Genomic DNA, 287744 nt, shown 5'->3' on the forward strand with positions numbered 1-287744 from the left:
GGATCAAAGATGGGAAAAAAGGAGAAAGGACTAAAAACCTACAAGATTAATGTTTCAGAGAATAACACACACTGCACCAAGGGATCCTGTCTGCAATGGTCATGCTCAGCCAGGGAGGATTCCCATATAATCCTTTTCCTTAGTCTTCTCCAACAAACACCTTGGTAAAATAAAAAGCTGGACCTTTTAAAATCCTGTGCTCAGCAGAATTAGTCAAGTGCTTCCTATCTGGATTTATGGAGTAAGATGGGACACAAATTCCAGATTTCAGCCCAAAAGACCATAGCAGATGCTAATCACGTGGCTGATTCCTGAGCCAAATTCCTGAGTTTTACAGAAGTGCACATTCCTGGTTATGACTAAACTATTTTTAGATCACTATTAAAAAAGATGCTAAAAATAATGAGTTTTTCCCATACTTATGTAATTTTCTTTAGTCACTTGATATTGGTGAGGTCAAAAAAGGCTTGAGAATGTTGATTTTAAGGAATTTCTACCAAAAACTGATACCCTCATGTGCTTTCAGATGCCAAAGACTCAAAAAATTAGTAGGAATTATAGAACAAAGTACCTTATACCCAAATTGTCAGTCTTGCATTTCCACTGGCACACCAGAAAATTTTCCATGGATCCTGGATATTCTTTCCAAAGCTCAGTCTCCTGACTATCTCAGAGTTGTAAACCAGAGCATCATTAAAAGGCACTTTAGTCTTGGCTGTGATTTTTATAGTGCAAAAAGCATTTGGATGATCAATTTGCATTGAAATAAGTCATTGAAAATATGGCAATTTCAGCCTCAGAGCTGTATTGGAAATTCACAGCTGATGATGAACACTGGTAAAAACATGTCTGGAGAGGTGAGCTCTATATCCAGCTACCTTAGGGCCCACAGGGTTTTCTTTTTCCTGCTTGTGATTTTATTTTCTAATGTCCTGTGACAGAACCATGATAATGTCTTGGCTCCAGCCAGCCAGAACACATCTCCAAATCTTTCCCCTTCTGTTTACCTAAAGAAGCCTCCCCCACCCTCCAAAGCATAAATCATTGTTCTGGAGAAAAGACACCCAAAAAATGTCACCACACATTGAAATACGTGACATATTGCTTACTTTGTAATGTCAGTGAAAATAAAGGGAAATAGTTTACCATTAACTTTCTATGCACTTACAGCTTATCTAAAATATTTTTCAGTAGCAAGGAAGGCTCAAAGGCATTTTCTCTCTCTGGAAAGTAGTAATATGAATAATTTCATGGAGATTATATCTGACAGCATTGAAATTGATTTTCTAGCTCAGACATGTAAATGTTTTCATGTTCCCTGAGTGATCCCACATATGTGATATGTGTGGTGGTCTCTTTTGGAATGTTGAATATTTACTGCTGATACCTGGAAGAATATGCAGCAAGTGATGAGAAGAACCCCTTTGATGGGGAAAAATGGGAGGCAGAATGAAAACGGCCCTGTTTGGCTGAAGTGGCTCTAGATTTTTATTGTGTCACATCCACTGCAGCAGAGATGAGTCTCACATACTCCATGAGAATTGGGGAGGTTCCTGTGAAGTCCACCATTGTGTGCCACGTTCCACTGATGTCATTCATCACCTGCCCTTCAACGAGGTTACCTAATGACAGTGCTTCCCTTGATATCCCCAACAGTCACAGGAGAGGACTTCTGGTCTTAATTCTTCAAGAATTGGTTAAAAATAGCAACAGTGTTACAAGGACAGGCAGGAAGACTGTGGGAGATCTTACAGAGAATTGCTAATCAACATCTGCAGTTTCATATCTCAGTTTTTGAGATTGAATTCACAGTGAAAGATTTGATGGTCAGGTTAAGGAAGTTATGAGATGAGTATTTTCTACTTTCTGCAAATTTTAAGAACTTGCGGAATTAACTTTCTGTATAATTTTTTCTCTCTCAGAAGTTGTGATTCAAAGCTAGCTGACATTTCCATTTCTATTTAGCATTTGTCCACTTCATCATTCTTCATTTTGCATTTTAATAAAGCTACCAGAGGAGGCTACTCAAAATGAAAACTAACTCATGTTCTTTCTTTACTAAGACAAAAACATTAAAAGGAATGTAAGCACAGAAAGTGAATGCTTTATTAGGGGATGACATTTCTGAGCAGTGAATAATGATCCTTGCAGCTGTGACTCTCATGAGAGGAAAGCTCTAGCTGCCAGTTCACTACTGCTGTAATCCAGAATTTTGTGACCCCATGGACCACTCAGCAAATACATATTGTTTTTGTTGTCTTGTCCATAGAGGTAAAGGGTTTCTTCATTTGCTCCTTGGCTTCCTCCAGCCCTGCAAAGGCACCTGGGGTGGGTACAAAGCAGAGCACAGGGGGAAGGTGGACAGAAGAAAGATGTAAATGCAGATATACCTGTTTGAATGCACAGTTGTAATATTACAGCTATCAGTTGATTACTTTGTTTTATATGAATTTAAATAGGTGAAAAACAGTTTCCTACAGTGCTTTTGTACAGTGATGTGCTGAGGTACTCTGGGCTGAGAGAAAAGGTCTGGATCACAGGGAATTGCCACTGTGGAGTGAATGTAAATGCTCATGTAGTCTGAAAAGAGCAGAATGTTTTTCCAGGGCACGAGTGTGTCAGAGTGCCAGTGCTCCTGAGGCTGCCAGGGGCAAGGCAAAGGCAGCAGCAGTTCTTTCCCTCCTCTTGCTGGTCTGAGCATGGAAAATCTCAGACAGAAGATTCAGCATTTGCTTTCTGCTTCCTCCACAATGCTGTGGGCACCAGGCTGGCCCTGCCAGCTGGCCAGCAGCACCATGTGGTTCCTTCTTTAGGGCTGGGAGGCTCAGGCCAAGGACTCACCCACACCATCCCCTGCTTGGCTGCCTCAGCCTTGCCAAAAAAACCATTTAAGCTGAGAAAAGCAGCAGTGGGTGACATTTCCTCTACCCACTGCAGGATGAAAAACACCCTTCCATCCTCCCTATCCCCTGCATCATTTGTTTTAAATTCCTAAGTGATCTCTTTTTCTTCCTCTGTTTTACTTCCTTGGCTCCCTTGTGCAGGGATTGTAATGTTACACAAGCAGCAGCAGCCGTCTGCCTGGGGGCAGCTCACCGTAACCCAGATGTGTCACATGAAAGGAGAAGTTGGGCTTATGACACTGAAGAAATGCTTCTGCCTATGTCTAAAAAAAAAAAAAAGCAAGAAACCTTCCCAGCTTCATCCTAATAGCAGAGCTCACAGTAATCCCTGCACAGGTCTCTGAGCTGCTGAATGAAAAGGATTCCTGTTGCTGTTTTAGGGAGGATTTTCTAACAAGTTTTAGGTAATTAGGAAGAAATTTGAAAACTACAGCACCTGGAAGATTGATGCATCACTGCATCCCACTCCAAACCCCAGCACCAGACACCAAGACTTGATCACAAATAAATTGCTCAGTCATCAATCTAAACTGATTTCTGTCAAAGCCCAAATCAAAACATTTGTAGGGCTTGATCCATGTTTTCTTATAAAAGAGAGTTCTAATTATGCCACTGTGTATGGAAACCCATTCCCATGTCCCAACCAAACCAGAAATACAGAGGAAATACCAGTCATTCTGACATGTGTATCCCAAGGCACTTGGAAATTCAGGCATTATATATATGGTACAATATATAATCCAGGACGAAAAAACCCCAGAAGTGTAATACAAAAGCAAAAGAAACATCAAAATACCTTGTAACATAAGCCAATAAAATGAAAATCAGGCCAAAACTTCCTTGAAATAAGGGAGTCTTCTAATCACTATAGTGAATAGGCTTTTAACCAGACTATAAGTGAACCTCTGTGGCTGATGGATGTCAGAAATAGGTTCCTAATGAGAGCATTTGGGCAAAAATAAATCCAGCTTAAAAATGCTTTCCCATTATTAACTCTTCCATGCCACTGTGCAATGTAAACAAGTATTTGTGCTCTTTAATAAGTATTTGACATGAAGTTACACATAACTTTTAAGAAAAATATGTCATCACAAGCTCAGTTCTGCACGTCACTGTAAGTTATTTCTCACCTTAAATAATGATTTCTGATCCTATGAGCCTGTGAGTATAACAGGCAGATCATACTCTGAGGGCATATCTCCTTAAAAATAAATAAATTCCAAAAAAGGTCCATCTTTATTATGTGGTAGGGGATTCTCTGTATGCACAACAAAAATTCCAGGTTTAAATGACCACACATGGCACTGTAATTCTGGTCATATTCAGATCCCTTTGCTGCATTCACAGTGCAGATAAGGATGACTGACAATTATTATATTTCATGCAACTATAATATCAGCAAATATATTCTTTCAGCTTCTTGTTTCCTGATATCATAATCGGTGGTGTCACCATGAATTTGCATGCACAAAACCACTTTCAATTCCATTCAGTTTCTCAAACATAAAAAATTCCTTGAGCCTCTCAAGCTGCCAGTGTGCAGGAGATCTTTAGTCATGCCCTCCAATTTATTCCCCTGCACAATTTAATTCCCAATCTTATTGCTCCATACATTTCCTGAGGATCAAGGCAAGGAGACTACAGCTGACAGGCAAAGAGAAAAGCTCTGAAGTCACCAGGCACAAAGGTGACACACAGATGATGCCTGTGCTCTGACAGCCTGCAGTCATCCATCTCTCAGTCCATTACAAAATGGTTCTGCTTCACTTTGCTCTCAGGACCCGGGGACACAGAGCACATGACAAAAATGGATGAGAACTTGATTTCCACAAGGCTGGGGGATACCAGGGCAACCTTAAAGGCTTGTGATTTAAAAAGATACTTCAGACAGGAGATAACCCTCCTTTGAGTGTTTCAGCCTCTAAATCGGTGCTTGGTTGGTCCAGTAAGAGAAATGAAAAATAAGTGTATGAAATGTGCCTCTAAGTGACATATATGTTCCTAGAAGAATCTGTGAGAAAATTGGCTAGAATTGTCTTCAAATTCTGCAGTCCTGTCACACATCATGGCACGGCATGACTGACCTGACCCACTGGCAGAAAAGCCTCTTCAGAGCTTTGCCATTAATTTCAGGCTGAGGATGATAAAAAGCAGAGAAGGATGAGTTCCACTGTCTCTTGACAGACCTGAGTCATTCACTTGGCTCCCTCAGCCAGGAAGGAGAGGTGTTACACAAAGAGTTTGGTTTTTACGTGGAGCTTGGGGCTTTATTTAGCTGAGAAAGACACACTCTGACCTTGCTTGGTCTGTCAGCAGGATGTGGTGGTGGGTGGACAGGCTGAGGCTCTGACCAGGATCGGGTCAGCCAGGATCCCTACAATACAGCACACCAGCCCTCCCTACACACAGGCTTTATCTGAGGCAGTTTGCTTCCCATTTTCAGAGGGCTGAGGGGGTCTGTGTGCGCCAAGGGCAGCACCAGTCTGGCACTGGCTGTCTCAGCAGGGCCACAACTGGGGGAGATAAGGCATTGGTGTGGCAGGAGGCTTGTCAGCAAGGGACTCTCCAGAGACTGCATGACTTCTAGGACCCAGTCCAAGAACTCCAGGAATCAGAAAATCAGCTAAAACATTACCTGAAACTCCCTGGCAACAATTCAGTGGTGTCCCCTTCACTCTGTGCCATCAGTTTTAAAGGGCAATCTTTCCAGCCCTCAAAAAGCTAGAAAAATGCATTTGATCATCTATGTCACTGGGGAGTTCAGGGAAAGCTGATGTTTTAATGAGACTTCCCAGATGTTTAATCAATGACTTCTACAGCCTTGGGATGGAAACACAGCTATAATATTCCCTCCCATGCCTTTTGTTTGGGTTTAGGGTTTTTTCGCCTTTTTATCAAAAGAGAGGTACTTGAACATCGCTTGTTAGCAAGAGAAGAATCTTGCATTCAGTTACCGCTTCACCATTATTTCACAAAGTACAGGTTTACGATGTATCCCCCAGTGATTGCACCATCCCTATAACAAAAGCTGTGTGGTTAGGTAAGATAAGAAAGGGCTGGGATTAAATATCTCTTTAATTCTGATCTTAAAATAAAAGCTATATAAGTGAAGAAAGAGAACAGTGTCATTTGACTTTAAACCTGAGACATTCATGACTCAGTGAAGTCTCTTTGACTTTACGTATTGGCATTTAAATAATAGCAGTGTTAAACCAAAATATTTACCCAGCAGAAACTGAGCAAAGAGCCCAAGCCATTCAGCAAGACATTGGCTAATGCATCCATTTATTCCCTATTTGTTCAGTCCAGCCCTGTGGGAAGCCCTTTGTGTCTGTATGGGGGTTTTAAGTCCTTCATTCCCGTTTTATCTCGGGAGCTGTGGTGAGGCAATCTTGCCCACATTGCCCTGAAGGACTGCTGGCACTGAAGGGCTCTGGGAAGAACTCCATGGTTATGCCCAGGTTTTACATTACGGTCTCCTTTATCTATGGAGAGCAGAGGGGCTTGGCTGGCCTGCTCTGCTGTGCTCTGGGGCCATGAAGGATCTGCAGCCACATCCAAAGTTCAGTAGCTGGTTTATTTGTCCTGCCGTGCTAATGGTTGGCCTTGACACCCGCACAATTTACTTACAATCATTTCTATGGAAAAAGTGGAATCGTTGATAAATCAAAAGAGGAATTGTTTTAGCTTAGGCACCTTCGTTCTGTGCAATTTCCAGCTGTTCAGCAGTGTATTATTTTGCATTTTAACCTTTACATCCCTCTTCAGATACCATTGCATCCAAAAGGAAATGCTTTGAAGAACTTGCAGACTAAGCTGGGTGAAAGGCTTTAAGTAATGTAAAGCTGTTAAAGAACAAAGAGTTCATTATGTAGGTTTAAAACTGTTCATTTATTTGCAAGCAGATTGTTATAGAAAAATCTGCCAAAGTACATTCAAATATATCAGTGCCTGAGTAGCCCTTACGGGGGAGGGTTTTTGTTTTTGTTTCAACATTGCATCAGTAAAGCAATCCCAAGCAACCCATAAATGCAACAAGATTCCTAAGTGCTCTCACCAGACTGAAATTTGGAAATGCAGACTGATGCTGATAGAATGGGAAATGAAAGAATTGTAGTGCATAACACATATTTGATTTTACTTATGAAGCATTGTTTTTTTCCCTGGGGTAAACAGCCTATTTCAGCTATTTATTTACAATGTAAATATTTACAAACTGGTAGCTATGAATCAGGCTGTTGTTATTTCACTGTCTTTAGCATCTGATCAGTTCAAGGGGTGCTCTGTTCTAGATATGAAGAAAAGCTGAGGCTTATACTACCCTGAACACGTATTCAGTTGAATAAAATTTTGTGTTACATACAGCAAAAATTGGGTCAGAAGCTGCCTATTGCCATGGGTTTCTGAAAGTATCTTCTATGGCAAAATGTCAGAACTTGGCTACAGGTAACAGATGCTGATGCTGGCACAGCAGGCAGGGTTTGGGACAGACCCATGGCTGAGGTAGATCAGGCTGTTGCCCTGGTTTTTCAAATGCTGCCACACTTTGCTGTGTCTTTGAGGGTCTTTGAGGGCTGAGAAACTCTTGCCCTAAGGTCAGTTTGTGGCAGTCAAGACAGACACCAGAAGGGATGATGGATTCTCTGCCCAAGAGACAAAAGCATCCCACTTTGCACAGATGCTGACCACTAGGAACAAATGACCAGCACATGCAATTATGAGACCAAGAGCCCCAGCCCTGGCTGCACACCCTGAGAGTGACACGGACCCTGCAGAGGATCACTGCTGGGTGACACAGCTGTTTGCAACAGGAATTTCTTTGAGCATTTTTCTGGCAGCAAAATAAGGACAGGGCTGATGAGCACATGGCTGGGCTTTGGTAACATCATTGTCCCTTCTAAAGAGTGTCACACTCCTGGTCCTGGGCTGCCACTTTCAGCCTATTACAGGCTCAGCCAGACTGGGTATCCATGGCTTATGATCAGACAAGTGTGCCATTTGTACATTATTTGTATTTTCTCCATCATCAATACATGGAAGAATAAATAGATCTGTCAGTTAGTTTAAGACTGGAAAACATTTTGTTCCAGCACCTTTCCTTCCTTAAGGAGATTAGAATAGGTATATTATTTTTATTCAGTGTGTGAGGTTACAAGACAAATTAAAATAATAGCATGTTCCAAATGAGATTGCAATCCATGGTTTGGGTTTATTTAATTTGATTTCTATGACTGGAATATTAAATTTATTTGACTAGTCACATACGTAACAAGGCAGTGAATTATTCACAGAAAAGTTTGAATTGCAGTTAATTTAGCCTCCTGCAAATCCCAGTGAAATTTGCTTTCATGAATGTGACTCAGGGTCTGGAGAGCTGCCCAGAGACCCAGGTTTAGGTTTTCTGGGCTGTCTGTCTGCAATCTAAAGAATTTGGTGGTTCAGGGCCCTGCAGGTACGAGTACCTGATGTGAAATTTAGTTAATCCCAAAGGGAATTATTCTGCTTCACAGAATTATGCAGATACTGGATGTGGTTAGCTTTTGGCTGAATAAACTCTCCAAAATAGCATCTTGTGTATCAACATGCTCTCAGTGCTTTTAGAAGTTTAAAAGCAGCAGATGCTCAGCTCTGCTGAAAATTGAAGTGGTTTTATCCTCCACCCAGACAGTCCAGTAAAAACAGCTCCTTGTGGTAACAGAGCCGGATTTTAGCGCTCTGGGAGCAGCCAAGCCCCTCCTGTTCCTGCCTGATCCATCCCACTCCAGCTTTCCCCTGCACCGCCGGCGTTGCCAGACCCTCCGGTTTTGTTGTGTTACACAGGAAAGCGAAAAATGAAGCAGTCAAGTTTTGCAGCTCTAATTTTATCAGTACTTTCACAGTTGCTATTGTGTTAGAACTCCACATGACACAAAGAAATCTAGTAGGTCAGCAGCTCGAAAATAGAGTCTAATTTTATATTTCGGCAAGTTATATAAGCATTTGCTAATCACTTTTCTTAATAGAACCTGCTTTTTCTCTAAAGCAAGATAAATCTTTCTCCCAGAAGAGAAAAACACACACAGTGCTTGAAAGGTCTCTTAAAACCAGAATTACTCAGTACTGCCCTTTCCAAAGAAGACTTCCAAGAAATTTTCACAGGCCACATCAGTATTTAAAAATAGAATCAAGTGTTATGTTTGAAAACATAGTGAGAAATGTGTTGGGTTTTAAGTAGAACAAGATGATAACATTAGCACCAGTGCTAACAAAATCTCTGAAGCACTTGTAAGGACCCAACCAAATTAACAGGGAGTTTTTGTTTTCTGCATTTCGTGCTGTAAAAGTAATTTGACTGTCCTTTGCTGGTGATTTCAATGGAGCTGAGCTAGTAACCAATTTGCCAGCTACAAAGGGGAAGTAAACATTTTAGAAAGCCTTTGTTTTTTTCGCTCTATGTGAATAATTAGTGGAATTGTTTTTGGACAATATATTGAATTCTGTGATGCATCTTCAGCCAATGGGGAAAATACCCCTCAGGACAGTGGGATGTCTGCTCCTGGCTGCAGGGTGGAGTGACAGACTTTACATTACTCAGTGTGGCAGGATGGGAAAGGTGCAAATCTCTTTTTTACTTTGTGAGAGATCAAGCCAGGCAGAGCAGGAGGGTGATCATGGGATGGCTGGGCAGAGCAAGCTGCACTTCTGTACACAGTGGTGGTATGGATGCCATGACAAACACAAGTTGTCATTTCATTTAATAGTAAAGGTGAATTTATAGATTATAAAGAACCAACTGTTTAAGAATGATTAATCAATTCATTTTACATTAGAGTTTAACAACTCAAAAGCTTGTTTTAACATCACAGTTAATAGTTACCTATATTGCAGCCTATTGATGGCTTAAATAACCATCAATAGCAGACACTTGCTGCCTGGCTGTGCTTTCAGCTACAGGATTTAGCTTCGAGCTACAGGATGAGCAACATGCTCAGCAGGACAGCTTTCATCCAACATTAGTATCTTTCTTACAGGAGATCTTCATTAACTGTCTGCTCATTGCAAAATACAGGCAGAGGTTGCTGAATGCTGCCTTCTGCAGTGGCCCTGTGAAGCAGGACAGGTTGTCTTTCTAGCTCAATAATTCTGTTGCTTGCAGGTTTGGCTGAGTAAAAATGTTGTTCTCTTCCCTTTGTGCTTCTACTACCATTAGGGACTTTCAAACCCTTTTACCACTGCTGAGTAATCTGGCTGCCTTCACTTGTTTTATAGATTTCTCTCTTTCTTCGAGGTTTCTGGGTTTATTTAATTAAACATCTTTGTTCGTTTGTTCTGCTTGATAATTAAGTCCTTTTATTTTAACCAACTTTCTTCAAACAGAGAATTCATATGCATGAAGGACAGCTCCCAGAAGTGAGGAAAGGAAGTGAGTGCTGAGTGCTTTGGCCAGATTGCCATGAAAAATGAAAAATACAATGAAAAATACAGTTTTTGATTGACTTGCAGATACCCTTTAGGAGTCATCAACTAAGGAAAAACTGTTAAAAAAGTGAAAAAAGAATTCTACCCAGGCCTTCATTTCAGCTAATGCATTATTTATAGAGATAAATGACATTATTTCTATACCTTCACCTTTTTCAGAGAGAAAAACTGCCTTTTCCAGAACATCTCAGTTTTTCTCATCCTTATATTTTGGTCGGCCTTTCCTTCTCCAAGAGCTCTTTAGTCTGTGCTCCCTTATGCCTGTGGAGCTGATATTCCCTAGCAGAGCTCTGTGGTCATGGACTTATCTGCCTTCATCTAAAAATGAAATTTTCACAACAAACTACACACAATAAACAGACCTCAGTATCTGAATAGATATTACTGGTTACCACTATCAGAGTCCATCCTTCATTAATGCAAAACTTTTCAATATCTTGCTGGCTGAAGAAGGGTTTAAAATGAGTCTGAGCAATAGTTAATCTTCTCCTAAGGTCTCCAGACCTACTGTGGGAGCTCTCATTGGAATTCACCCTGCATCCATCATTTAATTTCCTAAGCAGATGAAGCATGGTGGTTTCTGGCCTGCCTGGCTCTGGAGCCCTCATTGCAACAGCAGCCTGGGCATTAAAAAAAAGAATAATGCCTGTGAGATCTTTTTCAGCCTAATACATTTTTACTAGAACTAATAAAACATGAGCAGTTTAATAGATGAAGACCTACTAATTATCTGAAAAATATCTAGGTGGTACTGGTGGTAAAACTGTTCACATTTCCCCTTTTTGTCCTTAGCACTATTGGTGTAGCTGTGCATCACTCCCAAACAGGAGTCAGGAAAACCAGTATGGCTCCTGCAGCAAAGATTTCAGCTGAATATGTAAAGGTTCTCTGTGGTTTATGGTTTTCTGGGAAATATTTGTATCAGTGTTATTTTTACCACACCAAGTACACAGAAAATGTGAGCAATAACAGGCATCACATTGAGGCTGCAAAAATGAACTTCAATTCATGCTTACTACACATGACAAAGAGAATTTATGAAGAAGACCTCTGATTTATGGTGAACAATTCTGTCCTTGGGAAAGTGGAGAATTAATAATATTCAGAGAAACTCTACAGATTTAAACCCATGGTGATATAAATCAATGTACAGGGCTGCAGATCCAGAGGGGAAGACCTGCAGGGAAGAAGCAGGTCAGACAGCTTCAAATTCGCAGCCACAGCTAAATCTAGCAGGGTCTGCAAATCAGAAGAGATTCATGACCTAAACCCTACAGGAATGCCACCAACAGCTGGGATGTAGCAAGTGAGTCTGCATTCCTTTTCCCTTGCCATGGGTAGCCTGGCAAATTAGCCTGCATTTGGGACTACAGCTGTGACACAATCCATGATGGGGAAATGAAACATGCTAGGAAGTAGTTCAAATATTCTCTTCTGCAAATCATCATTTTTTAAAGAGTTTTTTATTTAATTCTTTACATTTTACCTCCTTTCTCTCTCCACTTCTTACTTTTCCCATTCTTAAATTTGTTCCTTATTAAACATGTATAAAATCTTGCCTTCATAAAAACCTTAACACCTCTTCATACCATTTGTAACATTTTTTTCAACCCTGAAAATGGAAGGTTAGTATTGCATGTGGTGTTTTATAATGCTAAGCTGGCCTGATGAATCTCTGTGTCACGAAGTAACACTGAAATCAAACCAGACTACACTCAGGAAATTACACCCAGTGGGAAGATTGTTGTTTGACAGGAGTGAAATAAATTCCTGCCGTGGTTTGTGCTTGTCCTATAACACAGACACCAGGATCCCTGTGCACACACCATGTCAGTTCAGTGACACAGCAGGGACCTGTTTGTCTTGGGTGTTGACTGGAGAGCTGGGGCCAGCCCTGCCCTGCTGAGCTCCAGCACACTCTGGGAACTCAGGACACCCCTGAGTGTGCCAACAGAGGGGACACGGGGTGAGGAACACGTGCTCTGCCCAAACTCAGCTGGGAACTCAGGACACCCCTCCCATGGTGCCACCCCTGCCAACAGGGGTGACACGGGGTGAGGAACATGTGCTCTGCCCAAACCCAGCTGTGCAGGGAGGTTTGGCTTCATGAGGAGCTGGGGGAAGGGGCTCTGAATTCCCAGCTGGGTCAGCATTCCCTGTACCTCATGGATGGTTCATCACCCTCTCAGGCCTGACCCCTCAGACTGGGGGAGCATGGTTTTCCGGTCACTACTTCAGCAAGATGCAGAGCATGTTCAGACACCATGAGAATGGGGGTTCTGTGCTGGGCACCAGGCACCTGCTCAGTGGCAGCGTGGGAGGATGCAAAGGACAGGGAAGATGATGAAGATGATGTCTGCAGCCTTTTTACTGCTCCTGGTGAATTCTGTGATGCATCACTGCTATCTCACTCCACCCTAGCAAGGCTGGGAAAACATGGAAAAACCACATTCACTGGATATTGGAAAACATTTTCCAAGATTTTTTTAAGAAGAATGTTCATTGCCATATTCCAGCTTGTGACAGAAGACGATGACAGTATTTCTGGATGGTCAACATGACTTTTTGCACATTCCTGATGAGCAGAAAGCCCAAGTCTATCGTGCAAGAACTGTCTTAAATTCACAGTCAAATTGTTTCATGTTTGTGTTTGGAGAAGCAGTGCACTAAGTGCTTTATTTCAATAGGGAGGCTAAGTTTACATTCAGGTACTTCAATGATAAAAATATTTTATTATACAATATGATTAAATTTTTACTTATGAACCTCTTCCTTCACCATCTCATCATCTCTTTTACCTCTTTTGTAATTCAAGATCTCAGCTCAGAGTCCTCTGGGAAATGTTATATGGTTGGGGTTTTTTTTAAACAGGGAAAACTCTTTAAAAACCATTCTGCCTCCCCTTCTTCGAGTCTTACCTGTAACTGATATAAATAGAGGTATAATTAGACATTAAAAAATCAACACATTAAGCTTCTTAATTAATTATGATTTGCCTATTGATTTAATGTCCTCGTAAATTATTCTGCAGAGATGAGATTGCCTTTTCCAGACATAATTGCATTGTCTATCCTATAGAGGCTTTCCAAAGAGTTCTGTAAAGCTGAAGGCACTTATCAATTGTAATAACAAGCAATGCACTAAACAGGCATTTGTGTTGTCCTTTCTTGCTCATAACTTCCCAATCTGCCAGCAATTTACAAAATCCCTTAAACTGCCTATTTGCACCTCAGGCTTTTTTTTTTAAAAAAACCCCTAACTATAAATGCCTTGAAAATCAGGTATGTAGACTTCTAAATCATATTCCAAACACCTTTTGTATCTCACAATGTTAAGTGCAGGATTTTGGCTCCAATGTTTTCATAACTCGGGGCATAGGTTCAATAAGTTAGATCACCCATAGCTACCCATAGCTATCTAAAAACATCACTACTGAATTTTAGGCTATTTCCCAATGCCTCAGGAAATAAACAGTCCTGAATATCCCCATTCAGAGGGCAGCAATATTCCTGGGAGCATGCACACAGCATCCACCAATGAAGACTGCTAATTTACAGAGCATGTATTTCTGCTACCTGATACTGCACAGGCTTTTTCGATGAGCGATTAATTTTAAATAGCTTGATAATCAAGAGCAGATTAGGATGGAGTGGGATCAGTTGACTTCTCTTCTCTTTTCACCTTTCCCCCTCCTCAATTTCAAGATTTTGTAGGTTTGCTGAACCCTTTGCTTCTTTCAGCTGATCCCTTCTGCATCCACAGGGTTATCTTAGCAGGAAAATCCTCCTCCTCACATCCTCCTCCTTTTTCTTTGTAATGTTCAGAAACCACAGTCGTGGGCAGGACTCATTGCTCTGAGGTTGGTGGGCATTTTCTGTGGTCTGAGTTATTTCTGAAATGAATTATCTTATCAGTTCTTTTTGACAGGATTTGTTGTGTGCGTGCTGAAAGAAAACAAAGAGCAAAGGCTTTGAACCTTTAGAGAGAAGTAAAAATGGTTCAAGTGCAGGTAACACCTCTATGGCAGATAGAACCTCCCCACTATTCTCCCACACTTTGGAACAGCTCTTCCTCTGGCACCTGCCTTCTCTCAAATTGCTCTGCAAGACGTGCAAATGTTATTTTCCTTTCTGCTGTCAGCTCTTTTCTCCACATCATCTACTACTTCAAATAACGCTTTGAAATAGGAACTCTGATGTCTGCTTTCAGATGAAAAATGACAATCCCTGGGTAACGTGTTCAAGCACATTGATGGGGAAGCTATAATTTCAGGATAGCATCTTTCCCTCTACAGTCATGAGATTTATTGCAGTTGAATGGAACAACTGAGAAGTAATTTCTTACTCAGAAGTTTCAATAGATACGCAAGGAAATGCCCTGATAGTCCATTGAGAATCTACATTAGATGTTAATTTGTATGAGTGCTTTCATAGCAGTGGAACTGCCTTCATCCTGGCATGAAAAGATACCTTCATGGCACATTTTTCAAAGAAATCTCAGAGTGTTACTTTATTTCATTTTTGTTTTGTAAGATCTGATAGTTTCCCTTCTCTAAGGTAAACTAATGTGTTCAAAACTATTTTTTTTTCCAGCTCTGTGTATGTATATGTCTTTAGAGGTGACTATAGACACCTCTGTGCAGAGGAAGGAATGCCATTCCTGATATTTTCCTGAAGCAGGACATTTGGGGCAGACCAGAGAACTGGAAGTAAAGCCTGGAGGTGTAATGGTGCCAGAAGATTCTTGTGAGCATGTGGGCACCCACAAGGGCTGCTGCACATCACATCCAACCTGCAGCCCTTGTGGTGGAAGCTTTCAACTCAGCCTTGTGGATTTCCCTAACTTTTCACCTAGGTCTAAATCCTTTCAAATATGTTGAAAGAAGCTTTTGACAAAGAAATTATGCCCAAAGAGTATACAGGTTTTTTGCTGTTTAGAAATACAAATTTTCTCTTGAGAGGCCATGATCAGCCAGTTGATTTTGCTGAAGAGATGGTTGTCACAGAGATAAAGCTCCATGGCACACAGGACACAATGAAAGTGCTGACAGCCCTTGAACATGGTGCCATTTATGCCAGAGTTACGATAAATGCTCTGAAAAACACTTCCAGTTATTTTAATTTATTTTTTCTCTGCATCCCTGAACTCTGATCACTTGCAAATTGAAGTGCTCTTAAAAACTTTAAGTACTCCATTAATTTTAAATTGCTGTAACTCTGCAAGCCCAGAAACCCAAAGCACTCTTGAAAATTTGTAGTGCTGCAATTAATTCGAATCACTCCAAAAATGTGGGTTCAAAATCCATTTTGTGTGCTTATTTTTTTTTTTTTTTTGTGTGTGTGTTCTTATTTTCTCTCACAGTGCAACAAACACAGCGGAGACACAAATTCTTCAGCCCACTAGGAAAAAACCACATCATTCTAACAACAAGCCTTCATCCAAATTGTTAAAATAAAAAAGGAGCAACTTTGAGAAAACTTAATAATGCACAAGGATTGCCAGAAAATGTGTATGTTCACACTCTGCTATCCACACTAAATCTTAGATGGAGGTGTCTAAAGCAGAAGTTAGTTTGAGATGAGCTCCTCAAGAGATTGGCCAGTGCACTGAGCTGGCTGGGAGCTGTGAATATTTCTTAGTACATATGTACCAGACACCTCCTGTGTGGGAACTCCATGCCCCAGTGCACATCAGGCTCCTGGGCTGCTCTGACCATGAAGATCCCACTTTTCCCTCCTGTCCCTGAGGATCTGTGCTCCCCCACAAACTCCTGCTTCCTCAGCACAGCCAGGGTGGTGCTCAGGAGGAGCCTGCACACAAGCTGCTTTCAGCTAATATCTCGTCAAAAGGAAATAGCCTTTTGGCAAGACGTGGGAGGAGCAGCACAGCACTGCCTCCACCGAGGGCAAATCGCTGTGATCTTCAGCTGCTGGAGCAGAGTTGGGGATGACTAATATGTAATAAAGCAGCACAACAGGTTTGGCCCCCTGGTAAAGCCTTTGATATCAGTGGTGGAAACTGACAGAGGGAACTAAGAAATGCTTCACATGCTCAGATGAAGCTGTCTGAATAAATAGAAACTTTAAACAGACTTTTCCTCAGAAATATGATGTGAAATAATAGCTGTGCTGGAAAGCTTTTGGGGATCTCTGTTAAATAATTTGTTTTCCCAGAAATTTTTAAATGAAAAAGATAATTCAGACACAAAAATAAATGATTCAACAGCTTTAAAAACTATAAATAAAGTATCTGATCATTACTTACAAGAAACAGTATCAAGTATTTAGGTTTTCCTTCTTTCTAAAGTAACTTTTTCCATCACAACTTTGTAGCCTCCCATGCGGCTGAGCAATTGTCCTGGTTTGGAATGGGAGGAAATTCAGGCAATGAAACACTTCCATCTTCAGTCAAAGTAACCATCCTACCTTTGAAACTCTTCCTGTCATAGAAGGTCTCTACTTTCAGGCTCCGATGTCTCTGTTATGGTCAGCTGGGGGAGGGGAATTAAAATTATAAAGACAATTTTTTATCTCTGGGGGGGTTTTCACTTTGGGACTTCACCATCCTTGGTGCCATCCTTGGCACAGCCTAAATTACATGAACACATGACTTTGAGCCTGTGTGTCCTGCAGTGTCCCCATGGCTGTGACCAGGAAAGGATGTGCCATCAGAGGTCTCTCTGGGAAACCCTGCATGGGATGGCATGGACCTACCAAAATGCCATTTAGCCAGGGTTTTGTTTTTGGAGGGATAAGCAGCAGTGAGGTAAGAGCATTGAGAGCCAGGTCCATGCAGTTTTTTGTTGCTACTTCCTTATTAATGCCATATAATCATTCAGCCCACAAGTGATTAATAATGGCTCTTATTACCCTTTTCCTCCCCCATCCTCTCCCTGGCAGGTGCACCAGCTTAGACTACTTTTGCTGATCACCATTGTACACTCCAAGACAGTGAGGGTGTCACCTCTGCACGGGTCTTGTCCCCTCAGTGCCTGGCTCTGTGCTGGCAGCCAGCATGAGAACTGCTCAGAGGGAAATGTATCCTAAAACACTTTAGCCATCATCACTGGCTAATAACCTAAAATCCATCATTACTCTATGGAAGCTAAATGAAGAATCATTACATGTGCCAGCTATTAAGTGATGCATGACGAGGTGCTTCAGCAGTTGATCATGGAAGAGACAAAACTACTCTATGAAACACAGTGGAAAGGGAAAGACAGAAGAATTTGTCTACATTAAACTGAGCCCTTTCCAAGAGATGAGACACTGAAGTAACTTTCAAAAAAGAAAACCATTGGATTGTGTTGGAATAAAATAGAGGTCTTGGTTCAATAGATAGAATCCTCTCTGATAGTAGTGGTTGCAGTCTCAAGCTGTGCCATCACTCTAATAAAAGATGCTGTTTTCCAGTGCAAAGCCTGATAAAAACATTTTCACTGTCAGTGGATCCACTTCAGCACTTAGGAGCATGCTGCAGCAGCCAGCAGCCTCCCACTGTACAGTGCTTCAGAAACAATTGTCTCAGGCTCCCTGGTATTAGTCCTTTAGCCACTTTATACCTAAATGCCCTTCTCAGACCCAGCCCTAACTCTCAGAAGCTGATCTTATGGGCACAGCTCCACCACATTCTCATTCTTGCTGAGCACAAGTGCCCCGATCCCTTTTAGCACTGACTTCACCTATAACTAAAAGAAAAATGTGTGTGGTTTTGTCATGTTTGCCTAAGCAGAACACCTGCCCCTGCACCAGGGATCTCTCCTTTCCACTGCTCATTCCTGCCCCACCATGGGTCAGTGGCCAGCCAGATCTGGCAGGGTTTTGTGTCGTTTTCTCCAGGTACCAGTAAAATTCCCTGCCTTGAGACCAAGCAGTGATTTCTGTGGAGATTCCACTTGATACATACCCACATTAACTGGTCTTCGAGAGGTAATTGTTTAGCTCATATTTAATTCACTTTGTGTGCTGTGTTGATTTTGTACTGAACTAGCTTCTTGAACATCACGTGGTGGAATACCAAGTCAAACATTTTACAGAGGTTTAAATCAACCCTATTCCTTTTATTAAGCAAAATTGTAATGTCATTATATTAAAAAAAAAATCTAGTCAGTTTTAGAAGACCTATTCCTGTTGATGGGCATTAATGATATTATCCCTTCCTATTTCTTAATTTCTGCAGTTGTTTCTCATTGTCTGGCATCCATTATCTCCACAGGATCAGAACCCAGCAGGCATACAAACCATCCAACTTTCTCTTAAATAGCATCTTTTCTTCTCCTATTGTAATTTTGCCAGTACTCCATGATCACTGCAAAACCAGCATTAGCAGGCCAGAAAAAAACGTGTAAGTTCTCCTCAAAACACTTCTTTGCAAATTATTTACACTTCTGATTTGGAGAGGCTGAGTAATTGTAACTGTTGCTTGCTATCCCCTGGACTTCAGTTGTTATGCAAATTGTTGTTCCATCATCTGGTGGGAATGCATCATTTGTGGTTATTTTTCTCCTAGTTTCAGAACAGGAATATTTGTTCATTAAAAACATTTGCCTTTCTGCATAATTGTTGTCATTTCTATAATTTCAATATGGTAATAGTCCAAAGACATCATTTACTTTATCTTCATCCCTAATACATTTTAAAGACTTCCTTACTGCTCTTTTCTCTCTAACTGTAGCCTGTTTCTTGTAATATTTGCATTTGCTTATCTAATTTTTCCAGTTTCTAATATCCAAATCACAGTAATTGCAACATTCCCTTTTTCTGTTTGTTTTCCATTTGGATGCAAACATTTCTCTTTTCATTGTTTCTCTGAGATGTTCCCTTTCTGCAACCATCTCAGGTATTCTTTGCCAGCAGAGGGACCAGGGCTCTCCAAGGCTTTGGCTGCAACAGCCTCCAAATGTATTTATGTGTATTTTGTTGTGTTTCAAAGTTTGCCCTGGTGCATCGTTTTGCACTGGGAATCTGACTTTTTCAAAGCACCAAATGGATGTGTGACTGAGAATTTTTCCCCACTTGCCATGAATAATGATCAACTGTTGATCTTGGGCCCCTGGAGGAACATCTCTGTTCTTCAGTTAATTCTTCCCTTCTGAGAGCAAATAGTATCTAGTTGGATCCCACTTGTTTTTGCATTAGCTGAAATAAACTCTAGAGATTTGGGATGCTGACAGGTGCACAGAAATACCTGAGTTCAGGCAATGCTCCCTAGGCATTTTCTCACTTCCACTTCCATCAGAGGCCTACCCTGAGCTGCACACATTTGCTGGGCTGGGAGAATAAGTGAGAATAAACACTCCTGTGAGCAGCAGCTTATTCCTCAAAAGAGGGCGTCCCAAAACTGCAAAAAGTTTCTCATTGCTGGGATAATCAGTTCAGGGATTTCTGATTTTTGCTTTTCTACATGGCGTTATTTTATCAGTTGATGAGCATTTTCTGCTGGATAGGCAGCACATTTTCTTGATTATTTCTGTTTCTGCCTTTAGGTAACAGACTCAGATAATAAAAGGCCATCCTGTGGGTATCTTTAAGGGTATGAGTCTGACCCAGCTTCTGCAGTCAGAGCCATGTGATATTCACAGTGGCCGAATTTTGAAAGAGGGAAAAAGGCTGACAGGAAACTCTTGATGCAAGTGATGATAGCATGTTGTTTTCCCTCAAGAAGTGTTTACCTCCATGGTGACTCAACCAAGAAATGGGTGAGATGAGTGAGGAAAGCTGGCAGGACACACAGAGTGTTGGATGGCTATCCTGGGGGTGCTGCCTTCCCCAGATCACCTGGGCTGCAGGTCTGGGACTGAGTGTGTGTGGAAGGGCTGGCATCTGTGGTCCTGAACATCTCTCTGGGATGGCACCTCTCGCACTGCTCAGCCAGACTCTGGAGACTTGTACTAATCACACAGTGCCAGACTTGAGAAAACTCTCTTTTTAATCACCTTCTTAAATACAGGCACTCTAGTTTTTCTGTGCATTTCTCAAACAAAGAGCTATCAGGTTGCTATCAGATACAATACAAATAAATCACAAGTGTTAACTCTGACTGCTCACATCAAAATTATTATAGAAAGTCACTAATTTAAGGGAAAAAACTCAAAAGCAGAATTTGGGTGAAGTTTAATTGGATTTTTAAAAAAAAAATCTCCTAGAGCAAAGCCTTGCTAGCATGTTCCTTATCATTTACACCAGTCCATGCATTTCCCAACCACTGACCTTCTCAGGAATTCTGATTTTTCTCTTTTTACTCCAAAAACTTTCATATGACAGCCCATAGTTTGCACTCAGCAGTTCTGGGCATGTTCTATTACCAGGTGACAGAGTAATAGCTTTTCAGAGTATGCAGGAAGGAGGAAAACCCCAAATTTCCAAAGCACATGGCACTCAGCATCTGCAGCATCAAGGCTCTTCCCAACAGGCTTTTATAGGAAGCCATTTGTTGGACATTTGCATTCTTTAGATGACATCAGGATCCAAAATCTCCTTTTCTACATAGAGCAAGTAACTGAACAGCATCTCCAGGATACCACTCACAATGATGACCTCTACATGCACAGCAAAATTGATTAAATGCACACTTACTTCCCTGCAGTTTCAGCAAGGCCAGCAGGTCAATCACATTAATATCAGATACTCTGCTTTATTGGAGAAGTCTTGTGGAAATAAATGTCAGCATGGCTGCAGTCCAAAAATTTAAAGATTCACTGGTGGAGTCAAACATAAATGGATCTTACCTTGCAGTTTGACAAAGTTTCTTCCTTTGATATTTCTCCCTAGGTACCTGAAGCTATGGATGCAATACAGGGTATGCCCTATACCTGGGAGAAATGTTAGGATAAATTATCTTAGAACAACACAGAAGCAAATGAAATTCAGTTCTTTGGTTGCATTACTCCCCTGACATTGGAGACATTATTATAGACATCTCCATTTGTCGTGTGGGCTCCCTTCAGGGCTGAGGAGACAAATCCAGACTGCTAAGACAGGAACTATCAGACACCTTGAAGGTACCTGCCATAAAAGGGGATTGACCATAGCCTGAAAAAGCCCATTGTGCTGCCATCTCTGCAAGAGATGGTTCTTGTTTGTAAGGAACCTGCAGTTTCAGTGATAGATGGCTTGAAGGGTGCTCGGGCAGATCTCACAGGAATGCCATGGCCCATCAGCCCTTTCACTCCTCTTTTTGCAAACTCCTGTCTCCTGCTTCCTCCACCACTTCCCCGTGTTCCATGATGGCTGTCACTGCAGTTTTACCATGTGCCCACATAGGCTGGAGACCTGGAAGCAGCAGAGCTTGAGGATCTTCTGCTCTGCTTTATTCAGCCTACAGCCTCACCTCCCATACTGCCTGCAAATCCCCAAAACTCCAGATTTTAAAGTTTGCAGCGCAGTATGTTAACAACACACCACACATTCAATTGTGCAACTTCAAATATCAGAGTGCTATAGAACAAGGTGGAAATTAAAGGGAAAGAAAAGGTCAATGTTTCAGCAGTCCTGTCCTCTTCTGCCCCACCATCACACAGGCAGTGGGACACTGAGTCTGTGCAACCCATCAAAAAATTCAAGTATCTGCTGAAGTCAGTGAAATGACCAAGACACAATGCTACAAGCAGAGGAGTGTTTGTATGACTGGCAACCATTCAGTAAATTTCATGTATTATTTACTTGCATTCATCCTTGTCAAATTAAATTAGATTTCAAAATGCTTGGAAACATTGGACAAATGCCCTTTATCATTAAAGGAAGATTCATTATCTGTGTGGCATTATTAAACTTGTATCTTATGCCCTTTTTAGTACCATTTTTTCCTAATTACCCAAAGCTTTTTGGCACCAAGAGCACTAATGAAATATCTAAAGGGCTGCAATCTAGCAATATTTTGTTAAAATAGGAAAGGCTTGAATCTGTTCTTAAAGGCAAAAAATGAAGAATAATGGCAGATCTTTGAAGAATATACATTGTATTTGCATTTTCAGAGATTGGCTCATACCTTGATTACTGACTGGATCTGTTGCTTACTCTTAGAGATGGGCTGAATGTGTCTGTTCAAAGAGACTTGCCAAAGTCCCTGTGGGACCTGTAAATCACAGGCAGCAGCAACTGTGCTCTTTTTTTTGTGCCTTTGGGTCTCAGCAATGTTTCTGGCCTCAGCTGTTTTCATGACCAGCCAAGTGCCACACATCCATTTTAAACATTGCCCTGTGTCCAGTCCTGTGCATCTGAGCCTGCTGCATGTGGGGGTTTTACAGTCAAGCAGACAACATTTAAAAAACACCTCTCCTCAATAAACACCCTCCATGTGGCAGTGGTTTTGAGACGGTTTCCTGGGAAGCCCTGCCCCCCAAGTGCAGACACAATGCTCTGCTGATGAGACCAGGAGCAGCAGCTCCTCAGCCATGAATTATCATGGGAAATTAGGTAGTAAGAGACAAACCAATTATGGATGCTGTGACATATGCCCTCAGAGGGCTTCATCAGCTGCAGCAGCATTTACCTAGTCCTCCACTTTGTGTTTCAGAGGGCAAAAGGGCAGCAAACATTAAGGAAAGTGGCCCTCTGAGAGATTTCTCTCTTTCTCATCTACAACTGTGACACTTTTAACAGATGAAGGACAATAAGAAGGCAAGAAATAAACATGACACCTTTATTGGTTTGGATAATTTTAGACAGAGAAACATGTTATTTAATAGGTACAAAATATTATAGAAAAGAAAGGTGTCTTTGCACTGCTGTAGAGCTTCCCACAAAACGGTGCAAGGGAGTCGGGCAAGAATTTGATGAACAACTCTGAGCTTGGCATTTTTGGTAATTCAGTATAATTTATTGCCTCTTAAGAGGCTTGACCAGACTCTGCACAAGTTAATTCAGGGAAGTATATGATAGTGTCGCCTAGCAGAAAATGGCACAATGAAATGGGAGCCAAAGGCCAAAAAGACAGCACAAAATGTTTAATAAAGACAATATTCAGCAAGCTGTGTAGGTACACCAGCTTCCTCCACTCTGCAGGGTTTTTCAAAAAGGCTCCTGAATTAAGGCATTACTGAGTGCAGACATTTTCAATCAGGAATTACTGTGTGAGATTCAGTTTTGGAGGCTGCAGTCAGCCTCAAAAATTCATTCTCATCACTTGTGGGTGAAAAACCACTTGATTGTGTCCTTTGATTCCAGCTTGGGTAGTGTCAGTGCAGGGCACAGCAGGTTGGACATCTTCCTCCCTCTCTGCAGGGAGGTGTCCCTGCCCCTGGATTTCTGGCCACATAGGATCATGTTCAAACTTCTGCACAATGGTGGAGCAGGCTCTGGGGTTTTCCTTACTGTCTGTGGCCTCTGACACCTTTGTGCACTGACACTGCCACATGGAATGGCAGTGGGATCCTCCAAGGAAAAGGCACAGCACGAAGCCTGCTCAGGAACAGCTTGTCTGGGTGATAAAACTGCTGGTTCCTGTGATGGCTGGGGAGCCAGCAGGCAGGTTTTGTAGTTATAGTTATCCCCAGTGAGAAGTTCTTTACCTCCCACTGTGCTCCAAGCTACAGGGTTTAACTGATATTAGCCTTTTTCCAGCTGTTTGAAATCTAGTGAGTAGTGTTGCTTTTCTTCTCCCCCCTGCCACTGCTTGCCTCCCTGATGGGAATATTTTGGCTGTCTTCCCATCTGAAGATGTGTTTGGAAATTTGGATGAGTCCAGGGAGTGAATTGTCTCTTTCATTGTCTCTTTCTAGTGCAAACACTACTAGAGTTATTTGCCTTCATAGTTATTTCCATCTCCATGTAATCATTGTAGAACACCAACCTGCCCTCAGCAGTGGTTCTAACTGTCCTATGGCTGGTCCTCCTCAGCATGAGCTTTTGCCCGTGGTTTTCACATGGTGTTTTTGCTAGCAATGATTCCACAAGTATTCACAGAGGTTTGCTGTCTCTCCAGATGCTGCCTGGGCACCAAGCAGAGGCTGCCAGATGTGCAGCAGACAAGGCAGGGGCAGAACAGTGCATGGCCAGCACAGCTCATGTACAACACAGGGGGTGTATGACACTGAGAACATGCAGCACCAGGCAGGTACACCTCAGTGTACTTACAACAGTGTGCAGGTACACACAGTGCAGCCAGCACGCTGCACATGCCACCATGGTACACACAAATTGTGGTGCATGTTTCAGAGTTCTGCTCAAGACCAAGGCAGTAAGATGTTCCTGTGAATCACAGAAACCATGATACAGGAGAAATATTTTTAATAAGTGATCTGACCATTTTTATAATTTATTTAAAAGTAATAGTGTCCTAGGATCATTACAAAGAATGTAATACTTTTTGGTAATAGGCACTAAGGCAGTTCTGTAGCAGTTTTACTGTCATTATGATCCACTTAACCACCACTTACATTTAGAGATATTAATTTGTTTGTGTGTATGTACATATACAGTGCTTGATATCACTCCAGGATCAAGTTTCTTAGAGAAGGAGAAAATTTTGCGTCTAAGATACTGCTAGCCACAAAAATACTTGGGGAGTAATGGGAAATGCAAATGCTGCACAGATGCTTGGAAGGGATCCAAACAAATGCTTTTAAAACCTACATCAAACCTTCCTCTTCTGTTGCTGCTGCTGTGTGGTATCATGTACAGAGATGTCAAATTACTTAGAAGGATGAAATCTGTGCAACTCAGCACCTTTCCCATCAGTAAATTAGAGAATCAAAGTGGAATTAAACTATTAGAGGAGGTGTTCATGGTGTGAAGAGGCATTAATATGCTTTTAAGGGACAAATTCAACCAGCAGTTGCTTTACCAGCTTGTAAAATGTGCAGTGTGAGCTCAGCCGCAGACCTCTCGCTGCTGAGGAAAATCACTTTCTCTGTGCAAACTTTGGGAGCTTTATCATCTGTAAGCTTACCAGGGCTGTGTTTGGGCTGCATTTCTCCATGAGACTGGGTGAAAATATCCCCAGTTAGGGCAGGTGGTTGCAAAGAGGGATTTTATAAGACAGAGCTTTGTGGGTTGCCTCGCCTGAGAAGGCAGAACCCGTAGTGGGAAGGGTGAGGTTGGCAGCAGAGCTGTGCCTGGGGCATCAGTCAGCCCCCTGAGTCAGCCCCTCATCCAAGCTGTTTGCTTACAGCAGGAGAAGAAGAAAAAAATCAGGCATTGCTCTCCTTTCCAAAGTCACCTCAGGTCTCTTGAGGGCAGCAGCCCCCACAATGAATCCAAAAGTACAAGTACAAAAGTACAAATAACATTTGTAGCAGAGACATTGCAATAGCAGGGGATTCCAAGCAGGAGGCAAGAAATTGAGTTTCTTTATTTTTATTTACTACATCCAGATAAAGTAATTTTTTTTCTTCCCCAGAATTGGTGATGAATTGGTTAAAAGCAGCTTTCAACCTCTCTAAATTTGTGAGAGCTTAAAACTTTCCCAGGGGAAGCCATCAAGAATTTCCCATGGAACCTGACAGTGGCATTGTCCTGGTGAATAATTTAAAAAGTATCCTTTGGAATGGACAGAGAAATATCTCGGAGAAAAGTCAACCAAATCCAGCAATTCCTGAACAGCTCAGGAGGGGACACAAGGCTTCTCTTCCCAATGGGTTTTGAGTGTCAAGATGATCACCATCATTTCCAAAAGAATCATGGGAGAAACAGCCCCTTTCTAGGTCTGGGAGTTTTCAGTTTGAGTAAATCCCCCAGTACCTACCTCTGCAAACTCATTTGCTCCTGCCAGTCCTGGCCAAGCTTCCAGATGGGACACGCAATGGGCTGGATGTTATTTCCTCCTATCCCGAAGGCAGCAGCAAAGTCCTTTTGAACAGCTTCAAGTCAGTTTACCAAGTCTGAGCCAGTCCCTTGCTGAATCAATAGCAGAGGAATTTCTAAGCATTGTGAGCCACAGCTGTGCCACTGGTGAGGACACTTGGCCACACCCGAGCAGTGTCCCCAGGAAGCAAGGAACAGCCAGCTGGTATTTGTGTCAAATTGTTGATATGTAAGCAGGGAGCATGCTGTGCATTTAAATCACTTTCACACTAAATTTGGAACAGAAATCATTAAATATTTATTCTGTGCCCAAAATACTGCTCAAGCGCCCTACTTACTGATATTACATATTAATTCACGTAGATTTTGCAGTACTGATAATACATTTATTTTAAAATGGTGACTCTGAGGTATTTGTCATGATTGAGATATTTAATAAAAAGAGAGATTCATGGCCCCAGAGGAAGCCCATCCAGTTGCTTCTGTAAATCAAAGTGGCTCATGTGAAAGGAAATTCAAAGGTTCATAATTACCAAGAAAAAAACACTAGCTGTAAGTTATTAGTGATGTGTTGAAGACCAGTAAAATCAGATCTTCCAGAACAAAGATACTTAAAAGCCTAATAGAAATTCAGAATTATTTACTTAGCAGGAGGAGTACTGTATATTCAGTGATGTAATCACACAGCTAGAGTATAATTGCTACAAATCAATTGCTCCTTTCCCTCAGTATGAAAGGTTCAGGTTCTCCTGAAATATGAGGACTGGTTGAAAAACTTAAAAATAACTAAACAGATGCCCCTTGAGTTGCAGTGACCCCAGGGATGGCAATCAGGCATTGACTGGCAGCAGCAATCCAGCCCAGGTTTTGTACAAGCCCTGTGCATGCTGGAATAGATCAGCTGCAATTATTTCCAGGCTCTGGGCGAGCAGAATAGGGTGCATTTGATAAATTGCCCATGGTCCTCCTATCTGCAATAAGACTCAGTCATTTTTAATTACAGACGCCTTGAAAGCTGGGAGCCAGTGCTGACTGGGCAGCAAAATATTGCTACAATCCTCTCAATAGGGTTTGGAAAAGGATTTCAGTGCTGAACCTGACACGGATGTGATGCTGCCAGTCTGGCCAGAAAGTGGAGATAAACAGCTCACTTGTGGATTTTGCTGAGTAGCTGCAGACATGGAGAGAGTCTGGTCTCTTTCAGGGCCTGCTGGGTCAGGCTAATTTGTTGTTATTTATTTTCACACCTGGTATAATAAACCCTAGGAGGAGGCTAAAAAAGACCAAAACCAGTGTCAGGACCAAGTGCATCCTCCATGGCAAGCAGGATTTGCCCAGGCCCGTGGAGGAGAGCAGGGGGCACAGAGCAGGTAGTATGCTTCCTATGGCTATTAAATTTCCCCATCTCCTGCTTCATGTTATCAAAGAAGGCAATCAACCCTTCCCCCTCTGTCCCTGCCCTGGCATGCTTCTTACAGTACACCCCCCTTCTCTCCCTGCAGCATTTGCTCTCGCAGTGCCCTGAGCAGTGAGAGGTGCCTGGAAGAAACCCATCACGTGGATCATTATGAGCATCAGCCTCCAGGCACAGGAGGCACCAAAGCCACTGTGCTGCTGTCTCCTTCCCAAAGAAGGACTGCAGGAGGCAGAGGCTTGAGAGGCAGCAACATTGCCTGTGGAGGCCAGGGCTGATTCAAAGGCAGCCAACAGCACCCCCCACACAGCTGCAACTGCGGCGTATCTAAATCCAGTTACAGGGTGGCATAAGCACTCCTACCTCAGCACACAGGGCTATTTCTGACTCCAGAACCTGGATGCCGTGGGAAGTCTCATTTTCCTGCAGATGCTTATTAGGTCTAGAGAGCAGAACATGGCACCTGCAAAGGAGGGAGAATAGAGAGAATGATGGCTCAACAGACTTTTTCAAGAGACTGAAAAGCCCTTCCAAAGCGCCTTCAAATACACTATCCAGAAATAGATTAAGAGGTTATCTTATTGCAAACTGCATTTTACCAGCAGTGCAGGTAGAAAGGGTAACTCCAGCTTTTCAATGCCCTGCCAGTCCCCAGTGGGCAGCTACCACTGCACAGGGCACAGACAACTGTTCCCACTGTGAAAGACTGACCCTCAGCTGGCTGGAATTCTCCCTTTCAGGAGGCAGTTTGCTGAAGAAAGGAAACTTGCTGTAAATGCCCTGGGTGCAGGGCAAGGAGCAGACTGAGCATTGATAAGAGGAATGCTGAACTGAAGCACCCCAGCTCTTGCACCATCTGCATCTGCAGCAGCTGAGTGTCCCACGGTGCCTCCCTCCCCATCCCACACTTCCCTGATGTCAAGGATTAAGTAGAGCCAACAGCTCTGGCTGGCCTGTGCTTTGCTCCTGCCACAGCCCTGGTGCAGCCAGGATCCCAAAGTAAATATTAGCTGAGTGTGCATGAACAGGTGAAAAGAGCAACAGTTTAAGCCACTCTGTTTGGGAGACTGAGAAATCTATATAACACTGTTACCAAGAAACAAGGATTGCTTTCTCTGCTATTTTAGGAAACAGTGAAACAAATGGAGCCTGGGACGCACCAGGATTTCTATTTCCACTCTGTAAATGAGTGTTATTACCAAGAGGCAGTGTTTTCCAGTGGCACTCTGTAGCCAGACTCTATTCATGCCTGAATCAAAGGATGTGCTGGTCGAACCTGCCCACTCACACACTCCCATTATCCAGTTCTTTAAAGTGCCCTGTTGCAAGGTGCAAACTGTCTAGTCCCTCACAGCATGTGCCCAAGGATGTGACAGCAAGTCCTCAGGAGAAGGTACCATTTACTTGGCACTACTTGTTGCACAGACTAAGACAGGCTAGCCCTCAGCAACTCCTCTGCTTCTTTTTTCAGTTGCTGCTGAAAGTTCTCATCTTTATGAGCTGTAAGATATTTTTAAGGAATCTTTGCCACCTATTTTTCCTCTTTTTTCCCTTTCATTTTCACCTGATACTGTACAGAACTCAGAATTGTATTGCAAAATTGCTTTTCTAAAGCAAGAGGTACAGCCAAGCAAAAACTTTTTTCGTGTTTTGATGGCATGTTGCCAAAGGGCCAAATTTGCAGTAGATGACATCCAGAAGAACAAATGATCTCTGATGCTGGACTCCTGTAAGAGTAACAGCCAGTGGGCACCCTGTGATTGCTGGGGGGCTGGCACTGGCCAGCTCTGTCAAAAATCAGGAGCTGCTCTGCAGTCAGTCTCAAAGAGAGGGTGAATCCTAGCTGGGGTCTCTGTACACCCCTCCAGAGGTGTTTTCTGATCCAAACCCAGCATACTGCATCTATAAGACAAATCACCTCAGGCTCATTAAAACAGCACCATCTGAGCTTGAACAGGGATAGGAGCTAGTGGGTGCAGTCAGTGACTGGCAAGAGAAGCAGAGAGTGTCCCAGCACCAGAGTCTGCACTCTCACTTTGCTTCCAAATCTCATGTTCAGTGCAGGTGATTTGCAAATGACTTCTTTTTTGCAGAGGACATTTAGACTGGCTATTAAGGAAAAAATTCTTCACTGAAAGTGTCATCAGGCATTTGAATAGGCTGCCCAAAGAAGAGATGGAATCACTAGCCCTGGAAGTGCTCAAAAGGTGTGTGGATGTGGCCCTTGGGGACATGATTTAGTGAACATGGCAGTGTTGGATTAATGGTTGGTCCTTTCAGCCCTAAGGATTCTATCATATTCCATGGCCACAGGGGATCTCAGCGGAGGCTAAACAGCACAAGAGATGGGTCTTTCCTCTTCTAGACAGCCTCTGCAACTCCCTGCCATCAGTGCACAGAGATTTTACAAAGGCACTAATTGCTTCCAGCTTTCATAAATATTCTGGTTTAGGTCTTTAACCAGGATTAATAAAAAGAGTGTGGGTTTGTTTGGTTTTCATGCAAACGCAAGCCTCCCTGAGGGAGATATTCTGTTAAACTCTCCCAAATGGCTGCTTTAAGCAGAGTTCACTCCTTCTGAGGGTTTCTCCCAAGCCTTGGGTCCTGTCTGCTTGCTTGCACAGGCAGTGCCACTGTACCCAGTGCCACCACATAGCAAATCTCTTCCCAAAGCCAAGGCCTCTGCTTTAGCTCTGCTTTTCTTTGCAGTAATTTCCACAAATCATCATCTATACTGATTTCCTCTGTCTAATGGAAAAAACTGGAGAGAGATGCAATTGCTACAGTAGCGATTTTTCTAATATCAGCTGGTTCTTCCCTCTGACACTGTATAAAATGAAAAGAAACTTGAAACATTTCACAAAATACTTTTACTATTCTTCTTCCAACTCTGCTTTTGATATCTGAGGTCACCTGGAATCTCCTTTACTCAGCTGCAGTGGCTCCAACCATGAGAGGTGGGAAGCATTTCACCCTCAGCAGGGATTGGTGAGTGTGTATTTGCTGCTTCTTGTTTGTAGTGCAAACAGGCACAGGCACAGAGGTGGAGTATTCCCACACGGTGAGTATTGCCCCTTACCGGAACTTGCAAGAGAGCTGGTAATGCAGGTACCTTGGATCTCATTTAGTAATTATTCTGGAAAGTGTTTTAGCAGACGCAATTAACTCAGGATGCTGGGAACAAATATGTAGGGGCAGATTTTTAAAACCTCCTGGAGCCTGTTCCAAAGTGATAAGCTAGAAAGGACCATGGGTTTTGCAGCTGTGTTTCATCTTGAAAATGAACTTAGCCATCCAACATTAGCCATCCTTTTAACCCAAAGAGCCTTTGTTTTAAGCATCCTGAGAAAATAGCAATAAAAACCAATATAACATCAAAAATTACTTAGCTAATGCTCCTATTTATCTACATTTACCCACTCATGATGGGTAATTACACAAGTACCCACCGTGAAATAATACCTCTGGAAGTTAGCCACACATAATTTTCATGATCACTCTACTGCTTCCCTTCCTGCACAATTCCTTCCAGACACTGCCTTGCAATAAGATGCAAACAACTGCAAGTGAGAGATGTTTTAGAGGAAGCTGCATACATTTCTCTGGACAAATATGGCAATTGGAAAGAGAAAGCAAGAGGCCTGAGAATTTCTGACCTGACTCTTTCCTTTACTCAGTAAAAAGCATGAATGTTGTAACTGTACATTCAAATACAATCACTGTGAAAATATGGATGTGTGAATCAAGGAAATAAAATGTTGATCACATTGACTGTGATATGTCCCTGCTTCTCTGGACCAGCAAACTTCCAGATGAACCATATCTTGATATTCAGTCAGGCCTTTCAAAACATAACCAAGTTCAAAGTTCTCTAGTGAGCCAAATCTCACCCACTAAAGGACAAATATATTTCTGAAAGTTCTTAAAAAAGAACATGCATGTTTTTTGGTGGTTGCATGTATCTATCTTACATCAATTAATTTAAGGAATCTTTTCTGACAATCTGTCAGAAAAGTCAATTTGTCTTTATAGTCAGATACTCAATGTCTGTGATGTTCCTACCAGCAAAAGTTATTTCTGTCATCCCCAGCTGCTTTCCTCTAGTGAATCCACCTCTGCAGAGTTACTGCAACAATCAGAGCAATCACCACAGAAAACCTTTCATAAAGAATGGTCCAATTTTCCTCTGATCATCTGACAGAGCTTTGTTGCTGTTTTGTCCAGGAGAGGGAAGACAGAGAGCTGTAGCTCTGGAACATCTGCCTCCTCAGCTATGAGGGAGAGCACCTGCAGCTTCATGTCACAGATTTTTTTTTCCATTCTCCTATACAATAAATGACATTTCTTTATTGAAAATCCCAGAGACTTCTGCTTTCTCCTCTGTTGTGTGATCACCTATAGATAATATCATCATATGCACTGATGTAATTTATTATTTTTTTCTGCATAGGCACAACTGGACTCAGGACAAAGGTTTTTTTTTTTCTGATGGATACTATAAATATGGCATCAATCAAAAGAAAGAAATGCCGAACTAAAAGACAACTAAAAAAATAAGTGAACACTGCTGAGGAAGAGACTTTTGAGACATCCCATAACCCTTGTGGTAGTTATCCTTGCATTAGCAACGTTAGGGGCCAAATGGCACTACCAGTTGCTCTATGACCTGTCCCCTAGCAGTACAACCACATACTTTGGGTGAGCAGGGCTATTTGCATTACAGCAATGATATCATGCTACTTCTAGTTGTTTGTCTGGGAAAAAATAAATAGGGAGACATGAAATGAAATGATACTGAGAAAGGCTGAGAGGGGCTGAAAAGTCTTTTCCTAACTTCAGCTTGGACAGCTCCTTTCAATGGGAAGCACACAGAAAACCTTGTTTGCAGGAACTTTAGAGTTTTGCTCTTCCCCACAGAGAGTTTGTCATCCCCAGGTCTTCCCACATTGCTGGCAGGACACACACCATGTGTGATGTGCAGAATGCCACAGCTCTAGCAGATAAGGCTGATGGAAATGGGGAAAGCCATTTTTCATTCTCTACACCAATTTTGCAGCCACTTCTCATGGCTTTTGGAAATGTAGGACCCAGAAGTTTTTCCAGACTCATCTGCTACTCTGTGCTTTTAATTAGAAGTAGGTAAGAAGCTCAGAAAGCCCAGCTGTTGTGAAAACGCTGGAACACATTGTGAGAAGCAGTGCCTATCTCCTCACCCGCAAGCTATTCTCACAGCCCCATCACCATGAGCCAATGTTTATCTATTCTCCCTAAATATTTATTAGCATGAATTAACAGGTGACAGGTATTTTGACATTTAGAAAAGAAGCACTGCTAATTGAGCAGAAAAACAAAACCTTGAAAACACCCACCGACCACAAATACACAAATACATGTAAATGAAGTCTCAATCAGATCTGAAAATCACCAAAAACTAAACCATTGCATACACGATGTCTTCACTGACTCATCCCTCAGAGAGCCTCCTGAAGTTCTCAGCTTGCCCCAGGTAATCTTCAAAGCAGAACACCACGATATCATTACACATGTAATAATTAGTGACTTGGATGAAACCTTTACCAGCAATATCACTTTTCAATTAAGACTTTTAGCGGCACCGAGGTGCAAGAAGAGTTGCTCGGTGGAAAACAAATGCCGTGAGCCTCAGGTCTGCGGGGATTCTTGTGGCTCAAGATGCTGCGAGGACACAGTGTGGGGCTGTGGGGGCACCAGGGGCACAGCAGGGACATTGGAGTCCGTGGGGACATTGGTGTCCGTGGGGACATTGAGGACACAGCAGTGTCTGTGTGTGGTTGTGGAAGTTCGGAGAGACAGTGGGTTCTGTGGGGACACCGTGGTGCCCGTGTGGGGCTGTGGGGACCCTGAGGACACCACGGTGCCTGTGTGGGGCTGTAGGGACATTGGGTACACCACGGTGCCTGTGTGGTGCTGTGGTGACACTGAGGACACTGCGATGCTTGTGTGGGGCTGTGGATACACTGAGGACACCGCGGTGCCTGTGTGGGGCTGTAGGGACATTGGGGACATCGCGGTGCCTCTGTGGGGCTGTAGGGACATTGGGGACACCGCGGTGTCTGTGTGGAGCTGTAGGGACATTGGGGACACCGCGGTGCCTGTGTGGGGCTGTGGGGACACCAAGGCACACGCTCAGCACCCCGCACCTGCGGGACCCCCGCGGCCATGGCGGCGGCGAGACGCGCACCGGGCATGCGCGGGGCCCGCTCTCCGCTCGCTCCCCTCGCCCCGCGCGTGCAGCACCGCGGCCAGCGCCCGCGCGCACGGGGAGGGGCGGGGTTGGGCGGGGGCGCGCGCGGGCGCGGCGGCGCGCGGAGCCGGAGCCGGGTACGGGCACGGCGGCGCCGAGCGGAGCGCAGCCCAGCGCGGTCCGGAGCTCGCCCGGCCGAGCCCAGCCGGAGCCGCCGCGATGTTGGACCCGTCGTCCAGCGAGGAGGAGTCGGAGGAGCTGGTGGAAGAGGAGAGCGGCAAGGAGCCGCTGGCGCCCGCCGCGGCGCGGCTCTCGCCCAGCCGCCCCGGCGAGGGCCCGGGCGGCGGCGGCGGCGGCGGTGCCGGCGGCGGTGGGAGCGCCGGGGGGCTGCAGCCCGGCGGGCGCGGCAGCAGCGCGGCGCGGCCCGCTAGCCCCAGCCCCTCGGTGGCCAGCGAGAAGGAGAAGGATGAGCTGGAGCGGCTGCAGCGGGAGGAGGAGGAGAGGAAGAAGAAGCTGCAGCTCTACGTCTTCGTCATGCGCTGCATCGCCTACCCCTTCAACGCCAAGCAGCCCACCGACATGGCCCGCCGGCAGCAGAAGGTACCGGCCGTGCGCTGCCCTGCCCTGCCCTGCCCGGCTCTGCCCTGCCCGGCTCTACCTCTCCTCTCCATCACCCACCCACCTTTGGCTGCTCCCTGCCATCCATCCTGCCCCCTTCTTACCCACCCGCTGTTGCCTTACCCCTGTGCCCGCTCTCCAGATCCCCCTCTGTCCGCATCCCTGCCCACTCCTCGCCTCTCCCGCCGCTGCCGGGCCTGCAGCTCCCCGGGCACCCCAAGGGCACTCCCGGCTCAGGGCACCTTGGGCCCACGCGGTGCGCGGTGCTGGCAGCAGCCCTGGCTCGGGGCCCGGGGCAGCCCCTGACCCCCTGTCACCCCCCGTGCTGCTCCCCGACATGCTCTCCCACACAGAGCCGGTGACATACTTCGTTGCTTCTAGTTACGCAACGTCGGGATTCGGGAAGTTTGGGATGTTGGCCTCTAAAGGTTGTCGAAAGGAGAGAAGTGGGTGATATTGCTGGAAAAAGCCAGGCACGTGCTGTTGGCTCCTGCAATGGGACTCCACAACTCCATGCTTACTTGCAAAGTTTGGTTAAATGGGAGTGCTGGCACTGACTTGGGGAGTTGCCAGCTTCATTTCAACTTCTTGCAAGTGTTTATGCTTGGTGAGCTCCCCGAGACCGCCTTCCCGGCGGAACGCATCAGCAGAGATTTGCGGTGAAGTCTCTGCCACAGTCCTGACTGTCCTCCCCCAGTGTGTCACCACAGCAGGGCCGGGCGCTGCTCCAGGCAGAGGCTGGGCAGAGTGCTTCACCTGGGCTCCCATCTGCAGGAGCTGTCCTGGAGCTTGTTTCTCCTCTGAGGCACAAGCTCATGGGCCAGGGCAGATTAAGTTTCTTCTGGATCTGGACACAGGCATCTTTCAGTCAAATGTAGCCAACTTCTTCCTTGTGGCAGCCAGAGTTGAGTCTGTGATGTAATGTAGCTCTCTGAAACAGCTGGCTGATTTTTTGTCACCATTTTTGGTTCGGTTTCTTAGACTGCAGTTTTAGCCTTGATCCTGTTCTGTGTTCACAAATGACCTTTACAATTCAGGCAGACTCCTGGATGTATTGATGCAAACGACATTCAGTTCTGCTACACCACAGGACTATTATTAGTCATTGCAACATACGGAGGTAGGAAAGTGTATCCGTACTGTATCATGTAGTTTAAAGGCAATATAGGACAATCTGTTGCTGGAAGCTTGAGTGATCTGCTTTTGTTTGCTGAGCAAAGTACATAGCTGAAATTATAGCCAGGTTTGGAGTTTCTTCTATCTGTTCTTTTTGCCTACAATGCTTTTCAACAGATTGTGAATTTCCAAAGTAGTTTTGGCTTTTGTTTCCCTGTGCAACTTCTTTGTGTTAGAGAAAGATGATGAAATTTACATTATTGTTAGTTAGTTTCACTGAAATACAAACAAGTAAGTCTTGTAACTGTTTCTCACATAGAAGTGAACTGAAGATGAAACTTACATTATTGTTTGTTTCACTGAAATAAAACCAAGTCAGTCCTGCAACTGTTTCTCACATAAAAGTGAACTGAAATTGACAAGTAGTTCATCCAAAGGAGCGTGCAGCATCTTAGCAGTTCAGAGAAGAGTGGCTGGGAAGGACAGTTTATAGTCCCTGAAATCAAAATAGTGCACTGTGAAAGGACAGGAGAAGGGAGAGGAAAAGGTGGGGAATAAAGTGCAGGTGAAACAAAGAAATGAGGAGTAATGAGAAAAATTACAAAATGGCAGCAATATTCAAGGTTATGTGGAAGTTACACAGGATCTTGGGAATAAATAATCCGTTCTCCGTGAAATGAAGAACATAGGGAAACAGTTCTGGCTTATTAACATAGCTAAAATAGGTGTGTCTTGGGGGCTGACCCTCTCCCCTCAAATTTAGCAGTGAAATGGAATTGGGAAAGCTAAATTTACCATGATAACACATGTCAAATTGAATTTTCCTTTGAAAAGGTGAATTAGTTCTAGTTTTTTGTTTTCTCTATATCCCTATATTCAGTTGGCATGCTGGGAGTAGATCCTTGCCCTTTTTTCTTTGCCACGACTCCTGTTGAAGTCAATTAAAGGACTACCAGAGCCTGGAGTTTGTTGATGAACTTCATGTGCTCCTCTGCTTTGCTTTCCTAACACATCCCTCTGGGAATGTCTCTTCCTCTCTGACTGGAGGGAGACCAGAGGGTGAAGGTGAGCTCTAGAGCACCTTGCTTCAGCTGCAGTGTATTGGTTGGGTTTTCAGTAATGATGAAAGTGTCAGGTGCTCAGGACTCACCAAAGTGGAACAAATGCATTTTGCTTCTTAGGGGAAAGGTGAGAGAAATCTGGATTTTGGTCCTGCTCTGATGGGGGCTCTTGGGTCAGTTTGCTCATTGGCAGAGGAGGGATAAACTGCTTCCTTTCCCATTTGCCTCTCTACCCTCACAGTCTGCAGTTTGCAAGGGAATTGTTTCATCCTTGAAGAAACAGGGAGCAGAAGATCCCCAGGTATTGTTATTTGCAGTCTCCAGGCTGGTGTGCAGGACCACACTCCCTCCTTCCCCAGTGGTGCTGGACACAGAGGCTGCAGGAGCTGCTGCTTGATCCTCTGCATGTGCAGGGCCCTGGAGATGCCAGGCCTGACCCTGCCCATCTGCCCATGGACAGCGTGTCTGGGAGCCCCACTGGGGCCCTGCCCAGCTCAGGGGACCTGACTTCACACCAGGCATGCCAGGGAGGTGCCACCACCGAGGTGTCTGGGCAGACCTGTGCAGCAGTGAGTGCTGGGGACCTGTCCCCAGCCCTGCTCAGCAGGTTCTGCCCAGTGCTGGAAGGAGAGGGGTGAGGTTTGGCTTCACCGGGCTCACAGCTTTAGAATGGGAGATGCTGTGACCCCGAGCACAGCCCAGGCAGGTGGCAATGGCTTTGCAGGTGAGGCAGTGAAGCTGCTGCCCTGCAGAGTGGGTTCCTGTCTGGGGTATCTGATAACAGAGAGCCCATCCCCACCACAGCTGGAGGACCACGGCTGAGATGGACTGTGTTGCAGCCAGGCTCCCAGAGCCCAGGCAGCTTCTAATAGCTTCACCTTCTTTGCAATTTCCTCAGATAAGAAAGAGTTGATTTTGTTGTGTTGTGGCCGCAGCATTGAAGCTCTTCCTGGACTGTGGATCCCTGTTCCTCCCCTGGGGAGTGTAATCCTCCCTGCTTGTTCCTGCAGTGCTGTGTCAGAGCTGGCTGGTGCCCTGGGGGCTGGGAACACACTGGGAACACACTGGCACAGCAGGCACCAGTTGTGCAGCCACACAGGCATGTGTAGTGCTCAGGAGCTGGAAAATGCAGCCTGGTATTCTGCAGCACCCATGAACCCCCCTGGAATAAAGGGAACTGTGTAGTTAAGGTGCTGCTGTTGCACCACAAAGGTAATTACCTGCTGTTTGATAAATTAGAGTGTATGAGAGCAAAGAGAGCAGCGGAAATGTGTGAATGGATGGTGTAGCTGGGTACTTACTGCATGTGGGCATGACAGCTCTGCTTGTTTACACCAGCAGTAAGCTCTGTGTTTCAGATTTTCAGATTAATTTAAGCAGATGCCACTCAGAACTGGTATTTTTCTGACCCTGACACCCCAGAAATTTCTGCAACAGAGGAAAAGCTGTTTTTTAGATGAGTGTGTTCAGGTCTACACCTCTGCTTTGGGTTTATTTTGATGTTTATGGGGTAAGGCTCCACTACAGTAACTACACATCTGTGATGTCTACCTGTAAGTTCTTCTATTTACATCTCACTAGCACTATTTCCTAAGGGAAAAGAAAAAAGGCTTATTAGATACCTGCCTGTGCTGTCTTTGCTTCCCACTTAGTTTTCTTTTTAAAGCCACCACTGAATTCCAGGCACATTAGAGATGCAGACAATGGTCTGCAAGATACTCATCCCTGTAAGGCTTGGTGAAAATAGGGAGATTTCATTTTTATTTCTACCCCAGATGGGAGGAAGGTGCAGTGTGTGGGCAGCCATTACTAGACACTGGGGAATCTGAGCAAGAGACCAACTGAATGAGGAGGAAAACCTCCCATCAGAGCTTACAATATTGCTGGATATGGAAGGCTCCGGCCTCATGATGCAGCTCAGGAGGAAAGGGCTTTGCCAGCTCCATGGCTCCCAGAACAATGTGTTTTATTACTGCAGATGGCACTGAGCTTGGTAATTGCCTGCCCAGGATGTGTGTGGTCTTTTCTCTAGATCATGCTGCTTTGTTGGAAGTAGAGTGGAGACGACCAGCCGTGCTTGGTGCCTCTTCCCACTTGTTCCCAGCTGTCTGAAGCCTTTGGGAAGACAGCTCAGCCAGCAGCCTAGGGATGTTGGACAAGGTGTGTGTCTGTAGTGATGCAAACCAAGCATCCTTGGATGTGGGTTGCACCTTTTGCTAAATATCTCTGCAGCTCAGCAGTCAAAAGGCACAGCACAGCCCTGGAATTGGTATTTGCTCCTTCAAAATAGCATAAACTGAAAACACTCGTTGGGAAAGGGGCAGCAGGAAGAACTTTTAAGGAGAGAAAATGAGGAGAGCACATTAGGTCAGACATTGTTGCAGCCGTGGTTGCCACTGCCTGTTTTCCTTCCTGCAGAACAAGGGAGCAGGCAGGCAGGAGAGTAAATCAGCTCCCAGTGGGATAAATGCAGGATGAAAAAAGTTCCAGATTTGCTGCAGATTACCAGGGCTACTCCTGGGAGAAGAGGCTCATGATTTGGGTCCCTGTGTAAGCCTGTGGGATGACGTCAGGTGCATTAGCAAAATTCTCAGTCAAATTCAGCAAAGCGCTTAAGCTTGTGCTTTGCTGAATGGTGATTGATTTAAGCACAGTGCTTAATGCAGAACAGGTGTGAGGGGTCAGAAACTGTTCAATTGGTTACAATGCATCTTAAAATAATGAATGCTGCCATTTCAGCAGGCTCACAGATGCTACAACAGTTAGGACATAGGAAAGCTAGTGCAGCCTTCCAAATAACCACATCTTCCTTATCGTGGGTTGGGTTGTTACTCTCATGCCATACTTACACAAGTTCTCTCATAAAAGCACCAGCACACTGTTCTTCTGGGACAGACTGAACTCAGGTGGTGTTGGGACTTGTTTTAGCAGTTTTCTGCTGGAGGAATTTGTTTTTGTGATCAGATTCTGCTCTGCTGGTCCCAAGAAACCCTTGGAGACTTTAGGTTTTCTCAGCTCTGAGGGCAGGAGAGGTAAAGATGATGCTCTGCTTGTTTTCTGTCTGTCCCTCAGTTGCTGTCTAGTCCTGTTAAGAAGCAGCTGCAAGGTCCAGGCAGCTCTGAAGCACGAGCTGTACCTCATGTACAGCTCTGTAGTTGCAGCAAAGCTTGCAGGAATATTATGAGTGCTATGCCTGTGCAAACCTGGAGGAGTAGTTAGGGGCTGACTTCACCCCTTAGATGGCTCCATGTGGGCACAGGCCACTGCCACCATCAAATGAGGGCTGTGTGTGTGGCTGTGCCCAGCTCTGTGCCAGCCCTGAAGTGAAGGTGAGCCTGCCTGCAGAGCATCACCATGGCAAGGAAGGTCTGGCACATCTGAGATGCTGTGCTGCTTAGCAGTGTGGAGTGCAGAATGTGATTACTGTGCTCAAGTTGTCTGGAATCTGCAGAAAACAGTTGTTTTCAGTTAAAACACTTATAATTTATTTTGCCAGTGTCTTATCTTAATTTAATTTTAGGAGATATTAAATATTTGTCATACTTTGGCTATTTATATACTTGCAGTTTATTGGATTGTGAAGTGGGTAATTAAATAGGCTGTGAGCTTGGTCTTTGGCTGTTGTAAAACTTTGCAGTTCCTGATCCATAGCCTGACATTTCAATTATTGTGGGTGGCACCTCTTGGGCCAGAGATGCTACTAACTAAGAGTGGAGAAGACTTATCTGATCATGCAGCTCCAACCCCTGCTACAGCCCATTGTTTCAAAAGGTGTAATTTATGGCCTTGCTTTGCATAGTCTAGACACTCTCCCTGAAGCACTTTGCCTCTTGCACAACTTGTAATTTTTTCTGCTGAATGGTGAGTCACTTGTTCTCCATTTACCTATGTGGCTAGTGGTCAGCAAGTCATTTCCCTATGCAATTTTTTGTTAGCTGGAGAAATATTTAATTTGTTTTTAGTTTATTTAGCAGTAGCAGCCCAGCCATCCCAGCTCTGCTACTGGCAGTGTATATATACAAACCCCAGAGCTGCTGGCAGTGCTGTAGTCCAGAGTGGTACAAGGTAAACATCCTCTTTCTGTTTCATCATGTAAACTTGATCAGTATGTTAAGACCAATCAGTACAGTATGATCAATAAAGCTGTTGCTTGGAGAGTATTGATGTGAATCCAGCTAGTGGCTTCAGCAGTGCCAGGGTTTCACCCCCAAAATGATCTCTAGAAATCAGATATTTTAGTGTGCCTTTGAGCATTAAGACTATTTAAAACAGTAGAGTTCCCTTAAAACAGCAGACAAAGGGACTTGCCCTGGTGATGAGCAGCTCTTCTCCTTATGTCACCCAGGAGGGTGGGTGGGGTTTGATGGGTGGACCCTCAGAGTGTTCCCTTCCTGGAAATAGAACAGGCTGAGGTCCAAGGGAAGGTGCCACCTCCCTGCCCAGCTCTTTTAGAGTGTGGTGCAGGACAATCAGAATTGTCTCTTCACCTTGGATGCTCCTTATGCAAGTGGCACCACCAGCTCCCAGTGGGTCAGAACTGGGCCACCCTTCTTGGAGAGGATGCTCCAAGGTCCAGCTGCCTCTTCATGAGGATGGGTGAGGGGAGATGTGAGAGATGGAAGGTTCCTGGGCAGCTCCCCTGTGTCATTACCAGGGAGATACTGACAAAAATACACAGAGCATCCTAGCCTGGCACATGCTTAGGAAGAAGTAATTTGTGGTACAGGATATTTGGGTTACTTCAGACAGGTTTTCCTCTGAATTGTGTGGGCTTCATTTTTAAGACAGGACATAAAGTGCAGTTGCTGAGTGTTTGATGTTTACCTTTTGAAATTGTTGTTTGAAAAGGTGCTTTTAGTGATAATATTTGGTATTGTTTGTCTGTGATTCAGGCTGATAAAGTCAGACATTTTCTAGAATTTAAACACCTGAGTCAAAGTGTCATGCAAATATTTATTCATCTTGGGGTAAGTCATGCTGTGTTTGTAGTTGTCATAGTTCAAAACCTGTCTGTCTACTTCACAGTGAGGTTGGGAGCTTGGACTTTTAATAGTGTCAGGTTTATAGTGACCCTCATGGGTGTCTCCCCATACCTAAATGTTAATATTTGATGAAGAAACTTAATGAAATCTAGATTTTGTCATGTTTTTTAGTGACGGTGTTGTGGTGTTTATCTTTGGGGACTGGCAATGCAATGTGCACATCTTGTAGGAACCTCACTGGCTTTGGTAGGACTTTGGGCTGATGCCACTGTGCATTTGTGTAATACCCTGACAAACAGGGCTGATGGTCCAGCACTGCCTTTTGTGACCTCGTGTGCTGAATTAGGGTGACATTCAAACAAAGGCAGGGCTTTCAGACTTTCTCAAGTGAAGAATCTTCAAATCTACCTTTGTCTGTAGACTCTCTGCCGACCACCTTCTACTCCCTTTTTGGGGTGGGATTTAGATCCACACTTGATGATTTAGGTTTAGCATTTATGAACTGGATCTGATCCTGTACAAGCACGGAGCAGAGTGACCCTGTCCCTGCAAGTCCATCACTCACTGTATGTCTTCAGCCGGGTGATGAATTTTGGGGGGAAAAATTCAATAAACTTTTTGGCAGTGGAAAAGAAGTATTTGTTTAGGATGTTGTCGTTGCCTGAGGCACTTCTGCAGGAGAAAGAGGCCTGGTATCCAGAGCAGCTGCAGCATTGCAGTGTGCACAGGCTCAGTTCAGTCTCTTGGAGCAGGGATAAAAGGGGGTGGTTTGGCTCCCTATTGCCTGTCTGGCACAGGGGTGGACAGTAATAGGGAGGAAAGGCTGTTTTCCAGGCACACACCTTGAGGAGCTACTGATAGAAGAAGCTATTTGTTAATAATTGTCCTCTTGAAACAGTCTCACAGGTTGCCTTGTAAAGAGCAGTGTCTGCTCCAGAATTTGAATTTGATTTCTAGCATTTGCATTTGATCCTGAGAACCTATTGAGCTGGAGAGGATGGCAGTGAGAGTTTGCAGATTCTCTAAGTTTGTAGCAGCCACTGATGTCTGTTACTTGCACTGTGCTTTCAGTTGATGAGGTTTGTGGGGCTTGCTGACTCCTCTGGGATGCCATTCTCCCTTTCCTGGGGAATTTAAGTTACCAAGGCACATGATGCTAAGTTGGCGTTGCCCTGAGGTGCAGAAGGCTTCAATCCTGTTGAAGGGTTTTGCTGCTTTGAGCACCCCAATATATGACCACAACCCACAAGTTTTTCCCCACCTCCACATGGCAGGGGAGCAGCCCCATGCTTTCCTCAGAGCCCCTCAGAGAGAGACAGCGATTTACCTTTGTTGGTAGGGATGTGGGTGTGTGCATGAGGGTCATTTCAGAGCCTGGAGTGTCACAGCCAACAAACAGACTCTGGCTGGCACTGGAGAGGACAGGGTGCCTGGCTGGTGGGATAAAGGGACTTGGCTGTTAGAGGGAAAATAGACCAGTAATACTAAATACAGCTCCCTGATGTTGGGTCTGCAAGAAGGCACTTACCCATCTGATTTCCAGTTGGTGCTTTGCTTGGAAATGAACTCTTATCCCAAGGAGTGATTTGGGGGAGCCCTGTCTAGCCAGTTGAACAAGTGAACCTGAATACTGCAAAGACACTTTGGGAAGAAATTTCTGGGCTTGCTCTGGCCAGCCTTGAGGTGTGTCTGGTACAAGTGGCTGTGGAAGGGAGAAGCTGCTCCATGAACAGCAGATGCAACCTGTGTTCCACTCAGTGCTCCCCTCAGGTGTCCCTATCCCTGTCTGATGGGTGTGGGCTGGGAGGGAAGGAGCATTTAAGTGTTATATTTTAGGCACAGAAAATATGGGATGATTTGGGAACAATTATTTGCAGCAATCCAAAAGTTCTGTTGGACTGCTGCTGATGCTGTAGTTTTTGCAAGGAGGTGGTTTCACTTTGCCTGATGTGCTCTTGCATGGGGTCAGTTCCTCACACACCTCAGCAGCAGAGAATTTAGGCAGCTGGAAAGTGATGTGCATATCACATAAGCATAACATCAAGCAAAAGGCAATTTTCTTCTAAGATGCCAAACACCTTTTCCTAATTCAGCAAGAGGGTACAAATGCTTTGCACGTTGCATGTGACGAGTTTGCTTTTATTGTCACCACCTTCCTTCCTTCCCAGCAGACTGCTCCCATTCTCCTTGCAGCCAGAGATGATAACAGACTCGTCTCTGCCTCAGGAGGAAGCTAATGGGGTGACGCAGCAGGAGCCAGCTGCCTTGCTACCTGCATGGTGACACTGCAAGGGGGAAGGAAGGCCACAGCCAGCACTTCTTCAGCCATGGGCCAGGCTGCACGACCTGTGCATGCTGCAAAAACCAGCTCTCCCACCCTGGCTCTGCAGGCCACCCTCTGCCAGTGAGAGCTCCAGGCAGAAGCCATCTGCTGCTCTTATGTGGGGATGCTCTGAGCTGCATGGGGTTGGTTTTTGGTGCGTAGCAAAGAGCTAGCTGGAGTTAGGACTGCAGAGACTTTGTGTGTGCTCAGTCATTTGTGAGGGCAGAGCAGCTCCCAAACATGAATCTATGCCGATGCTCTGCATTGGGAAAGAACAGGGAGCTGGGAAGGGCACGATACCTGCTGAGGGACTTTGGAGTTGGGAAGTTTCAGCTTTGCCCCCTCCCTTTATCAGGTGTTTGCTGCTTTAGTCTGCAAACATTCCTCCTCCGGAAGGGTACCTGTGAAGGAGCTGGGGCGGTGAGGAGGGATTGCTGGCAGTTCTCAGGTGTGACTGTTTTCCTTTTCCATCTCCCATTTGCTCTGCATCAGATATGCCCAGGGCTATGCAGACATGATGAGAAATAATACTCTTCTAGCCTCTAACTGTCTCAAGAGAGAGCTGGTGTCCTCAAAAGCCTTGAGTTGATCATGTAGTGGTGGATTATGTTAGCCAAGGCTCTGCCTGGTATGATTTCTACTTGTTTATGGGCTCCTGGGCTTAAGTGGTACCTTCTACTCTAAAAGATGTTGGTCGTAATTCTGAAAAGACTCTCATGGGTTTTATCTGCTCCAAGAGCTACTTCTTTCCCAGAATCTCTCATGACACATTCCTGCAGAGCCTGAGCCACATGCCCAGCAGGGAGAGCAGCAGTTGGTGCATTTGTTCCAGCCTCACTGGTGTAGGGAGGGAAGGCTGGGCAGGAATGGCATCAGAGAGCCTGTTTTTTAAACTGTGAGCTGGCTGCTTGTGTCAGCTACGTGAGCCATGGGCATCCCCTGGAGGGCTGCACCAGCCTGGGAGGGAGTTGTGGGCAGAGCAGAGTGGTGGAGTGTGCCTGAGGCACAGGTAGGGAACAGAAGCAACATGCCAGTAGCAAGGTTGGAGGATGGAGGAAGTGAATTTGACACTGGAATTACACTTTCAAACTTCTGATTTTGCTTGTTTTTAAGTGCTGTTACAAGTGCAAGTGCTTGTGCAAAGGTTGTGAACTGAGCAGGATGGGGTCTCCATGGGCATTGTTAGATTTCTCCATCAATAGTGAAAGCCACTGAAGTGCCTGGACTCCTGTGCTGGCTGATATAAAATGGATGTTTCCTTCTAAGGCTGCATTGCATCCCTGCTGCTGAACTTTTATTTGGAGTTCCTCAAACTATGACCTCTGAAGCCCCTGTGGCAAAGCTCCTGCTTGGTACATATTTCATGCAGCAGGATGTCAGCAATAGAAATTCTTCCTGTAATTTCATCTCTCTGTAAACTCCCTTTTCTCAGCTTCTGTTGCATGCCAAAATATTCCTTTCTGCACAGAAGTCACCCCAAAAGTGAATCAGATCCTGCTGAGCAGGACAGTCTTCCCACTACCTATTTATAGTGCATGCAATTACCCTCCATGCATCTCGGAATTCTAATTGCCTTTTTATTGCTGTTTGTAGTGTGTTAAAGGTTTTTGAATGCTCATGCCTTGTGTTCTCATTAGCTCTATTTATTCCTCCTTTGGCTCCCTTCCTCAACCTCATCAAATTTAGCATCTTCATGCCTTCAGGGCTTTGGACAGCTCTGCCACTTCTGACTTCTCCCATGTCCTTGCTTGTGTTGCTGCTGCAGATTCTTTGTGTTCCCCAGTCTCAGTGTGACGTGCTCTTGGGACCTGTCTCGTGGAAGGGGCTCTGTGCCTGCTGTGGTACCCTGCCATGGTCCCTTTGCTGGGCAGGGTGCCTCAGGGAAGGTGCCTCAGTGTGTCTGAGGCAGCTGTCCTACATCAAACAGGGCTTTTCAGCGTGGTGAGGCTGCCCAGGCAGTTAGGGGCAAGTACATGATTTCCAAATGGGGAGCAGTGGTCAGGAGTATGGGGAGCAGGTGGTAATAGGGACTGGAAGTTGCTATGCCAGGTAAGAGGCAGGTGCTCTGGCCTGGGGTCCCCTGCACGGATTTGTTTTGTCAGGGTGGCACCAGAGCTGTTGTGCCACCAGCGGTCCCCTTGTGACAAGACCCTTCTCTAAAGCCACAGTCTCTTGGGCTGGGGGCATGTACAACTGGTATCACTGAGATTGCTTTTTTAGAGCTTTGTGTGTATCCTGCACCACTTTTCACCTGATGGGCTTGTGCCGCACCTTGGCACCCTGGTGGGTCACTGGGAACAAGCAGTAGCCTCTGTTTGTCTCTTATGGCTTCTTGAGTGCAAAGTCCTTTATTATGTTGTTTGCTTTATGTTTTAGCCTTGTTGTGTGGCATTTCCATGGCTCAGATTAATTTAATTATCCCCCGAGGTGCTTGCTTGCTCACAGTTGTCCAGGACTTTATTGCCCTCCTCTTGTGTATTGAGGAGCCCACACAAATCTGAATCATCAGTAAATGTAATCACGGTGTTTGATGTTTGTTCTTCCAAGTCCGTGATATATACAATGAATGAAACTGGTCTTAATACCCATCTGTGCCTCCCCTTTCAGCACTTCTTATGTTCCAACATGCTTATTTGCTGTGTACAGCCCTGCCACTCTGTCCTACCAGCATTTGTATTGACCAGAGGAAATAATGTTTTATGTGAAATTGTATCAAAATTCTCACCCTATAGGTAATTTATGGCCAGAGCTTGCTATCAGCAAGTCCAGCATGTCTGCTAAGCACAGTGTGTGCTCAGGGAGGGCTGAGCTCAGTAGCCTGCAGTGCTCTGTGTGTTGGGGCTGAGGATGGGTGAGTGCTCCGTGCTGCCAGCCAGCATTCAGTGTCCCTGCCTCTGACATGGTGGCACTTGTGACATGGCTGTGCAGTGTCACTCCAGGCTGGCATCCTCAGCTGTGGGCTCTGGCTGAGTGTGAGGATTCATTAGCCAACAAGAGAGTTACTGAGCTGGAACAGCCTGGAGCTCCTTGGTCTCAGCGGGAGTTTGCTGTTTCAGGTTCCTTGTGAAAGGTGAAAGCAAAGGCAGAGCTTGGCAGTTTGGGCACTGACTGGGGGCTTGAGTTTGAGCCAGGTTACAGGCTCAGCTCTCTGCTCACTTCTGCACAGACTCACACAATTATCCAGATCTTTCTCAAGCTGTTATCAATAAGGTGGTGAAAATATTACTCCTGGAAGACAGAGCTTGTGAGATGCTGGGTGAATTGCTTAGTGCAGGATGCAGGTCTGGGGAGCACTGGGGCTGGACCCAGTGACAGTGGCTGTGCTGTAGTTCAGACACACTCAGACACTGAATACCAGGGGCTGCCCCTTCCGTGACTTGCTGTGTCCTCCAAGCAGCTTTTACAGCTGCTCCCTCTTAAAATAAGACAGTTAATAGTCTTGCATAATTCATGCTTACAAGTTGTACACATTTGATGATAGAAGGAGCCGATGTTTCATTTACACACATGGGGCTTCATATAGATCGTAACAGCTCTGTGCACAACAGCCATGTACCCTTTCCTGCTGTTTGTGTTTGGGCAGGTGGACAACAGCCTGCCTGCTGTTTCCATAGGCAGGGCAGTGCCTGACTTGCTGCAGCCTGCTCCTCTGACATTTCCTGAGCTTGTCACAGGAGCTGCCCTCCTTCAGGAGGGAGAATTGTGGTGTAATGCAGAAGCAGGACAGGAAAATCTTCATCCTTATTGCTCTCAAACCCCAGCTGCTGTATGAAAAGGAAGCAGTCTGGAGTCCTGAGCCTAGTTTTGCATTGCTGGGAGTCCGTGGAGTGAGGCTCTGCTCCAGATGGGCTCTCTGGGGATGCATATGGATGTGCTCTGGCTGCCCTTGCTTGGGGCGCTCTCGGTGCACAGCGCGGCCTTCAGATGTTCGTGCTCTGGTGAGGGCTCAGGCTTCAGGGACAGCCAACTGTGACTAGCAGGACACGGGCATTTTAACTCGTGTAGCAGCTCAGCTGCCCTCTGTTAAAGCCCACACATTCAGGGGAAGAGTAAGACCTCTGATTCCTTCGAAGCTCTCAGCCAAGGGCATGAGAGGCAGTGGCCAGCTAGAAGCAGCTGCCTTGCTGTTGGGTTGCTGCAGCTTTGGGAGGGAGTTACAGCTGCTCCAGTAGTGTGGAAAATCATCTCCATTTATCTCTGGTGTTATGCCTTGGTGATGTCAGAGGGTCTCTTTACATTGCATATATATTCAGACTAAGCAAATCACAGTAGTGATTTTTTCCTATTAAAATTTAATGATGGAATATGACACTTGTAAGTGATTTCTTTTATTTTTTTCTTTAGCCAGTTGTTTCATATGCTGTATAACCTTCATGCTAATGGTAATAATCTTTCCTTGCTGTGACTCAGGGGAATGGATGTGCCTTTTGAATTTGTTTTTTTTCACCTGGACAGAATCTTTGTGGTAATTTGTTGGGTTTTTGGTTTTTTTAAAGAGCTCTGATTACTTGCTTTGCAATGCTATGACCTATATTCAAGGTGAAACTTGTGATAAATATTTGCTTTGGGGAGAGAGGAGCAACCATGCTTTTGAGAAGATTAAGGCCTGTCAGGCAGCAATCCTTATTTCAATTAGACATCAAAATGCAAATCATCCAGACTTCAAAGTATGTCAAGGTGAGAGCAGAAAGGACTTTAATGCATTCTGAGATTAAGTTGAAATCCTTGAGCACTTTAATTGTTCTTGGTTAGTTACGCTGTCTAGGAATGGTGGGGGGGTAAGTTACAGCTGTACAAGGAAGCCCTTCAAAGATACATTTAGTCCCAGGATTTCAGGGAGGGATTTGCTCACCGGGATGCTTGGGAGACTTTGCTGTGTTTGAAAGGGGGAATGACAGAGCTTGGGCAGTGGGAAGACTGAAGTGTTTTTAAATTTCTGCTTGAAGAGATTAGCTATGGTTTTATGAAATGTAAATGAAATTCCTACTCTTCATTCTCTTTTTCTTGTATCTGCTTCTGACTTTTCAAGCAAACAATAATGAAAAATTTGGGTTAAGAATCAGCAAAAAAACCAGCTTGTCCCTGTTGAAACCATGGGTACAAGGTCGTAGCTGTTTATGTAACAAATCTCAGGATTCAAAAAATGTCCTTGGTGTCATCTTGTGCAATTCTTCAGAGGTGTTTATGGAGTCACAGTACCATTTTGCACCAGAAAATTTTAGCCATACACTCTAATTGTACATTGTGTGCCTCTTCGCATGCAGTTTGAGTGATCACATTTTGTAGATATGACACAGAAGCTTAATGAAAAAAATAGCAAAAATGCAAATTATGCATCTATCTTATTTTAAAAAATGCTGGCAGGTAGACTCTGCACTAGACAAACTTCTGTAGACAGAAAAACTCTCTTGAGAGTGTTCTTGAGAGCTGGACCTTGAGTGAAGAGCATTTTCAGGCACCTCACATCACCCCCTTCCCAAGGGAGCCAAGCAGCCAGTGAGTCCCCATGGCTCCCTGGGCCCCGTGGGGCTTGGGGCTCTTTGTGCAAGGCAGCTCTGGGCATTGCTCTTGGGAGCTGCTGGGCCTTGGTAACTCAGCAAAGGTGGGAAGGGCTACAAACAGGGAGGCAGAGGCAAAGAAACAACCTCCTGCATCATGCAGGCTACTGCTGAATCACTGTTTATGCTGTTTCTGTACCTGCTGACTTGATGCATGGAAATAGGGTACCTCTATTTTTAGTTCTTACCTTGTGCATTCATGCACATGCACACTGAAATTATACTTTTTGTGATGGGAGCAGTATCTTGCCTACACAGGGAAAGTATTTCAGAGCTGTGGCACAGTAATGATTCCCAATTTCTTCCTTTCCTAAATTCATCTGCACAAGGAGAGAGTGAGGGAGAGCTGCTTGCTCTCTGTAGTAGTGCAGGATGCCCTGAGTGCCTTGAAGCTGCTGCTGCAATCGATGCCATCCAGACATGGTCCTGCCCCACTGCCTTTCTGGCAGCAGAATTACAGCTGCCAAATTTTATTCCATACCCTGCTGGCTTCCTTTACCCTCTCCTTTTGAGCTTATTTGATACCTAAATAGGATTTATCAACTATTGCAGCAGGACCACAGTGTTTTGGTTTGTTGCTGTCAGTTTTTAATCTGTGATTTATTTTGCCCCTGTTGATGCTAGTGGAGCAATATTCAGCTCTATCAGCAGAGGAAAAGGTCCCAAGATGAAACCAGCACATTTGTTTTGGCAGGAGTTGTGTGTTGGCTGTTACCTGCTGCTGCATTAATTGTGCTGTGAAAACAGGCACCGCTTTTGAAATAATTTAGATATAAATTACCAATGTGAGCTGGGATGTTGAGGTGAGGGAAAGCAGTGACTCGTCAGTACCAAAAAATGACTGTTTGCACTGGGGGCAAGATCTGGTTTATTTTGTTTATGCTGTAGGAAGCCAGTGGTTGCTGGTGGAACATTCCAGTGAAAACAAACATTTCTCATTCTTGTGCATTGGGATTGACAGTGGCATTTTGGGAAGAGAAGAAATAAAAAGTGCTCTGCTTTTAAATGGCTCTGTCATTCATGTATCGTCAGCTTTGTGACACTGTCCTCAGCTGCTGTGACTTCAGAAGCTGAGATTCCCCAGAGCTGATGAGATTAGTTGACTCAGTGATATTCTTTAGAAAATGCATTATTCCTTCCCTGGTATCCTGCTGGTGCACAGGGTGCTGGTCCCTGCCACCACAAAGCCCAGGAGGGAGTGCTGCTGATGCTAAAATGAGTAAAGTCATGCATAGAGTGACAGCAAACTGGTCCAAGTACTGTGTCCCATGTAAGAAGTGTGACAAAAGGCTTGTCAGGATTCTGCCTTAAATTCCTGTGTCCAAAATCTTAAGGTCTGTACTTGGCAACCATGAGGTTTTTCCAACTGCCTTCTTTGATTTGCTCTCAGGAGAAGGTAGCAGGGGAATAGCTGCTGCTTTTGGATACTGGGTGAAGTTTGGCATCACCTGGGTGGGAATTGTGCCTTTGACCTGAAGGTCTCTGTAGCTTTGATTTCTGGAAAGTCTGGTTGCTAAACTGTCATCTCTTAGCAGGTCTCATGTCTTAAAGCACTTGCAGCAGACCCTGTGGCAGCCTTGCTTTCCTTAGCAAGCTTATTCAGAGTCTCAGTATCCAGAAATTAGCGTTGCCTCCAAATTCAGATCCATTTCTTAAATAACCTTTTACTGCACTGTGAGAGTTTGGTCTGGCCAGCAAGGATGACTTAGTGATTCTGGTACTCACTCTGGCCCAGTGATGCCTGATGTCTTCTGGGTCCTTTGTGCCCTTCATCCTTACAGAGCCTTGGCACCCACACCCAGCAGAGAATGGTGTCCTTGTGAAACCCTTGCTGGTCCAGTTTCTGTCCTTGTTTCAGGGATATCAGGAATGAAGCAGTTGCTTGCATCACTGCAGAGTAATTTTCTGCCTCTGGAGCCACGCACAGAGCTGCAGCACGTTCACTCCTCGTTGCATACACAGCCCCGGCTCTTCCTGGTGTGAAAAGCCTGCTGAATTGTTTTAAAATGTCACAGCAGGAAAGAGCTTTATTTCTTGTACTCCATCATTTATGTCAGCCCAACTTGTGAGCTGTTTGCCAGAAGCACGTGCATGGGTGTAAATGCATTGGCTTTACATGGACCTGTTCTCTGTGTGTTTGTGGCTGCCCTGCTGAGAAGCATCGCCAGCCAGTGCTGGGAAACTCCTGTGGCAAAACAGGGAAGAAAGGGAAGAGGAGAGCTGAGGAGAGGTGGGAGGAACGTGCTCCTCTTGAAGCAGAAACACCATTTTTTTCTGCTTCACCTTCCTACAGAGACGAGGAGGGCCTTTGGACTGTGCAGGGACACTTCCCCCAGTAGATGGGAATAAGGAAGAGCAAGGAGAGCAAGGGCTACCCAAGAGTAGCTGTTTAGAAACAGATCCATGGTACCTCTTGGGTTTAGGGGGAGAAATGCTGAAGGTTTGGGCACATTTTTCTGGACCTCAAACTGGACTGCAAATATTTTTCTCCCCAAAGATGTTTGAAGCTAAGCCTCATGAGGCTGACATCAGGTATGCAAGCAGCCCCAGCTCTCCCTGAGGCTTCAATTTTCAGGATTATTCAGAGATTTGCAAATTAGAAAGGTGCTGAAACCAGTTGCCTTGAGCTTCAGTGCAAAAGCATTTGATGGTATGTGGCATCTTGCAGATCAGTTCCCAGGCACAATCCCCTGTTGGTGGTACTTTTCCATGCCTGATGCTGTCTGTGGCCAGAGCTCTCTGCTTGGCCGATAGCCACACTCTGGAAGGCACAGAGGAACCCAGGCAAGGGGAAGAGGCTGAGCACAACCTGTGCAGGGAAGGTGCTCCCAAATCCGTGCTGGCTGCCAGCTCTTCCTTCCCTGTGCCCAGGGAGATGCCAGTGACTGTGCCAGGGATGCTGGGTGTGGGGTATGGGATGTCTCTAAGGTCACCTGAGCAGACAGCTTGGAGGTCAGTACCTCGTTAGAGCAAAGCCATGTGCCTGCCTTGCCTCTCTGCTCTCTAATTGCTGCCTCAGTGCTCCCTCTCTGCATCCAGTAAGCAAGCTGCTGGATAGTTAATTACTGCTCTGCTCTGAGTGCTGTATTATACTCCATTCTGTCAATACTAATTGTTTTATAGAAATATGAAGTACCTCTTCCCCTTTCCTCCAAGGACTTTGAGATGCAATGTGGGCTTTAATGATATCATTCTCCCTTCTGTCCACTGTGAGCAGGAAAGTATCTCCCATTTTCAGTGGCCACTTAGGGCTCTGCTTCTGGGGTCTGTTCCTGTGCCGTTCCAAAAAAGCTCTTTCCTTGTCCTGGTACCTTTGGTGCTGTGTATTTATAACTAATCAATTGCAACCCAAGATCAGAGCTATGATTATCAATTGTCCTGATGAATTCAAGCAGTGCTTCATTACATTGTTCCCTTCCTGAGTGGGGTTTCTTCTTTTTTCTTTTCAACCTTTGGTTTAATAAATAGGTGCAAAAGAATAAGTGACTTAAGCAGGGGTTTTAGGTGGTCATCTACTGAGAGTGCACACTGTAGTGTGTAAGGATAGAACATAAGGAAAATTCCCCCTTTCAGGCATGAAAATTGTCAGCATTTGACATTCAGTTGCATCTCCGTGTGCTTGTATTGAACCAGGTGGTCAAGGTGGGCACTGGTGTAGGTTCTTTGCAGGGGCATTTATAATTTTGAGTGTGTTTTTATTATTGCCCTGAAGTAAACACCAAATAAACCCACATTCATTCATAATTAAAGAAAAGTAAATTTAAATGTGCCCCACGTGTTGAGCTTCAGGCGTGTTTGTAATGACTGATGTTTTGGGGCTGTGCTCTGGTTCTCTTTGCCTCACTGGAGGTTTTGTTGTTAGCTTTTAATCATTAGCAGCATTGCACAGAGCAGGATGAATTCCCTGGTGAGCACCTGTGATCTGTGCTCTCTGTCATGCAGAGATGAAAGAGGAGAGCAGGGAAGAGCTCTCTGCCTGGCTGTGGGAAAGGCCCTGCCACAGGATGCTCCAGACCTGATCCTGATTGCTTTCATACCTACAGCTTCTTGCAGAAACCTCAAAAATGAGATATGGGTGTGCCTGAGGGTGCTGCTGTGATTTTAACAGAGATAGGGAGGATTTGTTGGCAGAAGGGTGGATGGCAGAGTCCTGTTCCCAGTGGGGTGTAGAGGATGAGAGGTGTTTTAGCCCTTCACTACCTGGCACCTTCTGCCCAGCATGTGCCTCTGTGTTGCACGTCCTGGAGCTCAGATCAGGGCTTCATCTGCTGTCAGCTGGTTATACCAAGCAAAAGGAGAATGGCTGGATGCAAGGGTTGATGGTATTCCTCTGTCTTCCCAGGGGATTCACAGAGCAGACCATACTTAATTAGACTTGCTTTTATACTTAATTAGAGTCGCTTTCAGAAAACAGTGCAACTTGTGGTGCTATCAGCACTTTTCAATGGCAAACATGGGAGGGCAGGCAGCACGGAGGAATTGCAGACCCACAGGGCCAGAAATACTCAGGCTGAGAGGCAGGACTGCTGATCCATGAGCTGAATGGTGCAGAATGACTGCTGGCTACTCCCACAGGCATGGCACAGTGCTGGACTGCTGGACGTGCTCAGTGCAGCCTTGTCAGGCTGAGGAATCCTTGTTGAAGGTCTGAAACTGCTGTACCCAGGCTGAGATTACATGGCTGTCAGTGCAAGCTGTGAACTGGGAGGTGACACAGCTTCTTCTTTAGAGGAGAGGTTTTTTGCATATTGTGTGGGATTTATAAACAAAACTTACTCCAATACAGGCTGAATCTTTCCTGTATTCTATTAAAATAGAGGGGGGCAGGAGGCAAAAATTAGCCTTTTAGACTTAATCCTGGTCTTCTTCCTCATCTGTATTGAGCTCTGAGGGTGTTTGTGACCAGAGATTTGTTGTTTGGTTTGGAATTCCTGTACAAGGACTTTCCATCTCAGCTGAGCACTCTCAGTGCTTTCTCTGCTGTTCCTCTCCACAAACATTCAGTGAAGTTTGTGCTGCTGATGTCATCTGCAGGACATTCTGTTCTGTGGTTTTAAAATGCATCCCAATTTCAAACCTGCTCCACTGGGCTTAAGAAAGCCTGTGCTACTGCCCTTGCTGTCACATCAGCCAGGCTTTGGAAGCCTGCGTGTTAACTGGTCTCTGAAAACAGTTTCCTGCTTCTCAGCAACAAATGTGATTATGGTTACACTGGGGAATGGAAGCATGAGAAGCCACATTGTTGCATTAAAGGTCAAGTTGAGTTGATTTTTAATCCTTTGACAGCAGCAGCCTCCTCTCTTTTACACACGTGAGTTCATGTGTGTCTGCCAAGGCACAGGCAGCAGCTCAGAGATGGAGTACCAGGTAGGCCAGGCTTTGCTTCTGGAACTTGTCTGAGGAAAAGAGGCAGTAACATCTTGGCTCTTTGTTGTGTTTTTTAAGAGAAGAGCCTGGTGCTGCTGTGTCTCAGTGGTGCCCAGTGGTGCTGCTTTGTGTCTGCCCTCAGTGGGACTGGGGAGCCCCAGCTGCACTCTGGGGAGCAGTGGTGGCTCCTTACTGTGTGACACCCGCACCTGGAAACCAGCACAGGTTGCACTGGGAATGGGACCAGCTCCCAGGCTGTGCCTGGAGAAAATTTCTAACTAGGAATTTTCTAAATTTTCTAAAAGGGAATTTTCTAAAAGGAGAAAATTTCTGTACATCCCCCTGTAGCATGGGGATGTATACTGTGGGAGGGTGTGGGATCCCATGTTGGGGTGAGTGAGCTCCCACACATGTACCCAGGGATATGCAGCAGCCTGGGATGTCACTGATGATGTTTGTCACCTTAATATTCATCTCCTGTGTTTGCAAATCTTGGCGTGAGCAGCAGATTCTTCTGTTAGTATTTTGGGGCAATTTCCTTCAGTTCCTGATTAAAATGCATGTGTTTTTCCTCATTTAAAAATATCATCTGTATCAAAAAGTTAATGATCACAATACCTGGCTTCCTTTTCCCCAACAAAGATGACAGCAGTGATATAAATAATTCTGTTGCTGATTATAAAATTGCTACCTTCAGGCACGTCTTTATTTTAGGGTTGGATTTTTTGGCTGCCACAATTTACAAGAGAAAGACAGTTAGAAATTTTCTCCTTTTAATATGTAGTTTTCACAACTCTCAAGTCTCTTTATCATGTCAAACTGCTTTGGCTGCCAGGCTGGAAAAAGCAGAAGATTAACGTGCTTTTCTTTTTTTTTTTTTTTTTTAACATGCAGCTGTGCATATGGGTATATGGTGTCTTTCCTGACATAAGATAAAGTCACAAAGATTCAAAGATTTCCTGGGGGGCTTTTGCATTGCTCTGCTATTGTGGTCCTTGCTGCAGTAGACAGTGAATGTTCTTTCCTTGGGACTTTTTTCTTGTCTGATTTGACAGTTACCTTCCTCTGGTTCCTGTATGGTTGTTGTGGGACCACAAACCTTCCTAGCACTGAGGTGCATCAGCTCCAACATGTGCAGAGTCCTGCTGAGAATTTGGATTTTAGTTGGTAGTTTTTGAAGTGAAATCTTAAAGGGATTTTAATGCAGCATTGTATGGAAGCACCGAGATTTGTTTTATTGCTGGGTTAGTTTGTGTTTTTTTTATTTTAGGTGTGGTTTTTTTCCCTCCCACCTCTGTAGGGAGATGTAATGCCTGTCTGGAGAAGTCAGGAGCTGCAGAGACTTATCTGAAATGCCAGCACCATCTGACCACCTCCCAAACAGCCCAGCTCTGTGCTTGCTGGATGACGACAGCAAACCCCATGAAGGGTTGTGCTTGTATTTAATTCTGCATTACAATCCCTTTAATCTAGGATTATATCCAGTTGTTTTCTTCATGCAGGGTGTATGCTGTCAGATAAAAGCAGTAGCATCTGGGAGGAGAAAAACTGCTTCAAACAGGGGCTGGAAACCTTGAGTATCGGCAGGTGCTTTTATCAGAAACATAAACCTGTCTCACAAAAACTGCCCAGACAGGTGCAGGGGCTGACAGGACCCTCCAGCTCTGATAGATTAAGACCCTGGGAAGGCAACTGGTTGCAAATGAAACAGTAATTGCTTTCCCCTCACTGAATGAAATCTTCTCTGAGGCGATTACACAGATTAAAGCTTCCCACTGCAATGTACCAGAATAAATATAGCCTGTGCCTCTTGCGGGGGCTGCTGCAGAGCAGCACTGGCTGCAGGATGCCTCTTGTGAGGTATGGCAGGGCAGCTGGAGGGAAGGGGAGAAATCCTGTAAAAAATAGGGCTGGAAGGACCTGGGCTATCTGAACATCTTCCTCTCTTAAAGCTGGATTGAGCATGCCCAGGTTGTTCCTGGTGGCCCTTGTGCAGCTGGTCCCACTGGGGATGAGGGACATGAGTTCCTGGGTCAGCTCCTCCTGTGCATCTGCATCCTTACTGGGACAGGGCTTTTTCTCCAGTATCAGACTGACTCCCTTGCTGTAACACATAATTTTAATTTCTTGTCATGAATGTGAGTGGGAATGAGTTATTTTAATTTTTTTTCAGCAGATCTTTCCATACTTTGAGGAGTCTTGTCCTCAAAGCCTTCCTGAGGGAGCTCCTTGTTTCTTACAGCCCTGCCCTGGGCTCACATTTGTTGCCTTGCTCCTGCTCCCCTTCTCAGGGGTTCCCTGGGTGATCAGTGCCACCAAGGTGCCCTTTCCCTGCACTGTGTGAGCACTTAGTGCACCCCCAGCCATGCACTTTGCATGTAAAGTTAAGCCATTACCCTAAATAACAGATGCATTTTACCAATCTGATAATTGGTGGTACCTTTGACCAGGGTGCAAGGGAGAATTTGCCATGCTTACACAAAATCATTTTCCTTGTTTATCACAGCATGATTTAAGTACCTGGTGCTGTTAGTGGTGTTTGATTAGGTTGCATGCTATATAATTTTAAGTACAGTGTGTGTGGTAGTTGCATAACACAAATTAAAGTCTGAAATACAGGAGTTGTATATGTGAAAGTCGTAGAGATCTTTTCCACTCTAATTAGCTTCTTTCCAGAAGAAAAGAAAAAAAAAAAAAAAAAAGCATCAAAAAATGCAGTTCAGTGTGTAGTAGAAGATGAAGCCTTGTGTGGGCTGGAGCAGTGCCGCATGATGGAGCATCATTTTGGGTTGTACAGAGCTGTGTCTCTTCCCTGCAGCACTGAGCTCCTGTGAAGAATCTGGATTTTCCTGAGGCATTTGGCAATCCTGAGGGCAGCAAGTGCACAGGGTATGGTGGGAGGAGTTGCTGTCTCTCTCCTCTGTGCCCAGCTTGTCCAAACCCTCTTGGCACAAGCTTGGGCTCCCCTTCCAGAGCTCAGCATCAGTCCCTGCCCAAGGGACACAGACTTGTGTCCTTGGCACAGCCCTGTGAAGGGGACTGCTCCTGGCTTACCATCTGAAATTATTCGAGTTATGAGTACCTTGGGGCTAGGCCTGGTAGGATTTTCTGTTATTTTCCTTTTGCACCAAATGGTACAGGGAGGCTATGAGTCTCAGGTTGTCAGCACAGAAACAGGCCCTGGAGCTGACCTGGGTGTGAATAGGACAATGCAGGTGCCTGGGCAGCCCAGGCTTCTGCAGAGGCATTTGCAGCCAAAGGGATTTGAGTGGGCTGTGGGCAAATACTCAGAAGTGCTTTGAGTTGTGACAGTGATTGTGGCACCATCACCTCCTATCAAATGAATCAGCAGGAGAGAAGTCTTTCTTTGGCCCAGGGCTAGTTAGTTTAATTAAAGGTCTGTTGCTCTTGCAGAATTTTGATGTTGTCAGCTAAGTTGGTTGCTTAAATGATGTAATGTTGTTATGCCTATTTTTCCTCGAATCTAAATTTCTGTGGCATAAGTAACAGGATGAAATGATCTGTTGCTGTCTGTGGAGAGCTGATGAGAAACAAGTGGTGGAGATGGTGGGTAGGCACTTAGAACTGGCAGGGGATCCTCTGGGAGACCTGATGGTTTTGCTGCAAATTGTAGGTGCCAAGGCTGTACCAGCAACTGGCCTCGTGTGGCACAGTGGGGAGATGGCCACCACCAGCTCAGCACCTGTTTATTAAAATAACCTTGGCATCTAGTTTATCCATTCTCAGGGGATTGTGATTTGTATCTGGCTTTTTCTCAAATTAATAAAAATCTGTTTACACATCTTGGGGATGAATTTTCTCTAGGCCTTTGCTTATCCAAAAATCTTCAATAACTTTAAGTGATGGTTTGAATGATGGCCTTTTCTCTCAGTCTGAACTGCTGGACCCTAGTAGGGACCAAAACAACATCCTTAAATTTTAAGCCTCTGTTCTTCCATGCATGCAGATTTCTCATGGCCCACCTTTTGATTTTTTTTTTAATGTCGTGTTCTGATCCCAAGCCCTGGTTTTTTGAAACCTATACTTTCTTGTGAACTATCTTATGTTTCCACTGGAGGTAGAAATGCTTTTCAGTGCCCCATCCCAAGGAGCCTGGTGGTTGTTGGCAGTGGCTGTTCATGAGTAGCTGCAAGAAATGCTGCAGTGGCCACCTGGTTCCCTCAAACTTGCTCCTGAGGACTGTGACCCACAGCCACGTGGACACTGGAGTGGGGTTTGGCTTGTGCCATTGCTGGCACTTCACTTGCATTTGTGCTGCTCCAGTGCCCCATCCCAGCTGAGATCCAGCCCTTCTTTGCAGCCTGAGCTCTTTTCTCATGCTCACAGCCATGAACATTTGCCTCGTGCAGCTGCTGGGACTGACTTAATGCAGTTCTGTACTCATCAAAGGCACTCATCAGGACTGGAGGCTTTTTGGCTTCCTGGCTGCTTCTGTCAGTAGTTCCTATTAACACTAATGGAAATCACACTCTTGGCATCAGCAGCACAGCACCCCCTGTGCTGTGCTCTGCTGTCTGACAGGAGTGAAATTGTGGGGGTAATTCCTTCTGCATCACACAGAGATTTTACTGCAAGGGGTCTTGCTGTCACTTCATAAGTACTGTGCCAGCTTAATGTTCTGTTATTTTCTTTCTTGGGAAGAGCCTGTAAAGCTGAGGAGTGTGGTGGTGGTTAATGCTGGTTCTCAGGCACCAAGAATAAGGGAAGAAAAGTCTTTTTTTGAATTCCAGCCTTTGACACAGTGCTTCAGAGGCTTTCCCTGTGGCCCTCCGTAGCCACAGGGTATGTTGTTTTCTCTTCAGCAGCAGCCCCTGAGCAGGAAATGCAGTCTCTGTCACCCACCCAAATGTCAGCCTGTAGGCAAAGAGGATTTGTGCACAGCTTAGCAGAGGGCTCAGCTACCAGCCCCATTCAGAAATCTCCTTGGTCTCCAAAACGGGCTGAGGGGTGCCTTGCTCTTACTGACTCATGTTGTGCAGGCTCTGGGTTGCTCAGATAAGCATCTTTATTCTATCATGTTCTTGCTGTTAGCCTGCAATGTGGCAAAGGCTTCTGTCTTTCTTTGTTGGCTTTTTTTTTCCTGATGTTATCTTCAGTTTCTTTGCTTCTCCATTGTACCAGGAAGAATTGGGATTTGCTTTGCATGTTTAAAGCACATTTCTTTAAAAAATGTCCAAGGAATTAATCAGAAAGCTCAAAAATAGTGCATGGTTTGTAAAGAAGTAGTCACAGTTCAAAAGATTAAAGGAAATAAAAATTTCTATTTGCCACCTAAATTTAAGGGGAGCTTTAGTGCATCCTGGGAGATAACATCAGAGAGAAAATGAAATTGCAAAGACAGACATCAACCAGAAGGAGTGACTTGTGCCCAGCAGTTCTGCATTCAGGTTTGGGGAACTTTGCTCCTGGTAAACACTTGGGCTTTTAGGCAGTGAAGGCAAAAGTATTTTCTCCAGGCCTGGAGCTGATGGGCAGGAGTGCTGAAGTTCTCAAGTGACTTCTGTTGCCAGCTTCCCTGGCATTTTTTTCCCAATATTTCCTAGTGAGGAAGATTTTATTGCTACAACATGCACAATATCTGACTTCCCAAGCCCACAGCCAGGGTTTCAGCTGGAGTCTGGCAGCTTTCTCTGCTGCGTGGGTCAAGCCAAGGGCAGAAACCTGGCTGGAAATGAGTTGGAGGTGGAACAAAGTTTCCCACCAGTTTTTCCTTCTCTTGTCAGTGTAGGCAGGATACTTGCCCACTCAAGAAACCATTGTGTGTAAAACTCTGAAGTTTGGAAACTGCAGACAAGGAGGGGCTGGATGGCAAAGTATCATTGGCATTGCTGGAGGAAGCCCTGCCAGCGTGGAATGAAAAGGAACAGGCTTGTTTGTGCTGCTTTTGGCATTTCCCCTTTGTGCACGCCCCAGCCTGGCCCAGCTTTCTTGGTCACAGTTCAGCCTGGTCTCTTCTTCATGATGTTTGAGGCCAGAGGAGCTGCATGAGCCAGTGCAGCTGGTACCTGGCATCCTCGACCTGCACACCCCGTGGGCTCCCTGCCCATCTCCCAGCATGCCTACTCCCTCATCCAGCTGCCTGGGAAGCTGATCCAGGCTGCTGGTGTTCCAGAGGGCTGGGAAAGCATTTGTCTCTGAAGCAGCTGTCAATCAGGGCTGCCTGTTGTGGAGCAGGCTGTGTGGGCCCCCTCTGCAGCGTGTGTCATGCCAGAGGAGAAGCCATCGCTGCCTGTGCTGGTGCTGGCTCAGCAATCAGCACCAGGAGTGAAACTCCAAGCTCCTTTCATTCAAATATTTTGGGGCATTTTCAGGTAAGTGACTGCGTTCCCACATCCTGAGTTCTACAGCTTTTCTTTAAGCAATATTTATGATTGGTGTTTTTCCTTCCAATTTCTGCGGGTACCAGTTATCTCTAATTCTTCAGCGTAGGCTGAGCTTCTAATAGGAATGTTTGAGTTAAAAAAAAAAATAAAAAAGGCAATCCATGCTGTGGGCTGAGGTGAGGTGGGATTGTCTGTGCATGTACAGCATACTGTTTTATGGGATCAGAGTAACATGGAGTAATGTGGCTCAGCTGCCACCAAGCTCTGGGATCTGCCACCTGCACAGACCTGTGTTTCCAGGACATAGCTCACTCCTCACACTTATTGGGAGGAGGAAAATGAGAGTATTGATTCAATGCATTGTCCTCAATTGTGGAGCTTATTTTCCTTTTTTTTTTATGATTTTGGCTGTTATGGTTTCAGTGATCTCTTGCAGGGCTTCTAGAAGCAGAAGGGAAGCTCCAGGATAGAGAATGCTGTAGGCAAATGCTAGCACAATTGTCTTTTATAAAGAATAATTTTATTTTGTCTTTTTCTGTATGCCCACATGTTTTTCTGCTCCTACAAGCACTCCTCTGAAATTATATGCTTCAGTTCTGCAGTAGCTTTGCTGCCTTTTGGGGGGGGTGGTTTCAGCTTGAACTCTTAATGTATAGCCAAACTCATTACTTGATGCTGCAACAGGCAATTCTTCCCTCCTGCTCTTTGGGACAATGTTCTGCTCTCTTTGTGCGCAGCCTGCTCTCCTCCCTCCTCCTGGATCTTTTAGCCACTGTAAGGTAGTGTAAGACACATAGGAAATCTGGATTTTGAGCTTGGACAACATATTCTGGGGGTGTGTTGAAGAGGATATTTACTCCATCTGTGACATCCCCTTCTGCTGCAGGTCAGTGTTCTTGGGGCATCAGCTTGCAATCCTTCTGCACAACCCACAGCAAATGAGGAGCAGAGACAGTTCATCTGATGGGGAGAGGATAGCAGGGGGCCCTGACCCTCCCAGCAGAAATGCACAGAGCTCATCTTTCACTCAAAGCCCTTAAAATTATTCTGCCTCAAGCCCAAAGCAGAAAAATGAATATTTCTTCTTTTGGAGACATCCTGCAATACACTACACTTCACAGGAATCCTTAAAACAGCTTTCCTGGCTTAAATGAGAGTTTTTAATGTGTAGGCATGTGTTTTTGGAGAGGATTTTTATGTAGGGCCATGTGCAACTGCTTTGTTGAAAATTGCCAGACTTTAGAGAGTTAATATACTGAGGCATTACAGCGGTGGTACCAAACTTTTGGGTTTGTTAGGAAAGTTGGATGTTTCAAACTAATATCTCTAACCTTTGGCCAAAAAAAAAAAAAAGCCCCACAGGCCATCAGGGGTACAGAAAAAGGCACTTTTTAGGTGTTTTGGGGTGTTGGTTGGTTGGTTGGTTGGTTGGTTTTTTACATCCAGTTTACCAGTGCTGTGTCTCCAGGCTGATGGGAAGGTGTTTGGATCAGACCAGGTCTGGCTGCATTGCTCCCTGTGCCCCAGAGCCAACAGGAAGGATTTGTGCACTTGGGTGCTGCTGCTGCTGGGGCTGGGCTTTGGGGTTCTTTAGCTCTAATTAAACTTGGCAGGAGGTAAAAGGCAAAAGACAGCCAGCATGATGGCCAGAGGCACCAAGGGCAGAGGGCTGCTTGCTCAGGGGGCCAGGATGTCCCTCTTGCCTCAGCCAGGTCCCCAGGGATGATTCAGTCATGGCTGTGGTGTTGATTCTCTCATTTCACCTGTGGGGTTTGCATGGGGAAGGTCCCAGTGCCAAGCTGTGCCCAGCTCAGGTGCTCACCCCTGTCCTTGCACTGCTTCCCCAGGGCATCTCCCTGGGTTGCAAGGCTCAGACTGATCACTGCACACTCCAGAGCCTGTCAGCCAGCAAATGGCCTTTCCCTTGTCTTGAAAGCCTTCATGCCTAATTTCATGCAAGCAGCTAATTGTCCCTTTGCAGATGCCAGTGTGGGCCCTACCCACACTGCACACGGGCTGTGTGTGTGCCATGAAACCTAGCTGGGTTTCATTTATGCTTACAGCCTAAAGCTGAGAAAAGGTCACTGCTTCCTCCAGCTTTCCCTGTCAAGTGAATGTGCTCCAAGCCTGGAAATCTGAGCACTTGCTTGCACGAAACCACCCTTGGGGCTGTGTCCCCATGGGGCTTCCGTCCCATCTCTGTGATGCCTCAGATAATTTGCAAGATTTGTTTTGCCCCTTTGTTTTCAGCCTCCTGACAGAAACTGGCTCCAAAGACTAGAACTGTGGGAAACTAACTGGATAATTTTAACAGTTCTTTTATTTAAATAATAGTAAATCACCCCAGTGGAATGATGCTATTGCAGATGAATTTCCCAGATGTCTTTGAAGGAGCAGACAGACATTCTTAGCTATTCCAGGTACATCCCAGCCATCCTGTGAAGGTATATTCCCATGTCTCTGCCTGGTGGTGGGCATGGAAAGTTGAAATGCTGTTTTCTTGCAGTAGTTTGTTGCCTCAGAACAAACTACCTTTAAATAAACTTTCTCCTCCAGCTCCAAACAACATGCCCTTGTAAAATCTGATATTACTCACTTTAGCAGGAAATGTGAGGTGGAGGAGGACATACACTACAGTTTCACACCTTTTCTCTTGTTTTTCCATCTAGAAACAAATTCTGTTCTGGCTTGACTGATTGATTGAACCTTTTTCAAGCGCTGTCTGAAGGAGACAGCTTCTACTGGATCAGAGATGTATTTGGCTCTTACACAGATTTTCTTAAAATCTGGAGTGTTTTCTTTCTTTTTGTTTGTTTCTTGGAACTCGTGGCAGATGCACAGAATAAGGGAAGATTTCAAACATGACAAGCTGTACTTAGCCAGAGCCATGGTGTGTAGTAGGTCACGTCTCTTAGTGGGCTGCTTTGAAAATGTGCTTTCTTTGGAAAAGAAATATTGCTCAGACCTGCATCTGCTTCCTCTTCTGCTCCAGCAGCCCAATTTCATGTTGATTCAGACAGAAGCCCTCTGGTTTGGGGGCTGGTGGTTTCCTCAGCTCTTGGCAGGGGCAGCATGGGCATATGGGGTGCCCACAGCAGGGCTCACCATTTCAGCCCAGTCTGCCTGGGAGCTCCTCTTCATTTCTTGCCATCTTGTTCATTCCCATCAAAGACATTCCCTCCCCTGCTAACTCTGCCAGGCTGAAACCAGCATTTTCACAGAGGCTGGGACGCACCAGGAGTCCTTGATTCTCCATTCATTTGTCTGCCACTTCAGCTCAGTAAGAACTGTTTTTAAAATAGCTTGTGACACGGAGGAGAGGCAGAGTTTAATGATGAAAATGATGCAAAAATAACACCAGTGATGGTAGATGTGCTTTTTTTTTACTTTAAAAAAGAATAGAGAGAAGCCTGGGTTTCTTGTTTGGACATCTGAAGTGTCGGTAGGAGATCTTTTAGCTCTGATTGTTTAATATTTTTAAGTCAGCATGAACAGCTGTATACATTAACCAGGAAAGATGATTGGCTTCTGCAGTCTGTAAGGTCTGCCTGGAATAGGAACACAGAGATGGAAATAGTACAAATAGTGATTTAAAAGTGTCTCTAAATGTAGCTTGCTTTTCTTCTTGGATATGCACCATCCTAGTCTGTGAGAGGCTCTCAATCTTTTCGTGCATGTAGCCACTTATGGAGAGAAACAAATGGGAAATGCAGCACAGAGGGATCAGACAAAGGGGCGTGTTGGACAGCAAGGATGTGCCTGAATCCCAGAACCCCCAGCAGAGACCATCTTTTGTTCCCACCTCATCCCTCACCCCTCTTTGTGGATCAGTTAGTTTATGGATATGTCACTGTCCTTAGATTGTGCCTGGGATCTCCAAACCCACAATATGCTGGGCCATTAAGGGTTAATAATTAAGTTAATTATTATGGATGATTATTAAGTAACTCCAGTAAGGGGGACTGATTTTCAGAGTGCTGAACTTTCCAAATAACACTGGCCCAGGTCGTGCACAGAGGTTCTGTGCTCTTAGTTACTCCTCAGGAGGGGCTGGCAGTGTTCCTGGTCAAAGGGGTACTGGCCACCATTGATCAGTGCTGTAAAACCACCACTTATATACAATTCTTTCTTTTGGGCACCTGGGAATTGAATTTTTGAATGCTCCCTTGTAGCACTTGCAAGAGATTTTTCACATTTTTTTTATTATCAAATAAATTCAGTATCAGCTATCTATTGCAGGTGATTGAATGAGAGGTTTTGCATACCTGTGGTGGTGACAGAGCAGGAGGCTTAGGGCTTTGCAGCCATTGGGAAATAGATGTGTAATATCCATACCCCAAACTGTCTTTTTTACTTCCTTTCCATCAGGCTCTGAACATTGAAGTTCTGAAACTTGTCCTCAGAATATTCTGAAATAAATATAAATTCTAGTAGGATCATAGCCCAGCCTGTTCCTGACTTTTCCAAGGGTCTGGACATGACTGTCTCATGGAGAAGGACCTGTGATAATTCTCCAGCTTCCCACCTGCCTCCTCCACTGCAGCACACCAAGGTCTTGAGGCATGAAAGGATGGGAGGTAACGTCTCAGAAGCTGTGTCACATTAACACTCACAGGCTTCCATAGACCATGTGTTGTTTTCCATCCAACAGAAAAAAAGGAGTGAAAATTTTACTTTCCAAGACTGCCTGTGATGCTCCAGAGGAGAAGGAAGATCTTCCCTCAATCCTTTTTCCTGGGTTGAGCATTTTTTGAGGTCTCAGAGCAGCAGTGCACTGTATGTACCACATGTACTGCACTAGTGGAGCGAAAGGGCAAGGCCAAGCCATGTCTGTAGCATTTACAGAGAGTTCCTACAGCAGTCAGAGCAAACATGTCTCAGAGTGCCCCTCTGGCCAGGCCCTTGCGAGCAGGGTTTGCTGGAGCAGGCTGTGTAATGGTTCTGTTAGTGGCCCTCAGGACTTGAAGTTAATCAGACAGGGACTGGAGCTGGGAGGGAATAAGAAAGATATTTGAGCTAGGGAGAGGAGGAGATAATCCAGCTGCAGAATCCAGCCTGGGAGTAAAGGGATTTTTGGGCACCCAAAGGGGCCTCCAGTGTTGGGGAACTTTTCTTGTCCCTCTGCCCATTCTACACAGCCTCCATTCTGCCTCCTGGATTTATTTCCTAGCTGTATTTCTGCTAGTATTTTTATGGGTTTGTTTTTTCTGTTTTATTAACAGAGCAGCTGCACTTTTACTACAGGCAGCATGACGCTGGGCTTTCTGCTGAAAGCTGCCACATCACCATGATGTGTTTTACCCAGCAGAGCTCACCAGGCAAGGTTCCCGGCACAGCAGAAGTCACCAGGGAGGTTCCTCAGAGCAGAAATCACCCCTCAGCCCATCCTCAGTCACTGGCCTAGTATTTCATCATTGCTATTTCTTGCTTCTGTTTTGTGCTGGCTTCTCTATTCTTCTAAGATCAAAGTCATATTTTTATTAGCAGTAAAAAAGTAGGGGCCTATATCTGTTTGATCATATGCAGAAAGATACCCAGCAGGGCTAGCTTACTCTGTTGGATCTGTCACAGACTCACTCTGCTAATGGCCTGCTTAGGTAAAATAAGATCAAAAGGTGGAAAAAGTTCCAAGTTTTCTGTGCTCTTGTCAGGTGGCTCCATCTTGGGGTTACTTGCCAGCACATCAGCTGCAGAGGAGGGACCAGCCAGGAGGAGACACACAGGAAAAAGAAACTTGCAGGCAGGAGCAGAATTTCCTGATTGGAATCACAGCTGAGCCACCTGGTCTAGTGGGAGGGGTGCCTGCCCATGACAGAGGGGGTGGAGCTGAATGATCTTTGAGGTCCCTTCCAACCCAAACAATTCTCTGATTCTGTGATGTTAATGGAAAAGGGGGACCCTTTGCAGGGGAGAGATGCAAGGGTGGTGTGTGAATGTTGGATGGATACCCCTGGTACAAACAAAGACAGCAAGTGAAGCAGGCTGTGGCAAGGTATCTTTTGATGTACCTGCCTCTGGGCTTGCTCTGTGGTGGCAGGTTGAAAAAGGAAGGTGTAGCTTGGAAAGCACAAGGGAAAAGTCATCATGGCAAGGCCCAGTCCCAAATCCTGGGTTTGCTTTCCTTTTTTAGCATTGTGCACCACAGCGTTTCAGAAAGTAGGAGCAGCCATAATAGCATTTTAGGTCTTTCATGTATGTCAAAGTGTGCCTAGCTGGCAGAGTGAATCATAGAAAAGAAATATACTCGGGGTTTGAGAGGATAAAAAAACACATCCATGTATTTCAGAGAGCAACTCGGAGCCTGTGCTTTGTCTCTCCAATAAATCTGCTACTGGATGTAGTCTGGGACAGTGGAAAGAGGAGATCTGCACTGCTTGATCTAGAGCCTCTGTGTCTGCAGCTGGCTTAACCAAAGGGATTGATGTTTTGCTTTCCCATACTTAATGCAGCAATTCTTGAGCCTCTTTACAGGAGAAATGTTCCAGCAAGTGCCAAAATCATTTACCACTCACTGCTTGTGCTGCAAGGCTGCTGGACTTTGCTCATAATAACAGAGGTAGTGAGAGGTCCTGGCAGGGGTTGGAGCTGGTGCTGTGGGGAGGCAGGCTGGGTGCTAGCTCTGTGGCTGGGCAGAGGAAGGGGCTTTCTTCCTCTGCAGGCTGCTCTAGTGGGTTTTCTGTCCCCTTTGGTCACATTGCTGAAGCAGATATTTACCCTTAGGTCAGGAAATACTGTTCTTGTGTTCTTGGGCTGCTCAAGTGAGAGGCTGGTTCAGTCTCTGACCTCCAAATCGGTGCTGGTGTGTAAGGACCCAGGAGCTGTTTGCATTGTTTGTGCTCAAACCCAGCTGATCTCTGAGCACAGGGCAGGTGGGCATGTAGGAGAGTTTCTCCCAGAGGATCCCCATGGCTCTGACCCATCCCCAACATCACAGGTGGGCTGAGCAGACAGGGCATGAGCTGCTCCAGGCAGGAGTTGTTTGTCCTGTTCACTGCCCACGTGTGCAAACCCAGCCGTGGTCATGGTGCAGTCATTTTCTCTGCCACAAATCAGCTGGACACCTCTCCTGAGAGAGGAGTAGGTGACACTGGGGTGGCTTGCCAGGACCATGCCTTTTTCTTGTTTGCCACTCACAAAGGATGGTGTGGCTGGAGAGTGGGTGGCCAGTGTGGATTCATCAGGGCCTGTAAAGCACTGGACCAAGGGAGAGGCAGCAAATCAAGCACCCACAAAGAGGGAATTGCACAGGCAGCAGGAAAACAGTGGGTGTGTGCACAGGGATCTGCATATGGTCAGACTGCAAGGGTATCCCTGGAAGGATGCATGGTGGCTATCAGGAACCAAAGCACAAGAAGCTCTTTCTGGTAAAAAGTATTAAATTTCTCTGAAACAGCCAGAAAAGGAGCTGTTAGGTGGCTGGGAACAGTTTCCTGAGACTGCCAATTAACACTGGTTGTGTGTGTGAGCAGTGAAAAGCAGCAGTGTTCAGCTGTTTGCAGAGCAGCCACATCTGCTCAGGAGAGTGTGCAATTAAAACCCCAAATGCTGGGGCTGTGAGTCACCCCACCTGTGGCCCTCTCGTGTAGCAGGGAAATCAGCATCAGCAGCGGGACAACCTGATACATTCTCCTAGTGCAAAATAACCTGATTTTTTCTTTCTAGTCTCGTGCCCATTGCTGGTGCCTCTGGCCTCTCTCCTGAGACCAGTGCTTGGCTGCTCTGGCCTCCTCCCTCCTCCTTCCCTCCCACATTGCTGGTGCTGTAACTGGTTTCCTGGCTGTAAAAGCAGCAATGATGAGAGATGCTCATTTGGTTGGTTTAGATTTTTCCTAAATCACCTGGTGCTGAGGAGTAATGAAATATTTATTACATGTTACAAAACCAAACCCAGAGCAACAGCACAGTGAGCAGTTAAATATTCCTCCTTCCTTCCCTGCAGTGATCCCTGAGCAGCAGGTGCCCTAAGCAGGAAGAGCTCAGTGCTGCTCATGGCTGTCTGCTGCTGGGCTTTCTGGACAAAAGGCAGAGGTGCTTGCCCTGGGAATTACCTGCAGTCTGTGCCCTGGGAGTTACCTGCAGTCCTCAGCTGAAATGATTCCTGTGGGACATGGATGATGCTGATGGGCTGAGCCATTAGGGATGTGTTGCAGTGCTGTGATGCACCCTCATGTCCTGCCTGCAGGAAAGAGCCCTCAGTGGGATGTGCAGTGTGCAAGGGCTCTGTGAGGCGTCAGTGCACTGAAACATTCAGTCCCTGATCAGAGGTGTTCACGTGTGGCAGAGAAGGGGGTCACTTCTCAACCACAGGGTGCCTTTCACTTGGGAACATCCTTCCACAGAGCCCAAATCTGATTGATTTCAGCAGCCTCACATTGATGGCCAGGGCTTTATTAGCAGTTTGAGTGTCTGTACAGGTGTGAATGTGCTATGCTGCAGCTTGCTACATACTGACAGATTCAGGAATCTGCAGTCTAGGATGGCCCTTCCTTCCAAATCATCTGTTGGTTATGGTAGCTGTAGCATAATGGAGGTTGCAGGAAAGTTCTAGAAGTCCCTGGCCCAATTTCCCTGTTCAAAGCAGGGCTCCCTCTCAAACCAGATAATTTTCATGCAGTCAGGCTGTGGAAATTTGCAAGGCTGGAGATGCTACAATCTCCCTGGGCCCGTTTTGGTGCTGTACTTATTCCTATTCCTATATGCTGAGACTCAGCAAAGCATTCTGGAGAGAGGATGGCTCAGTGAGGCACATTGCTGTGTATAACTTTGTTCAGGGAAGTTTTCTGTGGCAAACAGCTCCTCTTTGCAGTGCTTGTGCTTCCCTGGTGTAGGTGAAGGAGGCTGGAGATGATGTGCAGAGATGGTGCCAGCTGTTCACTGGCTGGAACACTTTGGAGAAGGTGCCATGGCTCCCTGCATTCACGTTTGCACTTGGCTCTGAGTCAGACTGAGTATGTGCAAAAATAACACAGAGCAAGAAAGCTGCTGGTGAATGTTTGTCCTGAAGATGCTGATGTTCTGTTTGCTGGGATCTGCATCAAGTAAATTCATTGTGATTTGCTTGTGGCAGGTGGGTCTTTGGTCAGGTCTCTAAATTCTGCTGGGCATGTGGTTTTTCTTAACAAATTAGACCAAGAAGGTAGGAATCATGTAGGTCCCATGTCTAGTCACTGGTGAGCTCTTCCCATAATGTCATCTGTTATGGAAAAGACATCTGCCAAGCTTCTTATCAAAAGCCATGCAATCCACAAGGGATGCCAAGCCAAAAGCTCCATGGGTGCTATGCCTGGTCCCTGTGCCAGGAGTTCACTCATCAGTTGATTACCGTTTTTAATATGCCTGCAACTTAATATATCTGGCAACTTAAATTCTCCCAGACAGGTAAAGGTCTAGAAAACACTTTGCTGCATAAGCACATCACAGTATTAACTTGGGAGAGTTCTCTTAGGTCCAGAGTGCTGTGTTCTGTGATCCCTCTGGAATGCAGAAACGACTATTTGTTTTTTAATGGCTCACACATGAGAAGCAGTTGTAAGGGGACATCAGAGAGATTTGGAGAAGTGAGGGAAGGTAAAGAGAATTAACCTCTTGAATCCACCAGTTCTCTTGTTTACTCCCAGCTCTCCTGTGTGATGGCACTTGGACTGGTTTGCATGGGAGGCAGTGAGGCTGTGCCCCCAACATCCACACCCCTGCTGGGCTTGCAGCCTAACAGGGTTTCACCTCCTGCCACAGCTGGTGTGAAGGGTGTGGTGTTGCACTGATGTCCCTCTAAGTGGAAATAATTCTGCTGTTCTCTGCTATTTGTGAGCACCCTGTGGAAGGTAACTGAGTGGCCTTACTGGATCTGCAGAAGCTGTTGGCTTGCTTTATGTGGATTTCTAGCTTATCACTGGTGCTTCTAATTACAGGAGATAAAATAACACCCCTGCCTTTAAAGCACTTAAGCTTCCAGTTGAGTGTTCAGGGCACGTGCTCTTTTAAGCCTGTGGCTGCGTTAGTGGCATCACTTGGCACTGCCAAGGCTCTGGAGAGTGATTCTGGTGCTGACTGCCCCCCTGCCTTGTTCCAGCCTGTGCTGGGAGGTGCAGCCTCCCCGCTGCCCCAGAAGTGTTTCTGGGATTTGGCAGCAATGCCTCATGGGGAAGGCAAGAGGCATAAAATAGGAGGTGAATCGTGTTGGGCACATTTGGTTGACCTGCAGGTCTGGTCTCCTCTGCTCCCTTGTGGTATGGCTTTCTGCACCAGGTGTTTGCTGCTGTGCTGCAGAAGCTGAGTTTAATATGCCAACAGTTCAATTGTGTCTCAGATGAGCTGCCTCCTTGATGCCATCCCTCACAGTGGCACTGCCATGGATCAATGCCCACTGCTGCCTCCTGGTCTGGCGGGGGTGTCAGACTGAGGGTCCTGTGAGCTGAGGAATGGACTGTGTTGCAGCCAGGTGTGATCGGACAGGATCTCCTTTTCCCTGGATGGGGAACAAGCTGGCATACAGCTTGGCTGAGGAGGAGGCAGCTGACACTCTCCTAGAGACAGATCTGATGATTCATTTCCACAGCCCCCAGGAGCTTGCGTGTGAGCTGCGTATTGGGAATTTCTAGGAATTTCAAGGAGCATCATTCCTTCTGAAGGTAGCCCATTCAGTAGTGAGGAAGGAGGATAGAATACTGCTGCTAGATGGCATTATAGGAATTGAACAAACAAGGACTTTTGGAGGTTGTCCTAAGAAATAACCTGAACACAAAAATGTAATAAATATGCCATGCATGTTGTTAAAATCCCAAATGAAAATCCTCTTGGCTGAGAGTAGCTGTGCTCTTAGTATGTCTTTCTGTGTGCCTCAGCAGCAGATTTCAAGATTACCTGTAGTTTTTCCTGTTTCTTTTCTTGTTTTTTTAAAGCATGTGTTGCCCTGTAATTTCTTCCTGACATTCAAAATGCTTGCTAATACAAAACTGTCAATACATTTAATTAACATCTTGCCTTTTGCTTCTTCAAGATAATTAAATGATTAATAAAAACAGACCTAGCACCTTCCCACAGGTGTCCTTGTTCACTGCATTGTCTCTGGTTCCTCTTATCATTGACCCAGTTTTCAATTCCATCAGCTCAGATGGGTTTGGAGCCTGTTGTGCGTGCTGCCCAAGGGTCTAGGGTGCTGTTGGCAAACACCCAAAAGGGGTTTTGGTTGCCTGACATGGCAGATAGGATCTAATTTTTGATCCTAAGAATCTGCCATCCTAAAAGCCGTAAGTTTTTGGCAGTGCTTTTTCTCTGGGCTCATGGCTCAAGGCTGAGGTGGGTCAGGCTAAGGGATGGTCCTTTACTGCAGCCCTGTAATGCTGAGCTTTGTTGCACATGTCAGACCCTGTGAAGTCTGGGCTGATGTTTTGGGGGTGGGTTTGACCCACCTTTGCAGCACCCACAAGGTGGTGAAGGCTGTTCCATGTTTTCTAAAGCAGAGCATAGCAAGTCTCACTTTGTCACTTTGATGAACACTTCTCCATTAGCAGCTGGATAATCCCAGATTATCACATCAAATTGCTATTGCTCACTAACCCCCCTCAGCGTGGTGCTGAGGCATTAAATACCAGTGTTCATGATGTTCACTACTGCAGTCCCCAAACACCTCACACAGCACATCATGATTGTAGCTGCAGTGATATTTATCCCTGCATTTTCCAAGTGGTCCCTCTCCTGCTTTTTATCACTAGTGGTGTTTACCAGGTGTCATTATGCTCTAGTTGTTAGAATCTATGCAGTTTTTTTATACTTTATTCAAAGCCATTTAGACACTTAGAACCATTAATTTTATCATTCTCTTCCATTCTAATGGGATAGTTTCTTCCACTGGCATACAAATGAGGAAAAAAGACACTTGTCTAGACTTTTTGGTCACAAATAAATACCTACCCTAATTCTTACTGCTCTCCTTTCCCTTTAAGTTTGAAGTTGCAATATACACATATTGTTTGCTTCCTTCTGTCAAAATTAATTTTTATCCTTGAATGTGAGGTAACCCCACAGTAAACCAGCCCCAGCTACATTTCAGCCCCTGCAGTTTTTCAGCATGAGTGTTGTCTACATCTTAAGATGTTAGACTGGCATTGCTGATGCATTACTTATGTGCCTGCTGTGACTTTGTCTGCATTGTAAACTGAAGAGGTGGGATTTTAGCTATGTCTGGTTTTAAACTGACAGATAAATTGCAAAAATAATGGCATGTTATCTTACAGGGCTATACAAGTTATACAGGTTATACAGGTTATACAAGTTATTCCTGGACAGGAAGTGTTTTGAGCAGCAAAGAGACAGCAGAGAAAGTCCTTGCTAGGGAAAGGAGAACAGGTTTGCTCTCATAGGATCTCAACATTAAATTCTTTCACCACCGGTTTTGACTGATGTTTTGTATGTGAAAAGCCAAAAGAAATGAACAAAATGAGCAAGGAGAAAAACAAAAACCAAACAAAACCCAACAGCTAGCTTGCAAGGCTTTCCATTTGGTTTGAAATCTCAGCTTCTAAAGGGGAGGAGAGGCTGAGTGGGAAAGGGTTGCACCAAAACAGATTCTTGCAAGCACTCACACAGCAGCTTGCTTTTGAATTGAGTATACCTGAAGTAGTAAAATTCTTGTGTGCATTTTCTGATGGCAGAGTTGTTTAGAAATGATGCTTGGGGTGAATTCAGGTGCTTGTGATGCCTAAATGCATGTTATAAACACCCCAATAAGGTACTGCAGATCACTTACTGGGTTTTGTCCCTCGTACATAAACCTTTTTTGACCAATTTTCTTCTTTTGGCATGTTTTACAGATAAGTAAGCAGCAGCTCCAGACAATCAAAGATCGTTTCCAGGCCTTTCTCAATGGAGAAACCCAGATTGTGGCAGATGAAGCATTTATAAATGCTGTCCAGAGCTACTATGAGGTAAGGAGAGGCAATGCTCTTATGAATCCCTGTCCTTGTTCCTATTCACAGGTGGGGTTGAATTCTGAATTAATGGTTTGTCCATTATCACACAGTATGGAGCAAAGGCAAATGCAAATTGGCTTCTGGTAGATCAAAATGTTTGGGAGGTTCAGGGTTTGAATGTAAACTATGGAACAACCATAGCAACCCCCATGCCATGGTGTTTCCTTATAGGGAGACTGCCCTTCCTTTGAGCTGGAAAATAATTTCCTGATACTTTTGAACTGTGTATTTTAAAACAGGGAAGATGGCAAAACCAGTAAAATCAATGTCATGTGCTCCATGTGAAAAATACCAAGAGAAATCTGGGCAGCACATTCAGTTCTTGCAGAAGCTTTTGCATTGTGTCCAACTGACTTTGGGATTTTCAGCATGAGTCTTGTCTTTTCTCTTTGGCCTGACAAGTGCTACAAAGCAAAGGGGGAGTGAGGAGGATGTGCATCTACAAAACTAGATGATACCAGAGAATGTGAAATATTGTTCATAATTGTGCAAAAGAATAATTATGCATATCTGCCTTTGTATGCAGCCCATAATGCTGCCTTTTCTATCTCTGCTTAGAAGGAAAGAGTTTCTGGTTTTGAAGGAAATCAGTGCTTGTCATTTCTATGAGGAGTGTTGTTTATTTTTTTGCTACCCTTTCTGCAAACCACTTCTCTTTCTCCCTAGAGCTATTCTGTCATTGAAGGTGAAGATTTTTAATTGCCTACGTAAAATATTTCTCTAGAAGTGCAATCTAAGAGGGGACAAAAATCAGATACTAAAACTGAAGAGAATTGTAACTGTATAGGATAGGACAGCAGCTGCTTCTGTGTAAGGAAAGCACAAATTATCTCTGGATTAACTCTGTTGAACCAGTCTAGTAGTTCCTGCTACATCATTCTCTATACAGGAAGGAAGCCAAGAGTCATTTACATCTTTTATCAGAAAAGAAATTGCCAAGGGATCATCACATCTTCACTGAACATGTGCTCTCAAAGAAAGTTTTCAAGATGGAGTGAGCCGTGTTTTAGGATGCAAGAGCAGCATAATCTGTTCAGATAAGATTATTGGGCAGGGAAAAGGAAACTGGTTGAAACCAGGCAAAATATACACCCCTGTTTCACTGCTGGTCTGGCTGAGTGTTGTCAGCTTCAGAAGTCCAGTTCTGTGTAAATGCTCCAAGTTACCAAACTGAAAAAGAGCAGTAGATTAGCACTAGATGTACACAAGCCCATGTGCTCAAGTGGACCCTCCGCTGGCTCTGTCCTGCTTAAAACAGGCCACATGAAGTGTAATGCATCACTCTGTGTCCTTTAGCTCAACTTTCTTTTTCTTCTTTTTATCTGTTGTTCTCCTTTAATTGATGGCTGTGTGCTGTCAGCTTCTGTGCAGCTGAACCTTGCCTCTGTGGCTCCTCCTGGGCACCAGCTGCAGAGGCACAAGGCAAAGCCTTGCCACAGAAAGCCTCTGTCCCTCAGAGCCTGAGCAGTGTTCCCTGCTGAGAGTGTTCCCCCTTCTTCTCTGCAGAGATGTGCCCCCTTGGTTGATCCATTGTGCAAATCACTCTGCTTATCTCAGCTCCTGCAAATCTCAGTTTTATTCAATTAACTGTCCTTCTGCTGGGTTCTATCTAGAAATCAGCATTGACTGATTTATAAATCTGCAAGATGGCTTGGAAAACACACGGCTGAAACTGATAATCTCTGTGCAGGACATGGCTGATGTTTCTAGAAGGTCCACGTATTAATGGTGCAGGATAAGTTCATTACTTGGAAATGATTGGCTTTTTGCAGAGAAAAAAAAGATAAGGGTGACATTGTAGGTCAGAAATGCGTTTGCTGTTGCCCTGAATGTGTTTGCATGGCCACGTTTTGCTGTTAATTCTGGCTGTCAGGGTAAGCATGTGGTTGTCAGTCTCAGGCTAGTTCACAGGCTGCTATCAAATTAAAGAATTGAGTGATCTGCTACTGCTCTGCAAAGCAGCGCTGTGCCTGCAGGAATGCTGCAGACCCGTGTGCACAGACAGGCCCAGCATACTCCAACACACTGCAGGGGAGCTTTTCTCAGCTCCTTTGACTTCTAATGAGTAAAGCTTTGTCTGTCACCAGCACATTTTGCAGCAGTCACTTCAGTGCATGTGATAGAAGTGCTTCATTAGCCCCATTTCCACTCTGCTGTGGGCAGACAGAGACACGGTGGCATGGTGGGCTCATCTGTGGGTGTGGCAGGAGGTGCCTGACCCACCTCCTGGAGGTCAGGTCCATTCTGCAAGATTTGCTGTGTGCACCCCTGCTAGGATTTTGTTCTAGGCAAAACTTGGCTCCTGGCAACCCTACTAAGCTGTCCTACAGCCAGGCAATTCACCTGGTGTTTTCTACAGCAAACAGGACAGAACACTTTTTTTTTTCCTTTTTTTAAATCTTCCTATTTCATGATTTCTGCTGCTTTGTGTCTGACTGGTGCTCCCCTGTGCCTGCCTCCCTGCCGGTGCAGCCTTTTTTTCCTCTGCTGGCTGCTGCTCCACACCCAGGGAGGAAGAATCAGGGCTGAGGGAATATGGGGAGCCAGATCCCACTGCTCAGGATGCTGGAGGTGAGGACCATGGATAACAACAGCCCTGGTAGGTATGGGAAGTGATTAGCACTGTCACACAGGTTCAGGCCTGGGCACCTGGTATGGATGAGGGGACATGGGAGCCCAGGAGGGGCAGGTCACTGTGACCTCCCATCATTTCCTGCAGTCAGTGTGCTAATAAAAATTGACTTGGTTGCATCAGGAGCTTGGCTCTCACCCATTACTTGAAAGCACCTGCACACACCTGGGGCATTATCACTCATATTTAATCTCCACAAGGAAATGAAGCCCATGCTGCTGTTGTTTCAGCACGGACTGAAGAGGTTGCTGGTGGCATTCTGCCTGTCTTGTCTGCAGGGAGTGAGAGCTCCCATGGTGATACTGGAAGGAAATGGCTCAGCTCTTCCTCAGCATCATTTTTGGTCTGGTCCTTGGACAAAACCCACTGCTACTGCCAAGAGATGCCTGTGCCATCAAGCATCTGGGAACATGGAGTACAATATTGCTGAATGGTATATAAAAAATAAATCTGTCACATCCTTAGGTCATCCTCAAGCTCTTTAATTATTGAGAGCTGACAGATACACTCCTGTGAGGGCACAGCTTCCTTCTTCCCAAGCTGCTGTATGCATCAGTTCTCAGCATTATTAATAAAACAGCAGTTTTCTTACTGGTTATTGTTTGCTCTTCTGTGTTCAGGGCTTGGGAGAGGAGAGCCAACACAAAATCCGTTTGACTCTCTAACCCTTCAGCTCTGTGTTGCTCTCAGGACATCTGTGGTCTGTGGGAGTCTGTCATGTTTTGACCCTTTTGCTGCTCTTGCAGTGGGAAGAACATCTTTATGAAATGTCCTCTCCCTCCCTTTCTCCTGCTGTCTGTGCCCTGCATCTCTGCAAAGGTTCAAGCCATGCTGAACCATCTTGCACTTCCCATTCCTGTGTCAGCAGGGCAGACAGCAAGGATCTTCTCTGGTGTAGTAGAGTTAGGGTGCAAACCTGGTCCTTGAAGAGGTTTTTTAGGGGTCTGGCTACCAGAATAAATCCAGTGCAGTAATGTTGGGTTCAGTAAGATGACACTGCTCCCTCTAAGAGGGCAGAACTTGGTTAGGTGAATGTAGTTGTGCAAAAACTTCCTTATTAAAACATCAGATGGAACAAAATAAAATCCTGTTTTCCCAAAGTGGACTTATGTATCTGGTGAGGTGTGACCATAACATCACATCAAGTCCTAATTGCATCAAAATATTTCATTGTAATGGAGGTAAAGCAGAAGCTTCACCTGATTTCATTACACTTCCCAAAGTTCAGCTGAAACCTCTGACAACATGTGGCAGTAGAGTGAGGAGCTGGAGAATGTCCTGGCAGTCAATAAGCAGCTCCCCAGCAGCAAAACCACCTTTGGTGGTACTTAAGGTGGATTTTTTTCCAACTTCAACCATTTGAAACCCCCCTTTTCTTTGCAGGTGTTCCTGAAGAGCGACCGCGTTGCCAGGATGGTGCAGAGCGGGGGCTGCTCGGCGAATGATTCCCGGGAGGTCTTCAAGAAGCACATCGAGAAGAGAGTGCGCAGCCTGCCCGAGATCGATGGCCTCAGCAAGGAGACAGTGCTGAGCTCCTGGATGGCAAAGTTTGATGCCATTTACCGTGGGGAGGAGGATCCCCGCAAGCAGCAGGCCAGGATGACAGCGAGTGCTGCCTCGGAGCTCATCCTCAGCAAGGAGCAGCTCTATGAGATGTTCCAGAACATTTTGGGGATCAAGAAGTTTGAGCACCAGCTTCTGTACAATGCGTGTCAGGTAAGGTGGGAATGGAAGAGGGTTTTTGGGGAAGGCTTGCCATGCTATTATGAACTGGAAGCTTTGTCTGAGCAGATTCTTTTGGAGAGAACTTCTACCAAGAAAGAGGGGGTTGGTTTATGGTGGGACTTCTGCACTGCCAGTGTTGTTCTGGCTATCCAAGTTGGCCTCCTTCTCTTGCTCATTTTCTTGCTCAGTTCCATAGGATTGCTGAGATGGGAAAATTTTATTCCTCAGCTCTGTATCTGGTGAGCAGGTCTCTGAGGTGTTAAGTGGGCTGTTTGCCTGTGGCTTGTTTGTCTTCCTGTGTCACATCACCAGTCTGAATGACAGAGGTTCTTACAACCTGAGATATCAGTCTCAGAGTCCCTGGGGTGGGTGGCTTATGCAGACTTGCCCAGTGAGGTTATACAGGTTCTCCCTAAGTAAAGGGAGCTCTGTGATCCCTGCATGCCTGTGGTGGAAGGAAGGAACATCCCAAAGTCCCATGGCCTCAGGATAGCTCTGCTTGCACTTGGAAACCTTTCCCATTCCTCTCTTTCTACCCCAGAAGGGCCAGCTCTCCAGAGTTGCACAGCCAGGACTCTGCAGTGCTGCTTGTGTTTCCAGAGCTCTTGCTGAGGGCTGTCAGTGGCTATCCAGACTGCTGGTGACCCAGATTACAGTCCCCTGCTATTGGATATAAATATCACAGTGGGATAAAGGATGCCAGAGTCACAGAGAGTAAGGTGTGGAAAGTTTTTGGAGGAGGAGCAGACCACAGTCTTTTCCCTGTAATACAAGGCTTCAGCTTCTTATTGAAATGAATGCATTTGAGACCAATTCTGTCTGTCTTCTGTCTAGACATTTCCAATTTTTTTTAAGACACAGAGAATTATGTTTGATCTGTTTTTACTCCTGTAAAGAGCCTTAGTTATCTTGCATTTGTTGTTCTTCATCTCAAACCTTAATGACAGAGTGGGGAGAGGATAATAAATGTCCCTGAGTAATATATCTTCATAGCAAAAACTGCAGTGGCTGTCATGAATTTTGTTTACACAGATTTTGTGCCTCCATCCTCTGTTGGAAGAATTCTTTAAAATCAAAACCATAATGTTTTCAGTGATGTGTCAAGAACTGAGTCAGTTCTGCTGTGTTTTGGTTTATTTTTTGACTCAAACCAACTCCAGCCCTGTGTCTGTCTGACCTGTGCTTTGCTAAGGACCAGGGTGAGCGTGTGTGTGATCCTTCCCTCCTGGTTTGTGCTTCCCACTGAGGCAGAAAACAGTGTTTGATCACAGCTGCCCTGCTCTGTGGTCTCTGCTCGTTAGAATCTTTCTGGCTGACACTGTGAACCCAGAGGCTGCTCCCTGCAAATCGCCCTGTTGCATCAAGCAGTCTTTTTCCTGCATGAGTTCCTGGTTTTAGTCCTGGAGGATTTAATTCTGGGTCTTTTGTAATACTTGAAGGGAGTAAACCTGTAATTTAAGCTTTTACAGGAAGACATAATTTCTGGTGACAGCTGGAATTAGCATGGAAGTTACTCTGTTTTTAATACCTGGATAGTGAGGATTAGCTATGCAGAAGGGAAAGCCCTTTGTGCAATGCATTCATCAGAAAGCTGCAGGGTCAGCAGTCATGGAGCAGCTGGGTGTTTTCCTGGGATGCAGTGGCAGTGGTTAAAGTGCTGTGGGGAGAGACCCTGCCCCTTGGGGAACAGGTCACTGCTGCTCCCTCTCCCTCTGCAGAGCAGCCAGGGAAACCACAGGTTTTGCTCTGAGAACCCTTCTTTGGATGCCACTCTGGTCATGTCATCCAGGCTGTACCAGCAGGGTCTTTGGAGCTCTGTGGCCAGCAGCAGATGCTTTGTATTTCTCTCTGGCCATGAAGCACAGAAATTGCTGTTCACCATTACTCTTTCTGCAGGGACTCATCCATTGCTTGCAGCCAATCTGTTGGGGGTAGTTATGAGCTTCTCAGTGGTAATTTGGTATGGTATAAGCGACACTTTTTTTGACCTGTTCTTGTCTGCCATGCTTGGGAGGAATTGGAAAAAGCAGCCTTTTCCTTGGCAGGCTGTGTGAATGCCATCACTCTCTCCAGAGTGGCAGCACTGTGCTGTTCATGCAGTTTATCAGTCACCTGTGATTCGAAAAGCAAAGCCCATTGTCTTCTGTGGAGGGGCTGGCTGGCCTGTGCTCTCCCTTGCCTTGGTGTGCAGGCTGAAATTGCCCAGAGGCTGTGCAAGGAGACAAGGGGTGGCAAGGCTGTGCCTAGTTGTCCTCCTAGTTGTCTTCTGTTTGGCACTGAGAGCCCCAAACACTGCTGGTAGTTCTGTGGTCTGAAAGTAGATGCTTTTCTCTACAGCCTCCTGTTACATCACACTCATTGCATAATGATTGCATCACTGGGACTGCATTTCCATTCACTTCTGAGATAATATTTTGTTTGTGCAGAAGGAGGATGATTTCTAAAGAGATTTTTTAAATACAGTAGCCCCAGGGAGCATGAGATAAGTGTATTCTTAATGTGATAGCAGTGATTTAGCAGGATCTGAAATAGCAGTTATTGATAGCAAGATATTAATGCAGTTGGAAAGGCTTTTAGGAAACAAAGATGGGAAGAAGTGTTGTAGCAGCATAGTTGTGAAGATTCCAGTGTTGTTAAGCACAAACTCTGACTAGAACATTTTAAATAATACACGAGTCTTTCACTCTTTGCATAACACATGCCACGTGGCTTGGTGTTTCTGCTCCGCTGGAGTCAGCATGGGAATTGAGCATCTCTGGCCCCAGCAGCAAGCTCCTCTGCTCTGTGAGAGGTGGTAGAGGGAGAAATGTGTTTCAGTCTGGTTTTTCTGGTCCAGAACCTGTTGGCAAGACTTAAATTTAGCTCTTCTGCTTTGTAATTAACCTGTGGCTGTGGAAGAGTACAAGAGGAGCTGTTTTCTGTATGTGTTGGGCAATTCCAAACTTGGGTTCTTGCTGCAGTTGACATTTCCTAGGGTACTCTATTTCCTGCTGACCTTCATGAGCATCTCTGAAATCAGGCTGTGGTGTTCTCCCTGTCTTGTTCTTTCCCAGCCGTAGGGCAGTGATTTACTTTTCTGTCTCAAGCTGTGTTTGGAAGTCATTTTTAGCTACAGTGAGGAGAGCCAGAGCTGGTACAGTGCTGTTCAGTTAATCCTGCAGCAGGAGCAGATGTTCAGATCTGTCTGTGATGAGCTGTGCAAGTCCATCCTCCTGCTTCAGAGGAAGAGTGGGCTCTCCCTGCAGAACTGCCTGAACTCTCAGGATTCACAGTCAGACTTTCTCTGCATTCCCAGGCCTGAAGTGTCCCATATACTGTGACGGAATAACCTGTCCAAGCATAATTCCCTTAGATGTAAGGTTTGAAAGCAAATAACTAAATATAGGCATATCTGACCTGCTGAGTGATACTAATACATGGTCGTGGTTTTTCAGCATCTATTTCTGTCCATCCATGTAGAAGGCAAAACATCAGAGAAGTGTGCATGTGTGGGTGGGCTGCAGCACACACCAGGTGTCATTGCTGTCTGGCTATTTCATGTAAAGGCATAAAGACATCTCACCAGTGCAATTGGAGTTGTTTCATAAGTTTTGGGGCCCTGTGATTTTAACTAGGAAACATTTCAACCCAAATTTTCTCAAATGGAGCTGGCTTAAAACTAGAATTCACTGTTTTGACATTTATTTTCGCAGCTGAATTAGGACACTATGTCCAAAGGCTGACATTTCTCACATAGCAGAAAGTTCCCCTGCCAAAATAAACTAACTCAAGTGTTTGATTTTAGCTCAAGTCAGTATTAGAAATGATTTGCTGAGGTGGTGTCCTGCCTTCTGCCCCTCTCTCATCTCTGCAGTTCGTGTGGTTCTACCCAACATGGTTTCTTCACTTGCTCTGGTGTGTTGAGCCCCTCACGTGCCCATCCCATGCCCAGCATGTGTCAATCATGTGCCTGGCACACAGTCACAGGGCCATCCTGTACCCAGTGTGTGCCAAACACGTGGCATGAGCTGACTTTGCTGACTTAGCTCAAAGTTGGAGACATCTCCTTAAAAATACTTCCTAAATCCATTCTGTTTGCAGAGAAGCTGTAGTGGTACTTGGAAACTGCAGCCCAAGTAGGGGCAGAAACTCATGTGAGGCACTGTGACAGCCCAGACAGTGAGATGAAGGCTAAGGTCACCTCAGAATAAATGGTTGATTTATTGTGTGTATCCTCTCCAGATCAAGTATTTCATTTGGCTTGTTGTGATGAGGAATTCCCTGCCATGCCCTGCAATGAGCAATGAGTCCAGGTTTGTTGTGCACAGTGTGGAGTTACCTGTCTGTGCACATCCCTGTCCCTTCAGTTCAGGGCCTCAGGGGATTAGGATCAGATCCCTCCCTTCTGCTCCCTGTTTAAGAAACACAAAACAATTCCTTTTTATTCTAGCATCATCTTGAAGCTCAATGTCTGTTAAATATGTATCTGCAGTTCTGAGCATGTAAGCACTAACTCTGGCTGTAATGACCCCTTTGAAAGGGTGGGAGGGCTTGGACCCCAGAGCCCCCTACAAACAGCCTGTCCTGGGGATGGTGAGAACCAGTGAGCCTCCATGGGCTCCTCTCTCCAAGGCTGGATGCATGTGCCATGGACAACCTGCAGCTTTGGCCAGCACTGCTCTCCCCCTTGAAAATCCCCAGGGCATCAGCCTTACCCTGTGGCTTTTCCCCTTCTTTCACTATTTAAAACTCCTTTTGATAGCTCCACCTATTTTCACTCTGTAAGCGTCATCCCCACCCCGCCTTCTCCCTTCCACTTAAAACAAAACCACGACTAATAAAAATGGGTTAAAGTGGTTTAGAGATGATAAAAAGCCTCAAACCCCATAAAGCATCACGGTCTGTTTTCAGGAATTCTGTATTTATTTCCATGGAAACGGAAATGGCAGCCTGGAGCCTTCTGCAGGGTTGTAATTACTGCTGCAGCAGCTGCAGCTTCCTGTCAGGCCCGAGCAGCTCCCAGGGCCTGCTGTGGTTTAGTGCCCAGTGGGAAATTGGAAAAGGAAAAGCTCTGGGAAGTAAATGAAATCTTCCCTGTCCTAACAGCACAACGTAGATACTCACGTGGTCCTGTGGGGAGGAGGAGCAGCTGCCCTTCTCCATCAGCTCAGCCTGCAATGTGTTGAAGAACGATTTTGGCATGTGGAGGGACAGTGCAGTGTCAGGGGTGAGGATGGTGTCTGGCTCTGCTGGGCCCTCAGTTGCCAGGTACATCCTTTGGGAGGGGTTTGCTGATGGAGGTTACCCAGGAGCCACAGAGAGGTGCCATGATTGTGCCACAGAAACAGTGACTCTGTGTGGTTCCTATGTGGGATGCATTGTTTGATATCTGTAATTTGGAGCAGGAGGGGTGGTTGAGATGGGACATCTGCCAGCTCCAGCATCTAGTGAGACCTCAGCCAGTTGGAGGGACATTTCAGGGCAGTGAGCAGGGTGGCCCTGCCAGCCCAGCAGTGTGCCACAGTGCTGCTGCCTTTTGGGGAGGACAATGCAGAGACCACTCTCTGCCAGGGTGGGACCCCAGCTGTCATCATGCAGTGCCTGATTTGCACAGACATGTGGGGACCTACATGTGCATCCATTAGCTGTAGGATCAGCTTATGTTATGTGCTGTTATGGACTTAGAGAGCAATCTTGGCCCCTGTAATTAAATTTAAAGCAAATTAGCTCTTCTATTAAACAAAATAAATCTGATGTAGCCTAATGCTGTATTCTCCAGCTATGGCTGATCAATCGCTCCTGCAGAGAGCAGGCAAATGCTGCTGAGCAGATGGTCTTGGCTGAGGCATGGTCAATTAAACTAATTAAAGATGCTTTCATTTAATCAGAGGGTGTTTTAACCCTGTTAGCTGCCAGTTGGGGATGCATTTTCGTGTACTAGGAACTTCCAGTTCTGGCCCTTCTATGGATTTCTGGTTTTCAGTCCCTTTACAGAAACCAGGCCAAAGTGCATCCAAAGAGCATATATCTAGCAGAGAGATTATAATGTCATGCAACAATAGCGAAGACTTGCAGAGAATCCAGTTATTTCCTTCTAACACTAACCAGAGATGTTTATTAGCCTGAAGAACTCTTCTGCAGTGAATCCTTCCCACCCTACTCCTGCCAGCCTTCCCTCTGGGTTTAGGGGTGGGGCTGCCTCTCCACAGCCTAGACAAGTGTCACTCGTTCCACCAAAACAAGCAGTGGCTTGTCATGGTGTATTATTTAGGGGACCGAAAATGGTTTCAGCATCCAGACAGGTTCTGGAGTGGAGGAGCAGCCTCTTGTTTCAGCTCTCTGCTTCCTTGCAAATATCTTGGCTGCTGGGAGCCCCTCTTCCTAGGAGTTCTGGACGTGGGTTTAATTCATTATGTGCTGCAGGAGTCCATGAGGACTCCTCTGAGCTGAAGCCTTCTTTTCAGATTCTGTGATTTGTCACAACTGGGCACCCTCACCATTTCCTGTCCCCCTGCCTCACTGTAAGGTGTGACACCACCTGCCAGCAAGGTGAGAGCCACCAAGAGAACTCATTAGTCTCATGGAAGATCGTGCCAAACATTCTGGAGAAGCAGCAGTGGAGCAGAATCATGGATGCAGCCCAGGAGTGACCCCTCCCTGGCTGCACAAAGGGCTGCAGCATGCCAGGACCCCCTTCCTCTGCCTTTCCACCTGCTTGTACACATTGAATTAGAAACAGTTGGACTTTATCCAGAGGCCACGTGGACAACTCCTACTTCAGCATCATGCATCCCTGCAGGTACATTAGGGCTAAAAGCAGGGTGATTTTCAAGATGTTCATTCTTTTTGAAATTATAAAAACCCTTTTACCCTCATCTAATTAACAAGGTGTTTTTGTGGTGCAGCATCAGCTGAACGCTCTCTCTTGTCTGTGTGGACTGATTAATTTTTGCAATTTAAGGCTTAAATTACCATCAAGATATCTCTTTCATTTATTTTTGTTTCAGTTGGCCCATGAGTACTTTTCGTCATCTGCATTCATGCTGCAAAGGAATGCATAAAAAATAACCATGGTTACCTTATAAAACATCATATTGATGACTTGACTTTTCCAGCTTACCTTAGCCCTTTTATATAAGGACTGCTGTTTCTTTTCTTTCATTTAAAATATAGTTGTTGGTGCTTTTCTGCTGCTTAGCCAGATGTTTGGGTTTTTTCCCCCCAATCAGGAGCTTCATTTCAAATCAATATTTATTAATACAATTTTGTTTCCCTACCATAACCTTGCATTCTGAAAAGAGGAATTGAATTGTGAACTCCTGGCTCTAGGTAGGAGAGACTGGTGAAAGTATGAAGGATTGAACTCGCTGATGTGTTGATCTGCTGCCATTTGCAGCAGAGGTCTCTGGGAAGGGAAACACTTTGATCCTGATATACCAACTGGATAGAGAGCTGTTCTGGTGTCTGCTGCCTCTGCAAGTGCCTGCCTGCTTCCACCTCTGAGCAAAGAGAGGGTTGGGAAGATGAACCTTCCTGGCACAGCTGTGCAGGGAGATGCTGAAGCGGTGGGGAAGATTTTGCAAAAGCTTGAGAAATGGGAGAGTCCTTGAGCATCACTAAATGTGACAAAATTGGGGAATTACAGCTTGAAACTGTTTCAGTGGAGAGGAGATTTGGGGTGGCACAAAGTACAGGCTCCAGAGGTGTTACCTGTATTGGTTTTGGGAGAGGGGAGACTGGGAAATGGGGGAGCAAAAAAAAGCGGACAAGAAGTTGCTGATTTAGAAACAAACAGTTTGCACTGCAAAACCCAATGATCCCATGGAGTACATTGCCACTGTGCAGGGTATCCAGCCTCAGAACACCTGGAGGGGCTGCCTGAGGGGAAGCCAAGCCGAGTGGTGCCCATTACAGGGGGGAGGGAGTGATAGCTAAATGTGCGGCATAAAAATTAAATGTTTATTGCTAATCTTTCCCCTAATATCCAAAAAAACCAAACCAACATAAAATGCAACTGAGATGGGCCAGAGTTCAGTTTCTGAGTTGGCTTCCATGGGGTCTGGTTCCAAGGTTTCCTGAGGTGGGACTTGGCTCTCAAAATGCTGCCTTTATTTTGAGCAATCTCTCTTGTTTCTCTAACTTTGAATTCAGTGCCAGCCATTGTACATAAAATCCAGTTTCTCAACGTGGAGAAACATTGTGGACTGTGTCTTGTTAGGGAAGGAAAATGCCACTCCTCCTGTTTGTCTTTCCCTCAACCAGAGATGATGAGCAGAAGACATGACAAAGAAATGCCCCCACTGGCCCCTTTTGGAGAACGTAATCTTCTTTTTTCTCAGAGCAGCATTTGTTCCCTGCAGTACATGTTCCTGTCAATCAGCCCAGGAGGCCTTGGGAGACAGAAGGGGTGTTATCCAGACCTCTCTCTCTTTAAGCAAGGAACTGCTAGCTGCAAAAGAACCCATATGTGATGCTTATCTTAAGGAAGGCTGGAATACTTAATAAGACATAACTGGTGCATGACCCTGCTCTATGTTAATGCCTCTCTTTCTCTTCCTCTTCCTTTTAACTGGAAATACAATGGAGCCGCTAGAATTTAATTCTGCACGTAGGTCTTTAAATCTAGTTTGAATTCCACATGAAAATCTCAATGCTTTGCAGCACTTCAATCCTTGCTCATGTATTTTATCAGTGATTACCTTCCTGGGGAACTTTTAATGCCTATCTCAGGAGCAAAATGGAAAGATACAGTCATGGTGGGGTTATACATGGTCATGCTGGCTTGTGCCAGAGCTCCAGGGGCTTCATTTCAGCAATGTCTTGTCAGAGAGCCTGGACTGGTTCCCACGGAGCTGTGCTAGCCTAAGGTTACACACTATTCTTTTGGTTTTCTTTTTATCATGTTATATAGAGAGATCATTCTTCTGACATACATCATCCACTAAGGGAATATTTTGAAAGTTCTACATTAATATTTTACTAGGTTTTCTCTAATCTTATTTCTGTAAGATGTGGTTTCCTCAAGGCTGCTTCTTTGCAGTCCATATTGTGTTCAGATTTCCAGAAAAGGGAGTTATTTTAAAAAAGGAAAAAAAAATATTCACCAGTCCTTTCCTTCATTCCTTACATTTCATTGTTCAGGTCACCAGTGTTCCATGCAACTTAAAAAATGCTTCATGTCACAGCTTAGGATGTGATAGTGTAATTTTAATTCAGAAGAAACTTTGGGAGTCAAATGGATCAGGCCATAGAAAGTACTTCATGAATATAAAATACAGCTGGGTTAATCTTCCAGTTTTCATCTAAAAAGTACCAAATTAAAAAGAGAATAGGTATATTTCTTAGCAGAAATGAGATGCCAATAATTTTCTTCAAAAGGATATCAAAGTAGGCACATATTTGTTCCCACTGAGCTGACTATAAATTGGGAAATGATCAACAAAGTAGTTTTCATGCATTTCAAAGGCTCAGCCTCAATATTCCTAACTTACATAACCTGCTCCTTACCTCAATTTCAGTGCTGAGTTTTCATATTCAATACACTACATTTTTTTCTGGAACATCTGATTCTACTCATATTTGTGAGAAATTAGAGTGCAAGTTCAATAGGGAATTGGATGCAACACAAATTCAAATACAATTTCTCATGTATTTGAAAGGCCTATAGTAGCCTTTATCATGTAAAAACTGTGTTGGCCTCAATAGCACAGATTTTGTTGTATAATGCAGGCAAGCAGTGATGTTTCCTAACAGCAGTGATCTGTGCATGTGTTTTTCAAGTGTTGTAGCCAGCCTTTGATCCAGTTTTTTTGTCTCTGACAGAGAACAGTAAGAACATGGGGAGGTGATAGCGCCATATTATTTGTCATGAAGTCTTTGTAGAAGCACTGATAGCTGTGACAGGGAAGTGAGTGGAGTTTCCATGAGCTCTGAGTGTTGGTGGCCCAGGAGAGCACAGAGTGGGGTGGAGGTTGGAGTCTGAGCCCTCTTTGCTCCAACCACAGCCAGGTTCCAGCACCCTGTGGGCTTTGTTGGAACAAGGCTTGCCTGCTTGTGTGCTCAGGCTTGAGCCTTAACATTCCTCAGATGTGCACAGGAGGAGACAGCTAAAATTACAGGCATTTCCCACAATAAATGAGAACAAAGAACAAGTGCATAATTTTGCTGTCCTCTTCTGAATGTGCTGCATGGGGAATGATGTGTGCAGTTCAAAAGGTGCTGGGGAGGAAGCTGGCACAGTGACAGACAGTGGCCACAGGTCAGGCACCCTGACTTTGCCCAAGTTTAGTTTTGGTTAAGTTCCTGCTCAGTCCCATGGGTGCAGCTCATTTCTGCATCTTGCCTGACTGCTGCCTGTGTGTGCAGCTGGACTGGCTGCAGCACCAAAACTGCACAGCTCCAGTCATCATTAGTCCACAGGAAGGGAAACTGGGCAAGGTCTACATTGATGGTATTTTGCTTCAGGTATCAGAAATCAGAATCAAAATATTAAGTTGCCAACAAAGGTGGGAGACCTTGGAAGATAGCACAAATTGCAGTGGGATGTTGGAGGGAGTGTAAGGCTTTAATCCTTAGCAGAAGGAACATTAGTGATGAGTTCTCTTTTTTCCAGGCTGAGAACCACGAGTTGTTGTCTTCTGTGGAGAGTTTTGCTAAATATAACTATCTTATTTTGTGACCTAGTTAAGTCCAAACCTGACAGGGAGAGAGCCTTTTGAGTGTTTTAAATTATAAAATTCTAATAGCGGAGTAATTAAATGGTCTCGTATTTCTTCTCAACACCAGTCGTTTATCATGCTGATATTTCTGCCAGTTTGTTGGAGAGCTGATGTTGTGCAACATTGGTGGAATGAGCTGCGGGCATGTGTTGAGCTGCCAGTGCCAGGAGTCTCGTGCACCAGGACTGACAAAATAGCTGCAAAACAGAGATGTTGTCCATGGAGAAATTATTGACACAATAATTTTATTAAGTCCCATGATGCCTGTTAGGTCTGATGAGAATGCCATTGCCAAGTGTAGCATTTTATTTTGTATTTTAAAATCACATTAAAACCCAGTGCTCTTTTATTTCTGAGGCAGGGTGTAATGTCAGCAACAGTTCCTCATCATGGTACTCACCATCCCCTCAAAGCTTGAACTCTTATTCCCTTCCCATGCATATCCAAATTCTTACTGTCAACACAGGCAGATAGTGATAAGACAAGAAGGGGCAAATTTAAAGTAAAAGAGAAGAGTGTTAGATTAGGTATTAGGAAGAAATTTTTTAACATGAAGGTGGTGACACACTGGCACAAATTGCCCAGAGTTTTGCTCGGGGCAAAACTTCAGATTACTGAAGCTTTCAAGGCCAGGTTGAATGGGGCTTAGGGCAATCTGGTCTAGTGGAAGGTGTCCCTGCCCATGGCAGAAAGGTTTAGAAAAAGATGGTCTGTATGTTCCCTTTCAAACCAAACCATTCTATTATTCTGTATTTCTACAAAAAATGTAAAATATCAAGTAGTCATTTTCATTGACCTTCTAACTCTGCTCTCCATTGACCTTTCTGCTTATAGATTTTCTCTTTATTTGCCCTTTTTTCTCCCTAACAGTGGATTTTGGCTGGGAACAGTTGTGCTCAGATGGTTAGGTATCATTTGAGTGTAAATTAGCTGAAGGAGCTGTGGCTGCCACTGTCAAAATGATTCCAAAATAACTTTGTGTGGGAGAGTGATGGTCAGACAAGAGAAGCGTGGTTTGGTCTGCTTGAGGGGAATGGAGTTAGAGGGGATGATGCCAGTTAGATTAATAGAAGAGAAATTCACTCTTAAGTACTGGCTTATATCAGAGATCCTTCATGTTACAGTGGCCCCTCATGGGTGTGCAGCAGCAGTATTTGGAAAAGGGTCTGTTCCCATGAACATCTGCAGTATTTGAGATGAGGAACAGGAGTTTCTTTGGGGCTGGTACCACAGCTTTCCTCTGGGAAGACCCTGCTGATAGCATGGTTCTGGCAAAGCAGGAGGAGAAAACTGGACATAGGTTTTGCTACTGGTTTGGCTCAGTGATGAGCTGCATTTCTCCCCAGGGTACCAGCAGAGTTTTGGTACTGGTTTGGCTCAGTGATGAGCTGCATTTCTCCCCAGGGGTACCAGCAGAGTTTTGGTAGTGGTTTGGCTCCCTGATGAGCTGCTGTTCTCCCCAGGCATACCAGCTGCAGCCCTGCTGCTCCCCAGCCCTGCCTGCTCAGTACTGGGAGGTGACTCTGCTCCTTTCTCGTGCAGCCCTTTGCCCAGCTGTGTAACTCCTGATCCCTTTATTAACAGTCAACAAAGGCAGTTATTCAGGGTCATTGATTGGCCATTTTGTTCTGGCTTTATGGATGGCAACTGCAGAGCAGCTGAGGATGTCTGGCAGGCAGTAGAAGTTTTATTTCTGTCAATTAAAATAGCCAAATATATGTTCAATGAGATCATTTGGATCATTACACTTTCCTATCATAATGCCAGTTGCAGTTTCATCCATTCTATGGATTTAAAAAAAAAAGCATCATCAATGGAAAAAATAATATCTATTTCTATCCTAAATATGGGAGTAGAAATGCTGTCATTGTAACATCAGAGTATGAGCTTGATCTGAGCTTTGTCATTAGTGATCTTGAGAAAACCTGATATGTTTCAAAATAAGAATGGTTTTCTGGTTGATGACAATCAAAATACATTTTGTTTAACCAGATCAGTGGTTGTCACCACCATGTGAAGCACAGCCAGCCAGGAACTCCCCCTGGTATCTCTACCTTATATTTTGTCTTGTCTGCAGTCAGGGTAGCAATAGAGCAGGGGATGATGGAGGGAAGGCAGTGCAGTGTGCAAGGGCAGGACAGGAGGCACATCTGTGTCCCTGAGACATCCTGCCATACCAGCATGCCACAGCAGAATAGAATCTCCCTCCACTGCTGCCTGAATTTGCTCAATGCAAGTTATCAGCCAAAAGTAAATGTCTCCTGTTCAAAGACAAAGAGTTCATAAGAATCTTTAATAACAAAACTCTCCCTGTGCAGAGGCTGCTGGGAAGGGGTTCAGGGGAGCAGAGGAAAAGAAAAATGGGTCATATAAAATTCTGCTGAAAAAGGAGTAAATGCTCATTGATAGCATGAAATTGGATGTAACTCTAAACTCTGCTGGACATGAATTAGTCCCTGCCAGTGTGAGCCCTGGAGAAGGGAAGGGAAGGGAAGGGAAGGGAAGGGAAGGGAAGGGAAGGGAAGGGAAGGGAAGGGAAGGGAAGGGAAGGGAAGGGAAGGGAAGGGAAGGGAAGGGAAGGGAAGGGAAGGGAAGGGAAGGGAAGGGAAGGGAAGGGAAGGGCAGCTGACAGCAAGTAACAGCGAGGGATGGTCTCAGAAAAATTCACCAAGCAAGCCAGAATTCAGCTTGGAGCAGGAGCATTTCCTTTTGACAGTGACATTGGCTGTCTGTTTGCAGGCTGCAGTGATTCCTGCCTTAAGATGAAGCAAAACTCCTCACGCTGGTCTGGTGGCAGTGACCTGTGTGGAGAGCTTTTCCAGCTGCTCTGGGATGCTCTGGAAAACCCTGGGGAGGGTGTGTGGACACAGCTGAACTGGATATGGGACCAGCCCCACCTTCCTAGCAGTTTGAAACCACTGTGATGCCCTTGCTTTTCCCAGGATGCAAACCTGTAACCTTCAAGAGAACCTCTACCAAAATTTAGAGGAAAATCAGCTCCTTTTTTCATCCATACTCCCCCTTTTTTCTGTCTTTTTTTTTTTCTGCTTCAAAAGAGGCCCTGGAGAGGACTTAAAGGTAAAACAAGCAATGAGGAAGTACAAGCTGTCATAAATAGTGTTAAAACAAGAGTCAGACTTTGCAGTAAGGTAACAAGGTACCTGAGAAAGTGGTGACAGAGTTGTGAAAGGTTTTCAAAGCTTGTGTCTGATTGATGCCTTGTGGGCATCAGCTAAGGATTCTCAGGACATTGGTGGGCAAGGAAAACAGGATGCAGCCACAGCCTCAGTGGGTGTGCTGAGGTGTCCAACCATGGTGCCAAGCCTTTGGCATGTGTGAAGGTACCCCAGGAAACATTCTGAGAAACTCTTGTCTTCCTACAGGGCAGGAAAAAAAAGCTCTCCTGTATCCCAATCTGGAATCTGTACTATAAAAATGTGTTGGACAGGTCTTGAGAGTTATGTGAAGGGATAAGGAAGAACTAAAAGTTTGACTCACCTGGGGAAATGGTCCAAGTAATTTGTTTGCAGATGTATTGCAGCAATGTTTAACTGTCCTTGTACAGGAGCAGTAAAACTGGGATCAAAGCAGTCACTCTTGGCTGCCACTGATAGTCAGGGTTGGGAGAGCTGGGCAAAGGTTGTGACAGTCTTTCTCTCACCTGAAGGATACCCTGGATCCTTTTCTATCAGATATGCTTATGTTTAAATGAAAGCTCAGGCCTTACCATAGCAATTGTATGCTGAATTTTTACTAAAGATTGCACAAGAAGGGGCAAGTGGTTAATTTTAGGCTGGGAATCCATCCCATGACTGGGCAGGTTTTGGACACCATGACTGTTATTGCTGAATATAGAATCAGTTATTTAACTGAACTTTGTCTGGGCTGGTTATTTCATTTTAGTCTGCAGTGGAAGTTGTGGTGGGCTCTGAAAAGGTCTTGCAGCCAGGCAGGTTGGAGCTGTTCCCTGGGCACCTGCAGCCAAATGCCTTTGCTGTGGAGCTGCCCGTGTTGGGAGGCAGGGCTGGCATGCATGGAGCACTTGGTGCTGCATGGCAGTGAGGATGAGGTGATGGCAGATGAGGGGACACTGCTTTGCCAGATGAAGTTTGTTACAAATTCCCATCTGCTCAGAAGCAGAAGCTATAAGGTTTGTGCTTGTACAAGTAATTATTTGTTATACATTTTTAAACATGAAATCTAGTCCAAACGGCAAATATTTTTAGTGTGTGTCATTGTGCAGTTAAGAAGGCTGCCAGCAGCATAAACCAGAATAACTCTGCGTGGTGCTGGGTCTGGGATGGGATTTTCTGCTTTGCCCATTTTCTCCTCCCCACTCTTGGGGACTCGTTCTCTCAGCTGGGCTCCTGCTCACATGAGCCAGCATCTTGCAGAGCCAGCTGCTTTGTCACCCCCTCCATTCATGTAACCTGTGATAGAAAGCACATCTGGCACAGCTGGGAGGTGTTTGCCTGGGTGTGAAAATGCTCTGGAAGAAATGGGACAGGATTGCTGCTTTTCCTCCCAGTGGAATATGAAGAGGCAGTCTTACATCTCTTAATTTCCAGCAAGCTCACTCTGTGCAGTGAGCCTGCACATGGTTTATAATGTAGGCACATTTGGGCTGAATGAAGCATTTTTTTCAGGTTTTTAGGGAACTGCTTGAATTGTTTCAGCAGTGTTTTACCCTCCACTCTAAATTCCACTAAAAATGAGTGGGAGAATGGATTTAAGATGGATCTGAGCATTTGAGAAACAGGACAGCTTAGATTTTTAAGGTTGCATAAAAATTCAGGGAGGAAACCTGTCTGAAGATGAATGTTTTTGACAGGGTGGAATCTGTTGTGGATTTTGCTCAGCCTGTGAGCCAAGTGATTTTGTTATTCCCTCTGCTCTCATGCAAGGTCACAGCATAAACCTCAATTGATTCCTTTGCCCCTGCAAAGCAGCACAGGCAGGTACCAGAGCTTTTTCCAGCTTTGCTGGTTCCCAGCAAGAGCTCCCTTGTTTTCATCCACCTGTCTTAACAGTTTTCTCAGCATTTGGGCCATCAGTCCTGTCAGAGCTGCTTTTCCCTGTTGTTTTTCCCTATAATTTCTCTGGAAAAAGAGGGGGATGCAAAGGGTGTGCAGCAGGGACAGCAGTCTGACCCCATGGGTTGCACACATGCATCATTTTTTTTCTAGTGCCCTGAGTGCTGCTCTGCTGCCCTTGATTTCCATAGATCCTTGATTAATTATAAGAAAGAGAGGGGAAGGGATTCAGCCGTAGGTTCCATATGTGTCTATTCCCATGGGTTTATTGCTGGTAACATCTGGTGGTACCTTCATTTGAAGTGTGAGTGCAATTTTTACCAGGTTACAGAGCAGAATGCAAAAAAAAAAAAAAACACCTGAATTCCATGAGAATGCTTTAAGAGTGGCTTTTCTCTTTAATCTCTTCATTGATGTTTTTCCTAATTTCTAAAAAGAACTGCAGCAGCTGGCTGACATGAGCAGGTACTGGTGCTGCAGACTTGCAGTGATGGTTGAGCTCTGTGTCACATCTGGATTCTAGCTGTATATTTTGCACTTAAGTCTTTTCTGCATATAAAGGGTATTGTCCTTGGTGAAAGCTTAAAGGGAAGATTGAGGGTAGGCTCAGATGAAATGGGATCAGAGAGCAGGCTATCACCTTATTTTCTCAGAATGCTGCCACACAGAAAGCACCGAGGGACTTCAACAATAGCAGAGACTGTAATGCCATCCTCTGAGTGTCCAGTGGATTTTCTCTAACTCTCTAAGCAAAAGCCTCATGCCCTGTTAGCAATTTCAAAGGAAAGAGGTCATGCCTTGCTGAATGTAGTTTGAAATAAGCCACATTTCCTCAGAAAGCAGGAGATGACAGTGTTTCTGGCAGAGGAGCTGTCTGGAAGAGTCACTGTGCAGCTACACTGGGGCCTGACCCAGCACCCAGCACATGTGTCTCATCCTTAAATCCATGATCATGGAAGTGTGCTGCAGAGGACTGTGCCATCCTTGCTGGCATCCCAGTCCTCTCCTTCAGGCTGCCCATGGGGTTCAAGGGTGGTTGGTGCTGCTCCCTCTTCTCCAGCTGTGTTGTGTCCTGGCATGTGCTGAGGGCTGAGGTAGTCCAGCCTGGACTGGGATAGATGTGTTGGGCAATTAGTGTTTTACTTGGCTTTAAATACAAAGAATAATTAGTGAAGCAGTGTGAAAAAGAGCTCTCCACCCACTGGGGATGGAAAAGCTCTGTCTGGAGGCTCTATCCCTACTGAGCTCTAGGGAAAGATAATTGAGAGGCAGTGGGTGAAGCCCAGGGTGGGACTGGGGGAAAGCTGGTGCTGGTGCTGTCATGAACACAGTGCACAACCATCAGGACAACACTGCTCTGTTCCTGCCCTGCTCCCCCCACCCCCAGGGTGCTGGGATCCTCGTCACACACAGCCCCTGTGAACGCCTGGGAGCCCAGGGATGCAGGCACTGCTCCAAAATGCTCCCCAGCAGCCTGGCTGCTGCATTCTCATGGTGCTCAGGTGTGGAAGGGGCTGGGACAGCCTTGGCTGGGGGACTAGGGCAGACAGACAGACACCTGGTGGTGGTGGACAGATGGACATCCCTCTGCTCCAGCTGGAGCAAGTTGTAGGCAAACAACCCTCCTGCACACACTGGGACAGCAGAGCAGCTTGAAAGCTTCAGGTAATAATATTTCACATGGAGAAGGTTGTTAATGACAGGGGATGTGATTGACTGCCTTTTTCTGCTGCTGCTGTATTAGCTGTACTTAAATCAGCTCACATTAACTGCAGCTATATTTAATGCTCTCTGTCTACACGGCTGAATTTTTAGATTGTTAATTTTCAATTGCAAATTGTTTAATTATGTCTGAACTTTTCATAAATATTTGGAATGTGAGTTAATATTTTCTATTACATGCAATACATGGTCTGGAAAAAACTGAATGTTCTTTGTGCTGTGCCCTGGGTCTGGCAGTGTCCTCAAAGCCTCAGTGCTCTCTTATCTGCAGTTTCTTGCCTTCACAGCTGATGTGTCAGAAATTGAGGTCTGTAGCTGGTGCTGTGTGTGTGTTATGGTCAGGAAAGCCATTTAGGATTCATTTGGCTCTGTGACAAGAAGAGAAAGAAATGTTTGTTGTCTGCATTGTGGTAACATGGTGAAGTCTGGAGGCTCATGACACTACATGTGTGAATTATTGCTGTGGTCTCAGAGCCTGCTCTGAACACCAGTATGAGATCTGGAAGGCAGTGGTTCCAAGACTAGGAGGAATTTTTAGGGTCTTCAAACCCCAGGGCCCCAAAAGCTCATCCCTGTTTGCCCATCCTCCTCTGCCCAGGCAGAGCTGCATGCAGGGCCATGGTTTGAGCTGATCAGAGCAAAGCCAGTGCAGGCCTGGGAGCAGCAGTGCCATGCTCTGTGCAGAGCGAGCTGGGCTGTCCAGCCATGTGGCAGGAGCTGCTGCTGCCAGGCTGAAACATCTTATTCTCTAATTGTTGTAGTGTCTGTACACAGAAATGATTTATCCTACATTTAATATGGACAAATAACAGCATTTTCTCTATTGTGTAGATGGTTTGCTGGGCTGACTGTCCCCGCCAGTAAGGGGACAAGGATGTTGCACCCCATGGGAGGACTTGCCCCACCTGCTGAGCTCTCCCCACACCCGGTACCTTGTGCTGCATTCCTCCTCCTCTCAACTTGAAGAAGCACTGCTCTTAAAAGGATCACATTTTTGCTCCCTCTGTTTGTTTCTTCATAGTTATGCCTCTTTCTGCTTTTATGTGTCTCCTTTAATTCTTCTCACATCCTTGATCCTTAATGCAGGTGCCAGAGCACCTCACAAGGGTATTATGTGAGGTTAGATCCCACATGACAGCTCTCAGCTCCACATGGCCCTTCTCAGAGATGCCAGACATCCATTTTGTGCCACTGGCTCTTCATGGGCAGAATAGGTGCTGTTGGAAGGGATCAGGCAGTAAGAGAGGTGGTGGATGTTCCCAATTAGTGAAGCTAGAATTCCAATCCATATTTATTTTTTCAGATTTTTTTCTCATGTTGTTGAATGCTATTATTTAAAAAAGAGGTGGCTTTTTCTGAAATGCAGTGATAGATTAGATAGAATTGATATGGCTAAGGATTGATACTGCTTCTGTTCAAAACCAGGGGATTCTCTCTGAGGTACACTTCTCTGAAACCTTTGAATGATTCAGAGCACAGATGTTTGGGCACTGCTCTAAGAAAAGCGAGGAATTGACCTTTTAATTAGCACAATATAGTAATTTAGCATAGCAATACTGATTGCTTATTAATCATTTATAGTTGTTGTTGTTATGTATTGATCAAAGGGACTTGGAGATGTGATGTTTCTGCTCTGGATTTTGATAAGCTGATACCAATTAGTGAGCAGCATATTAGGTGCCTGTCAGAAGGACTAAAATAGCTGCATCTGCAGTGGAAGGCAGTTTGCTTGCTTGCTGTAGGAAGGGGTCTGATGGTGACCTATACAGAGATTTCTGGAGAAGTGTGATCCTACTCACAGGTGGGACCAGCAGCTTCAGCTCCCACCTCCACCACAGGATGCCATCCACTGAGAACATGTAGAACCTCTTTATGTGCTGGAAATTTGCTGCCTAGAGGTTTAATTATCCTGGCTGCTTTCTCCCTGACCTCATGGGAAAGTTTGCTGCATCAAACCAGTGTGAAAGACATCAGCCTGTTCAGGAGGTTAGTCTCTTTAGATCTCTGGCTGTGATAAATCTAAGCTTCACAAATACAAAAATGAACTGTAATGAGCAGGACTGCCATCTTTGCTATCCTGGTCCTTGAAAAGTGGGAGTCATAAACTTCTCTTTACATTCCCTCTCCCTTTTTTTCTGCTGATTTAGCATATAATAGAACCTAAACGCTGCCTAGGCTGTTTCATGGCCAGTTTCTGCTTTGCCAGTTTTTTGTTCAGAGCTTTCTGCAGAAAAACAATTATTGCATAGACACCATTGGAGATGTTCCCACATCTTATTCTGTCACATTTAATCCTGCTGAGTGTCAGGGTACTGCAGCTTTGCTGGACTAGGTCCTCATGCAAGTTGCTTTAGCTCCAAAAGCCAAAGCCTGTTTTGAATTAAGTGATGAATGTGTCTACCATTAAGCTTTTAATCAAAGATGAGGATTTGAGGATATGTAGATCCTTCTTCCATCATGGATTGGGATGAATTAATTACAGCTGATTCTAGTTTTAAAAGTTACTTGGAACTCAATAGTAGTTTATTGCCATATCTAGGAAATTCAGGTGATTATCTTTGCATTAACTGATGGGAAATTCAGCCTATGATAAGGAAACACAGACAAGTTAAATGTAGCTCAGGCAACATTGACCAGCCAGTGCTCCAGTTTCTGTGATGGTGCCATAGCTCAGTGTATCTGCCCACACGCCCCCAAGCGTCCTTATGCAATGCCATAAGAAGATGGCATTAAGGCATGCTCAGAGGTCAGAGCCTTGGACAGCTTTAGTTTTCAATCCCTTTCAGTGGCATACACCTTGCACGGATGATCTTGCAGAGGGATTTGCAGGGTTCAAAAGTTCCCTGGCCACAGATGGAAAGGGCGTGCCTTCCCAGTGGATGTGCTCTGCCATCCCTTTTCTTAACAGCTTGCAAAACATTTGCAAAGGCAGGCAGCACTTTTTTCTTCCCCTTCCTGTTTTGCTGAATCTGTTCTCTCATTTACCTTGATTCATCATTGCACATAAATCTGGAGGTATCTTTGCTCAATCTGCTGGAAAGATGCATGCTGGGTTTGCTTGTCTCAGCTTTCCTCAGCCCTACGGAGCAGCTTTGCAAAGCTGTGCAGAGCTGTGGTGGTAGGCAGGCTGGGAACTGAGAGGGCATGGAGAGATATCATCTTTTCCTGCACTGGATCCAGGCCTGGCACCTGCCTGCCCTTGCCATGGCACCGGCTCGTGCTGGGTGATCCACCAGCACTCTCAGATGAGCAGTGAGTACCACACTCTGGTGGAAAATCATCTCAGTTCATGGCATAAACAGCTGTCTAAGACAGCACTCAGGCCATGGTGAATCCAAGGATGGACCTCTTGACCTCTCCTGGTGGAGCAGGGATGGTCCCAGCATCCACAGGCAGATGTAATGGGTGAGAGCCTGCACAGCCCTGGTGGCTGCTGGGGCACAGAGATGAATTGCAGCACTCTGAGACTCACACTGAGGCAGGGAGAGGCTGCTCTACATCCCAGGGAATGCTTTCACCAAGGAATCTAGTGCAGCCCTAAAGTTTGTGAAGCATGAAATAAGATTTCTCTTTAAGAGAGAACCATCAGCCCTTACTGAATTATCCAAGTCCTTTCTATTGTTTTAAATCACCCTCCCAGGACCCCCTGAGTGCTCTCATGCAGAAGGCATTCATTAGATAACCTAGGAGTTTGCTGGGATGGCAGGAGCTATCCCAGCACCTCTCCACAGCAAACAGCAACTGTGCAGCCCTTACTGAATTATGGAAATGACTGAATCCCTGCAGTGTAGCCTGTTTTACCTACACATGAGCAAAATAAGGTAATCTCCTCCCCGGGAGAGGGGCTTTGTCACATTTTGGGGTGCTGCAGAGCAGTCTGTGACATTGACATGGAGCATATGTGTGCACATGGTGCCACTATGTCCTGCCTCATTGCACTTTATCTCCTAAAACAGCAGCTTTATGGTAAGAAACCACGGGCATCCCTGCCATGAGTCACTTTGGAGGCCATGTTTCTTTCAGATGGAGCGCTCCATGATGCTGTTGCCACATGTTGTGAGTACTCCTGGACTGACAGATTCATTATTAATTGATGTGGCTTATGAATTTTTCAGTGTTTTCTCACACTGTGCATCACAAAATGAAACCACCTTTTATGAGACAAAGATCTCTCCTAAAGCCCTACATCAAAGCTGCAAAATTGTCACCCATATTGTGATCTTGTTCAGCCTTCACCATGAGCATGTTTGCTTTGAAATACTTAATCAACCATTTGCTGAGCTACAGAGCTCCTGGCATGTTAAAGGATGAGTGTCCTGAAACTTTCTCTTTGAGGCATTTGGCACCTATAACCATGCACAGCATATGCATTTGGCTGCAGTAATTATTTTAGGAGAAATTAAGCCAGGCTTAGAAAGGGTTTGAGTAGACATCTGCCCTGCAATGTCTGCAGTGCTGGTCAGTTTTGGGTTCCTTAAAACGTAATCTACACATGGTTTCTAATTTTTATTCTTTTACTTTAGAACTGTTACACCAATGTAGGTAATCTCTGCAGGGCAGGCAGAGAGAACTAATGTGGTTGTGGGTAGACATATGAAAACATCTAATTTACCAGCAGGCAGTTGGGTAATGATCAGTTGAGAATTACGAATTATGTAAATCATGTATTTGTGGCGTGCTGCTGAAGAAAAGCCCAGTGCATATGACAAATCATGTATATACTGAAATCTATAATACTTTTCACATTTAATTGACTGGGGCAACCTTATGATTTATATCTTTGCTTTATTCGCGGCACACACATAACATAGTCATAATGCAGAACGAAACTAATTCATTTTCTCTTTGACTTCTTAAATCATTTAGGTATTTGGCTGTCAAGTACTTGAATATAAAGTGGGCATGCATGTGGCAGATAATAAATAGCTGATTCTCTACTTAAGAAATTGAGTTTTAATGATATTAAGGTCTGTGTTGCCTTACTTGGTCTTGCTTAGATGGTATGCCTCACATTTGCACCTTTCCTTATTTCATAAGCAAAGTATATTTTATGGGTACCAGCATTACTCTCTTAATGGCTCTATATAGTGTTATGACTGTGTAAAATGTACTCTGCTTGCTCTGATGGCAGCAGGAGCCTTTCCCAGGCACAGGAGTCCTTCTCAGGCACAGCAGGAGACAGTGGCTGAGCTGTTGAGTTGCTGTCCTTAGTCACAAGAGATCTGCTGGAAGATGCCAGGAGGACAGGCAGGGGCTGTCCCGTTAGTACCATTCTGTAGACAACAAGAAGAAAATGTTATTTTGGCTACTACAGACTAGGATTGCTTTCCCAAAGATCAGTTTTTGTCATGGAGCTATCATGCAGAATCATTGAAATTACAGCCTGGAAAGATTTTTTTGTTTCTTTTAAGTACCAGGTTACTTGGCTTGGCATCGCTGCTTAGTCTAGGGAAGCACAGCTCTGGAAAGCAATACCTGACCCACTCAGCCACAGCCACAGAGACTGCCTAGGCTGCTTCTTGGCTCCTAACAAAAATCATCTTCTGCAGTCAGATCTTTCCTGGACACCTGTAGCATCACTGGAAAACATCTGCACAATCAAGATAGTGCAGAAAGCGTGAGGCAGTTTGTTGGCTCATTATCATACTGCAAAATCAACCCTCCTCCACAGCAGCATCCTCAATTTCTAAATTTAGCTCCTGAGTTATTTTGGGTAGTGTGTGATTAACCTCAATTACTGTAGCTCAGATAGAATTCAAATAATGCTCCCTCTTTCAGAATTGCAAAGAAATGGAAATCTGGGTCTGTACATTTCCTACCCTTAATAAAGCAGCTCCAAGAGGCACTTCCAGAGGTGCAGGAAAGTTGTGTGGTACATTTGTTCATGGAGAAACTAACAGGGGCAGCTGATCCTGAAAGGTGCTGGTAATCCATGGCTCTGTGCTGGTGCTGGGATCAGGAATATAAAGATGAACCTCACCAGCAGGTTATGTTGTGCAGCTGGTGTGAATGAAGCTGTTGAAGTTTCAGTGGATTTGGATCACAGTCAGGACACCTTGTAGTTTTCCTGAATTAAATCCATAACAAAGGCTTTCAAAAGCTAATCAAAAATGTACTTTCCATCAATCTTAGCCGTAGTCATTTTTGGCTCTCTGGAAAATCCATGGTGAAGCAGCGTGTGTGGCAGACGAGGAGATGCCGTGGAGAGCGATGGGTCAGGGGCAATGTGGTGTTTCATCTGATCCAGTGAGCACCAACAGATGAGCTCATCATTCATCAGGCTGGGAATCAGAACTTTTGTCATCACTGTAGCTGTAACTTTCCAGACTGCCTTAGGGTGAGGATGCTCAGCCCCGGGAGGCAGCAGGGCAGGCATCAGAAACTGTCTTGGGTTGGTCTGTTCCAGAATGTGGCCCCTCACCACTCACTCTGTCTATCAGCAATGTAACACAGGTGGTCAGCCTGAAGAACTGAACTGCTCCTAAAGGTGTTTTATTGATTAATTTTTCACCTTGATTTCCCTTTTGTTTTTCTACAGCTGGACAACCCTGATGAGCAAGCAGCACAGATCAGACGCGAGTTAGATGGACGTCTCCAAATGGCAGAACAAATTGCCAAGGTAAAAACAAAAGTCAGCTGTCATCAATAACCTCTTCATTTAGGAGTATACAAGGAGTTTGATGCAGCCCCCAGGTCCTGTCATTCTCTTACAAGTATCTTCTCACAATAATTAGTGGTTAAAAGTGATCGGATTTTTAGCTGCAAACAAACAAGATGAAGCTGTTCTGATGTGCATTTATTGGAATGTCCTGATGAGCTGGGAGAGTTTAGGTTGCTGAAAAATCCCTTGTGAATCCTCAGAGGTGTCACATTTCTATGTAGATAATAAGGTGGATAATCATGTGTAAAAAAGGAGCCAGGAATCATCCTAATGGGATTTGTGTTTTTTGCTGGGCTGATAGGAGCCACAATTTCCTGCCTGTAGGGAAATGCTGCCTCAATAAAAGGTCCTTCAGATGTATTGTCCCAAAGAAGCTCACACTGTGCGTGGGAGCAGTCAGGCCATCACTGCCCCCTGCAGACATTGCTGCTGTTTGGAGACCTCCAGACAGCTTTGATAACCAAGCACTCAGCTGATCTTCCTGGAGACCCTTCTGGAAGGAGCATCTCCCAAGGAGCAAATCACACCTACACACAGTGGCCTCCAATGGACCATAGATGATGGAGAGGATCCTGTTGACATCAGCATGGCCAAGTTTTCTCCTTGCCTCTAATCAGATGCTCTGAGTCACTGATAAAGCCCTAATGGGGCTGAAGTCATTTGGAATGATCTATCTGGCTGTTCTTGATAATCAAGAAACCATTACTACAAGGCAAAAAAAATCTAATCACAGAGACAAGCTCAGTCTAGGGGCCTGCCTTTCAGCAGCAGTCCTCCCTGCACTGAGCTGGGCCCAAATTAGGATTTTTTATAAGATAGGTAATATTAGCGCTGTTTGAAACCACACTGATATGCCTGGATGTGAAAAGCAGAGCATATTGATTCATAGTCAGGCGTTGACAATGGTGCTGGTGGAGCCTGCACAGCTCCTCCTCACTAACACCTCTGTTAAACATCTGCTGCTGTTTTGTCTTTGGGGACATAGGCTCTGATTTTCCCCACTTCACTGATAAAATTAGTGAGATGGCCAAGGACCACATGGCCAATCAATGGTGCAGCAAAGCAGCAAACTCACTGGAGCGCTTTTGTTCAGCATTTGGCCCTTTGCCATTTCATTATTGTCAAGAAAAGCTACAGTATTTATTTGCAGTGAAATGTCAGCCTCTGCACTGAGCACGGCTGCTCTGGTTCTGAGATAGGTAGACCGGCCCTGAGAAAAAGATTGCCTGGTTTTGTTATTTCATTTTCTCTTTATGATATGTAGAACAACAATATGCATGATTCAGTAGCAGCCAGGAGAAACTGCAGCATCATGAATTATTTTTTTGCAAATGAGAATTTTCCATTTCCATTCTTCCCCCAAGGATGCTGAAAACAAACCATGACACTGCTGGCCATCCAAGAGAGAGTCAAGGGGAAATTCCTCAACATAACCTGACATATTTCTGTGCAGAATTCAACATTCAAAATACAGCAGTGCAGCTTGGAGGGTGGTTTAGAGTAAAAGGGACTTACCTGGGTTTCAGTTGGCAGCTAGGGATATTTTATCTCCATCATGGTACTGTAGCAGACTTTCCTTTCAGAATGTCAGGTCCCACCAGCATCTGTCTGCAAGAAACCTTGTTCGTTTAGATCCATGAATACCATATTTTGGAGGCATGTAAATGACCTTTTGAATCTTCTTCTGTAGCCTCCTTTCTGGGCAAGGCTGCTTTCCCTGTAACAGAGGGCAGGTTCACAATTCAGCTCAGCGAAAGGATAGCATTTCCTTTTTTATCTCCAATTTGCAGCTTTTAATACGGATTTGCTGCACAGGGAGGCTTACAGTGCTTGTGAAACCAGCACTGAGGTGTCTGTCTTGGAGATTCCATCCTTGAGGCAAATTAATACCTCATTGTTAAATTAAGAAATTCACACTAGGACATTTGCACTTCAGAGGCAGCAAAGGCTGTGGAGTCTTACGGGACCAGTGGCTCTGCAAGGCATCATCTGAGCTGTGGTGTGACCTTGAACAAGGCACTGTTGTGCCAGCTTTCCTGCCCCTGCATGCCAGGACACAGCTGTGGGTGTTTTTGCCCTCCCCTGTGCCCAGGAGAGTGCAGCTCAGCCCAGCACTAGGGCAGTGCTAGGCAGGGTCTCCCACTGAGCCCAGCTCCATCAAAGCACATCAGCCCAGCCTTGGAGCCAGGCAGCTTGAGGATCACACTCTGTGGCAAGCAGATGTTTTAGAGCTGAATCTGGACAGGCTTTTCAGTCTGTGTGTTGTACTTTTCCAGCAGCTAAATAGAGCAGCATTACAGCTGAGAGCTTAGTGATGCCAAGGCAGACATATATTTTTCTCTGCAGTGGCAAGTGCTCTGCTGTCCTGTGGTGCCTTTTCCCCCTCCCAGTCACCTGGCTTCAAGGACAAGGAGGAACACGTGTAGGAGCAAGTAAATGAGACCTGGTGGTGATACTGGAGTGATGTGTCTGTCTGGGGCTGGAGCCACTCTGCTCCAGCCTGCTGGACAGGTCATTCCTCAGTGTCCTACCTCTGCCTGTCTCCATGCTTGTGCCTCTCCCTGTTCCTGATCCTCTCTCTGCTCCCAGTACATGGGGAGGTGACTGATGCCCTTTCTTGCTGTTGTCTGCATCTCTTGATAGTTTCTTACTCCAGACTTCCCCCAGCTTTATCTGCAGTCTGATGGGTGACTTCAGACCACATCTGCATTTCTGCATTTCCAACATCAGTTAAACAGTCCCAGTTACACTGTTATGCATCACTTCAAACTACATTTTTAGTCCTAATACAAGTTGCTAGTGGTACACAGTGAAATGTCCCAGTCCTTGCTGCACTGCTGAAGAGGTTTGTGAGGGCAGTGCCAAAATTGCAGTCCCTGGAGAGATGGATGACAGCAGGGTAAAAAAGCAATAATGTCTGAACATCATTGCTGCAGCAGTAGTTCTCAAAATCTATGAAACAGTGGTTTGTTGTTTTTTTTTTTTTTTCCTAGGGGTGACTTGCAACTTGTATAATGCACAGACAATACAGGAGGCTTATTAGGTAGTTTATTTTACTGTAGGTCTAATTTACATGAGGGAATTACTTCCCAAGATTGAGGCTGGAAACAGATGACCATACTTCAGCTGCTTGGTGTGAATGCTGCTGTGAGCTCTGCTTGTAGTGATCTTAATGAGTGATGCAAAAACTAGTGCAGAGGAGAACTCTTTCAGCAGCCTGGTGGCAGTCTTCTAGAAGAAACATGACCTTATTTTCTTCTCTAGCATGCATTTTAAAAATGGCTTTTTACAATGTTGTGAGTTGCCACTGAGACTGTTTGCACATCAGCCTCGTGTTCCCTGGCTGCAGCTGCTGCCTCTCTGTCTTACACTTTGCACAGTGCTTGTAACCCACTGAAAGACATTTGAATCCTGAGCAGATTCAGGCCATGGGAGGAGTTGTCAGAAGATGCGGGGCTCAGGCTGGTGATGGGCAGCAGTTCAAAGCTGAGAATATAAATTAGGGAATATCACATTTTGCTCTCACTGTCATCCTTGGTTTTAGAGTTTAAATTTCCCGTTGACAGCAAGCAGCACTGGAAAGTCTCACAGTGAAAAATTGTCTTCTTGGGAGGAGGCTCTGGCCTTGGCAAGTAGTGGAAAGGATGTTTTACTTCTTCTTCCAGTTAAGACCAAACATTCCTGCCCACACATGGCTGGTTTTCTCCCTTTGGGCTGCTTTCACAGCTAGAAACCTGATGAAGCAACTGCTCAGAAGTGTTTTAAAAAGAGCTGGCACAACTGGGAGACTGAAAAACAGATTTGTTACTGTCAGCATCCTCTGAATCCTTAGTAAATTGCTGTTGGTCACAAAGTTCAGTTGAGATCTGGCCTGGAGTGTTTGTAATTGAGGAAAATGCCATCCATAGGAAAAAGCCGATTTGCAGATAAAAAAGTCAGTGAAATGCAAGTGCATGCAAGATACAGGAAAGTTGGACAAGTACCAAGTAGTAATTCTCTGAGAAACTAGCAATAATGTTTCTACATTACTCAGGGGGAAGCTGTAATTTGTCATCTGGTTTGTAGGAACTCCCTGCTCACAAATCTCTGCAGATGCTCTTGGGGGATTCTCCCAGTGCAACAAGTGGCTGTTGATTGTCACAAACATTCATTCTGTTGTGCTTGTTTCCAAATCCAAGGAGCGCAAGTTTCCCAAATTTGTGTCCAAAGAAATGGAGAACATGTACATCGAGGAGCTGAAGTCATCTGTCAATCTCCTGATGGCCAACTTGGAGAGCATGCCTGTGTCCAAAGGAGGCTCTGAGTTCAAGCTGCAGAAGCTGAAACGTAGCCACAACACCTCAATAATTGACATGGGAGAGGAAAATGAGAACCAGCTCTCCAAGTCAGACGTCGTGCTGTCATTCTCCCTAGAGGTAAGCTACATGCACACAACAGTGTGCACAGTTCATGGGAGGGAAAAACACAGCAGCCAACTTCTGCTCAGTTCAAATTTAGGTTAGGTGGAGAGAGGTGAGTAGAAATCACTCTCTGTTTACTGGAAGCTTTGCCTGTGATTAAACACTGTGTCCTTTCTGGTGTCGCAGCACCTTGTCGGAGCAATCTGTGTGATGTGCACTGTCTGGCATTTTGTGATGATGTATATCAAATGGCTTAGAAATCTGCATCATTAACTGATCTCTTCATGCAGTTTGTTACTGAGTGTAGCCCAGTAACCCTGAGCCTTCGTTGTCCCCAAAACCTTACAGTCATGCAACACTGTAAATATCAGCATCTTAAACTATTGCCAGCTAGAGGGGATGCTGCATTTCCCTGCGAGAATTGCTTCCTCTTTGAAGAATTGTGAAAAACCCCTGGGTTTGAATTCACCCAACAGATTGGTGTGCAGTTTGTGTGGATATCCTGTGCTGTGCTGGGTTGCTCTGTGCTCTCTGTTGCATGCTGCCTTTCTGCTCAGTGCTGTGTTGAGCAGTTTGTCTGTGCAGCCCAGGGGAAGGCAGGGTGCTGCTGCTGCCTCAGTCCTGGAGCAGTGTTGCTCTCTAGCTGTTTTCAGCCAACTCAGTTGTTTTGTGCAAACACATTTGTGGTCTATTTGTGGGCATATTTACTTCAAGGAGTCATCAACTCGCCCCTACAGAATTGTTGTTGTCTGTCAGTGAGTGGGTTTATGTTACATTGTCAAAACAACTACCAGGATGGAGTCAAAAACGTAGGATGCAGAAAAATCAGAAAATTTTGTTTTTGTGTAGTTTCCTGTTTATTTCTCTTCCTAGGGAGTCTCTTGTTATACATATCCTGCTAATGCAAAACTTAACAACCCTGGTTGTCCAGTCTCAGAATTTAACTCATTACGTGTCTGAAGCCATCTTCATAATATTCAGTCCAGTCTTATTTAAAACTAGGGCTTTGAACCCAGAAATGGGGCCTTCAAGAGCAGCATCAAATGAGGCTGACTTCTAGGCATTCCATGTGGAGGAGCAGGGAGCTATCACAAAGCAGTAGCTCCATGTTGCAGAAGCTGTGCAGTGTGTGCAGCTGTGTGTGAAGGGCCACCCCTGCAGCAGGGTGTCACAAATGCTCTGCTCCAGCTGAACCCCACCTGGTGGGAAGCCAAAGCCCAGTGAAGCACTGACTCAGGAGCTGGCAGGTCTGGGCACTGCTCAGTGCACAAAACTCCTGCTGCAGGAAAGCTTTTACCAAAAATGTGCACTCATTAGAGGCTTTGTGCAGCTCTGTGTGCCAGGGAAAGGATCCTCAGCTCCAGACAGATCAGAAGACCTGAGGAGAGGAATTTTAAACCCCTGTGTATATACTACATAAATAGCTGTAATAAAACATGAACAGAAACTACCACAGTGATTCTTGTAGAAATGTTTAAGGTATGTGGTTAATGGGATTAATCACCTTTAAAAAGAAGGGAAAAAAATTAATTACCTGCAAGAAACTTAGGTGGTGATTTCTTAATTAGGAAGAAATTCTATAGGCAAGTGTTTTTTGGGGTTTTTTTGGTCTTTTTTTTTTTTTTTTTTTTTTTTTTTTTTTTACCAGAGCTATAGAGTGGACAGGGGTCAGCAGTTTTAAACTGGAATAGGGTATATCTAAATTGAGTATAAGAAAGAAAATATTTTTGATGAGGGTAGCAGGGAACATCTGGGACGTAGGTGTTTCATCCTTGGAATTTTTGGAGATCAGGTTGGATGGAACTCTGAGTAACCTGATCTACTGAAAGATGTCCAAGCCTCAGCATGGGGATTGGACCAGATGATCTTCAAATGCCAACCCCAAACCATTTTATATTAATATAATGGAAATGAATATGGAAAATATGCTTTTAGCACAAGCTGACTAGTTGTGTGCTTTTTTTTCCCCCTGGATTTCACATATTAAGGCATTTGTAGATGGAGCAGGACTACATCTGTGAAGCTCATCTCCTGAAGCTTGGTACTGCCTGGGCACCCAAGGGTTTCAGAGAGCCCATGTGCAGTCAGAGGGAATCCTGGTCTCCATACAGACCTGGCTGGTGCCACAGTCCCCCCTCAGCCTGGGCAGTGCCACCATCCCTGCCTGCTGCCCCTGAGAGCATCCAGCAGCATTGGAGGACCCCAGCCCAGGCTGACCCCATGGGCTGAGCAGCCCCAGCAGGTGTGAAGGATGAAATGAATCAATCTTTTGATTGCTGCCCCTCTAACCTTTCTCCTCCTCTGCCTGCAGGTTGTCATCATGGAGGTGCAGGGGCTGAAGTCGCTGGCCCCCAACCGCATCGTGTACTGCACCATGGAGGTGGAAGGGGGGGAGAAGCTGCAGACAGACCAGGCTGAAGCCTCAAAGCCAACGTAAGCCTTGCTTTGCTCTTTGCTCTCCCCAGCACACTGCTCTGCCCTGTCTCTGCACTGCTGAGTCACTGCACATGGCTCTGCATGCTGAGGGCAGAGGGGACTCTCGGAGGCAGAGGAGAAGCCCTCCTTCCTTCCACACATGCAGAGTGTTGTCCTGCAGCTAAAAGTGGCACATAAGCCCTGACTGAGGGGAATGAAGTGTTAATGAGAGGCTTATGTCTCCTGTAGCCATGGAGAGATAAATTTGTGCCTACACATAAGTGCTTTACTAAATAGGGCTGGAGTTAAGCATGTGCTTAGATAAGTACTTGCCTGAGTGTCCATCTGAACTGGTGCCATCAGGTATAGGTACATTATCCTGTCCTCACTGTCAGAGTTTTGGCAGTCCTACCAGAGAGAGAACAGCTGGCAGGGACACAGTCTGGCAGACAGAGGTGGAAGAGAGAATCTGGGAAAAGTTTCAAATTACTCAGTTAAAGCTTTATCTGAGACCTCTCTGGCCCAGTGATATTCAAGGGCAGAGTCTTGTCCTGTCCTCTTTGACCTCGTCCCCAAATCCTCACTTTTGACTCCATACTTTCTTATGTCTTGCCTGGATGTTAAGCACCTACCAGTAGTGATTGGCCTTTGTTATTTGGAAGGAGAAAATGATGAATGGCTTATTTCCTTTCCATTTTGTGGGATTAGTTAACTTGAAACACTCTGGATTTGAGGCAGTGTTTCTCTGGATGACTGCAGAGATTTCACACTTAAATTAAATTCTCAGTGTGCTTGCTGACAGTGGAGAATTGCTGAGGTGGTGTGAAGCCTCCTCCAGGAGTGGGGAGCAGTGCTCTTGTGCTCATATCCCATTCCCGGTGGCCAGTCCTTAAACATATTTTGCCAGGAGCTTCCCAAGCTCATGGAAGGAAATCCAGAACCCCCTGGCTGCGGGACTGGCAGTGCACAGGCACTGCAGCAGCTCAGGAGCAGTGGGTGCAGGCAGAGACCAGGACAGGCTGCCTTCCCTCTGTCACTGTCCTCTCACAGAGGCACAGAAACCGCTGGTGCCTCATGGCCTGTGCTGCACCAGAGCAGCAGGAATCTGCAGGAAGCTGTTCAAAAACAATATTCCCAATCAGGGAAAGTGCTGCAGCCTGGCTGACTTTTCAAAATGCTTTGAAATCTGCTTTAGAGAAGGAAGGAAGAGAGCTGAGCTTAGAGCAAAATTTCCATGAGAACTTACAATTGTCACTATTTTAGGTATTCTTATTGCTTCAGTGGAGAAAGTTGGGCTCTATTTAGGGGAAATTGCTACTATTCATACTGAAAAAGCACATTTCTCCTGGGTTGCATGGACTTGTTTAGATTGGTCTGTTCGTCCCACCTTTGCTCACAGGATCTGCCCTTCCATGCACAGGTCTTCTCACTGCAAGATGCAGGATCATTTCTATGAGAATTGTTTTGAAAATAAGACCTGCAGGAGTGAACTCTTTAATTGAGTGGATCTTTTTATTATAATTAAATGTACAGTGTCTGGGCATGAAGCCATCAGGCCTCAAGAAAATGCAGCCAACACTGAGTGCTGTGATGTGATAAAAGTCATGCAAGTTCATCACACTCTGCACTGGCTTCCTGTAGAGTGTGAGCCAGGCTTCAGGACTTCTGGATTGCTCCAGCACTTGGGCTAATACCTATGGAAGTGGTTTAGGAGGGGAGTAGGTTTGATGGTTGAATTCCAAGAGGGTCCTAAGGCCTTTTCTTTCCAGAACCAAAGACCAGCCAAGCTGAGACTCTAGAATAATCTTCACAGAAACCAGAAACCATCACAAAAAGCTTGTCCTCCTTTCCTCTCTGCATTAGAGGTGTTTCTTGCACCTTGCCTCCCCTCCCAGGCACAGCAGCAGAGATACAGGATACCAAAGCTCTGTGAAAGCAATTTACTGCACCTAAGTTCTCTTGAGAAGGAAAGAGAATGAATCAGATGTGACATGTTTGTCATCTTGCTTAATACAAGACTTGAAGGCCCCCAGGTGCTCTGGTGATGAGCAGTGATAGAAACAGAGAAGGTTTTGGTGAATTTTTGAGCACTGCTGCCTTAGAAACAAAGGCTTTATGGCAATGCAAAACAGCCTTTGGAGGTGTTAGTTTGGATGCTGACATCAGTCTTGCTGAGGTCATTCACACTGTGCTTGCTTCTGTGCTTTTTGTAATAAGCAAACCACCCCTAGAGAAAGGAAGCAGCTCAGTGCAGGCATGAGGGACTTCACTGCCCAGCATCCCAGGATTTGTGTGCTTTGGCAGGGATGTGCCTGGCCTGGGGCTGAAGAACACTTGGGGATTGTGAGCCTCAGCACTATGAAACTGTGAACACCAAAGCAAGTTACCTCTGTACATCCCAGAAGTTTTATGTGTCAGAGGCTCAAAAAGTGTGGGTTAAGCACCTGTGCTCAGAATATGCAGTGAATGCAGATCTGGAATCAGGCAGCATTTTTTAACTGCCAGCCTTGAAACTGAGTGAAATTCAGCTTTGCCATTGTCTGGAGGCTCTACAGGCTACAGAAGGCTAAATTTCTCATAAGCATCAGGGGAGAAAAATTACATTTGAACAGTAAGATTCACTGGAAGACTTTACTTTTCTATGACAGTCCCATGTCCTGGGGTGGAGAGTGTTAAGGGCCCCTCAACCTTGTAGGAGATCTTTTTACCTGACTCGTGGGGTTGTTCACTTTCACCTCATGTGTCCTTCAAATGCCAGCCCTCAGCTGGAGCACCCAGTCACAGCACACTGGGGATGGTGGCTGCTCTTCAGCTCAGTGCCATGCCAGGGTTCCAGCCTAGCTTCCACATCTCTAATGATAAAAGGAGTTCACCAGCCAAGGAGGGATTTCCAAATGCACTGGTCTAGGTCTGTGTGAGATTCTTCTTTCATCTTTTTGGTGCAAAACTGGCAGTTTTTGAGAAGAAATCATCTTAGTGACTTCAGAGCTTAAATCCCATTTGCAGATCTGGAGAGAGGCAGGGCAGCAGCAGGGTTAGCAGACCTAAATACCCAGTAGCCATCAGATGAATTGTGTGCAAGGAGTTTGGGCTTTGGGACAACAGTAAACACTGGCCTTCTATTTCTTCTCAGGCTTCATGTTGGATTCCTGACATTTTAAGCCCAATCCCTTCATGTGAGGATTATCTGCCTCAGCACAGATGCAGGGGATGGCACAGTTCTAGAGAAAGCCAGAGCTGAAATAGAAAAGTTCATTTCAGATCAAGCTTGCAGTGTTTTATTAGTGGTGCTTTTAATAAGTTGTGTAAGAAAAAGCATTTGTGTATTATGCCCTAACACGCAGATGCCTCTAAAAGATATCTCAAATCCCAGTGTGAGAAGGATTTTACTGCTTTTCATGCTGGAACTGCATTCTTGCAGATGTTTGTGGGGTTTGTACCTCTACCCCCTTCCCTGTGTGCTGGCCTGTGGTCTGTCCTCTGATGTCTCCAAAATGCCCTTCAGGAGCTGTGTCAGTGGTGCTGCTGTTTGTGCAGCCTGGGAACAGGGCTGTCAAGGGCTTTGGGTATAGCACAAAAGACCCAGCCACAACCCCCCTGTCCTGAAGTCTCCAGAGAAACTGCTGGATATATTTAAACAGTGACCTGTGCTTGTGGCAGTGCTCATGGTCAGCATCTCACAGCACCTTTCTCTGATGTGAGCAGAACAAAAGAAAAGAGATCCAAACAACAGCAAGGACCTGTGTGCCTTGTGAATAAATGCTACAGATTCTGGAGTTATTTTGGCACCCAGATAAGTCTCACTCTCTCCTCTATCACAGTAGTGAAAATTGGGTGTCCCTGCATTGAACTGGGCTGAGCCATTTGGGGTAAAAGCAGTAAATACTGGTGGGGGAAGAATCTGGCCAACCTGTCTGTGCATTTGGCATGCCAGGAAGGGACAGGGGTGTGCCCTGCTCCTCTGGAAGTGTTTTCATTTTCAGGTTATCTATCCCCCTTGCAGAGCAGTCTCTTCAGTCCTAGTGCAAGGGTGCAGCAGCTCAGAGAATGAGAGGTGAGGATGGAGCTTGTTGTTTTCTGAAGGAGAAAAAGCCACTTTGCATTGCTTGGGATTTTTTTTCCATGTAGTTTTCTTCTGTGTGTGCTGTAGGGCAGTGCTGGAGAAAGGACACTCAGTGGGTCTCATCTGACTGCATGCCACGTCTTACATTTGTCAGGACCAAGGGCTTGAGCCTTGTGCCCTTTCTCCAGAGATTCACTCTTGATAAAGTAATGTCTTTGGTAAACTTCTAAACCTCTCCCATCTCCTTTCCCTTAGCCACCTCCCTAGGAGACAGAGGTGTCTGGTTTTATCTTTGTGCTGGCTCTGATGCTGCTCCCTGATGTGTTTAAAGGTGCTCTGACAGCTCTGCTGCTTCTCTCTGCTCTGACAGGCTGCCCTTGTTCAGATCCCTGCACCAAGCTTAGCACTCAGCCAGAGTTTTTGTTTCAAATTAGTGTGCCACATCCATCAGAGCCCTCTGTCTGACCATGAGGAGGGACAGGACCTGCATCCTTCTCCAGTGCTGTTTACTCACCTTCACCTTCTGGGAGCTGGGCACTGAGCAGCAAAGGGAGAGAAGCCCTGTGGGAAAGGAGGCTGGCAAGCAGGGATGCTTTCTCTGTCTGCAGAAGGGGAAAATCTGATCTTTTCATTCAGGAATCCCCTGCCTCAGGCCAGGGAGTTTGAAGTGGTGCCCAGTGGCTTTGCAAAGAGAGGGCTGTGATGGGAGGGTTCTGTTGCAGTCAGTGTTTTGCTGCTGCAGATTCTTGGGAGATGCTGTGAACACTCCCCTGTGGTAAAATGAGAAAACTCCTTCTGAGATGCATAAATTTCAAATATTCCATATAATTAATCTGACTCTGCTAAACCAAAGGGGTTTATGTTGATGTAAATGAGAGTAGAGTTTAATTCTTGATGTGCATCCCTCAGTGCAGCTGTTGCTGCCAGGCCTGGTAGGTCTCTTCCAGACATGGCAAAGCTCAGGAACAGGTCCTGTGTGGCTACACAATTTTAAGTAGACATTCATATTTAGGTTTGCATGCTTAGCTAAGCCCTGTGTAAGCAGAATTCATGATGCTGGGTAAAAAACAAAGCAAAAGGAAATTTTAGGAAATAGCTGCTTTTTCTTGCCTTTTTTTCCTCCTCCTCACTCTTCTAATTGGCTTCAGCATTAAATATAAGCTGTCTTAATTACCCACACTGATTGGATTGCTTTTCCAGTCACATTGCTTCATTTCACAGCTGTGCAGATGTTTGCAGCTCTTTCTCCTTAGGAAATCTCTGGGAGCCTTAGGAATGTGTCAAAGCAGGTGACTGGGTACAGCAAACATCAGACACCTTTGTTTGTGGGGTGCAGTCCTTGCTCCTGGGGTGAGGCTCTGAGCAGAGGGTCAGTCTGCCCCAAGGCATCTGTTGGGGAAATGTCTTCCAGGAGAGGCCTTCAGCTTTGGTCTCTGTGAGCATGGAGCAAATGTCCTGAACCCACGATGCTGCTGGGCTAGGAGGTGAAAATTACAGGGACAGGAGCTTCAGGGCTGTTGGTTTTAGCCCCTGTGTCTAAGGCTGGAGGGTACAAAGTGGTGCCCAAATCCCTGACACAAGTTTTCTTCACTTGCAGCTGCTTAGCATGCCTAGGAGTTTTCTGATGAGACTGTGCATGACTTTGCACCTGAAGGGTTCTGCTGTTAGCTTGGTTTCACCTGCTCTTCAAGTCCCCTTTTGTGTGACAATATTTCCATAATGCTCCTGAGATTTATGCTGTGATGTTCCCATTTCTGAAAGTGGAGGCTGTGGACAAGTCATTAAGCACAGCAAAAACTGCAATAAAAAGTTATTACCTGAGTGCAAGTATGTGATCTATTATGGGAAGTCTTTGTGCAAGTGATTTACTGCCCTTTTTAATTAGGAATTCAGAACCTTGCCTGATGCTCCCGCATAGCTGTTCTGCAGGATTGGTTCTTACCCAGCTCAGCCACTGTGGGACAAAAATTCTGCTTTAGATTAAGTAGCTGAGTTTTTCTCCAGAATAAAGGCAAGATCCTGTAGGGATTCCTGAGTGTCACCCAGACAGCCACACTGCTGTGGAGGAACCTCCTGGGCTGCCATGGAATACTCTGCTGGGGCTCTGGATGGTGATCCCAGGTGGGACCCTGTTCCCAAAGGTGTCATGTTCAGTCCCTGCTCTCCTGTACCACACTAGAAGTTGTGTTGAAGAATAGTGTTTCTTTACACTTACCCCTTGTACTTGGTTTCTTCCAGCATCCAGTAAGTGCAAGCTCTGCCTGTGTTTTCCCTGGCTTTCAGGGCACACATAGCATTGCTTTCACATGGATTCTCTGGTGTCTAGTAAGGGTTGAGCTCATGCACCTTCCCTTTCACAGATGAATGTCTTGCTTTTCTCGCCAGCTGTCTAATTTCTTGAGTGTTCCTATGCACTTGGGAATTATGTATTCCTGTGATAGCACATACATTCAAATTTAAGTATTCCAGAAGGTGTGATGCTGCCCAAGGCGATTTTCATCGACACCCGTCTGCTCCATCACTCCTGTGCCTGCAGCCTTAAATGGGGATAGGAAAAACCAAAAGGACATTGAAATGAGACTGAGACTCCGTGATCTGAAACAGTGCTTCATTAAGGGGAGGACTGCAGAGTGCAAGGTCTGAGATACATTCAGTCATGTTGTTTATTGCTCATAGTTGGTGTTCTTAAAAAAAAAAAAAAAGCCATGCCTTAGTGTAAGTTCAGCACATGATTTAAAAAAAATAAAGAAGCCATGCCTTAGTGTAAGTTCAGCACATCATTTGCCAGGGGAAAGGCAGGGGATGAGGCAAGTGAAAGGGTCTAGTTGTTGGTTTATTTATTAAGTGCTGTGTACAAGTAGTGCACATTATTATTTAATGAGGGGTGCTGCTATTGCTGCAAAGCAGAGTAGGGAGATAGAGGACATGCTTTAAAGAATTGGTACTGTGCCTGCTCCTGTCTGGACAAAGCTGTGGAATGGTGAAATGAGAAGACCAACCTTGATAGGGATTTTTCAGCATTTTAGGTGTCCTTTCTGTGAAATTAAGGTAGAGTGTGCTGGCTTTGTGAATGTGCTGCATCTCCCAACAAACCACAGAACTAAGTATAAAACCCCTTAAAGGGAGCAACCTACTGCTGTTACTATGCTGTTACAGCAAGAGATGGTCTCACACTTCTTGTTCTTCCTTTCAGCTGATTTTGGAAGGGTGCCTGTCCCATTCCACTGTAAAAGGGGGAGTCAGGAAGCCCCTATAAAAATATAACATATGTTGAGGCATAAATAAAAATCAGATTGGTCTCTCTCAGTGCCTTGAGTTGTTTTCTGCTGTTTGCATTTGGAAAATATTTCACTGCTTTCTGCTATGTTTTATAAAGGAGGGTCCAGACTATGTTGGCACAAACCAGTGACCTGTATTTTCAGGCAGAGGATTTCTGTCTCTTTCTCCACGGTCTGTGTTTGTGAGATACTAAGTTTCTGTAAATCTGGCAGGCTTTATTAAGTGCAAAACCATGACCAGGCCTTAACCAATGGCAGTCCTCCGCAGCTGTATTTTCTTTCAGGGTGGCAAGATCAGATAGGAGAGATGAATCATATTTGGTCATTCTGTGAAGTGAGCAGCTCTGTGGCTGGGTCAGTGGAGCATCTTTGGCCAAAGGAAACTTTGATTAACAAGTGTGTGGCATTGAAGTCACCCTATCCAAGAAGTGGTCGCAACCACAGACAGTAAATGCACACAGGCAATTAATGAATGAAGCTGTAAACTCCTGCTGTATCCAAAGCACATACAGTGATGGAGTACATACAGTAGGCAGCCCTTGTAAAAGCAATTTTTCTTTCAGTTCAGACCTCACAGTAAAACAGTACTGGGCTTTTGCTTCCAGTTACCCCTGCTGAGTTTTTTCTTCTCTTATTGTGATAGTATTGGACAAGAGCACAGGGCATTTGAAAAGCAGTCATCATTTAAATCATGGAAAGTATTCATGCAACTTTTTTTTCCTTTTTTTAAATTTTCCCTGTTTAATACCCAAAAGATTGTGATGAATAGCACTGCCACAATTTCACATCCAAACCAGCTGAGGGGTTTCTGCAGCAGAGTCCAGGCTGGGGTGCAGTGGTCTGGGAGGGGTGTGTGGTCCTGGGCTGGGTGCAGGCATGGTGGAGGGACATCTCTGGGGCAGGAATGCCATCTCGTGGCCATAAATAGCTATTATGTGATTTTACATCCACCTCCCATCCCTTCTTCCTTCCTCATGACGCTTCCCCAGTGTATCAGTCATTCTCAGGAAACACAAGTCAAGCTGTATTTTCTGCATAGCAAAGATCATCCCTTTTTGGGTTCCTAAAGCTGTGCTGTCGGCCTCAGCAGCTCCTCTTGGCTGCGGTGCCCCGTGCTGGCACTGGGACGGGATCCACGGGGATTGTGTGTGAGCCACAAGCAGATCAAGAGCAGACCTTTGCAGGCTTTGCTTTGCTGCAGTCTCTGTCAGCTTTACCCTCATCCTTCTGTGCCTTGCACACTCAGGCACAGATGTGATCTCTCCCAGCCATATTTCTCTCTCAGCAGGGCTGCCGTAGCCAGTCTGAGGATGTGGGAGTTGCGGCTCCTGGAGGGAGAGATGGTCTGGTACTGCTGTCTGCATGATGTTAGGCAACACGGTGCCTCTGTGTGTGACACATACATTGTGTCTCAGAGCTGTGGAAACAGAAAAGGACAGGCCATGAAGTGCTGGAGGGTGGAACACCTCCTTAGCTGCTGTAGATGGAGCCCTGTTCTTAGTGACACACTGTCTCTGCTCACCTTTTGAATAACAGCATAGTGTTTCTGCAGTGGTGTTTTGGGGAAAATAAATGCCCTTTTTTTAAGAAAAATATTTACCAGAGGTGTTCTATTATAGTAAAGGGACTGTTTCATGCTTGGCCATGGGAAACGATGGATTCAGTCAGAGCATCCTTGGGTTATCCCATCAGAGCAGACATCAGTGCTGCATGCAGAGCCATGGCCTCACTCAGTGTTCCCTGGCTGCAGGGAAGGCAGGTACAGCCACCTCTGCCAGCCAGTGCCTGCAGCAATGCTGATTTATCAGCACCTGCACGGGAGCTGCATCAGTGGAAGCGTGCTTTAAATCACTGCAAAGTCTGTGCAGGAGAGTCTGGGAGGAATCAAATCTGTTTGTGCTGTCACTCCCACTTGAGCTCAGCTTGTTCCGAGGGGATGGGACTGAAAGGCTGTTCTGGCAGCTGAAAGGGAGGGGAGGAAACAAATGTAAACAAAAATGGGCTGTGTTGTCAATCTGTGTCTGATGTCTTTGGTTATCCTGTTTTGAAGGTGAGTAAACACATCAAAGTTTTACCGTGGGAGGAATCCCAGAGGAGGCTCAGCAGCCTCAAGTATCAAGATGTATTATGGATGCAAACCTTTCTCAGTGCATTTCTGCAGGCAGAATGGAAAGGTGCCTTTCTTAGCACCTGAGTGGTATTTCCTAGCCCAGGATGTTTTTGCATGAGCAATGTATATGCATCTATATGTGTTCTTTGAGATTTTAATTTCAAATCTTTTTTGTGAATCTACAGCAGTCACTTCCAACACACCTTTATAGCAGTGGAAAGACAGGGGCCCTCTATGTCAGGCATCACTTCATCTGCTTGCTGCCTCTAAATTGGGATGAGGCAAATTAAGGCCTAACTCTACTAATTTAATTAGATCTCTCCTTATTGCAGTAGCAGGAGCCCAAAGCAGGTGACTGAGGCACATTTACACAGTAGTACAGTCCCCTAAATTTGTGAGTTTTCAACTGAGGTTTGCAGTCCTGCTGTAGGAAGTCACAAACTAGTTTGTAGCTGTCCCAGACTGGCAGTTGTTCATGGCATTCTCCTGCTGGAACAGAGTGGTGTGTGTGGAGTTGTGTGTGCATCCCACAGCTCTCCAGGTGTGTGACCCAGCCTGTGAGCTTTCTTGGAGTGCTTAAAAAATGCCAGAATTCATCTGTGCCTTTGGGCTTTCTCAAATCCCAAAGACGCAAACGAAAAACCTATTTTCCATTTCTATTACCCACAAGAGCTGCAAAGAGTACATATTTTCTCAAAGGCTTTGGGATGCCCTGCTTCTGTTTATTATGGATTTGTGACCCAGCTGGTGCAGGTGTGAGCACCTGCCTCTGCCACATGTCACAGACACATCTGTTCTGCCACAAACCTGCCAGTTCAGTGCCTCACCTGCACTGCTCCCTACAAGGAGCTGTCAGCTCTTCAGCCTCTTCCAGCCATTGTCTAGTTTATGGTGTTCCTAGAAGTTCCCAATCTCTCTTTTAATTTTAAAAAATGGGTATTTTCATCCCAGTGGGATTAATGCCATCCCTGCATGAGGTTTTGCTGTTGACCTGAGTGAGTCTGTCTGTGCTCAGTTATAATGAACTATTGCCTTCATGTATGGGTGAGGGAAGTTCAGGTAGATCACTGACAATTTTGGTCATCAACCTCTAGTTCAAGTTTTTGAATGGCTGGTATAGATAAAGCATTAGAGAATATAGTGAAAAGCTATCCTGTGTGCTTCTTCATATATAGTTAACTTTTAAATATATGTTAAACCAGTTTATTTTCCTCCTCACTTGTGTCTCTAGGAATATGTAGAAAAGAAACACAGCTTAGCATTACATTAGAGGAAAAGGTGCACTACTCCATCAGCTGCATGAAGGTAGGTTAGCTCAGTGCCTGGTGTGCTTCTGCTCTAACTCTGTTTTTCCCAGTGCTCAAGCATGGGCATATATGATTTATGGTCCAAGATTTAAAGGTCTCTTCTGGGAGGGGAGGAGTGTGCTAAAGTAATAAAACCATCATTTGTTAGACAGGATTTGTGGGAGAACTAAACTGAGACTGTATGTAGCATTTCAGCCTGCAGCAATGCACTCCAGGGATCTGAACTCTCCATCCTCAGAGCAGGGTCCAGATCCAGCAGGGACCGTGACTGGGCACCACAGTAAGGTGAGAAAATAAGGCTGGATTAAAAGCATCACACCACACAAGATGAAGCAGTCACCAAGCCCAGGCAGTGTCTGTCAGGCTGTCTGTGCTGCCCTCTTGATGAACTCCTCTTTACTAGCCAGCTCACTTTGGAGACCTAGCTGCAAGTACACCAGGAGGGACACACACGTGTCCAAAGAGGAGAGATGAGGGTTGTAAATGAAGAGAAATGCATGAAGCACAACCCTCTCCACCAGCACTGCACAAGGGAGGGAGGCAGCCAGACTGGCCAGTCATGGCATCCTCACCAGATCCCATTCTGACAGTAGAGGACAGCAAGAGAAGGACAGCTGCCCTTGAAATTATTGTCCCAACCATGGTCACATACATTAAATGCCTTTCAGCTGGACTCTGTGCCCTTGCACACAGAGCTGGCTGTGCAGGAGGGCAGGTGATGCTGCTGCTGGTTTTGGTGACCCTGCAGGGATGGAAGCAGCTGCCTGCCATGCCCTGCCTTCGCAAGGACGTGTTCCTGTCTTGGGAGGGCAGGCACTGCTGCTGAGTTGGTTTATTTGGGAAAACTGTACTGAGCAGGTGGCTCAGTAAACTCCTGCAAATCTGGCCAACAGGTAGGAATATTATTCTGCATGACTTTTTTACTGAAGTGGTGAATTTATGGGAACAAGGCAGAAGGGCAGCAGCTCTGGCGGAGAAGATTGTCCCAGGAAACTGCTGAGGTCAGTGAGCATCATGGCCAACACCTGGAGTGAGCCCACTGAGGGGACAGCATAGCTCTCCTTTGGTACACATTTTTACTTTCATTTTCTGATTTTTTTATGTTTATTCCATGCATTTTCTGATTTTTAATGTTTATTCCATGCAGGGATAAAAGGTACCCTGTGGTAAGTTTGAGGCCCATGAGAAGTGGCCATAGATGGTGTTTAAATGTCCCCCCTGTGGAAAGCACATGGCTCTGCAGCTGCTCCCCTGTTAGCCTGGTTAGCAGGGCTGATTCATGGCCCAGCAATGCAGCCCAGTTGCACTTGTTCATTATTTATATAAATCACAGGCATCAGTGTTCTGGCTACATCAAGTTACAAGAGCATTGATGGAAGAAGGGTGACTGTTTTAAATTAGGCAGGGGCTGAGCAGACTTGCTGGAGAGCACAGTATATTAATGTAAGAGTTTAATGAATTTTCCTGGATATTAAATGTGTATGTTCACTTATAGGAAGGTCACAGGTGCTCAAATTTCCCTTAGAGGAACTTGCATACTTGAATTGAACAGAAATTACTACATCAGTGTCTCTCAAGGACAGCTGAGAAAATTGTAGGTCACATAAGCAGGATATTGTGAAGAAAAGCAGTTGAAGTCAGAGACCCTCCTGCCTGGTTTCATGTGATGCATGAGTGCAGTCAGGACAGGGATCTTTACAGGATTTTGCTCAAGCCTTATTCATATCCCAAATAGTATTTCAATCATGTATTTTAACTTAGCAGTGCCACAGTGTTTTAATTTTTTTGTCTTTTTAGCTATATGGTAAGTTTTTAATTGCTATATCTGCATTTTAGAAGCCCTCAGCCCCACAGCCAAAGATCAGTAAAGCCCTGCACTTCCATGGGGTGGTGACAGTTGTTTCTGCAATGACCTTATGGCAGGAAAGGGTAAGAGCTTGGTACAGCATCAAGGGGAGGAGAGTGGTCTTACAGATTTGGGCCATAAATTGGGAAGGGCTGAATAGCATCAACCTGAAGGTTTTTCAGATCAGCAGTCCAAGACAGCCGAGAGCAGCTAGGTCTGAGTAGCCTGGCACCTGCATTGGCAATGGCATCACAGCCCCTCGTGTGTGAGTGAGGGCAGTGTCTGTGACAGCTCCTGAAATCACACAGGTGAGCCCATCCTTGCGGTGCTCCATGAGGCTGCGGAGGTAATGGGAGACAAGAGCTGACCTCTGTTACTTGTTGGCCACTCACACCCTCTGGATATGTGTCATTTTTTGTTCCATTCAGGATAAAATCACAGCACTTCAGGCTGTTTGGTCAGTAACTGTGATGGCACCTCTAGGTGAATCTGCAGACACAAAGTCTGCAGTCATGATCTCCTTATTATGCTTGCAAAAGGTAAAACAAGGGCCAGCATCTGTCAAGTTAGCACCTGGGGCATATCTCAACCTTTGGCACTTTGCAGCCAGAAGAGTTTAGCTGCTTATCCTAAGTTTGAATCCTAAATAAGAAACCCTGGAGACAAACGTAGATCCTGGTGAGAGCACTGGAACAGCAAGATGCCATAAATAGGGCCATGATTCTAGCAAATTCTCTGTGCGCAGCAGCATTTCTTTATCAGTCCCAGACTTTGGGATGCACTGGCCAATAAGAAATGCTGAGCTGAGGGGTTCAGGCAGGATTCAGATAGTTAATACTGTCCTGATTGAGGAAGTACTGCCAAGCTTGTTCTGCCTGTGTACCTTTTTCTTGGTGTTTGTACATCCATATGTATCCATCTGTATGTGTGTGTCCTCTTGGCCAGAATGACATTTGTCTGTCTGCATTTGCAGATGTTTTATTGCTTTGAGGTGTCAGCATGGGTTCTGTGATAGGGGGACAAAATAGCATGGCCACTTCATGGTATTTGTCCACAATGGATCCCAGTGCACTTTCCCAACAAATGAACTCCTGCAGTGATAACCTGCTTAATGATTAAATATGGAAATGAAACCATTCCACTGTTAGTCCCTCAGAAGATGCTAATACCTAGCTACTGTCCAGAGATAATTTTCTGAACCATAATTTAATACACAGCCCAGATAAACTGGGTACTCAGATTGAATACAAATGATGTTTCAGTGGCTTGAATTATGGCCTTATGCTAAGCATCACTATGGCAACTAATGACATCACCACAGGCTCCAACCAGCACAAAACTCAACTTTTGATGGTCTCCATTTGTTGGCGCAGATCTTTTCAGGGCTTTTGGGGGTATGAATATGTAAGCACCAGTGTTGTCAAGGGTTTGCTATGTATGTTTGCTGTCATTTGAAACATTTATTCTCTTTGTGGTTAATGTTGTTCCCATGAAGGAAACCTAATGAAAATTACTGTTTGTATTTGGTTAGTAACATTTGTTGATAACATATGGTCTGGGAATGCTTCAGCAAATAAGAGCTTTTTAATAGTAAACAGAGATACGAGTTCTATAAAGCAGATGCTGTCAAAATACGCAGTGGAAGGTTGGATATTTTCTTACTTTTGCCTCTTACCCAAAGCAAGATAATCTTCCTACTTTCCCTCCTGGTGACAACGCAGTTTTTTGAGAGAAAACATAACCTGTGACCTGAATCTGTGATTAGAAAATTAAGTTGTTTCTTGCTTCTTACCCTTGAAATATTTTTTAGGTAGCTGATGTCTCACACATGGAAAAAGATATTATGTAAAGGACCTGACTGGACCTCTAGTGCTATAGATAATTTAAGCCAAACCTCTGCTGTCTGGCACTGGTGGAGGTTTGATGCATCATTACAAAAGACGAAAGATGTGAAACAGGGACACCAGGAGAGGAAGCTTCAGAGCAAAGGTGCTGAAGAACCCAAGTTTGTTAATCAGCTCTGTGCTGAACACGCTCATCTGCTGAGCTCAGTTGGACAAGATTTGTTCAGTGGGGAGCAAAGCATAATCCCATAGTCCTAGAGCACAAGGAGAAGTGAATTATTTTTACTGATTATTTTCCAAAAGCTAAAAATGCTGCTTGGTGTTCATCTTTGAGGAATATCTAGTCACTGGACCATGTCTTCTGAGCCTTTTCAAGGGAACTGCCTTTCTTTAACTGAGGATCTAGTTTGAGGACAGCCTAAAGTGAGAAAGTGTCATTAACAGAGTGAGGGGGAATAGAAGTGGTTAGTGAGTTATGGTGTTATCATCTGGCTTGCAGCATTCTGGGTTGCAGTGTGGGTTCCACCACATCACCCAGAGGTGTTGCTCATGGCACGCTCTTGGCAGGGTCCCACATGGAATGAGTTCATGTTTTCTCTGCATTTGGGCAACTTGTGATTGCAGAAACTTGTAGATGTCCTCTAGAGACATCTATGTGTCTAGAGGCTGTGGATAATTCAGCCTCCATAGCACTCCTTTCCAAGCCAGGGAATGACTCAGAGAGTACAATAGTAGACAGTGGTTGATGGTGTAGTTGCAGAGGTGACATCTTTCTGGCCACTGCAATCCCACCCACAAGGAGCTGGTGTCCTGCTCTGTAGCCCTAGCAAACTAGGATTACTCCAGACATAATGGCTTGGACTTAAACTTGGGTTGGGCTGAGGCTTGGAAAGCGACCCAGGTTAAGTTGCAGTTTCTTCAGAAAAAGCAAACCTCACTCTCAGCCTGGAAAGCAGAGGTTAATTAGTGAAGAGAAGAGCACAGGCATGAGTGATTACAGACATCCTGGGTGCAGATGTCTTCAATCCTCTGCTTCTCTTGTGACTGCATAGTCTGGCACTGCAGAAGACATTGTTCTTTCTAACTAAGAAAATTCTCTCAAACTTGGTTTCGTGCTGCTCCCAGATGCTCTCTTTATTTCCCCAAAGGATCATCATGGGTTTTCCAAACATCTGTCCCACATTTCCCAAAGAAGATAATTAATGCCCTTGTCACTCACAAACCCAACCACTTCAGCTTGTGTCAGACACTTTTTAGGTTAACTCTTTCATGCCTGAGCAGTGTTGCAGCTGAGCTGAACACCTCTCTGTCCTTCTTTTCACAGCTGGGGCACCCAAGGAGACTTCACAACAACCCATGCACTTCCTGCAGTGAAGGTGAAGCTGTTCACAGAGAGCACAGGAGTGCTGGCTCTGGAGGACAAAGAGCTTGGGAGGGTAAGGAGATTTTGAGTTTAATAATGTTTCCTTCTGGCCCTGCTTTTCTAGAGAAATCTCTCCTGTACAGAAATATCTTTGGAGCACAACATGCTCTGCTTTTTTGCCAAGCTTCAGGAGGGGAAAAGAAAGCGAGCTCTGCACTGCTGGAGAGGAGTGCATCTCGCATGCTGTCTTTGTTGTGAGTTTTTAATGGCAGCATTTCAGCTGGCTGTGCCTGCTCTGAGCAAAGGCAGAGGATCTTGTGTGCAATATTGGCAGTCCGGAAAGCCTCAAAGGTTGCTTGCGGAAATGGACATTCCTGAGGCAGAAAAGGGGATTATGCTGAAGCAAAAAGAGGGGATTTAAGTTTGGCAGGGGACTGTTAAGTTTCTCTCATATCTGCTGAGCAGCCGGTGCACGGTTTGAGCTTTTGAAAGCACTGACTGCGGTACTCCCTGCAAAGGGCTTGGAGCCCTGGCTTCCCTGGGGGTGGATGGTGGCTGAGCTGGTGGCTTCAGTGGGGCTGGACTGGGGAGCAAAACACGAGGATTCATTGCTCTATCAATGGTGTTAACAGCAAAGAGCTCAGATTTCCGGGGTATTGGCCACAGAGCAAATCTTCCCATTTCTGCCCCTTGTTTGTGGTCCCTAAAGCAGTGCCCTGGCACTGGTGGCCCTTGATCACTGCAGCCCAAGGCTCCAGAATATCTGTGGATGGCACTTTCCTATGGCTTTGGGGCAACTTCAGTTGTCTCCATGGATCTTGTGCAGCTGTTTAATTTGTGTTGGGCCCAGGCAAAAGTGGCAGCAAACTCCTTGCCATGCCTTCCTCAGCTTCTCAGGCTGAGATCAGTGTGATGATGACTCCATGAAAATCATTTTGGGGTAAGAGGACTTGGCACCTCCTGTTGTGGCTCAGCATGACCCAGGTGATCTCCAGGGGCAGCCTGGGCTCTGTCTGCCCTGCCCTGCCCTGCAGCACTCCTTGCTCTCCATCCTGTCTGTATGGCTATGGCCAAGAAATCCATGGCCAGGAAAGCCACTGGTCCTGTTGCAAGCCCAAGAATTATATTTCCAATTATGGACTAACCTGTTCAGGTGTTTCTTGCTAACTCCATGGCTGTTTGTGCTTTGACAAGGAAGAGTCTCTGTTCATTCAACAATTTTCCTAATTAACTTGGTTTTGTGTTAATCCTGTTCATAAAAGTTTAAAACATTCTCTCAGGACCTAGTGAGCTGCTGATGTAAATTTATAGCTTTATTGTGGAGAATGCTGTGTGCAATTTTGTCTCATGTAATTCATGTTCATTTTAATTATTTGTGTTTTCATGTTCATGAAGTATCCTTTGTTCTTGCACTTGAGAGAGAGAAAAGCAAAGCTACCCCCTCTTTTGCCCTCTCAACCTTCTCTTCAAAGGCAGTCACAGCCCCTTCAGACTTTCTCATCCACACCTTGATCCTTCCTTTCTCCCTGTCCTCCTTTTTTGACAAAGAGGATGACCCCTCTAGGCTGCAGTACTACAGCTGAAAACCTACAATTGTTTTGCTGCACAGCATCATAATATTTTCAGGATTATTTTCAAAACTTCCTACTTCAAACAGCCTGGCACCCTGCCTTTATCCACTGTGGCATGCTGAGCAGAGCTTTTCACCCAGCCAGCCGCGCTGCCATTCAGGGATTTTCCCCTGAGTGGTTACACTCAGTGCAGCCCCTCTTGCTTTGTGAGCCTTGTTTCCACTGGCAGCCATGAGCACTGCTGACTTTGCTGGTCTTGGGAAGCAATTAGCTGTGCATGTTGTTCTGAGAAAGATGTCAGCACCCAAAGCAACCCCTCTTGCCCTGAAAGGCTGATGAGCCAGCCCTACCAATGTGCTTTAATTCCCAGTCCAGCAGGAAACCATCCCTCAGCCCTGAGTTTCTGCAGGCTGAAGGACACAGGCCAGCAGTGGCAAGTGTGGGGAGCTGGCAGTGATTCCCCTGGCCTGTGGCCACCAGTGCTTTCAGTCGGCCAAACTTCAAAGGGACGCTCGGTGTACCCGGAGCGGCCGAAGGATGACGCGTGTCTGCTCAGGCTGCATCAAGATTTCTTCTTTAAATTATAATGACACCGGGAGTGTGTTAAGCCCCTGGTGTAGCTGTTGGAGTGGGCAGGAACTGCCTGCATGGAGAGAAGAGGAAAGCAGGTTTTATACACAAAACACCCCTGCTCAGCCACCCTTTGAGCAGTGGCTTTGTGCTCTGCCAGGCGGGTACAAAGCCCACTTTCTATTGCCAGCGTTGAGCTGGCAAGCGGCCGCCACTCCTCAGCTCACCACTTTTATCCAGGGGAGAATTGGAAAATGCTCCCAAGCCCTGCACTGCTGAATGGGCAGCTGAAGGCATGGGAATACATCCTGACCCTATTGAAGCCAGTGGCAAGGCTCCCATGGGTTTCAGCCATGCCAGTGCTTCATCTACTGAGGGCAAGGAGGGGAAGAGCTGTGAATTGCAGCACCACTGAGAAAAGTTTTTGTCTTTTGTTGATAAAAGAGTTAGAAATCAAAGCAGAGAGCATCCCAAGCACCCAGAATGGCTGCTCCCTCACTAAGAGATGCAGCTTAGAACAGGTGGATGTTCTTGCATGACCTGCCTGGCACTGGGGTTCCTTGGATGCTGCTCAGAGCTTGGGTCTGTCATGGTTCTAACACCCCCTGCCTCAAGGAGAACTCGTTTCTCATCTTCAGGATTTGCTTGAATGTGTTTTCTTCCAAGAGTGATGCAGCACAGACTGGTGTTGCTCAGTTATCTGTGTGACTAATAGCAGCTTCAGATTCCTGACAGAGAAAGCAATTCAATAAAAGAAGAGATAAATAACATTAATGGATAAGGGTAAAGTTGAGAATCTACTGATGTTCACCTCAGGCTTTAGAGGAGGCAATAAAATAAGTTTTACAGTAATTCATGAGAGGATAATAGCATCAATGATATTTTGGTGGAAAACAGCCCCTAGATTGTTGAATCAGCAGCAAAGTTGAAGAGCAGAGGAATACAAGATTATAGTCTGGGCTGGAGTTTGGCAGGAGCATAGACTAAGCATGAGCAAGAAATGAGTGATGGCAGCACACCAGTTAATGAGGGTGAATGCTGCCATTTGTAAGAATTGTGAAACAATTTGCTTGCATAAAGATTAATGAATTTAAAGAAGATTCATCTCACTACAGCACAGTGGAAACTTGAATTAATTTGTACCAGGCAAAGTCACCTCTAAGAGTGAAAGCATCAGAAGGGGAGCAGGTGTAGGAGGAAGGGGATTAGGCCACAGAGAAAACATGGAAATACCAGAAGATGATCCTCCCAGCATTTCCTGCTGCATGAAATGGAAGCAGAGTCCTGCAACCACTCATGTCATGACATGGGATGCTGATTTTATCTGCTGTCATAGCTCAGTCAGATGTACCCTCCTGAAATGACAGGAGCTGATCATGGAGCTCTGCCTGCACAGCCCCATGAGCTGACTGAGAACCCAAAGAATATATGACCAAATCTCAAAATAACAAGCTGTATTTTAAAAAAGCAATAGAAAGCAATCCTCATTGATGTGAATAGGCATATCCAGACTGACTTCTAGGACAAAACTAGGTCATCTGATGTATTTTTGTTCCACATTATTAATGTTCCCCATTAAACCCAATTTTATGAATAATTTTTCCCTTTAACATTATTTGTTTTAATTCTTACAGGTTGTTCTCCACCCTACTCCTAATAGTCCAAAGCAGTCAGAGTGGCACAAAATGACTGTTTCCAAAAACTGCCCTGATCAAGATCTGAAGATCAAGCTTGCTGTGCGAATGGATAAGCCTCAAAACATGAAGCACTCTGGGTAAACATTTGTCTCAACCTAAAGTCATTTTGTTTTGAATGTGCATTAGGAAATTTTGCTTTTTAAGGTTCTCAAAGAGAAAGTCTCTTTCTCAAGTTCACAGGAGGTGAAGCAGAAAGATAAATATAAAATTGGCATTATTTCAGTCATTTATAGTGCACTTTCCATATTCTTAGCATAGTCTTTTTTAATGCATATGAGCCAAACATTTTAAATTTTAAACATTTTTCCTCACAGGAAATTATGGTTTTTCCTGTGAGAAATGATAGATGAACTGTCCAACTCTCTTACTGAGAATAATATAATTTTAAAAAGTTATTCTGTGTCTCCCTGTATTGATTTCTCAAAACCAAAATCACGGTGCACTTTCCACTTGAAATGAACCCCAGTGTGAGCAACATTATTTTTACTGAGATACACACCACAATTAAATAAATTCCACAATTGTCTTGAGTAGGACTAATAATTGGGAAGGTTAAAAGGGACACAGGAGGGAGTTTCAGAAGATCTGGAGCCAGAGGGATCCCTGACCACTTCTGCCTTCATATAATTAAAGATTAGATCATCCTTGGGAAGATCTAGCTAAGGCCATTGGCAAGGCTCTGACTGCTCTTCAGAGCTGAGGATGTGACAAAAAATTGAAACTATCCAGGAAGCTTGATGTTGGACATAGCTCTCCAGTCTGGTTTTGGTGCTATAGAAGTGACTTTGTTCACTTTTATTTTCATGGCATTTTGTTAAATTCCATCCATTATTAGGTAATTTAGATAACTCATTTTTTCTAATTCCTCCTCCTCCTGTTTTCTCTGCTGATGAGATCAGAGCCAGTTGTCTTGTGTGAAGTTTAATTTTTTCACCACAATCACAGGCACCAAAGCCAGAGAGGACAGGTCCCCTGTCCTGTTTGTTTCCCTGATCTCAGCTGATAGTAGGGCTGTTTTCTGGGTTTTTTCTACTAACATTTGATCTACCTATAAAACTCTGAGGTTTATACCTCTTGCTACCAGAACTGAGATTATCTTTCTGTTGATGTGAGCAGCAATAGCCAAAAGGATATTTATTACCTTCTTCTTGGACTAGCCAAGGACTCAAAGCCCACATCAGCATGACTTGGAGTTTTGTGATTTAAACATTCCCCAAGTGCATGCTAGATCCCTTCTGGCATAAGGAACCCCTTGCATAACCAAAAATAAAATCTTTTTTGTATTTATTGAGCCAGAATGAAAGTAATTATAATGATACATAAAACATATTAATGCTGAATAATATCCTTATGTTTATTATTAGCCTGGTGCTGCCACTAGTTTTGCCAGTGTTTGTGTTATAGTGTCACAGTGGCCAATTCATCACAGAGATTAAATGCTTATTTTGACATTAATTTTTAAAGTTAATTCTTCCTTTGTAGAAAACAGTAAATTCACTCCTCCTCAGAGATTATTCAGTTTGCTCGAATTATCTGTAGCCAAGCAATTTCTCGGATTTCATCTTAGAGCTGCTCAGTGAAGTGCCCTGGTTTAGTCAGTCCAGTGGGTATTGAGATCCTGTGTGCTGGGTTTGATGTAGGAAATGTCCCTCTGTTTGACAGCTCCCCTCAGCAAAATGGTTTTATGAAGGCTAAAGCAGATTTGGGATTTCTCTCCCTTAATTCTTCTGTTGCAAATGCATTCTTCACCCATCCAACCATGTTGTAGCTATTCACTGACACTAAAGAGCTTCAAATTCTGAGCAAGTTGTAAAAGACAAAAGGAAAGAGAGAATTAATACTGTGTAACACTAAGGGTCTGTAAGATTTTTATGTCACTTTCTTTGCAGGTAATCTGTTCAGGCTAGAAATAAACCCATTCATGAGTGCTGCTGAGCTTGAGAGTCTTGTAATTGCTCCTTCTTGTGCATTAACTTCAGTTTCTAAGTGTAAACAGAATATACTGAAAAGCAAGAGAACAAATTAACACTTGTGTGCTGAATTCACCTGTTCTTTTCTCCTAGATATTTATGGGCCATTGGTAAAAATGTTTGGAAGAGATGGAAGAAACGATTCTTTGTCCTGGTCCAGGTAACAGATGTAACTAGAAGTGATCCTAAATCACAACATGAAGTACTTGAGTCTGTCCTCTGGCCATTTTCAGTGCGATGTGATTGATGCTGAGCTGTGGTTCTGTGCAGGGTGGCTGTAAATCATGGATTCTTTTCTAAATGTATGGGTGTTCTCAAGGATATCCCAGTTGCAGACTTCTAGCCTTGAGTTTCCAGATGCACTTGAATGCTTGATAAAATGGAGAATCAATTTTAGTAAGGAATTAATGAGGCAAGGAGGAAGCTCAGTCTGTCTTGGTTGGAGGTTCTTGGGCTCTCTTTTGAACCTCCAGGTTAAATTTGGAGCCCATTTGAATCTACAGAAGTTTTATCACTGGCTATGTCAGAATCAACATCAAATCATTCTTGACATCTATCTTGCCTTCACATTTATTACTGCTTCTCATTGTCTAACAGCTCTCAGTGATCATTTTGCAGTCATCGTTTTGCAGTATCTTCCTTTTTCCCTTTTTTCTTGTTTTCACTTTTTGCCCTCCCTGTGGTTAAACCTGTACATTTGACCACTGTTAAGAATGGAAAGAGGAAACAAGGAAACAGGCAGATGTCCTCTGTAACCTAGAAAGGTTCTGCTCACTGCTTTGTGTGTTAGATCTTCCTCACCTTCCAAGGACAGGTGAAACCGCTGCATTGGCCACAGAAGTGTGTGGCCTCAGTGTGAGTGATCCATCTTCACACCAACCTGAGGAAGTCACAGAGTCCTCTTGGGTCCATCTCTCTCCTCTCTGGACTCTCTTGGTGTGTTGTCTCCAAGTGTGAGGAATAAAACCTTTGTTCAGGGTTTTCTATGAAAGCAACACAGAGATGCTCTGATAAAATAACATGGGATCCAACTGAGCTCTTGTGACACCAGAGATCCAAACTGATCAGGTCAGAAAGTAAAACCCTGCTGCTGATGAGACAGATGTCAGGTCTGCTGTAGAGGGGCAAAGTGTAGGAACAGACGTGGTATAAACCAGGTGCACCAGGCTCCACATTTGGAGCATGCTTGTTTATGTGCTGTCCCGTGCTGGTGAGGAGAGGAGTCCAAGCAGTCCCTCTTCCACCTTAGACACCTGATTTTCCTGTCCTAAATCACCTGGGGAAAGCTGGTTCCTTTGTTTTGTGTTAGTTATTGCTCCAAGTTCAGCTGTCTCAGTAGGAAGCTTAACTGTATTCAATCCCCTTTTAGCCACCATGACTGGCTTACATAGCATGAAACTGTGGGGGAGATAAGGAAATCCAACCTTGGGAAGTACAGGAGATTTAGGATGTGTGGGACCCATGTAAGAGAGACTCATTGAGTACCTAGTCCCATAACCAAGTATGATCAGCAGAGGCAGTTTAAGTGCTCATTTTGTACTCCATGTGGGGTCAAAATGACCACAGAGAGGGGGGAGGAAGTGTGGAGCAGCCATAGGGCACGCCTCTATCTGCCTTTCCCTTTTGGGAACATTTTATACTGACCCTGTTCTTTGGCAGAGATTGGAGGATTGCTTTTCTCTGTATGTTTCCTTTATAATTTTCTGAAATGAAGTTAGAAGTGCTATGGCTGTCCATGATCACCTGTAGTGCAACCGGTATTGCTTTTCCCTGAGAGACAATTCAGTCCTATTAAACCAAGTTCTCAGTTCTTTTTTTCCCTGGGAAGAGGATGCTCCAAAACAGAGAGTCATTTTTCCCAACCACATTTCTCCCATAAGTAATTCTATTGATATTCTTCTGTGCAAGGGTTTGCAGGTTTGGACTTGTCTCTCAGAGCCTTCTGGCCATTCAGTGTGGTTGCAGTTGCTTCTCTGGGTTTTAGCTGCTATAAATTCTTAGGCTTGCTGTGGAATTGAAGCTCTCAGAGTTATTCCATGTTTTCTCATGTTACTAGGTCTGTATTCGTCAGTTGGCATATCAGAGCAGGATTTGGCCAGAAAAGCAATTCATTTGAATAAGATGAGCAGACTTTTGCCCCCAGAGAGTCTCTGTAGCCCACCTCAGAAATTCCAGCTGCCACTGCAGCTTCTCTGTTATGTTACCGTTTGCTCAACATTTGGTGCAATGTAAAGTGTTCTGCCGTACATCAAATATAAACAAGAAACACTCTCTATGCAGTCCCTCAGATGTAGTTTGAGCATATTGAACATGTCAGCAGGCAATAAAGATGGAATAAAAATACTTTGCTGTCCGTATGTTTGTCATTTGCTTTTCATGCAATGCAAAGGATGGGTGCTGATACGAACAGGGATTGGCAGTAAAGGTGTTGATGTCCAGGATGCTCTGAACTCTGCTAAACCACAGGCAGAAAATAACCACTGCAGGAAGGTGAGCTGGCTCTTGTTACAGAGAGTGGACAAGGAGCAGCCCTTCTTTCAGGAGCTTCATCCACACCAGCCTCCTGCCTGCACCAGAGTTCAGAGATAGAGCCCAAAGCATGAAGTCCATTTGACATATAGTGGTCTCGTCAGTCCCTAACACTGCCAGGAGGGCAGGGCTGTTTGGAGGAGTAACTAAATATTTCCTTTCTGATCCCTTGTCTCTGTCCCTTTCCTGTAGCATCTTCTATTGCTACAGCATCTCCTGTTGCTTGCAGAATAACCTCCCCCTCATGGTCCTGTGCTCTCTCCCTCTTTCTCCATTTCAGATGGACACAGCCTTGATTCCTTCAGTGCCATTGGGTGGTACCACTCTGTCTTCTGGTACCAGTGGTTAAGAAATTCGTGGTAATAAATACTCAAACTCTTCATAACTATTTAAACGAGGCACAAAAGTGCCAAACTGCATGGGTGGCACCAAGGAGGAAGGTGTTGATGGCAGTTTGTCTCTTTTGTGTCAGTGAAGCCTTGCCGCCAAAAACGGAGGCTTTGCGCACGTATGGAGAAAAAGCAGCTCTGCTGGGAGCGCTTCCACTGCTACTTGGCTTGTGTTAAGCCCTGGAGAGAAGGGGAAAGGAGCAATAACTTCCTTGTAATTTGGGTGGAATAATCCCTCGCACCTTCTGTGTCTGTGTAACTGCAAGGGTTATACAGGAGTGAAGTGATTTGTTTGGGTGTAGTGGCTGCGAGCAGTTCCTTTGTGTCATTTCTAGACCTGAGCCTCAACTCTCCAGCACCTGCCTTGCTGGGTGGACTTGGCTCAGCCCCTCAAGGAATGGCATGGCATGGCTGGCAGGGCAAGGGTGTGTGCTCCTCCAAGCATCGATCTGTGCATTAAGAAGGGTTAGTTTTCCCTTCCGAATGAATCGCAGTCCTCTCTGTACACTGCCCACCCTTCTCATAGACACCCTTTGAGATGAGCAGCAGAAGAGCAGAATACTGATTAGATGTAAATTACATGGCAGAGACTCGTTACTTGCCTAATTTTAAATCCTGAGATATGCAGTGTGAAAATGATGGCAGAATATGGCCCTGAGCTTGGATGGAAATGGTCTGCAGCATCACAAGCGAGGAAAATGCTTCGTAAAGGCAGCAGTAATGCCAGTGGCAGTGGTAAGCAAAAGCAATTAAGCTATTTAGGGCAAATTTCTCTGTGACTGGTTAGGAAAGAAATTGTACATCAATTTCAGATGTTGTAAGTGTTTCCTAAGTTGCTGTATCAGCTGCTCGAGCACAGCACACAAATTTCAGCCAGTTTGCCAATTAGACCCTCATGCAAAAGCTGGGATTTTTGATAGCTGGCAGAACTTGTATTAATTCTTTGCAAGGTCTGATGTGCTGTACTGGCAATAACACCATGGTTGGTTATGGTGGGTTTGCTGGCTTTGCAATAGGAAATTTCTTACAATGATTTTTAAGGGCAAGTGAATTAATTACACTGAGATTTCAGACTGAATCTGTTCATCTCTTATCATAACCCCATTTCAGTGCTCTGGCAGCATATGGGAAGTAACACTCCATGGTACCTGGATGACATGTCTGCTGAGTAGCTTGAAGCAGTTTTCAGCTGATTGTGTCTGATGGTGTTTGCAGAATGTTGTTGGAACCAGATCAACTCTCTGCGGATTAAAACCAGTTGCAGTGTCTACGCCTGGATCTATTGTTCCAGTGACAGACTCCCTAAACTCAGTATAATTTAGACTAATAGTGACAGTCCTTGCTTTTAGCAAAACTCAGCTGACTTGGGATAAAATGAAATGAAGTAAGAGTTCAGTAACTCTGAATATCACCCCAAAATTGAAAATAATTCAGCAGAATTGCAGTGTGTTACACCAGCACTCCTAGACCATGGTCTTCAAGCTGAGGTGAATGACCTGGTCCCCATAATCATATTAAATAATGTTTTCTCTTAGACTCTTGCTGAAAATTAGGCATAGATGGTGATTCTTGTAAAATCTGGAGTGTGATGATACATACAAAATATCTGGAAATTGCTGGTTAAGCTGATGCCACAGCTAGTTCCACCTGTCTGCAGTAGGTCCATACTCACACAGGATGAATTCCCACCACAGCCCTGCCCAGGAGAGCACACACATCTCCTGCTTGAAGACAGGAGCTGGGACAACTGTGTTGTGCAGTTTTTTAGACCTGAATGGATATGCTGAAATGTGAAAACTGCTGTTTTCATATTTTTTTTTAAACCTAGATGATTTCCTCTGCTCATTTGTGTCAGGAAAGGGCTTGGGAGGCAACATACAGCTGCAACAAGAGGACAAGAATCTCCCATCAAAGTGGAAAGCTGTATTACAGCTGGCAGTATCTTTGCACGGTTTCTCTCCCTTGGGACAAAATGCATGCTGTTAATTTAGAAAAGGTCCATTAAAGAATTTAACCCAAGTAGGATGGTGTTGTGTCAACAGTAAAAAAGGGGGAGCAAATGACTGAGCTCAGAGTGTGAGGCATGACAATTAACAGGTTTGAGCAGGATCCTGGGGAAAGCAGTGCTCGCTAGAGCAGGAGTCTCTGGTGGAGAAACCAGGACAAAGTCAGAACTGGTTAATGCATATCTGCTGTATTTATTAATCAGTTGGATTATATAGCTGGTGACAGAATATGGTCAAGTGCCAAGAAAGTCAGATTTAATTTAGCAGCCTGGGAATAGTGAACTTTGGCATTTGTCTCCTGCTGTCTGCTTCCCCTTTCCTGAATTTCTTTGTCTTTTCCCCCACCTTTTTTTTTCCCCTTATGTTCTTTTGTCTCAAATTATTTCTCAAAGTGTTTTCCCTTTTTTGTAATGAACCAACCAGGGGTGCTTTGGATTAGTTCCCTTCTTTTACTTTCTCTCAGTTCAGCTTCCTTAGATGCTCCTTTCCTGGCTGTCATCGAGTCCCTGGATGAAATCCCAGCTGCTTTGTGAATTTGTCCCTCACTGGGCAGAGATTTCTCCTCTGTCTTCCTTCAGTTTCCTCTCTGTATCTGTGTTTTTCCAATTACTCAAACCATTCATCTTGCCCATCCCATCTGCTCGCTCGCTCTCATACTCAGCTATGGTTCAGAGTGAACTCAGCAGGCTGTAAGATTAATTTCTGCTATTAACTGTTTCACTTGTCTGGCCACTTCTGAGCTTTACAGAAAGCAGGCTCTGTAAAGCACAATATTTTGGAGGACTGGTGAAAGGCAAGTGCAATCTTCTCTTGACCCTACAGTGTTGTTCTGCAGCAAAGCACAACTGTGACATACTGAGCTTTCTAGAATCTCATTTTCTTGGGCTTGGCTTTGCCACTGCTTGTAAATGGAAGGAGCCACATGGCACTGGTAGCCATGGCACCAACTTCTCTCTGACCCCAAGCAGTAAATGCTTCAGGCAGCAGGATAGGGCACCCAGGCTGGTCTGCCAGTCCTTGAAGTCAGTGGCTTGAGTTGTTTAGGTGCAGGCACTCTGCATGGCACAGTTGGCACCTCTTCCAGAGACCATCATTAGCTTTGTCCTCTCTCCAGCCTGGTCCTTGGCTTGCTCCTGCCAGCAAGCTCAGTTCCTGAGCTTGGGCTTCTGAGCTGTGTGAGTAGAGAAGAAGTAGGACGTGAACCTGGATGAGCCCTGGCTTGCTGCCTATTACAGACCCACCTGCAGGTTTCTCTTGAAGGTCTCTTCTAACAACAATGTTCTTTCAAGGAAATCCTGTGCATTCTAACAGGAGAGGTCAGTCTGCTTTGCCTTTGTCCCAGGATGGCTGCACCAAAGCCTACTGTCCTTTATAACCTTTAACATGAGAAATACAAGCTCTGAAATGCCCTTTTCCCTACGTTGCCACTGTGTTGCTATGATTGTCTTATTGATAGGCCAGAAGAATATTTTCTGTGTTCAAAGAGGAGTGGAATTACTTGTATATGAAGAAGAGCCCAAAATTCAGACCTCATGTTCAGGGTCAGAGAACAACAGCTGAACTACTGAATGAATTACCTGTTGCTATAGACCATACAGGAAAAGAAAAAAAGCGTTAGTGATATTAAGGTTCTCAATAAATGTCAGCACAGGTTAGCACTGACTCATTTCAGGAATTGCATTTATCATGCAGTCCCTGAAGTTCAGGCTGTCTAACGCAGAGAAATCGAATCCTTACTGCTCAGACGAGATCTCTAGGATTTTCCCATAAATAAAGCACATTCCGGGGTTTCTCCAGGAGATGGCAGCAACATACTGCAAGTAGGACTGAATGAACGGCACAGGAGTCTGAATGTTGTGCTGAGGGGCACTGGGTTATTTTTAGATTCCCTCGTGTTAATCTTTTTAATTTTTGTGTTGCCCATACGATGGTAGGCATGCAAAGTTCAGAACAGGGAATATGCACTGGTGTGCTCCTGCTATTGGTCTGCTACTTGTCAATCTTCCGTCAGTGCTGGTAGTTTTAAGGAAGATGCAAGATGCTTAAAGCATCGCTTTTAGTCTTACTCCCACAAATGTGTTAATGATAGAGTTTATTCTTAGGTGGCTTTTGGAGCTGTTCCTGGAGGAAGGCTCGGTGCAGGCAGGGCTGCTGGAGCAGGCTGGCAGCGGGCAGGAGCCCATAGAGGGCAGCAGTAAACCGAGTGGTGTCTGAGGGATGCTGTGCCAATAGACGGGTCGCCCGACTTCAATCAATTACATTTTATTAGTGAGAGATGCCACTAAAGTAAATGTTGCGTGTGTCTTTGTAGCCGAGCAATTTGACTGCAAACCCCTCAGCCCATCCATGCTCCCATCTTTCAGGATCTCTCCCAGCTTCCAAAAAATGACAAGCGCAATTCATTGCCACCCACCAGAGTTTTAAAGTTTCTTCCAGAGGTCAAGAAAATGTCCAGACGAATAAAATTACGTCAGGCGTCCAGGATGTGACACAACCTTAACAAAGTCATTTGAAATCATTTGACAGTAAATTTCCCCGTGAGTTCCTCGCCCGGGGCACGGAGAATCCTCTCCTCCGCTGGCTGGATGAGCTCCTTGCCGGCCGTGCGGATCGCGGCGCGCCGGGAACGCGCGGGGCTGATGCGGCCTGATGGGCTCCCACGGGCGATGCCGAGCCCCGCTCAGCCCCGCAGCTGAGCCGCCTTCCGTCAAGAGCCTGACTTTGAATGTATCGTGTCATGCAGATGGTACCTCAGAGGAGTGAGAGCTGCCATTTACAGCACTGATGACAACAACTGCCGAGATCGGTGGCATCTTAAGATTGCTTTAATATGACTGGCACCTAGCAATTTAGCTCACATTGTTTGTGACAGGGTGTCACTCTTGCACTTGTCTGGGGATGAATGATAGAGGGTTTTAAGCCGTGGAGCTTCCTCTTTTGGAGGAAATTAAACCACTGTATGTACTGATGCGGAGAATTAGGTGCGTGCTGCAGGAGGGTGTGCTAAGAGAGGGCTTTGAAAAGTTGAGTCTGTCTCTTTCTCTAATGGGTAATGAGCATTCAAATTACTCCACCATCCCCCGTCCCTGCAAACACCCTGTAAGCGCTTTGGATTGCCTTGTGGTGGTCACCCGGTGCCATCTTAGGTTTGTGGTTTTCCTCAGGTTAGTCAATATACATTTGCTATGTGCAGCTACCGGGAGAAAAAAGCAGAACCTCAAGAGCTGCTGCAGCTCGACGGATACACTGTGGACTACACCGACCCGCAGCCAGGTACGGGTGGCAGCTCCCTCACCACTCCAAAGGGGCTCCCCTCTCTTCCTCTCCCTGCCTGCTGCTGCTGAGCATTATTCTAAATATGTTTGTGTTTATATTGATCATTAGCAGTGCATGGCTTTACTATAAACAGATCTAAGGGATAGAGCTAGGAGTTGCACCAGAGGAGGGAAGGACTCATCTCTTCTGGGGAGCCTAAGTGAATTAGACACTTAAATCCCAATGGAATTTTATTGTGAGCTGAATGCTCAAATTGAGTAACGGTTCTAACCTGTGCCTTCAGATCATATTCCCTAAATAAAAGGCTAGCAGCTATGCTTGTCTTTGTTGTGGGCAAAGCATTTTTGCCTGCCCCATTCTCACTAGGATGGATGTCAGTGCATGGAAGGGGCAGGGACAAAAAGCCCCTGGTACCTGGAGGTGCCTGTTGGTGGCTGAGACCCTTATTCAAGTGGACAAGCACCATTTTTCTTTTATTTCAGTGGGACAACTTGCTAAGCATGGCGATCCTCACCATGCCCTGGGTAATGGTGTCCCCAGAGGAGATGAGAAAAGATATAGTAGGTTGTTTATTCCCTTAATTCTCATATCAGGGAGATGGGAGGATGAGTGCCAAATCAGGGCATAGATAGAAATAAGGATATCACCCAAGGACCTTTTTCTGCAGTGTGAGCACTGATGCTTTCAGACTAATGGGGAACCTCCCTCTCAAACCACATTTTTAATTGGGCTCCAGTGGTGCCCACATGGAACTTGCCCAGATGGAGCTGTAGGTGAGAGAAACAATTAATCCAAGTGTGTTGGGGCGTGTTTTAGTAATTGGGTTACCTGGGGACCTGTGGGCTGTGTTGCAGGAGAGGGGACTGAATTGGGGGCAGCATGGGACTGGGTAAAGAAACACCCAAGCAGTGGTGGGGTGGGAAACAGGGGGAGATCTCCTGGCTGGCCTCAAAGTCTGTGAAACTGCATTGTCGCTTCCTTTCCTGCCAGGTTTGGATGGTGGCAGAACATTCTTCAACGCTGTGAAGGAAGGAGACACGGTGATTTTTGCGAGTGACGATGAGCAGGACCGAATCCTGTGGGTCCAAGCCATGTACAGAGCCACTGGCCAGTCTCACAAACCTGTGCCACCTACCCAAGTGCAAAAGCTAAATGCTAAAGGAGGAAATGTACCCCAGATAGACGCTCCAATCTCTCAATTTTGTAAGTAAACAAGTTCTCCTAGACAGCCAAAGTCTTTGATGGAAAGATTTTCTGCACTGATGTAAATCAATATTCACACTTGTGTTTCTGATTTCAAAACAAAATGTTTTTTCATTATGATAAAGCTTCTTTTTACATTAGTAGATCCAGAAGCAGTTAACCTGTGTGTTTGACAGAACCAAACCCAAGAAACAAAATTCCTTGGGGACCTTGTCAATGGATATTTTAAAGTGCAATACTTGATGGAGGAGAGAGACTGGGATCTGAGAGCCTGAGACCCACCTTGCCTTTCACAGACATGTGTTTTACCCCCACACAATAAATTGCACACCCAGATCAGAGCAATTCATTAGCACCATTAGATGTCTGTCAAATGCATCATGTGCTCAAAACTACAGGTGCAAATCTTGCAAGTATGAAATGCACACACAAAAAGAGGTCTCCTGTTGAATATTCAACTGTAGGAAAACATATGGTATTTTTAACAGGTTGCTTTGCAGGCCAGTTAGATGTGAATTTAAAGCAATCATCTTTTAAGCTGTAGCTATGCTGCATGTCCTATGCAGTTACACACACTTTGCTTCATCTGAAATTTAGAGCAATTTCTTTTCTCTTGCAAATGTAATTTGATTATAAACCACATAAATGCCTCTTCACTCATTTTTCTTGAAGGTCTCAATCATCTGCAGCCCCTTTATTATGTAACATACAGCATTTCTTGCTAGTTTCAGCAAAATTTAAGAATTATTATCATTAAATATAAGTAAAATAAGGAAAAGTGGCAAATATTAAAGAATTCTTCTGATTGAAATAGATTTCAGCTTTTTCAAATAGTCTCTGTAAAGCAGTTATGGAGTATATTGTTGTAAGGAACTCAGAAAATCGGAGCTTTCCTTATTGATAGCATTTGACCATCTTTTATATTTGTTTAACTTCTTCATGTCAGTATTTATAGAAAGTAGCAGTACAAGACATACAGCTGTATGACCAGTACTACAGCAGAAAACCTCTGCTTGCTGCTTTTTAATTTTTTTGTGTCTTCCACACGCCTCTGTGTTTTGGGCTCCCTTCTGCTTTGCCTTGCTGCTGCTGCAAGTGAAACGTGGTGTGATGCAGTGTGGTAACCTATAGTCAGTGTTTTCATTTCAGTGATCTTCATCCTCTTCATTGCAGTCACTGACTTTGGGAGTGCAAGGTGTAAACAGCAAGGGTTGGCAAGGAAGGACACTTCTCAGAAAGCCAAAATGGGAGGTGGGAATTGGCCTCTTGCAAGTGGGACATTTTCTGGCTGTGATAAGCCTCCAGGCCTGGCTGAGTTGTGCTGACCTGAGAGCATTCCCAGGGATTTATGTCCCTCCGCCCAGAATGTTTAATCAGAGAATTCGCAGAAGTAGCAGGCACAGGTCCTTCTACTGCTGCTTTTTCACATGCTAAAAGCCTTCAAAGCATAGCAAGGGGGAGTAACAGAGGGATTCTGCCCATGGCTCCCTCTCCTAACAAGTGATGCTGAAGGCTGCTCTTAGTTGTGGTGTTGGTGCACTGGGATGCACTCCTGTCCATCCCAACATGATCCCTGCAGAGTAGGATCAGAGCAGAGAACATCAAACTGAGGAAACTCCTTCCACTCTTCTCCCATCCCTGCACACATCAAGCTCGGAGAATTTTTCCGCTGGGTAAATTCCTGATATTTACAGAGTTTTCAGTTCACCTGACCAATATGAAGGGTCAGGTGAGATGTTGCTTTCTAAGACACATCATAGCAGATGTAGCAAAATCTGCCAGGATTTTGAGGAGGAAAATGGATTGCCCGGGGCTGTGGACACTTGGGTGTATGATTCGCTTGCACAGCCAAGCCCTGTGTTTGTGGGAGAGCTGAACCTCTCTGCTTAGGGTACCTGGGGCGGAGAAGGGACAGCTGGCTTGTCCTAAACCTTGCCACAGATCAGGGAAGTCAGTGACTGGGCCCAGGGGTCAACTCTGCATCTGCACAGCCCAGCATGTCCATCAGAGCCTTGTGCTGCTTGTGGTCCTCCAGACTCAGTCTGACTGTGCTCAGAGCTATAGACGTGCCACAGGCTTGACCTTGTTTTTGCATCTCGCTCACTTGCCAGGAGGCAGGGCTCCCTCATCCTTGCTTCTGGTGAAAACAGCCAAGATTTCACCCCCTGGGCCCTCCAGGGCATTTGAGGGAGTCAGGATCTGACCTCAGTTTCTCTCACTTGTTCTGATGCCAATACCAGCTCCAAATCTGGATCATTTTGCTTTTTATAACACCACCACCCTCTTTCCATCCACAATGTCTTTTTCTGTAAGTTGCACAGCATCAGTCTCCCCTTTTTGCTGCAAGAGCTCGAAAACCCTCTTGGATGTGTTGTGCCAAAGCCTGGGAGAGAGAGACTAGGTGGCTCATCAGTCCATCAGTGTGATGGCTTAATACTTGAGCATCTTCTGGGCTACTGTGTTTTGTCCTTGGTTTTCCTTCCTCCTCCCCCTTTTGATCTAGATCCCTCTGACAGGTCTTTGTGCACATCCTACAAGAGGAGGAGGGCAACATGCCATAATACACCTTCATCTCAACAGGAAAGGCTGCTCATTTTTCATATTTCAGCATGTATACATGGCAGTGCTCATTGCAAAAGTCATAGGGCACAACAGTTGATCCCAAGCATCAGTGAGTCATGCATGCCACATATGGGGAGTCCCAAATGCACAAATACATATCTCAGCTCCTTCAGTCTTGAAATCCGAAGATACCAAGTATTGCATTTTTAAAAGGGTCTAGGTTTGTTATTGGTTTTGTATTTGGCTTGGGTGTTTTGGTTTGGGGTTTGGGTTGTGCTTTTTTTTTTTTTTTTGCCTGCGGAAAGGTAAGGACTTCTGTGACACATTTTATTCTTGTATGTTTATCTCTATACCTGTCATATTTTTTATTTTCTTTGTGCTTATTAGAGGCTATGGTGAATGAGGATGTGCAAAGAAGTAAATGTTAAGCCATTTGACGAGTAACTGTTGTTACAGCTTCCATGTCGTAGCAGTCCGAGACGGCTCATGCGCATGCATGCACACGCACAGAAAATCCAGCCCTCCGTGCCTGGCATGGAGCTGTCTGTGGCACAGAAACTTGGGAAGCACATATCTTGCTGTTTGGGAAACTTGGGAGAAATAGTAAATTCCATTTGGCTCCCGCCTCTTTTGACTCAGTAAATATAAAGTTTGAGCAGCACTCAAATTCTCATCCGCAGTTCGATGGCAGCGCTTGACTTAGAAGTAAACAGACAGCTCCGAACCAGGGTGGAGTTTATTTTATTTGCAATTTAAGTACTGAAAAAATAGATCCTGCTATTCATTAATTTTTGTATGACTTACAGTTCCTTTTACGTGGGTGAACAATACCTGTTAGAGTGAAAAGTTTTGCTTTTTTTGTTTTGCTACAATTTCAAAGAAAAACTCCATTTACACAAAGCTGTGCTTTTCTCCAGTGTTCGCATTATAAAAGAAAAAACCCCAAACTGTTCTTGTTTACTGTTGAAATCATTCACAGTATTATGGTCAATAATGCTGCCAATACATATTACACCTTTTGGCAATATTTAAGCTTCATAAAAGTGGTCACTTGTCTGAAAGCACCAATCTTTGTTCTGTGTTAGTGATGTATCAAAGAAAATTCCCAAACGTGCTCAACATTTTTTTTTTCTTGAAACCCTTTTTTTTAACATGAAAGATTGGTCTGTACTTGTTTTACGTATCATTTGTGGTTATATTTAGTTTGTAATGTCTGTTTATATTTAATAACTGTTAATCACACCATATACAATGAGTTGGATGTTTTGAGAATTTGTGATGATTTGTTCCCCCATAATAAGTAGCGAGGTTTATTGAGCTGCTTGAGAAATTTTCAGCTATAAGTGGTTTTCTTTTTGGTTGGTTTGATTTTCTTTTAGTTTCTTTTTCATTCTTTGCTTGAACCCAAATATTTAGCTGCTAGGTTAGGGCTCCTGTCTGCTTTCCTGAGCCTTGTTGCTAGTCTTTATGTTATTCTGGTTTGTTCCTTCTTACCCTGCTAACTTCTAGCTGGACTCAAGGGTAAGTGCTTCCCTGTAGCTAGCACAGCTCAGATAATCAGACTAGATTATCTGACATATGCAATGTGCTTTTTTTTTTTCTCTTAAATCTTTCTCATGTTTAGATTTTGTAGTACAAACTTTCCATGTTATTTTCCTGAATTGAGATTTGAAATGTAAGTTTCCATACTGAAATTGGGATGCATGTGATGTTTGCATAATTGCCTTCTCTCCCTGGCTTTCACATTGGCATCAAGTGATCCTCTTAGTAAAGCCAATCATTAACATTTCTATTTTTCATTCCAAGATGTAAATAGTAATTAACATCACAATAAAACTGTAAATAATACCTTCTTTTGTTTCATGGAAATTACATCTAGTTGACTGCTTCCTGCCTGAAAACAGATCATTTTGCACTCTGACAATATCCTTTCTCTCCGTGCCGATGATTAGCTTGGTGCAGCGCACCAGAGTGCAGGGCTAACCATGGACACCTCAAAGCATAGAAAGGTAGGGCAGGAGACCCCAAGAGACCCAGAGAAGGTGCAGGACTCCAGAGGAGGCCCCCAGAAACCCCTCCACGCATGCCCTGTGAAAAGAGCCCTGAATCATCGAGGTTAGATTAGCTCCTCTCCCATTAACTCGGCAGGGAATGATTTCAGCAGCCAGTGGCAGCTCTCTGGGTCACCCTGCATTTGGAGATGCTGGCCTTCTCTGACTTAAATGCATTTCTCATGGTGCTGCTGTTTCCCCAAATTATTATAAATTGTTGTTTTAGCATGGGTCTCAGTCACCAATCAAAGCAGTGCTAGTCAAAAAATAAACCAGGGGAATTGCTATTTTACTTTTTCCCACTGGTATACCTACTTTGCAAAAGATAAAAGCCCAGACCTGTGCTGTAAGTAAAAATCCTTTATTGGTGTTAAAATATTCTGTAATATCTGGCGAGTGCCTGCTTTCCTTAGGAGGGAATAGCATCAGTGGGTCATGAGAGCTGGCAAATATGTATCTGGAGTATCTGAATGCAATTATGAGAAGGAACAGGCGGTGTTATCCCTCTTGGCCATCAACAAGACTCCTTTTTTCCTTCCTCCTCCTTTTATTTATTTTTTCTTCTTTTTAACTATGTGTGAGTATGTGCGTGTGTGTACAAATATCCCCCTGGGTAGCAGGCAGAATTCCTTCTCAGCAGACACTTTCTTTTTTCTTTCTTTATTTTGTTTTCTAAATGTTCGGATTTCCAAAGAGAATTCTTATCAGACTTTACTGCAACAAAAAAAACAACCCACAAAAGTTTAATTTCAATGAAATACAGATTTTTGCCACTTTGAAAGAAAGAAAGAAAGAGTGAATGAATGAACGAATGAATGAACCTGGGTTTGGCAACATTACATGTATTTGCACTACAATGCATCGCTATCTTATTAGATTATTAGTTTTGTGCTTTAATTGCTTTACTTTTTTAGATAGTTAAAGATATCATGAGAACGCTGCTGTGTCTTCTGTATTGTCAACTTGCAGATGCTTCATTGCAGGAATGCAGAATTACAATGTTAAATCAGTCTCATAACCTGCATGAATTTAAAACTAGCCTGTAAATCTCTTTTACATTATTAAGAAGCCTGGAACTCTAACTTATGAAATACAAATTCACAGGTTTCTGCAGCCATCCAATTCAAAATATTTTAAGTAGTTATAAAGATGCTGTGAAACAATGTTTTATATTATAAATAGCTGTTCTAAAACTGTGTTTTTAACTTGCCACACAAGGAATTATGTAAGTGCATACTACAAATTCTTATTCATCTAACTGCCAATCCTTAGACAACTTAGATTGCAATTCAGTGCCTGGTGTGTCTGGTGATTTACAGGAGCATTCATAACAATTTATTAAATTTCTAACTGAAGCAGGAAAGAATTTGTTTGCAGCAGGGAAAGAGCCATAAGCCACCAGAATAAACAGCCCATTATATTTAAACCTGTCTTCTAACATGCAATAATATGAAGGGGAGAAGAAAGAGCCCTTGGCTCTGCAGCTGAGAGGCAGATTGAGGCTCCTGCAGCAGCCACAGCTCCGCACAGGGAGCAGGTTTGGGGAGCAGGTTTGGGGAGCAGGTTTGGGGAGCAAGTTTGGAGAGGAGGTTTGGGGAGCAGGTTTGGGGAGGAGGTTTGGGGAGGAGGTTTGGGGAGCAGGTTTGCAGAGCCCTGAGCACACACACATCACTTCTCAGAGGTAGCAATGCCACAGTGAGGAGGGGATGTGGGAAGTCACCATCCAGCACTGCCAGCAGTTCAATCCACCTGGTGTTTTAATCCAGGTACAGGGATTCAGTGTTTCCCCCTCCAGAACATCAGTATTTGCTAGTGAAGTCTCTTGCTCCACACAGGCAAACAAAATGGGGTTTTCAGGCACTTCCTTGGGTATTTCTTTAACAAGTCACAGCCCAAACGTGTCTGTGAGCAGGAGTTGCCCCTCAGGGCAGGCAGTGGGTTGCAGTGGGCACTCCATGAGCCACCTGCCGTGGTGCATTGCTGGCCAGGCTGGAAAAGTTCTCCCACTTTGCTCAGCCAGGCCAGCAGAGAATTTTCTAGAAATATCTGTAAATGAATAGCTGCCATCAATCATTGTCATTCCTTTATTTCATGTCTCCTGATGAGGTTGACTAGTGTCATTGTTTGTTACTGTCCAAACCACATCTTCATTCTTGTAATGTCAAGCAGATATGACAAGCACACATTTTCCAGATGAGTAAGATACAAAGTCACCTTTTAATTTACAGTTGTTTGGGTTTTTGTTTGTTTGGTGGATTTTTATTTTCTTGCAACAGGGAAATGTGTTGTAAAATTTACTAGATTTTCAGTTGCCTTTGGTACTAAAACAAAGTCACTCATTAATGAAAAGAAACAAACTGGAGTAAGAAATTCTTACAATAAAATGGCTACCTAAAGCCTTTTATAACAAGAATTCTTTTATGGAGCTTGTCCCCCGCTATTAACTTCACTGCTCTCAAAGCGAAATCTGCCAAAATTATTGCTGGAGCAAAAGAAATGCAGAGAGCAGGGAAATACATTTAAGAAAAAAAAAAATGAGAGATTTGACTGGTTTGTCTCTTCATTTTTAAATAACAGATAGATAAAGAGAAATACAGCCCTCAGAGAACCAAACAGTGGGACAGTCCTTTGGTTTCCTTGATTCTTGTTACTGTGAAATCTTTGTGTTCCTGACACTGGCAGATTTTTAAGATTCTGATTTCAAACACATGTAGGGAGGGTGTGTATGACAGGGGTCCAGTTAATGGAGTCAGCACAAAATGCAAACTGGATAAAGATGGACAAAATAAACCCAGCAGTATTTTAAAAAGGCAGTAATGCAGGGGACCAAATGTTCTATAAAAGGCCAGAGTCTGCAGTTTTGCAGAAGAAAGGTTTGTGGAGTCTGTGCTGGCCATGTCCCTCCACTGGCAGCCTCCCTCCTGAGACCACCATCGAACACCTTTCAGCTGCAGTTGTGTGCAGCTTGTCTAAATATGTAAGATAACTTTTGTGGGCCTGCAGCAGCATTTCAGCTGGGGCCCCGAACAAAGAAACACCAGCGAGCTTGGCACAGCACCTTGGGAAGGGATTGCAAATTACTGGAGCATCATATAACTTTCTTTCTTTGGTTTCTCCTTCCTTTTTAGCTAGAGTAACAGAGCAGGGTCAAAAAAGCAGCTGTATTTGACTGAAACAATTAATTTAAAGTACTTTAAAATTGGCTGTACAGTTTGGGTGTGAACATTAGCAATTCTTGTTTTGTACTTTAAAGTCACATTCAAACTGTATAGGCCATTTTGAAAGAAGGTGGATTAAACATAAAATTTATTTCAGATGTTGGCATTATTGTAAATTGCAGATATTTGTCTGAAGCAGAGTAATAATATATTTAGAGCTGTTATTTTCTTTTTTGTGTTGCCTACGAAGTTTAATGTTTTTGGTATAATTTGATTAATGAATTTCATTTTTAAAAGTGAGCCCGTTGGAAAAATCAAATGCAAAAATAATTGCAAAGTGTATGGGATGTTTATTTAGAATAATTAAGGGAAGATGAGTTTAGTATAGGATTGACTTCTTTAACCTGCTCCTTATTTTTAAGAATTTTGGCCCAATTAAGCATCTGGCCCAGAGCTGATACTCCAATTAAAAGAAATACACATTTGTATTCCCATTCTCCACAGACATCTCCAGTTCCCATTGTGACAGCTGCGTCCCCTGGGTGGGTGATGTGCACCCACCCAGCCCTGCATCTCTGCTGGTGCAAAATGGTTTGGCCGTGCAAGAGCTGAGGCGCTGGGCTGTGCAGGGAGAGCTGCAGCTGCTCATCCTCCTTCCCATGGCAGAAATCCACATTTTAAATCACTGACTGAGCAGAAGTCATGTGCATAATGCTTTTCTGGTCACTTGAGCTCACACAGTGCCATGTCTGATGTCTCTCTCTTCATGTGGTTGTTCTGATGAGGAGAGATTTGGGGCAAATGAGCTTTCGAGCAGGCACCCAACGGAAGATGTGGCTTCAAAGTGTTTAATGAAAGTAAAATTGCCCCTGATTATGGCCAGTTGTGAAGGACATTTAATCTGTGTCTGTTCTCACGCTTGTCAGGGAAGTGTCTGTGCCCCTGCCTTGGGCAGGGTGATTGTAAAAAGCCCAGCCAGACCCTCAGCTCTGTGGAAGCCAGCGGCACTTCAGTCGGTTCCCACCAGCAGAAGGTCTGCTCTGTGCCCACCTTGCTCAGAGAGTGTAATATGGGAAAAAGCTTATTAGTCTGGAATAAAAAATATTCATTTCAAACATGCTTTCTAGCACATATGCTCAAAAAGGTTCACCAGCTAAAGGGCTAGAGGACTCTTCCAATTTCCAGCTGATTTACTCCGCTCTCAGAGCCTCGTTGGCTGAGCAGGAGGATTGACAGTGTATCGGGGCTCCTAATTGAAAAGTAATAAAATCTCTGAGCAGAACTGGCAAATGAAGGCCTCCAGCCAATTTGTCAGCTTGCAGTCAACTCCGAGGAGCCGGGCAGAGCAGCAAGCCATTAAAAATAGTCTGATAATAGCTGCTAAAACATTTTCCGGGCACCGGGGATGGAATGAAAACAGCACAGCCGAACTCTTTGGGAGCGAATGCAATCAAATCCATCTTGGCCCAAAGGGACAGAGACAATGGGGCAGAAAGCTGTCAAAACAGACAGGAGCCAGTCTGTGCTGCAGGCCACAGGGCTGGGTGGGCTTCACATCCCATGGCCAGGGAGGCTGCAGAGGTGCCATGGAGGTGATGTGCTCCCCAGGGAGGTTGTTCCCATCCCCTGAGCCAGCCCTTGTGCTGCCACCTCACTCAGCACCATCAGCAGCTGCTTCTGCCCTGGTGCTGAATGCACAGCAGGGAGAGGGAGGGCTTTGGGTCCTGGGAGAGAGGCTGGGTTAGGAGTCAGCAGGGCCCCAGCACATACAGGGGGAGCAGACCCTCAAAAATTAATCCTCTGTAGGAAAAACATCAGTGTTTATTCAGTGGGGTTGTAGTGACGAAAATTGCCAGCTACAGCTGAATTAAGTATTGCTAGCAGCTAATTGAAATGTTACATGTTTCAATTTGTCTGATTTCTTTCCAGTGAGTGATGTTATTTATACAGTTTGTATATAGATAACGACAGACTATACAGAAAATGTAAAGATTGCTACCAATGATCATTACTATGTGAGAGCACTGACACAAATGAGGTATTTGGAAAGACATACCATCCTTCATGGCTAAATATTGAATAGAAAAACATATATCAAAGAACATTCTCACTCTCATTTAAAACTTTTTTTTTCTTTTTAATTAAGGATTTTTGGGGTTTTTTTTTTTGTGGTAAAGAGGGATTTTGTTTTAAAACAAATACAGTTACCATATACTCCTGCTGCGGAAAACTGCATTTTTGTGTCCTTTCAGCCACATTGTTTCAAGGCCACCCAGTTCCCCTAGGAGGCTATAAACAGGGGAAGGATTTAAATCCTATTTTCTTTGTCGAGGATTTGGCAAGAACCCATATAGTAGGAAGCTGAGCACAGACAAAACCAAGTGAAAGGTGTCCTTTAATTCCCCAGCGGCTGCTAGAACAAAACCTGCTCCCAGCGGGGTCCTGGCTGGCCGCACCCAGGCTGGCTTGGAGGCTTCATTTCAACTGCTGAATTCGGTGTAGTTTAGTTAACCATGTTGAGATTAATTAATTAGCCCCTAGGAGTTAGTGCCCATAAACGTCACCCAAAGCAGAGAAGTGTGAATACGTTGAGGCTGTTAATTCACCCAAAAATGGCAGCTTGTAATCTAGGCAGAGGAAATTCAGTCTCTCCATCGGGATGACTGGCAGCTCCGACGCTCTGTCGGGTTACTGCCTCTGTGACAACAAACTACATATCAATTTAACTTCTTAGCAATGCTTAAAAGAGCATCTTTTTATTTCAGTGAGGTAGCATTTAAAGTTGCTGTTAGGAAAAAAAAATTGCCGTGGGGAAGACAAACATTGGCATTTGGAGAAAGAACAACGTAACTGGTGTGATACCTAGAAAACCTAGTAAATGTAGAGGGAAAAAGCTGTAACTTCATTAGAATGGCAGAATCTATTACAATTAACCACAACTATCTAAATAGGAGCTAATTTACTCATGTGAGCCAAAATTCTGTTAACTCATAGCCTATTGTAAGATGCAGAGTGAATTTGTACGTTTGTGTTCTGGTTTTAAGTACAGAATAAATGCACTATAATGAGCAGTTGACAAGATGTTAATTCTAAAATCTTTTGCCTAGATACAATAATATAGTCCATAACTGATGCAAGTTGACAATGGGAGTGAAGTGTACTGTATAGCCTGCAAAGAGAAAACTTAATGGCAATGGAGGGAAGAGGAGATACTTGGCTTTCATGCTTCATACTGTATATTTTTTTCTGTTATATTTGTCAACTAAAATGTCTTATATCTCTCTAAATGGTGTCTTTCTCTATATGTATAAATGAACAGATGCAGATAGAGCTCAAAAGCATGGCATGGATGAATTTATCTCTTCCAATCCCTGTAACTTTGACCACGCTTCACTCTTTGAGATGGTTCAGCGCCTCACTTTGGACCACAGACTTAATGATTCCTATTCTTGTCTGGCAAGTATATTCTTTGGTCTCTAGTGATATAAACATCAAGCAGCAAAGTCAAAGCTAGTGCGACTGGGGGCTAATCCCCCTGTTGCTGGAAGATTGACTTCTGTTTACACCAGGTTTGAATTTGGCCCAGAGGTATTTTCTTTTGAGAGGCTGCCTGCAGTGAACTGACTGCTGTTCTTCTCCAGTCGCACTGTCTTTATCATTTCTGTTTGCAATGTTTAAAATGTTTCTTCCTGCAAAGAGAAACTCCAGTGTGGGAATGTGAAGTAGAGAGCAGTGTTTTGCAGCCTCCTGCACTGCCTTCCAGAGTCTTCTGGATGAAAGAACAGGGAAAAGATGACTGTCTGGTACCACCTCCCATGTCAATGGAGTCCCACCAGGAATAACTGTGGCCCAGCTTTGTGTCTCTTTATGAGCAGGGGTCCCAAGCAGGTAACAGATGGGACTGTGTGGATAACTGCAGTGCTGCTGCAGTCTGTCCATGCTCAATAGTTGCATGCCCATCCTAAGTACTCCCATGAGCAGCAATTGCAGTTCTTTGCCCACTGTAGGACAGTGGCACTGAGATGTTCCAGGACAGCTTGTAGCCTTTGGCTGGGTTGCAGTGCTTGGGGGCTCTTATGTCCTATAAGGGCTTAAATAACAAATAACCAATGAGCAATTAATTTTTAGCAGTTTCAGTGAGGAGGATGAAGAGGCTCTTAGTTTTTGAGAAAACAACAGTATTCATCCTTTCTGGAGCGTCCTGAAACAGAGGACATGTCCTGAACATGGCATGGGACAGGTTCTGACCTGCTGCCCTCCCACTGTTGCACGGGATGGCACTGGGGTGTCATGGTGGGCTCCTTCAGCAGAAAGACCACGCTGTGCCAAGAGCCTTTGCCAGCTGTGCAGTCCCTGCAGCTCCTGAGTGCCTTGCTGTTAAAAGCAGCAGCCTGGGAACACAGCTGAGCAGTTGGCAAGGAGGCTGTCAGTCTCAAATCTGCCCTCCCTGTCCCCCTCCACCATGGTGCTCCTCTCCCTGCCCTGCTCCTTGTACCACACAAAGGGCCAATCTCCTCTGAAGGACTGAGGTCCAGTAAATGCCACTAGCAGTAATGAATTGTCACCTTCCTAAGGAGAGGCAGAGCTAGGAGGAACAGTTGTGGACATCCCTTGAGGTAAGGATGGGTGGGGGAAGGCTGCACTTTACCTGCAGATTCCCAAAGGGTACAAGTAGGCTTGGTGGGAGCATTGTCAGACCTGCAGCAGGTTCCTCACTGGTTCCATCAAGGTCCTTGCTCTGGCAGGCAGTGACTTTGGCATGCAGCTTCTGCTCCCCACGCATGGCTGACCCTAGGAAGACCATCCCCATCCATGCATGTCTGAGAGGTTGGCTTGCTGCTGGTTTGTCTCTGTGCAGTCTTGGGCCTGGTGAGAAAGCTGTGGCCGTTGAACTAAACCCATGGAGAGGTGAGAGGCCATCACTGAAAATGATTAACAATGTTTTTCTTCAAGAAACCCACCAGCCGCACTTCTGCTTGTTATGGAGATGTTTAGGCCCTTGCTAGAAGCTACCAGAGCGGTGGAGCTCCCCTCAGCACCAAGACTCATCCTCTTCAGAGTGGAGCATCACCAATTAACCATCTTCTTTCAAATCACCCATTGCAGTGTTGTAAGGAACAGAATAATGGCCTGTGTTCACCTATGCTTGGTTTCACGTGCTTCTTGACTTACTTTGCCATGTTTTTGTCCTGATGATGGTGTAAAAACAGAGTGCCCTCAAAAACTGCAAAAAGCTCCCACTGTTCTTGCTGTGCCTTTGGAATGTTGGTGATAGCACTGTGCTGAGTTGGCTGGAGGAGCTGTGAGCCCGTGGTAAGCCTGCTCTGTCCACTGTGTGCCACTGGACGATTCTTACTCCCTACAGGACGTTCCATGCAAGGTCCCACAAAGTTTTGCCTCGTCACACCTCTTGTTGTTTTCAAATGTGGACGTGGAGGTGCCAGGGAAGACTTAACCCTGGCACAGAGGATAACTCAGCATTGCTTCCTTTCTGTGGAACCAGGTTAAACAACACTATTGTGAGCCCAGTCGCGGGCTGAGCCAGGCATCCCTAGGAAAACAAACAGCCTGGCTGACTCATCCCAGCCATGGCAGAAGTGATGTTTACTGGCAGAGAGCTCTGTGCTGGGGAGGGGGAAGAACACTTTCTGCAGAGCTTGCACAGGGGTCTTGCCCATCATCCACAAATTGCTAATACAGTCACACTCAGAGGATTTCCTGGACTTCTGAGAAGAGTATTTAGCTGTTCCAGCTTAGTATGGACCCTACACATGCGTGGGTCTTCATTCTTTCACTTGGACGTGTGTGTTGTTTCTGAAACTGCCCTCCAACTCTTCCCAAGACTTCCCTACCCACTGCCAGCGTCCAGCTCACACAGCCATCTCTCTGCTGGAGCTGTATTGCCCATGATGTGTCAGCATTCGTGTAATTTGTATTATACAGGACATCACGTACCACAGGAAGGTCTTCAGAGTACCCACCCTGAGATGATGTGAAGGAGGCAGGTTAAGAGATCCATGAAGCAGGCCACCAAGATTAAATTCTCTTAGATTTCCTATGATAAATGGGAAAATTCAGCTACTGAAATGTGTAATTTCCCTCACAAACTCTGGTTTTCTCCAAAGTTGCATTTGCCTCTAGACAACCGGCCTGTGTGTCGCCAGCCCTGATTCAGCCTTGCTTTTCCCAGCTCCAGAGCTCCCCTGGCATTCCCTGCTGGTGCCTGGGATGTGTCTCCTTATCAGAGCAGTTCAGCCTGCTGAACAGTCAGTGGATCTCCCTGTGCTCTGTGCCCTTTCTCCATTGTCCCTTCTAGGTTTCCTCATTGGAGACAATCTGAGGCCACACTGAGCTGCACCTATCTGCACTGGGGACAGACATCCCATGTGTGGCAGCTGCATTTGCCAGGCTGGCTGGTGTCAGCTTGTTGGGCCAAGCAAATCAAGAGCCAGAATCTGCCTGAAGATGTTGGGGATCTCTTTGAATACTGCTTTTCATCAAACCCTGGGGATTTATCTAGGGCTGTGGGGAGCAGCATTTACTTGCTCCATTGGATCCCCATTCCGCAGCAAGTGTTTTATTTCCTACCTCTGCCATGCAAGTGAAGACCTCCTGGTCCTCCTGGGGCTCTGGATCTGCTGCCTGTGCTCTCCTGAGGTCTAGGGCTCATCACTGAACCTCTGATCTCTGCTCATGCTTCCCCTCATGGCACCATGGCAGCGACTATGGGTGTTTACCATCTTCCCTTCTGTTCTCCTGAGAACATCACAGACCCCAGCTCAGGGGAGCAATGTGGCATGCTCCAGATCGCTGGGTTCAGCCTCTGCTTCCTTTGCCTCAGACTCTGATACTTGACTCCAGTGAAATCAGTGCCAGCCTTCCCATCACTGTCAGTAGAGCCAAGATTTCACCCCATAGGGAGAAATGAGTTCTTTCTTTGTACTAGGTGAATATAACAATTTCAACTGCACTTCTACCCCTATATCCAAAAACAGAGCAATCATGGCATTTCCATATTTTTACCGTGCCTGATCACCAAAGACACAACGAGAGACAAGAGATGGTCTAAGGATGTAACAAACAGGCAACATAAAGAACTCCAGAATCAAGCATAATACCACCAACCAAAAAGCAGACAAAAATACCATGAAAAGTGGTGAAGGCAAATATACCCCTCCCAAAAAATAGCCTTCCAGAGGGCTGTCCCATCTGCATTGTTCTGTGTCTTCATTTTGAAATGTGCACTTCTAGTGATCCCAGCACTGTAGCTACTCCCTATATCTATCATTTTCCCCTCATTATTTTAATTCTTTTCTCAATCTGTTTTGGAGTTGGCCCAATAAGGATGAGCAAATCCTTCTCTATGTCTTTGAGCTCTTAATTGATATTTCTTCAACTCTTTTCAAAGCAGCTATTTTGGCATCTAGAAAAGATTTGGTGTCATCTGAGTGGTAGAAAATATATTTTAATCTTTCACAGCAGTGTTGTTTCTAAGATGTAGCATTTGGGGTAACAGATGGGGTGGCAAAGAAGTTGCCTATAGGGGCAGTGCTCTGCCTCAACTACTCTCCCGCCCGCTGCAGGAACTTTTCAATTAAACGATGAAAGATTTTGCAGCTTGATGCATTCCAGAGCTGCGTCTTAGCAATTGTTTAGCACCCAAATTTCCATGTAAATATTGACTATTTTGCAGCGTTTGAAAAGCAATCTACGAGATTATTCCTGTTCTTGTTAGCCCCTCTCCTGAAGGCAGAGGCACGCTCCACTTCAGCTGTCCCAGGACCTTCACCAGAGCCATCCCCTTGCAGGGAAGGGCGTCCTCCTTGGGAGTCTGGACATTGCACCACAAGCCTTGTGTCACCAGCTCCTCAGGGTGATACAAAGAGATGGTCTGAGCTTCCTGGGTGTGTAAAGGAATCCTGCTCTTCAGCTGAGCTCCCCTTGTTTCAGTGCCAAGGAGCTGGGCGATGTCAGAGCATGTCGCCAGCAGCACGCAATAAGGAAATAAGGACAATGGAAACGTCCCTGTCTGATACTGCAGAATTGCCTTTCTCCATCTGCAGGACATTCCTACCTTCCAGATGCAAGAGAAGTCATTTTTCAATGCAATCCTCTGTCCTGCTCCCCCAGATCAATCTTCCTGCTCCTGGCCAAATGTACAATCCCATCCCCAGAATGAGACTACTGTTTCACACTGTTTAAATAACCAAACCTTGGCATCTCTTAAAGGTGTCTTTTTCTTCCTTTGTATATTTTTGCTGGGCACTGACATGAACTGGCCTAACTTTTCAGCATTTTAAATGACATTTCCCTTTAATGGTAGCGTAATATGTTTTTGTTAATAGTTGCACTGAGTATATGCTGTGTTTGAGTGATGATGTGCAGACTGTATTGTTTGAGTGACCTCTCTCCTTTTTCCTTAATATTGCCTTAGGTTTGTATTTCTTTTTATTAGAACAGTTGACCACTACACCTCCAAGTGTGATAGCCTTTGTATTTAATAACTTATATTTAAAATCAAGTCTCTTTATTTCTAAACAGGGCTGGTTTAGTCCTGGCCAGGTCTTTGTGCTAGATGAGTATTGTGCACGTAATGGAGTGAGAGGCTGTCACAGACATCTCTGCTACCTCAGAGATTTGCTAGAGCGCGCAGAAAACGGAGCTATGATTGACCCCACCTTACTTCACTACAGCTTTGCCTTTTGTGCATCACATGTTCATGGCAACAGGTAAGGAATTCTTCTTGGCTAGCAGTGCCCTGCCAACAAGAGATGACTTTGTCAAATACAGGTTTCCTTGGATAATGCACAACAGTCCCCAATTTGTTTTCACAGTGGATGTTTGGCAGCAGCACTTCTAGTGGCATAGTCGGTTTGTTTGTTTGTTTCATTGCTTGTTTAATGTAAGCAGTAAAAATGCACATAGAGGATCCAGAAATGAAGGTTTTTAACTTACTTGCCCAGGCACTTGCTAAGATGCAGTTCTGAACACGATGCAGTTGCAGTCCCTGTGACTGTCACGGGTTGAATAAATGGAAGTAAATGATACACTGTGCTGATTTAATTGCTGTGCAAGAGGATCTGACAAGTTGGAGCAGTGAAATTTTCAGCAGTATCAAACTTCAGTGCTCAGAAGGGCTTTAAGCCCTTGGGCACCCATGGCTCATTTAAAGACCACGTGACATCAGTTCAAAAATTGCTTAGACACAACTGGAAATTTTATCTTGCTCTGTTACAAAGCAATTTCAGTTTCAGAAGAAGACAGTTCCTTTCTCTCAAATGTGACAAACCTTTGATGGGAGGAACTGGAGCTGTGTTTTTCCCCCCTCTCTGTTTATTTTGTTGAAAGCTGTTGCATCTATTGCAGCTTCTTTTTCTGCTTTTTTCTGTTAATGTTTATTGTATATTTTGAGATATCACTTTGTATCTTACATATGTTGCTGAAGAAAGGATTGTTAAGAAATAATTAGGTGTTTTCATATACCTCTGGTAAATACCACCCTAAATTACGACACGCATTGCCCAGGTTTCACATTGCAAGGCTGTCGCTTGCTTTTGCAGTTACTTTCATGCATCTTGTCATGGAAACCAAGTTTTGCTTCCTTAGTTTCTTTTTTAGTTATGACTTTCCGTTGCTCATTCGTTCTTTCTTTGCCAATTGTTATGTGATTTCAGTTGTTTCCTTTCAGCTTAATTTCCTTTTGTTTTATTTTGAGGTTTTTCATGCTTTCTTCTTATTTCTTTCACTTTTGCTGCCGGCCTTGCCCCCCACATTTCAATCATTCCCCCAAGCCAACTCATGGCAGAATTACTTGGTGGGTCACAGCCAAGTGCAGACGGTGAGGGGGGCAAAGCCTCTGCCGCTGAAACGGAGACAAAAAAGGATTCCAAAAAGGAGTCCAAAAAAAAGAAGGAGCCCAAAACCCAGCCGAATCCAGAGCCAAAAAGGTAAGCAAAAGTGTGCAGTGCACAGGAGTGTGTTGCAGAGGGCTTCTCAATCACTGAGCACACTGGGCAGCTGCACCCACATGGCTCAGGGAGATCTGACTCCAGCATTTGGGTCTCATGCTCTCCTGGGAGCTGGATAGCATTTGGGCACCCAAGTCCCACAGGGGATCAGAGACTGAGGTTTTTAGGTGTGTGTTTAGAAGATGGCTCACATGGTGTTTAGGGAATGGGACCAGCCAGTAAAAGTGGCTGCCCCATTGCCCTTTGTCCTAGGCAGGACTCAGCAGACAGCTGGTTTGGGAACAGGACTTGGCTCAAAGTCCATCTGGCCCATAACAGAGAGGAGGTGGGATGCTCATCACAGCTACCCCATGTACCTCTGCACAGGGTCCAGCACAGCCAGGGCTGAAGCTTCCTCTTCATCAGGGTTGGTGGCAGGAGGTATCTAATGGTATGGACCAAGGTCACAACCTCCCATTCCCTCTCCATGAGGCTGGAGAGTTTTGGGCTCAGGAAAATATCGTGGTCTCAAGCCAGTCCCATGCTGTTCAGCTGTCCGGGGCTGTGTGTGGCTGCTGCACTGTATGAGGACCTGTTGGGCACTGTCAGAGGGACAATTTGGCCATGGATGGGCTGTTCCAGTCACTCATTTAAAATATTCCAAGAAAGGAATGAGGTGTCTTGCTGTGACTTAGTTGTCTTTAGCTGACAGTTGACTTCGCATCCGAAAGCTGAAGGTTCATGTTCCTTCTTGGTCTGTGCTGTCTCTCTGTTGCCTGGGGATTGCGGGAGGCTCTGTGTGGGAGCTGCAAGGCTGCAGCATTGCGCGTTCCCACCAAGGGCAGGCTCTGCTTAACACCCAACAGTTTGCTATGGAGTCTGCGGGGTGCAGCGTCTGGCTTTTGCTACCAGAAGGTCACAGAAAGGGACCACAGGAGGTCTCGGAGGAAAACGCGACTGCTTATCTCTGTGTCTACTCTAAGCAATCTGAATATCTGAGTGGAAGAGTCACGATTTCTTTTCAGAGAGCTGTTGAGGCCACATGCATCATGCATTTGCGAGCTGGCTGGCAGAGAGCGATGGAAAGCCAGTATTTATTTACCAGGCAGTCCTTACTGGCAGTTGTGATGTGTGTAAAGCCGTGCTCGCTTTAGCTGTGTCCCTCCCTCCCTCCCACCTGCTGTGTCCATACATTTCTCATTGCCTTATGACTGGCCCTGCTCTCCCCAGGAAACTTACAGCTCATGGCAGAGCTGAAACTTTCTATGTAAAAGTTGTCAAGGTGGCAGATCTGCCCCAGGACCCAGCACAGCACCCAAGAGAACATCTTGGAGTGGCCATGTATTGCATTGTTGTTGGGATGCACAGTGGTCTGGGAAAGACTGAGTTACAAGACATTTTTGTGTTTAACAAAGGCTTCTTTTTCCATCAAATCTGAAAAAGTATTGATTTTCTTCATAAAGAAGAGTTCCTTCACTTTTAGACAGTAAACACCCCTGAATGGGTGGTTTAGCTTTCCCCAGGATGAAGTTGGCTGTCAGACAGAATATGCCACCCAGTAATGAAGGTCGAGCAGGGAGATAATTTCATGTGGCTATCAATCTCCTGTATTAGCAGCAGACAGTGATGGAGCTGAGGTGGGCTGTCTGTTTGTATCGTGTTTGCATAAGGTCAAGCAGCGAGACAACAGTCGCTCGCAGTCAGCGGGAAGTGCAGGCAGGCTGTGGATGCTGAGGACAGCCTGAAGGTCAAGGCTGACAGGATGACAGGTGTCAGTGTGGGGATGATGCCTCCTCGCCCGGCCGGCCCCCGCCTCGGCAGCGCGGCCGCACGCAGCCAGGACGGGAGCAGGAAGGCTGCTGCTGGAAATGCAGCCCCAGCTCAGGGCTGGCCCTGCGGCTGCAGCAGGTGAAGTGGTCAGAATGGGGGTTTGTGAACAGTTTGGAGCCCTGTTGGCTTACATGTCAGAGTTTGGTCTCCCCTCCTTTGGGCTCATGTATCTTATTCAGACCTCTGACGTGATCTCTCCATACCAAGGCTGTAAATCACCGCTATTTGCACGACAGCCCACATAATTTTTCTTTTAATTTTTCACAAGTAGAAATTTCTACTTGTGAAATTCACAAGTAGAAATGGAGTTAAATGTAAGTTACTTACCCTAAGTTTCACCTCCTGAGACACCTGACTATGGAAGTGCAGGGTGTGAGGAAAACAGGGACCAGCAAGAGCAATATCCACATGGTTTACTGTCCTCAGGTACTTGCTCTTCACTGAGACTGAGAAACTCAATGCTTTTTAATCGTTGTGGTCACTCATTAGTTGATAATGGAGTTTTGTCCACTTGGTATCACAGGATGCCTTTTACAAAGACTTATCATTATAAAATCTGTTATTTCTGATGTATTTACATAGGTGACAGGTAGTGAAGGCACAGAATTATCCAGACATCCCAACAACACGTCATATGTTTATTGATGTATCTTTGGTACCACCACTATGTTGCTTTTCTTTATCAATAGTCCTCCAGAGAACTAGCAAAGACAAGAGCAGGAATGGTTTTGAAAAGACATTGTGATTTGGAATAAAATTGTGAAAGGGTTTACATGGCCACCAAGATCCTTCCCTGCCTTCTCTCTCCTTGTTTTCACGGTTCTCATGTCAGAGGGCTGTGGCAGTACTGCCAGTGTTGTTTGACACACAGAGAAGTGATGTGTTAGAGGAACCTCACTTCTTCCCTGTCTGCACATGAGAGAAGTATTGTGGAACAAAAATTTGAGCTCAGCTCTTCCAGGTCTAAAGTTAGTGCCTAAATCTTGAGCAATAGCTCCTGTCCCTTGCGAAGAAGTGGCTTTCAGAAATGGCCTTGTGCTTTTTTTTTTAATTTAAGCATAGAATAGCATTATTTATAAATGTTAAAGTTAGCACCATGAAAAACTCTTTTTGTGCTTGTTAATTCTAAACTTTTAAAAATCAGACTTAAATATTGATCATTTGCATGCTAAATATTAGCAGACTGAGCTTATCAAAATCAGGTGCTGGACTGAATTCCCTCCAGTCTAATAACAACCAAGTACCATAATCTTCTGCAAGTTGTTCAATGACTATTTACCTAGGGTTCAAGCAGCTACAAGTCTCCCTATTAATTAATTTGGTATATTAGTGATTTCCCTTTCTTGTTTAAACTGTATTTTACGGCCTCAAATTTGTTTTCAAGAAGAAACAGTTTTGTTAACTAATGTTACCATTAGCTTTTATTACTGTTTTTACAATCCAGCAGAAATATGCTATTGTCATAAACCTTCAGGAATTGAAAACTCTATGTGACATACCTGCAGTTTTCTCCATTGTATTGTAATTGCGTATGTGGTCTGTTTCACATAAAGATTTCCACACAGCTAGTTGAAACAACAGAAATGCAGGATTATTTCTGTCCCTTAAGCAGTAAGTACGCTTTATCACGATATCTTCGTGTGCTCTGTGTTGGGTTTCTCGTTCAGGTACCCTGCCCTGGCTGCAGTAAGGCAGGTTCAGGCTGGCGGGGTGTGATGTCCTGCCCTGTTGTGAGGCGCCAGCTCAGTGTCCCATCCAGCACCGCAGTGACACAGCAGGTGCTCCCTGTGCTGCCTGTCGGATGGGATGCTCTGCCTGTGCTGAAGGGCTGGCTTGGCAGCCACCAGCAGGTCACCAGCTCCGTGCAGGAGGCTGACACGATCCATCACAATGGGTGTGGGATGGCAGGGCTCAGAAACCACCCGGCGCAGTGTGTCAGGGGTGCGGATGGCACATGAGAACCGATGAGCTGTGACTTGGCTCGGCGCTGCGGCGTGGAAGAGAGCCCGAGCGAAGGGAGGGCAGGAGTTGGGAGATCAAAGGGTTCCCATGCTCAGCAGCACCTCATGGGCAGCTGGGGCAGCCCCCAGGAGCGCTGGGGTGAGCAAAGGGCTTCTCACCGACCTTTCCCTCACGGTGTGAGTCCCCAGACGAAAGGGGAGATGGGGAAAAGCCATGTTTGCTGAACACACTTTTTTCCTAGGGGTGTAGGCAGGTGGGCTCTTTCAGGTCTGGTCTGCTGGGGGAGATGTGAGAGGCAGCCGTGATCCTGCCCACATCCCCAGAGCCCGTCCTCGTGCAACCGGTGGGACTGAGCAGGCAACTCCTCCCGCGAGGATGCTGCGAAAGCCTCTCCTGACACATGCCGTCCAAGGCACTAATCATCGATGTTTACTGTATAGCTCATATGTGCTGCACCTGGCAACCAGCAAGGGAGCTGAAGGCAGCACGTGTTTTATATTTGAGTTGTTACTTAAAAAATCAAATTATTTGCATCAGTTTTTGACATTGTTTTTTTTCCCTTGGCTCTGCATGCCAGGGCTCACAGTGCGTGCAAAGATCTGTTTGCTACGTGTAAGCAATATTTTCCCCAGTTTAAAAAAAAAAAAAAAGTGTAGACAAGTTAAACATAAAAGGTGTAAAAGATGATATGTCTTTTCATTTAGAAGCCGACGTGGTATTTCATGGAGGCTTATGTCAAAGAGATTAACGCGCTGGAGCTATACTGTATATTTATAATTGCATACAAATGCATGCTATTGCTTCATATATTAGTCTTTGTTAAAAAATCATTTTGATATATTTGTTTTAGCAGCATAACTAGCCCTGGGGGCACCGGGTATAATTAGAAAAGGGCATGGGGGGAGGCGGGACTTGTAGAATAAAGCAGTGGCCTTAGGATCACAGGTCCTAATTATAATTTATAATTAACCCCGGAATTTGCACAAACCATCTAAGCTAAACAAGGACTATCATTTTTGCTGTTTAAATTGCAACCCTTTTTTTTTAATTTCACCACCTGCTTTGTTGATGTTGTTGTTTTTGTGGTTTAAAACTTAAAAACATGGGGGGATTAGGAAAGTGGCATTTAAAACTTTTCATATGAAATATTTACTGTGGGAATTTACTAGTTTAGAGCCAACACAGTGAATCTGCAGCAGAAGGAGTGATCTGAAACTTGTTTACTTATAATTAAAAATCTCGTTAGTTATTTTTCTTGCCTTTTTTGCCCTTCTGCTTCCCTCTCTGCCCACAGCTTCTGCCGTACACCTCAAGTACCCGTGAGCAGGAGCTATAGAGAATTGGATGGAATTGTCTCCACACAGATGGAGACAGTAATGTTGTTTGTCCAACTGAATTCATAGACCCAAACCCATTTTGTCCCTCGTGCATTTGTATATACCATGTACATCCAAAACTTCTGTTTCACCCTTTTGCTCTCCTCTCACTTCTCATCACTGCTTCAGTGCAATAGCGATGTGGTTGTGGATTGTGTGTGAGAACATCAGTTCCTGCAGCTCAGAGAGATGCTGCTCGCTGGTGGAGTTGATGCTTCTGTACATGAGATTTAGATCAAATAGCTAGTATCAAAGTTGAGCTAGAGACCTTTGCTGAAAACAAAATTGCCAATAAGCATCAGAATGAGCTGTGCAGCTTGAGCTTCTCCTGGGGATTTTTTCAGCCCCATCAGCCATGTACCGAAATTGTCTAGAGCACAGAAGTGAATCTTAAATTACAGTGATGCTAAGCTATATACCCTTTGTGTTCTTGCAAAAGGGAAAATAAATATGTTCCCTCAGAAAGATTATATTTTCAAAGTATATTTGACTTGAATATTTAATTAGGTTTCAAAATTATCGAGCTAATAAATTAAGTGGAAGGCTTTGGGTAGTGTTTTTCCAGTTCTATCTATATCCTGCATTTGTCACTAATTAATGAGTTTCTAATGCTTCAGCTTCTGGGAAGATGAGCAACAAAGATTAACATAACTAGTAAATCCAAAGATGTGCAACTGGGTTATAGTATTTGAAATTTGACAAAAACATCGGAAGTATTATTATTTGTGACATGGCTCAAGATGGGGGATTGTGAGGAAAGCAAAGATGACAGAACTGGTGCTAACCACTGTGACAACAACTTGAAAAGCAGCCGACATGACATCTTTCCTATCATGCTGCCGAAAATGTCAACTTTGTGAAGGACAGTGAGAAAATGGTTTGCCGAAAATCTGAAAGGTAGATTCAAGAGATGCTCATCATGTCAGATGCAATATAGTCCACAGCTGGGTGAGAAAGGGAGTCCTTGCCATGGTGATGGCTCTCGCTTGGCAGGCCCTTCCAGACATCCACACTGCTCCAAAAATGGCTACAGCTGACCTGTAGATTGTCTTGGGTTTGCATGAGACGTGAGAGTGGCTTGAGCTTACACCCAGCGTGGAGGAACCGGTGGCCAGAGCCACTGGGTTTGTGTCCTCCTGGCTCACAGGAAAGGGGAAGCCCAAAGGATTAAGCTTTCATTTGTGTGTGTGTGTGTGTGTGTGTGTGTGACTTAGGGGTTTGGTTGGCATCCCTCGGATGTTGTGACTGGGGCAAAAGCCACATTGGCCAGAGGTTTTCTCTCCACAGCCCACCCTTTGTCTTTGTGTGGGTCAGTGATGCTTCCAGAGCTGCCCCTGCCTGGCAGGACACACCTGGTGCTGTCAGCTCAGCCTGTGCTGGGTGTCCACCATGAGCTGTTACATGGTGAGTGCTCTGAGTGCAATGAGAGACTGAGATTCACGTGGGAGGGCTGCGACCCAGCCTGAGCTGTCAGATCCTGCCATTAAATCTCACCAGTTGAGGTTATTGACCTAGCAAAGGGTGACACAATTTTCAGACCATTTCCAGTCCCACAGCAAATCACTGCCAGGGCAGGCAGCTTTTACTGCCTCGTTTGTCAATGCTGATACAATTAACCCAGTGACACTCTGAGCTGTTGTGGGTACAGGGCAAGGACCAAATGCCAAAAGTCAAATGAGGGCTTCAACCCTGCACCTTAATATATGGCATTTATTGTGGTCTGCCTTGAATTATCTCTATCTGCCTGGGAGCAAACCAGGCACTGTGAGGTGCACAGCATCACAAAAGGCATGGACATCTCTATCTGAATATTAAATATTTTATGGAACTTTGGAATAAATTATATTAAGCATGTTAAGACATTAATTTTTGTTCAATATCTAATTTGGGTTTTTTTTGTGGCTTGCTCATTTTTTCAAAATAACTGGTACTAATTAGTTACTAATGAGACCAGATCCATACTTCCAAAATTGTTTATGAAATGTGTTCCCCAACTGAGACATTTTATCCAAGTTTCAGCCTAAATCTTTTTTTCCTGTTTTTTTCCTTAATACACAACTGAATTTGGCAAATAATCAAAGAAAGATTCTGATTAAATGCTGTTTAACTTTAAATACATGCCCTGGTATTCAAGTATTTTTCTGTGTCCATGCTGCAAGTTTTATTTAATGTATATTTAGCTTTAAAATTTTGCAGTAAATATCATCTACGGTTTGCAAGTTCCTCTTCCCAAATGTTTTAATGGTTTATTCACCTGTATTGGAATATCAGAGTTCATATTTATGATATTAAGAGCTTAGTAAATGTAGGGTCGAGGAGAAGTGATTGCACAGATTTTATAGAATTTAATTTTTTTATAGATTTTTTTTTTCTTTTTAAGTTTAGGGCCTTTGAATTTTTAAGAGGAAAATAAAGCCAACCAATTAACCCCTGACAGGAGGTTCATTAGAAGCTTTGTAATCCCTTGCCAAGTCTTTTGTAAAGCCAAACCAGTCTAGTACTGCGGATTTATGCAGCTTAAGCTGAACACTGGGGGAGGCCTTTAAGTAAGAACATTTGTTCAATTTTAAGATGTCTTACATTACCTCAAGATTGCCTGTGCCAGCAGAGTTGCCCAGGAGCACACAAATGCTGAGACTTTGCTCTGCAGCGATGGAAGCAGAGCCAATGATTGTGTGCCTGGCCGATGCCTTTGGTGGATGGGTGGATCAGAGTCGCTCCCTCCTCCTGCCTGGGATGCTCTGCACGGCAGGTTTTGCCATGTGGGTGTGGGGGAGAAGGAGGGGATTGGGAGTGTTGGCACCAGCATAGGTGCAGGACAGAATGGCACAGGGATCAGGGCGTTATCCAGCCCCCAGGAAGAGCCTCAGCAGGGATTGTCTGCACACTGTGCTCCGTAAAAGATGAGAAATGCCCCAAGGCAGCAGGACCTGGGTGTCTCACAACACACTCCTGTGCACTCCTCAAATAGAGGGGCATCAAGTAGTCTGAGAAAATTTGAGATAAATTGCATAATGTGTTCGTTTTTATAAATTAAAATTAAACTACTGAAGAGGCATTGCATTTCCATTGCAAAATGCATGTCACTCTTCAGGCACATTTCGACAGAATATATTGAAGATGGTTCACTTCAAGAAACCTCTATAATGGGGTGATTCAGCAGCTAGGAAAGAGTGCAGAATTTTATATTCTGTTTATATCCATGTCATTGATATTCTTTTATACTGTGAATTGTGTTAAATTAGCAGCTGAATTTTTCTGAAGAAATTCAGACCCTATTTTGCCAGCAACTGGCTCAATCCTGACATGAGAGCTGGCACTGCACTCCCTGCATATACCTGTATTTTGAGGGAAATCTGCTTTTCCCAACTTCTTTAATAATAAAAATAAGGGGGTGGGGGGTATCCACATCTAGGTTATCACTGTGAGAGAAGATACTTGTCTATTTGTTTATTCTTGATACTTTGGCAGCGGTGCTGCTGCAGCCACCCCTCTGTCGGCATGGCACATCCTTTGCCCTGGGTCTCACAGTTGCTGAGGGTCCTTTTGGAAAGGACAGCATGCTGTGGGATGAGATCCCAGGGTGCTGAGGTGGAGTCTGAGTCATTGTGGCATTTCTCCTGCAGGCCTGACGGGATAGGAACGGTGACTGTGGACGAGAAAGAGCGTTTCGAAGAGATCAAGGAGCGGCTCCGGGTGCTGCTGGAGAATCAGATCACACATTTCAGGTAAAGGCACAGAGCCCAGGCTGAATGCGAGAAGAATGATTTCCTCACAGCTCCCTCCTATAAGCAGCAAAGCCAAAAGGCAGGTTTTGAATGCACACAGGAATTTTGCATAAGTGACACAGACCTACACAGGGCAGTGAAGCATGTTTATAGCTGCCGTGTGATTTTAAATATATATCCTTTAAAGGATATTTCAAACCATCTTGCTCCCATAGGCATGGTAAAGCTGTGGATTTTGTCTAAAATATAACAACAAAAAATCTCTTATCCTTATCCTCTTATTTCTCTGTTCCTCTCTGCTCAGTTATAATCCATTTACCTTCTCCCTAGAGTTGACAGGCAGGGCTTTCTGCAGGGATGTCACAGTATGGAAAGATACCCCCCAAAAAAAGGGATGAATGGCCCCCAGCACACTGGTCAGGTCAGGCAGGCTGTGCATATTCACACAGATGGGTGATGTGCATTGCCTACACCGTGGTGCATTGCCAGGTCTCTAGCTGGAAATAAATGTCCCTTCCATAGGGTCTTTTTTCCCCCCATTTTTAGAAGAAGGTATTATCTCTCCAAGGAGATCTAAAAACTCTCCAGGTAACACCCAGATTTAAGAAACTGCTAAAACTCTCAGCTTATTACTAACCCATATTCTCTTTTGCTGCCTTAGTCTACACCCACAAAGCCTTTCGGAAAGTTACCCTATGGAAAGGCTGCTCATTCCAGGCAGAGACTAGAGAATTGCTTGGACAGACTTAGGAAAGCATCTTTATGGCTCAGGAAAGGTTTTCATGTGCACTTGGTCTAATGCTAAGATAATGTGCTTTTTCTAGGTACTGCTTCCCATTTGGCCGTCCAGAGGGTGCACTGAAAGCCACTCTGTCACTGCTGGAAAGGGTAAGCACAGAAACAGAAGAGAGTAATTAAAATGACCTGTTCTCATATATCCTTCTATCTCAAAAAGCTTGGGGAGCTGTTGGCTTTGCGTAGGACATGTAATTAATGATATCTTACACTGAAATGTGGGGCTTAGGTGGGGTTGGTGTCTCCTGCCTCAGCTGAGAGGCAGGTGTGTAGCCTGACCACTAAGGGCACAATATTCTGTGTCTGTGTTGTCAGGTAAGGGTGAGGGGTCTGCCTGGCAAAGGTCCACATCACAGACCTTTGGCAGCAATGCCTGGCTGCTGCCTGGTGAAATTCCCATCTTGAGGCAGACTTGTTCCCTCTGGATGTATAAAACCTGCTCACCATGATCCTCTTCCCCATCCCCACTCCAACATCCTTCCCACCTCTGCTAACCTACAGTGTGGCCAAGTCCAGACCCAAACCCAAGTCAGTCAGTAGAGCCTGAAAAGGGCAAAACATTGCTTGGTACTGGGCAAGTTGTGACAGATTTTAATGTCATACCCTAAAAAAATCATCACGGACTTCAGGATGTAAATACAGAAGGGGAATAATACAGTCCCACATCTTAGGCTGGCCAAGGTGACCTTGCAGTGAGTCCTGTGATTGTACACATGCCCTGAGAGCCACACAGCACTAGCATAGGAATGGCTGTTTGTGCTGGGCTTGGGGAAAAGCAGTTCTGTGTGCCACAACAAATCAGATTTTCTTGTGTCAAGGTTCTGATGAAAGACATAGTTACTCCGGTCCCTCAAGAGGAGGTAAAAACAGTCATCCGTAAATGCTTGGAGCAAGCAGCTCTAGTCAATTATACTCGACTATCAGAGTATGCCAAAATTGAAGGTAAGGCTCTTTCTTTCTGAAATTAAAATTTTTCTTATGTTTCTAGGTGGCAACTTAGGTGGCTGGGAGCTCTTTAAAAAAAGCTCATTTGCTATTTACTCTCTTGTCGGTAAAGCTGTTGTGATTCAGAATCATTTTTGTGGTGTTGGCTTCGGAAGCAGTTAAGAATGGAAGCTATGCAAATCATTTCTTTTTCTGGAAAGGAGAGAGGAAACAGTTAAAAAGAGCTGTAGCTTTTTTTTCCTTTGATCGTTAGTGCGTTTGGCCAGTGGTATAGTATTCAGACTCACGTCGTGGTTTTAAAAAACAAATTGAAAAATACTTGGGATGTCATCTTTACAGCTGAAGGTATACTGCAGCTAATTGCTTGTGACACTTCAGGAGACAAATGAAAAATAAAAAGCTGAAAAACTGTTTAATCTATGTTTAATCATTTGTAGCCAATTTAAAATGTCTTTTTTTTCTGGGTGTGTTTCATTGTCTTTGCAGTTTGCATTGCAGTCATTGATCAGTGATCCCATACTTGCATCGGATTTCTTTCTTGTCACTCTGAATCTGGCAAAGCTGATATTTTTGACCTTTTAAGTTATGAGAGAATAATAACCAGTGACCAGTGACACATGTAGCCATCAAAAAGACATTTTAAAGTTTGCTGGAGGATATGTGTTACTGAAAGTCTATGATTCAGTCGTTCTTTATATGTTATCAGTTTATGTTGGTACTTTGTTGGCTGCTCTTCCCGACTTCAAACTCCCTCCCAACTTTTTCCAAGTTCCCAATTACTTAAACCTGTGTGTTCCAGATGAATGGTATGTTCTGACTCTGGGTTTCTGTCATATGTGGTGTGAAGCTTTCCCACGGCCAAGATTATTGTTGTATGCCTATAGGACAATATTGAGAGGAGGAAAAAAACCCCAAACTAAAACTCCCTCTGATTTGTTCTTCGTTCTTGTTTACATGAAAAATTGGGTTGTTATTATATGGCAAATTGTCCAGGTTCTGTACATGACATGTCCTCTCTTTTTCCATTTTTTTTCTGTCTAATGATGCAAATTGTGTACCAGTGGTAATGAATTCATTGTTATGCATCCAGTGAGAAACACTTAAGAATTGGGCACTAAAAGGATGTTTATCAACTCTTGACTTGGTAATGAGTGACAAAAATAGAGAAGGAACGAAGGTTTCATAAGCACTGTATTATCAGGCAATTTATCAAAGTACTCAACTTCAGAGGATACTTTAATTGGTGTATTCTGTAAAATGCAATGTTTAAATATATTTGACAAGGATGGAGAAGGATTGAGAATCAAAAACAGCTTTTCTGTTGATGGATGCTTCTACCCAGGGCTGGCTCCCTTAGGTTCTCTGTATAAATATCACTAACTCGTTGGTAAGATTTGCTCTCTTCTTTCAGATAAATCTATGCAAAAACAAACTTTATGATCTGTAAGTAAAAATGCATTCATTTCCAAAGTAGAACAGTTAGTGTGTATTTTTCCTTTTGTGCCTCAATTCTTCTTGGTTGTGTTAATTATCTGCCCTCTCTTTTTGCACTGTGACTTTTAGGTCTGGGAATACTTTGAAGCAACAAACCTATTTTTTTTCCAGCTGCCTTTTCAGGGAAATAGTTCATTCCACACTATCTGCTCTCTTCTGCTTTTCTCCTCCTTTATCTGTGATTGGCCACAGCCACTTTTTGATGCTATTTCTACAAAAGTGGCTGTAACACCAATTTCCAAGCATGCTGGGATTGTTAATTTGAACAACCCAACATCCGCCAGCTGCATGCATCAGGTTTTCTCTCATGAGCATAGTCCACTGCATATTCAAATACTTCCTAAGAAGAGCAAATGACAAGTTTACCTTGGTGAGACACATTCCTGTTCACTGGACATGGCTTTGAAATCTTGCTTTTGAGTGACATTTGAATAGCCACGTGTAAGGCACTTTTGTCAGAAATGCAGAACCAAATCAGTGGCAGCAGTGCTTAAGGCTATGCTTATGAAGAAATACCTGTGAAAGCCTTAGATACTGAAGGCTGAAATCCTTAGTATCTTGGAGCCTTAAACCAATGAAAATCTATTTCCCTCTATTCATGATGTTTTGATCATTATATTCTTGCAAACAGTTCAGAGCAAACCTCTAGAGTCATGGTCACAGCCTCTCTTGTGACTCATGGGCATGCTGAATGGTTAATCCAGTAGATCTCAAATTTTAACCCTTCTTTTTATTTTTCTTTCTTTTTTTTTTTCTTCTTTTTATTCTGTGTGTATCCCAAAATACTCTGTGGCTTTCCTTTTAACCTGATATGAAGTTTTCCTCTGACCTATAGCCTGTAACCTCTTTACCTCTGACCTAAGCCTCTTGCATGCCCAAATCCTCTTTTATAGGGAAAAAGAGAGAAATGTATGAGCATCCTGTCTTCTGCTTGGCCTCTCAAGTGATGGATTTAACCATTCGTGAGTACCTACCACCCTCCTCTCCATGCTGTCCTCACTTTCTCTGTTCTCATTACCTCAAGAAAGTCCAGATCCAAACCAACTCACTCTCCTTGCTTCAAGTCTTTTAGCATTGGCTTGTCTGTTGCTTCTGTCTGTGAAACCCAGTGTGAGAAGTCCAGTCACTTTCTATCAGCCTAAACCAGGTTAGACAATTAACCCATCTGTTTGTGACAAACTCAGACTGTCTGTAAGTTTTTTCAGTTCTTCTTTATGTCCGTGACCTGAATGCATTTTTACTTTGCTTCTGTGTAACCCCAGTTTGTAAAGTGCTTGTCACTGGTACACAATCAAAAGGTAGCAGCTACATTGTGGAGAAGTGAGCTAGAGGTCAGATAAAGGACACTTGGAAAAAGCCATCCCTTTGCCTGCGTACAAAATCTTTACCCAATCCTGTGTATAAGATGGTGTAAGGCTGTCCTTTCTCTGTACATCAGATCTGAATGTCTCCTGTCTGTTAGCTCTCAGCGAAAGGATGCACTCTACTTGCTCTCCTCCTCGATTTTTTTACTCACTCCTTTGCACCGAGCTCTGGAGGGGACACCCCGACCCTGCTGTCACTCGGAGACCCCCTCTGTGTCCTCAGAGCTCTCCCTCTCTGGTTTTCTATTTGTGCAGCGTTTTCTCTCCATGAAAGGAGCTTCCTTTGGTAACCCCACGCTCGGGGGGGCGGGGGGCGAGACGGGGCGACTTTTCTTTTTTCAAATGTCATATATCACGCATAACTGGGGGGCTGTGCGGTCCACTTGCTCATTAATCCTGCATATCTGTTCTTGTTTCTCTCTTTTCTCTCCTTGTTGCTTTCTCTCTTTCATATAGAGAATCAAAAGGACGCAGGTGAACAATTGTATATGCATTATAAATTGTTAGGACTGTTGAGTTATATTTATTTTGTTTTCTATTTTCATAGCTCCTTAAGATATGTACTCCTTCAGGCTGAAAATGGAGATGCATTGATACTTAAGGAGTTAATTTGTGCTGTCTATATAATCTCCTTTTCCTCCTTTCATAGAATAGAGTGTAGATTAAAAATACCCTGTAGAGATGTAGTGCCTTCTTAGGAGACAGTTGTAGAGGAGAATCTAGTCTTTGTAAAGAGAAGGTTTCTTGTTTTTCAAAAGAACTGCAGCTCATTTTGGGTGAAAAAATGTTGGTGATTTGGCCATTAATTTTCCACACCTAACAAGCACATTTATAAGTAAACTAACGTTCATTTTTGGTTTTCATACCTTCTGTTTTCTGCCCTGATGGGAGGACTGGGTTTTTCTTTATTTCTTTATTTCTATTTATTTGTTAATGTGTAACAAACAATCTGGTGGGACAGAAGTCGTGTTTGTCTCTCGTTTATAACCTGTGGTGACATGTAACAAGGCAAAGGCTCAGCTCAAGTGCACATCTCTGCAAAAGGGATGGTGGAGCTCTGCAGCCCCTCTTCTCGTTTCTGTTGTATCCCAGAGTCCTAGTTCCAAAGTCCTTGAAACTTGAACTGTTCATTTCTTTTTGTGAGTAGATTGTTCTGTTTTGTGGGGAAAAAAGAAAGGATCTGGTTCATTTCAGCTCTATTTGCACAGGGAAATTGCTTTAGAAGAGCAGTACACAAGGCTGGGCCAGGTTCAGGTTTACGCAGACCTCCTCAGCTCAAATTTGGCCCATAATCTATTGCCTGATAGTAAAATGAATTGTAAATAACAATCAATATTTAGAAAATGCAGACTAATTTTTTCTTACATTTATGAAAGGTGCAAATAAACAAAAGTAAATAGAACACTCCCAATTATTACCATTAACTGTAAAAATTAGAGTGAGCACAGGCTGTTGGGCATTAAGCACAATAACTGCATGGAGCATCGTGCTTGCTGCAACAACCTGTCACATGCCTGCAGTTTAGAAGTTCAGAATGACATTCCCATGGCCCAGCTTGTTTAAAAATAACCTGTTTTTTCCCAATGCTTGGAGCAAATAGAAGGGCACAGGGAGTTGTGACTCCACTGCTTTGTGCCCACAAATCTCCCTTGGTTTTAAATAAAAAATTTTCAGGCAAGGTCAGCAGGACTCACTTGAAACTGGTTCCTCAGCTGAAGTGGAGTAAAAAGTGACTGGAGTTTGGCCTGACTTTTTTATTTTGCCAGAAGCAAGAATAAAAATAATACCCTGAAAACAGCTTCTTAAACACACAAGTGTTACCCTTTAGTTGTCCTTTCTCCTGAGATATGTGTAGTCTCTTGTCTTGCATTAAAATATTGAAATAGAACATTAAACAGGGAATTGTGCTAAAAGAATTTAAAATAAATTACTTTAATTATTAATCAGACAAAGCTACAAACACTCAGATTGATAATTGTAACCTTTTAATAAGTGTTTGTTTATGTAGGTCAGAAATACATAATTTTAGAAAATAATAACTTCTCCATCCCTTATGCACGTGAACACAAGTGCCACTTTGCACTGCTGGAGTTGGGTACAGGCAGCTTCAGAGGTGGTGCCAGCCAAGGCAGAGTTGTCAGTTTGACAATTGATTGTGTTTGGTGTAAGACTGAGAGCAGGGAGAATTCAGTTTTCAGGCTAAGTAATTCTCATATTGCAATTTAGGTTTGGTCTCCGTAAGGAGAGGTTTCTCGTGGTCGTGCTGAGTTGGTGCACAGAGATGAGCAGTGAAGGAGACAGATCTCACCTCGGTGCTTAGTGCCAGGGTGTGGGTGGCAGAGCAGTGGAACATCTCATGGAAAATAGCTGCAGAGCAGAGGGACCTACTGAAGTCCTATTGCTCTGTCCCCAAGGCAAATTGAGCTATCCAAAAATACCAGGTTTCTGCTTGTTTCTGCTTGTCCAGCAGCAGCTCCATCCCCTGTACAGGGAAGGGGTGTCCCAAGGGCACCACACCTCACCGTGCTGCAGGGCTGGCACACACTGTCCTGGCACACACACTGTGTGGCACACACTGTCCTGGCACACACACTGTGTGGCACACTCTGTCCTCCCGGGGTGGGCTCCTGGGCAGGCTCAGCCTCACGTGAAAGCACATCCAGTGGCGATGCCAGGCGTCTGTGAAGCTGGAACCCACTGAGTTCAGGGGTCACTGCTGCCCACAGGGCACTGAGGGGCAGCTGCAGTGCCTGTACAGAGGCAGACATCCCCCAGGTGCCTGTGTCAGGCTGGGTGCCCCCAGAGGAGAGAGACTGAGCAAGGCAGCGTGGGCTGCACCAGCCCGAGCTGGCAGCAGCCATGGAGCATCTTGGTGGTTCACTGGCCCCAGCAGGCGTGGCAGGCGTCCTGCGCCGAGGCAACAGGTGCAGGAGAGCTTGGTTTCAGACTAGAGCAGCACAGCAGGTTGTTGAGGAGCAGTGGCATTTTCCAAGGCAGTCATACTGGCCCTTGTCACAGCCCCATGCTCACTTTACGTCACTCGCCTTCCCTATTTCTGGATGTCAGCCTGGGAAGCTCTGTGCACGTATCTGGAGCTCAGCTGAGGAGCTGGGCTGCCTGTCAATTGACCAGGTCCTGTGTGATCTGTCAGCCCAGCCCCTGCTAGCCAATCACTCCAGAATTTGTGATAAATCACAAAGCTTAAAAAGAAAATAAAATTACATTGTTTGAGTAAATAAAAATGTAAAATATATGAAAATATCAATCTTTGTGTGCAGGAGTGGAGGCTGAAGTCATTAATGAACCCTATACTTTCACTCAGGCATGACTATAACCTGTATCCATGTGTGCTGAAATGCTGCTTCATTTGTTTCATTCCTTGAAGTGGCACTGGGCTGTGTTTAACAAAGAATTGTTACGCAGCTTTCAAGATTTCCTCTTGACTTTTCAAAGGCAGTGTCTAAAGCAGTACAAAGTTATTGCAAGAGCTTCAGAAATTCAGAGATCTGCATTCTGATATTTTCTTTCTATGGGTCTCCCACAAACTGTGGGAGCGACTTGCTGCCTGGGGCATGAGACACAATTCAGATAGGCACAAATTCTTCCCTAGGCTCAATAATCATTACAAAATTAGGAGAGCAGTTCTCTCTTCAGTATGTTGAGGTTTTGAGGTGAATTGGCATCTCTTTCTGAATTAACAAAAAATTTATATGATTTTTTCTTTCCTTTAAAATCAAACATCTTATTTTGAGAGAAAAAATACCATGACTGAAACCCCTTTCAGATACATGCAAATTAATTTCATGAGTATAATAAAAGGCTTCCCTGCCTTGTTCTTGGGTTAAGTCCATTATGCTTTATAGTTTTCTTGAAAACAGCAGCTTTTTGTATTATTTTGATTATTGGCTTACAAATGAATGCACACATAATACTTGGATGCTAAAGCCTTTGGCAAGGGTCATATATTTTTAATAATTATGAGGAAATCATTGAATCAGTGGCTATGCTTCTAAAAAATATGAAAAATCAATAATATTCTTCTCCTGCTGCAAGTGTAATTCTTATTGTTGCCGATGATTTAGTAGCAGAAATCACAGTGCTGAGGTAGAAATACGTAGTTGGAAAATTTTCCAGTCTGTAAAGAGCCACACAGAATGAATTGTGTGCAATATCTATACCTAATGAAGCACAGATTTATCAATATACCTGTTATTGCAGGCTGAAGATCATTGCAAGCACAAACCCCGAATTTTTCAAGTAATTGAGCTTCTGCAAGTATTTATGTGCCAGTATAATGCAGAAGCATAAAAACCTTTTAGAAGAGTTTGTCCAGGAAAGCACTTTGTCAGGCAGTAAGAATTTGCTCCTGATTTCGGTGAGGAAGGTGTTTAAATCTTACTCCTCTGACACACATGAGCAGCAAGTACTAGAGCATTTCTGATACTAAACTGGCTGTAGTGGGGGATCAGAGAGGAAAAGGATGGGAAAAAAGAAAAGCCAAAGTGAAACAAAACCTGCCACATGCTGCAGCTGATCACGAGCAAGTGCATTAAAATCCATCCAGCCTCGCACATCTCCCTTGCTCTGAGTGGGAGATGAGCCACCCCTGAAAGGGACCTCACATGTCACCTCTGAGACCTGGACCTAGAGAGGTGTGTGAGCTCTAGTGCTTCATAGTGCATGGCTCTCACAACCCCACTTCTATTTAAATTTACAGAGGAAATGATTCTTTTTCCTTAGCCAGACCCTAATCTTTTAAATTTTCATGCGGTAAAGAGACAACAAAGAAAAGCACGAGTTGGGGCACATGGGTGTTCAGTGCCCACAGGAACAGAGAGAACTCTTCCCCTCCTTCACCTCCAGGTGGTTCTGCAGCCGTCATGCAAGAGCCTTGAATTTGGGTCTGAAAAACTAAAATGTGTGAAAAGAGCTGAATATTTGTGCAGATTGGGCCAGATCAGAATTATATCAAGAGTTTGTTGCTTAGCCTGCTCCAGTGCCTTGTGGGAGCTTGTTTCCAAGAGTGGGGGGATGCCAGGAGCAGGGTAAGGTGCTGGAGGGGTCTCTCACAGGCCCCCCAGAGAAGTGAGAGCCACCCTGGGGCACTGTGCTGACAACTGCACAGCGGGAGCCTCCTCCAAGCTGTTCTGTATGCGCTGCACCAGCAACTCGTGAAGATGCTGCTGCATCTCTTGCCTTTTCCTCCTCCTCTTTCTCTATTAATGACTTTTCCCTAGGACAGAAAACACTTGTGCTAATCAGGCCCGTTCAACACTCTGGAGTCTGGATGTCTGTGAAGCCTAGGAGCTATTTTTGGATGGGTAGCTGTTAGGGATGCAGGGGCTGGACTCCACATTTAAGGATGCTTGAGGGCTGCAGTGCTGACGTGTGCAATGGGGTGAAACTCAGATTCCTTTCACCTTGACTTTGGCACTCTTAGGAAGAGCTCTTTCTCTTTGACACCCCCAACTTTGCCACCCAACAGACTCCCCTGGTTCCCACCCTGTGGTTGTCAGACATGGGTGGGAGAAGATGTGCAATTCCCTCTCCCCACCATCCCTTCCCATCCAGGGACCTTGGCACAAGCTGCTCTCCATAGCAGTGGGCAGTAAAATACTCTTCCTACATTTTCATGTCAAGCTCAGGGGCAATCAGTGAGTAGCCAAATTGAATTCTTGCTTATTTTTTAAAGCAGAGTGAAAGTCATTAGGCCAATGCCCAAAAAAGCAGTTATTTTTGTCACTTGAGGGGCTGAGAGGTTTGTTTCTGGAGATAAAGTCACCCTTGCTAAATGTTGATCAAAGATCAGGATTACTCCAGAGATGGAAGAATAGATTTGCTTTTCCCCTTGTAAGAAAACAAGGAAAAGAAAGAAAGACAGTAGCTTGAATCTGAGAGTCTGAATTAATCATTACACAGCCTAAATGACTAAAAATGTGTGTGTGTGAGTGTGTGCATTGTATGTGATTTTATGTATGTGTGTATGTATGTATGTATGTATGTGTATCTATCCCTGTGTATGGAGAGGGGCACCAACCTAACTCACACTCCTTAATGGTTTACTCGAATATTCTTTATTATACTTCGCTAAGTGTTGTAGTTCTGTGAGAAATAAAAGCAATCAGAAATCTCCTTTACACAAGCCAACTGATTTTTTTTTTCCCCCACTGGAAAATGCAAGCAAAATGGCAAGGACTTTTGGCAATAGAATGTCCAGATAAATATGCCAGATTCCTTGCAAATGGCATGATTAAAAATAGTCACAATGCTGCTAAAAACTGTTATTAAAAGGAATAGAAACTATTGTGTTAATATATTCACAGCATATAATTTATTCTCTTGGTGTATGTAAAAGGAAAGGCTATTTTCTTTGAATTTTTCCTATGCTGATATTGTAAACTATATGACAGATGGGTCAAGTCCTGATTGCAGTATTCTAACATTTGGAATAGCAAGTAACATATTTGATAGAGCTGGCAAGTTTTTATATATGATTCAACCCAGAATATAAAAGCCACTAGAATTCCAAGTTGAAAATAATTAAATGAGCTGGAAACGATCAGGAACCACACATTTTTAAGTGACAGATTTTTTTACATGTTTAAATTGCACAAGAATATTTTATAGCTCCCTTTAACCAACAGTGACGTTTAATTCTAAAATGTGTAATTGATATTTGCAAAGCAATTAATTCCTATGGCTCATTATTCTATTGCTAAACGTGCCTAAGCATTGGGGAGCTGACTTCAAGTTGTGTTTTTTAGTTCACCTTTTCTGAATTCCAGAGTTTTAACTGAATTAACCCGTCTCAGTCTCCTGGTGTGACTGCACTAAGTGTGGTTTCATACTTGCATTGAATTTTTAGCTTTCTGATTGCACGGTGCTGTAGGACTTTCGAATCTGCTGATTTCTAGAATACATGTTGTCAAATGGTGTCATTACCGTGTAATACCCCAAATACCGATAAGCAAAAACCCAGCAGCTTATTCCATTCCTATTTGATCATTTCTGCTTATGTTCCTTTCGAAACTCCCATCTTTTTTGTCACTGTTTATGAAGTCATTTGTCTCTTTACTTTTGGCGTCTCTCTCTCCGTCACGCACCACCAGCCCGTCCGCCCAAGCCGAAGCCGCCGGCTGGGCCACCACCATCATCTCCTCAAACGCAGACTAACATGATAGATCATGTGCTCAAAGGCATGGCCAAACAGCCGCCAAGTACTGTAATAGTCTTCCTTTCTTTTATTCAGTGGTTTCCTAGTCTAGCAGCCGCTCGTGTAGCCGTAGAAAGCTAGTCCTCATATGCAGCTTGGTACATACAAAGCACCTAGCGCGACGTGGTAGGCTTTAGAGATATAGAGGTAGCATTTATTTCAAAATGTCCACATTTTTTTGTCTAGCAATGTCTGACATATGCAACATTTTCAAATATCAACGTCAGCACAAAATAACATTGTTGTTGCATAACATTTTGCATGGAAACTATAAATATGTATGAGCTTTACATGATGTTGGATGAAATGTTTGATAAGTATATCGTATACGTTTCATGTAACTGTCAGTGCTCCAGCTATCTTAGCAGAATATTCTGATGTATAGTAACTTAACCAGGGAAATATTTAAAATAAGAAGGAAAAAAATTAAGATTGACATCTGCTGGCTGCCAAAGTTATATAAGCATCAATATTTTCTTTAAAGACAGCATCTTTGAGCAGTTGTTCTTATTAACACTTTTGTCTTTTAGTTATATTTGAGAGCAGATCAATGTTGCAAATGAGAATGGGCCTGATGCTGCACTGATCAATGGAAAAGCTTCCCCTTGGCTTTGGAGGTGCAGAAACAACCAGATCTTACTGAGGGACCTGTCTTTGGGCTCCTTTTGCAAACAGAAGTGGTTTCTACTTCTTGTAGCAGTTGAGGTGCTGGATAGTGTAGGACAGAGACTGAGGAGATAACCAGGAGCTTTCCAATTTCAGTATTTGCTCAGTAAATTATATTAAAGGGAACCTTGATTTTTTTTTTGTTTGTTTGTTTCCAATGATACAACAAACAGCAGCAAAACTGGAGAAGAAACACCCAAGGCCCTTATCTGTGCCATAAATCAGTAAAACTATAGGGTTCATTTGCATGGTACTTTACCATCCCTCAGCCAAGCTGAGCCCCTACAGGGCCAGACTCCAGCTTGCTGAGCTCCTCCAAAAACCAGCCACATTTGGGACTGTCCTGAAACATATGGCTTTCCTTTTCGTGGGAACTGTGTAACCTGTAGACAGGTATTCAGGGATAACTAGGGGCTGGCAAGGCTTTGGCACGGAGAATGAAGTCCTGTAAGCTCCCTGAGCCTTCAGCAAGGCAGGGGTTTCTCCCTGGGTTATCCAGTCCAGCAGAACAGGCCACCTTGTGCAACCTCAAGCTTCTGCCCCACCAGTAAACAAGATCAAACACTAGGAAAAAAGAGGGCATGTGGAAGGCTGGAGTGAGATGCCCTGTGAACACTTGGCCTGTTGGCATATGGATCCCAAGGGGCAGATCTCCCACTCCACTCCTGCTCCAAACAACCATCACAGGGAGAGTTTGCCCACCCCAGGGCAGTGAGCTGCCCATTGATACCATGGAGAGGCCAAAACACCTATGGATGCAGAGGTATGGAGGGGCTGTGCAGTGAAATGCCTCTCTTTGCCCTTGCTGCTCAGGAGAGCTGCGCCTGGGAGCTGGGTGTGAGCCAGGGAGACGTGTCTGTGGTCAGCTCTGTGGAAGCTGTCCTGCAGGGAAATTGTGGCTATTTTCTTTTCCTCTACGTTATTTCTAATGCAATGCTTTAAATGTTCCGTATTGTTAGCACCTCATATTTTTAATATGTTATTAATAATATGAATTACCTGGAAGAATATAATTTAATTGTTTTTTAGAGTTTACAGAAAACACTGCAAAAGGACTCAAAATAGGTAAACACCAAGCTCCAGGATTTAAACTCTTTGGTTTGTTTTTTTGAGGTTTTTGTTTTAAAGTTGTGTCTCTTTTCCCATATAAATCTTACCCATGACTGTGGGATTTACCACTTTTCACTCCCTCCAGCATGCATAACTCCTGACCCTTGTGGAGTTAAATCCTGGAGCAAGACAGACCTGCAAGTTTTGCTTTTAGAAGCAAGTGACATTTAAATTGCTCGAGTCTGACAATTTATTACAAGTGCAGACAGATTTGTTTGAATTGATCTTCTTAAAAGAATTTTTAAATGATATAGATATGATTCCTATAATAGCATCATCTAGATTGAAGGATACATATTGTTCATACATTAGTGGCCAGATGCTGTCTTTAGGGAATGTGATGTTCTTATTTGAGCTAATAAAGTGCCCCCATAAAGCAAACCAACTCAGACAGTATTGTGCAATTTGGAGCTGGAGCACTGTATTTTCATAGTATAATAACGAATGTGGCTTTCTGGTTTGCTCAGTACTAATTATATAAGCATTTAACATATGCATGAAAAGATCTTTTAAGCTGCAGAATATTATGGATTTTTTTTTTTTTTAACCTCTAAAATAACTCACTGTTCATCTAGCTTTTCACCCTGCCTTCCTTTTAACTTGAGTTCTTGTACTACAGAGAATGTAGGCCGGTTAGTCACACCAGCTAAAAAGTTAGAAGACACAATACGTCTGGCAGAGTTGGTAATTGAAGTCCTACAGCAAAACGAAGAGCACCACGCAGAGGTGAGCAGCGTCCCCGGCGAGGTCGTGTCCCCACAGGTCTCCCACAGGATCCGGTGGGAGCTTTGTGTATTTGTGTGATGTCTGCCCAGCTGGTGCTGGTTATCTTTTTTAAAAGCTGGAAGTACACTGGAGTACGATGGAGGCAAGGTGCACTTCAGGAGGAATGTGTTTTCAGACGGGCGGGAGGGCTAAAGGATGAATTAACTGAGTTGTGCTCTCCTTGATGTCAGTCTGCAGCCTTTCTGACAGGGCCAGTCTGGCCAAAATATTCACCACCAGCTACCTCCAAGAGCAAGCCCATCCACTTTCCAGAAAGGTTGTATTTCCAAATCCTGAGCTGTGCTGTGTGCCTCCAGCCAGCATGAGCGGGGTCCCTGCCGCAGCTGCTGTTCCTGCTGTCTGGGGGGAGCAAGGAAAACTGCAACAAAACAGAACCATTCTCCTGTCTGCCCCTTTCTGAGAATTCAGGTTGTTTCCAGGGGTCCCCCTGGGCCTCTCCAGTACATGATTAACTCACCTGGTTTCCTGTTGGCCTCTTCTGCCTTGGTTTATTGGTAATACCTCAATGACTAGTCACAGAGGTTAGGATGAACTGTGCTCTGTTACTCATTGTCTGGGTTATCTAAAGCCTAATACAACCACTCCTAACTCTTTGAAGTACCTTAACAGAAAGATTTGTGTATTAAAACCACTGAAACCATGTCATAGTCAGATATACACCAGAAAATCGTGAGGCTTGATCCTGGAAACACTTGGTCCCACAGGCAGCTGGCATGGCTGGCTGTAGTCCTGCTCTCAGCACGTCAGGACATTTCTCCCTGAGCAGGTGATGTTGCATACCCATGTAAGTATTTGCAGGATTGAGCCTTGAGTTCTCTGTAAATCTGGTGCTCTTGAATGCGTATTGAAAAGTTAATAATTTTAAAATTCAGAGTGAACAGTTATTGTTTATGACTGTAGGTTGCACTAGATTGTAGATTGTTGCACTCTTTCACTATTTTCTCTTTTCCTTCCCATTGATATATATATAGATATAGATATACTCACAGTATTTTTCATTAAGAGCATTTGATAAATAATTTCACAATCACCTAAAAATCATTCCAGTGTGTATTAAATATGCAGTATAGTTTTACTTATTGATAATACACAGCAATCCACAAAACCCAACTAACGCCTGATTACATATTTAAATTTCCTCCCTGTTTTTCTACTGTTCATTCAATCTTGGATGATCCTGGCAGGGGAAAGAGGTATGTGACTAAACCGAATGAAACGAGTCACTCCTGTCATATTCCGTGCATGCCCTCTCAGTGCCATGTTTCCTACTGGGATTTTACCCTGGTTGCCCTCGCTTCCGTAACTTTGACCGAGGAATGTAACAGCAACTTTGGGTCGGCTGCTTGCAGAGCTGGTGGCCTGACACAGGAGGGTAAATGTGGCATAGCAGTCCAGTCCATGCATGCAGCAATGGGTATATTTTACGAGCGCTGCAGTTACATCCCAACACAACCCTACCTGCCTGGACTCGCTCCTCAGCCTGTTGTTACCTGTTGTTTGCATTCACCCCACCTCTAGTACACTGTGGTGGAGATGGACTAAGTACTACACGAGTGCCTAGAATGGTAGTGGTCTTCCTCTGGTTTTGTCTGTATGTGCCTTGTACTGGATATACAGTATTTATATGTAGAGAGAGAATATATGGGGTGAAGAGTGAAATAAACCTCCTTTTTACTAAAGCAAGGAGTGCTTGAGAGCACTGTGCTTGTGCAAAAACTGTTTTATTCCACTCCTCACCAGCACAGGCTGGATGTACAACCAGCTGGGAAGGAGCTGTTTTTTAAAACACAGCTTATTTTGAAAAGAGGAAGCAGTTGCAGGACCAGTCACACTCAGCCAGCCATGCTGCCAAGATCCTCACATGATGAGGAAGTCTCAGAACTGTTCTCCAGCATCTTTTGTGTCACAAGGTTTTGATTAGAGACAGAAGGTTAATGCCAAGACAGATAGGAGGCATCCCCATCCCTTGTTCTGAATGGGGACTTGGAAGGATGAACTCCATCTCTCTCCTGAAGCCCAGCACACTGTCGGTGCATTTTGAATCCCTGTCCTGAGGGTGGCTGTGGCATTTCAGCAGTGCACAGGCAACTGGCCAGCTCTCTGCACACTTTGAATTGCACCCAGGGAAGGGAGAGAAGAGGCTGGGTGGTTTATCACTGATTTTTATTATGTGTTGTAGCTACATTATACTGTCACTGTGCAATGAGCGTTGCTGAGGTATTACACTTTATTTTTCCCCGTGTATAATTCCAGGTGACTTTTTTTATATGTTGTCACACACCTGGAGAAGGCTTGACCTGTGAGGTGTGACTCTTTGGTCTACTTCGGTTATTCAGTAGAAAATTGCACTGCTTACTGAAGAAATGCCTTACTTTACTAAAAAGCAATAGTTTTTGCAATTAACATATGCCCCTTTTTTCCCCATGTGGACATTCAGGCAGACTCCCTAATGAAAATGTAGAAAATAATACTCAGAACATGTTCAAAAACCATTACAAGAGGAGTATCGTGTCTAGTCAGTCAGGTTTGTCTTACCCATGAGAAGGAAGCAACGCAGCACAGGCAGAAATAGCAGAATCTGTGTGCCTATGTCTGTAATCTGGGAGCAGGAGGTCTCTGGCATTCTATCATCTCTCCCATCAGATGTCTCCTAGCTCCCTTTCCCTTCCTCTGGATGACTGATGACAAATGCCAGGGGCAATGTCATTCACCTGTTTTTAAATTTGTGTTTTCTCTCTCTATGTATACATATGTGTATATGTATATATGTATCTTAACTCCTTGAGGTCATACATATATACATGTGTATCCATGTGTAAAATATACAATAATAGGTGTGTTTGGCTAGAAAGCACACTTTACATTATTATTTAAGCAAAGCAGGTAAGTAGATGGTAAATAAATGAAATTTTACCATCTTGAAAAAGGTTTTCTAAGTATGGTGTTACCAATCCTACTTACAGAAATTAGGGAGGAGGTTGAGGATCCTGACAGAAGTTTGAGAATTACGGAGTTAAAATTTGACTTTTCAAGCAAAAGGAAAACTGTTACTGATTTGGGCATAATTTTTTTTCCACCAATGATCATATGCTTTTCTTTTTTTAAAATAGCTCTTTTTTTCCTTTTTCATGAAAGCAGGTTCTTATTGCAGGACTCTGAAGTGTTTATATTGGGATTTGCTACAGAAAATGTTCTTTGGCCTCCCCTCTTTTCCCTTCCCCCCAAATGCCGGTTGCCATCGTAGGGGTCACTCCATGCCCACAGACCCAGGGCAGTGTTGGGTGGGTGCCAGCATGGCAGGCTCTGGGCAGGCAGAGCCAGAGAAACCACATCAGAGCAAGGGCAGCTCCCACAGCCCCCCTGAAAACCACAGCCTGGCCTTGCTGAGATAAGACCCTGCACAGCCCCACTGCTCAGCCGAGCTCCTTTCCCACCCACCTCTGTGAAGAGGTTGGAACAGGCATCAGGAGCACACCTGACTCTTGATGGTTTTGGTTCTTCCGTGGTCTCTCAGAGGTTTGATGCCTCCCAGCATGGCACTCACTGCCATCCAGCCCTGTACCTGGCTGGAAACCAGCACCAAATGTGGAGAAGTGCTGAAGGGCTCTGCCCCACACCTCAGCCCCACACAGGCTCCCTCACCTTGGTTTGACTTTCCCAGAGTGAGAGCTCTGCAGACACCCAGGGCCACTGTCACCACTACCACTGTACCCTGAGCATCCCCAAGCAGGAGATGCTGCAGCAGAGCTGGCCAGCTTCCTCCATGGGCCTGAAGCTGAGGACAGCCTGCAGACAAAGACTCTGCTGTAGCCACCTTGTCCCCATGCCATGACCACTGGGATGCTCACCTGCTGGTGTTGCTGCTTCAGGCATGGGCAGACACTGAAGCTGTGCCTTCATCTTCACCCCCATTACAGGGCAGCCCAATCCTAAGATTAGTTTGGGGGTCATGTGCTTATTTTGGTTATTTGTTTTGCATCTTGGATGTGCTCTGGGATGAAAATGCCGAGTGCAGTGCCCAATCTATCCATGCCTTCACATCCATTTTGTACCAACTCATGGAATAATACAGGGCAGTGTCAGTCTGCTTTATATTTTAAAGGATTGAAGGAGTGGAAATAGTTCCAAAGACCCCCTACCACTATCACTGGCAGCTGAGAAGCTGAGCCAAAACAGGAAAAACTATGGCAGTAACCTGTTTTGGCGGTGCTGTTCCCTCTCCATGACCAGGTGAACCAGTAGCTGGAATTGTGCTGTGCACATCAGTGAATCAGAACTGAACCCTGAGTGAAAGCCCATTCTGCTTATTCATGTCTGCAAAAACATACAAAAAATGCCCCTCCCTGACGGGCAATTCCTCTTCAAACTGATTCCTCCATTCCCAATGCCCTCCGTTTCATCTCCACTCTTGTGCCTAAGCTAGAGGTTTCTTGCCAAGTGCTGCAAAGCTGTTCCTGAGCTCCTTTAAGTCACTGAGTAATTTCCTATCACTTCCAAATGACAGCACATGGTCCTGTGGACAGCTCTTCTCATATTGCATGTTCCCAGCCAGAAGTGACTACTGAACACGCATGCATGCATTTGCAGCATTCACATCTGAGCCATGTATGATGTGAATGCCACCTCAGAGAGCCCGCACAGCGAATTTTAAGGACCCATGTGCATGAGAATGAGTTACCTCACTGATATTTTTTGGTTTTCAAGTTTAGAATATGTTTTTCCTGCCTCTGTGAAAATATAGGCTTGCCATAGATTTTTTTTTTTTTTTTACCTTGGCATGTTGATAGTAGAGCTTTGTAATGGGTTTCTAATCAGCAGCATCATGAAGGTAGTAGTGTTAGATAACGATGTAAAATGAACAGTGCTGTAATAACTTTTACTGGTAATGTTTGAAATATCTTGAAAACAGGGTGTGAATGATTTAGGGCAGAGTTTAATGTCTCAGGCTTCTAGTTTTTCAAGTACTGAATCCAAGTAGAATTTAAGCTGTTGAAAAACACGTCAGAAAACCCACAAGCACAGTGAAGAAACTCCCAAATTTCTGTACTTTAGAAATAAGAATTAGTTGATTTTTTTCCTGATAATTTGCATCATTAATGAAGTCATTTATTGTAAATTGAACAGATGAAACCTTCTCTGCTATGTTACAGCTGCATGCCTTTAAAGTGGAGCTCTGAAGAGACCCTCTACAAGAAAGCTTTGTGTTAGAACAGCAGTGCCTAATTCTGTGATTAGCACTGCCCATGCAGGCTAGCACTCAAAGCACTGTTCTCTTTACAATAAAGATAGTTTCCATGAGATGCTTTTTTTTTTTTTTTTAAAGATATGTGGCCTAACATCTTTCCCTGCGCTTTATTAGAACTAATACACATCTTTATTATCTTTTTCTGCCAACTCTGAAGGCCTTTGCTTGGTGGTCAGACCTGATGGTAGAGCACGCGGAGACGTTCCTGTCGCTGTTTGCGGTGGATATGGACGCAGCGCTAGAGGTGCAGCCCCCAGACACCTGGGACAGCTTCCCGCTCTTTCAGCTCATTAACGATTCCCTCCGTAGTGACTGTATGTATTCTGCATTCTGATCACTCCCTTTCCAGTGGGCTGCTCAGGTTACTGATCGTGCTTTCAGCCTCTCCTTGCTGCACTGAGAACTGAGATGGGTGGAGATTTACAGACTTACAAACTCCTTTAGCACCAGCTTTTATTGCATTGCCACTAGAAAAAAGCACAGCCCTTAAATCACTGCAGTCAAAGGTGGGAAGTTGAATTTTATTTTGCTTCATCTTCTCAAGTCTCTTGGTAATGGCTGCCTGATAAGCAGGGAATTAGGTACTCTATATCTGTCATTAAATGTGTGTATTGTTTTAAACGTGTGTACTGCATTTATTTAGCATGGAGTAAGCCAGTCCTTGCTTTAAGATTTTATTGAAGGAAGGAAAATACTATAGTAAACGGAAGCAGAAGTAGTTCAGAAGAATAGTGCTTTGTGAAATAAGACAATTCTCCAAAGCACTTGGGCCCATGCTTTCAAAACCCATGTTTTGAATTTGGTGCTTTCCTTCATAGTCCAACGCTCCCTGGGGAGCTGGTGGCAATATTGGCATTGCCTTAGCTAGGTCCTAGACCAGGACCTCAGCTAGCTTTCTAAGACTATGTGAAAAAAGCCAGGGACTCATCCTTAGAAAGCAAGCTCCAGCATCATGGTACTGAGCAACCAAAGAAGAAATTATTTTCCCACCTGCTAAAGCCATAATGTTTGCCATGCTGTGTTTCTTACACTGGTTTTATTCACAGGAAGTGATAATGTATTTGTAAGTTTTACATTAATGGAAAAGAAGGTTCATTGTCTGTTTATTTGTTTGGAGTAAGAAGTCATTCCTGCTGTCTGTGTCATGAACTCTGGCTCCTGTTATGTTCTTGAAGTTTTCCTGTTCACTGACAAATTCGTTGTTTGATGAAGTGCCACGCTGTGGTTTGTTACAGAGGTTGTAGTAACAGTAGTGTCTTACTATACTTTTATTTATCTATTCTAGATAATTTGTGCAATGGAAAATTCCACAAACACCTCCAAGACCTGTTTGCTCCACTTGTTGTTAGATATGTCGATCTGATGGAGTCCTCAATTGCACAGTCAATTCACAGGGGCTTTGAGCGGGAGTCATGGGAGCCAGTAAAGTAAGGAAACCTCCTTTGATACAATCGGAATTTGGGTGCAAATGGATGGAGATTCATATAGAGGTGAATTAGCAAACGTTAGACTGGACATGCAGAAAATGCTTTAAAAGTTCTAGTTTAATGCTGTAAATAGGAGGCCTGATCTCTTCAGGATTTTCAGGTTAATGAGGGAAATGGTATTGGCTTTTTGAAATGCATCGCTGCCTCAGTTTGAACCGTGTGCCTTTGAACAGGGAAGCATGAAAATGGGAAAACCTTCTTAACTGCCATGGCTTTTTGGAACCCATTCTAAAGGGCCTTTTCCAATGCTGCTTTTGAACTCACATAGCTCCTTTTCAGAACAAAAAAATCTCGCTTCACTGTGTTCAGTTCCAGCCCTATAACCCCTGTGAGTCATTGCTGTATTTATTCTCAACACTCATTTTTTCCACCCACCCTGTGGGGGGAATACTGCAGTGTGTGCCTCTGGCATCAGCCCCATGGCTGATGGCTGCACGTGTCCCCATGTCCAGGGCAGCTCTGCCAGTCCCAGCTCCTCTGCCTGTAGGAATAGACATGCAGAAACCAAAGTGAAACCTGGGCAAGATGACTCAAGCATAATGATTTCTTACATTTGGAAAGCTAGGAGTTTACCAGCAAGAAACTGGGAGCCTGAGAAAAACCCAAATTGAACTCAAGAGCTGGTGAATGATAAAAATGTGACATGTGCTTTGGATTACTGTTGTTATTTCACAGGTTTTGAAGCATTGCTGAACCCTGTCATGCTTGCTCTATAAAGCCAAGTCAGATCCTACAAAGGGAAATAGCTAACTTTTCCTTCTAATAAAGATACTAAAAGAGAAAGATGGACCCTTTGCAAGTGACATGAGTCTGGCAGTGCCTCAGACCAGGAAATGGGACCAGGTGACCTCTGGAGAGACTCTTTTCCTTGCTTTTTTTGTCATTCTCTAAGGAAAGTGAAATGGCACCACGCTCTCAGAGGTTGCTGTATAAAAGAACGTGTGGTCTTTCAGGGCTTTTCACACCAAATATGTTCCGTTTACAAGGAAAAGAGATTTTGTTCAGCAGCCAGCCTCCCATATGCAACCTGGAGTCTGAGTACCCAGGTTTTTTCCTTTCTTTCTTGTGCATCCTCAGCATCCGTAAGGATTCTGCCTGCCAAATCTCGGGCTTTTTCTTGACACCTGATCATCCCCTCTGTTTTGAGTGGGGTTAAGTGGCTGGCATTCAGGAGCCTCTCTCACTTTCCATTTGCTGTCTTTGGTCTGCAGGCTAACAGGATTAAAGATCCTAAAAAATCTTGTTTCAAATAAGCAGATGTGACCCAGAAAACATACAAGAAATAGATCTTTCGAGTAGGAGAATGCCATTTTTACAGCCACTCCTTCAAGCAGAATTGCACTTCGAAGTTAGCATTAACTTCAGTTTCAGAGCTCTGCTTTAGTAAAAAATATGTATTTCCTTGTCTGTTATGAAACAGAGGCAGTTAACTCTGTGTACCTGTCCACCTGGGTCAAGCACTCAATAAACAAATCATTCCACTTTTTTTTTTCTTTTATCAGAAGCTGTCATCTTTTTTGCTTTTTAATGACTTCAAGGAGTTAACTATAGATGTCCATAAGTACTTGGATGTGCTACTTGCCTGTCAAAATGCTTTGTCCCTGGGTATGCCAGCATCTATCATTTCCAAGTTATCTCTGATAGTTATAAAAGATCTTTTCTTAGTTCTCTTGTGATGGTTATTCCCTTCTGGAGTTCTAGTTACAGTGTGCTTTGAGCATTGCATCTCCCAGCAAAAGCCCAGGATGGACTCTTTCTCTTATAGGCTTGGGTATATAAAAGATTTCTTCCAGCAGGAAAGTGGGTGCTTTCCACGAGAAGCTTCTGTCCATCTGGTGAAAAGATGCACCATGGATTTTTTTTCACGTGTTGATATTTTGTTCTTATGTCTCGCACACAAAAGTGTGAGTTGCAAAGCTGGCTCAACGTGATGTGGCCCGGTGAAGGGAGGCACCAGTGAGTGCCAGAGGGTGGCACATACAGTGCAAAGGAAAAAAGGAGTGTCATTCCTAGGATCTTATGACATTTTTCATGTGCTGTTCAGAACTAAATGTTAAGGCATCTTCATCTTTGCCTCCTGGGCAGACCACCTGCTCCTCTTTGTCTGATCGACAGGGAACTTGCAGAAAAATTCAGGTTAGAGACTTACTCTGTTTGACTTGCCCTCCTGTATCTACTCTCTTCTCACCCCACATATCCATACTGTAGCACAGTTGAATTTGTGGCCTTGGTTCGGAGCAGCCAGTTCCCAACCAAATTGTGACCTTCTATTGACACCTCTGCAGCAGAGCATTTTTGGAAATCAGGAACACTGCAGAATGTTCTTCCACAGCTTTCCTCTACTTTGGAGATAGACCTTCAAGTTGGCCAGCAAAGACCGATCATCAAAGCTGGCCGTTCCACCAGGCTTCTTGTTGTCCTGGATCTCTGCAGTGCATTATGAGAAGGAAATCTCATTATCTTCTCTTAACCAAGAAATTATTCCACAACACAGAATCTTTTGAAAGGGTTTCTCTGTACTTGTGTTTGCAGTCAAGGCTGAAATATGTAGCCCTCCATAACCTGACCAGATGGCAGTTTGCAAGCATGTATTTCTTCTATTTTCATTGCTGAATACTCTGCACCTTATGCTCTGAGGAGTTAGGTATAGAAATCACAGTGAGAGAGAGATACTGTTAAGTATTGAAAAAAAATGGTGGGGGGAAAGCATGGACGTTGTGTGCTCATGAGGGCTCTGTAATCTGCCTCTGCAGAGCTGCTGAATTTGCAGGGGGTCCGTGCCCTATAGCTAGAGCAGCTGGTGCGCTTGTGTGAATCCACGCAGAGAAATGTGGAACACTTGTCCTTCGCACAGTCATCCAAGTATGCAGGATGCAGAGTAGGTCTGTTCTCTGGTGAGTTGAGAGGTCTTGGAAAAGTAGGGTTTGCAATGGGGTTTTTTTCATGCTAGCTTCTCAAAGAGTGCTGATTTATCTCGCAGCCAGCTGACACGTATGTGTGTGTGTCTCTGTGTGTGTGTCTGTGTTGAAAGATCTTTTTGAGCAAATGCTAAAGCTCATGCAATGACAACCAATTTCAATGGCTTGACTAGGACATTACTCATTGACCCAGGGCTCTCTCTACCGCTCTGTAGTCCTGGCTTTAGCATCTATTAATTGCTCACTAACCCTTTGCAGACTATTTATAAATGTATCATTAATATAAATGTCAGAACTTGAACAATATGATTATACTAATCATTTTATAAGGTTGTACAACTACAGAATGATAGTGAAAAGTGTTTCCCCTTAAAAGAAGCACCGCTGTAGTGAAAGTGAGTATTTTTGTTACTATTCTGGGTGTCAGTCAGGAAGAGCACAGATTTGACTGCCTACTTCACTATCAAGCTCTTTGCTTCACATCAAGGCTTTTGTGAAAAGATTTGCTCTTGAGCATTTGCTCAGCCTCGACGGTGAGGTTTCAAGTGTTTATAGTGATGGAAGACACAGGCATTTGCGTCCTCCATCACTAAATCATTTCAGGCATCCTGTAGGAACTGAGCATTTAGGTGTGGCCAAGGGTCTCTATTCTCTATTCTGAACCCAGGAGACAGCTCAGTAAAAATACTGTGATTTTTCTGCCCTCCTTTGACTGCTAGGGCAGCTCTACAGGAGCAGCTGCAGTGCAACTGGACGTGTTCCATCCAGTGCTGCAGTACAGTGTGAGCTTTGGGAGGGTGTGCAGGGGTGCACTGCCAGTCTGCTTGCACTGAGAGCTTCCCAGCAGACAGTCCAGGTGAGGGCATTTCCACAGCTCACACACACAAACAGGGTAGAAACAGAAGACACCAGGAAAACAAGCAGTGCAGCTCCAGAGCTTGTGTCTCTCATCAAACGTATCAGGAGCCAGTCCTGAAGCTGAGTCGTCTTAAATCAGACAGCCCTCATCTTGTTGATGCAAATGCCCACATTCCCTGCCTGATGGCTGAGGTTATATTTAGCCATCTATATTAAATAGGCATGGCTGGCTTCTAGAAACCGTTTCTCATCTTGGACCTGTATTTTTATGGTCTGAACAATTGCAGGCTTCATGGAACATTTGTTGGTAATATTAATAATTTTTTAGAGGTCTCACTGCAACTGTTAGTCAGATAATTAGATCAGTTGAACCTGAAAAACTGTGCATGTCAATTCAGGAGAATATTTTTTTTACATTAGTTACTGTATGTTAACATAATATACTCCATTATTTTGCTGTTTTGTTTTGTTTTAAAAGTACTAACTTATTCTTGCAACATATTCTTGCATCAGCAAAATAATGTGTTGTATAAAAGAAATATGTTTCCGTGTGAATATAGTATACTGTTTACTCTAGAAGTCATATTTTATTAATACAGTGTTTTTATTAATATAACACTGTCACTTCTTGAATTTTAATATTAAAACCAAAGGTCCTCTGATTTATGTATTTACCATCTGGCTAAGTTATTTAAGTTGCTTTTCCTTATACATTTATATGTTGTCCACCTCTTGCTATTTCTTTATTTATTCCATATCAGTATCTAACCACATGCACTGCCATTTCTGAAGATTTAACACTCTCTCAATCACTATGTAGTCTATGTCTCATTCAATAGTCATATCATCTTAGCAGCAGATACAGTATGAATGAAAACAATGGACAGCTTTGTGACAGTAGTGAATTCTCCTCTTTGCCTTGAAAAAGAGAACACACAGATAGCAGGAAGTTAAATCTGCTAAGAATCATAGAAATAATTAGAAATCAGAGCATAGCGATGAGGCTTTTTTCACTGGAAAAAACTTTGATTTGTGATTTTCCTTCCCAACAAGGGATTTTATTCACAAAGAATGAAGTCTGTTCCCTAACATTCACCAGCAATGACAAGCTGAGCTCTTGCAGAGATGTGGTTCACATCATCTGATGCGTTAGGAAACATTTATTCAGGCAGCTCAATTCCACTGCTTTGGGGTTGATATATAAAACTTGCAGTAAGAAATGAAGTGCTAAATATGTCTCAGAGAAGTTACTAGGATTTTAATATGCCTTGAAAGACATAGTGTATAATTTGATAGTTTCACAGGAAGCCAGATAATGATGTCTGTAAAGTAACTCATTTAATCCAGGGAAATGGGAGAGACCTCCAAAGGTGCCATATCCTGGTGCAGTCTCAGAGCAGGCAAGTTTGGATGCTGAAGCAGTGCCTGTGTGCATCAATAGGAAAGCTTTCAGCAGCTTCAGCAGTGCAGGGTGAAGCTGAAATCCTGAATTTCTAATTCCATTTTCACTGAGTCCAAGTAGCAATCTGGTGAAAACGCATCTGGTTTTGTTCCTCACATGGGACTGTAAAACCACCTGTGGGTTGTGTACCAGGGGATCAGACAGTGTTCCTGGGAGAGGGCAGAAATGAGGCATTTTTCTCTCTTCAGAGAGTCAGGTAATATGTGAGTTGGGTAATTGAGCTCTGTGTTTTGCTGATTCCCAGATCTCCTGATGTTTTCATTTTGCATGTAGAATATAATGTGATGAGATATTAATTTAAACAGAATTAGACCAGTTACAATATCTAGAGATTTAGTACAATGAAACATGTCAGGGTGCATTCCAAGCTTTGGGCATGCAGTGCTGTTACATGCACCTTGTTCCAGGAGAGAATGTTGCATTAAATCAACACAGCTGTCCACTTTTTAAAGATCTCTATTTGCATAACAGTTGCACATCTGAAAATACTGATTGAAGTCATGATGCCCAAGTACACATGCTTCATATTAACCTTTGAGATCTTAATCACCTCATGGCCCCCTTTCAGCCATGAAACAGTCACATACTAGTCCTGGATTCATTTACAAAGTGCAGTTTATGCACAGCATTCAAATAGTGGGGCTGGGCAATCCTTTGTTTTGCACCCAGGAATGCAAGGGAGGATCAGGGCACAGTCTTCACAGAGGAAGAACTTTGTAGTTCACTGTCTCATCACTCCAGACTAGCCCATCTTTATTTGTGGAGGGTCTAAGACAGAGAGGTTTTGCAGCAAAATTTCAACTCCATTGAGCTTGGTGGCAAGAAAAACTCTTATGGCTGGAATTTCAGACTCTCCCTTTATTATTTCAAATTCCAGTCCCTTAGCAGATCTCATAGTTTAGCATTTCCATTGAGCCTGTGTGTGTAAGAACTGAGACTCTTCCTTAAAAGAGAGATTTTTTGGAAGAAAAGCTGCTCTCTGCACTTTGAAATGGTATCAGGACTTGAAGGTGCAGTTATTTTCACAGGTGTTTAAATTCTCTGTCAATTTTTCCCTTTGCGATTCTTCTTTTCATTCTGGTTTGCTTGTTTTTTTAAGGAATTTGAATTTTATAGCAGACTGAAAACTCAATACATAAACTTTCATACTCATGCTTCTTTCTGAAATGTTTTGCTTTAGTTTTTTAACTGTCCTCATGCTGTGAACTTTGCAGATTTGTTTCTGAGTGTCATGTGCTTCTGCTACATCGGCATTGTCACTGTTATGGTATTTTTTCTTTCTGTCTGTTTCTTCCACAGGAGTTTAACAAGTAATCTGCCCAATGTGAATCTACCAAATGTGAATCTCCCTAAAGTACCAAATCTACCAGTTAACATCCCACTAGGCATCCCACAAATGCCTAGCTTTTCTGCACCGTCATGGATGGCTGCTATTTATGATTCTGAGTGTGTATTCAGTTCAAATTAGATCTCATTTAAATTTAAAGTAATCTTGGCATGGATATGTATTGTTTGTTTCTGTGCATTACATAAAACTTTAAAGAGTGATACAGTTAATTAAATGTTTTCTGAATGAGACACTAGTGAATTTCTGGCATGTGTATTTTGAGGGTTTTTTTGTATAAACCTTGAAAATTTGTCTCAACTCCCACTGAGAGTTTGAGCAAGTATCTTGCTTTACAAAATAGCTGTCAACAATGGGGTATGGTCTGAATAACATACAAACCACAGAACTCACAATGTGACATTATGTGTCTCAGCAAAGAGTTTTGTCCAAAAGAGAAGATTAATCAATTTCAATGCCAGTCAACCAATTTCTGTGGACCAGATGTAGATCTAAAAATGAATTTTATTTCATGCGAGCTCTGCAATTCCCAGATAATTTTTGTCTTGACTTTGGTGAAGCAGTTTAAGAAAGAGGAGCACCCTGTAACAGTTTTCATTCACATTGAAGGATGATCTAGAGAGCAATTAAAGCTCCATAGCCTTCATTACTGCCCAAATAATGCCATGACCAACTAAAGAAAGAGATTTTCAATGTGATTTTTAGATTGTGGCTTGGAAAATAGTGTCAAAGCAGTTACTCTGTAGGAGCCTTGAGCTCTGTGCTTCCTGCCTGAGTGTCCCAAGGTGCATGTGTGAAGCTCAGGGGGAACATGCCACAAATCCTCAGCACAGATTAGGCAAGTTCTCTTATAGGAGATTTCTCACTGAGGAGTGTGGAGGGTGGTACCCAGTGGGCTCAACCCAAATCTCATCATCTCAAGATGTCCTGTCATGGGAACTGCTATTTGTCCATTCTCCTTCTAAAGTCCTAGAGTGTTATTTAGGGTTGGCATAGACAACAGACAGCACTGTGGTGCTTTTCCTCTGTCCTCTCACTTAATAGATAAAACTGAAGAACTCACCCCAGAATCTCCTGTTCCCTTGTACTGAAACATCCTCAATTACATCTACACCTGGAGTCCACCAGAATGCCTCTGCCATTAGTCTGGCACAGGCAGGATTGCAGAGCACTGGTAATGAATGAAAGCAAAGCAAACACTGATGTGAGATCTTTTTAAATAGATTTAAAACCTTTTAAAATATTAGCATGGTTGTTTAATGTTTCAAAGCCATACAACTCATATTCATGCTAAGATAGTTATTTTAAAGGCTAGCTTAGGCAGTTGTCTGTAAAGAGTACTTGAAAGTTTTAATCTTGCTCTGTGCATGCTTTGTGGTATTGCCCTTGAAAAGATAAGAATCATGTAATGACAGAAAATTGGATCATCCCTCTGAAAATGCTTGAGCATCAATGGTATATTGCAAGCTGCCGGCGTGATTAGAGTAATTGTGGTGCTCACAAGCAAAATCCAAACAGTGCATTTTGGAAATGAATATACTATATTGTTTACTTGGATGGAGCCCTAATCAAAAGTGAGAAAAAGACTGAGAATAATTCTTCAAGAATTTTGAAACCAAATGGATGTCATAATATTGCTGTAGTAAATACCAATTATTGTATTTGTACACATTAAATCACTTCAAATGTAAATCCATGCAGTTCCAAAACTGGGTTTAGACTGTTAAAGCTTGCTTACACCCAAGCACAGGTTTGAACTAAAAGCTCTTGGTAGATGAACATGTGAGCCTGTTGTCCAAATTGGTCCCCTGGCAAAAGCAAATGCCTGATTCTTTATCTTTTCATCTCCCTGGTTCCCTTTTACTCACCCTTCCTCTCCATCAAGGACATGTTACCTGTTGCTTAGTGTCAGATACGTTTCTCCTACAACCAAGACTATTCATTCTTTATCTTGTTGACTCTGCTAGCCCAGGCTCCCTCAGGACCCCTCTGGCATGTTGGGACTGCAGCTCTCACCTGGGAGTAGCCCTGTTTGCATTAGTTCCCAGCTCCTCTAGCATTAACTCAATGCAGCTGGCATCTGTCACAATAGAAACACCCTCCCTCATCTGTTTCTATAGATGATGTCAGCACAAGTGGTAATGCATGGTGTGTTAAATATCTTATAAATTACTGTGTTAGCATTAGTGGTATGCGAGGAGGGGGTTGAAACTCTTGAAGCTCCCTTGGTAATTGTTCTGGAAAAAAAAAAAAAAAGTGAGGGAGAAGAAGAGAGGGAGAGAAGAGGGTTATGGATGCATAAATTTCTGTGCACAAACAGAGTGCAATCCAGTCCTGTATTTTTATTCTGTAAGTGGAGGTTTGAGATATAATTATACTGTGAAAAGAGCTGGTGTAGCTACACACTGCAGGACTAAAGACTTCCATCTGGGCAGGGGTGTGGGTACAAGAATATATGCTTGGGAAAGAAATTGAGAATTTTGTGGCAGACCAAAGTTGTTGCAAAATAAATTTTTTAAAATGTAAATTTGTTGTCCTGTAATTGCCTTTGCAAAGAAAAAGGTGCAGCAGTAAATCCTGCCGAAACTCCTGGATATGAGATGTACCCTTAGCTCAATTGACTTACCCCAATTTTTTTTCAGCTGTTCAAGAGATAAAGTGTGTCCTCGCTCACCACTTGTTAGCACTGTCCCTTACCTGGAAACGGGGCCACACTGGGGGGACAAGGCAAACTCAAGATATAATTTGGAGGGGGGAGAATTGCATGAAACCCTAAATCTTAATAACTGCATACAGCCTAGTATGGCAGTTATTATTGATCAAGGATTTTCTCCCACAATTTCTGGCCTTAATTCTTAATAATCACATACTTTAATGTGGTTATTAACTAAGGCTGATTTTTACCATACACACGTTCTTCCCGTTAATGTGTGTAACTCATGATGTTGTCTTACTCATCTGGTCTGGAGAGTTTTGTGGGTGATGACAGCAAGGTAGATTAGGCAACTGTATGGTAAAACTCAAAATCCTGATGGTGGAGATGGCCAGCGTTGTCCTGTGTATGAAACTGCTGTCTGCCTTACACTTGTTGCAGGAATGGTCTCCACATCAGGTTGCCCAGACCCCGATGCCACTTCTGACTTTTGTTCTCATTTTGCCCTGCCAGCAATGGATCAGGCACCTCAGAAGATATGTTCTGGAAACTTGATGCCCTACAGACCTTCATTCGGGATTTGCACTGGCCTGAGGAGGAGTTTGGGAAACACCTGGAGCAGCGCTTGAAGCTGATGGCGAGTGACATGATCGAGTCCTGTGTGAAAAGGTGGGTGCCCATGAGGGAGCCTGGCATGGTTCTCGCAAGAGCTCACAGGATGCAAAGCTATTCCACCTTAAAACTGGAATTCACCCCATTGCTGTGAGCTGTGGACTCTCCCAAGCAGGCACTTATCTGTTGAGACTGAGTGCTTATTCACAGTAAGGCAATAAATCACCCATTCTTCTGGGCTTTGTAGGTAATTACTTATTTTCAGCGCCACACGTGAGGTCAGATCTTTGTAAATGCAGTTTGGTGTGATGATGCTGACTGCTGAAGGTATAGCCATAAGAAAAATCCCAGCACCCACCTAAAAAGCACAGATACATGAAAAAAACCAAGAAAAAATTATTTAAAAAGTGGGATAGTGTGTTGCTTGGCACACAGGTTTCACGTCTGCCGTTGATTGGGAAAAGCTGTTGTATCATCAGCCACATTATAGCTTAGTTACCTGCAGATCTTCCAAAACAGAGATATCTTTAAGCAACTTTTAGACATACTGGCAGCTGTCATTTTGAAAGCAAAATATTGAAGTTAAATTTCCAACTTTTCCACTGCAATTTATGTCCATTTGCATCAGAGATAACGAGGCAAGAAGAAAAAATGAACTTGGTATTTCTTTGTGCAAAAATTCGTAGACAAAGAGATTAACCAGAGGAAAAATGGATGCCAAATATAGCCAGTACATGCTAATATTAACTGCAGTGAGTGATGTGGCTGTCCTGTACCACACTTTCCTGGCCACTCTGCAAGTCTGCAAGAGTGTAGCATTTATTTTCAGTACAATCCTCTCTAGCCTGGATGTGCAGTATCAGCACAGGGGAAGGTACATTCAATCCCTGAGATGCAGGCAAGGAAGGCAGATAGCTCGAGGCTTGTTCTCTCACCATTCTGGAATAAACCCTAGTGCATTTTAAGTGCAATGAGATGTGTTACATTTAATATCTTTGACATAGAGCAATTTATTACAGCAGCCCATCTTTGGTCCTGTGTCTGGCACAAACACTGAGCTTTAGTTGTCTTTCAGTTGTCAGACTGTGTTTTAGGAGAAAACCCAGTGATGGAGCTCTGCTCTCTTCTCTGCTCTAGCACCACCAGCAAAACTTATTTTCTCTTTTTTCTTTTCTTCACTTGGAATTAAGGTCCCTTTGCTGTCCCTACAGCACAGTTATAGCTGCAATGATCTGTAAAAACCAGAACAAGTTAGCTGAGCTGAGACAACTGGGAAAAATAAGCAAATTTCCAGGTACATCTAGAGAAGAGCTTGTGTGCCTGGAAGCCAGGTGGTTTTTTTCCCTGATTTGCCTCAACCTTTCTACAAATGTGTTGCCCCTCTGTAAAAACCTGGCCCAGCTTGTATTGGTACAACTATATATAATGGTTATGAGCATAAGTAAGTAGGAACATGCTCCTTTCCATGAGGAGATGGAAAATCCCAGTCTCCTTGGGTCCTTTCAGTAATTATCAACATTCTAGTCCCCGAGTCCAGGCTAAATCTGGCACTGGTAATTAAATCAGTTCAAATGCCATTGCTGATGTAAACCAATATGCTGCCTTCCCTATTTATATCACCTGCAAACAGGGCCTGGCTAAGGTTTCTTTAGCAATTTCAGTTTGACACAACATTTTTCTTCGCGTCTGTCTCTGAACTGTTGAATCCATGGAGGAGCCACCCTGCCTTCCACACTGGGTTGTATTTCAGGGCTGTCAGGAAAGCAGCCCTTGCAAGGAAGGCCTGCTCACTAATAAATCCAGGCAGAAGGACCTACATACCAGCTCAGATCTGATCCCCAGAAAGGGAGCTTCACATTCGTAAATGAGTTTTCATTTGCATAACCCTTGGGGGATCATTGAAGTTCAGAATTATTCCTGAGCTGCAGCTGATATTATTTGTTATTTCTAAATTGAAGCTCCTATGTTAATTTATTGGCAGATTCTGTGTGATGTGATAATTGTTCTGTGTTAGGTTAGATTAGTGAAGTACCTCTGGAATATGAAGAGGGGCTCTGAAAAAAGGCAAGGCAATGCCCACCACACTGGAAAGTATTCCCTTGTTAGACTCACAAATGCCTTGGTATTTAAAATATGACACAGGATCAGATTTTGTAGGTTTTGGCCTAACAAAGGTTTTGGTGTATTATGGTTTGTTACTGCAGGGATGTCAGATGTGATCTCAGTGAGACCTCAGGAGAACAGGGAGGTGTGTGATGCAGGTGTGTTCACATGCACATGCCTGTGCCTCTGCATGCTTTGCAGATACAATCTGGTGAATGTGTGTGGTGCAGGGAAACCACTTCTGTGAGCTCACAAGACAATTAAGAGCTTCCAGTGAGCAAATACTATCATATCACTATAAATGCAATGATCTGGCAGTGTCCTTTCAGTCAAGCAATGAAGGAGTTTCTGTTATTTGTGGTTGCTGTCAGGGAGCAATAGGAGCTTCCTTTAGTGCAGCAGGGTGTGGTTATCAATCAGCTAATGCAACCAAATTAAAGGTGTGCATTGACACTGCTGTTTGTAACATCATCACACTGTTTATCAAGCATAAGAGAGTCACAGTTTCCCTGAAACTGTTGAACACTTTATAAATAATGTGTATTCTGGAAAGGGGGTTTCTTTTTAAACAGGAAAATCATTTTTAGAAAAAACACATTTGTAACAATTGCACTGTGGCACTCCCAGCAGCATTCAGCTTTCTGGCTCTCAAACTCCTCTCAGTATTGTTTCAAATTATTATTGTCTTAGTATTTTTAGAAGCAACTGAAACATCTTCTCCTACTTTCTTTCACAGAACAAGGATTGCATTTGAAGTAAAACTGCAGAAAACCAGCCGATCAACAGATTTCCGAGTCCCTCAATCAATATGCACCATGTTTAATGTCATGGTGGATGCCAAAGCTCAGTCTACAAAGCTTTGCAGTATGGAAATGGGCCAAGAGGTAAAAATGCAGGTTCTTCCTTTCACAGCTTTTAAAGGCAATGTCATGAAATTTCCTGTCTCCTGTTGTGCTCGTTTCAGAGACGTTGTATCGTTTGTGGATTTAGCCTTCCATAGAGAGTGTGCAGATGAATGTACAGGGGGTTGCTCTCAAATCTAATGAATAGAAACATTCGGAATCCCTGTCACTTAGGAGTGGCTTTTTGCAAGGACTGTGGTATGCATACGGTATCTCTCGAGCTTGGTTGTTGCATGATGACCATACAAATTGAGTCATTAACTGCACCTTGGAGCCAGGTGTCAGCAACACACTTTCTGTGTATGGCTATTTTCTGTAGACAAACATAAGGAAAACAGAACTGCCAAGTTGTTGCTGTGATGCATGTAAGGAAAAAAAAAAAAAAAAAACAAAACTACAAAAATAAGAACTTCAAAAAGTAGATTGAAATTCCGGCTGCTTTGCCTTCCTCAAGTACTGGCTGTAATCAGCTCACTTGATCATTCTGGATTTCCAGGTTCATAATGACTCAAGTTCCCAAATAACAAACCTGTTTTAATTAATTGCTGACTTTTATTTTCTTCTGAAGCCATAGTTGCAGGTTGAAGTTTCTGTGAATTGATCAATGAATTAGAAAGACATGGCAAATTGGAATGAATTAAATGCATCAGAATGCTCATTTTGCTCCAGTGACTTCAAGCCAAATTGAATATTCATATACCAGTGTAGAATAAATTCACAAATACTGTTTGGCTCACCTAGTCCGCTGCTTGTCAGCATTTCCTAGATAAGCCTTTTCACTACAGCTTTCCATGGTCAGATTTTGCAGTGAATCATTGCTAGTTGTTCCTGTGTTTTTTCCGTTGTTCACTTCAATTTGTTCCTCTGAAAGAACTTGCTCCAAAGGCCACTGGATGTTGCAGGGCTCTCTGCTCTGATGTCAGTGGTGTTTGGATCAGATTCAGCTGTTCTTTTTATTTTTCTTATACATATTTCAGTTCTGACATTTTATTTGTGACATGCACCTTGTAAGAGATTTCATACTGCCCATCATCAGGTCTTCCCTTGTCCTCCAGGTCAGCTGGAGCAGATCTTGAGTGGGCTTTTGTTGTCCAGGTCTGGACATGAACTTCTCTACCATTTTCTGTTCCATATTCATACCCATGTGTCTCCCCAAATCCCTCAGCCTGCAGCTGCTGCAGCATCTACCCCGTCAGCTGCAAAGGTTCATGTTTGTGATGTTCCCCACTGCAAAACAGGATCAAACCCTTATACTGGCACAGTCCCTGGGGACAGGGAGATCTTGGAGATCATGAAGACAGGGGAGGCTCATTGCATTCATTAAACTGTCAGGTGAAGTATTCAGATGGCCCAAGACTGATCACATCAGCTCTGTGACCGAGTATTGTGTGACCAGGCACTCACTGTATCTTTCCATGCTGACTTGTGATGATGCTCCCTGAATGCCAGTTTCCTCCAAATTCTGAGCATCAGTCCCACAGCAGGTTCAGCCTGACTCAGACTGCAGGAGACAGGGGAGGAGGTGGCTGTGTGGTTGCTCCTGGGCTGCAGGCAGGATCAGCTGCAAATCTGCCTGGGCTACTCCAGCAGGTGCTTGGTGCAGCAGCTCCGAGACAGCTGAACCCCTGTGGCAAGCAGCAGTTGCTGGGACATGAGGTTTTTAACAGATAGCTAAACTAATGGAACCTGTAAAGCAGACATAAATTATTGGTGCATAGGTTACCATTTAGGGCTGCAGTATTTTATACACCCTCCCTTTTTCTTTATTTTTTTCTTTTAAGTAGTGTTACTACCTCCCCTTCCATTCACTTGTGCCACTCTCTGTTTCGACTATCTCCATCTCCTCTTCTTGAAGCTGTCTAAACCTGTGTGCCAAGGTGGTCAGGCTGAGGGGGATTCAAGTTCCCATGTAGATCTGTCATTACAGCCTGGGAGAGGAGGACAAAATGCCACCCTGGCTCTTCCAGTCTCACTGGAAGTGATGAGACAGTTGGAAATGCACCAGAGGCATGGGAGCCTGGGATTCCAGCCTGTGTCCTTCTCAGTAATATGGGAGCTGGGTCTGTGCCTCACTGAGTCCCTCTGTCCCCCCATCTCTGGTGTGTAGCAGCTGCACAGGTCAGCAAGGGGAGGAATGGACAGACAGGGAGGGACAGAAAGTCACTGATGGGACCATCCATCAGTGCCCCAGTTGGCACATGGCTCCTCCAGCCCGTGTCCCTGTGCAGACAGTTCAATGGCAGCAAAAAGGGCTCACACTGCCCACCACAGAGCTCAGGCAAGGCCTTTGGCCCAGACCTAACCAGAGATGACATTTTTGTTAGAAACAAACCACACATTTTTCTGACAGTTCAGTCTGGGCAGAGACTCTTTTGGCACCTTCCTTGCCTAGACCTGACCTTGCTCTGTGGCTTCCCTCCCACCCCAAAGGCCTTCCCTTCCACACTACCTTCAGCCACACTCACTTTAGCAGATACTTGAATGCGTTTTGCGAGCATTACCCTGTGAAACAAACACCCATCATTTCATTCCATTTCCTTGTCTCTAAAGGCAGCTGTTAAAACATTTGGTAAACATACTTTACCATCTTAAATATTTATTTTTCCTCTGAATTTTTAATACATCTAAGGGGATAAATGTATGTATTAAATGTTTCTCAGTTGGTCTAGTATGTTTCTATTTAATATCTAAGGTCAGATGGTCCTTAGAGAAATACAACATACACACAATCTGTTACATGACAAGGCAAGATACTCATCACATAAAGTCAAGTTGAATCATTGTAGTGCACTGATTATGGATTGTAATAATTGAGCTAATAGAAAGCTATGATGAACTTGATCGAGAGAGGGGGCTATGCTGGGTAAAGCAAACCAGCTCTGTGATCTTTAACCTTGAGTGTTTCCATGAGGAATGTAGAAGGAGCTGTTGGAATTGCTGGTTTTGCGAGCCAGGCATCTGTAGCAGCACCAGGCGCTCGCTTTCCAAACCGCCGCTGTCTCTGACCTGTCCTGGCCAGGGCTCCCCTTCCCAAGGTGGAGCTGGGGCTGTGGCTCTGGTGGCACAGGCTGCACATGGCTGTGGCTGCCTGGGGCAGGCCCTGTCCTGCATGGTCGCTGCCAGGGCACCGGGGCTCACTCTGCCCTGGGGATTGCGGTTGCGATGGGAATGAGCGCTCAGGGTGCTGCTACACCACCTCGGTGCATGCACAGGCTCCTGTCCTGCTCTCAGAGCTGTGGTTTTATTCCATTGGGGCTCTTATTTGCTTTTGAAACAAGCTTGTTATTGAACATGCATCAGTCAGTGCATTTCACAGTGAATTGCTTTGCACATAGCTAGTCATGATTGAATTCAAACTCATGACTTACATGATGAAAGCAGTTAGCTGAATACTTGTTTGCAAAGTTTTACACACACAGAAAATGCAGTTGCAGAAGGAAAACTTAATGAGAGAGACACCCCAATATATGCACAACCCCTTCTCCATTTCCCTTAGGAAGTCCTGGCTGTGTCTGCCAAGCACATCAGCAGCTTCTACCTGTACCAAGCTGTTACAGGTCCCTGTCGCCCCACAGCTTCATTCCAGCTGTGCTGGGAAAGGCCAGGTCCATCCTGGGAGCTGATATGGCCTAGCTCTGCATTAAAGATTAATAATAACTGTGATCCCATGAGGGACTTGTGTATGTCTTGACCTGCAAAGCAGGACATGGAATGGGAGCTGCCAATGCAAGTTTCACCCGCTTGTTCGTGTATGTTTCCCCGCGTGGGCCCAGCAGATCGCAGCCTGTGGCGTGGCGGTGCCGGTTTGTCCTCGTGCCCAGGTGAGGCTCTGAGTGCCCCCAGGCAGGCCTTGGGCTGGTGCTGTGCCATGTCCCCTGCCCTGGCCCTGCTGCCCCAGTGAGGGCTGTGTGGCTGCCCCAAGGCTGAACCCTGCCTGTGGACAGCTGGTTCCCTTCCTCTTTGGAGCCAAAAACTGCAAGAGAGTGCCAGGTGTCAGCTACAATCTGGTCCCTTCCCGCTGTTTTACTGCCACCAAATCCTACAGGTAGCGATCTCTGGCATTTCAGCGAAAGGAGGTTTTGACCCCATTTCATTTTCCATTGCTTATTGTTTCTGTGCATGATGCTGCTGTTCTCATACGTCTCTTTTTTTAAAAGATTTTGGTTTATTTATTGTTTATCTTCATATGTTCTTTTTCCTGTCTTTTGCACTTTCCTCTTTATTTCTGTCCCCAATCATCTGAAAAGTTTGCAAAAGAGTGGGTAAGTGTGTCCTACTTTTATTTTCTTTTTCCCAAATTCCTATATTAATGTTACTGCCATAGAAAAAAATCCCCAAACTTTAGAGCAGTTCAGAGTACCAGTCAGACACTGAGACCAGCAGCTAGCATTTGTAAAGCCCTCACAGTCTTCCTTCCCAAAGTCTGATTAGTATTTAAAGCAGATTTGTCTCTTTCAATGTGATTTGATGTTAACATTTTAAAACAATATTAATGCCAAGTGGTAATGAATATAGTGACTAGCACCAGTGCTTGAAATGTTTGACTGAAAAATCAAATGTTTTGTGTTGGAAAGCAGTCATAATCAGTATTTTCTCAGTCCATTGAAAATAAGAATATACTGTATGTTTTCACTAATTAAATCTTGTATTGGAAACAGGTCTTTTCTAAATTAGTAGAAGACTGTATTTTAGTACCTATTCTAGCCATATTGCAGCTGATTGCATCAGAGCTCCCAAGCTAAGCAAGGTTTGGCGTGTGCAGAAATTGGGTTGAAGACTCAGAAACGCTGGTGCTGCAGGCACAGCCCCTGGTCAGCCAGTGCTGAGCCACTGCCACGGGATCTGCCACTGCCCGGGGCTCAGGGCTGCACTGCCTGCTGCCTTTTGCATGGGACAGAAGGGCTCGTCGTGGTTTGTTGGGTGGTTTTTAGATCTATCTCACAGTACAAAACAGCAAAGCATTGGAATGAGTGCTTAACTTGAGCCATGTGCCTGCTGAACACGGGGTAACACAAGGAAGGTTGGGTGGGAAGGTTGCTGCACCATTCCCAGTGGTTGAGCCCACTACAAGCTCTCCTGGAGCAGCACATCCCCCCCATTTCCATGCTGAGGGCTGGGTGGTTTGTGGTGCCCTTGGAAGGGGCTGCCTGCCCCTCCTGCAGCAGGTGTATCCCACTGTCTGCTGCAATCCGTGTGCCAGGACAGGACAATGCCCACAGAAGTGGAGCAAAGGGATTCAGAATCTGCAGGAGCACGGGGTGCTGGTTCTCACAGGGATGGTGGAGGCTCCCCTCTGACATGCACACATGGCTCCCAGAGCTGCGGGCACTCACAACAGGGCAGGGTTTGCCCATGCTTCAAAACTGATGCAGGATTCTCCTGAACTCAAGGCCTCTCCTACAAGTGTAAGTAGTCACTGGCCACTGCAGTGGGGCCCAGGGTAATAATAAGCTGCATAATTCTTTGATTTAATACTATTTATTGTGGCTTACCAAGAGAAGAGACTGACAAGTGTAGAGCTGTTGGCTGTAATCAATGCTAATATTTTCCTCCCCCTCTCCTTTTATTTTTCTTTAGCACCAGTACCATTCAAAAATAGATGAACTAATTGAGGAAACCGTCAAAGAAATGATAACACTCCTAGTGGCAAAGGTAACCCTCGGCTTCAGGTGAAGTGATTCACTGTTATTAATATGTGCGTTTCCATTAAAATGTGACACATTAGGATGTTGAATTGGCTTCTTGTTTCTCACAGGCAGGATCATACATCTCCCAGTCCTTTCATGGTGACTCTCTGTTGATAAGGAGCTGCATGAGACGTAGTACTCTGCTAGCAGGATTGCCATAGTGGGCCAGAAGTGGCTTTAAGGAATGGGTGTTAGGTTAATGGGGTAACAGCCCATGGTCAGCATCACCCCACAGCACTGGGGTGGCTGCAGTCAGGGGGTGGCACTGCTAAATGCTGCTGCAGAGCCGTTGGGGTGGCATGTAGAGGTGGTCACCACTCCTACACACGAGGTTGTGTGGACAAAATAGCTCATCTTGTGCAAGATCACCATATGCTCTTCTAAGAAATTAATTTAGAGATGACAGTAGTGGGAAATACATTCCAAAATGTCAGGTTTAATTGTTTGGAAATTGTTTTTCATCGGAGTCAGCTTCTGTAGCTTAGCTGCCAGCATTCCCCTTGGGTGGTTGTGTAGGTCTGGTGTGCTGTGCTAACACGGAGGGGAATTGGTATGTAAGGAGAAAGATGGTGGGGTGTGTTTTCCTCTAGTTTCAAACTTTCTGAGAACAAGTCATCCCTATTATACAGTGGAGACCTTTAAACATAATCCGCCAACATATGCCAGTTCAATTCTTCTGCAAGAATACCCCGCTAGCTGCGTGCTTGCCACTGCATCCTGGGAGCAGGAGCCACAGCCTTCCCCAGCCAGAGAGGCTCTGCTGGATTCCCCACACACTGCCCCCTCCTTCTGTCCCTGCACCACCCAGGACACTCAGGGGTGATTCCCAGTCAGCAAGGGGTGCATCACAGCACCCAGAAGGAAGCACTCCTTTCTCCCCACTCCCTGCCCACTGTGCTCAGGGAGAGGTGGTCCATTCCTTTGGCAATGCTGATAGGTGCACGGGTTCCTTTGAAGGTGATGCAGATTTTTACACCCTTGTCCAACTATTAAAAATAATTGCAGTATCTTTTGTCTTTGTAGTTTGTCACCATTTTGGAAGGAGTCTTGGCCAAACTGTCTAGATATGATGAAGGGACTTTGTTTTCTTCATTCCTGTCATTTACTGTAAGTACAGACTATATTTCCTTTCTCTTTCCTTTTTTCTTTTTTTTCTGAGTTGCTCTCCCAGGACTAGATCAGCTACCTAATAATTCTTCCATTTTGTGATGTTAGATCACTGTAACTCCCACATGAATAGACAAAAAACCTGTATGCAGATATACAGTACATAAACATCCAGGATGCACTGAGAAAAGCCATCTCCATCCATCCTTCAGCTTGGTGAAGTTTATTCTGTAGAGGGTGCATATAAAGATGAAAAAAAGCATTGCACTTTACATGCAATTAGCTTCACTGTCACTTCACATGGCAGGTGTGTTCCTCTCAGTCTTCTGGCTGTAACGGTGACCATTAAATAGTAAACAGCAAAATGTGTTTATAAAAAAGAACAAGGTAGGGGAAATGCTATGAGGTCACAAAGCACAAGGTGCCTCTAATGCCACATTTCTCCATAACACTGAGGAACCAATTCACAGCTCACCACATATTTCCTAGCAAGGTATAGGACTAGACCAATATCTGTGCAAAACTGGCCTCAGTATCCAGCAATGGTTTAACAATCAGAGCTGTATTCCAGAAAAGTGTTGTGACAGCTTCTTAGGATGAACACATGGCAGCTGATTTCCAAAGGTCTTCTGAAAATGCATGTGCCAGAAAGTTTACAGGAGTGTCTCTGTGCAAGGAGGACTTCACTTCTCTCAGCTCACAGACACTTGTGCACATGAATGCCTGTGGCTGGGCTGCTTGGAAAGTTGTGTTCACATTTCACACCCCGGTCCTTTTGCCTTCCTGTGCAGCCTCTCCTGCACTGACTTGTTCACAGAGACTGGGCAAGAGGCAGAAGGCACTGCTCTGCAAACTGGGAAGGCTTTCCAAAATCTCATTTTGGAGTTGTCTTAGTTCCTTGCAAATGTCTGCTGTTTGCTACTCTTGGGCCCTTTTGCTGAGTTTGAGGCAGTTTGTAGGATCCATCTGGAAATGGAGATGGATTTAGGAAGGCTTAACAGCAGAGGCAAGAAACTGCTCTTGGCAGCTTTGTATACACAGTCTGGCAGCTTATCTGAACCACCGTGGGGTTCAAACTAAGCATTCTGCCTTTTCAGGTGTGCTGGAGGCACTTTGTTCTTCAGAGAAGAGAGGAAGGGAGGGTGTTCCATTCACTGCCCCACAGTGCAGCTCTTCTCCCTGGATAAACCCTGTGAGGTTACAGCCCCAGGGCTGTGCTCACCCGTGCTTGAGGGGATGCAGGGTATGGATACCTGGATACCTTCCCTCATTCCAGTGCTGTGGAGGGTTAGGAAATGCCTGTGTGCCAGCAGCAGAGGATGTGGAGGCGGCAGCTTTCCAGGCATCGGAAGCACCGGCATCAGCCCGTGTAGACAGTGTAGTGTGCAGCCCTTCCTTCCCCGTGAATCCAAGCTGTTCCTCGCTGGTGCTGCACTGCTCCCACCACATCCCACTGTTTACACTGCCGAGTGCTGCTCCCTTTGATTGCTGAGCAAAGCCCTGGCTGCACCTGGGCTCTGGGCACCTGTCAGGACCAGCACGTGGGTGCATAGGGTTTGGGCAGCCTCTCTGCTGTTCCTCAGACATTACTGACAGTTAACTGCCCCAGCAACAGCAAAACAGGCTGTCCCACTCCAACAGCGCCACAGCCTTCAAACATGGTCCCAAAGCCTGGATTTCATGAGTTTTCAGTCAGGAAGGGATGTGTATCCAAATAGCTGCTGTGCGTGGTGTGTGCATGTCTCAGGAAAGTGTTGGTCCGTCGCCCACAGCAAGTGGGCCGGGTACACGACAGAAGAGCAGGATTGCTCCTTCCTGACAAAGGGATGTCTCTCGCTTTGGCCCCCATATTTGCTGGGAGCCACTGGGAGAGGAGGCTGAGGAGCAGCCCTGACCCCTTTGGCACTGGGCTTAGCAAGTCTCCTCTCCCTGCAGTAGTAATGTGACTTGCTGTGTTTAGTCTTTGCAGTGATAAATACAGAATCTCTCTCTCTTGTTACAGCATGCTTGCACCACCTCCCACGTTTTCCCTGTCTGAACAAATACAACAAAGTGTGATGGTCCAAGCCACTGAGCTCCAGAAAGCATTAGTCTCCCACCCCCTTCCACCAACTTCTTTCATCGCGTGTTTTCCAGGCTCTCTGCAAGTGACATGTACTCGGGGGTCTTGTGACAGACAGTTTTATCACCTAGTAGGATATCCTCATTTCCAATTCTTGCCTCGAAATTCAAGATAAAATTAATGCATCTGTTGTCCTAATAAATTCTCACTAGCCACTTCTCCTTGCAGAGCACTTTGAGAGGAAAACACCCTTCTAAATTTGGCCAGACTTTTTTTTTTTTTCTGTTTGTTGCTACATTTGAGTGCATCTTGGCGGCAGCAGCCCAGGCCCTAGCTGGGTGTCTGCATGTGCAGATCCACTGACTCACAGGAATGCCAGCTGCTAAAATTCCCTGTAATCTGGATGGCCTCTGTAGGCAGAGCTTTACACCTGTGGTAATTATAACCAAAGATTCCATGCTACCCAAGGGAGACAGAAGTAAAAGATCTTATTTTTGTTCTGCGCAAAATTTGTATGGTAAACTGAGATGTTTCATGGCAAAGTCACATACTTTGTGAAAAACGGCAGCCTAGCAAAAATCACACAACATCCGGCAGTTTGGAAATTTCACTAAATGTAGCCAAATCTGACTTTAAAGAAAAACAAGTAATTATTCTGATTAAAGGAGAGTGGGCAGGAGAAGCAGCTCAGTTTTTTTGTGGGTGGAGGGAGGAGATTGCAGGAAGCTGAGTTATTCTTGTCGCCTCTTGGCTTTGGAGAAGGTAGTTTGAAAGTGGCGCTAAGCTGGACCCAAGAGTGCTAAATCCACACTCAGCAGGCAGGTTTGCTTCTGCCTGGCTTCGTGCTCCATGTGATATTTGAAGGTACAGGTGTAGCCCTGAGGAAGGACCCCAGCTTGAGTTCTGCAGGCTGTTGAGCCACATCGTTTTCCAGGCTTTCCTCCTGGTTGTTGGGCTTTGCTGCTCAGAAAAACTGCTTGTTTGGTGCTCGCATGGGCACCCTGCCTGCGTGGGTGTGCCATGGCTGCCTGCTCTCCTGGAGCTGCATCCACTGGATGGGCTCCAGCTGCCTTCACACACAGGGGCTGAGGCTCCTCCGCTCCCATTCCTCAGCAGCTAGGGATAGCACTTCACCACCTCCCCAGAAAGTTGTGAGGATAAATGCAGAGACAGGGCAAGGTGTCCAGCCAGCTGGCTGGAAACAGGAATACCTGGAGACAACACAAGTGTTTGCACTGGTGCTGGTTTTGCTGTCTCCTTCGTACACTCATGTGCTGGGATGTGCCCCGTCCCCCTGCAGCCTCTCTGGCAGGCAGAGCTGGGGTCACACTGCAGCAGCAGGCGCTCGGTGCCCTCCTCCTGCCCTTCCCTCTGTTCTTGCCCCCCGGCTCGGCAGCCTGGGTGCTGCCAATGCTCGCCGCGTTCACCTCGGCAATTACCACCAGTCTGGTCTTTTGTATCGCCTCATTGTGCTTAATTATGCACCCCCCACACACACCATATGAGTGCTTCCACCCACTCTCACATTCTGTCTCACACATACATTCATTCTCTCATTCGGGACACATAATTTATTCATCCCAAGATGCAACTGTGTGCGTGTTATATTTAGGCTGTTTTAATGGTAGCTTTAGAAATATTTAAAAGCAGGTGAGCTTTTACACCCAAACAAAGATGGCCGGCAACGCTTACCCTAATTAAAAGCAGAAGCGTTGTGGAAAATCCCAGCCATCCTCTTTCTAGACACTGTGCCTTATGCTACAGTGGGAAAAAGGTCTCTGTGGCCAGCTGGGCACTGCTCAGTTGGAAGAGTTGGCCCTGACGTCAGGGGCCACCCCGCCTCCCGCGCCAGGCAACGTGCACCCTGCTGCATGGAAAATCACAAAGTCAGTGCAGGCTCTTGCAGATCACACCAGCTTGTGATGACACCACAGAGTGCAGTGTCCATCTCTGATACCTTCTCTCCAACAGTGTCTTCTCAGAAAGAAGGAAAATCAGGGGGAAATGAGGTAGCTGTTCAGTCTGGGAAGCAGAAAAGCTTCAGAGCACTTCTGCGTAGCATGGCATGAGCACACTGCCCCAACATGGTCTGCAAGCTCTTGCCAGCATCAGGGCCAGCAACAAGAGAGAAAATAATAATTTTTGGTTTGAACTCGTTGATGTGGGCGACGAACAAGTGAGTGCAGGAGAGGCTGCAGGTGAAGGCAACAAGGATGAATTTTAAACATGAACACATCTTTCCAACCAGCCCAGCCACAGGCGTTCATGTGCAAAACTTCTCAGAAAACCTTCAGGCCAGCAAACCATCACAGGATGGGTTGGAAGGTACCTTAAAAATCATCTTGTTCCAACCCTTCTGCCACAGGCAAGGACACCTTCCACTATCCATATTACTCAAAGTCTTATCCAGCCTGGTCTTGACAATGTCCCAGGAGGGAAGCACACCGTGGGCAGGACAATGGGAAGGGAGCAAAATTAGGGTCCTTTCTTGTGTCTGGGTTGGTGCAGGCCCCTGCCAGCCTCACCATGCCATCATGGCCCCACTCCAGGGAAGCTGGCGTTGCTCCTGGGATACAGCTCCCAGCAGGAGAGACATGCAGAGCCTTGGGAGACACGTGGCATCAGGTGGAGAGCGAGGCCTCCGAAGAAAATAACGATGTCTTCTTACGAACCCCGTCTTCCCCCGCTCGCTGAAGTAGAAGCACAACTCCCACACTATCATCTGCTGCTATTAGAGCTTTAGCAGCAGTAAAGTTACCTCTCCAAAAAAAAACAACAACAAAAATACCACCGTTTGAGACAGGAAAGTGAGTTTCATCACCCTTGTCAACCTACTCAGCATTATGTTGTCCCAAGTCTTGGCTGGAGATGGTCTTAGAGAGTTTGAAGAAAAAAACAGAGACCTGAAAAGGTACTGGTGGTGTTAACTCTCTTCTTGTTCCTTTTACAGGTGAAGGCTGCTTCCAAATACGTGGATGTACCCGTAAGCACAATTTAAACAACTTCTGTCATAGTAATTTGCATCGCGCTTTGGTTTATGGCATGTGTAGCAACCCACATTATGCATTAACAGCCAAGATTGAGCCATGGGCCTTCATACTTCTAACATTTGAACTGGAAAGGATATCTCCATTATGTTAATAATGAGCAGTTACCCTCGTATGGAGACCCAAGAGGCTGTTTAGGCAACAATTTGCAGATGGTGTCAAAAAGGTACCATATTTATGCAATTGGCTTGAATCACATTTGAAAAAAAAAATGGGAGCAGTGCATTCTGTTGATTCTTCATTTGGACTTGTACAAATACAGTATAATTTCCAAACAAAAAGTCCAGACATGTTAGAACTGAGCCAACACACATCTAACACATTAGCTAATCTATTTTATTTTTGTTCTTCTAATTGTTGGTTTATTTTACTCTTTTGGAAAATGACTTTTTTATTACTTTGGGGAAATGGTGATGAGCTACCAACATGTGTTTGGGAAATTGTTAATGAAAATAATTTTTTCCATTTTTCTGTAATTGGTATAGGGAAACTGTACATCGTCTCCTCTAATTAGACCTTGATTCATAAGGAAAAGAGCCCTTAATGTTCTTAGACAGAGCACTTAACTTGCCAGAAATTTACATTTAAATTAAGTTGAAGTGTAATATATGAATGTTGGCTGGAATAAGGGGTTACTGTAACATTTACAGGCAGAAAGATCCTGAGCAACTGCAAATGCAGAAAAATAGATCTTAATATACAACACCAGTTCCTGCACCCAGTTAGAGGGCCGTGGAAACCAAGAGTAACTCAGTTGAATCTGATGATATGTGTGTATAATGTGTGTATATTTAATGCAGGTGTATTGTTCTGCATGTTCTCATATGGCAATGTGATAAATTTATCAGACATCTTGGACCACATCATCTGCATTTGGGTTTTTTCAGCCCTTTGGCCCAACCTAAATGTTGCCTACAAAATTATCATATCTTGAGCCTAGCATGGAAAAGACAAACTCTTGAACATTAAGAGGTGTTGCTTGGTTTAAAATACCCCAATGCAGATCTTGGCATCCTGTTCTCTTGGAGTAATAAAAGCAAGATTTTGAGAGCCTTGGGAAGAAGAACTCAGAATTTATTTCTTGCCCTGAAAATGTGGAGACCCTTGAGATGAAATGTCCTAGTTGTTTTAGTGCATCTTAAATATTTAGCCATCAGAAATTTGAACACTGAACAGTTATTTTAAGTAACTTCTAGGGCAAAGCATGGCCTTCTCTGAGGCCTCTATGTTCTGAAAGTAAAGCATCTCCAGGGAAGTGGTCTTGGTAAAATGCTGTGTAACCCTTTCAAGCTTTTCCAAAGGCTTTGTACCTTGGACAGCCTTGGGAGATCTGCAGCAGGGTCTGCTCCTCTCATCAAAGCCAGACGGATGCTCCAGTTCTTTGTGTAAATCAGATCAGAAATCTTTCACCTGGGTTAGTTTTCAGTTGTTTCCCCACCTGCCCCTGGAAATGAAACCATATTACAGAGGCTTCCTTGACAGCCTCAACATTTTTAATGAACTGAACCACCAGCCCCACACAGCCCCCAGACCCGTGCAGAGGCCACCCCATGGTCTGTGAGCCACTGCCTTTCCAGGGGAAGGAGAAAGAAAAACCTGTTCAACTGGAGGACAGAGGGGAAATCCTGATGTTGAACAGAAACCCACCACTTAAATTTAATTCTGCAAATGTTAGTTAAATCTAATTCTGTAATTCTGTTGCAATTGTCTTGGTACAAACCAATCCATCTACTCCTGCCTTGGAAGGGGCACGATCAGCAGACTGAAAATTGCTTGAAAGTGTAACACTTGACTACTGCCACGTTTGTGTTGTCCTCATTGTTTTTCAAATTAATACCTTGTCATTGTTGCAGTAGGTGTTAAGAAATGTCACTGCCTTCCCAAGGGCCAAGCACTGGCCCTTTGCTTGATAATTGTTTGCTTTGTATTAAAAAACTCCCTTCCTACTGCTTTCCAAACTGTCCTCATTTTCACCCTGGAAATTACATGGATGTGTTAACTAACTTCAATTTACAGCGGCTGACAATCGTATCTTGCAGAGAAATGATACTCTGTGATCTGAGGTAAATCACAGTAATGGAAACTAATGACACTAGTTATTAACAAACTTACAATGTGCCACACAAATTTAAGGTTTTGTGGCAGCTCTTGTAATGACTCGTGTTACCATATTTTAATGGGTTTCATTTGAGGTAAGTTTGAATCCAATATATCAAGCAATATGAACTCAAACAAGATTTTTTTTTTAAGTATTTTACATCCAGCTGCTTCAGTTCCTGTTTGATTTAAAGCAATGCTGTTATCCCCTAAATCTTGCATGCTTGTAGGTTACTCTTTAAAAATCAGTTAAATTCTTCAGAGAGCTGTAGCAATGTGGCATCAGGTAAGTGTTCATCAGGTAAGGAAAGGGTGAACTGCAGGAGGACAGCAGGAGATGGAGGAGAAGGAAAAGCAGTGATGAGGCTGCACAGAGAAGCTGCCCCCTGCATCACTATTCATGTTTTTCTCTCTCTCTCTTCTTCTCTCCTCCATGCAGAAGCCAGGAATGGATGTTGCTGATGCCTATGTGACATTTGTCCGCCACTCTCAGGATGTCCTGCGTGATAAGGTCAATGAGGAGATGTATATAGAAAGGTTATTTGATGTAAGTAAATGCCCTCTCCTCCTTGGACACCAAGCAGGAGAGACCCAAAATGTGACAAAATAAGACAGGAGGATAAGTCACATTTTGAGAAAATTTATTGGTTACAGCTTTAAAAATAAATCTTTCCCTTCTTTCTGACTAAGGCTCGTATCTGCTCTCTGCCTGCTTTAAATCTCTACTCTAGTCTACTGTGTCTTAGTCTTTGTGTGGATTTTAAAAACCAGTATCTTCTAAGAGAGCTCTTTAATATGTGTAAATTTCTCTGTATCAGAACATCTCAGTCATAGCTCTCACTGTTCAAATTTGAGCCAGGTTTTTGGCAGATGTGTTTGCTAAGGACCAACTCTTCTGCATGTTTTGCATTGTTTCATTGACAAGCACTCCAAATCTGACAGCAAATTTAACATATTAAACTTTAATTTTAAAAGCTAATCAAAACAGCTGATTATGAATGGGCTTTGGTATAAAGGAGGACCATGTTGTGGTGTCTGCTACCAAAGGTAAATTTGAGACATGGTCTCCTTGATGAAGATGGCTGGTAGGAACTGACCCAGATGTTCAAAGCTAATTTTCAGTTGGACAAGATCAGTTTGTTGGACTGTAAGAGAACAGTGACCTGTGATGCCTGAGTTTTTTAGGTTTGGATGCATGTCAAAAGTATCTCTGTTTCTGTTGCTCTTGTTTTGTTACAGCCTTTCTGTCCTTGTAGCTGTTCTATAGTAAAGGTTTTCTGTTGATGACCAGACTGCAGCATTACTGTTTCAGTCTCTCTAGGATATTTGTCCGTATCTCAATTTCTGTTTGATGCAGCTTCTTTCCCTACTCTCCTTCCTTCCATCCCTCAGCAGTGCCATGTCTCAGTCTCCTGGCTCTGGAGCTCTAACAGTCTTCTGTGCTTTCTTTACTCACTCTTTTGCTTCCTCACTGTGCAGGGAAATCTGCTTTTTCCCCAGCCAACCTCTTCCTTCACTCGATACTTCTCTTTCTGCACATTACCTGTCCCTCAGAAACCTCTTCTTCCTTTACAATTCCCACTCTCTCTTTTCCCCATAACTTACCAGATTAAAATGGAACTTATCTCTCATGTCAAATGTTTTATCACATTATATCAAGTGGCATGAATTAAGAGTCAAATAATCTTGCTGTGTACATCTACTAGCATGACCCACATCCACTGAGAATGCCTCATTCATGCACAGAGCACAGCAGTGCCTCCCCGGGCTCGGCTCTGGGGAGAGTTTGCAGCGTGAGCACCAGACAGCAAATCACCCATCAAGCAGGCATGGGGAGAAAAAACAAAACATGAAACAAAAGACTGTCGCTTCCATCTGCAGCGGGCCTGCGAGTGCATTGCTCGTTTGTGTTGAAATTTATTCCACGAGCAGTTAAATTTCCAGAGCTCATCTGGACTGTTCTTTTCAATGCCCACACTGCCTTTTCCCTCATCCTTTCCCTATGATTCACAGTTGGTGTGTTTGTACCGATTTGGGCCATTATTTCCAATTTTCAAAAGGCTGTAATTAACACAAATATTGATTTCAGTTTGATCCACTCATACTTGGTTTTACCAAGCCATATTTTAAACAAATTAACAGTTGACATGAACTAAAAAGCAAAAGAGCAGCTACCTTGGTGGAAAGCAAAAAATGCAAAACCCTTCTTTCCCTCCCTGCCTTCCTCAAGTCTCCCTGATCCATGTGGAATTAAATAATCAAAGATGGGGTTTCTCCATTGCTCTGCCTGTTTTGAGTTACACTGGCTGCAGGTGGGAATTGCAGCATGTGGGAGCTGTTCCCATTCCTGTTTCCATCCCAGTGGGATGGAGTTGGGATCTGATGCTACTGGCATGTTTGCATGTGTCTCATGTGTGTGTGTGTGTGCCCATGAGCAGGGCAAGCTGTGGGGTGGTTGCTTTGCAAGGAGGGAATGGATTGTGCCAAGCCCTTGTCACCCAAAACTTGGAATTATGTTTTGAGCAGCCATGTATTGTCTCTGCCAGGTTGCAGCTGAAGGAGCTGGCTCCATGGTCAGCTCCCATCATGGCTCAGGTGCTCCTGGTGGATCAGCACCAGCACAGGGTTTTCATGGGGGTCACCAGACCCCATTTAAATTGGTGCTGTGTTCACCCATGTTTGGGTAAAGGCAGAAACAAGTGCTTAACTCTATTATTGACCTCAGAAAGAGCCCTGCAGCCTTTTTCCCCCCTCACCTAACCCAGCAAAGCAGCATGGTCATGTGGTCTTTAAGCTCCTTTGGTCTTATTTTCCAAGGACATTTTAGGTACTAACTACCTCTTTAATAAAAAAGAGAAGAGGAATAATCAAAAATGGTATTTATGATAGTAAGTTAGAGTTGGACCTCATTTTGTTCCTTCTTCCCCCAGCATGACCGAGGAGCAATCCTCTTAGCTGCAGTTTGTCTAGGCAATGGGATTATTAACACTTTCACAGCCAGGTCCTCAGCTGGTTTAGTGCAGCGGTGCTGGCCTGCCCCAGCCAAGTCTCAGTCCAGTTTAGGCTGTTGCATGACAATAGGGGCAGCAGTGGCAGCAAACAGCTTAAACCTGCTTGCAGGCAAGTCCTGTGCACCCAGTGGGGTCCCAGTAAAGACACTCACAGTGTGGGCTACATCCCCTTTTTGCACAGCCCTGGGCAGGGCAGGAGCAGAGGTGCACAGTGCAAGGTTGTCTATTGCACGTTTCGTGGGGTTTGAACTTCCCACACTTCTCTGCAATCCTGCCCTGTGTTCCCATTTATTCCCCATTTGTTTCCTCCCTGGAAAAGAGGCTGCAGAGTGTGTTAGGCCATGTCCCCAGAGATGCTGGGTTAATATGTCTTTCCTTGGTATTTGCCATGATTTCTTAGCTCAGAAACCATTTCTCTTCCCCTGCATCGCCCGACTTGCTCATGCCTGCAGAACAGGGCTCTGCTCTTTGGGAGATACTGGTGTTTGTGGCAGATTATTGTTATATTTCTGTGTGGTCTCTGAGTTAATCCTCTTAATTCTGCAAATTAGTCAGGATGGGTTTCCCCCCCTCCCTGAAATAGAGTCATCTTAATTTTAAAAATCTGTATTCTTGGGATCATTGAATGAACAGATTGATCGTGGAGTTCTGCTGGTAATCAAAACCTAACTAGCTTTTTGGCAGTGCTGTTTACTGCAGAGTAACATGACTTATTTACTTGGCCTGGTTCACTAATTTGATAACATTTAAAGCTAAAACACTGTAATAAGGCCCGTTGGTAGAGAGCAGTGGTAACAGAGGAGTTTCAGAATAGCATCATAGCATTCTCTCCCTGCACTCCTATGCCTGGCTGGGTGCTTTGGGATTGAAACCCTATGGTACTTTGCACACAATGCAGAAGGATCACAAACTATGTGTGGTGCCTGACAGGAATTAAATTTTATCACTTTTTGCCCAGAGAGGGGAGCAGAGTTGACATACAGAATGGGACTTTTTATAGGAACAATGAGGCAGAAGCAGGTGGGTGTATCTTATACATGGGAAAATATCTTCAGAGTGATCTTGAGTCTTTAGACCAATCCTGCAAAATTCAGGTCCTCTTTGTCTTAGGTCACTCAGAACTTCATGAGATCAGAGTTTATACATCTGTCATTTTGTCTGAAGGCAGTGGGAGTTTTACTTGTGAGGGTTGTGCCCTTTGACAGAAGTTATTTCTAGATCAATGCATGTGTGTATATCTTTACAAACACCCTTGGGTACTCACAGTATAGGTTTCAACCCGTCGCAACATATGTGATCCAGAAAGTCTATGATTGACTGGTAGATAGTGTGAATGCCAACCTTCCTTCCACATAAATTGGTAAACACTAATGTAAAACATAGGGTGACTATTTCCTCCCCAGCCACAGTGAGTAGCACATACACAAAAGGCTACTGAGCTCTGGGTGAGCTCCCCGAGATCCTGCGAATTCCAGCATCCCGATGCAGTCCCTGAATAGCGCAGATGGCATTTTTCTCTCTGATGATTAATTCAATATCTTACCCAAAAAAACAAAAACATGCTTTTGATATGAGGGATCAAAACACCAAGAGAAGCTCCTAAGATTGAGAGGACCTAAAAAAAAAATTAATTTATTTTTTTCCTCCTTGTACTTCTTGAAGACACCAGCCTGAGTAGAAGATAAGGATTAAAACAGATGTGCTTAGTGCTAGTTCATCTGCTTAAATCTAGCAGTCTCTGAGATCAGTGATTAAAAAGCCATCTCTAACTTTGATGAAATCCTCTGCAATGGTAATTCTGTGTCTCTGATCGCTGTCTTATGGGCCTCATGTCTGCCTAAACCGGACATAAAAAACATTTCACTGGAGATGATACATGGATTATATGGGTCAATTATACACTTAATCTGCCTTCTGGAGATTAAGGGTGCATGGATTGACCCTGCGTATTTGGCTTGTCCTTGGCAGTTATCAGATCAGGAAGGTTGCCTTTACCAAAAAGTCTGGTAAGAACTTAATCACGCAGTGATACTGCCCGCCGAGGTGGCAGCAGCCAGGGTGCTGCGTGCAGGAGCAGTGTCACCACTTCCCTGGCACTGAGAGCCTTCAGCTCCTCACTCTGTGTCACAGCCGGGACAGCAGACGGAGAACACGCTCCGGAAATGAGGGATGAGCCTGTTCTCCTCTGCAAGGCAGAAACAGCTCCTGGTCTTGATGGCAGGGTGGGATTGGCGGGGTCTGGCAGGTTTAGTGGGGAGACCAGGGTTTGCTCTGCTCTCAGCTGTCCTCAGTGCAGGGGAGCAGTCACTCCAGGTCCTCTCATCAGCTAGAGCAGCCAGCGTCTCCTTCCCACCACCTTCAGGGAGGCAAAAGCCCCTGGCTGAGGCTCCAGCCTCCTGTCCTCTCCTTCAGGCTCAGCTGAGTTTGCCTTTTAGTAAACCCCAGTGATATGATGTTGCATCTGGTGGATTCTGATGGATTTGGGATTTCTTCCCTCATGTCAGGAGCCCATCAGGAGTCCTGGGGACATGGTGCAGGACAGTTCTCATGTTTCCAAAGCAGGCTGCCCTTGCTGGTATCTGACTTCTAAATATCAGAGATAATAAGGATGCAGGACACTGTGTGAGTCTCAAGAATTCAGCAGAATCCTTATACACACTTCCAGGAGCCTGAGTAAGCATTTGTCACTGGAGGATCCACAGGCAGCTCAGCATATGTTTCAGTACCTACACGTTAGAGCCTGATAGCACACCTGAGTATACTGAAAAAATTCAAAACACAGCTAGATCAGTTAATTCAGCAAGTCCTCTGCAGACACTGAGGAATTAGCTTATCCTTAAAATCAAAGCTTTTGCCCTTAGCAGGGTTACTCACTTGAATTTTGGCAGCTCCTTCAAGGCATGCTTGCAGGATCGTGGCATTTCTTGCTAGACCGTAAGCCTTGCATGGCACAATCAAATGCCAAAACAGAGCCCTTCCCATCCTCCCCTCTCCTTCCCCTCTCCAATCTCAAAAGCCTGGTTGTGAGTCAGTGGAGCTACTCACTGTGAGTTAGAATTACTCACAGGAGGCCGGGTTGCAGGATCAGGGGAAGAGCGGATATCAGGCTGCGCGCTGGGCTCCCATCTCGGAGCTGCCTGTAGCCACACTCACCACTTTCTCTTAGACAGACAGCAACCTGTTTCCCTCCCACGCAGCTAGACTGCTCATTAGGGCACTAACTCTCTCCCACTCCCATCCTGATATGGCCTCCATGGAGCTATTTCTTCTGCCTTGTTTTTTGCTTTTTTTTTCTCCCTCTCTCCCCTTCCAGAGGGAGTTGTGAAACAAAGACAATTAGGCACATTGATCTCAAGGGAGCACAGCTTCCTTTTCCCTCTCTGTGCATCTTTGGAGGAGCCAAAGCCTTGCAGCTTTTGCTGCCCTTTGCTGGCTTGGCAAAGCTCAGACCTGGACCTAGAGTTGATCTCACTGCAGGACTTTTGCTGGGAAAAAGCATAAAATTGTAGTGGTAGTTGTCAGTATATCTTCTAGGGGGTAAATTCTCTTTGCCTAGAGGAGGCATAGAGTGCACTGTCCTTCTGCAGCCTCTTTTCCTCCCCATGTGCCCTCTTGGAGTCACAGGGGAGTGAGGAGAAGAGCTTAGCACTGACACCACTCCTGAGAGGCAGCCCTTGTCCTCTGATATTCCCCTCTGTTAGCTTCACACAGCCCAGGCATGCACTGGGCACATGGCCTCCGGGCTCCCCCTCAGCAAGGCTTCTTTCCTGAAGTGTTCATTTAAGTAGGCTCCATTTAATTTATTTTAGGGAGAGTCTTAATAAAATAAATCCTAGATCTGTCACTGGATTTTACATGCTTGAAAGGGGTTTTTTCCCCTCCTAAATGTCTTTATCAGAACAGCTTTTCGTGTTCCAGTAGACATTTGGTTGAAGACAGTTAATTTGATTTCTTTTCCAGAGGAGATTTTCCATTAATCATTCTAAGAAGGCAGACTGATTGCTCTGTTACGTTAAGGTCAGCATAGGCTTGCTAACATCATCTGCACCGTGCTTTTGAGCATCAGAGATTTGTGTTTTGGGGCTGGCACTGAGTGAAAGATCGTTTATAGATGCAAGTAGCCACGGTTTTGGGGAAGCAGGAGCATGGAATTCTCCATCCAGAGAGAGCCTTTTCCTGAGCAGCCTCTGGCCAGGAGCTCTCTGTTTAAAACTGCGGATGAGTTACGCGGTGCTCTCTGCCTTCCAGCCAAGTTTAAGAGGCTGTATTGGAGCTCCCATCCTGTGGGCAATCAGGGAGGAGAGCTGGAGGTGTCTGTGTCCCAGCCGGGTGCTGGAGGTGTCTGTGTCCCAGCCGGGTGCTGGAGGTGTCCGTGTCCCAGCCGTGTGCTGGAGATGGCTGTGTCCCAGCCGGGTGCTGGAGATGGCTGTGTCCCAGCTGGGTGCTGGAGGTGTCCGTGTCCCAGCCGTGTGCTGGAGGTGTCTGTGTCCCAGCTGGTGCTGGAGGTGTTTGTGTCCCAGCTGGGTGCTGGAGGTGTCCGTGTCCCTGCCGTGTGCGGGCCGTGGGAAGGGCCGGGATGTGCCGGTGCCCGCAGATGTGCGGGGCTGACCCCATCCCAGGGGCCGGGCTGTGCTCCCTCCCTGCGGGCCCCGCAAAGAGCCTTTGCCCGAAGCAGCTCTCGGCGCAGGGCAGAGCCCCTGAGCTCACAATGACGAATTGTCTGATTTCCTGCAGCGCCTTCAATCCGTCTTTTCCTTTTCTCCCCCTGCATCCCGGCCGCACACAATTGCTGCTCAGCCCGCGGCAGCCAGCGGTGCGTGCCAGATTAGCCGTCCCAGGTCATTTTGTTTCTCTTGATCTGCGGCTCTTTCCTTTCCCGGTGCTCCCTTAAGCCTGGCCCTGGATGTATGATATCAGCGTTCAAAAATGCCTGCTGGGACTCGGGTGGAGAGTGCACTGCAGCCGGTGTTAACCCCAGGAAGGAGAGAGACCAGGGGAGCTGCTGCAATCAGGGCCCAGATGTACAGGCAGCCTCCAGCTACTTTTTTGGAATTTTCAGGCTATAAAAGAAGTAGATAAAGTTTATCAAGTCCCACTTCATGACAGCTTCTAATTTAAACTGATAACAAGTGTAATGAAAGTATTCTATAGCATGCACTGCTGTGCATCTTACTGAACAACTGTGCAGCCAGTTTTATCATCACTGCCTCACACTAACAGGGCTCTGGAATCAGGACAGAAAAATAGCAGTTGTGTGGATATTGTGTTTTACTAGGCTGCTTTATATAGAAACTCAGATTTTAACATGTCAACTTCATTTCTTTTTTGAAAAATGGAAATAAGCAGAGAATATTTTATAAGTTAAAAATGTATTTGAGAACAAGCATCCATACAGGAGTGGTTTTCTGTTTGTGCGCCTTTATAGGTTTTTATGCAGAAGCTCTTTCATTTAGGAAAAGAGAAGTCTGCAAATTCCTGCAAAGCAGCAGGTTTTTGGGGATTTAATTTGGCAGTCCCTAGTGAATGCTGTGCACTTTGCAGAGCTGTATCTGCAGTGAAGCAGAGAGAGCTCAGCACCCAGAGCCCACCTGGTGGTGTGCCCAGGCCCCCGCTCTGTGTGCAGGGATATGGGATGCTCCATGCCAGCACAGCCTGGGAAGGCAGGGCTTCCAGCTCAGGGCTTCATGTAGCCAGGACAGGCTTTGCCTGTTACCTAAAAGGGGCATTTTCTGGAGGTGTAATTCAGTGTATAAACAGGATTAGGACTGTCCAGTCTCAGAGAGGAAATGAGGCACCTGCTGAGGCACTCAGCCTGCAAACCTGACAGGTTTAAGCATGGGATGTCTCTGGTTTGAGGACATTGGGGATGGGAGAGAAGTTTGGGGTGGCAGCCTGCTTCCTTCTCAGATCACCGTGGGCACCAACTCCTGCACCCCCTGCCATGGAGCAGGAGTTGTTTGCACAGGGGTCTCCCCTGCAGTTTTGTCTGCCTTCTGCCCTCCATCCAGCCCTGACCAGCACATGGCCTGGCAGCTCTGCCCTCCTCAGAGCAGCAGCAGCACGTGGCTGGGATGGGTTCAGAGGTGATCTATGCATGGGCTGGCATTGGTATTCTCTCAGCAAACCCCAGCAGATTGGGAGCAGGACATCCCTGGCTGTAGGAAGAGAGGAGCCAGCAGTGCAGTTGCTTTTTCTGTGAGATTCTCCCCAGGGCAGAAGGGGAGTCATTGGCACATTCACCCATCACTCCTGCCGGGGATGTGAGTGTATGGCTCTTTGCTAAGCAGAGACTTTGGTGTCTGGCTAGCAGAGCAGACCACCCTGACATACGGCTGGGGGCCACCTGAATGAGTACAGGGCATCAGAGTTGTTCCTCCCCGCCGAAGGAGCAGCAGTGTTGCAGATCCCTTTCTGGCCGTGCCCCTGCTCTGGGAAGCCTTTGCCTGTGTGCTGAGAGTGCACAGATTGCCTGCAGAGCCACTGAGGGTCGGCACAGGCAAACCTGCACCCTCTGTGGCGTGTGGAGTCACAGCTGACGGGACAAGTGCAGGTGTCACTGGTTGGTGCAGCACCGAGAGCAGGGGCTATTAGGGGTGAGCTTCTTGGGCACATGTGTTTGTTGGGGACCTTGGCCCCACCAACACAAAAGATATTGATCCCCCCTGGCCTCTCTGAAAATGAAGAAAATTTTGGATTAATAGCAGGGAGAAATTTGCAGCAAGAGCCATGCAGATTGGGCTGTGCCCCTCTGGAGATCAGGGAATTTGTGTGATCCCACCAGCACGGGCAGCACCGCAGGAGCCCCGGCCTCCTTCCATCAACACCTGTGGCACCGACCCGGCGGGTGCAAGCCGCAGGCAGTGGAGGGTGAGGCGGCAGCCTGAGCCCGCCCCGAGCCGAGCTCCTGAGCAGTGGGTGCTCCCAGGTGCCATATGTACTGCAAAGAGCGTGCGGCACTTCCCCGCGCCCGGCTCCGCGCTCGCTCCCAGCGCTCTTCCCTGCTGCAAGGCAGAGCTCTTGTGCGATTCAAAGTTGTTTTGTGGTTTATTTTTGGGAAGGGGGGGGGGGAAGAAATAATGTAATTCGGTGATGCCATTTGCATCCTAGACAGATGATGAGTTGCTCTGGCTAGCAGCTTAACCCTATTAGGAAACGTTAGGGACTGTGACTTTATTAAATAATAATACAAATTATTTTCATATCGAGACCCTTTGACTTTGTAACTTCCTCGCATTGGTACGTTGTCAACAAGAATGAGATTTCGTAGTTAAGGAATATAAAATAGAGTAAAAGGCATCCAGAATTCACAGCTTTGGGGTGGATGTTGAAGAACACGCTGTGTGTACTCACAGTGATAGCATTATAGTGGTACATAAAATACCAGGGAAAAAAAGTACTTTTGCTTCAGTAGTAGCTGTGAGTGTCACCTGGGAGACTCCAGACTTATTCTACGAGGCTTTGGTAGAACAAGGTCAAAATTTTATTAAAATAAAAAAGACCCCAAGGTTTCAGGGGATTTTTATCGAATTGCTAGCACTTTGCCAGATCTCTAGAATTTAATGTGGAGTTTTATAGAGAGGCTTAGTTCTGAAGATGAGGGGCATGTTGCCTGCTGTGAGGAGCGCTCACCCAGAGCCCTGCTGAGCACTGCTAACAGGGGCTTTGCTCACAGGGGTGAGGTGCAGACGTGGGGTGCCCAGTTTGGCAAAGGGGTCACGAATCCCAAACACTGACAGTTCCTAAATATACCAAGGCAAAGACCCTGCAGAGAAGTTAAATTAGCATACTGCAAACTGTCACCAGAGCTTAGATTTATTTTCTGAAAGATACTTTCCAAAGGGTGTGAATTTGGGGTGAATCACCTTTCTACCAGCAACCTGAGGGCTGCCTGAAGCCCTCCCAGTGCTCTGCTCTGTGGAGCTGCACCAACAGACCCACTTTTGATGTTGGCTTTTCATACCTAACTTAAAGAATTATGTGCCACAGAAAAGCTGCCTAATGACCGGACAGCGTTATTATCTGGCATGCAGCAGCGTAGCAGGACGATAACTATTTATTTACTTTTTGTGGATAATGTTCTGTTATTTTCTAGTCTTTGGCAATAGCAAGAGAGCATCTGATATATACAATATTGGTGTGTATCCAATTGTTTGTGAACATCCCAAGTTTTGAAACATGGTTGTGAGAGAGGAATATAAGCTTAAGCTTGAAAGGCTAAAAAGCAGAAAGCCCCACACGTAAATGCTATTATACACTTAATGAGGCAGGGTTTAAAAAAAAATCAGCCACACAAGTTGGTTTTATCAAAGAAAATGTATAAATAACAACCAGTGATTCAGAGTGCCTCACAAAGGGAAAAGCAGGGACGGGAAGCTAGCACTTCACTTGTGGCATTCAGATAATTCTATTTACTACACTAATCTTTTGGGCTTAGCAATTGACAATCAATATATTATTATCAACAAGCGTTAATGCAAACAAAAAGCTTCTATTTCTTTTTTTAACTGTGTTCCCCTAAGTCCCTTAAATTTAATTAAAACCAGACAGCTCTCCTTCTAGTACAAATTAGAGTTAAAATCATATTAAATATTTGTTCCACGAGAAAACAAGTGTCAGCTTGTGCTACCAGGTTTGGCTGTTTCTTTTTTCCTCCTTTTTTTAATTTTTTTTTTTTTTTACACACAGAGGGGGAAAAAAAAAATACCAGCTACTCAAAGTTAAAATAAAGTCTCTCTCCCTCCCTCCCCGTCTCCCAAGACTACTGTCTATAACATGTTGTTCCTTATAGAAAGTGGGATATGGTGGCATTTGCTTGATTAACTTGCTCGACAAAAGTGACAGCTGCTGTGGGTGCATGTAGCTAAGCTGCACAGCGCAGTTCCGCCTTTGTACATCTGTCAGCAAAAAAGGAGGAATAAAGAGTGAAAAGAGACAAATTGGTCCCAAAAGGCAATCCATTCAACTCAGGAGGTTTGCTCTATTCAAGCACTCGCTGGGAATCTCAAGTGCTAGGTAGCTTATTCAATTTCATTCATTCTTTAGAATGAGCCCTCAAGTGTTTAATTTCTTATTCTGTTGAATAAAAGGGGAGCTTTTTTTTTTTATTGGAAGCATTAATTGTAAGACTAGCTGATCAATGCCTGCAATATTAACTCATTGCTTATTTTATGGTTAGCTGTGTGCTCCGAGAGCCACAGCCGCTAAACTTATTTCTGTAACGTGGGCAGTGTCACACCAATTTCTGTGCTTCTGGAAAACCTGGGCACTCACAGCAAGGTTGTTCTCAGTGCCCTGAGCCCTGTGCCCTGCCCAGCTTGGGGGAATGGCCCAAATCCTTGGCAGGTGTAAATCGAAAGAGCCTCTGGGTCATTATTGGTGCCACCCATGGCTGCGGCCAGGACGCGGCCAAGCCAGATGCTCTGTGCCTGGGGCTCAGCCCTGAGCCCCTGCAGCCTTGGCCCTCTGTGCTGCAGGAGGTTTTGCAGCTCCAAATGCTGAGCTGCCTTTGGGTGGTTCTCTGGTCCCCAGCAAAGGGCAGGGCAGGGGAGCCCTTCTGCAGGGCTCTGTGTAACACCCAGAGCACAGGATGGGTTTTGTTGAGTAGAGCAAGGAAAGCTGATGAGAGGATGGGATGGGGTTTGCTGCATGAACAGGTCTCTGTTTGCCCTCCAGAAAATGTATGCTTGAGGGGAGAGCTGTGCCTCTTCCTTCTTCATTGTGTGGCAGAAGGTCCCTCTCAGTCTCCTCATTGACACTGGGGACCAGAATGGTGTTTGTGCTTGAGTGCCTGTGGCTTTTCATCCTCCTCCTCCTCCAGAGCCACTGCCACATGTCTTAACTCAAGCTTTTCAGACACTTGTGTCACCAAGGCCCTGTCCCTGCTCTATCCCCACTCTCCCAGCCTGGGGCACAGCACATCTGCTGCAGCAACACAAAACTCACATTTCCAGAACAGCCTGAAAAACAGCTGGGCTCAGCTCTGCCAGGACCTTGCTAGCAGTGCTTGGGAGCAGGGCAAGAGTCACTGCCCTCATCCACACCCAGCATCCCAGCGGAGCTGGCCATTGGAAAAAGGATTGCATAAGCTGCTGTGTATGTTCATGCTGGGAACTTCTCTTTATTTCTGATAGACAGGAGTAGGAACTACACTGGCTCTGAGGCCCCATGCTTTGGGCTTGCCACCTTTACCAAATTTTTGGAGCAGCGATGACTGCCTGGAACCAAGAGCAAAAGAAACATTGAAGGTAGTGAGGAACACTTTGGTGGGCACAGAAGACTGACTGGACAAGAATGATCCTTCCATGACTGCCATAGGGAGATCTGGGCTTTGGGTTGCAGGGCTGCAGGCAGTTCTGGTGTACACACCTGGCTGTGCTGCTGGGCACACTGAGAGTGCAGGAAGGGACACGGTGCCTGGGGCTGGCAGGCTGCTCCTGGAGAGTTCTGCTCCCACTCTCCACACCAGTCCCCTCCAGCACTGGCAGCTGTGTGCACAGGGCTGATCCCCAGGCAGTGTCCCTGCACTGCTGGGGCTGCATCCCTCCCTTACCCATGGAGATGGCAGCTGTGTGCACAAGGCTGATCCCCAGGCAGTGTCCATGCACTGCTGGGGCTGCATCCCTCCCTTCCCCGTGGAGATGGCACCTGCTCAGGGGAGGTGGCTGCCATGAATACTCGTGACAACACCAAATACCCAGTTTGATCTCAGGGCCACCCAGGGCTGGATGGACACAGCTCTGTCAGCTCTCCCCTACTGTCAGCAGCTGTAAATCATCACAGCCCCACTCTGCCTTCCCCCAGCTGAGCTTCTGGCCCGTTGGACAGGGATGGGCAAATAACAGAAACAAAGAGTAGGTAATTTTTTTTTTTTTTTCCTGACTGATAAATCACTTTGAGCTGTTGCCTGAGAGCAGGTTCAGTTTTCCTTTGGGAAGTAAAACTCACAGCCAGCCTTTTCCTCTCTCCCTTCCCACTTCTGTGGCCCCTCACTTCGTGCTGGCCAGCTCAGGGATGCTGTGGTGGCGTCCGCCCAGCATCCAGTTCCTCATCTTTGAAACACCTTGAATTCAAGGGTTCATTTCAAAGCTGCCTTTCAGCATTTCAAAACAAGCCCATGTCCTGGACAAAGAGAGGGAGCCAGCCAGCATTGGGAGCCTCTTTGTGCTGTGTGTGTCACAGTTTTAAATAGATTTGCCCTGCTTGGATTGGTTCTGGTTGGAAAGCGAGTACTGAAATGAGAGGTCATAGGGGAGAGTTACTATGGTAATTGAGTAGTATCACCAGTAGTTTTGCTCTTATGAGCATTAAAGCACATAATAATAGACAAACAACAGTGGTTAAAGCAAGCAGGTAGGATTACTATGTTCTTTTGTCAGAAGTATATAATGTCTTGTAGTCAGTTTTAAAGACTTCTCAACCCCAAATCCACCCAGCAGTCACCTGCTGAGTAATTTTGTGTGCCTAATCTCTAGCCCTTAACTACAAGCTTTCTGCTAATTTGAGGCAAATGGGTATTTTTGCCACTAAATAGGGCAGTAAAGAATCCCTGACCTAGAAAAACTCCGTTCCAAGGCACTGAGAGCAGAAAAATATTCTTTCAGCATCCTTGTGAGACCTTTGGAATGACATAAAATAGCTTTGACTAAACTGTGCTGCAGCCTTCGATTAATGGTTTGCAGAAACTTGCTGAACATCCCTACTACAACTTCCCCCATAAAACTTGTCACTTCAGATTGCCATCAGCCACCACAACAATAATCATTTCATGCCTATTGCTAATTGCAAGCACAGCTGAGGCTCAGCAGGGTGCTCTTGCACAGTCCCAGGCCTTTATACCAGCCTCAATCTGTTGTATGGCACTTGTTCACACACAAAAAAACTACCAGTAAAGGCAGAAAGAGGCAGAGTCACAGGTTCCTTGTAATCCCTCTGCTACCCTGCTGACAACCCAGCCCTATAAGCATTCCTGGTTTTGTCCCACTCTTTACAAAAGCTGAAGTGACCTTAAGCTACTAGTATGTAAGCTTTTGAATGAAGAATACAGCTCCTTCAGGTGCCTTAAGAAGCAGTGTTGCATCTGGCTTACGAGATTCTGTTTGCAGCACTCCTGGGGAGAGCTGTGGCTTCCTGTAACATGTAAAATATGAGTGTGAACTCAAGGTTCATGGCAAGGAACAGGAGGTCATGCTTCCATTCAGCTCACACCAAAGAGAACGGGGCTTTGCAGATGTTCCTGGGTGTGTGTAATGACACCACCTCCCAGAAAGCACAGGAGCCCAGCACAGGGCTGGGTTTTGATAAAATGTGCCACATTCAGTGTGCTACTTGCAGATTTATTCATACCAATTTCTACAATTTATGTATTCAGAGACAAACTTGCTATTTCAGGAACTTATTGATCATGTTTTTGCATTCAAAAAAAAAAAAAAAAGAAGGCAGAGGGCTGGGGAACAAGTAAGCTTATTGCTCAGGCTGGTTGGGGTGTTGGATGGGCAGCCATAGAAGTGCAGCTTTTGTAATGCTCCAGCTCCTGTAATGCCCTCCTGGTGCATCCCAGCTGGCCCATGGCCCCCCACACCCCCCCAGCAATGAGAGTTGCTCTGAAAGACAGGAAAACAGGAAAACAAACCTGAAAGAGGGATTGAATTCCTGTCTGTACAAATGGAGCACCTACTTGCAGTGGCTGGGCTCTGACAGTGTCTGCATTTCCTCTGCTGGGGCTGGCTCATGGTGTGCAGCCATGGGGCTGTGGTTTGCCTCTGCCAGAGCCCTGTGCCCCTCCCTGCTGGAGGAGTGGTACCCACCATGCATCCCTGGGGATGCAGGCTCCACAGCCTGTCCTCACCCTATGCCCCCAGACTGAGTGTAAATTGTCCCCTAGGTGAGGGACAGGGATGCCAGCAGCACCAGTAATGTGTGTGTACTACAGTGAGTTACACGTGGGGTTTTGTCCACAGCCTGGACCATCAGGGGAATCTGTTCATTCTTTACAACCAGGGATGAGGAGTTTTTTGCAGAAAATATATTTATGATACTTTCTTTGGTGTGCCAGTGAAATGTGCCTGAAATGTGTTGCAAGCCCCTTGTCAGAGCCCAAAGTTCAGTATTTGCGCTGTGGCCTGTGCACCTTGTCTTTGGGGACAAGCCACGAGGCTGGAGCTGGATCCCAGAGGGGACCCTGTGTCCCCAGCATGAAGCCCACTGCCCCTGAGGGCATAGCAGAGCCCCTTGGGGACAGCAAGGTGGCCAGTGTCCCCACAGGACCACTCTGTGCTCTTTTGTCTGAGGTGAATACGTTTCTGTTTGGGAGCATTTGGCTTTTTTGTTGTTTTTTTAATAATATAGTCATATGCAAATGTTATCTTCTTTGGTAGGTTAGTCATGAATCAGAGGGCTTATGCGTCTTATAGCACATCAACACTAGCAAGAGCTAAAGGGAACATTTAATTTATGGGCTAACTTATTTTTATGAATATGCAGGGCTGAAATTCAGCAGTTGGTGTGTGCTCTATGAAGTGACGTGACGGTTTTGTGTATCAAGATCAATGAATTAGACTTTGTCTTTTCCTCATAAAGCAGAAAGTCTTGGGAGTGAGTTGGCTTTGAGAGAGAGAGCTCCTTTCATGCCGCCGAGCGCCGAGCCCTTGTCAGCCGCCGCGCGAGAGGAGAGGGCTGCAATTCACATTTGCTTCCAAGGAGTTTGCGTCTCCCCAGAACCCAGAGTGTTTGAAGTGCCCTCCAGAAACACAGAAAAGCATTTCATTTGGCTTGCTCGGAAGGTCTCACAGCAGCAAAGTCACCTTGCCAATACCCTGCGGGCAGAGGTTATAATTTCTGTTTTGGATCACATTGCCCTGTGGGCGTGTGTGGCGTGGGACAGACAGAAATGGCAGGACCTGCCCCTGCCAGGGACTTCTCATCTCATGTGGAGTTGACACAAACACCCAGCAGATCGCTCTGTGGAAGCTGGGAGGCGGCAGGGGAAGGGAGGGGGCGTGTGTGTAACACATGGTTGTGCCCTTACCTCTGGGGGCTCTGATCTGAAGAGGTGGCAGAAGGGGAAGGAGGTGTTTGGCTGACCTGGGCATCCATGTGCTAGCACAGCCCTGGGTCACAGCTAGTGTCACCCAAGAGCATGACTCAGTTAAGCACTGATTGCAGAAAAGCAGCTTTATGAACATTAACAGTGTCTCTGTTTTGTCCACGTGGGTCTGCAGCATTTCCTGGGAGCCCAGGCAGATCCCCCAGTGGCAGCACTTGCTCTGTGCCCCCCAACCACCAGCTGGCTGTTGGCTGCCCTGGGACCCTCAGGGGGTATCCAGGGACACTCTGACTTCTCAGACCAGTCTGAGGCATTGGGAGGTATGAAGCCCCACCAGACCTTCATGTCTCCTGTGCTCATCAGGTCCACACCAGCTGCCCAGCTCACTTCACTCACTGTTCAGCCCCAGTCTGATGCCAGCACCTCAGGTGACAGCTGAGAGCTCCTGCTTGCCAGTCTCAATTAGTCTCAACCAAGCTCTTGCCAGCTTTCTGTCCTGGAGAGGAAGGGTCAGCAGAACCTCTGCCACAAGTTATACAAGGTGTAAGCATTGAGCATGAGGTCACCACATGCCATTTCTTCAGTGGCTCTTTCATCTCTTTATTTCCTCCATGTTTCAAAGAGGTGGTGTAGAAATTAAAGTAGAGGAGCATCATTGGAGCTGGGGGGAAAACTTCCCTGTGCAGCTCCTGGGTGTGCTGCCACTCAGCTCAGAGATGGATATTGAGCGCACATTTTTGTGGTGCAGGGCTGGTTTAGTTTAGACTCATTTGTTTGCTTTGGTGAGCCTCATGCCACCTTGTGGGTGCCAGTGTCAAAGGATGGAGGGAAACAAATCACTGGCAAGTTTTGCAATTACAGAATGTTCGGTTCTCTCCATTCCCCTGCTGCACCAGCAGCAGGAAAGGGCATGTTCTGTGTGAGAGACCCCAGCCCGAGGGGGTACTGAGGGGGGCACCAAGACCTGACTTGGACTTGTGCAAAGTTTCAGGCTCCTTGAGAGGCAGCTGCATCCCAGACTATGGATGGTGCTCTGTCAGGATCTTCATAAACTGGTATGGTGGAATTTCTTTAGTATTTTAGTTGGTTCTAGATTAATTGCAGCTGGTCTGCAGTATGGGTTTTGATCTCTGTGGGTAAGAGAGGTCACGAGAAGGGTGCAGCTGTGCATACAGAGGTGTGATGGGTTTTTACCTGCTTTGTAACCACCCCTTGTGCTGAGCGCCTTGGGGAGGTTTTGTGGCTCCCCACCCACCCCCCAGCCCCTCCTTTTCCTCCTCTTGAGGGCTCACTGCTCATCTGTGGGCATCAGACGTGCCACAGCCCACCAGAGCTGTCCTGCACTGCAGGCTGCTGCCACACTGCTGTGAGCCTTTTGCACTGACAACAGCACAATTTCAGCCCCTGGAGGGGCCCTGTGAGTTCAGCAGCTCGAAACAAGCTGATTTCTTTGCTGCTTTTCCATCTCTCATAACTGTGAGGATGAAACCAAAGCACTTCCCAGACAGCCTGGGCAGGCACCCACCCAGCATCCTTCCCCCCAGCCAAACCTTGCCCTGCATGAGCCTCCCCTCTGCTCACCCTCGGGGTCCCAGACCCATCCTGTGGCTGTTTATGATTGAATTTGAAGATGGTAAGTAACCTGAGTGTGGGACCAACATCCTTAAAGGCAGGACTGTGTTCTCACTGTGGGGGAAACAGGTTAAAACATGGCTCGAACCAAACACAGATCACTGCTGGCAAGTGCCATCAATGGCAAAATCAGATTACAAGGCACTACTGGTGGCCTTTACCCTCCTAATAAGTTTATTTTGTTGTTATTGTTGTTAAAATTTAAAAGCCCGTGCATGGAAATTCTGTGTAAGAGCGGATGCCAGTGTCCCCTGTCAGTCTGTGTCCCCCCATGAGCAGGCTGGCAGGAGGCTGTGAGGGCCAGAGGTGGCTGTGAGGGGGTGCTGGGGGCACAGGTGTCGCTCAGAGCCCCGTGTGGGTGCTGGAGAAGCCGTGTCTCTCTTGCAGCAATGGTACACCAGCTCCATGAGTGTTGTGTGCACTTGGCTGACAGACCGCATGGACCTGCAGCTCCACATCTACCAGCTGAAAACCCTCATCAGGATAGTCAAGGTAAGCACCCAGGGTGTTCCCAGTGCCCCTCGCTGTCTGGAGGAGCCTTTGTGTGCTCCTGCATGTGTGTGGCGCGTGCTCTGTCACTGCAGATAAATGAAGGATTCATCAATATTCTTTTAAAGAATTAAGATAGCTCTGTCTATGGCAGGTAGCACTGGATAAACAGGAACTTTAAATGCAGAGAGATGTAAAATACAGGTGTGCAAATAAGAACAAATTTATTGCATTAAAAACAAAAACCAAACTCTCCTGTTATTTGACCTTACCTGTACAGTAAGTGCACCAAAATTAGCCTTTTTGTGGACAAATTCACTGAGCACAAATTGACTGATCACACCTGTGAGCTCTGGTGTTAAAATGGGTTAAATCAACCCAAAAGTTTTTAACGCTGTTTTGCTGGAAACATTTAAGCCCAATTTTGGTTCATGATTATTGTCAGAATGCAAATGAGATTGTTCTCATAGTTAATTGAAGTTGTTTCTTTTACAATGGATGTATATAATCAACTCTAAGAGATCATAAAGGTGAGATAACATACCCTGAAAGTAGCATTTTTTTCTTTAAGTGCACGTGTATGTGTATATCTGTGTGTGTGTGTGCCTTGGACTAATGATAATTATTTCAGTGTGAAATCACAGTGGTTTACATGAAATAATAAGATCACAGAAGGGGGTAAATATATTTTTGATCATTTTAGGTTCTATCTAATGCTTTTTGGTCTAGTATTTTATAATGTTTATGGTCTTGTGTGCAGTGAACACATTGAAGGGATGAATAAATTAAAACTGAAATGTATTAAATGTGCTTTTCATAACTGAAAACAACAGGCACAGACAGATTATTCCTACTTGTCAGCTAGCTGAGGAAAGCTTTTTTTCCTTGTGCTTTATTTATACCAATATTACATTCAGAAGCAACTATAACAAACCCAAGGACTTTCTGAAATAGCAGAACAGTAAATAGTTTCTATGCAGAGCAGAGAACAGAATTAAATGAACAACGAGGCCAGAGTTTTATCTCACAGAGTTGAGAAGGTTTTAAGCATAAATTCAAATAAGAGATATTAATTGTAATAACAAGGGAAGTATGGGGAACCAAGGAAATACAATTCCAGATTGAGGTGAAGAAAGGGAGATTTAAGAAACATGTGCCCCATGCTTATATTTATACCTCAATAATTTCGTCCAGTGTCCTGGACTTAGTTTATTTAATCCCTATACTGTAGGTAGGATTTTTTAATATGGAGCATTCCAGGAATGTGTAATCATGTCTGTGGGTGCAGGGGATAAGCATCCTGCTGCCTGAAGAGAAATGACTGACATTGGAGGCAGGATGAACACATCCAGGAGCCAGGGAAGTCAGGTGGAGCAGAGTCCATACATTGCTTTGATGTCTTTTTAGACACAGCCCCCCTATGCAAAACAGTGCTGGTCTGAAGCTGCCCAGCCCACAAAGGCAGGGCTGGAGTCACAGAGCTGTAATTTGTTGCCCAAGGCACGCTAAGGGAGGGTGCAGTGGCCAGCAGAGATGCTGCTGTGGCCTCTGCGCTTCCCAGGCGATGCAGAATGTCCCCAGGGCTGGGGTTTCCCTGGTATCCCAGCCTCTCCCATTATTGGCCCCAAACCCCCAGCACTGGGCACAGGCTGACTCCTGCAGGGGAGCTGGTGTTGGCCCTGACCTCTCCCTGTGTCTGTGCTGTAGAAAACGTACCGAGATTTCCGATTGCAAGGCGTGCTGGACTCCACCCTGAACAGCAAAACCTACGAGACCATCCGGAACCGGCTGACAGTGGAGGAGGCCACGGCGTCCGTCAGCGAGGGCGGGGGGCTCCAGGGCATCACCATGAAGGACAGCGATGAGGAGGATGAGGAGGATGACTAGGGCAGCTGGGGGTCGCCTGGTATCCGTGCATGTACCTCGTCTGTAACTCAGTTAGCCACATTAGGAATTTTTATGTCAGCTCTAAATGCCCATGAGAAGTTTACCAATACAAATGCCATGTTAGCTGTGTGGTTATAAGATTAGCACCTCTCTTTGATTCATCAGTTTCCTAATTTCATATCTATATGTTCATAAGCAATATGGAGCACCATTGTTTAATACTGTTAATGGAAAAACTACATAGAAAACATCCTAGGTGTGTCCCTGTTATTAAAGTTTAAACAATGCTTCATTAATGTACTGTATATACATTGATGGTAAATTGTTGTGAAGATGAGTGACTCGAGTCCTTTCATTTCTTTCTCTTCTGTGGATGCCAACTGCTTAAAATTAATTAAAAAAAAAAAAAAAACAGCTTTGTTTTTAAAAGAAAAACCAGGCAATTACAAATGATTTTTTTGTTCTCTCTCTGTTCATTTAAAAACCAGAAAACAAACAAACCCAGACAGCAGTTTGAATCATTCTGCATCCTTGTTAAAGTACCAGGCTCTTCCCTTCAATATGCAGTTAACTCCATAGAGACTACATCCCAGAGGATTAGTCATTCTAATTGCCACACCAGATTAATCCTATCATTATGGATATATCATGCCACATTACAAGTCCAAAGCAGTTGTTTTATGTTGACGTTTGCTCCTCTAAATGTTACATTTTTGTTTAAATTTCAAATAACCGTGTATGTACAAAGACAACTTTAATTACAATCTTAGACTCTACAAATGTGTTTATAATAATATATTGAATATTTATTTCAGTAGATTGTAACCATAATTTACAATTCCTCTGTTTCACAATGGTTTTTATATATGTCATGTACATTGCATTTTGACCAGTAACTGCATGTCCATCAGTTCCTTCTCCAGAGCTTTTACTTTCTGTGTAAAATAGTGATCCATCTTGCTTTTTTTGCCTTATACAAGCCGACAGTTGTAAAAGTGTGAGAACTGTGGCTTCTCAATAAATAACTATTCAGATGTCCTAATAATAAATTATGGAGTCTTTTTATGTCTGCCTTAGAAAAAAAACCAAACTAAGCTGAGATGTAAGAGCCCCAACCTCACAGAATAAAGGCATTTTCTTTTCTCATGGGTGTTCTTTAGTTTATTAATTAAGAAGATGGTTTCCTGATTTGCTCCCCAAGGTCAGGATTGGGAGCACACTGTCTGTTCCCCAGGTACAAGGGCATTTCTGCTATGACCACCACAGCTGTCTCCACCATTATCTGCATTCTGTGTCCTGTGATTTGTCCCTCGACATCTAATTGATGTCTGCTCTGGTTCAGCCCCTGTTATTATTTGGCCATCAGCCTTACCCAACACTTACCCTCCTTCAAAAGGCCCCAGTTTGTATTTTAACTTCTCCCAAAGCAGCCTTAGTGCAGCAGGGCAGAGGCAAACCCTGAGTTGAAATGAAATAGAAGTCTGGTTTGATGGAACACATGTTTAATGGGAGCACACTTGAACTGGCTGCCCAGGGAGGTCATGGATAACCCATCTCTGAAAATGTTCATCGTCAGGGGCTCTGAGCAGCCTGGTCTAGTGGAAGGTGTCCCTGCCCATGGAGGGGGGTTGGAAGCAGATCATCTTTAAGGTCCTTTCCAACCCAATCAATTTTGTAATTCTCTGTTACACTGAGAGTTTTCTGAGAGGTTTTGCAGTTCCTCCCTCCCATGAGCTGATTCACACCAGAACTGGCTCCTGCTAGCCCAGGTCTCAGTCATTTGAGAGAGCAGCAGAAGAACTGGTGTGCTTTACCCCCAAACACAACAACCTGTGGCCAGCCTGGGGAACCAGGACAAATCCCTCACAAATAAAAGACGGGCAAATGGAAAAATGTCCTTCCTGGATGAGCCTTCCTGACATAACGAACAATTAAACCATCTTCCAGAGCCCAAAAAACATGAGACCCACCCTGGACATATGGGAGGAGATTGGACCTCTGGAACTGCCTGTGAAGGGGATGTTGAGTCCTGGACTGGGCTGGGATAGTTATGGAGCCTGGAGCATATTCATCTGCAGTGCTGGATTTTTGGGTCCCTTCCCTCTGTGTCAGTTCAGCATCTGCTGTGGAGGTGCTGAGCAGCCCCACCTGCATGGCCACACCCCACACCTTCAGCATCCACCTTTCCCAGGTGTCCTGGGAGCACCATCCCCTTGGAACAGGGCCATTAGCAGGGGCTTCACTTCAGGAGTGGGTGGTGGATGTGCACATTTAGCACCACTGACATGTTGAGAAGCCATCTGATGCACCAGAATAGACTAATTTTGAGCCCTGACTGTAGCCCAGCAGAGTTGATACTTGTCTTGCTCTGTGCTGCTGGTAGAGGGAAGCATTGCCAGAAAAAGCTACTTCTGAGGACTTCGGCAGGAATTTGGCTTTGTGACCACAGACACAGGAAGCTTTTCCCTCTCTCACCCACCTTTATAGTGCAACTGCTTGGCCCTGAGTCCTCGGAGGAGCTGGGGTAATAATTGAGTATTTAAGTCATACTCAGCTTACAAAAACCTGTTCAGATGCCTCTGCAGGTCTGTCACGGGCATGCACACAAAAAATATAAATTCCTTGACCTCATTATGCTTGGAGCCTTCAATCCCACTCTGAAGCCCTCCCAGGACTTCCCTGTTAAAGCAAGTCTCACAAGATCTAAAGCAAGGAACAAACTGCAAGCACCACCTGGTCCTTTCTAGGGGGTTGAGACCCCCTTGAGACCCACACAAATACTGCTGCACACATGAGTTCATGCCCTCTTTATCCTCTCCCTTAGATGCCTTTTGTGAAGGACAGCAGCTCCAAGAGGAAGCCCTAGGAAAGCCTTACTGGGGTGGTCACCAGGCTGGTAGCAAAGAGCACTGAAGGACATGGAAATTTATAGCTCTGCTGGCAGTCAGGCAGAGCAGAGCTGGAGAAACAGCTTGATTCTGCTCTGGAAATGTCTCCCTTTTTTTTTTTTTTTTTTTTTTTTTTTAAACACAAAATATTTATTGGATAAAAACACAGCCCACTTCCACCTGCCACCTTTCAAAATAGTGAGCCCTGCTCAGTTTTTTGAATGAGAGAGTGTGGGTGCAGCCTTGAGGAGATGCTCCCTGGCTGTGCATTGCTAGCACACGTCGGTACCTCCCTAAAGCAGCAGTGATTGGACACCCTCAGCTGAGTGCCTCTGTCATGAGCAGTGACCCCATGGCCTGTGACAGCTTTCTGTGACCCCAAACCCCAAAAAGTCACCCCAGAAATTCCACAGCCCTGAGGCTTGACCACAGAACAGGGAAGCATTAGCCAACTCACTGTTTTTAAGACATTTGGACCCAAAAGATGAGCTTCAAGGTCGTGTACTTTAGTGTAAGCAGGGAGAAGATCTTACAGCATTGCTGCAAAGCGGGATTGAACCTCCCACTCCACAGCCTGCAGCCTGTGGCTGAGCAAAGGAGTGCACTGCCCCTGATCCCACTGCCTTTAACCCTGCGCATGGCCAGGCTGTGCTGGCAGCCCAACCCTCCCCTAAATGAGTGCACTGTGGTGCAGCAGTGGGAAGAGCCACCTTGAGTCAACCCTGAAGAAATGTCAAATGCAAAATGGTTTGGTTTTACCTGAAAAATATCAATCTAGGTTTGAATCCTTCCTGGATTTGAATCCCTCCTGGGCACACACTACAGTCTGGACATGGCTCAGCTCCTGCAGAGCAAAGCTACACCTTGGGCAGCACCTATGAGATATGGATGGATGAGAGCACTGGAAAAGGTGGCAAAGATCTGCTGCTGGTTCACTTCAGCCCACTGCTGTGATGGAACGAGCTCCAGCAGCCAAAGGACTTGGTGCCAGTACAACTGCACCTAGATGAAGAATCTGCCTGTGCAGTTATGTCAATCAGTTTTGGAAAAAGAGGAAAATTTCATTCTTCTGCCAGCAAAATTTTAAATGATAGATCAGGCCAAAACTTCTCTCATATTTACAGGGAAGTCCAGCGAAAATATCCTTTTTTTGACAGACTTACTTAAAGCATGTGGCATGGAGACTGAAAATGCTATCAACTATTTGACTGACAAGTGTCAGCAGCTGTTCATCCAATTTGTTTTATATTTCACCAACTAACAGATTCTTTCCCCTCTGCTGTAATGCATGTCTTCTGGCCCATAGGCATCTTAGAAATTGCTTTTCTGCCTTTCTAGTGACCAAACGTCAAAAATATTAGAAGACAATTTGTGTTCAGAAGCATAAACAGGCATGCAACAAAGCAAAGATGATTTTGCCAACATTCAGGCTGTGTTCTTTTTTAAAAAGTCACAGCAAACCTAAGGCAAAAATTATTTCTCTAAGCTTTAAAAGAAAAAGCTAATGCAAACAAAGCACATGATAAATCTGCACAGGTTAAAACATCAATACCAAAGGGAAAAAAGCTGCTGTTTAATGGGCAGCCAAAATGCAGCTGAGCTCTATGTCCACCTCTGCACTTTGGCTGTGGTGTTGAGAACTCTGCACTTCCATCACCAGTATTTGTTCAAAAACCTGTTCCATGTTGCCAGGATTCAACAAAGCCACTGTTGTATCAAACCAAGCTTGGCTGGGAGAGTCCTTTGAGCCATTCACAAAACCCAGCCCTCTCCATCTTAGGTCTAGCCCTGCTTTCAGAACTCTTCAATCCTGACTGCATATAAGGTAATTATTGCAGTTTTCACCCATCATGAACTTGCTGGACTAAAAAAAGCCTGTGTGACACCTCTCTCTGGTGAGCTGTATTCCATGATATTTCCTTTGATCAAACAAGTTTAGGCTTTCAAGCTAAACCTGAAGTGATATTTTCCTCAGCCTTTCTGAAAGATACATATTCCATTTCAAGTCATAAATCCGCATTTGTTGTAACTATGCAAAATATGGGAGAAAAAAAGTGCAGAGATTATATGCAATCTGCCAGCAGAGTTGTGTGCCATGAGGAAAATGCCTCACAGGTCAAAACAAAGAAAAACACTGAGCAACAAATTAGTTGCAGGCAGTAGCTAATATGGAGATCAAAAGATTAAAATCAACATACAACGATGAAATCACTGGAATAATAGGAGCACTTAAGAAGATTAAGTCAATAACAGAGTCCAGTGCTACCAAAATAAGGTTTTGATTATACTGTAAAATTTTATATTGGGAGAGCAAAAGTAATTACAGCCATGACATGCTTCGCTATCCCCGCCTTAGACCATCTTGGCTCATTTCCTATGCAAGGAATACAGTTGTTGAAATAAACAGAAATGTTATGACTCAAGTGCTCGATTCAAAAACAAACCAGGTGGTCAGATCAGATTGGGGACTGTCAAGATGGGGTCTGTAAAATCAGGACTTGTTGCAGATCCTGGAGGATATGACAGCTGGGGGGAGCAAAGGCCACACGTTCAGGACTGGCTCTCTGCACAGAGAGCTCCACCAGCAGCTGATGTCGGGGCTGTCCCAGGCTGTCAGCTGGAGAGGAGAAGCACGCACTGCAAGGGAGGTAGGAGGAGATAAATACCTCAAAGACTGGTGGAGAACGTGGTGGTGATGAACTCTGGTGACAGGAGAGGTATTTTTCTATCCAGCTAAACAGGAAAGGATTGAGGGTTTGGTTTTACATCAGAGGAAGAGACGTGGCAGCCTCTGAGCACATCCAGACCCTCACAGCAGGGACAGAACATCGCCCATAGCCAGGTTCAGCAGCTCTGGGAGTCAACCAATGGGGATGGGAAGGGTGACCTACCAGGGGCAGCTAATGCTCACCATGACAGATCTACCCTTGATGATGTGCTTGGTGTATCAGCTGGAATTGATGAGCCAGTCCCTCCAGCACAAACTGGCCATGGAACACCAGCCTCTCCATAGACTGTGGGACCAAAGCCCTAGAGCTCCATGAAGAAACAGCTACCCTGGTGAGGTCCTCCACACCCAAGAGCTCTGAGAGCTCCTGGTGGGTTCTGCAGTGCTCTGTGTTTGGTGAGGAAGGGCTGAAGCAGCTCCTCTGTGCCCCAGGGCTGATGACTTGCCCTGGCTTTTTGCACAATTGTTTTTTCAATTGCACCATCTCCAGCCCCACTCCAAAAATCACAATCTAGGCTCATAATTAAATCAAATAAATAAATTCTCATCTATTTTTATGTAATTTGTGGGTGTTCTTGAACATTCAGGAAATACTTGGGTTGTGCACTGAAGTTTTTTTCCTCCAGTAACGAGGTCTGATTTTTTTAGTCTGGGCTCTCATTGTTGGGGGGATTTGTAGTGGCTTTTCTAGATCATGTCTTCATGAATCAACCCATTTCTTGTGCCCAAGCAGCACAGCAACACTTTCACTTGTCAATCTGGGAGCCTTGCCAGGCTCTCTCTGCCTTAGCCACCATGAGGGACAGGGATGCTGCAGTCCAGCCTGTCCCACACTCCCCAGGGCAAGGGGACAAGGTGCTGCCACCTCCACACCACGCAGCCCACGGAGTCCAGCTGTGCAGCAGGTGAGAACATCTGTGATAACAATTCAAAAAATGGCAAATACAAATCTCAAACAACCTGGTGTGGCACAGCCAGAAAGACTGGACAGCATTGAGTGAGGAGTGAGTGGGAAAACGACAGTGGAAAGATTGGTTTTGGAAGGATTCTTTCTCGGTTTGATTTTCTTCATTGAAAAAGGAAGTAATTTTGAAAATGAGATGTTTTTCTATCTCATTAAGGGGAGAATAATTCAAAACACGTGGAGTTTGTCCCACTTACTTTTTTGGCCTTCCTTCTTTCAAGCAAAAAAAAAAGGGAAGGAATAGGAACATGAAACTGAAGTGGGCTTCTACCCATTTTCACTGTTTTTTGTTCCTTTTCCTGAAACGTTTTCAGTAGGAAAGTGAGAACAAGGCCATCCCCCCATTATATTCTCCTTCTCTACTTCCTCCCACCTTTTCTCCTAAATAGAAAATAAGGGGAAAAAACCCCTACAAACCCAGAAAAACTTAAAAGCTCCCACTCCGTCAAAAAAAAAAAAAAAAAAAAAAAAAAGGTCCAACATTTCAAAACATTAGGAAGGAACATCTTTCCGTTTCAGTGTTCAGAAATGAAAGGCAGCATTGCTCCATTACTGCAATGCAAAGGATGATATTCCTGACAATGAAGATGGAGAAGAGCAGCTCACCCTTTCAACAATTTCCTCCTTGCATTACTGGGCAGGTTGGCTTTGGACGTGGTGTGGATTCCAAGGACTGCTCACCTGCGTTGTGGGACCAAACCAGTCTGACACCAGAGCTCGGTTTCCCCCGGGATGGCTCTCTCTGCTCCTCACAGGCAGGCAGGCAGCGTTTTTGGGGCATAAAGCCTGGCTGGGATCGAGCCGTTAGTTACCATTCCTGTTGACAGGCAAACTAGAATAGGCTCTGGCTCACTTTCTCCGAGCTGCGGAAGGAGGAATGAGCCGGGAAAAGAGTTCATTCAATTGCTTCTGTTTGGCAGCTCTGCAGGACTCTCCGCACAGACAGAAAGAGATGTGGCAAGTAAGGAGTTGCCATTTTTAGAATTACATAAGCCCATTTGATTGCCATCGAGGCACTCTGTGCAGCTCCTGCCACGGTGCCCTGCCGGTTGCTTTGCACTGGGACTGGATTGCAAACGGTTTTAGAAGCAGGTCAGATACCAGCTTTTAAAATTGGATTCAGGTTGAAAATGTCGATGTTACTCCTGCCATCACTGACAATATAGACCAGTACAGCCATGCAAGGACTCAGCCAGTTTGCTTCCAACATTCCACTAACCACACTTCCTCTGGAACCTCTACAGTGCTCCAAAAACTTAGCTCCCCAATAAAAAAAAAAAAAATCTAAAAATATAAAATAAAATTATCTGCCTATAGTTAGGCAGCAACGTACATAACTCAACAAAAGGAATGAAAAAATACCTTGGGAGGGTCTCAAAGCCACTGCTCCATCCAAGGTGGCCTTGCCAGGCACCATCCCTGCCCCAGTGTGGCAGTGTCCGTAGGGTGACAGGGAAGCAGGGTCACCCCAATGCTGTGGGTCCCGCAGAACAGGATGGAGTGCCCGTGGGGACTGAGGCACACAGAGCTGTAGGGGCACTGCTCCCTTGGACCAAGTATCGCAGTTTCAAAGGAATAACCTGAAAGATACACATGGATAAAAACCTTCACTTCACCTCTGCCCCAAACTTTGCTATCCTGACTTCTCTGCTCGTTGCTCGTTATTTTCTCCAGTCTCTGACCGCTGCAAACTCACTTGCGGCCAAACACGTTGGGAACATCCCTGGGCTGACCCTTCGAGGTCGCAATCGCTGCCTTGCACGGAGAGAGACCCAAACCCAGCACGGTGGGGCCAGGGCCGGGCAGCACCGCAGCCCAGCCCTTCTCCCAGCCCGACCCCGGCGTACCCTTGCACGAAGCTGCAAAGCCGCAGGAAAAGCTGTTCCCCCACCCTGGCTCACAAAGACAGCCCCATCCAAATTGCCTGGGCCAGCGGCTCACTCGGCAGTCCATCACCTTCTAGTAAAAAGTAATAGGGAAAAGAATTGGGCAAAAAAGTATTAGAAAAACACTTATAAAAAGCAAAGCAGCATGGAAATCAAAGCCACCATTTCGGGGAGATTGAAGCATAATGCTAATAACTTTCGGCAGCTTCCACTGCGGAGTTTAAGCAGCTGCCAAGTTAAATAACTAGGAGGATCCTAAGTTATCTTCCAGTGGACCAGAAATGCCCAGCGCCGGCTGCCCGGGCGGAGGCGGCCCGACGGACGCTGAGCCGGGCCGAGCCCGGGGGGCCCTGCGCTCCCGCCCGCCCGGGACCGGCCCGGGACAGTCCCCGGGATCCGCTCACGGAGCGGGACCGGCTGTGGAGGGGAGAAAGGGGAACCCCCGCCGGTTTTCGATGTCAGCGCCCGGGGAGAGTTTGGGGCTGCGGCTGCAGGGCGCGGACGGGACCCCCGAGGGCAGCGGGGCTGGAGGAGCCCCGGGTGACCCGGAGTGTCCCACACGGGCCCGGCCCGGCCCGCCCGGGCACCGCACTCGTTTGTCTGGGGAGGCAGCGGTGTAAAAATAACCGCAGGAGCGATCGCGTCCGCAATGGGAGCGTCTCCGCGGCGTGCGCCTTCTGGGGAAAAATCCGCAAACCATTTCTCCCTCCAAATGTCGGGGGTGAAGGATTAAAGCCCCACGGGAGAGCTGCCTCCACGGCGGAGGCGGAACGCGGGGCCGAGCCCGGAGCCCGCTGCGCGCCCGACGTGCGGAGGCCGCTGCCCCCCAAAGCCGGGCAGGGCCGCTGGGCCCCCCAGAGTCACCCCCAGAGGCACCGCCAGAGCCAGCCCGGCCCTCCCGCCCGGCTCTCCGGGAGCACCGGGGCTCGGGCTCGGCGCTGGGCAGGCGGCGGGGCCGGGGCAGCTGGCTCAAAGTCAGTCAGTTGTAATATGCTCGCCGGAACGGCAGAAGTCGAATCGATAGAGACGGCCTCCAGCTGTGCCTAAACCTGCGATTTCAATTAAAATACTGAGCTCTGATGCCCGGGTCTTAGCTGGGATCTCAACGCCCTGATGCGTGAGGCGTGCGGCGCCCGGCTTGGAGCTGGCCGGGAGGCAGCGGCACGGCCCGAGCCGGTGCCCGGCCTCGGGATGCGGGAAGGAGGCAGCCCCGGGGCTCGGCGAGGGCCCCCCTGGCTCTCCTCGCCCCCAGGAGCCCCGAGGCCTGCGGCACCCGCTGCCCCGAGCAGGGCGGTGGGTGCCCAGCATCGAGCCGCCAGCTGTCCCCTTGGCCGGGGAAGGAGGGAAAGAGGGAGAGACCCGGCTCAGCAAACACCCCGGCAAGGACGAGGGCGGCTCGGGGAAGCTGGCAGCGAGCTCCCGGTCCCGGCTCCGCAGCACTTCTTTTATCCTGCCCGAAATCATCTCGTTTACAGAAAATATTTGTTTGCACTATTAGTTGGTACTGGAGTTAATTACTCAACGTGTGAGCGGGGAGTAATATGGATAAAAGCAGCCCCAGTGTTTATTGTGTGGGTGAGCTGTTTGAGCGGTGCTTGAATAAACTGCAATTAGGGTTAGATAGAGATTAATTAACATGTGAGTGGCAAGGTGTAAAATAGTTCCCAACCCTCCACTCAGTATAATCTGCAGGCGAGGAAAAGAAGTTTGTGGAGGCTAATTAAATACTTCGCTAAAGCCGGCGAGCCCCGGCAGCGAGCGGAGCCCAGCCCAGCCCAGCGCCGCCTGCCCGCTCCCGCTGCCCGGAGGAGGCGCGGGCTGGGCGGGCACCGCGGCTCGGGCTCTGCGAGCCTCCCGGGGCTCAGCCGGGCTCTCCCGCAGCCCAGACACCGGGCACGGCTCCTGCGATCCCCGCGGCCCCGTCCCAGCCTCTCCCCGGGAGCGGGACGGTTCGGTCGCTCCCCGCACGCTGACCCAGCGGATCCGGGCGGGCAGCGCTGGGCCGGATCCAGCGCCCGATGGATGCTCCGGGAGGGTGAACCCCGGGGCTGGGCGCTCCCCTCCGCCTGCAGGCAGCCCGGGACGGCCGCCGCTTTTAAAGTTTGTTTCTGGAGCGTGTTGTGGTTCGCAGGTGAAAAAGCCTGTCTGCAAACAGCCGCCGGCGAGCTGTCCCGGCGGGGAGAGGAGGCGCGGCTTTGTCAGCGCCGCACAAAACCCCCGAATTCCTCTAAACTTTCTTAGACGCGCGAGGGAGGGGGAAAAATATATATATAGGGGCCTTTTCATTGCTTGCTTTACCTCTGGCCAGGCTCAATCTAAACCCTTCGCTCCCCCCCTCTCCCCCGGATAATCCTCCCCTTTATTTTAGAAACACACAAAACCAGGTTCCACGCAGCGCTATAGTGGCTACAAGTGAAAGAGAATTGAGCGCCCTGAATCGCCGGGGGAAAATTGGTTCGGCTGAATAGCCCCGGCGAGGGACGGGGCGGCTAATCAGAGCCCGGGGGTGCTGCCCTGCAGCCGGGCCCCCCCAAACAGGTGTACGCGGGACTCTCTCAATTACCGCGTCCTCGCATCTGAGGGTTCTGCAAATCCTCCCCTCCCGCATCACGGTGTTTTAATTAGAGAGAGGAAGGAAAGAAACCCCGGCATCCAGGCGCTATAATGTACCGTCGCCTGTTTGGGGGGGCGAGGGGGGGAAAGGGGGAAGAAGAAAGTGCTGGGGGCAGTGGGGAGGGAGGCAGGACAAGGGCTACAAGGGCAAGGGAGAGCCGCCGGGTGCCCCCGGGGCAGCGGACACCTGTAGGGGGTGACAACTTGCAGAACTTCCCTTTGCTGAACACGGGTCTTTTTTATTATTATTTTTTTTATTTTTTTCAGCAGCGAATTCGAGTCCTGGACACGACTCCCTCCGCATTTATTTAAGGCTAATCACCAGTTACCCTGAGAGGGGAGAGGGCTGGAATTAAACTTAGTTTAATTAACATTAATACACTGTCCTAATTAATGGGTTGGCTATTAATTTATACATGCTGGAGAGGCTCGCAGATAAGTGACAATTTATTAATTATCTTCCAGCTCGGTTGCAACGGAGCTGATTGCAGATGGGTTGCCAAAATAACTCGAGCATGGTTGCGTGGTAGTTGCTTTAGAAAAAAAAATCATTCTCCCCCTTCTTTAAAAAAAAAAAAAAAAAAGGAAGAAGAAGAAAAAAAAAATCCTCACGCTCATTCGGAGTGGCTCTTCTAACCCCAGCAAGAACTGGAGCACTCTTTTCCACCCAACTTGTGAATCGCACTTGCCTTCTAATTTGCCACATGCAAAACGATTCCTCTGCTTTGCAAGTTGCTTTTTAAGAAGGGAGAGAGAGAGGAAAAACCCAGCTCGCACACGAGCGATTTGTGCGTCTTAAACTGGAAGGAAATTGTGCGTGGAGAAGGGGGGGCTCGTCTTCCTCTCTCTGCCCCAACCCACCGCGCTCCAGCCCGGCGCCTCGGCTTGGGGAAGATCCATGGTGGCATCCCCATGTCATTCTGCTCAAAGTGACTTCATATGATGTCAGCTTTAAATGTTCGAGACCGTGATCTGACGCTCAGGAAGATGTTTGCTATCAAAATGTGACTGTGGCCACGCTGCGCTGCTTGGATGAGTCTCACCGGAGCTGGGCAAAGGTAAGCGGTCCCAAGGCGAGCCCCGCCGCCCCTCGCCGTGCCCCCCGCCCCTGCTCCCGCATTTCCCGCACCGTGGCCATCGCTGGGGCTCGGCTGGGTGGCATGGGGCTGGGGAAGGTTTTTCTTCTCCTTTCCCCCTTTTTTTTTTTTTTTTCTTTTTTAAATACTAACAAGGTCTAGCTTGCATGTTACTTTAGCGTGTTCCGCTTAATGAGCAGTAATCTGGTACCCTACGTGCCATTGTTCTTGAATATGTTCATTTGAATGTAAATAGGGAGGGGGTGCCGGTGGGGGGTGGGGTGGGGGGAGAACAAGGTGCTTATTAAATTGATTTGTCTCCTGGCTTTTCTGGAATGCAGAGCCGAGCGCGGGAGCGAGTCGCTGCTCACACCAAGTTCCCGCACGGCGGAGCGACATGGCGAGCCCGGGGTCGCTGGAGACGGTCATGCCTTCCTCCTGCCCCCGGCACGACGGCAGAGCCGCCACCGCTAACCCCTCCAAGACCCTGGCCTTCTCCATCGAGCGGATCATGGCAAAGACGTCAGAGCCCAAGCCGGCCTTCGAGGAGCGGCACGGCGGGCCGGGGCCGGAGCCAGGCAAGAAGCCGCTGAGCCTGTGCTCGCCCCTGCCCTGCGTGATCCCCATCCCGCCTCTGGGCTACGAGCTGCCCTCCAAGACTCTCAACTACTCGGAGCTGTGGAAGAGCAGCCTGCGGGGCGGCGCGGGGCTCTGCAAAGCCAACTGCGGCGTGTGCTGCAAGGCAGAGCTCGCCCTGGGCCAGCCCAGCGGCCGGCTCATCAAGCCGCAGGTCATCCACCAGGCAGGGGCCGTTCCGGCCGCCCCCCGCTCCCTCTACTACTTCAACTACCTGGACGCCGCGTACCACCCGGCCGACCTCCTGCACGGACAGCTCTTCCCGGCCGGCCTGCTGGGCGCCCCGTCGCCGGGGGGGCTCTCGGCCCACCAGAAGCTTTTCCTGCTGGAGAACGCCAAGCTGGCGGGGCTGGCGGCCGAGAAGCTGCCGCCGCCGCCTCCCTTCGCCCACAAGGAGCGGCTGCCGGGACACCTGGACCAGGTGATGAAGGAGGCGGCGGCGGCGGAGCGCGGCGGCCCCCCCAAGGGCCACGCCAAGATGGGGGGCGGCGGCGGCGGGGCGGCGGAGGGCAAGCCCAAAAACTTTACCTGCGAGGTCTGCGGCAAGGTAAGGGGGGCGCCGGCATCGGGCGGGGGAACCGGGGGCGGCGGCGGCGGCGGGGCCGTGCCTGACCTCGCCTTCCCGGCGATTCCCCGCAGGTGTTCAACGCGCACTACAACCTCACCCGCCACATGCCGGTGCACACGGGGGCCCGGCCTTTCGTCTGCAAGGTCTGCGGGAAGGGCTTCCGCCAGGCCAGCACCCTGTGCCGGCACAAAATCATCCACACCCAGGTAGGTGGGGGGCGGCCGGGTTGCGGGAGGCGGCGGCCGCCCCTGCTCTCCGCGCAGCCCCCACTGACGGGCCTCTCGCACCCCGGTGCAGGAGAAACCCCACAAGTGCAACCAGTGCGGAAAGGCGTTCAACAGGAGCTCCACGCTCAACACCCACATCCGCATCCACGCCGGCTACAAGCCCTTCGTCTGCGAGTTCTGCGGCAAGGGCTTCCACCAGAAAGGTGAGCTGAGCCGGGACGCGCCGGGCCCCTCGCCCATCATTAGCGGGGATTAAACGCGGCGAGCCCTGCCCGGCTGGGGAAAGCGAGGGGCGCGGGCAGATCCGCCGCCGCTCCCAATTACTTTCCCTCTAAGCTGGGCCGCATCGCCGGGCAGTGCTGACGGTTCCCCCTAAATGCTTTTTAAATGAAAGGTGCCGGGCCTTGGTCCTAATCCAGAGCCCTCCGTTTGCCGCGGGTCACCGGGCTGACCCTGCCTCTCATTTGTGCCGTGCCAGTTGCGCGCTGCTCCGCGCTGACGAGGACCGAGTTTGACAAGTGGGACGGGGGTGCGGGTGGAGACACTTCCTAAAGCCCCCCTTACCTGTGCACCGTGCGGCCCGGGCACCCTCGGGTAACTCCCTTTTCCATCTTTTTTCCTCTTTCGCAGGCAACTACAAGAACCACAAGCTGACCCACAGCGGAGAGAAGCAGTACAAGTGCACCATTTGCAACAAAGCCTTCCACCAGATCTATAACTTGACTTTCCACATGCACACCCACAATGACAAGAAGCCCTTTACGTGTGTCACTTGCGGGAAAGGATTTTGCAGAAACTTTGATTTAAAGAAGCACGTCCGAAAGTTGCACGACAGCGTCTCCAGCGCTCCTCCGCCGCGGGACCCTGGGCGCAGCGGGCAGAGCTAAAGGCCCGGCGCGCCGCCACACTCGGACCTGCTCACCCAGGCCAGCACTATTTATCCAAACCAGCCTTCGCTTCTCTGTCCTTTTCCCAGCGAGCTCAGCCGCCGGTAGCAAGCGACCCCGAGCCGCAGTTGTATATAAGAGGAATCTTATTTAACGGCGCGTTGCGCCGCCGGAGCGGGCCAGGACGGGCCGGGCTGGCCGCCCCCCGCCCGGCGCCAGGACAGCGCTCTTTATACGTGTCTGTAAATCTCCATTTTAAATGTACGCTCGAATAAGTGAGGAATATATCTATATCTATCACGGGACAATAAACCGGCCCTTCGCAGGTGTCTCATTTCCCACCTGGGCCCGGCCCGAGCGGGCTGCTCGGCGCTGTCCCCCCGTGCGAGTGCGGCTGGCGGAGCCGGGCCCGGCCGCTCCAGGGCCCCCCGAGCGCCGCGGGCACCAGAGGAGCAAAAGGAGGGCGGGAGGGAGTCGGGCGGCTTCAGAGGGCCGCTGCCGCCCCCCGGAACAGGGTCAGAGCCCTTGCAGGACCCCCGGCGGGGCTGCGCGGCCCCGAGCGGCAGCGCGAAAGGGCGGCTTGGAGTTTCCCAGCGCCGCTTTTCGGGGTCGGTTCATTACGGCGTGTTTAAACCGCTCCTGAATGACTATCTTTCCTTGCATGCAGATAAAATGATCTCACGCTTGCTTTCCGAGTAATGACCCAAATTAAGAGAGAAAACACAGACCCTTCAAACCGCATTACATTAATCTAATCACTCCCAGCAGGCCTCAGAAACTCTTTGTGATCAGAATATGGATAATCAAGCACTTGGATTACACTAAATATTCCCTTCTCATCTCCCCCCCTCCCTCACTTTTAATACGCAAGTGTCTATTCCGGCCACGTCGTTAGGAACAATATTATTCTAGCGGAGAAAGGAGATTGAGGAGGCCGGGCGTGTGCGTGCTGCTCGGGCCGGGCTTGCCAATGAAGAGGGGAACGAGAGAGGCACCGAAATGCCTGGGGACGGCGTAATGGGGAGCTCACCTTTCTCCGCTTAATTGAGTGGTTAAATAGAGGGAGGCGAGGACGAGCACAGCTCGCCGCCGAGCGCAGGAACGGGAGTCAACCCCTCGCTCCGGGTTGCTGGATTCATTATTAGGCTGCAATGTTCTCCAAGGAGAGGGCTGGGGGCTAGGGCCGGGGCTCCGGGCCCCGCGCTCCCGCTGTAGATTTTAGAGTTTCTCGGGGTTTGCATTTTCTAGTGTCTGAAATAGGATTTTGACGGTTTGAGGAGCGAAAAAGAATGTCCAGTGATCCTGGCAGCGGGGAAAGATCGTAACTGAATTTGTTAAAAAAAAAAAAAAAAAAAAAAAAAAAAAAAAAAAAAAAAACTGGGAGAGTTTTAGGTGAAAAGGAAAATTTAAAAAAGGGGAAAAAATGCAAACCCCGTCACCGCTAAGTCACCTCTCCGGAAATCCTGTCAGGGGGAAGCGGTCCCGCAAGGGAAGGGGCTACGGCAGGAGGGAGCCGAGCCCGGCTCTGCCGCCGCCGCCGCGACAGACGGGGCGGGACAACCCACGGGCCGGGGACAGCGGGAGGGACCCCCTGTCCCTGAGGACACCGTGCCGGGGGCAGGACGAGGGCCCGGAGTTCGGGAGCGGGGCGTGCGCATCCCGAGGGGCGCCCACGGAGCCGCTGCCGCTGCCAGGTCCGGGGGAAGCGCCGCTCCCTCGGCACCTCGGGCGCCGGGAAGAGGTCTGGGCTGCCAGCCGGGAGCCGAGAGCGGGAGCCAGGCGCGGCTGCGGGCCCCACAGACAGCGCGCAGGCTGCTTCCTCAGCTCTCCTGATGGGCGAGAGCAGCGCGAAACCCACTCCCAGGGAGGGAATTAAGGAAGCGCGTTCTTATCGCATTTTTATAAAAAGCGGCGTTGTTGACAGAGCCGTCTGGGGGGAGGGCGGCATCCCCGTCACTCTGAGGGCATCTCGGGGTGCCCCGAACGCCGTGCCCGCCGCCGCCGGTGGGCTCGGTCACCGGGCCCCTCCCGGGATGGGCAGCCCTCCCCGGAGCCGCTGTCGCTCCGGTTTCCCCCCGATCTCGGACGCTCCGGGAAGGGGCCGCGGCACCGCGCCCGCCACCGGCCGGCCCCGGACCCCCCCCCGGCTCTCGCCCGGATCCCGGCACACACAAGCCGCAGATCGCGGGGGAGGGGCGGCTCTGTCAGACACACACACGCCAGAGACTCCAATTATCTTCTCCCTCACAAGATGTTTCTGCTGTCCACGACTGCTCACACTTCGGCACTCTTGCCAGCAAGCCTCAATAACACAAAACCCGCACAAAAACCCCTTTTCCCGGCGCCGCAGCCGCGCGCACAACAGATTGAGCGGTGCCGGTGCCTCGGGGGGAGGGTTAGAGGTGCCTCTGAGCAGAGAGCGACGTGCCAGCGCCTCCGTGCTTCCCCCTCGGCCCGGCCGGCCCGGCCCGGCGCTGCCCCGGCACCGGGCGGCTCCCAGGTGCGTCCCGGCACCGCGCCGGGCACCGGGAAGCGACCAAACCTACAGGCAGCTGCGTTGCCCTTTTCCCTGCACTCCGCTCTCCAAACGTCTGAGCAACCAGTTTGCTGCTAGAAACATGTTAATTGCCAACGGAGCTCATTAAGGCATGCACATGCAAAACACAGCGAGGGAGATTAAATGGACAAAAGCGCAATAATGAACTGTCAAAAATCGGACCCATCTACACGACCAGGAGCACTCAAGAATGAGGCATTTAGAGGCAACAAAGGATTGTCTGGGACAGGAAGAAAGGACGACCTAGACTTTTGTTTAGTCAACACAATTGATTACAAATGAGAGATTAACAGGATAGCTTCAGAGTTTTTTTGAAGGAGGCAGAAGAGAAAAGTCCAATTAAGTGCACCGAATGTTAACTACATTGATTTCCACGGCCAGCGCTGGAGAAATTCTCATTAAACCATCCCTGGCGATCCCTTTTGGAAAGTAATTTGTCTCCCTGATGGAGCAGAGAAAGGGAGCCATGTAAAGAGAAAGAAGCGCTAGTTCTTGGCACAATGAGCTTAGGAGACACACTGGAAAGAGCCAAAGGGGGAGTTAATGAGCATCTGACAAGCCGCTTGGACCCGGGCCTGGAGAGCAGCGATGAAAAGATGGAATTGGCCAACAACTATTCTTTATATCAAACATAAAAAGGCCAATCTGAAACAGCGCTGCTCAAAGCTGGTGGGGAAGAAAAGAAAGGCCCCCGGTGAGGGGTGGAGTGGAGGGCTCAACTGCCCCATTGGGACAGGGGAAGAAATGCACTGGCATGTCCCTCTCGGAGCGAGCGGAGCCGCTGGCGCTCGGCTCTACCCCGGGCGGGCACGGCAGCGGGGCACGGCAGCCCCGGCCCGGCGGCGCTCGCACAGACCCGAGCCCGAACCGCCCCCGAGCAGCCGAGCTGGGGGCAGTTTTAAAAAGTTATCCCGCGGAGGGAGATCAGCGGCCATGCCGAATCACGGCGGCCCGGCTCTCCCCGAAACCCGCCTTCCTCCTTCTCCCCGGGGCTGCATTAACCCGACCCCTCCCGCCGCGGCCCCCCCGGACCGGGCACCGCGGAGCGCAGCGCAACGCAACGCGCGGCGTGTAGACACGGCTCGCTCGGAGGCTCTTAAATCAGATTAGAGCTCGTTAATAACAATTTTGGCTTAAGTCTGTATTGACTTAGGTTTAGGAATGGCTTAGCACTTTCGCTTAAGTCAACACCAGGGCTAAATTGACACATGCCTTTCCCAAACCGCCGTGTCCCCCAGGACGCCCAGGTGCCCCTAGGACTTGTCCTTCTGCCTCTTTAAGCCGTTTTACGGAAGTATTTGCATGATTTTTAAGTAAGCCCGCTGGGCCTCGACGGTGCCAGCCCACCCCTGCGTGCCATCCACGAGGGTCCCCTCCAGGGACGGGTTTCACGGGCCTCACCCTCCCAGGGTTGCGATCAGGGCACTTGTGTTCTTTTAGGTTCCTGCTGCCAGCCCTTGTGTTCCTTCCCCAGCCCTCATGGTGTGGCTCCTGCTCACTCCTGCTCCCCCAACACCTCCTCAGGTCCCCTCTTAACTCCTTCAAATTTATACCCTGGGTACCCCCAGACAGCCGGGGCTGCATCGCCATCCACAGCCGAGTGCTGTGGAGAAACTGAGGCTCCAGGGGCAGTGCCCGGCACCCGAGGGAAAAGCTGGCATGGCTTTCCCTCCAGCCGGGACCGACAGCGGCCACAGCGAGGGCGACAGGCTCCCTGCCCGGCTACCTTAGACCCATTGAGAACCTAATGCAAATGGGGCAGGTGTCCCCTCTGGGGCTGGGCAGGCACAGGGGGCCACCAGCAGGGAAAGGGACCCATCCCTTGGGCTGCCATTGGAACGGTTATCGCGCTCACCCCATGGCCGGCCAGTCACCCCATGGCCATCCTCTCCTGAGGGTTCCTGCACTCAGACCCCACACCACGGCCAGTTTTGCCCTAACCAGTCACCCTCCCACCTCCCCACCTTCTCAGCAGCCCTGTCACAGGTACGGTGCTGTGCTGACCGACACCGTCACCATAGCACCGCAGAGAAGACACGTGAGGGGGAAATTCCCTTACTAGCTGTTTTCCACCAGACACCCTGGTTCTCCAAATGACACTGCCCCAGCTTTTAACCCCACCCCCAACCTACTCTTATTGCTAACCCTGCCTAGCTCAAAGCCGTAGCCTCGTGTTATTTGTATTTATCTCATTGATTTACTGCAATTGCTTAATTGATTGAATTACGGGCAACACGTGCCCTCAATTAAAAATTAAAAAAAAAAAAAAAAAGAAAAGAAAAAGGAAAAGGATACATTTAGACTTCTGTGCTCTCTGTTTCATGGGCTGCTTCTCCTCATAAGGTGTTGAAGCTGCAGCTGGGCCGTGTGGCTCAGCCCTCAGGGAGCCTCGGGTGCGTTCCCCAGGAGCACAAGCAGCCGTTCAATGCGGGTGCCTGACGTCACCAGTGACTTTAAACTCTGCTTTAAAGTGACTCCGGTAAGAGCGTGTTTAGTCACCAAAACACCTTTTTGTCTCAAATGGGGACAAAATGCTGTCAGACATAGATCGCAGAAAAAGTCCGCTCCCAGAATTGTGAGTGTATAAGCCCGAAACAACACAAAACTTGACTTCTACAAATATTTGCATCTTTGCCGTCCTCTGCGTTGGCAGAAGAAGCAGGCTGATAAACTTTAAAAGAGATCTGATCCGGGGGCAGAAGTACTCCCAGCCGATGGGACAAAGAGTGGGGACCTCTCTGGACCCACTTTTCTCTCCCGGCTCCTCGCCGAGCCTCTCAGAGCATCCCCGGCCCCTTGCGGGCCGCCCCAGCCCGCGGGCAATGCCACAAACGGGGCCACGGCAGCGGCGGGGGGCAGCGGGATCCCCGTCCCGGCCCAAACACAACGGGGATGGCTCTTTGAACCACCTGGGAGACCGAGGCCACGGGAGCCAGGTATTTTCCCACAAGAGCGCCACTGCAATGGACACGATTGTCCCGTGAAGGGCTCAGGCGCTTAAAGCGCACAGAGCACCTGAGACCTCCTGCAGCCGAGGTCCCGTTAGCTGTCTGATACTCCTTCTACCGCCTTCTCACTGCTGCCAGTTGCCAAGATATTTCACATAAATAGAAGCTTTTTTATCAGCCTCTCCCTTCTGATTCATTATGTTAATGAATTGAGATATTACCAACACTGGATTATCGTATCTATCAATGAATCCAGCAAAAGAAAGCTAATTATAGAGGAAAAAGACAAGTGTACCCGGAAACTTAGTACAAAGAAACGTCCGAGAAATAGAGCAAAGCGGCTGCAGTAGTTTAAGCACCCTCTAAACATAGATTCCAGTTGTCTGGGGACCGCGACACTTTGGGTCACATAGACAAGCCTTTTTCCTAGGGGTTTACGGATACGTCTTTTACCCTTAACATTATTATTACGAGCGTTTCCAAGGAATCAAACCCGCTGCCCAGAGCTTTCCTGGGAGCCTGGGCGCCGCTGAGTGAGGGAGGACACACACACAATGCGCTCCCCGCTCCCTCTCCCGCAGTGCCCGCGCCCCGCTCGGCCCACCCGGCACCGCCTGTCCTCCCCCGCGCACAGCCAGCTCCTTCCCACCGGGCAAACACCGGCACACGGGCTTTGCTTCCTTCGGGGTTTGTTATCCCCTCCTTTCTCCCTTCCCCACAGCCGCTCGGCTCGGCGTTTTCCCGGCTGGAAGCAGCGCTGCCCCTCGGGCAGAGCCCGCGGCCGCGGAGGGGCGCGGGGCGAGCGCGGCCGCGGAGCGCAGCGCGCAGGTTCGGCGGCGCTGAACAAAGCTGCCGGCATGTGCTTCACTTTGAACGCATTATCCTCCGGAAGCTTTTATTGAGCAACACTCAGAGCTCCGTGAATGAAGCTATTGGAACACATACGAACTAAATGGGTAAAGAAAGGCAAGTCTGGTTACCAAAATTACATTTCTCATTTCCCATTCACCGCCGTGAGGCAGGTACTTATTTACTGCGGCTTCAAGCTACGGTAATTAGTAAAGAAGACTGTAATTTACCTAAAGGAAGGCAATTTTTTTCCTTTTATTAATTTACAATAGGCTTGTAAAATAATCTTACAGCAGCTGGTTCTGCTTGAATCTGTTTCAAAAGTGTGATGTAAATACTGTCTCACACTATTTTGTTGCTTATTAGGGTTTTCTGGTAGGTGATACGACTGAGAGTGAGGGGAAAGAACACCACACATTTATTTTTAAGATTATCATCACAGCGATAAAACTTATGGGAAGAAGTGAGCATACTTTCTACCCGTATGCGTTAAAAACACACGTATTCAAAGTAAGCCAAATGTAAAAGCTACAACTGGAAAGCTACAAACACAGCGGGTACAGCTTAGCGCATTTTCAAGAGCTGTTTTAACTGTGTTTAAAAGGAGTAGCAAATTCCCAAATTAAATCACCCTATTTATAGCAAAGACAAAGAGTTTCACACAGCAGGAGGATGTACTAAAGAACCATTTCCCCCCACCTGTTTCCTTAGCAAGGGTTTAAGTATCTGTATCTACATCTTCCTAGAAATCGCATATCTGAAGTAATTTAGTTTACACCTTATTATACAATAGGAAGAGTGTAAATAATCGATCTGGGATTTGTTACATTTGGATTTTTCATCAGTAAACTTCTGAGATTTTAATCTTCACTCAGCAGATTAATATTGCATATCAGAGTCAGAGGAAAGCAAACACCATACCTAAGCAAAGTTATTTATCACTGGCCTACTCCTTGTTCACACTTGGCTGCAGCAGGCACCAACTCACATCCAACTCACACATGGAATGCAACACTGATCAAAGCTTTATTTCAACTATAACAGAGTATATCCATGGATTATAATCCTTGAGCAAACAGAATATCACAGTAATGAAGACCTTAGCATTACAAATATGTTAAAACAGCTTGCATTTGGGGTGATATTTAAGGTCAAGTTGTATCTGAACACAAGTATTAAAATATTATGAAAATTACCATTATGGAGTAAATAATGTTTTCTTTCAGATATAACCTCTAAAAGTACATTCCCTTTTAAATTTGGTTTTCTTATTTTTCAGTACCAACAAGCTCAAACTGAGCAACTACATCCCCAACCTGCTCTATGTGAATGAAAAAGACAGAAATTAAGAACTATAAACTCAGCCTAAAAATTAGCTCCCAACTTCTATGAAAACATGATCCTGAATAAATACAATCAAGAGGATACCATAGTGTCAGATATGCATCTAAACCAACTTACTATTTCAATATACTCTCAAATTAAATTAATAGGGTTGTGGAAGATTCTGCAGAGTAAGAAATTTCTTATGTTAGGGAAAAGTAACATGCCTTGCCTTCTGCTCCTGCCCCCACAGCCAGAATAACTGAGAAAGTAAAAAGCTTGGGAATGTGATGGTAGTGGTGACAAATGGGTAAACAGGCTGTGCTCCTGGGTTAGTATTGGGGTTACTCATCTGTGCATTAACCTAGAAAAGTATGACTAATTATTTCTTCTTGCAAGATACTAAAATATTAACTTACAAAAAAGAAGACCTTTGGGTTTTCTCACTGCTCTTTACTCAGTTGCTGTCCCCCACCTAACAGAAAAGCACAGGAAGCAGCAGGCCCTGAGGACCACTGCACTTTATGTATACATATATTGGAACACAAAAGGGCAAGCAGCAAGTCAAGACTATAGAATAAGAAGGTTTTTGGTGGGGGGGGGTGTGGTTTTTTCTTTTTTTTGGCCTTTTTTTTGTTTGTCTTTGGGTTTTTTGTTCTTTTGGGTGGATGTGGTGAGTTTGGGTTTTTTTTGAGAAAAAAATTTACTCACGATGAGTAGGAAATTACAACAGATATATATGATGTAATTCCTATATTTTATATTTTCTTTTATATATATAAATGCTTGGGATAAGATAGGGTATAACTACATAGAATCAATATGTTTGAAGTGACTGCCTTGATCTGGTGAAGAATACCCATTCAAGATCTCATAGGCATATCAGTACAAATCACTTAGGGGGATTCTTAAATTTTTTTTAAAGCACACCAAAATTTTACATTTGCTTTCTCAAATCTGTATCTATAAAAAGGCAAGTATCAAGCTAGCCCAGCCATGGCAAAATAAACTCAACAAATCTAAGTAGAACTGGAGATCCCATATAATTATGGTCCCTTGCCACTGCATGGCCCAACTCAGCAGACACTTGCCCCTGCCCCTATTACTGTGCTATTTCGCAGACATAGGCATTTCTGCTATTTCACAGTCATAGGCATTTCCATTTATTTGTTTCAAACCACAGGCCAACATGAAGGCCCTTGTCTCTGAGAACAGTCACCTACACATATTCCTGCTTTAAATGGTTCTCTTCATTCAGTTGTTATTTTCCTGGACATGTTCCTACATAGTTTTCCTTGAACTAGTTGCCCTATTGCTTCTAAAGTTATGCTGAAGGAAATAAAATTAAATTCCTTCCTTGAAGATAATTTCATTTTACTCTCAGGCATGCTGTGTGAGCACCTAAGTGCAGCAGGGTAAGCACTCTAACCCTGCTTGCAGGTGCCTTTCATACACATTGCCAAACTCTCACCCATGGGGCTGCCATGCACTCCATGTCCACACAGCCAGATCTCCTTCCAGGGGAAAGCACCAGGGCAAAGAGAGTGAGAACCTGCATTCTGTCCCAGTGGTTAGGCAGAGTCAGAAGAGATAAAGACTCAGATTATTCCATGTATAAAGTATTTAGGGGCCCAGATTTTTGTTGAAGTGATTTCCCTTTCGATGCAAAGAACAGGATGAGTCCCATTGTTAGTAACTGCTCATCCATCCCTTCATTCTGAGTATCATCTAGAATAGGTTTTCCATTCTTGTGTGCTCAAATGGTTCCAATTATTTGCTTTTTAAACATGAGCTATACAACGGTAAGATCCATACACATTCCCACTAAATCAGATTGAGAATCACATTGTGAGTTTACAGAAGAAAATATTACCAAGTTGTCTTTGTGACAGAACAGAGTAGGTATAAAATTGCAATGGTCTCTATGCCAAGTTTTTTTTAAGCTCTCAGCTTGTAAGATGAAAGCCTAATTTGATATTTTTGTAGTTATATAACAGTTCTAATATTTTGTGACATTTTGTATTGTGACACTATAGATGAAATTGTCATCGGACTGACACCCTTTACTGTTTATTCCTTAATTACAACTGTTAACAACACTGCAGAGAAGCGTGCTAATCTGCCATCACATATTATGAAAACAACGTTATTGTTACAAACACCAACACCCACTCAACAGGATAATTCTAAGATGGCAGTTTCTGTAAAAAGTTATCAGTTTAATGGACACTTCAATAGAAAAAGTTTAAAATGAACTCCTAATATTCCTGTGGAAAATACACAATTTAATATTGCACCTAAAGTTTTGATTTTATTGTGTCAGTGATTCTTCATGCTGCATAGGGATATAATGTTTTTTGAATGGTGGAGTCTCTATGTAGTATGAAGATGCATAGCTCAGATAACTAGCAGACTAGTAATATTTGCAATCATTACATTTTCATATCCTCACACACTGGCAGAGGTACTTTTTTTCCCCTACTACTTCCAGGTTGGGGGTGGAATGACGTTGTTGCAAGAGATTAAATTTTAACAGTATATTGACTGTTAATCTGTCCAGGTTCTTAACAATAAAATAAATTAATATTTTATCAGCTTCTTTTGCTTAGGAAAGAAATTTTTTTGCAGGCCATGTCACACACCAGAAAGGATCTTCCACTGAACTGACATTTCTAAAAGTTGTGTACCAGTGAATTTTTCACAATAACTGAAAATGAAAATATTACACCAACTTCTACGAGATAGAAAAGTCAACTTCTAGAAGTTGCAGATGTAATATTTTCATTTTCGGTCATTGAAAAGACTCGTCATTTCGGTCATTTCCCAGACTCGTGGAAAGCCACTGCCAGTGACCTTTCAGTTTGCTTCTTCAAACTTTCCATACCTCAGAAAGTTCTCACTTGTAGATTTTATCAACAGAAAGAAAACAGAATTAAGAGCAGCCTAGAGGTAGCACAAAGCCCTAGAGATTTGTCTGCCCACCCATTAGACAACAAATACAATGCAGGCAGAAGGAGGTTGGGAAAAGCTGCCTGGAGTGAGGGGTATGAGTGATGAATGTGGCAATGACAAAAAAAACAGGGAAAAACCAGATGCAGAAATTCAAGTTTCTTCCTGCACAGGTTCCTGGTGCTAAACTCTGATGCACAGTCTGCCTTTTTGCTAACAGTAAATTCTTCCTTTCTGACTCATCCACGCAGAATGCATGCAGCACAGATGACTGAAGTGAAGAAAGATAATGCAAGAATCTGTCTTTATTTATAGCGTTATATGTAGAAGCAGAGAATTAAAAATAACATAAAACTCTTCTCACACTGAAAACCCAATTGCCTTGGTGGAAATCTATACACAAATGTTTCTCATTCTTGATACTAAAAGCCCATTTGAGGATTGCTTCTCTAGTACAGAATAAAAATGAGGAATCGTACACAATGCAACAATGGAATTAAATAATCCTATGTAATTCATTTTAATTTAAATTATTTACATTTCAGTTTAATGGCATGATATTCTGTTGATATCTGGATGATCTTCTCTGGTTAAGTGATAAATTACAAAACAAAATGAAACTAAAATGTTTATTTTTGTGAATCTTCTTCAGGGTAGTTTATGCTCTGCTTTGTAGCTTTCATTTTCTTAAAGCCAATAGGAACTTCTGCTCTTCCTAAAAGAAACTCTTCCCATTTGGGGAGAGATTCTTTTATTGATGCCCAATAGAGAGTCTGAGAAAGATATAAGAAAAAAATAAACTTAATTTCAAAATCTGTATCAGCCAGTTTAAAACAATATAGAAATGCAATGCATTATTAAATCTTACTTTAAGAGTAATGCAATTCAGAAAAGAACAACGTACTTAACATATGAAATTTTTAATCTCTTGTATGATATAAAATATCAGCTTGGAAATATTTCATTCTGCAGGACAAACTGTGAAGTGACTGAATATGCCCTCTTGTGGTAAGCAACACATCAGCTTAGACCTTAGAGTACCTTTAATAAACTATTTTCCATGATAATCTACTTTTCCAAAAGCAGTTTTTATATTTAAGTAGGTATGTTACTGGAATTTCATTTTGCAGAGGAAAAAAAGTTAGAAATGAAGGCTGCCCCTTTACCAATGTAAATTGATCATTCTAGAAAAGTTTACAATACTATACAGAACTATAATTCAAAATATTTGAGTAAAATTTTAGACTTGATAATTCACTGATGGAGTAATCATATCCAGTATTTGGATCACAAATTAATAATAAAAAGGTGGTGCATATTTAGTGAGTGGTCTAGGAGAATCACTGTGGATCATCTAACCTTTCCTCTTGCTTTACATTGTGCCTCTGAATAATAAATTTAATATATTCTTTATCTGTGTTATTACTCATTCATCATTTTTGTGTTGGTAGGATTTTCAGGAATATTTTAAGTGCCAGGTATAATTTTTTTCCCCACAAAATAACGTGCTCTAAGAACTGTGCTAAGATAGCCCTTTAATCCATCCACATATGTATTTATTGCCATTGATGTCCATTCAGAAAAATGTAATTTTGCAGTATAAAAAAGTTATAATACATATGTAGTGAGCCTTTTTTTCTTTACTTAAGTGTATAATGAAGGAGAAGTGCAGCATAAAACTGATGATCTCCCTGCACAGTATTGGATTCCTGGCTAATCATTTTGATCCTTACATGTAACTCAGATATAACTATGGCTCTTGCAGGTTTACAAAAATATTTTCTTCAACAGATTTACTCAAAGAATCTTTTTTGACAAGCATATGTGCTGTCACACAAAACTACTCCGACTCAGCAAGCTGGGGATCCATTATAGCCATAACTTTCAGAGTATATTAATACAGACACATATATGGCTGAGTGAAATATGCTCAGAAGTGTTTTGGAACAAAGCACGCACAAGAATTTTGCACCATGAAAGAAAGTTTTCTTTCCCCACTATTTATAGCACTCTTCTCTAGAAGCATAAAAAAAAAAAAAAAAGCTGAAATAGGATCTTCTCCTTCAAATAGTAACTCTGCTCTCTCCAAAATTTCACCACTGCTGCAGAGTGCAGGCATTCTGCAGCCACGAGCAATCGCTCTGCAGCCTCCAGTGTGTGCTGACTTCAGTGGAGGAGCAGCTCCACACCCACCATGGACTAACTGACCCAAACACCTCAGAGGAGCTCCAAACTCACTGAAGAGTCTAAAACTCCTTCTGAACACAGCCAAGACAGGTTTAATGTTTAATATTAGTAGGTTGGCATCTTCCTTAGCATCATTCAAAACGTACAAGTATTCAGGAAAGGATGTACCCTTTTGCCTAAAAATAATAAAAAAGCCACGGAAGGGGCATAGCCAGCGTGCACCCTGTCACAGCCACAGCAGGCTATTTACAAAATGCAATGACAGATGAAAACTTTGAACAAGAAGTGATGCCTCTCCTTTAAGTAATAGCCTAAGCATGCCAACACTTGCCCAGCAGGTGTGAAGCTGAGGTACAATCCACCTCTCTTCAGAGCTGACAGTGCTGGAACCTGGCCCTGAGCCCTGCTCTGACAGAGCCCCAGCACCCAAACCAGCACGGGACACTCTGCTCCTGTGCCTCTGGGAACCAAGCCACCCCACAGCACAAACACCAACCACTGGGGCAAGAAACAGATGGGAACCTGCTCAAATTTTTATCTGAAGTAATGCTTTAGGGACTGCAGGTTGAGAAAGACAAAAAAAAAAGAACCGAGTGTTCCTGCTGCAGTACTTTTCATAAGCTTCCATACAACTCTAAAATAATTGATAGGAAATTTTCCCTGTTCATGCTGATAGAAACTGCTGACCCTGAAATGTAAAGATGACAATCTGTGGTAAACTGAGAATGGGATGACCATATAAAACAAACTAAATAGCTCTGACATAGTACACACAGTAATCTTCTAACATTCACAGTATTGATTTTTTATATTCCAGTTCATTTTAAAATAGAAGTTTGTATAGACCTGAAAGCTGCTAAATATTTCCACCAGAATGCTCCAGAATCTAGGGACCTTGTCCCAGAATTTAGGTTCAGCTTGCTACAACAGTACACAGGCCTTTGGCTATACCAGTCACTGGATTTTAAAATCAATTATTTTCACTTTAAGAACATGCTTCAGGGGAACAAAAAGCAAAATATTTGGTAAACAGCAAATGGAAACAAATGAAAAGACAGAGTTCTAGGACTTACTTCTAACTTAACAGTATCAGGATGTGGAAGTAAATATGTTCTTTCTTGCAGCCTTTTTTCTGCTGCTTCTATATCCTAAAACACAAGCAAAGTACATTTTAAAAACAAGCACTGGGAATTTAAAAAAAACCCACACACATAAAGACAATTAAATTAACTAAATAAACCCATTACAGCTAAACAGCATTCAAAAATTAACAGTGAAGTTCAAATATTTGTTTAGTCACTCTGAAATACAACTTGTACTACTTAGACTAACACCCTACAGCTGCTACATGTGTTTGCTGCACCTTTTTCACACAAGAGTACACTTCACAACCAAGTAAGACTTTTGCTGTAAACATTGCTATTCTCTCTGGACACCAGGGTAAATTAGTTAAATTCTGTTGTATAAAACTTAAGGAAATAGAGGGGAACAGAACATCTTTCTCTGTGCTGCATAAGACTGAAGTATGTATTCTAGCTACTGTAACTGTAAAGTAACTAGGCAAATTATGTGCAAGATCTTTACTTCTCAAGACAAAGATGACTTGCTAATATGCATGCATAACATGTGCACATAAATGTAGAGCTGCAGCAAGCTGTTCACCAGACAAGCTTGGATGACAATGCACCTCACATAGTTTTCTTACAAAAAAAAAAAAAAATCAATATTTGGGTTTCTGCTTGTCCAGTGGATGTGTGCTGGATTCACAGAGGCCCAAATAAATCTTATAAAAAAGAAGCAATCAAAAAAATCAACAGCAACAAACAAATCAAAGCATGCTCCCAAACTAACCACCCTCCCCCTTTAAAGTTCTGACCTGTTCTTGTGGGCTTAGTTCCATACCCAAACATTGAAGAGATTGAGTGGTGGGCAGATGAAGAGAGACAGAAAGGGACGTGGGAGTGGGGTGTGAAGAAGCCAAAGCTGAACAGAGTGGAGGGGGAAAGAAAGTATAGCAGATGGCAGAGTTGGGAGCAGAGAGCGGGTGTGAAGAGTACAACAGAAAAACTAAATGAGAGAGGAAATTCCCCAAAGGGACTTCCCAAATATTCACCACCACTGCTGCTGAAAAGAAGAGTGAAATTCTGGAGGAGCATATCCACAAGAGAGACCAAACATGATTACTCGTACTGAATAATAGCCAGTGTGAACACATCAATAAGTAAACAGTGCCCAACTCAAGTTTAGTTCAGTAGAGTATGATTAATAAAAGCAAAAACCCAGCCTTGCTCAAGTTTAACTTAGTGACACACACAGTCAGATTGTTCAATTTAGTGTTCATCTTATTTTATTTCATTAATTCCTTTTACAATATTCTCTTGTACATAATTACAAACCTAATTCTAATAAAATTGTTCCTCCCTTTTCTACAGCAAAATCCATACTGTGATGTCTGAGAAAGAGTAAACTAATTCAGATTTATTCAAATTCTCAGAAGCAGCAAATGGCTGCTCCTTCTCAGGTAAGAAGAGACTAATGGAATAAACATATAGAGGGAACAGGAAAAAGGACATAGGCCATTTGAAATCCTGATGTCAAGATAACAGAGGCCAACACAGATTTAAGTGACTTAAGCACAGAATTTCTCTGTTGCACATACTTAGAACACACACACACAAACAGCACCAAATGAAGCTCGTGTCAGAATGGCTCAGGCCAAGTCTGGAGAAGTTATCCCATAAACCAGACTGAAAAAGGATCATTCAGTAATGTTCACCTCATATTCTTCCACTGGATTTTCCTCCTTTCTGATTCCTTCTTCCTAATTACTGCAGGAATTTTAACAGGGAGGAAGAAGAATATCAATCATTATTTCTTTATAGACTCAGCCAAGGAACTGGAATGTTTATGGTGATAGGAAATGAAAGTCTTTCAGGCAAGAAAGGAGACAGCAGTTGTGCATATATGTTTAGTAGAGAAGGTCACTTTGGCATAGCCTAGATATTGGATGTGTCTTTTCATTGCTCACTCCAGTTTGTGTTGTGCACTCTATTGTCATTCAGAATACTGATTTAATGACAGACAGTGAAAGAAATTTTTGCTGGAAGGTGTAGTATGCTTTAGAAAATAACTGGAACTACTAAAAGATTAGATGGCACTTCTTGTGTGTCTACACAACTGGTAAGCTTTATAGGAAAAATAAATCCCTGTCATCAATATAAAAATAAATACATCAGCAGTATAAACTTCTTTGGAAAAAAACCAGCTAATCTAATATGTCACTGTACTGAAAAAAAGAGAGCATCTTACAGTGCTTCCCCTAAAACCACAAGGACTGGAACAAAAACAATTCAAGACCTTTCCCCAGAGGTAAAATGGAATGCATGACACATACATTGCTTTTAGGGGACCAAATTCAGCTGTCACTTATATTGATATCAGTCTGGCACAATCACACTTAAATAATTCTGGAATTGCATGCCTGGGAAGGAAAGCAAATTTGTTCTAAATTACCTTTCCAGTACTAATTACTATATAGCATACTCTTTCTTTTCTATTTCGTGTTACAAGCTGTTGCACAGTAATACATATTTCTAAACACAAGAAATATCACTGAGAAACAAATGTCATAAATTAGATTACAAATACTAGTCTAATTTCTGCTTTTATTACGACAACATTATATAAGCACCAAATGATACAGATTTCCCTAATCTGCAGTCTCCCTCTAAAGACATTGAGGAAAATACTCTGATAATTATGCTAAAATGCTGAACAAATGCTTATAATGTCAAAATTTCAATTAAAAAAAAAAAAGGTTAGTTCCTTGCTTCCTACTGATTAGAATTTAAATTAATTTTGAAATCTTTCCTGTGCATAAATTCCAAATAGCACAGAGAAAGAAAAATGGCTTTTGCTATGATCTATTACTGAAAACAACTGATTTTGCTTACACGCAGAAAACCAGAAATGCAAATAAAAAAATAACACTTCGTCATGTCCATGTATTTTTGAGTAGGCCAAATCAACAACTCTCCACATGGTAACTGTGAAATGTACAGTGCCTGGTATCAGGAACAATATTCTGAATCTGGCACATTAATCAGTCTTGTTTTCAAGCTTCTCATATATTATGCTGCATAGATTTTTTTTTCCTGTTTTCTTCTGTTATCAAAAAGCATCTGCAGGAGTGCACGCTTGTTAAAACTAGGATAAAATTAATACATTTAAATTGATTTATGCTATTTTATCCTGCAACAGAATTTGTTTTGATACATATGTTTTTGATTTTTTTCTGTACAAACACCAACATTTTTGACACTTGAAAGGAACAATTTTGAGGATGTGACAGAAGATAGCAAATATCTGTTTAACTGCAGAAATATTTACACTCTGTATATGTCTGAGCTATTGTTACCATTTCCACTACAATATAGCTTTTAGGATGGAGAAATATATTCTGTATTTATTGTGCTTGTCTGTATATGTAAACTGAGAATGCATTCATAAACACAAATAATTTATAAAACCCTATATTTACAAAGTAAAAAACTGACCTAAAATGCCTATGGAAAATAGGAATCATAATGGCTGAAATTACTAAATGAACGGAGCAGGAGCCAGGGAAAAAATAACCAAACCATCCATTTATCCTCAGCCTCTCAGTGATGCACCTACACTTGGTATACCAAATTAAGGGGAGCTTGATTGTCCCTGTCCAGAGTGTACCAGCTCACCAGCCCAAGCTGAAAAATCTTCTTTGTCACAGAATAGTTAGGAAAGCATTCCTGCCTAACTGTTCTTCTTGTCTTTCCCTCCCTAAATAAACATCTCTTTTAAATACACACTCTAGTGCAATAGAATTATACCCACCCAAAATGTGAACATTTTAAATCTGAACCAGGCTCTGCATGAAAAAAAAAAAAACAAAAAAACAAAGAAATTCTGGTGACACAAATGAATCTTGTAATTTTCTAGAGTAAAACTTACTTTCTCAATAAACACAACACATGCACTATAGACCCTTAATAGGTAGGAGCTTAAAGAAAAGGCACAGGAGGTTCAGTTTTCTGCTGCCTCCTGGAAAAGCAACACATATTTTTCAAATGCATCATGTCAGTGGTCAAGTGCATCTCTTCAAACTCAGATGCCTGAACTAGGGGTTCCAGAGAAGCCTTTCAGTATTTCAGTCAAACTTAGACCTTTTTAATTACCTAGGAAACAAATTTTACCTGAATATTACAACAGGTATGAACATTATTAGTGGTGTCACTCCTATGAAGTCTGCTTTTACACACTTGCAAGAAAAATGCTTGAAGTCACTCTACACCTCTTTAGAGAAAAAATATTAAACTGAGAACCTCTTCCACAACTTAACCACAGCAGGAGAACAGTTCCTACCCCTGCAGCCTGGTCAGCCCATTTCCAAACATCCCTGCAGTGCAGAGGGGCTGTGAGTCCTGACAGACCCTAAGTTCTCTCAGGCAGACATGTACTAGCATGTGTTACATCACTACATGTGCCCAAAAGAAATAAAAATACATAGTAGCAGCTGCCACCACGAGGCTTTGGTAAGAAGGGCACGGGAAATAGGTAGTGATGCCATCAGATAATAAGGACTTGTCATTTAATACTTTTTGGTCAAGTTCCAGAAGAGGGAACCATATAGAAGGGAATTCAAATGACAACTATAGAGCACACACTTCTCTTTTTTTTTCTTTTTTTTTTTTTTTTTTTTTTTTTAATTATCTAAGCTACATAACTGTGACATTTTGATACGGTTCCTGGTAGTTGCAGAAACTTACATTTAAAAGTGCTGCATTCCTTTTATGAGCTGCATCAGCTGCTTGAGTTTGCCATGTCTTTTTAGTCTTTTTGTCTCTTAGATAAGTCTCCATCTGCTGTAGCAGCTCTGATCTCTGAGACAGTCTACAAAGGAAAACATTTTGCTAAGTGGGTAGAACATTTTGCTCAGGAGCTAGAAAATAACCTTTTTACCTTACCCAGTTTTCTCCAAACTATGGGGCTAATTAAGCCGGCTGCAGGGTGGGTGTGCTGGGGGAGGGAAAAGGTACAGGCAGGCATCACCTGCTGTGCTGCTACAAAGCTGTAACATTGCAACCAGCAGTCCTCAGATGCTGAGGTGCTCACAAACACTTAATCTCCCTCAAGAAGGAAAGACAGGGTGGGTTGGGGTGACTTGATCAGTACCACATTTGCTCGCTGGCATGTACGAGTTGTTACAAGAAAAGCAAATCTTCCTGAATCACTACTGTATGTGCCTCACAATTTGAGTTTACAGGGCAACAAAAAGCAACTCTATAATTGAGGCATTGAGTGAGAGAATCCAATTACCTTCCCCAAATAGGAATTTAACAGTGACAGGTTGACAATGGAGATCTTAAACCAGTACCACCATTGGAAGTCAAAAACCTCATCAACCCAAATACCCTAAACGGCAGGAAAGGATGCTAATAATTCCCATGGTTGCTGAAGGAAGAGTGCCACCTCCTGGAGCTCCAGCCCCTTGCTGCAGCACCACTGTGCTGTGCAGGGCTCAGATTATCGGGCACCGAGGGTCGTGGGCAGGGAGGGAGAAAATCACAAGAACCAACACGAACTGCTGTGGGGCAGAGCACAACTACTCACATCTCCTCATGTCTTCTAGCAAGGTGAACCTCCTGAGCCAAACAGGATGACATCCTCAGTTGTTTGCTCCAGTTTTGTACTCTGTAAAAGGAAAGCCAAGCAAAATTAAAATTTTCTAAAGTTGTACATTAACGTACACTTTCCAGTATTAAACAATTCTGGTTAAAAAGCTGCACACATTATACATGTCAGCTATCTACACAAAACCTGCCACAAGGCATTGCTACAATTTGCTCAGAATACTACTAATAATTCACACTACTAATGTTCACAATATGTTTTAGAAAAAATGCCACTGTATTCCAATAATTTATGAAAAACATTTTTTTTTTCAGTTTCAGAATCAGCACTGAGTTTTCTCAAGTTTCAGATGCTTACAAGCACACACACACTTTGTGCTTACATAAATGACTATTACCGTTTACATGATGATTTCTGGCTTTTGTCACGTTACACTGAACACAGTTATAGTTGGAAACTACTTCTCACAGATACAGGGACCTGTTCACAGGAAACTACGTTTAAATTGTTTAGAACTTAATGTTTGGCTTTTTTCTGAGCTATTAAGATCAACTGCCCAGTGATGCAAATAAAGATCCTATAGCACTTTCTAGAAGATTGAAAATGTTTTGGCTATTTTTTTCCACCTCAGAGGTGACTGCGCTTTTACTTTAAGTAAAATTAAATAACTTGTCATGTGTTGATAATGTCAAAGGGTGGCAGAACTAAAAAAGGTCATCAAGATGACATTAGTTAAGGCTTTCTGACTATCATGTGTCACACGTAATTCTGAAACCACTGATTTACATCACTGGCCTCTGCTGACGCTGGCGTGCATCTTCTAGGAATGTATGTTTTACCACACTGTGAAAACACCTCAGTCCGCCCGGCCTGTCGCTGATGTTTAACTCCGTTTAAGAGGGAGCACACCCATTCAGTGCTCCTTCCTTCAGCAGGGACACTTCGTGCTCTTTGTGACACACCTTTACGGGGGACAGAGGAAGCCGGAGCATCCCGCCGCCCGTACCTGCTGTCCCTAAGGGCGCCTATGGCTGACAAACAGGAGCGACAGAGCAGCACCACGGTGAGTGACAGACCGGCGCCAGCCTGAGCATCCTCCGCCGCCGCACCGTGGGGCGGCCGCTGCCCTGGCCTGAGGCAGCCCGGGATGAACCTTCGAGGGCAGTCCCCGGATCTCAGCAGCCCCAGGGAAGCCCCTGGGGCCGAGAGCGGCACCTCCGCCTCAGGCCGCGGCCCCAGCGGGGCGGGAGCGCCACGGCCGCAGCGGGGCCGCGCACCGCCTCCGCCCTACCACTGGGAAAGGGTGGGGGGGAGGATGGATTTACGATTTCTTTGAAAGGTACCATCCCGTATGGTTACAGGACAGTAAGTCAGGAAATAAAAATAAAACACCAAATACACTAGCTAGTTTACCTTTAGCCTCGCCGGCTTCGAAAAGCAAAGCAACCAACCGCAATGGTCTCCGGGACGTCTTAAAACCCCCCGCCCTCGCTGCCATGGAGACGGCCGGAAAGGTGGAGCCTTCGGTGGGTGGGATCAGGCGGGGGCGGAAACGGATTCCGCCCCTGGGATTGGAGGAGCGAGAGGGCGCGGGGCCAATCACAGGCCGGGGCGGGAGCGCGGGGAGAGGCGCCTGGGGGCGCGGGTGCCGCGGGTGCCGCGTGCCCGCGCTCCCCCTGACGGAGCTCGCTCCCCCTCACAGGGCTCGCGTCCCGGAGGCCCGGGGGCTCCTGCCGGGTTTTGCGTTTAAAACAAGCGTTCCTCCCTCTGTGCTGCAAGGCACAGATTTCCATGTCCGAGCCGGGGCAGCGCCCGGCAGCTCCAGCCCGCTTCTGCACATGGTTTCCAAACCTTCTGATGTGATCCTGCCCGTGTGTCAGACCGGAGTTCCTTCCCGGGCTGGAGGGCTGCTGAACCGCGTCTAGTCCTTTAAACGCAAACTTAGGTCAAAATATACATCAAATAAAAAAACGCAATCGTACCTTTTTTGCTTTCTGTAAATGTTTTATCCTTCACAGAAAACACAAACAAAAATATTCCAAGCTAGATAAAGCTGAAAAATAATCTTTTATCCTTTTCATTTGTGCCCAATAGATTTATGCACATGTGCAGCTGTAGATTTCTAAAAGCTGCTCTGAAAGTTCTTGTCTTGCCTAAATGATTTCCATATTCTAAGCATTCTCTCATCCTAGTTTAAGACACCTCATCACAAGCCTTTCTTAATGCTGATGAGAAGCTGTTTCTTGTGGTTTTTCATATCTTTATATTTTCTACTTTTCCCATTTTATATTTCTGCAACAAATTCACATTAATTCACTTCATGACATAAGTAGAAGTTCTTTAATGTACTTGTCAACTTACCCTTGCTTGTTGTAGCAGTCAGGATAAATAGTACCTTAAAAGGTATTTTAATTTCTTTTTATCATTGTGATTTAAAGACAAGACTTTCTAATAAATGTCACAGAGGCATAGGAGTCAGTTCTTATTTCTAATGGTGCCAAAAGCTAATTGTAATGGTCACACTAACTGTAGCAGAAAGCCCAAGTATTTTTCCATATTTTATTTTGAGCTACACCAGCTCTCTGTAATGGCTGTGATCTTTCTTTGTAGCATTTAATGAACTTCAGGAAGAAAAGAGACAAACTGAAGTTTGGTTTACATAGGCCATTAGACATGCCATTTGGGACGAGCATGCCAAGAGCATTTTAGTGAAGTTACAGATACTATCAATTGTTCAGTATTGTGGAAACAGAGACAGGATGGGAGACATAATTTCCTAATGGCTAATTTCTTATGTGACAATGTGACTCAGCTATAAACTTATTTTAACCTAGATTGGTTCTGAAGTTGTCAAGAATATAAGCTTTAAACTTTAAGCTGTAAAAATCTGAAAAACTAGATGCCTGCCAGTGGGACCCTGAGATCTGTATTTACTATCCATATAGATTAAGGATTTAATGTTAGTGCTGAAATGGGAACATTGTGACCCTTGCGGTTTTTTAACCCTGCAACTTAATTTTGCTCTGGAAGCTTTGAGGGTTTTCAGAGTGAAATTGGTGGATTGGGACACTAGATGGCACTTAAATACAGCTAACAGAGATTTTTGTCTCTTTCAGCACACAAAAACAGTCTAACACATCCTGTTCTAACATGCAGTTAATTATATCCTCAAAATGATGTCTTGGATTGATATTACTAAACAAACATATAAAAAATGTAATTACAGACAACTGAAATAAATACTGTGGGCTTATAATTGCAAGATATGTTTTTTGCTTGTAATATGCTACACACCTGTGCATAGTTTATATAGATAGTATTTTATTTTGTCATTTTTACTAACATTTAGGATGGCACGATTTAGTTTTGTGTGCATTTATTTACTACTACCAATTTTTGCCACATGTCAGTTTTTAAAAAAGGAAATGTTTTTATATATTGGGATTGCAAGGCACCAGTATTTCAAAGGGAAAACTGTTAGAAAGGAGTTTTCTTATATGAAACCACTTAAAAACTTTCTTGAAGAAATGCACTTTTTTTTTTTTCTTTGCTTTCCACTTCTTCCTTCCCTTACCTTTTGGAGGTACACCTCTGTTGGTACAGTAGCCGAATATCCACTTTGAGGTCTATCTAAATATTTGTTGGGTGACATCATTGGTAAAATGCAGCAGGGCTATGGGACAGTGTGAGGGCTGTGAAATCCCATCAGAGAGCAGCCTGTGGCCATCACCTTGGCTTGTGGCAGTTCTCCATCAGCTGCAGAGGCTCTCAGCAGCATTTCCATCAACTGCACAAGCCCTGGGCAAAGCTGCTTTAAGTTACTACAAGCTAAAAGGCAAAGGCATGCAAGGAAATGCCTCCCAGAGCAGGAGTGAGCTAATAAAGTATTAAACTTAGGAGGGTAAAAACCAGGCTTCTAATTCCTCTTTCACATTCCAATTTTCAGAGACTAGCTCTCAACCTTTCTGTTGTCACGTCCCCTACCCTTCCCTGCCTTGTGTTACAAATTGTTGCCTTCTTTGTAGCTGTGATATTAGAGCTAAGATGAAGCTCATAAATTGTAGAACAACTCAACAAAACATTCCTGTATTTGGGGTTTGGGTTTTTTGGTAGCTAAAGGTGTGTATTTTTGTGGGAAACACTGGTGCACCTGTGGAAGTGTTGCTGAAAAAAAATTCTAACACATGCTTAGACTAACGAATGTAATCTGTGTGTTCTTGTTGGAATTGCCCTCAGACATCAGGAGATCTGTTTCTGGTGAGCCAGAACCCAAACAGCAGACCAGGATGGGCTCAGCAACCATCAGCTGGTGCAATAATAGTCCAAACTTGAGACAGCTGGGCCAAGTTCAGAAGAAGAGTTTGAAGACCTGTGTGAGGAGGAAGAACCAAGAGCTGTGTGTGTGAGGGTGCAGAAGTGGTGGAACTCCAGTTGCTTTTGTGCCTGTCAAAATGTGGTATAAAACTGTGCACCGGGCCAGGTTCTGTCCAGTGTCAAAGAAAGAAATACTGTTCTTGATAAAAAGATGTTAACAAGACAATATTTTCTTCATGCTGCAAGCAGGGATAGAAAACTGATAAATAAAACCACTCTAAGAAAAATCAGTATTCAACTGCATTTTTTTTTCTTATTTCTTTTTTCTTTTGAGGAAAGTTCTTTTAAGGTTCTGTAAATATAATCTAGACTAGACAATTCTTCAGACAGTTTGCTGATACACCCACTCAGTCTTGTCAAGGGCATACATGCCCCAACAGGTGCTCTCCATCAGTGGTGTCTATGGTATAGCTGCTTCTTTTTGAAGAGCTCATGAAAATAGTTTGGCCCTTAAGTAATAACATTAAGCCTTCTCTTAAAAAAAAAAAAGTACAGGTCTCCACTGACTTTAACAGATGTACAGGTAGCTGAATGCTTTACAAGCAATTATAATAGCTATTTACAATAATTAACTTGAATCTAATTGCTTCTCAGCATGTTAGGATAGTAAATTAAAACTTTATTTCAAACAACTCCTGTTGTCTGTTTTCACTAAACTGCACAAAGAAAATACAATAAAAAAATTCTTGGACAAGCACCATTCTCTGTTCCTGTTTGTGGTACTTTGAATGGCTTAGCTCTGATATTTCAGCCAGCACTTCTCTTACCTGTGTAGGCTGGATATTTCTTCCCCAGTGTGGAGGGCAAGCTCCTCCTGAGAGCATAAGGGGTGCATGTGAACAGGAGGGACAGAAATGCACTTTTTGCCTCATAAAGTCATGTCAGATGGTTTATACAAGGGAAGGCTGATTTTCCCTGGTTCCCTTCCTAATCAGTCAGAGAGCTCAGCTCTCCTTGACCACAGTGTAGACCCAAGGCTGAGCATTTGGGGCTGCTCTGAAGGAGCAGAAGTATCATTCTTTACAGATGTAGGGAGCTTTGAGAAACTGCTTTCCTCAGACTGGTGCCTGTAATTATGTACCTGATCAGTGTCTGACCATCTGCTTCCAAACCATTCCCAGCTTATGTCTTTCACACCCTAGTGGAGGTTCACTGGAGCTCCTCAGGACTGGCTCTGCCTGCTGCACAGACAGAAAGTCTGTCAGCTTTGGCCTGCTTTGAGATTCCTGTTTGAAACCACAGCAAGTTTACTGAGGAGTAGGTCAGTGCCTGCTAATTTCATGTGAATTCAGGCACATGCAGGTATAGCTGGTTATTTAAACACTCTTCCAACTGCATTCACACGATGCTTCAAACAAACTGGACTGTTCAGCTTTGTGCTCTGGGATGATGATGGACACCATCTTCAGTTTCAGGCCACTTGCATTGTGTGTACAAGTCACCCTATAACTTTTACCCTAAGTAATGCTATTGCCATCTGATCATACATTAAAATTGTCTTATTCTGTAATGATGATACATCTGCAGCAGCAAAAGTACTTTGAATTTTAATACATGCATTTATACAACTGTCAAGATGCCTGATATTAATAGCTTGACTTTTACTGTAAGCAGAGGTAGAAGAAATAACACCACCTTCACAGTTCTGGCACAGTTTCCTTATGAACTGAATTCTCAGCCCATTGTTTCTGGATTTTGCCATACAAACCTAAGCAGTAGTGTTGTATTTCTAAATTTCTGTTTAGATTTTGATTGCTTTTATTATGAATTTCTTTAGTTCCAGAGAGAAATTAGGGAGGCAACAGTGCTTCTTTTGCTGCCTAACACCAACATATACTGACAATAAAAATAACTGAACTTGTGCAGGAAGCCAGTTTCTAATAAACCCTTTTACTGGGTTGTTGTTATGAAGCTTGAGCTTTTCATTTTTTACAAAAAAGCTCCACTTTTTAAAGAAAGGTCAGTCAATCTTTTTAGAAAGATTTAATAAATGACTTTTCCCACCTTACAGAATTTAGTCTTTTGTTGAATTGTTTCTGTTCCTATTAAAGCCTCACAAAAATGTACCTTCCATTATATTTCTTCTAATAGGTTTCTCAGCCTTATAACTATAATAAATTTGTCAGTCTAGGTTCGCTGAACACTGGAGTTGAAAATCCTACCACAACAGATTAGAAATATAACCATTTCTAAAACCTTTCAAGAAGTTTTACCCTTTCTTTCAACACATTTTATGTACTCAGCAATTCAATGAATATAACCTTTCAGAGTCATTCTTTAAAGTCTCTTTCTTGGTGATAGCACAGTCGAGCCATTTGATCAGTCAGTCAGAAAACCTGAGTTCTGTTCCCATCTCTGCCAGAGTGGATTCAAGTCTGAACCAACTTGCTGAAAGCCAACATTTTCTTGAGTAGTTCATTCAGAGGAAATGACCAACCTGACCCACACAGCACCTGATTTTTAGAGCAGCTGAGTGCTCAGACCTGCAATTTCCATAATTTTGAGCAGTACCCTTAGCCTTGCTAAAATGGTTAAAAAAAAGTCTAATAGCATTTTGTTTGGTAACCAGAGATGAAAAGCCTCAGAAGAAGCTTTTATAGCAGATTTTAAAAGATATGGGTGGGTTTTTTTTTTTGTTTTTTTTTTTTTTTTTTTTTTTTTTTTTTTTTTTTTTTTGCCTAATCTATTTTCTCTATTTTGTTTCTATGAAATGTGGTTGTTGGTTGTGGTTTTCCTTTTTCTTTTTCAGAGAGAAGTTACATTTCTTACAAACACAAAATACTGGTTTGATAAACAATTCTTTCCAGGAAATGTCTTAAAGTATTAAAGAATGTAACAAAACCTTTAGAATATTAACAACCATCCTAAAAGCAGAGAAGCAAGGATCATGATAAAGAAAAGCAAACAGAATCTATGTAGTTCAAGCCTCGTGTTATAAAAAGAATCAACTTTGCTTTATAACACTGTGTGAAGTATAAATGTCAATGTTTCATATTTCCTTTGTGTGAATGAATTGGAAGGAGAAGAAAGACAAGAGTTATCCAAGTCATATAAAAGCATAATTCATGAATACTTCCAAGGGACACAAATAATCTGCACTAACCCCAAATTACAGGTTATATTCTATCTGTCAATTTAATCCCTTCCCCTCAGGTTTACCCATAATCAGGAAATGGAGGAAAAGGTGGATTGTCTCACCCCTCTTTACTTTTGAGAGAATTGTTCAGCTGAGCATCTTGCAAACCTGTTATGGGTCATTCTGCTTCTTTGACCAGCTGTGATGGATCTGGTGAGTTTCTGGTCACCTGAGTTCAAGAGAAATGAAGAAGGGTAGAAGAAGCTTTCAGGGTGATCAAGAGAGTGAAGCAAACTTGTTTTGTGAGAAAAGATTAAAATATTTGCCTTATTTATCAAAACAGAAGGAGGAAGAGTATCTGATTTCTACTAACAATAGAATGATAATATTAATCTTGGTGGAAAAGAGATTTTAAAACAAAATTATAGTGCTATGAGAAGAACAAATGGGTGTAATCCATTTGTGTCCCTGCCCATGGCCAGAAGGGTGGAACTAGATGATCTTTGAGGTACCTTCCAATGTAAATCCCTCTATGATTCTGTAATGAATAAACCTTCTATGGAACAGAGAAGTCTTAGGGAAGTGCTTGAGCATCTGACAGGTGAACTTCTAGACTGAATAGAGAGGGAGGGAGAATGGGGTCATTTTATCACAGACCTTCACCCATCTGTGACTGGGAGCCTGAGTCATGGCTTTCTGGTGACCTTTGGAGGGAAGCCTGACTTGCAGAGCCTTTCCCATGGGAAGTTTTTCATAGCAGACCTGTTCAGCTGAGCTGCGCTGGTGAAATACCAGAATCCCACCACCAGTGTCAGTATTGCTATCAGCTGCTGGTCTTCATTGAGGGAAAACTTGAAAATTAAAGCTCTGAGTCACCTGCTGCTCTGTGCCTCTGGCTATGGATAATATTGCAGAGGGAAAAACCTGTAAAAAACACACAATGCACAACTTGTGCAGCCAGCTTGGCTCTGCCTGCCAACTAGACTGTGTTTGTGACACGTTTGTGCTGTGTAGGGGTGCAGGGCATTGCTGCTCCATTCAGGCATTGGGAGGATGTTTTGAACACAGCATCTCTGTTGTGAAAATCTTCCTGTATGTGTAGGCTTCCTAATGTAACCTTCTCTTTGCTGTGATCTCACTATGAGCTTTACATTACAAAGTCCTACATGACATTATTTGTGGTTGGCTGTTTGTCTGAACTTATTTCGTAGCCTAAGGCACAGAAAGGCAGGTGAATTTAAATTTTAGCTTTCAAGTTGGTTTTCAAATGCTGCAGTTTAAAATATTTAAATAACAGCAAGTTCTAACAGCATTGTCAGATTTTCTTGCACAGTTGACTGTCTTTGGCATTAATGAACCAGACTCTATTTATGATGAGAGTTATGGACAGCACTGTGGAGTCCAGGCTTTGAATAGCTGGGTAAAAATGTCAGTGCTGCCATTGATGTGAAAAGGGTCAGTGGTTGCTTTTCTGTCATTTATGGTTCAGCTTTGCAATAATGTAGTACTTTCTCTGGAAAGATGAAGCAGTAAAGATATAAAAGATATACATTCCAAGGAATGAGAAAATTACTTTCCTTAGGGAGTACCATTTATTTTCTTCATTAAACCTTATCAAAGAATGATATCAGTTGATGGTTGATGGTTTAATTTCTGAAAATGGGAGTGATGGGCAAAAGCTGTAGAGTTAGAGCAGTTGATATCAGCTTTTCTATTTAAATGTGGCCTATGTGTTTATATGTAATGCATGCACACATCTCTATTTCCAGTGATTTTTGAAGCTGACCAATTGCCAAATTTAACACCAAGTGAAATAGTTTACTAGTCCCAAAGACATCAAAGTTCTAAAAGTTTTTTTTGAAGATAGATGGCTATTTAGAGAAAAATAAAAGTAGTAAGGAGAGCTTAAAATTGATAAGATGTCAGAGAGTTCATGTAGGCTTTTTTCCTACCAACCCAAGTATATAGAAAGCCAGGCTCCTTAGTTCTGTTGTTCATAGAGCTGCATTTCTACTTAGTATTTTTCTGTATTTAAAGTAAGCGGAATGAAACCAGTTCATATAAGCAATCAAACTATCTGTTGCTAAAATATGACTGGTGTATTAATCAAGCCATTACTGAGATGCTCTAAATTTCCTCTCTGGAAATGTCTCTCTGTAATTGGGTAATCTCTCAAAATAATTTGTGATACCTTTTTACACATTGTGCCAACTGGAATAATCAAATAGGGATGATTAAAATTATGCTTTCCCAGTTATATTTGGAAAACATAGTGTGTAAGTTTTATATACTTTGAATTGTCTTAGACTTGTTACAGACTCTGAGGAGGGACTATTGTTTCTGCACTAAAAGACATGTAGGCAGGTGTAGAAATGGTTATTAATGTCTATTCATGTGTGAGAAAATGTGTGTTACTTGTAGGAGAGATCATGAAAGCACTGGGGTCCATGGCTAAATCCCACAAAGTATGGAGGTACATCACCACAGGATAATCTCTGCCAGTAAAGGATCATTTCCAATTAATTGCTTGTGTTTAGAATGGAGTGGAAAGGAAATACATATCTAAGGAAAAAGGGAATTTTTTTTTTCCCTTATAGTTTTTTTTTTCTTTTTGTTGTCTCATTTCATATGCTTGCAGGACTATAAGGAAATACAGCTCTGGCAAGGCTGGAAAGTTATGATTACATGTCTTCCTTCTCATCTACCTGGTCTAGCCTATGTTTAGGTTTCATTCACTTTAGATTTCATTCATTGCTCATAGAGAAGAAACTGGACTAATTTTAGAAAATGACTCAGCATGATATGGGGGTGAGGAGGAAGAGAGACAGTGAAAGTTCTCACAGCCTACAAGACTGAGACTTATTATAAATGTGGCTTGGGCAAATTGTTTACTTTCAGTAAGATTTTTAAAAGGCAGATAGATTACTGGCTACTTTATGGGCTGAAATATATGCAGAAAATCAGATTAATCTGGGTGGAAACACTAAGTTAGAAATGGCATCATTCATTGTGAACTATAAGAATGTTCTGCAAAGGCCCATTTATGGAAAAACAAGGCAACATCATCAGAGTTCTTTAGAAAAAAACATCCTTTTGCTGTCAGGGTGCAGGATTGTGGTTTGTTTGCCACTACACCAGTGGTGCTCCATACAGATTTTCCCAACATAACAGAGGCTGAAAAATCACTATTACTGAGAGTAGAGGAAAATTCAGACTGTTTTTAAGAAGGGACAATAGAGGATACTGAGGGAAGGTGACAAGGAGCAGCAGACATCAATTCTTACCAGGCTTTGGCAGTCTGTAGTCAGGCACATCCTGAACCAGGGATTCTATCCACATCTTTGTGTTTACTTCTCAGTTTAAACTCCTTCATGGCAATGTCTGAGGATAAGGTAAAGAGTACCATACATAAATAAAGACCGAACCTGTCTCTTTATTATGCATCCCCACGCTGCTGCTGTGGATGCATGTGGGTCCACAGCTAAGGTCCCAGGATGCTACTACAGAATAATTACTATTCATCATGAATACCTTTGTCAGAAGATAGGTTTGCCTAAAATTGCTCAGAAAAATATTCAGTAATGTTGGAAGCCAAGAAATGTAGTGATAAGGTGACAGAAAATTCTTGGCTCTGCTGAAGTCAAAATGAACTTTGCCCATGGCTTTGTAAAGCCCAGATTTTTGCCTTGAGAGTCTGCCCAGACAGCTGCTCTTCCTGGATGTCCTGAGAGTGTCCCTTGCCCAAAGGGGCTCCAAGGAAAGGTGTGCTGTCATGTGTTCAGAGCAATGGATTTTAACAAGCATGTGTGCCCTGTGGATGACTGTACTACTCTTTCCAGCTTAGCTATTCATTCTCACAAAGTCAGATCCTGCAGCTGAGCACTTGTGGCTGTCAGTGTTCTCATGCCACTTTGAGAGGGAGGAATGGCAGAAAACATTCAAGTGCAGAGGATTTTGTGAAAAACAGAGGTTGGCTTGCTATTTAGAGGTTGACTGGAAAGGGACTGTTGTGAAAAATTAAAGACTTGAACATATACCACTTTTTTTTCTCTAAGCTTTTCCCTCTTCTGTACACACAAATCAGGAAAAGAACCACTCCCTGTCCTTTGGGAATTTCTTCATCCATTTTACAGCAAGTGCTTCTGCTTGTAGGTTTAGTACTTTGTGCTGTGACCACCTTAGTGAAATAAATCTATGGAGAGCATGGCCCAGAAGGGAAGCACAGTTTAGTGCACTGGTGAGGCTGTGTCAGACATTAGGTCTCTTGTGCCAGGAAGATTGAAGGCAACAGCCCAGGGATGGGCATTGCTGTGGCCTCATTGCTGCACTCAGACCCTGTGTAGAGCTCTGCTCACCCTGAGGATTGTTAGTGAACAATCCTCAGCTGGTCCTGTTCCCAAACCTGTCTGCACCAACACAATGGCAAGAGCTCAGCTCCTGCCACAGGCATCATTTGCCGTGTGGGAAAATGCAGCCCACAGATTATTGATAACCATGCCCTAGGAAGAAGTGGAGCTCTCCCGCATATCAAGAATACAATAAAATTCAATAGGAATGTATAATAAAGCCAGGATTAGCTGCACAGAAAAACTTTTTAGTACCTGAGTCCTGTGTGGTTTTGCTCTAATCTGTTGCAGTTGATGCTACAGCCTTATAATGAGGTTAGTTTATAAATTATTAATGGTAATATGAACATCTAGCAGATAAGGATAACATGGGTTACAAGATCATCAGCAGATAATGGTCTATAGCAGTAATAATCAACCTGCTGAACTCTGCTATCACCTGTAACATTTGAGACCTATTTGTGAAAATATCTATTAATTCCTATTAAATATAAAAGGAAGTTTAATACAAAACATGGCCATAATGGGTATAGGTACAATATGAGATCCCTTTTTCAATACTTTTTTGTCTTCAAGCACTTGCTTATGATCAGCAAGATCTTTCTGTAAGTAGGAAATGTGTACACTAGAACTCACCTGTGAGGAGAGGGAGATGTACTTCTCTAAATGGGAAGCTCAGGTGTTGAGCTGGGCAGAGGCAATGATGGTTTCAGGGAGAAATGAAAGCATGGAACAGCTGTGGAAGCCAGCTGAGTGACGTGATGTCCTCTGAAGTCACCCCTGGCAGCAGCTATTCCATGTCAATCCAGAGGCAGGTACAGAGCTGTTCTCAGGGGAACAATGTCCTCCTGTGCCTGCCTGGTCACTGAGTACCTCGTGCTCACCTTGGATCTCATGCTCATGTGGGTGTCTGAAAAAGACTTTAAAGTTTGTGTTCTTAACACAAATGTCATAATTGCAGGAAGGTTGAAATTCCACTCTCCTGAATCGCGTTACTTTCTAAAATGCCTCAAGTTTGTGACTCAAATAGTACTTTTGGGCTATAGTGTGAGCTGTAGTAATTGTAATGAACATGTTGTGGAACCAATCCTGCTTTATACAGGGTCAAAAGAATTTTTTAAATTCCAGCAAGTAGTTAAGAGTGAAAATAAAAGATCTGGGGATCCTTTATTTGGAGGTCTGCTGCCATTCAGGTCAGGCAGACTGTGATGTCCCAGTGCTGCAGAGGTGCCACCCTAGAGGGGATGTGGATTTAGTGACACAATTTTCCAAATCCAGTGTGGAAGATCTGACTATAGAAACATAGATATAAATGTATTCCTCTTCTATGAGAAGCTGAACTACAAATACACTTCCTGCTCTTTTCCTTGGCTTGGGACAGACCCTTAGTTTTGTGAATGCATCCATCCTATCTGGGATAATTGTAGGTCTTTCTCTATATTGCTTTGCAAAACTACCTTGTATCCTTCTCAGGAAACTGAAGTCAACAAAACAATGGATAATTATTGAAAGAATTGGCTTAGTATCTGATATTTTAGCAGTTGATAAAATTAAAGAGGGAAATCCCCAAAACCACAAAACCCAGAACAAGCCCATTCCCCATTCCTTGTCAGTCATTAAGTGGGAATAACATACACCAATAAGATTATGATGCCTGCAAATGCACCATATTAAAATAAAATTAGTTTAAAAGGCAGGCACAATATCATCATCAGGTAGCTTTCTTGCAGGGTGGAAAATAGCTTTAATAACTTCATTGTTGGAACTAATATAAAAATATAAAAGCTCTCCTCCCCCCAGTACAGCAGTGATTGTGTTAAAAGGAAGACCTCTGGGTCTTGAAGGCTATTTTGGTGTTCCCAGCCTATGAAAAATGAGAGATGTGGCCCACACCTGGAAATCAGCAATGCAGAGTGTTGAAATCTCATTTAGAGGTGGGTGTACTTCAGAGTACAGAACCAAATGGGAAAATTCATTATATGGAAAGTTAATGCATCATGCTGCCTAGGAAGGATACTAAGAGGTGGCAGAGGAAAATCAATAAAAATTGAAGTGCAGGCAAAAAGTGGAGAAGGAGCTCCAAAAGGCAAGGAATACAAAGTTAGTATTACCTTTTTGGACATGTTTTTTGGACTTACTTAGAAGGAAATGACATAATAGGACTTGACTCTCTATTTTGGGTAGGGACAACTGTATAGTCTGAGGAAGAAAAGAGGGTGAGACATGATTCAAGCAGAAAATTTGGGCAGGGGTAGCTGTGTGCTCAGAAAACACCAATCCTGCTCAGGGCTGTTCATTGCTGGGGCTGTCATTAAATACCTGGCAATAACAAATATCTGCTCAAAGCACCCAGAGTGGTGGGTTCTCAGCCATTTGTGACAGAAAGCTCAAAGTCTGACCTGGCTCAGAGTCTGTGGGGATGCAGCTGCCCCAAAACAATTGTGTGAACAAACTGGACACCACCAGGAAGGCATTGGACTGGGCCAGCATTTTGTGCCATGTGTTTCTGACTTTGTGGCCATTTGCAAAATTGGCTTTATCATTTTGGTTTTTCACCCAGCTACATGCAGTAACCGGGGTATAAAACCAGAAAGAAATAAAGGCATAAAAAATGGGGCTATACTAGTATTCCATATTTAAGAACTTTGGTGTAATTTGAGCAATTTTATATAATTTATATTAAATTACCATGTTCTTTTTTGCTTGTCATTTTGGAGCTTGTTCTATTTATTTTTGTCTTATCTTTTATGTGACAGAATTCCAGCTTAATGTCTTTTTGTGGCAGTTACATACCTTATCTTTGTTGTGGATACCAGCACAACAAGGTATTTCAGAAACTATTGAGGCTGATGAATCAAAGACCAGCCATTGATCTTCCCTGGGGACTGGAAGGTGCTGAGCTCTGGCTGATCAGGCACCCATGGAGAAACTGGAGGAGAATTTTGACAAATAGAGAAAACTGTTGTGACAGGGTTCTGCTCATCTAGATTAGCCTGAGTCAGTTATTATTATTCCAAGTGCATGCTGCTAGGGGGTCAATAGTGCTTCTGAAGTCCATATAGGATCTATAGCCTGAGAGTAAACAAGCCACCTGCCCCCTTTTTATTTCAGAAAACAAAATAAACAGAGGAGGAAGAAAAAGGTGCAAAGATTTACTTATGGCCAATTTCACAGGCTGCAATCAATTTACAGGTCACTGGGAGACTTTCAGGCAAAGGCATAACATATGTCTAAGAGGCTCAAAGTAGGAAGCTATCTAGAAAATTGGATTTAAGTTATAAGGAAGCTTATTTAAAGCACTAAAATTCAGAAGGCAGAGCCTTTCATAACCTAAGGTACTGAACCTTTAAGAGTTTTTATGATTTCACCCCAGACCAATAAAAGTGTTTTTCAGCTTGAAGTCTAATATTAAGCAGCACTAAGGACTTTCCTTGCTACTTGCAAAGTGTGATAACCTTTCTATACTTAGATAAATAAAGTGTCACCTTTTATTCTGTGTCACCATTTTTATACAGCTACATATATTACAGCCACAAGCCAACAGCCTCTTTTGGTCACAGTCACACTGTATTAAGATTCATCATGAAATGATACTTAATTTAAATAAAATTAAATTATATTTTACATTAAAATGTTTATATGATGATTAGACTCAGAGTTTGTCCAACAGCTCTACACTGAGCCAATGCCATTGAAGGTAATGATTTGAACCTGTTAGGAGAATGAAGAATTGTGGTGCTGATGGTCCCATCAGGCTGCAAGTAATGAAGGCCTCAATTAAGTGGTTTTTTTTCTATGGTTTTCTGTTCTTCTTGATTGTGTGCTGATGAAACACAATAAGCACCTTGTTACAGAAAAATACTCATTTATGTAGTGCACACAGGACACCTCCATTCCATCCCTCTTGTGCACCCCATAGCAAACAAACAGAAAAAACCAGTCAGGCTTTCCTTAAGAGATCACAATTTCCCTCCCATGCTCTGGCTGAGAGAAGCATAAAGATCTCATTTTATCCTGAAATCAAGCTCATCTGCTCTCCCTTTGCTTTTCCTTCTCAGCAAGGAGCTGGAAGGGATCACAGCCTTCCCTCTCATGGAAGGGACCTGCAGCATCCCAGAACTCCAGGCTGACTGACAGAACCTCACATCAGCAGACTCTGGGGGTCTTTGTGATGCATGGCTGACAAGTCACTGTTTCTCTATCCTGATGGGAAAATATTTTTAAAGAGTCTGTACTAGATTTATTATTTGGGCTTTATTTGCAGGTTCCCACTGTTGCCTCAGTGTCTCATTCCCTGCCTGAGCAGCCAGGGCATCATTTTAGATCAAAAACCCCAGTGAAACAGATGATGGGGGCTCTGCCATGTTCCCTATGTTGAGCCTTGGGCTTCCAACCAATAATGCCTTCTCCCAAGACAAAACACACGTACCTTCTGCCTTTCTTCTGATGTTGACCCAAAAACTCTCTCTTTCAGCAGCTCCTCAGACAAAGGAACAAAGTATTTATGATTAGATGTAGTGCAAGGATATCCTGTGATATGGAACACAGGACCAACAGGGTTGAAACTGGGGAGTGACAGAAATGATGAGCTGTGCAGAAAGCATAGCTCAGAGACACAGAGACAGGGAAATGAGAAATATTTGAAACAGATCCCATAAGAGACATGGAACTGAATTGCAGAATCTTTTCAAAATTCAAAACCATAGCACAAAACACGAACGGAGCAGGCTTGACTCCTAAACAAGGATTTCAGACACATGGAAGATAACAACTTTAGAAAAGAAAAGCAAGCCCAGTGACTGTCAGATTGATTGAACACAGTGTCAGGAAAGATTGCTTTGTGAGTGTTGCTTCTTAAAGCATTACAAAGTCAGAAAGACATCAAAACCATTGATTGGCAGCAAAGGGGAGCAGAAATCACCAGTGATCAATAAGGTGGCTGCCAGCAGGTGGGGATGGCATGTCAGTGCAGGAAGCACTTTGTGGGGCTTCAATTGGCTAAGTAATAGGAGTGGGACCAAGTCATTGATCAAAATTATTTTTATGTTGTAAAAGGTCTTGAAAATAAACCTTCTGGCAATTGAATCCACTTAATAAAAAATGCTGCTATTATTTGTGCCTGCTTAAAATGACTGCTAGCAGCCTCTGGAAGCCTTAAAGGCTGAACTTGTTAGCTATTTATTACAGAAGATGTTGGGATCTCCTGATACCACCAATTAATTCAGGCATATTGTTAGTAGTGGGAAGTGCTGGTAAATCACATCTCTGTTGCCAAAGTATTAATGAACTACTTACTACATCTTTCCACTTGATACAGGTCTCAGCCAGGCCTCATTCCCAGGCATGGGATCCAAGTGCTTTCTCCAAGGTTTTGTCTTTTCTCTTGTCCTCTGCTCCTGTCTCTGTTGCTCACCAGGAGGAGCAAGGGCCTCCTGCTCCTGGGCAGTGTAGGGACCTCTGCCCTGTTTGTTGTCTGTGCAATGATGACCTGGCTGGCACCAGCTGGGGGCTCACCTCAGAGATGCTGCTGTCCAGTGAAAATCCTGGTTTTCCATTTAAGGAACTGCCTTGGGGTGTTCTGATTTCTGTAGCTGTTTCAGAGCTGTTTTTCTTGTTCCATGGCTGCCCCAGGTCATGTTCCCACTGCCTGACCCTACCTTCCTTGTGGCTTGCCAAACTCTGGTTTTTGTTGTATCTATTGAAGATGTAGGAACACTTACAGCCTTCCTTCAGGAGTGGTGATTCAGGAGACAAGCCTCACAGCCTCTCTGCTCCTGCCTCTTCAAGGCCCTCTCCCTCCATCATTTCACTAGGCAATGCCCCTGTTCATCCTGTCTTGGCTGAAATTTCCTGCTCACTGACCATCCCTGTTGCTCTCCTTTTGTCTGTCTTCACTGGGGCTACATTTTTTTTTTTGTTTGTGTGGTTCTCCCTTCCCAAAATGAGATGGTTTAACCCTGCTGTGATCAGACTGGGAGA

The 287744-nt window shown here is 44.9% G+C and overlaps 3 protein-coding genes across 14 annotated transcripts; 2 read left to right on the plus strand and 1 right to left on the minus strand.

Annotated features, from left to right (window-relative positions):
• The first annotated feature begins 33942 nt into the window (after nt 1-33942).
• CADPS (calcium dependent secretion activator) lies at nt 33943-237160 on the plus strand. Of its 12 annotated transcripts, none has more exons than XM_058031860.1 (31): nt 33943-34338; nt 73917-74030; nt 78091-78423; nt 102423-102503; nt 106724-106960; nt 109257-109378; nt 125133-125244; nt 128947-129086; nt 131073-131139; nt 139068-139176; nt 140170-140382; nt 151473-151609; nt 156695-156882; nt 166895-166996; nt 167821-167884; nt 168610-168733; nt 171124-171192; nt 172051-172068; nt 181203-181318; nt 186772-186928; nt 187900-188041; nt 194639-194785; nt 197851-198006; nt 200789-200936; nt 205202-205216; nt 206532-206606; nt 207665-207748; nt 212761-212793; nt 215394-215501; nt 234026-234130; nt 235835-237160. In XM_058031860.1, exons 1-31 carry the CDS (start codon nt 33958-33960, stop codon nt 236012-236014), a joined length of 4077 nt encoding a protein of 1358 aa, XP_057887843.1. In that variant the 5' UTR covers nt 33943-33957; the 3' UTR covers nt 236015-237160. The 12 variants fall into 12 exon arrangements, with proteins under 12 accessions (XP_057887843.1, XP_057887844.1, XP_057887845.1 ...); XM_058031861.1 differs by having other exon boundaries at nt 181203-181309; XM_058031862.1 differs by lacking the exon at nt 205202-205216.
• Nucleotides 237161-247685: 10525 nt separating this feature from the next.
• FEZF2 (FEZ family zinc finger 2) lies at nt 247686-250799 on the plus strand. Its single transcript, XM_058031916.1, has 5 exons — nt 247686-248151; nt 248511-249352; nt 249445-249579; nt 249671-249803; nt 250231-250799. The coding sequence occupies exons 2-5, from the start codon at nt 248567-248569 to the stop codon at nt 250485-250487; spliced, it is 1311 nt and encodes a 436-aa protein (XP_057887899.1). The 5' UTR covers nt 247686-248151; nt 248511-248566; the 3' UTR covers nt 250488-250799.
• A 10805-nt stretch (nt 250800-261604) lies between these two features.
• On the minus strand, nt 261605-271206 carry CEP15 (centrosomal protein 15). The gene is made up of 5 exons (XM_058032058.1): nt 270976-271206; nt 269949-270029; nt 269105-269228; nt 264374-264448; nt 261605-261886 (listed from the first exon to the last, which is right to left on the minus strand). The coding sequence occupies exons 2-5, from the start codon at nt 269999-270001 to the stop codon at nt 261743-261745; spliced, it is 396 nt and encodes a 131-aa protein (XP_057888041.1). The 5' UTR covers nt 270002-270029; nt 270976-271206; the 3' UTR covers nt 261605-261742.
• Between the last annotated feature and the right edge of the window lie 16538 nt (nt 271207-287744).

Source organism: Melospiza georgiana, chromosome 11 (assembly GCF_028018845.1).
Source record: "Melospiza georgiana isolate bMelGeo1 chromosome 11, bMelGeo1.pri, whole genome shotgun sequence".
Classification (NCBI taxonomy): Eukaryota; Metazoa; Chordata; class Aves; order Passeriformes; family Passerellidae; genus Melospiza; species Melospiza georgiana.

Excerpts from the sequence above, each read along its gene's own strand:
- CADPS (XM_058031860.1), top strand. The coding sequence starts at position 33,958 with ATGTTGGACCCGTCGTCCAGCGAGGAGGAGTCGGAGGAGCTGGTGGAA. Across the intron at positions 139,177-140,169 it reads CTACACCGACCCGCAGCCAG|GTTTGGATGGTGGCAGAACA; the intron begins GTACGGGTGGCA and ends CTTTCCTGCCAG. Across the intron at positions 212,794-215,393 it reads CCAAATACGTGGATGTACCC|AAGCCAGGAATGGATGTTGC; the intron begins GTAAGCACAATT and ends TCCTCCATGCAG.
- FEZF2 (XM_058031916.1), top strand. The coding sequence starts at position 248,567 with ATGGCGAGCCCGGGGTCGCTGGAGACGGTCATGCCTTCCTCCTGCCCC. Across the intron at positions 249,580-249,670 it reads ACAAAATCATCCACACCCAG|GAGAAACCCCACAAGTGCAA; the intron begins GTAGGTGGGGGG and ends ACCCCGGTGCAG. Across the intron at positions 249,804-250,230 it reads CAAGGGCTTCCACCAGAAAG|GCAACTACAAGAACCACAAG; the intron begins GTGAGCTGAGCC and ends CCTCTTTCGCAG.
- CEP15 (XM_058032058.1), bottom strand. The coding sequence starts at position 270,001 with ATGTCATCCTGTTTGGCTCAGGAGGTTCACCTTGCTAGAAGACATGAG. Across the intron at positions 269,229-269,948 it reads GCTAGAAGACATGAGGAGAT|ACTGTCTCAGAGATCAGAGC; the intron begins GTGAGTAGTTGT and ends TTTCCTTTGTAG. Across the intron at positions 264,449-269,104 it reads GGAATGCAGCACTTTTAAAT|GATATAGAAGCAGCAGAAAA; the intron begins GTAAGTTTCTGC and ends CTTGTGTTTTAG.